We start from the raw sequence: 288,358 nt of genomic DNA on the forward strand, positions 1-288,358 counted from the left end.
TCATTTATATCATTAGCTAGCCCATGTTAAAGCATTTCATTTGATGATTTTAAGGAGCTATTATTGCTATATAAATAAGTGTTAAAAACACATACTAAAAGGGAGATTCTGATGACACATTTGGCCCTGTCCAGTAGGAATGATTAATTTATTAAACAGGAATAAGTTATATGGTCTACACATTGTTTGATTAAAATGATTTCCTTAATTCTCTTTAGATGTGCGAGTTAAACAATGTCATAGTAGCAACATATGGAAAGTGATCATTTTAAACCATGGTTTTAGCTTAAAACACTCTCAGAAGAAAGGGTTCCAAAAGGCTCCTCTATATCATGTCAGGCAAAGTGTTTCAATCTGAGAGCTTTCACAATTTTCATACATACCATAGAGGGTTCCATAAAGAACTGAGAAGGGTACCCAATGAAGACAAGCCAAACAACTCTTTAGGAACCCTTTGTGTATGTGTTTCCTCTGAAAATAGCACAAATGTTCAATCATTTTATAGTGTTTATTATCAAAACTGTATTCTGCCACACTGACATAAGTTTCTCTACAGGGTATGTTTACAACTACAACTACAACTAGGTAGGGTGCCGTATGGAGAAAATTAAACAAGTGTTTTTGTTTTGTTTTTTCATGGATATCAATCAAGTGTTTTCCAATGTATTTAAGTATTCAACAGCGTATTTGCCTGTGCAGTGTTGGTGCAGAAATCCTTCTGCAATACATCAAACATACAAGTTATTTTTGTTTGTGGGAAGTAACTCTGAACAGAGCAAAACTTTTAAAAGGTTTAAAATGACAGTTCACTTTCTGGAGGTTTTATATGATTGTTCTATGTGAACACAATTAATAAGGCTCTCTCCACAGTATCTAGGAAGAATGCTTGCCATTTGTTAGACTGACTTCCTCTAAAAATCCTGAAATGAGATTGGCTCCTGCAAGTTTTCAGCAACACTGAATTATTTGCTGATGCAGAACCAGAGAATTTTGTCACTTGAATGGCCACATCCAATTGGAGCCCCACCTACACAACATCCTGTTTTATCAGAAGTAAAGGAACACATGTTTATTAGCAAAGCACATCCTGGAAGTTAGGGAGACTTATCTCACATTAGAGTACCAACCAGCCGTAAGGCCTGATAATTGCAGTCACATGCAAACCATCCCTGGCCCTGGAGAGTGAAGGGAGAATACCCTCTGGCTCAGAGCAATGCATGGTTGGCACCGCTTCTGGGGCTCAGAGCCTGACGACCCAGTCAGCTCTGCAGAGGCCTCCCCCCCTCAGGGGAGAGTGGGTTCAGCTCCTCACACAACTCTACGACACCACTAACTCTAAGCAAAGTCAAACTAAATATTGTATGTAAAAAACTATATATATATATATATGAATTAACCAAGCACCAGATATAATCATAGTTCTTTATTTTAGAGTTTAAAGGAAACAAACCACTGCTTAAGCAGAAGGGAGACAATCGTCTTAGTTCAGTCTCCTGGATACCATGGGTGGGAGGAGCATTGAAAGAAACATCTTTTAAATCCCTTTCTAAAATGAATCCAACCCCACCCCACAGGACATATATGACTAAGTGAGCACCTCGGAGACTGAATACATGGACCTGCAACCGTTGGGCAAACAAATAGCCACGCGAGGAGGTCCAATAAGATTATCTTGAAATAAAAAAAGACAAAAAAAAAAAAAACAACGTATTGTTCAGTGACATCAACAAGTAAATAAACAAAGCTTACAAAATGAGATGGAGTGGGGCCTGAAAAAAATACTACAAAAAGACTTTTACATTCATTAACAATTGTAGAACCAGTCAATACTTACCAAACAATTATCAGTCAAAATCAGAAGAAATAAAGAAAACAAAAAAACAAGAATAATTTATCAGAAACAAATAATTTAAAGGATCTCAAAAATGACCAAAACAAACAGTGCTTACTTCCCCTACAATTGGACAATTGTGAAACAGGAGGCTAATTTTAAGTCTTGTTGAATTTTGTTTGCTCTAAAAATGGTTATTTGTTACAAAAAACATTTAACCATTAAGGTCTTTTTAATGCAATTTAAGCCTCTCATTTCAGCTTTAAATTTATAAAAAGACAGTCCAATTCTTTTGCGTTTTAGACAGAAATCATGAACGGCCTATAAATATACCATTACACCAGGACTGTAGAGCTGGGAAGTGCATGCTGGCACAGACTTGTCCGTGTAATTGCTGGTGTACATACAATACAAAACAATAGCAAAGACAAAGAAACTAGGCAAGCAAATCCAATTCAACGTGTCTGCGTGATCTAAACTAAAATTTACTTCAACAAATATATCCCAGGAGGAGTGAGTATATCCTTAAAGTGTCTTCATTGAGACTGTGCGATATGTAAATGGGAAGTTTCCCCCAAAACAACAAAAATTGTTGGCTTGTAAACGAGGATAAGGTATTCCAGGTGTGCTGGACAAGGGACAGTTGGATGAAGCCATGCAGACAGAAGATGGACACAAGGCCACTAACCTGTACTTTGGTCACAGTTGTATCTGCAGACATTCATTTTGAAATGAAATATATATGCACTTTTTTTTTTTTAACCCCTTCCTGCATTCTGGGGGAATCTCCCAAAATTGTCTGCATTCCTCCCCCCAAGTGCATGTGTTGTACAGCTATTATTGCACAATCTATGAGTTCAATCCGAGCAGTTTGTTCAGAAGGAGTGGTTCCACCGACGGCGGCCCACACAGCATGGTTGTGTTCTTGTACGTTTTTCAGCGGTCCATGACCTTCTATAGTTGACAGTGGAGTCAGGAGTTTTGACCAATAGGCTGAATGCGCCAGCAGAAATGTGCATGCTGGGAAAAAATGGATACCTTTACCTCGCAGTTAAGAGTGGGGGGAGGGGCGCCAAGTTAATGACCATCGACAATTTTTTGTTTTTGCAAAAAAGCGAGTAAAAACGTCTTCTCGGGAAATGTACGAGGCCTTTCAAACAACCGATTTAAAATGTCTCACCAAAGTGACCTTGCCCTATACAAGTTATATGTGCTTAAAGCTTGTTATTGATTTTTTTTTTGAAAACAACTACATTCAAGGCCAACTCAAGGGGTACTTCAGAAATGTTTCGTTCTCAACCTGGCAACCAAACCAAGGTTTCAGCCACTGCTTTAACCTGTGGTCAACAAGAAAATTGAGACCAAAAGAACAGATATCCCAAATCTGGGGGGAAAAAAATGGTTGGTCCACACAATTCATAAAAATCGCAAAACAGCAACAACTGAATTTGGACATGGAATTCATAAGCCCAAGAAAGTCCTCATTCAAAATGGCATCCTAACAACTTTTAAGGCCTGCTTTGTGAACAGGGAGCATCACAATTAATAAAGGCAAAGCGACAATGATAAAACTGGGATCTTAGTCACAGTGCTGTCGGGACTGCCGCAAACCTCTGGTCCATTTGGTTCTCCACAGTCCAGATCGAGGAAAAAAAAAAAAAAAACCCTTTCAGCTGAGTGAAAGCAGGAGAAAAGCACACTGTAGTGTTGCCACTCAGACACTTCACAGGAGGATGGTCTTCGAAGGCCACGCGGGTAACAACCAGCCATCGCTTCTGCTCAAGTGCCTTTTTCCACACAGGTGATAACATGCAAAAAAAAAAAAATAATAATAATAAAATAAAATAATAAAAATAAAAAAAGGAGACAGGAAAAAAAAAAAAGTGCCCACCAAAACAATGGTATTTTACACGTGACATTGAAAAGAAAAAAAAAAAAGTCAAAGGTCAAGGTCTTTGAGAATACAGCCTGGTGGGGGTTGGGGGAAATGGTAAGACCGGGGCAATGCGCGAGGGCCCTCTAGGCCGTACCGCTGGCTGAGTAGGAGAACTGGGGGAAATGAGGCCTCCTGTCGCTGTCGAATGACTCCATGTTCTCATCTAGGAGGAGAGAGGGAGAGAGTGTGAGAGAGACGCAGCAACGGCTAAGAGAAAACGTTATACCGCAGAGAGCAAAAAAAGAGGAAGAGAAGGAGAGTACGAAAAAGAGTGAGTGAGAAAGAGTTGTCAGTAGAGTACAGAAGCTATTTATTTACAAATCATTTAAGTCCAGCACCTTGATTCTTCATATGCTCCTTGTGTTTTAAAAAGAACACAAGTTTCACAGGGGCTTCAAAACTGTTGCTAATTATAATAAACTGCATGCACGACACAGTGGCTGGAATTAAAACACTACCGTGCTACTGAATTCCTGACCAAAGTAACGTTACACAACACCTCCACAAGGACGTGCAATTCTTCAAAGGAGTCCTATACACCACAAAGCGCCTTGGCCAGTCCTTTGTGCAAGTCGCCATCAGGCTCCACAACCAAGGGTAACCCCCATAATGACTTTGACTACTTACTACTGACTCCTGCATGGACTCTGGTGCACTTGCACACGGACATTCGTTGTACATTTATTTATATTTATTAGGCCATTCACTGTACAATTATTTATATTTATTGGGCCAGCAGCTCAGTATTTTTATTTTATTTTATCTTTATTTTTTATTTACTTGTATTCTTACTTATTTATCTTGGTTTGGTTGACTCTTACTCTTCCCTGTACCTCTCCTGTGTTTCATCTCACTGCTGTTTCTGCTAAGACACCTGAATTTCCCTCCGGGGATCAATAAAGGTTTATCTATCTATCTATCTATCTGAGAAAGCTGCAACTTTTCATACCAAGTCAATCGACAAATATGAACACGGAGCAAATTTACCCCCCATGATCATGCACAATGAGAGAGAGAGAGAGAGAGAGAAAGAGAGCAAGTAGAGACTTATGGGGAGGGAAAATACCTTGTCCTGGGGGGGTGATAGTGATGGTCTGTCCTGTGAACTCTTCATCAAAATACCGAGTATCTGTCTCCGAGGTGACCTGCGGCTTGAAAGGTGGATCAAGCTGAAAGAGAAAGAATGCACAGAATCCCCATCTGGTCAATCATTGAACTTCCACAATGGAACTAGTATATCCCAGAACAGCTGATAAAAAAAAACAGGGAGAACATCCAAAGGCTTATGGCTCAATGTGCCAGCTCAGGGCATAATTACTTCCTCTGAGCCATTGTTCAGGTGGGAAATTCCATTTCTTGGTGTCAACCAACTATTCAATTTTCAGGACTGTTCTCCAGGATCAACAGTAGATACCACTGCTCCAGGACATCGTAAGTAAGCTGGCCTTGGGTTCTACATAGCAGAATTTGCCAAACTGTCTCAAATCTGTATATGCTATACATATACATGCATAAAAATGACATCACGATTTTTACATGCTTCCATTGTGCTTTTAATATTGTTGCATTGTTGCCTGTATGGGCACAGAAGAAAAGAAGCATTCTGCACTACACATTCATGTCCTCAAGAGGGCGCTCCACCGCGTTGTTGCCAGTATGGCTACTGGAGAAAAGAAGCATACTACACTACACATTCATGTCCTCAAGAGGGCGCTCCACTGCATTGTTGCTTGCATGGGTACTGGAGAAAAGAAGCATACTGCACTACACATTCGTGTCCTCAAGAGGGCGCTGGTGTGCTAGCCAGATTTGACTGGCAGTGCTTGCTGCACAGCATTACCTTCCTCTCGTAGACATCCTGCCATTCGATGCCGGTGAAGAACTTGTGCTGCATGATTTCCTTGGCGTCATCTGGACCCCCACCTAACCTGTAGGAGGGAGGCACACGCTACATTTTAATTTCATAATTAAAAATGACTACATTTTAATAAAGAATGGGTCACACAAAATGCATTTGCTTACTGAGTGGGCCCTGGGTTCAAAGTTCGGGAAGGCCTGTCTTACATAAAAACATCACTGAACTACCATGTCACATGACTGCTCCTTTCATACAATGCCTGTCTTTGTAGCGCAAGATACATATTTATCTGTTAGTAAATAAGAAAGGATTCCACCTGATCCTATACATCCACCAATCGGTTAGAACACCCACCAATCGGGGGCAGGGCCACTCACCGCTGCTTGGGGTCCTTCTTGAGCAGGCCGGAAAGCAGGGACTTGCCCTCGGGCCCCAGAGTTCGAGGAAAACGGATGTCTTCCATGAGGATGAGCTCGAACAGTTTCTCGTGGTCCTGGTTGTAGAAGGGAAGGCGGCCGCACATCATCTCGTACATGACCACGCCCAGCCCCCACCAGTCCACCGCCCTCCCGTAGTCATTGTCCTCCAGCACCTGGGAGATAGGGAGGGGGAAGACTGATGCTAGATAGGGTAGTATCTCAAGGGAGGTGGGGGGGATTGAGGGGGTGGTCATCCATCTTTTTAAATCTCAAAACCTGCCCCCAAAAATGACCCGCGTCTGACCCCCAATCTCTAAACTGTTATGCTTGACAGCATTACCCAACACAAACTATATGAAATTCAGTGGCTAACACACTTATACACAGCAGCATGTCTGAAACAGGAAGCTACTCATATAGAGAAATGGACGGTAACAAGTTAGCACTGACTCTTCAAAACACTTGGGCATCTGACGCACAGTGTTACAGATTTTGTATTACTATAGTCGCAGTCCGCATTGTCGTATACCTCTGGCGCCAAATACTCGGGTGTCCCACAGAAGGTCTTCATGGTGGCGCCGTCCTTGATCCCTTCCTTACAGAGGCCAAAGTCTGTGATCTTGATGTGCCCGTCCTTGTCCAGCATTAGGTTTTCCAACTGCCATTTGGGAGAGGGGTGTATACGTCATGTCATTTGAGCTGTCATTCAGAGACCCACCTCGCCCTCTCGCCTGTGATGTGCACCTGTGTGCCTATCCATAGCTTGCACCTATAAGTGAGGTCTGACTGGGGACTTGCTTGCTCACCTTTAGGTCCCTGTAGACCACATTCTTCTCTGAATGGAGGTAATCCAGCGCTGAAACGATTTCTGCCCCGTAGAACCGTGCCCGCTCCTCCGAAAAGATGCGATCCCGGGATAGGTGGAAGAACAGCTGGAAGGGGAGGAGCCAGGGGGGTTTAAGTTCACCTAGGGTTATTCTCTGAGAAACTGTGGCATCATAAAACAGTGAGGTGTGGCATTGGGTGAGCCAAAATGGCTGACCTGTGAGCACCTGTACCCCAGAAATTTCCCAGACTCACCTCTCCTCCATTTGCATACTCCATGACGAAGCACAAACGGTCATGCGTCTGGAAGGAATATTTCAAACCCTAGCAGTGGAGAAAAGCCTTTAATACACTGTTCACCAAGGTGAAAAACTAGATAGCATGGACTCATATCCTCCTTAACAACATGCAACTTTAGCCTACAACTGTGTGGATCCACATTTCTATGGACCTTGTAAATGTATATTTTACTGTTGTCTGGTTCAATGTCCCAATTCTTCAGTTACAGATAAAATCAGACAGTACTGCTGTCTATAATGGACTATGCCGGCAATTCTGCCAGAGTTTGTAATACAATCTCACAAGCAGATCTAAACCATTCTTCAGAAGCTCAGCATCTGAAGCCAATCAAACATGTATTATTCTTAAAGGTGCAGTATGTACGTTTGTTTTAGAACACTTTCGTTCATATTTTGTTAAATGTCCTTCACATCCTGACAGATATCACAAAATTAAAAACCCAAAATAAAAAATCAAGTCTCTCCTGACAGCCCCAGGCTCTGAAATCAGCCACTCCAAATTACACTGGACCTTAACAACCAATCAGGACAGCTCTCTGCAAGGAGGCTTCTCTACCTGCCTGTCAATCTTTTTGTGCTTTCACAGCACTGTCAGGAGGCAGGGCAGGGCTACATAGATAAGAGCAGAGCAGAGATACTGCAGAGATAATGTTATAGCTAGCTAGTAAAAAACAAAACAATAGCAGAGAAAAATCTACCAAATCTGGCAAAATTGCCAGTTCTGCCTTAGCCTACAGTGGGGCATACTGATCAAAAAAAAGCAAGAACAGAAAGAAGGAATTGAACCAAGCAAGACCAAGACAAGAGTGAACATCGGTTTGGCTTTGTCGACAAAAGATGCGGGTGAAATGCGCTGTAGCAAAAATAACATTTAATTAAAAATAAAGTTTGGTTGTGCAGTGTTGCTTTCTTACTTCTTTAGCTTTGTTAACCGCGGCCACCTAATGCTAATTCAGCCGCTACCTAGCCGGAAATACTGTATCAAGCGCAATCATTTTTGCCAATAAGATTATGCTTGCTAGTTAAAATAAAATAAAAACTATAGCCGTGTTCATTAAGTCCATTATGATGACATTATGGTAATGGTAATGGACTGCATTTATATAGCGCTTTTATCCAAAGAGCTTTACAATTGATGCCTCTCATTCACCCATTCACACAGTACTAGACCATCCATGCAAGGTACATCAGCTTTTGGAGATTAGGGGTAGGTGTCTGGCTAGGGAAACTGAAGCCAGGGGGGATCGAACCGGCAACTCTCCAACTGCACACAACGCTTTAGCCTCTAGCCATTGCCCTATGCAGTTTTTTTCAATCTTGAATGACTGATGCACTGCATCCTCTCTACTTTACAACACTCTTGTCCTCTCCAGTACTCAGATGTCAATAATAACAGTGACAATATTCTCAAGCAGTAACAATACTTACAAACTTTACAACAAGTGCAGGACATAGAAGTCCGTTAATAGAAAGCATTTGTGGTACAGCTCTCAGGCAGTAGACAGGTCTCAATGCCATGAAAACCCAAGAAACCATGCGCTACGCAGGTGCGGTTAGACAGGTTACTTGTAGGTATTTGTATTTCCGCACCTTGCTGTTCATGTGTGTCATTTTGTACAATTCACAGTCCACATTCTTGAAACCAAGTCCAACAACTTATTAATCAGGGTTCTTGGTAGTGGTGGGTGAGCGACCAGGCTTTGCGATACTCAAAATATTCACAGCTATCACGGCATTAGTGACCACTCGCTTGAGTCATTCAGAGGTTTTCTGTGAATAGAGAAGTCTTGATTGGTCCACCTCGGAGTGACTCCACCCGTTGCGGGGTTAATGAAGTTTTGCTCTCCCGTCACTAGAGGTTACTTTCTCCGCGTGTAGCCCCCTCCCACACAGCGAGACGACGGCAACGCCCGGTCGGCGGGACTCACCGTCAAGAACGGGTGCTTGGAGTTCTGCAGCACTCGGTTTTCCGTGAGCGTGTGCGCTACTTCGTCCTGAAACAGTTCACAAAGAGGGTCCTGTGTGTCATCCACACTACACGCCAAGGTTTAAAACGAAAAAGAAAGGAATACGCAATGATCCACAGTGAGTTCAGCCAGTCCGCGGGGGGGGGGAGGCGGTACGTACCTTAGCCACAATCACTTCTTTTTTCAGGATTTTCATGGCGTAGTATCGCCCAGTGGCCTTCTCCTTGACCAGGATGACCTTCCCGAAAGTGCCCTTCCCGAGGAGCTTGAGGTATTCAAAGTCATGCATAGTCTGGGGGTGGGAAAGGGTGGGGGTGAAGGGGGCGACAGGAGATCAGGTTGCACTTTTAAACCGCTGTGGATTCACACGACGGACCTTGGGTAAAAGGTCTGGCCACATCCAAACATTTTAGGCGCAGGAGAAATCCGCCGGCTGCTGTAACCAGAGCATTCCTTAGACGTTTCCACAAAAAACTGCGGCGGATCGGTCGAGCGCTCGACCTTCCACCCCCTTAGGCATGAAAGAATGCGAAAAGGGCCACGAATGGGGAGACGGCCAATGCGACTCTCTGTGTTCACAGACACGTGCGCTGGGTTTCCGGAAGGGGGAAATGGAAAGGGGCGGAGGGGAAATGGAATCTGGTGCTAAACTGGCCAGGCCCTTCAGCGAGGAGGCTCAGGGACTGGAATGGGGGATTAGGACTGAGGACAACTGAGGGGGAGAGATGGGGAGGAAGAAGGGAAGGGAATGGAGGAGGGGATTGAAGAAGGGAGAGGAGAGTAGAGAAGGGGCAAAGGGGGGACTCACCACTTTGAGTCGGGGTTTGGTCAGGTACATCTCCATGTCCATGGGGTCAGGGGAGGAGTCCATCATCTCCTCCTCCTGCTTCTGCAGGCTGTCCGCCACGGCCTGGATGGCTTTCGTCCATTCTTCCCTGAAAGAAAGAAAGAAAGAAAAAGAATGATTTGCACCTTTAACTGCTATAGTCTGCAGCCGGGGTTATTTAATTGGTACTTGAGGGCAGGAAAGAATCATCATCCTGAACCAATTTAGCTGCTCTGCTCGTTTTTGAAAACGGCAGCGCTTCCAAGAAATCTGGAGACGGAGCAGACTGCAGTTTTCCAGGAGCAGTCCTGGGTTCAGATGCTACTTACAGGATATGCTCCACAAACTGCCCTGGTGTGGTTATACTTATATTGACAATGGTAAGGCTTCCCTGCTCATTTTAATAGATTACATTATATTATATTACATTAACAGAGCATATTAAATCTGGACACTGGACAGGACATAACACATACTGTGAAAAGTCAAACTTTGGTGCAAAGTTTCTGTGTGTTTGTAAGGGGGGTTTGTGTGTGCCAGGAACTGTGTCTTTGTGAAAAGGTCTGTGGTTTGTGGTCAGTAACTGCGATGGTGACAGTCTGATTGTGTTAGCAACTGTGTGATGGAGAAGGGTATGTGTGTGTTACAATAGTAACAGTGAGGAGTGTGTGTATGTTAGTAACCGTTTAATGGTGAGGAGTCTGTATGGGGGGGTAACGATGTGACTGTGATCAGTCTGTGTTTTGGCAACCGTGTGATGGAGAGGGGTGTGTGTGTGCTGGTAAGCGTGTGATGGTGAGGAGTCCATATGTGTAGGTAACTGTGATGTCGAGGAGTCTGTGTGTTGGCAACCGTGTGATGGAGAGGGGTGTGTGTGTGCTGGTAAGCGTGTGATGGTGAGGAGTCCATATGTGTAGGTAACTGTGATGTCGAGGAGTCTGTGTGTTGGTAGCCATGTGATGTTGAGGGGTTTCCATGTGAATTAGCATAGACGTACTCACCTCTCCTCAGGTGTTTCCACGTGAAAGGTGCGCTCGATGACCGTGGTCCACTGCAGGCAGCGGATGATGAAGGTGTTGGGCTTCGGCCTCTCGGTCTTCATCAGCTGGCATTCTGACCAAAGAGGGCAAACCACGGTCACGGTTATTTCTCCCCGCTGTCGTCACAGCTGCCACGGCGTTGTTCGCGTCTGAACAGAAAAGGCACGCATGTGGAGATACGGCCGGCTTACGTGCAACGGAAAAGTTGTTCAGCGGCGTCTCCAGCTGGTCCACGTCCTGCGGCCGCTCCTTGTAGCCGATGAACGTCCCGTCACTCTTCAGTAAGAAATACCGCGGCCTCCAGGTCTTGATGTACTCTCCTGTGGGAAAGCGTGAAGTGTGATTTTAACTGTACAGCTTTAAACATTACAGAATGTTTGCAACCAGAGGCTGTGGGCTCAGTCCTCAGGTAGGACAGCATCACAACACACTTTCATGATGTTAACCTGATACTTCCTTTATAAACATGTTTTGCCTCAGGAAATTCATAGCTAAATAAATGACAAAAAAGTACAGAATATAACCTACTATGTAAACCAGTGCTTTTTTTGCTAAAACAAGCACCGAATGCCACACCATAGTTCCTTGATAGAATCATGTAATGAAATATTTCAGGGATCTTCAATTACTCATGGAATTCTACCGTATTTGAATGAGTTGCCAGGCAACCACAGGACAACACCCATGGAATGTGTGGGAGACAGACTAGCAAGCTTGAAACCAACCACAGGGGAAAGACTGACATTACTATGAAGAATAACTTTTTTGTAGACCTGGGCAATTTCTGATGACAAGACCAATGGGATATTTGATCTTTTTCACTGACTTTAAAGTATTCGAAAATATTTTCAGCGGGACTCAGGAAACCTTGAAAATACAGTGAGTTTCATAAAGTTTGGAACATTTTTTTTTCTTGATTTTGTGCTCTACTTTGATTTGGTGCTGTAATTTTTGGATTTGTAATCAAATAGTCCATAGGTGGTTAAAGTGTCAATTCTCAGCTTTTAAGGGGTATTTCTATGCATTTTGGTCATACCATGTAGAAATTACAGTACATAGATCCCCATTTCAGGGCACCATAACATTTGGAACAAACTGCTGTGCAGGTTTTTCTAATGAGTCTGGTGTTCAGTTACTTCCGTAGTGCACATAAGAAAGCTTTCAGTATCTAGTCTTGATTCTAGGCTTCTGATTGCCTTTGGAGTCTGTTATTGCCTTTGTCAATATGAGGACCAGAGTTGTGCCAATGAAAGTCAAGGAAGCCATTATGAAGCTGAGAAATAAAAAAATAAAATAAAAAAACAGAGACATAGGCCAAACCATAGGCTTGCCATAATCAACCATTTGGAACATCATTAAGAAGAAAGAAGGCACTGGCGACCTCAGTAATGGCACAGGGCCTAATAGGTCAAGGAAGATCTCTACAGAACCAGTGAATTCTCACCATAATGACACACCTGTCCAACAGGTCAGAAACATTATCTGAAGTACCCCAACTAATGTTGACACCACACCCCAGAATAGTGGTGTGCTTTGGTTGAGACACTGCGTGGATATACACAGTTGGTGCACTTCAGCAGAAAGTAGCTTTCGAAGAAACAGTGCACAACAAGGTCTGTGGATGTCCCTGAGCAACTGCGTAGTTATATTTGGAAAGATATGTTGCTGTTGAGTTTTACTAATCTAATTTTTTGGCGCTTTGAGGACAGCAACATTGTTTTCACAATGTCGACGCTGGACCCAGAATACTGGTGTGCATTGGTTGGTTGAGACATTGCAGTGTGGGCAGCCCCATGACCCCATCGTTCCGCTTTTCTTCATTTCTTCCTTCCACTTTTTATTCTCACCACTTCTACTTTTTATTTTATTCAAAAATTTACCTCTTCCTCTGTCGCCTCCTGCCTGGACCATAACAGAGAAAAAAGGCCCAGCAGGGTGATGGGAACACTGCCCAGCAGTGGGCACACAGTTTTTTCAAAGAGAGGACAAAATCAACAACCAAGGTCCTACTCACCCTGGTTAGTGGCTTTGACTCCCATTTACTTTCACACTGTTACAATATGGCTCTTTACATCTGGGCATTTGGTTGTATAAATAAATGCAGTCATCACCCACCTCAGCCGATGTATGTGGTGAGTGCCATGGCAAAAAAACTGGCTGCTTTGTATCGTACGAGTGGAAAGTTCTAACACCACCCACCACAGATCCCAGACATACACACACACACCCACCCACAGATCCCAGAACGGGATGAAAAGTGCTATATAAAATGTACTTCATTGATCTTTGTCCTCCTCAGGCAATGCAAAGTTCTGTGGTTTTCCAGGCAGGCCCATGTCCTCATGCTCTTACAGGTAGAGCCCAGGAACCTGTACACCCTGCCCTCGGGAGTCAGTGTCACAGTCAGATACTAAAGCTACTGCCAAAAGCTTGCCCTGGGTCATCATGGTAAGCTCAGGTCTTCAGACATGGTGACACTAAAAAGGTCAAATGAGGGTGGAAAAATGACAAAAAAAAGTGTCCTCTCCCATTGAACTTGGCAAGCCACAACAAATACCTGGTATTTTCTGAATGGGGGGGTTTGAAACAAAACTTTAATCAAAACTACACCTGTAAAAAGTCAGCAAGGACTACTTCAACATTCAGTCAGGAAAAACAACAACAGCATTATGTTGTTTCTGTTCAGCTCCGGGGGTCAAATTAGCACTTAACACAGAGTGAAAACGTTCAATAAATGTGTTAGCTGGTTGGTTTCAGGCCTGCTATGAACCGCAGGGCCAAAATGGTCTCTGGCGCTGGGCGTGGTTTTAATTTCAATTTTTTTTAACCCGCGACCGAGAAATCAAGTGTCGTTTCTGATAATGAACAAGCACATTCTACAAAACAGGAAGTGATGCACCAGACAGCCTGGCCAAGCACCAGATAACATCAAAAACAAAACTCTGCACAGCACACGTCTGGAAACTGACACGACTGCGCACGACCAATCACACCAGGGGCAAGTGGCGACAGATCAGATCGCCTGATGACAATCTCATTAAAATGTTTCTTCAAAATAAGAAACTTTATTTTGAAGTGATGTGAAATCTACCACTGAATTTTCAGCTCAGCAAAACAGAAGGTCAGGGAAAGGAGCGCAGGATGAATGGAGGAATAAGTCTGAGAGAGGAAGTGGGGAGGAAATGGAGCAATGCTTGTGAGCGCATGAGGGAAGGATCACAGACATGGAAGAAGATGCAGAAATGACAGGAAGCAGAGAGGACAGAGAGAGAAAGCCCTGGTAGAACAGAAACAGCGATGTTATACCTGTTGCACATGTTCAAAATGTTCTTCAGAACAGAAGTTGGCACAAAATCCTGAAACGGATCGGGTATTGTTGAGGATCAGCGCACCCCTGTATTAGAGATTTTGAGACTACTTCGAGACACTCTGTTGAGTAAAATGAGACATTTTACTCATCATAAATCATGAAGCCGTACAGATGGGCAACTTACCAAAGTAACTGAGCTAGTACTGGAGTGCAACAGAAGTGCCCCGCTCAAAACTAAAACCTGCAACCTCCTGACAATTCAGCTACCCCACAACCGTTCTAACCCAGGCAAACTAAACATGCTGCGGATTCAAAGACGCCACACCGATACAGTACCAGATATGAAGAGGATGTGGCCGCACAGAAGCAGTCTGCTTTCATATTAAGAACCAGTTTCCTTCTCCGCTCGGGGGTAGTGTGTTTCACGTGAACTCCGCCACCCCTACTTTTTTCTCGTCAAAACGTATGTGACCCTGCATTCAGCCCAGCTCTACCTGTACCACACAGCCGTCTCCCTTTAATCTGGGCCGTGTTCAGCTAGCAAAGGTAAAATCCCCGTACGCGTCGCGGATTTCTCGGTCGAAAAGCGAGTCACTCAAAGGAGTGAAGTGGTAAGTCATTCTGAAATGTACTGTGCCCATCCAATAAAGTTTTTACAATGCCCTTACAAAAAAAAAACATTTATATTCACATGTATTTAAGAGATTCCCCATTTCACATTTAATTACCCTACCATGGCGTGTGACTTTGCAGACTGTGCAGACTTCTCTAGCCTTAATAGGAAAAGAAAACCATGATAAATCTTATTTCCTCTTCCTGTTGACTCATCCTTCTGTGGCATTGAAAAAAACAAAACATTTTCAGAGAAAAAGGCTTACAGTGCATTTTTAGGAATATGAATGCAACTACAGAACTGCACACTACTTCAGTCCAGGGAAATCCTCTGTGCAAATAAAGTGGTTCTCAATTAGAAATATAACCTTCATATCTGACACAATTATTTTGCAAACCTCAGCTGTCATATCATCGGGTTAATGTAGGCTAATATAAAAAAATATTTACAGCCCAACCTCTCCTTTTGAATGTCATTTGGTGTCAGCGAGGACAACCCCAGCACCCAAAAAAGGCTAAAATGATAAAATAATGCATACAAAATAGTTCTGAGTTAAAGAAAAAAACAAAAACTTTCTTTGCTTCAATGATTCAATGAACAGCTTAAAGTACACAAAAGTTCTAAAATCTGGCCGACTCTCACTTTTTTAGGCCTTCACTAGTCAGTCAGATGCATGTCTCGGATCCAGCTTGTTTTTTTCGGGTAAGACCGCACCATTTGCTTTCGGATGAGCAAGATCAGAACTGAATCGTCTCTTCGCGCAGAGCTCAGTAAAATTCCGATGACACGGGCAGGGAAATACCAAAACAAAAAAAAAAAACAAATTCAAGTGCCCCTGGTCGATTAAGTGCAATTTCCCGCAGATGATGTCACCGCTATAAAAAAGCCTCGCGATCTTGCGCGTCCAAAATGAAGACCGCGGCCGAGCCGCGCGGCGCTAAATCAAAGCCCGCCGCTCACTGACGGTGTCTGTCCGAATAGCTGACCTCGGATGACCCTGTGGCAGCAAAGCGCTGGCTGTTTTTTTTTTTTTTTTTTGGGGGGTGCGGGGCAGCATACGGTTCCTCTTTCCTTCCCCAAAAAACACTCAGAATTGCCCAAAATTTACCAGGACAGCGAGGAAGCCTGAGCTCAGCCTTCTATCAGCGGCGTGAGTTAATACCCTCAAGCAGGAACCGAAGCGAGAAAAAGGTTGTATGCAATGCTGCTCAAAGCCAACAGGTATTCAAAGAATGCCACCGGGCATTAGAAATGGCAGAATTCCAGACGAGGCCCTGCTTTGTGTTCGAACTGCACCCAGGTGCTGCTGAACGCAATTAAATTAAACCCAGGGAAAGTCTTTGGACATACCAAATGCTTATAAATTAGCCTGATCGGTGTGTATTAAAATGTGTACGCCTTTTGTCCAATGAGGTACTGTCCTGGGAGTTCAACTGCAAACAATGCTAAATAAAACTTAAGTGCACTTAAAGACAGTACCCAGACTGAGGCAGACTACTCAAGTCCATGAAATCTGTCCTGTGTCCAATTCATCGTAATCAATAATATACTCTCGCTAGAGACAAAACAGTGTTCCAAAATTCACCATTGCTGAATTTTATTGGTGCTCTTTTCCCCTCCATGTGTATGTCATCTGGTCATGACTGTAACTGTATCAACAGCCTTTTCTCTGCTGCGAGATACAGTAGCAGCTCAACACAGGTGGCGGTCAGATGGTAGCTTTGGGCTAGCCGTGTTCTGTTGAGGGAACAGCGCTGGGGTCAAAGCGAAGCAGGCGCTGGTTGAAGACAAACAGTCTGGTCCCAGCTGATGCTGAAGCTCCACACTGAAGGCTTGCCCAAGAGGGCCAAAGCCCGGCAAATTTTTCCAGGTCCATTTCAGCAGCACGCAAAAGAACTCTGTGGGCTGGTCAAAAATGGTTCGATTTCGGACGGCGATTAAATGGTTGAAATGCAGGCTGATTTATGCCTTACCCCACGTTACCATCCATGCCCAGTGCCTCACAGTCTCATGGACGACGGTAAGACGTCATAAGACGTCATAAGAGTCACAAATGCAGAACATCACCAGCTCATTAAAAAGTTAAGCGTTATTCTAAACACCAGTATAACAATGTCAAAGTAATAAAGGTTACAAAGTACGGAGCCCAGCGGTCCAGAAGCTGACTTGATACGGTGCTTAGTGACAAATTGACATTCTGTTCTCACCATCAAATATTCTAAACCCCGTTCTCAGATGTAAATATTGGAGCATGACGGTCACCTCGTTTGTGAAGCCATCCCTCCTTCACGATCCCCACTTCGCTCATGGCGGCCCGCAGGGGCAGTCTGCTCGCTGGGGGTCTAAAAAAAAGAGGCGGCGGCGGTCCGGTCCTGCGGCGGTCCTTTCACTCCGACCGGGGGTGGAAGCTGAGGTCACCGGCTGAGAGAGAGAGAGAGAGAGAAAGAGAAAAACAATGGCTAAAAATTAACACAGGCTCCAGTGAAACATTTATCCCGTGCCCGCTCGAACGTTAACACCGCGTCCGTCCGCAACCGAAACTCCGGTGACCCTGGAGCTTGGGACAGTTGAGAGCGCGTCGGATATCGCAGCGGATGGAAGAGAGAGGTTATTAACACGCCTAGGCACGGCAGGAAAACAAACACGGTAATCATCTACGCAGGCACCTGTTTGGAAATACGCTCGCCCTAGTTACAAACTTCTCGCGAAACGAGAAGTCTTACATAAAATCCAAAAACTCTTCGCCGCCCGCCAAAACCGCTTCCTTCCGCCGCGCTCCGCGATGCGTGACGCCCGCGAGACCGCGTTAGCTCGTTAGCGACGGGAACACGCTCGAGGAAAAATCGCTTCGTTTGGGGTTTCGTTCGGAAGACCTCGATCTCTTCGCTCCCCATCCTGTTGTTTACGTTTCCGATAGCCTCCTTTTCCTCATTAGCAACAGCCACGGGGCACACGCAGGAAGGAACACGTCCGCCGACTATCGACAGGTCCCAAATTAGCCACGCATCTGGGAGACCTCTGCGCTTAATGATTTTCTCGTTCAACCGGACATAAAATGTTTTTTTGTGCACGATTTCTTTCAGCCAGTTGCATCAATTACGCAGTGTTAAAAATAAATAAATAAATAAACTACACCAGCAGGCCTGGTGAACATTATCCACACTTGTCAGGGAATAAAACGTCTGACAAGTTCCATGCCATCTGGTATGACAGCATCTTTTTTTTTTTTTTTTTGAAAACTTTATCACACCTATAGGCCCATTTTACAAGCATTGCGTACAAGGTGACAAGATTATATTGTTTGGCCATTTCCCACAGTACAGTGCACAGTCCGGACCTGCAGTTCTGTTCTATACAGTGGACCGCTCAGCAACAGACTGCGGAGATGTCCTGAGATGGCTCGCAGCTGCATGCGAGGTCTTGCTGCTCCGCAATGCATTTCTCAGACGCAGGCTGCAGTGAGAGCACCTCAGTGGGAATGCGCAGAGCAGGTGGGCCTGCCGCATTATGCTGGGAGGAGGAGAACACGGCGTTCCCGCCGCTCAGACTGTCTGCAGACACCCCGCTGCATCAGACAGCTCGCGCTCTGGGATTCACTCCCCGAACCAAACTCGCGTCAAATGCCAGGGATAGCAGCCCTCTGGCATACAACGCGCACTCTACCGCACACACACAGACGCACACGCGCGCACACACACACACACGCGCACATACACGCACGCGCACATACACGCACGCGCGCAGGCACGCGCGCACGCACACACAGGAACAACTGTCTTATATACACAACCATTCTCTCCCAGACACACACACACAGAAACAGACGGGTCCTTTCCTACACAAACAAAAACGCCCTGTCTAATACACTCATTCATTCTCTCTCTCTCTCACACACACACACTCGCACACACGCACACACTCACACACACGCATGCACGCACACACACACACACACAGCCTTGCCCCCTGCCAAAAGCCGCAGCAGGGCTCGAGAGCGAGGCTGGGAGGCGGCCAGCCCTGGCCTGGCGGCGATGGGGATGAACCCAGTGCCCTCACAAGGGGGGGGGGGGGGGGGGGGTCACGTGTCTCGCTGGATCATTCCGCATTCGGGCCCTCGCTTCGGGCATCCACCCTGCTCCGCGCCTGTCAGTCTCGAGTGGAGGGAAAACCACTGCAGTCCGGAAAAGGGCCGAGCGAGGAAGACACTGCCACAAGCGCTCTCTAACGGAGCGCCCGCCACGGTTACCATGGTATGGATCTTCAGCACTTACCTCGATTCAACCCAAGTTTACTCAGTATGCATACGCTTCCCGAAGCCTGGGCATAACTTCTAAATCAAGCAATCATAATACTGCCACAAGACTATAATAGTTCTCAACGGAAATATACAATGAACGGAAATAAAAAGGTACAAATAAAAGTAGAACACCGTCAAAACAAAAATAGTATTTCAGACGTGGAAGTGTTGGGATGTGTAAATGTCACGCAACTGTGACCGAGGTGTTGTGGGCTGGTAGTTACCTTTGTGATACGGTACACCCAGGGTTAAAGATCAAGTTAGCCTGCTAACCCCACAATCTCGCATCATAGCAGACCCCCGGGCATCTTATACATTGAAGTTGTGGTGGGAAAAGGGCAGCTTTTCCTGTACGGTGAATGGATATATAATTGCATCTAGTTTAGGTTTAAATGCGCTATTGGCCGTTTTCCTAGCAGTTCCTCCAAGGTAAAGACAGTAAACCTGGTTTACTGCAAAGAAAAAAATATCCCTGCTCAGTCTGGATTGGATAGGATTGGATAAAAGATTATCCAATCAACGCACACTGACAGTTCACTGCTGCATCTATTCATAGCTTGCCACATCATTAGCAATACAGTCAACAATTTTTGGAGAAGAGGGAAGTAAACAGCATTCATCAGCTCCGGAAAGATGATCCGATGATTTGCCGGAATGCAAATGAAAAGCCTCTCCTCAAAAACTGGTTCTGCGGCTGCTGTGTGGCTCATCCCGTTAAGGCACCGTTCCAGAGCACCTAACTGCTCACCAGCTACCCTTGCTGGTCAATCAGGTGCCGACAGCCTGCAGTGCTTGAAGTGTGAGGCAGCAGCAGCAACTCAACGTAATTCTTTGGAGGACGGCACGTGCTTGACTACGCTCCCTCAGAGTTGACAGCGGAGGCTGCAGCAATAAGCGCAGCTGACGAATATGATTGGGCAAATGGAAAAGAAAAAATATTGAAAACAGGAATTTAAAAAAATTACTATACCCTGAAGAAATAGCACATAATCTGTTCCATTTGCGCTGAAACTGACAGAGGGGATACTGCCGGATTTATACAAGTACAAAGTTGAAGCGTCATCATAAACAAAAACAAGCAAGGAATAGCAGGTCCGTTCTCTGAAATGAAGCAGAACTCAGCTAAGCACCGCTACTAATTACAGCTTTTTAGTGTGTTGTTTGTTTTAATGCTCTGTAGCTTAGCAACTGCCATCCCCTTGGTTTCGAACAGACCACCGTGCAGGAGAAGCCACATTTTTGAGTCTAGCCTGAGGGGTGTGTGTTTGGGGGGGGGGGGGGAGCTTTTTTTTTTTTTAGGAATTACTCAGGGATTTTTGGGTCATTTCGGTTCATCAACTTACCTTTTAAACTCCGTGATTCAACTCAGTCTCTTAAAGGGGCACTCCTGCAATATTGGTGCCAGGTGGGGAAGGAAGGGCTAAATGTAAACACCAGAAATGTGTATTCGATGCACATATTTCTCCTGTAGATGCACATATTTCTCTTGTAGCTTAGACTATGTGGAGTTTGGGGATTATACTTTGTCGGGGTTGCACTAGTGCCGGCCTTGTGAATGGTGAATGTTTCATTATCCCAAATGCTTCAGCTGCCAGCTTCTCTGCCTCCTCCCTCTGGGTTACGATGCAGTTCAGATCCGTTTCGGTTCCTGTCGTCGGGAGGGGCTTCTGATTTGGGTGACCACTTCAAAAGCACAGCACTGCTTGCTCTGTTTTTGCTTCTTTCTTTCTTACCACCACCAACCCCCATATTTGTCAACCCAATTTACAGCAGCTACTGTCCCATCCCATTCCTGCCACTTTCTCCATTGGGTTGGGGATGGTATACGCTCCCTTGGGCATTATGTCTTTGAACATCCACACACAGTTACCACGCAACAGCTGAGCTGTGCTGTGCTGTGCTGTGCTGTGCTGTGCTGTGCTGAGCTGAGCTAAGCTGAGCCGAGCTAAGCTAAGCTAAGCTAACCTGCCGTGGTGACCACGGCACAGTTCCGTGTAGCTGACGCCGGCCAGCAGTGGGTCAACTGGAAGAGCTGTGAGTGCGACATGAGGCAGGGGTTTGTGCTTCCCCCTGAACCCCCCACCCCACTCCTTCCCTGGGCTGTGAAACCACAGCCAATAAATGCTTCACAGTGTGGGACTCCCAACACAGCCCACAATCCAGGCTGTGGGACACATCACTGAACTCCACACAAGTCCCTTTACAGGATACACCACTAGGGAGCCTAAGCACTGGCCTTAATGGTAATAACGAACTACTCTGCATGGCAAATTGTAATTTGGATCACAGCGATCATCAAGTGTGAATGGAAGGACCTTTGTTCAAAGGAAAGCCAGCGAGGGAGGGAAATATATTTTGAAATTTGACGTCAAAAAATCTGATCCTTCCTTCTTTCTGTACATTCAACCCATTCTAAACACCAGATATCTACACATTTCACACAAGATCTCAATTTACGTATTTAGTTGAGTAAAGTTACAGTTACCCTAAAACAGTCATGAGCTAGCAGACCCTTTCCAGCCATGCATTATTTTCAAAGCCTGTCTAGACATTTGGTCAATTTAGGAAGGACACAAAATGCTGACTGATATCCTATGTGCCATCCTGTTTTGTGACTGCAACCAAAACGAAAAGAATAAAGGACAGTGTAACAACAAACCATTCCTCACAACACCTATGTAGCAAAAACAAAGGATTACTGTTACAGATGATGTGTGGGGTTGGGCGAATCAGGGAAGGTGTTCAAGTTAAAACCACATAATGCGAGTACAGGGGTTACTGTGAGGATGTCCATATCCGACTGCCTGATAATGCATCCTTACCTCAACGCACGACCAAGACAATACACTTATACTGGATTTCCTCCAATTCTGCATGTACCTATGGCAACAAGGGCCCTTCACTCCTTATCCTAGTAGTCAGGAAGTAGCTGCTACATGGACACATGTATGTTTCAAACAGTACGAGCAATGCAAAAACGCTGAATGTGCACCTATAGGTGAACATCTTTATTATGGCATCAGTTTGAAATATAGATCCCCTGGCAACGAATGAGTGAACACCCACCACCCCCCCCCCCCCCCACCCCCCAAAAAAAACTTACTCATGGAGTACCCATTCACACAACACCAAAAACATTGGCCCTAGGTTTTTAAAAATGTACACCTCCAATAAGAGCCCATATACTCCCACACACCATCACTATCCTTCCATACATAACATATTGTATAAATATTTCCATAAATTCAGATCTGAAACCCTCTTGATAAAAATGTGGCAAATGACATGCTGTAAAAATTGAACATTTTGATCTACAGCAACTAAATTCAGAGAATTAAGTTATTTTGACAGCTGCAGTATTTCTCTGTTCTGCCAGAAACCAAAATGTGTTATTTGAAATTTAAGACACAAATCACTGAGAAGTTCATTAAGCAGCTGAAAATAATAGCAGTGCACCTGTAGAAACAGAGGCACTACATTGGATGCAATATTCAGTGCCCTCACATGCCCTTCAAAATAAAGTCCAATCCTTGACACAAAGGAAATGATCTGACTAATATGAGCGATTAGCTCACTGTATATTTGGCAATAGCTTTTAATGCCAAATCTGGAAGTTCTAGATCTGAGAACATCAGCTACCCAAGACTGATGCAAGAAACAGTATCGCACAATTTATATATAATGCAGTTCTACTTTGATTAATTAATTAATTAACGTTGCGTGAGCACTATAAATATTTACGTTCTATGCCACCCAAAATAGTTGAAATTGTTGTCTAAATATAGGCCACCCTGTGTATCTTCAACTACTGCAGGTATTAAAAGATAAACCGATGATTTTTAATTATTTTTAATCTCAGCGAATGGCTCTGGCTATTGTCATGTCGAGATCATAATATTTATTTATACATTTTCAGATATGATTAATTAAAGCCGTTTTAAGGTTAAATAACTTAAATAACTTAATAAATATTTTAAACTAAGTTGAATGCAGTCAAAATCGTCCATATTGCAGCTGTATGCCCAAAATTGTCTAGTGATTTCTTGAGAATATAAATTCAGTTTTTTTTTTGTTTGCTTCTTCTTTTTTTCATTTTTAAAAATAGTAGGCACATTTTATCAACATGATGTTACAATTTTGCTATGACATTTGACAAACCCGAACTGTGAGTAGAGCACATTTCAGAGTGAGACGATTTGTCGTATTTTTTCAACAAACTGCCATTATGACACTACTGATGTGATGCCTTCAATACAGTAAAATAACCACAGTGGTTGGTTCATTCGTACATGGGGAGCGAGTAGGCACCATTTTATCACATCAATCTGCTGATATTAGTGATGTTCCGAAGCGAATTCACACGTTACACGATTAGACCAAATGTATTGTGTCTAAAACGCGTTCTGGAACTTGAATTTAGAATTCTTATGTCAATAATTAATAGATATGTCCTTGGGGAAACTAAGAAATTACACGTCAAAAAAGAAAGAATGGAATGAAGAAACATTAGTCTCTATCCAGGATTGGATAACAGGATTGAGAGTTCTTTACCTTAACGCGAGTTCACCAAATTAATTCAGACAAACTTGTTTAGAATTGTTTCAAGCGAAGCTGCAATGCGCACTCCATCCTGGTACAATGTGGTAGGCTGTCTAAATGATCCATTTCCTCTACCAACCCAAGAACAGCACCCTACATCCGAACGCCCAAATCGTCTTAAAGCCTAAAGCATAGGTCGAAACTGCGTTCAGTGTAAGTTTTGAGGTGCAGTAGCGATCCGTTGTACTGCAGCTAAAACACATTGACACGCATTGTAAAAGAAATGTATTTGAACGGCCTGTAAATGTGATTCGAAGAGTAGGCTACTTATTCGAAGAGCACAGAATGATCTCAAGTCAAAGAGGAGTTCGATAAAATTGAGAGATACTTGCAATCCATCTAATCGACGAGATAAATTCAATGCTAATCTGAAGAAAAACATTATGAAATGGGAGAAAACGTATGCGGCCTCAAGGTGCACTCTACAATACAAATAAAATGACCAGGAAAAGTGTTTTAAGATTCAAAGCTTCGCCAAACTAAACAGGTATCCGTAGAGCAAAGTTTATATGCTTAGTCAACTAGGTCAAAGATTAAATAACAAAATACCTCGAAATAAATTACCCTGTGACCTATCCCAATATTCACCTATTTTTGTCGTATTTTTCTCGTTTTTCAGTGGGTCCTGGGCCTAGCCAGGGGAGAGGATAGCTGCATCCCATTGACTATAATAGGACCTACCTTCGGTAGTATCTGCAGTCGGGCTTTGACAAAACAAGGGAAACAAAAGTAAAAATGTTTACCTGGTCCAATGTTTCAGAAGTGACTCCCGGCCATTACTTAGGAAACCTTCGTCGATTTATTAAGCTGATACGTCTTTGAAAATTCCTGGTAAAAATCTTCTAATTTAGCTACTCTTCGTTCTCTTGCCGTTCTTCTACTATATCTCACAAGCCTTCTGTCCGTATTGCTCCTGTGTCACACTCCTTTCTCCGGGGTCCTAAACCCGACGAGTTCCGAGAACTTAAACCTCACTTGCACCAGACCTTCAGTGTGCAACGCAACATAAAGTAACGAACACTGTTGCTGTGATTTCCAGTTGGCTACACCAGACAGTGAGCCCTTTACTGTCAGGGAAAATACCACCTAGCCCATACAAAGCAAACGAGCGTGTGATTCTAGGCTATTTATGTTCCACCCATTCGAACAACAAGATCTGTATATTTGCCCAAAGAGCTATTTTCGATTTAATTTTTTTAACCAATATTTAACACCAACCTTTTTTATCTCCAAATTTGGCATGTTCGTTCAATGGCCCGTTTCACCACTACAATCACCTGCTTGCTTAATGGGTGCCTTAGAGTGTAATAAATACAGATTTTTGAAAAAGAATAAATTATTTAGAATTTTCATTGCAACCTAGAATGGAGAGCAAGAAGTCAGAGGTGTATTCCCCATATACTAGTCAAAAATTGCATACCTTAAAAAGCAGACTTGCAAGATGCGAGACAAAATCATTTTAATGGGCATGAACCTGTGTGTATGCATGCATATCTTTGTGTGGTTGGCATATTTTTGTGTATGTTTACCAATATGTATGTGTTTGCTCAATAGTTATAGTGTATGTGAACATGTGTCTGCTGAACATGTTTGTGTGGGAAGGTACATTGAACAGAAGCACTTTCTCTTTCAGTTTCCCTAAGCAGATGTTCCTTGAAAGGGAGCTGTGCGGCTAGTTTTGGCCTAGATGCTGCTTTTTCACACATAGGAAATCCCCTGATACAAGCATGTCCAGTAAACAACAAGACCGAGTGGTGTAGTAGGAAGTACAAACGGTTTCTCTTCACCCCCCCGCCCAGAGCAGGAGTACAACTGAGAGCCTGTTATTTAAAGGTGAACTTTGTTTTTTTGCAATGTTAGTTTCAATGTCATTTAGGCCAACTGAACACCATTAAAAAATGCACCACTTAAGATTATAATGTACACCTTCCCATACTGTTCACCTCTCATAACAAAGTACTCCAGCTAGGTACTCTAGGTAATACTGTACCTACATTATGTAGTGCCATTTGATTTGGAAAAAAAAATTAGTTTGATAGATTGAAAGTTTCTTAAAGAACTACAGTATGTGACCTTTTCAAAGCCTGTGCACATTGTGAGACATAATTTCCTGTAACTGTCACCCAGGGAGGGAGTAGGTTGGGACTTCGATGAAACAGTTTCACTTTATATTTACCAAACAAATCAATTCTCTCTATCCCCAGCAGAGGTCAGGTTTGGTGTTATTCTCATTGTTAAAGTGAGCGTATTAAGATGAGCTTCCTTCTCTGATTAATCAGAAGCTAATGAGTCCTAAAATGAAGTGACCTGAAGGGATCTCTAATGCTTTCTGTCTGATTTTTCTTTTCCTCTTAGCTCCATTTGCTGCTGGGAAGAAAATAAAAGGGTTTCTGTGTGGCTTGTTATCTTGTTAACACATTAAACCAATGTTGTGTTGCACCTCAATGGTCAGGTATTGAATCCTGACCATACAAGCATTCACTGTGGCCAGAATCCTCACATGGTGGGGGGTAATTGACCTTTAGAAGGCACCTGCGACTGCATGTGCATGGATTGCGCTGGTGTGGCTTGCCTGGTGGACTTTGCAAGGGGGAAAAACAACCAGTGGTGTGATGAGTATGTGCTTGTCTGCCCTCTACTGAATTTACTAAAGAAGCTGCTGCAATGGGGCACACTAGAAATGCAACCGGCCATTCCAAATAGAAAATAGAAAATAGACTTACAAAATCAGTGGAACGATTTAAGGAAACAAGGAAGATAGGAGCAAAAATCAAAAGAGAGTCATGGGCAATAATTATTTCTACAACTGAACTGCATTCATTTCTGTATTCCTGTTGCTACTAATGGACTAATCTATGATAGCTGAAAACAAAAAGAAAGTATTTGCATGAACACAAATCCTTTACACGTCTGTCTAGCTCTGTACTTCACAATTTTATATTTGTAAGCTAACAATTCACATGTGGTTAAAGTGCACATTCTCAGCTTTTTTTAATAAACTTATATAGTTATTATATTTTTATTTTATACACTTTCACGATGTAGACTGTTATAGCTCGCATCAAATTCAAAACATTGGTCCTAGCATACCAGGCAGTCAAGGGATCAGCCCCAGCATACCTTCACAAGATATTCAAACCCTACATGCCAGCCAGATCCCTCCGTTCTGCTACCTCAGGACGCCTAGCACCTCCCCCTCTTCGCACCTGCACTTCCAGAACACGTCTCCTGTCTGTTCTGGCTCCACGATGGTGGAATGACCTCCCTGTGGAGGTCAGAACAGCTGAGACTGTGAACAATTTCAAACGACGACTGAAGACCCACCTCTTCAGGCTGCACCTCTCTCCATCCCTCCCTTCCCCCCTGTAAATGACTAAACTTAGGGTTGTAACTAGGCAGCTGTTTCATAAGTTACTTAGTTGATGCGCCTGTCTTAACGACTACTTGTATTTTTATTTATTTTTATTTTTCCATAGATTGCGTTGTTTCCGTTCTCGTTGTTAGTGTTAATCAGTTTAACCATCAGGGTCCAAGTTGAACTATGCGGTTGTTCCCTGTACTTGGACCGGTACTTCTCTCTAGGGGTTTCGTCATACTTGTTCCTGGTTATGGTTATACACTTTGTTGTACGTCGCTCTGGATAAGAGTGTCTGCCAAATGCCTGTAATGTAATGTAATGTAATGTAGACATGACAACACTTTTTATATATACATTTCAGGGCACCATAATGTTTGGGACATATTAATGTTCTGCAAATGTTGGTAGACATGTTTAGGACTTTGCCCTATAGCCATTGCATGCAATGACTGCTTGACGTCTGTGACCCATAGACATCACCAGGTGCCGAGTATCTTCTATGGTGAAGCCCTGCCAGGCCTTTACTGCAGCCACCTTCAGCTCCTGCTTGTTTAGGGGGTTAGTTGCATTAAGTTTTTTCTTCAGCATATTAAACTCATGTTTATTTGGATTTGAAGAATCCATTTGTCCCAAATATTACAGTGCCCTGAAATTTGGGGACTATGGTATAAAAGTGCTGTAATTTCTACATGGTGAAACCAAAATGTATGAAAGACCCTTCAATTAAAGCTGAAAAAATGCACTTTAACCACATGTGAATTGTTTGATTACAAATGAAAAATTTTGGAATGTAGATCCAAATCAAGAAATATGTCCAAATATTGTAGAGATTACTGTATGTATTAATTGAGCAATGCTCCTGAAAAACTGCAGTCTCCTTAGGTACTTTATAAAGTCATGTACTTAACCTTATTAAAATGCTAGACCCAATATTTACTGATAAAGGAATATGAATTTGGTTAAGATATGCATTGAATCTAGTGTTTGTAGAACATGCTTAAAAATGCGAGCACCAACTGTACTCAATCAGCTAGCAGACTGAGTGATGAAGAGATGTGGCAAAATACGACTGGCGATTCAAAATATAGAAAAAAGAGAAGGGTTTCTTTAGAGAAGTGGTTTGTGCAATTCTCTATTCTGTCTTCCTGAGTGCAGGGTATTGCAGAGGCTAGCCAGTCTGTGACACTTAGAAAAACACAGCTCTGCTATCAGTTTAACACCTCACCATTGGGCTGGCTTTTCCATGGTTTCCTGGAGATAAAGACATATATAGCACCTTTTTGTTTTGTAAACTTCAGTAGAACAGCAATTATTCACCCAGATGTCCCTACAATAAATATATGGGGAAGGGTGAGGGAAAAATGTGTCTTAGGAAATAACATTTTACTGTAGATTAGTATTCCAATGAATAAATATGACCCAATGACGAAACTTTATGCCTTAGAGAACAAAAATGGACCCCTACCATATGCAAATGAGTCAAATAGAGGGAGTTTCCCGGTAAGATAGAAAAGGCAAGGGGATGCTGTATGTCCACACCTGCATAGGAACAGGAAGGAACTTTTTATCTTTATCTTTATATTTTATCTTTTTCCACCCATACCTGACAGTGAATGACCCAGAGGTGTAATTTCAGCACAATGCCCTTCCAAGGCTATAATGAATAAACTGCTCTGGACCGCAAACCTCATTCCTCCTTGATGCAAATTTTCCTCTGTGGCATTTACTTTGGTAATAGTGCGATATGAAATCAAATTTGACGGACTTATCATGATCGTGATTACAATACAAATAAATACAGATCAGCCCACTGTATAACCTTTAGAATTCAAATAGAATTAAATGGTGGTCTTGCTATGATAGCATTTGAGTCAATAGGCCAATATGCTATTCATACTTGTGCAGTACAAATAGTAAAAGTAGGACCAGCAACACTCTGCTCTACCCACCCCTCTTTATTAGAAAATATTTAAGACACAAAAACAGACATTTTGGCTGTCACTGGGGCCTCATCTGGTCTTACAATGGAATGCCAAACTGTGTCAGTACATAATAAAACATCCAGTCTTGTCAGACACACACACCCATATCATTGAATCAGTTAACCTTAAAGGTAAACAACCTCAAGATGTGTGTATAAATAAGATAGTTCACCAAACAATGTATGAAAACATTTTACCATACATATTTGTTGTATTTAAATCAAAACACAAAATACATATAAAAAATTCTGAATACTGCAGGTCCACAATGCAAAATATTTATATATCACAACACAATACAAATAGAATCCAAGTCTCCCAGATTCAACATCAAAAATAATTACCATAGCCTAATTGTGGGTTCTATAATCCACAGTCCATAAAAAGTCAATTTTAGACCACAGAACGACGTCAGAGAGCCCATGAAATCCTTTATTATTATTATTATTTTATTTTTTTTAAATTATTATTTATTTATTTTATTTTTTTAATCGGATTCTCGATCTTGCTTATGTACAGTACAAATAAACGAAAAACACTAGGTTATCTCGTAATTACTATTTTAACAATAAAAGACCATTACGTTATGGATGGTCTATATGGAAATACACTATGTGACCAAAAGCATCTGGAAACCTCTTGGATTGGGGCTGTTTTCATGGTTATGGCTAAGCCCTTTTAGTTCCAGTGAAGGCGAATCTCAATGTTTCAGCATACAATCACATTATAGACGATTCTGTGTTTCCCCAACAGTTTGGTGAAGGCCCTTTCCTGTTTCAGCATGACAATGACCAACATTAATTGGCCGCTGCTAATTTAGCAATTTAGTAGCTTGCGTCTACTGTGGTAGCATACTTGCTATCGCGAGACTGGTCTATTAAAAGCCTGCTTGACAGACGCTGCCAGCCGCCGGGTAGAACGTGACCGCGATTTGTAACATGAGACGACAGGAGAACCAAACATCTGGTTGTCTGTGATAAAAGGTAGAAATACCGTTTAGCCATAAACTACATAAATGAACTGAACTCTCCTTGACTTGCGTGAGCAGGTCTATACGTTATGAAGAGATCCGCTGATCCAGCAACTATTTCTTGCGCCAGTTTGACTGTTGGTTTAAAAAGTTTTCTCGCGGTCCAATCGGTTACCACAATCTTAATTCAGTCTTCCACGCACACAGTCAAAACGGTAATTCACTAGTTTGTTGAATGTGGAGAGTAATGAATTAACTAATTGAACATATAATGCAACAGTTCTGGCTTTTTCAAAATACAGTAAACTGGAGCCATGGTATAACAATGTACACGGTTCAAAGTAGTGTGTTCAATGCGGTCGGCTGCAGGGTTGTATTTCGTGTATTTCGAGAAACTTAAGAGGAAGAGGCTGCTTGTTTGCTGATCAGAGTTACATTCGTCACGAGGGAGCGCAGCTGGACGTACAGTAGCGTTTATATGACGGTGATGTCACGCCGACTGACTTCCTAGATTGCATTTAGAATTTGGCAAACAGATCACTCCAGTTTACACCTTCTCCTTTCACCGTGCTGTTGCTGGTGTCGTGGATCAGCTTGGTTTCTGTGTGCAGGCAAATGTACTGGAACACAAGGAGGAAGAGTAAACAAAACCAGGGGGGAGCTGGTCGTTCAGTTGTCTGTGGTCGCCTTCACACAGTTTATGGTCTCCAAGGGAAGCACGAAAAGTAACAATCAACGAATCGGACTGCTGTGTCTCTCAGGTAGGAAAGGTAAAAACCCGGTGGCTACCTGCTACTCTAGTGTAGACTCGCTATATTTGAACATTGACCTGATGCATGGCACACGTTTTGGGGTTTGCCAACTAAGATCTTGCGGAACCTAGAACAAAACTTGCGTTCTTGTTTTAAAAAAACGAAGTTAGGCGTGCTCCTTGGTATTTTGGGGGAAGCGTATTATTTATACGAATCATTTTTGTAGTCTGCTAACTGAACATCAAACACTGATTGTTGGGAATTTAAAAAACATTTATATTGATTTGATTTAGTGTTCGCGTTAAGTCCATTCGTACATTGCAATCAACGTTTTAAAATGCTTTTTATTAATTTAAGTGAATTTTAAAATGATGATGAAACATCTTCATATTCAGGCAATATTTTAAATATTTTAACTGTATGTTTTATTAAAAAGGTCACGTATACTGTATTTTTGTATTGTTGTTAGTACTATACGTGCGCGTTGCCAAAGCACGCAGAGCTCTCTCAGAAATAAAGTTCCTAGAAAGGTTGAAGTGCTCGTCACTGGGGTGGTGCCCGATTAGTTGATAAAATCGTACCCCTAGCCAGCAATACATGATTAATTTGGTACTTTGGTACTTAATTCATTTGGTACTTATTAATACCCAGATAGAATATGGTTGTATTTTTTGGATGCATTTGTGAAATTTGTTCTTTAAAGAACAAAAATATACCTCCACTGTACCTTTATTTCCGAGAACGCTGCTTGGCTTTTGTTTGTTCATTATGCCAATCCAGTTTTTCCTGTTTCTGGTCAGGTTATGACAGAAGAATGGAGTTCCCGAATCACAGCCGACAGTTGCTCCAGCGTCTGCAACAGCAGCGTTGCCAAGGATTTCTTTGCGACAGCACCGTTGTTGTCGGAGAGGCAAAGTTCCGAGCACACAGGGCAGTGCTCGCCTCCTGCAGCATATACTTCCACCTCTTATATAAGGAGCAGACAGACAGACAGGACGTTGTGTATCTGAACAGTGACATAGTGACAGCCCCTGCGTTCAGCCTGTTGTTGGAGTTCATGTACCAGGGAAAGCTGGAGACCCCAGGGCTGCTGGTGGAGGATGTAATGGCGGCTGCCAGTTATCTTTACATGTACGACATTGTGACGGAGTGCACCGGCAAGCTGGACGCCATGGAGCTGCTTTCACTGCAGAAGAAGGTCAATGAAAGGATTGCGCTGAGCGCCAAGGACAGGGGGAGTCCCGACACTGAGCTGCACCACAAGCGCAGGCCGCAGCATCAGACGAGGACATCCCTGATGGTTGAATCAGAAACCAACCATAAGCAAGTCAGGCCAGCTGCTTTTGACCATAAAGAGTCTGTACAGAGTACGCGGAAGGCAAACGGCCACATCACCGGGTCATTGGCCTTTATGAGCCCGGCTTGTGAACTGGTGCCCAAGTCTCACCCCAGGGTTGGTGGGGAAATGGGAGCTATTGTTAGTGGCCAGACTGGCCACGCAACATCACCATCGCCGTGGACCCGGGTTGCGGGCGATGAGGACAGAGCTTTGGATTTGTCTTGCAGGCCTCCACCGGGCAAAGGTCCCTGGGGCCCCTCCCTTGCCCCTGTCCTGGGACAGCTGGGTAAGGGGCAACCGGACACGGTGCTTAAAAGTGCGCATGGTCAGGGTGTGCAGTCAAAGCTGGTGGATGGTGTGCTGCCGGACAGACAAAGACAGCATCTCAGGACCAGCACCAGGAGCCCCGCCCAAACACCTGAGGTACGACAGCAGGAATGGGAAAGGGAAGAAGGAAGGGAGGACGGGAATGCGGACAGGGGCGAAGCACTGACAAAGGGAGGCGGAGCCCTGATGGAGGGAAGCGAAGAAGAGGAGGAGGAGGAGGAGGAGAACGGCAACATCTCTGCATCCAGCGGGACGGCCCCCCCGCCGGGGAGGCGTCGCTCCTACCTGCATGGGCTTTGCACCTGCCCCCTCTGCAGCCGCCCCTTTCCAAACCCCCGCCTTCTGCAGCTGCACCTGGAGACCCACTTCCAAGAGAGGGGCAGGGCGCCCGCCAAGCTGGCCCCCCTGGTGGGCGGGGTGGTCAAGCCCACCTGCCAGCAGTGCGGCAAGACCTTCTCCTGCCTGTACACCCTCAAGCGGCACGAGCGCACCCATTCGGGCGAGAAGCCCTACACCTGCGCTCGCTGCGGCAAGGGTTTCCAGTACTCCCACAACCTGACTCGGCACGCCGTGGTCCACACCCGCCAGAAGCCTCACGCCTGCAGCTTGTGCGAGCGCCGCTTCACCCAGTCCGGCGACCTTTACCGCCACATCCGCAAGTTCCACCACGGGGTCACCGAGGTGCTTACTGGGTCCATCTAAGACAGCAATCCCCAAGTTGAGCATACTGTGAACTAACCTCCCCTGGTTCCTTGGTTCTCAGCTGGTTGTTGATAATGAAGTGGAAAAAAAAAGCCACCACACCCTGCAGCTATCCATTACCATAACCCCACGGTCCCTTGCTCTAAGTTCTTGTTTTCGTCAAGTCCTGGTGCATGCTCTAGGGCAGGGGTGGCCAACCCAGGTCCTGGAGAGCCACAGGATCTGCTGGCTTTTGTTTTTACTCGGCACTTAATTGATCAATTAAAGCTGTTGATTACATAGTTAACTCACCTCACCTGGTTTATTTTGTGTAAGTGGTTGTTGTATTTAAGGTCAAAACAAAAACCCGCAGACCCTGCGGCTCCCCAGGACCGGAGTTGGCCACCCCTGCTCTAGGGCCCAATATAGTGCAGCAAAAGGGTCTGCTGGTTTCTGCCCTGGCTCAACTCTTAACTTAAGCCTTCAGTGGATATAATATCACTTCAGGTGATGTAAATAAGGTGTTTAATAGTTCTACAAAGAAGTCAGGTCTTTAGATTTACACACTATCAATTCTCTCTCACTTTATATATATATATATATATATATATATATATATATATAGTTATATTTTCAGTGTTCAATGAACTGTTATGGAGTACATATGGTCTGGACTCCAATCAACCATCTATTTGTGCACTATTACAGTCAAGTTAACACTGGACATTTCACTATGAATGTATGTATTATACATGTGTATGTATTTTTGTAGAGTGTGTATGTACATTCAGATATACTGTACGTAAATTACATAAATAAAGGTATGAATCAGGTATTCAGGGTATTTTGAATGTAAGCATTGGATTTCAGTAAAGCTTGGTTTTCTGCTGAGAGTGGAAAACTTAAAATATGCAATTTTGGACTCAAAAGATGGGCTCACGTGGGCATTTGTTATGATCTTAACAATCCATGGTTGATTCATGGAGTTGTTGGCAGCGCACAAACATACAAGCTTACTTAGCATCTTTCCAGGCCTTTGATAGTTTTTGGCTTGTCAGCAATTTAATTAATTCTAATGTCATATTGTTGCACTGTTCTCACTGTATCTAGAAATGATACTAAAATGAAATCACATGTACATTGTAATTTTTTTGTGAAATTTCCAAGTGTGATATAAATTATAATTTCTACTAAATTCTTGATTTATTTTCATGTATAAAAAAAAATAAAAAAAATAGCAAATCTGCGTGCAACTCTGTGTAAATATCTCTGTAATGGCAATGATGCTAGGTGAAAGGCATCCTTTAGTGTGTGTGTGTATGTCGAGTCCATACATCTGCATCATTTCTGTTGCATTGAACTTGGAGTAATTATTTAAGCAGGTGTTGCCTTTTCCCTCATTCTTACGAAATGAGAAATTCCTAAACTTTTTAAAAAGTATAATTTTAGTATATTAAAGTATAATCGTTTGCTTGTCTCTTGAACAAATTCTGTGCCTCAGTCTCAACACTCTTAACAATGATTAGCCAGCGGTTTCAACTAATTCTATTTTCAGTGTGCATACTGAATGTTTATGATTTTTTTTTTCTCTTTGAGTATGTAATGCCCGTCCAAAGCAGCAGTTGTGGGCGAACATATGCTGGTGGCATCCTGCACATTTATGAAATGCTCAGTTGTGCTTTCAATATCAACAACTGTATGTGTATACTCTGGCAATACTGCCTATAAAAAAAGTTGTGTAAGACATAGTTTTGTGGTTCTAACAATTATCCGTCCACCTGTCCATTTTTCATGTCAACTTACTGACCTCAAACAAAGACAAGTTATTTTTTACTGAGAGGAAGGAAGGAAATACCATCTTTTATCCAGCTTTTCCATTTTACTTAAATACTTAACACCCCCATCCCCAAATAACTTTACATAGTCTTAAGGACAGGACATGAGAACTATCAACTAAATGCAAGGTTTTTTTATTGTATCAGTCTTATCTCATTTATACTCTGTGTTTATATCATGTCTCCGTATGTGCCTTGTAGACATAAAAAAGAAAGAATTATATAACATGTAGCTGTGTTTAATGTTGTTCTATAACATTTAGATATATATTTTTTAGTGGAGTGTTCAGACCTTCAGACCTGACCAATCGTTACATATTTAGCAGTTCGGCACTCAGTATGTTATTTCTGTATGTCTTCAATTTTGAAGAGATAAAAAATTATAAAATGTATGTACAGTAAAACTGGAATATTGTCTGATAAATTTGAAATAATCACAATGAGTATTTTTTTCTTGTAGTTGCCCTTGTCAATGGTTCATTGTTTTGCACAAGAAACGTCTGAAATTAAAGATAGCAATACATTGGTCCAACCTTTGTGCTATAACAACTTCCACTTTTCTGGGAAGGCTTTTAATAAAAATCTAATTTAAATAAATGTAATTAAAATTCACTGCAAAATTAATATGCAGTGCATTTCTCACTCGGTTCCTCAAAAAGCAAAAAAAAAACAAGGTGATGGTCAAACATAGGTAAATGCATCAACAGATCCAGGTACAGAAAGAAAAAACCAGTATGTAATATACTGTGATGTGTTGTTACTGAGCAATGTATATGATTGTGCCTCTTAAAGCGGGTGAAAATATGGTTCAGAACAAATTTCAGTCATTGTGGGAAAATAGTTCATACAGTGTGAAACTGATACAGCAGCTTTAATTTTAGTTCCATCTGCTGTCAAAATACAGTATTGCAGTACGTTCATTCAACACAGAATGATGTTTAATGGAAATTGATCATTGGCTTAAATGTTATCTTCCCATGGTGTTTCAGTCCTCCAGACTGCTGTATAAGAAAAAGTTGCTGTCGGTGTTTAGGTGCAATCGCTAAAATGTGAGCAAATGCAGCTAAAATACTTGATAACTAGCGATATCAGAGTTGGTATTAGGCTGTGCACAGAAATATAGGGAGCATTACAAATATTTTTATACTTATCCAGAGGTGAGAATTTAAATTCGTACTGTAAAATATCTCTATAAGAAAGCCTAAATTGCTATGGACTAAATGGTAATAATATTAAAGTTGGTTTGCCAGATTTCTAGCACTAGCATGCATGACCAGAGTATCATTAGAAATGCAGCCCACAATGACAGCGGAGTATTCACATCTATTGACTGGGCAGTGGCTGGATAACGGCTTGAATTCCCCAGCAGTTTCCACACATTTTCAGTCTCATTCACAATGAGCCTGGTCTTCAGTCCTGATTACATCACAGTACCTACTCGATCAGGACTTCTGAAGTGAACTTTCGTCTTAGGATATGCAGGGTACACATATGTGAATGTTGAAATTGTTTGTACTAACAATGAGGAGAGTCCTTGTCACAGTTTGTATTTGGGTGATATTTACATGTTTTCAATAAGGATGTTTATTATACATTTTAAACATTTACAAGTTTACAAGCAGGGCACCAAAAAATAATGGTATGTGTGCATCAATGTATGCATCCATTTCTACCATTGTTCTGACAATACCACAGTCATATTGGATCCCAACTGAAAAATAGGCCAATTAGTCAAAGAATGTACATAAGGGCTATGCTTCTATTAGCTGACTTTCAACATTTGGAGGAGATTTCTAAACGAATGCAACAGACACAGGTACAGTGAGCATTTAGCTCAGAGAGCGCTTACATGATCTCTGACAGACGTAGATTGTACATGCTGAATATGTGTACGTTAATGTGTACAGTTCATAGAAAACAGGCAAGCCCTGTTATAGGTATCTATGGTGGATTTCTTGGGAAAAATCATGGAATATCTTTAACACTTATAACATTAACATTTCCCGCCTGTTGGTCAGTGTTGTGGGGTGTTGGCCAAGTTATTCTAGAAAAACCATAATTTATCCAGAAAATGGGCTTTGGCATTTAAAATGCAGGGCTTGCTGTCATGCTGGACCATCACACATGACAGAAAATCAGAAAAATGACAGAAAAAAGGTATTTATGTTCTTCACTATCCTACCTGGTATGATGTCCTTTTCCAAGGACACAAACTACCTTCAGTGGACAAACATACAATTACACCAACCAAGCCCATCCCATTTATGATGTCATAATCACAGTCTTTCTGGCACACTGATGCCGACTCCGATTAGCCAAGTACTTCTCACTGCAGATATACTGTGAGAAGGCCAACGGAAGAGAAGACCTTTAATGGGGCTGGTTGTTTGTGAGGGTGGGGCAACTGTGACCAATTGCAATTGGCAAAATTATATGACAGCCCCGCCCATTTTGGCATCATGACATCTAATTCTTCCATCACCAGTGCTCTTAGAGTCTTACCCAACTTCTCAAGAAGTGTTCAATCTAATGACTTTAGTAAGAGTTAAGCATGAGAAAAGCAGGTAGAAAAGAAAAAGTACTGGCTGTGCTGAATGCAATAGAGATGTTGCAACGTGCAAAGAATGAATAGAAAGTAATTTGCGACGTATTTACACAGCTTAGTAACATGTGTCTCTGCTTAACCATTGGTCACACAGTCTTTGGGTATGTCTGCAATTGAGAGGGCTATAACTCAGCATGTTGATTGGTTCCAATAGGTTTGAATGTTGGTGAAAACTGCAGAGAAGCCAGGCAATTTCAGAAGCCACAGTGGGTTAGTAAAGACTAGTGGAGGGTCTTAAAGACGGGTGTGTTTCTTCTCTGGTTTGTCTTTGCTTGGCTCCACATAGTTGTTGTGTTGGTTCCTCTCCTCCTCCCAGTAGCCCTTCTTCATTATCCTAGTGACATACAAAAACAGGGCCTGGCAAAGGAGAAGAAAATGATCAAACACTGCTTCAGCATGAATTAAGAAGCTGAGACTGCATGTGGCTGGGGTGATATTTAATGTGTGCACATCACAGGGAGGAGTTATCCCCTTGATTCAGGAAATCATTATTACTAAATTATTACTAAATTAATATCACTTCTGTAAAAAGTGCTGATGTTTTTTGTGATTGAACAATAAAGACCAATACACATCTTGAACAACAACGTTGACAAATAATATATAACTGATTCTTAATTGGTTATCCTATTGGTTATAAATAATACGCAATTAAAGTACGTTTTAGGAGCCTTACCCCAATAAAATGTCTTTGAGACATAAGCCCTGACTTGGTGGTTTGGATGTAACATGGACTGCGTGTTTTAAATTATACCCGAATAAAGTTATCAATGTAGGGTAATTGAAACGGCTAATGACTACTGACATGTCAAAGCTGTTAGAAGTAATATTTCATAGTGCTTGGCTAAATATTTTCTAGAGTAAATGAGCAAGAAATTGACATTTAATCATGATTTAAATGTCCATTTTGTTAATTTGTTATCAAACCAAGCAAATCTGATTCACTAGGCTACATGTGTAACAGTAACCTTGTGCAGATTAACACATATAGTGAAAATTCCAGCAAGTCTATCCCGTGCCACGTGCCAAGTCTATCCCCACATGCCACGCTGTTTCATTGCTTATTAACGTCTGTGAGTAAGCAATACAAGTCAAACCTGTCCTGACTTGAAAGCAGGCAATAAGTAATCAAAATGGTATGTGTTTTCGTTGAATGAGTACAAACATCAAAGGGCAAACTAAAACCACTACCTATCTGTAAATGTATTCACGTGTGTGAAAAAAAAAAGTTTTTTTTGTTTTTGTTAGCCTAACTGTGTTTTGTTAGCCTAACCTGCTGCGTGATTGCTGTGGTTATAGCCTGTGAGCTAGATTTTTACAACAAAAGTGCGATTTGCAGATACTGACGCGCATCGTTACAGGGTCACAGCAATATTTCTAAAATAATCGGGTCATAGGGGCCCCCTAAATGGGCTATGCACTCGCTGTCCTAACACTCAAGCTCTGCCAAAGTTGCCTGGTGTTAGTGCGATTGTAGAAATGAGGCTACTGAATTGAACTATTCAGTGGAGCTTATTCAACCACTGGGACCAGAGTAGTGAAGAAACAAGATCAAGAACAGAGACCCTTTTGGGGATGGAAAGGCAACCACGGGTTGTGGATTGGAGTGGAGTGGCAGTTTTTTTTATAATAGATCATAGGCAAGAGGGTGCAGTTCTCTTGCTGTCCCATGTGGATAGCTCATTAAAATATTGCACATAGCCCGTTTAAAGACAGACAGACTTCTCCTTCGGGGCTGTCTCTCAATCACTGAAAAGAAAATCACTGGTGCAAGTAAATTGTGAAAAAAAAAGAATTTTTTTTTGCCTGAATCACTTGCTGCCTGAAGCAGGAAATTTGTTCACATTCAAGCTCCTGCTTGATGGAAAAAAGATGTGAGATTCTTTACTTGGCTTAAGCTACATTCTCTGTTTGAGTGTCAGATGCATTTGATAAGTGGCAGCTCTAAATTGTAAGATGGCAGGCCTTCCCCACAGCTGTGGTCCTCTTGAACAGGTTCACCTTCCCATATGTGTGTAAATCTATGTACTCCAAATGGCGGTTGCCATGGTACCCAGTCTCAAGTGGTCACTGGGACAGCTGATGTAAAAGTAATCTGTTCGCGAAGATGGATATTGGATGAATGCTAAGCTCTTGTTTGTTGGCACGAGCACTGTTTGCCAGTACAGAGCCTCATATGTGGCTTGCAATGCATCAATTTCACTTGTGTGTAACCACATTATAACTTCAAAAAGTACAATTTGTTTGGATTTTATGTTCTGTATAGTATGTTTTAATTTAATTAAATTGTCATTTTAGGTGTATTTAAATTTTTCCTGTCAATAAAAAACAAAGCACAGTGTTTTCTAATGTGAGGTGGATTTTGAAAGAATGGTGGAACTAATTATTTCACTCCTTATCCACAGGAGGTCAGTGTTTCCTTACCAGTGGGTCAAAATACACTGTGGTCAAAAATGGAAAACAAAATGTATTAGCAATGATGTATGGAAAAAAGATTTGTAAAGACTGGATTAGCCTGAATATGAAATTGATTAGATTGGTATTGTAATGCAAGTGTACACTGTGCTACATATATTACTGATTTTTCAAGACTCAAAATGTTAAAATAGGTTGGTTTCATTTACCATAGTGTACAAGCTATGATTCAGTTTTATCATGCAATAAAATTGAGTTTTGTAGTTTCATGGTCTGGAATTGTGATGCTTACGTAGCCATCCAAAGCATATTAGCAATACAAAAGAAGATTGAATATCGATAAATTCCTACTGATACTAATAAAATAAACTAACAGATGCATAGCAGTTAAAACAAGCTCTTAAATTAGAAACTGTACTTTTATGTCAGCTCTGAAGAGGACTTGAATGCAGGCAATGACATTACAGTCAATGGTAATTTGCATTACTGTAAATGGTAATGACACAGGTCACTGTGAGAAATTCTGTACCTTCCAGGCCTCCTCCAGCTCGTCAGTCCACTTCTCCTTCAGAATTGGCTGGACAGCACGAATAAACTCCACCCCCACATACTATAAAAACAGGCATCATATTTATAGTTTTAACCATAAATTGTTTCAAGCAAATATTCCATTCAGTAGTGACCATTAATTTATAGGCTCTGACTCTAAATTAAGCATCAACAAATGTCTCACTGGTGATCATACTTAGAAAAAGCCTCACAAACCCTTACTTAAAACATTATTCATGAACTTATTCATAAGCTTTTAAAAAATCAAAAAATGGAAAGCTATTGTGGCTATACATTTTCTGTTTTAAATCTGAACAATTGCTCTTCATATTAGCTCCGCTGCTGACCTTTCCATCTTTTAGAGCCTGTTGTGGCATAATGCATTGGTGGCTGCTCGTTCAGCCAATCGGCAAGCTATAAGAGATGTTTGACATACTGAGCAAATATATCAGGTCAAGTGTTCATTCTGCTGTTATGCTGTTTTAAACTGGAAATAGGATGTGCCAGTTTAAAACAAAAATGTTCCAGTTCTATTTGCATTGTTATAGCTACATATGTATCAGTGGATGTTGTCCATTACCAACACAGATAATGAACCAGAAAATCATTACAGATGTCAAGAACGGAAGTTTGAAGAATGGAAGGAACTGAACTTTAAATGATAAGAATATGAAGCTCACTATAGGATGCCACCATTTCATGGTCAGCCTCTTCTCGTCTCAGTCAAAAATGTATCCTCTGCATTATGATGTGAAATGCTTTTTTGATTGGATTTTATAGTACAAAGGATCCAACCCTCACTGATTATTCCCTGACCGTGGGATATGTAATCCTGTAGCCTAGTAAATCAATAGAAGGCCATGCATGGGCACTAACCCCGTAGTACTTTGGTGGGGCATTGTAGCGGTAGTGGCCCCTGCCCAGGTCCAGGGCCAGTTGATCCAGCCTCTCCAGCTGGTCCAACCTGGCCACACTCTTCTCAATGAAAGACATCACCCTGTGGGCATGACATAGTGTTCTGAAAACAACTGGAACCCACATTACACATCCACCCCCCCCCCCCCAAACAGTCAGCATGATTGCTCTTAGAAGCTGGTGAGGAGAAAATTAGAATCAGAGGATGAACAGTCTAACACATGTTAATGCTGCTTGCGGATGTTTTTGGTTATTCTCAAGCACCCAGGGACTCAATCCCCATTGTTGTTGGCTCACGACTGGCTGAAAATATTCAGTCATGATGGTCTTATCGAGTTGTGCTGAGTTTGAGTGGCCCTTGACCTCTATAAAGAGCAGCACGACGATGAGCTGTCGGTTTTCCTGCCCGTCTCAATGGCCTCGCCCTCGTTGGCCACGCCTTTTATTAAGAGGGTTCTCTCTTGTGGCTTAATTAGTTTCACCAGCCCTTTTTGCACTTTTTCTACAGCCCACTCCATGTCTTTCAGAACTCCCACTCTTGGGAGCCAAACAGTATGGTGAGAGCACTTCAGATGTGGGTCGAGTGACGCCTGAGTACAGGTACGAATGTGTGGCAGCTAGATGCTGGAAGCTCCTCAATTTCAGGACAACACGCTAGTCAAAAACAGTTGCATTTGCATTGGATTTAAATCTGTGACAACCAGGCTTGGCCCTGCAGAATGGGTTTTTCTTCAGTTCACACCTTTAATTGCTTAGCTTGCTCAGTTGTAATTAATTGGTGACACATCTTATGGCCATCCAAGTTTCTCCACTGAAACCTAGGGTAAGTGCTTGATGCAGTGGTACTGTGAACATGATATGTCCTCGACAGATTGCGTAGACAGACACACATCTTAATATTTGAAGGGCCAGAGGCCTCAGATATGCGAATTGACACTGTGTTGCACTCAAATACAATATACCATTATAAGATTGGAATACCGTAAGATTCTGAGATTCAGAGGTGAAAACTGACATTTGTGGCGGCATCACGTGATTACCGAAACCCTACCAACCCTGCCTCTCCCACCCCTCAAGGGGCATGACCCACCTCAGTCCATGGGCTCGCAGCTCTTTGCTGGTTCGCAGCCTCTCCAGGTCCTCCACGTCTCTGAACAGGAAGAACACGTCTTTGCATTCTGGATGGGTCTCAAACAATCTGTGGCCAAGACAAAGGGGGACTGTGAGCTCTTTAGACAGCACTAATAAATTCATAAATTTCATCCCTTCTCAATGGTCCTGTTGGTTCCTCTCACGACGACAAACAAAAACATTCGCTCTCCCATGACCTCACTTTGCATTTGAATATTTTTAAGGCTGTGAACCAGTACTTTTTGGAAGGGGGTCAACAAAACATTTATTATGCCTCTCATGGATAGCATCAAAATTGTTTTCATTATATGGCCGGCAGCATGAAAAGTATAAATACTGTGTTTTATTCTGACTACCAAGCTCCGTAATGTTTCTGACAAAGACATATATTTTTTCTTTATTTGGCTCTCTACTCCAAATCAAGCTTACTTATAGATGTGTACAATGATCTGAAAAAACTGAAGAATTCTTGACTGGCCAAGTCATTCGACTTAGAGCTACCCAGCTTCTAACCAACTTTCTTACTTGCACCTGGAGAGACCCAAAATAAATCAAAATGAACATGTGGTTCTTATGCTTGACTATGCCTTTATATATGTGTATATATATATTTATATATATATATATATATATGTGTGTGTGTGCATATATATATGCACACACACTACATTGCCAAAAATATGTGGACACCTGACATCTAACATCTCATCAAAAAATTATGTGGGCATTAATATGGAGTTGGTCCACCCTTTGCTGCTATAATAACCCCCACTCTTCTGGGAAGGCTTTATGCTGAAACATTGCTGCAGAGATTTGCTTCCACTCAGACGGAAGAGCATTAGTGAGGTTGGGCACTGATTGGGCGATTAGGCCTGGCTCGCAGTTGGCTTTCCAATTGATCCCAAAGGTCTTGAGTGGGGTTGAGATCAGGACTCTGTGCAGGTTAGTTATGTTCTTCCACACTGTTCTCAACAAAATGATTTCTATATGGACCTTGCTGTGTGCCTGGGGGAATTGTCATGCTGAAACAGGAAAGGGCCTTCCCCAAACTTTTGGGGAAGCACAAAATCATCTAGAATATCATTGTATGCTGTAGCGTTAATATTTGTCTTCATTAGAACTATACAGCCTAGCCCAAATCATGAAAAAGAGCCCCAGAACAAAGGATTGTCCAGATACTTTTGGTCATATAGAGACGGGTGGCAAATTCAAGGCAAAACCTGAATAAATGAGTGGAGAAACATAATGAATGCAGATGATTCCATACAGGTGTGCTGCATGATACAATTATGCAATTAACATCTTATCATGCTCTGTGGCATGTTTAAAAATGCTGAGCAGGCCCAGTTGGCCTCAATTTTGGGTCAAGATGGCAAGAGGAAAAGATCTAAGTGACTTTGAAAGAGGATTCATTATTGGGGCACGGTGGCAGGAGCTTCAGTCACAAAAACTGCTCAACTAGCTTGTTCTTTCAGTAGGAACAGTGACTCAAATACCATCTGCATTTAGATCGATGGTAAAGACAAGTCGGAAATTGTGGTCGAAAGCGCACACTCGATGACTGTGATGCTCATGTATGAGTGCGATATGTAAGGAAAAACAGAAGAGCAACTCTTCCTCAGGTGACAGAGAATGTCAATGCAGGACATGATCAGACTGTGTCAGCAAGAGCAGTCCGTCGACAACTACATAGAGAGGGATATTATAGTATAGGGATATTATATTATATGCAGTGCATAAACCCCTCATTACAAAGATGAATGCACATTTGAGAGTTCAGTGGTGCAAAAACCACAGGCACTGTGATGTGATGTGATGTGTGTCAACAGAGATGTGAACATTTTTATATGGTCATATGAGTCTTCCTTCTTGACAAGTGGGAGAGTCCATGTGTGGCATACACAAAGAGAAAGGTATGCTTGACCCCTACAGCAAGGGGGTCTGGTGGCATGGGTTGGGTCCACTTGTCCACTTAGAGAGAAGGGTCACTGTAAATCAATACAGAGTTATTCTGAGTGATTGCCGTTATCTCATGATGAAAAATATCTATCCTGGTATATATATATATATATATATATATATATATATATATATATATATAGTATAAGGGGTCAACATTTTTCCCCATATACACAGATGCAGCAGGTAGGCTACATAACCCTGCCACAACTGGACATGTTTCATAGAAATGGCGTGTTGGTTTAAAAAAACAAGCCATCTATGTTATACTGTGTCGGTGATCAGTGACCTTGTAAATAAAAGCCTTGATGCAAGGCTTTACCAGAATAGAATAGAACAGACAACCTTGCAGAATCAGAGACAGAGCTGAACACAGTGTTCACCCCACATACTAACACCCACTTCTTGGCTAACAGCCCCCATGGTGGCTACCACCAATGAGGTGACTGCACTTGTTGTTTCAACAGAACCAACACAAAACATTTTCACCATCCAGAATCAGAGACAGAATATGAAATCAGCTCATTTGCAGTTTGAGCTCATCAGCTCAAACTGCAACTCAACTCACATAGTCCAGTCTTCATGCTGAAATGTCTTTTGCTTGGATAGAAGCCCTTAAGTTGTAATATAATGCTAATATAATGTCATAATCTATAACAAGAACATTGAATATACTATTGCACTCCATGACATCCCTTAACTTTTGAGCCATTGCAAAAGATACTCTCTTTGCCAGGGATAGTGAATTCATAAATAAATAATTCAGAAGTGAAGCATACTGGAATTACTGTACACCTTGGGTCAAGATGGTCAAGGTCAAATAGCGAGCACTAAATCCTTAAATGTAATGTTAATGATACATGATTGTTAATGACATTAGTTTTCCCCCTTATAATCTGGTTCTAAATGACTGCACAGCCTCATGTACATCAACATATTTCAGCTGGAATCCCGTAGTAGAGAGGTGGTGCTGCACTGCCCATTTCTCACAGCAGACTCACTTTGCTACTCCCAATGATCTCCTGGATGTTATCTGGTTGCACCCTAGGGCTCCCCTCAGAAGTGCAGACCATCCTTTTCAGATTGAGCCTTCCTTCCCCTGTGTATCTGATGTCAAAGAGCAATGATGATCTCCTATAGAAGGTGTTCAGACAGCTGTTGTCCTCATTTTGGCAGGAACGAGGACAACAGTGGTGAAGCGTGTCATCGGGGATGAAGAAAGCCATATGTCCAGAAAGCATGGCTGAAAAATGTTTTTAGAACCCATGGCCAGATACAGATAACTAATCCAACTATTCCAGATCGAGTCATTATGTCAAAAGCGAAGCAGCATTTTCAATGTGGATTGGATTATTAGATTTCTTGTGGAAAACCACAAATATAAATGGTCCATGCAGGTTTTATATACAGCTTGTATTTACATCATTACTATTACACTACTTTAATAATTAAAGTGACATGCTAATTGATATTAGATTCTAGTTCCAGAAGTGCCTGTCGGTAGTCCGTGCAGGACACGTTGACTAGTCGGGTGCATATACGCTCAATTCAAAGAACATCAAGGTCAACAAACGTATTGTGGGAAACACATTTATCGCGGGCAACGCGTGGAGCCATCTGGGCTCCAGACCTTCCAGGTTGAGTGTGTACCATCCATGATATACGAGTCACAGCTCCTTGTATGCTTGCTTCCGGCATGTTATGGACCTGAACTACTGCACGAACCGTCCCCCAAAAAATTGCTCTTAAAATCTCATTATCTGCTCCGATGGACTTACATCTTTCGCTGTCCTCTGCGTTCTTTTTCATCAAGATTCTGCTGACCGTACAGTCAGGGTGTTGTTTACCATACTTATGCATTTGTCATTTGTTTTGAAATTATCTATTGAAAAAGCAGACTAGGCGGTCCTGCAGTAAAGTACACTTAACTGTTATCGACTACACAGTATAATTCACAATAATTCATGAACCGGTTTTACCTTGGTCAGTCCTTACCCAAATCTCTCTCTCTCTCTCAAATTCAAATTCAAATAAGCTTTATTGGCGTGACGTACATATACATATCGCCAAAGCACAGGTAGAACAAACAACAAACAATGTACGGAATACAACTATGTGTGTGTGCGTGGTATTTGTGTATGTTAGCTGGTGTAATGTCTCTATCGTAGAGCCCGCGCACACACGTTGTCACAAAGACCTGTTGCGTAGCCGTACAAGCTACTTTTGACATGGTTTTAAACAGAGTAAATTGCCAGAAATACTAAATAACACATCGCATACAGCAGGTGAAAATACAACTAATATTCCTTCACCAAAGGTCCGCTAGTAGCAAATAGCCTATAGAATATTAATTACACATCGAACATAATTACATTTCGGCATGTAGTAGATTATTTTATCTAGGCTGATTTATTTTACAGAGTCAATACAGGTTATGAGCCTTGGCCAAAGAAACAGTGCCCCAGATGGGAATCAAACCCACAGTCTTTGAGTTGCAATCCCAGTTCCCTATATATCAGTTGCCATATGGCACGTGCTCTAATTGGTGAGAACGGAATATGTTGTATTTAAGTTTATTATTATTATTATTATTATTATTATTAAAAACAACAACAGCAACAACAATATTAATAATTATGATAATTGGAAAACAAGTACTCAGATTTCCCTTCGCCAATGTCTCAAGTTTATACACCTTTATCATACATAACATGATCGCAATAGCAAATAACAGGCACCTACCTGACAAACATTATTATTCCAACTTTGGCGATATCTTCTTGGATAACTTTCCAAGACTCTTTGATCATTTCAATTTGTTCCTGGCTTAGTTTTGTCACCGCAACGTCCTCATCTCTTATGTCTCCCTGTGTTTTTGCTACCAAACCCAATCCTGATATTGCGCAGCCCATCTTCCAGCTTGGTACAGGAACGACGAGGAGATTATAAAATATCAATGGGAAAACAGCCACAGAATATATCCGAGACGTAACCGGAGCTTCGCAACCGGATTCATGCATTTACTTCTCTCGTGCGTTGGTTCCGTGGCATTCAAATGGATGCGATGGCTGCACAAATGCAAAGATGATTGTTTATAATATAGTAATTGATATAGTAATAGGGTAAAACATTTGATTTGTTTAGGGAACAAGCCAAGCACTTAGATAGATTGAAGGCTTATGTTTCTCAAAAGCGTAAAAACTAGGGAGAACTCAGATGGAGGCAACCGTGAAGAACAAATTAGATGCTATCATGAAGAAATCCCAGGTGACAACAGAACTGCTCGCAATTTGAGATGATCCGCTGGACTTGGTACTGGCCAATAATCGCTCCAGAAGTACTTCCACAAACACCCACGAAAAATCAGACACGCAACTGTACGCGCGCAAGCGCGCGGACAAGCACACACGCTCATTTACATTCGTTTAGTCTGTAAACGAAGTGGTCATAATTTTTGTTATCGGTATATTGTACGCTTCAAACTGCTAATCTGTCTGAGGAGATTCAAATGTGTACTGCTAAATGAGACAAACAAAACGTGTGAATCATAGTTCATTTGATGCATTTATAATAATAAATGCTCAGTTCAAAAAAACGTTCAATTCAAAGAGCTTTATTGTCATGGAAGTAATGAAACAATATTGCCAAAGACAAGATAGAATAAGGTTTAACATTTGATCGATTACAATAGTGAGATGTAAGTGAGTGAGATTTAACATTTTACAGGTATTTACAGTTACACAGACTCCCTTCCTCTGTGACAAGCCATGACATATGTTGCCACAAAGGGGAAGTTATTCCGTCACCCGTGATCATTTAGAATTTTTCTTTAGGGTTAAGTGAGGAAATTAAGGCATTCATTCAATGGAGGAGAATGTGCATTTCTGTTTCTACCTCCCCTGTAATGCAGTGACTACAAACACGCTCCTCTCTGGGTAGGTTTTTATGTCTTCCTCTTTCTATAACCTACTGGTGGTCACTGAGCACGTGTTTAATCAGGGTTTGTCTCTGCTCCTTATCTCTGACAACGTAGAGAAACTCAGCCAATTCACATTTCTGTCCAGGGTCAAATAGGAATTAAGTCTTCTTTGGGATTTTGTTATAGTTCATTTGACTTAATGATAATTTGTTTGGTTCTGTTGTGTTTGTTTGAAGCAATGCCGAGGGGTGCTTGGTTAGTAAGCTTCACCATCAACTGACTAAGAGCACTCTTCTCAGCTTCAAGCTCATGGGCTTATAGGGCTTTGAAGTGAAGGGAATCTTTTGAGCTTGATTTAATGTGTGCTCAGAAGGTTAATGCCTTTTTAGATATTTATTACTTTTGGTTTCACACATGTTTCTTTCAGAAAATGTTGATGTGACACCGAGAGTTGTCAACACTGGACCCAAGAGCAGAACAGTAGGTGAATCATCACAATCGGTCCCCTCTGATCCTGCCATTTTATAGATATCGAACCTGGAGAGATGCATTAGCTCCTTCCCATTCCCATTAACTCTTTTGTCAGAGTTGTTCCTCATTGATGTGGGTGAGAGGGACAGGGATGCTTGTCCAAATATATGCTAATTTCCTGCCTCATCGATGCAGTAAGTTTCTAAACCAGTCAGGGCATTAAATTCTGCACTGCACTCAGTATTATTTCTCCACAGCCTGAGGGACACTGGGTAACTGTATCATATTTCGACACCATGTTTCTAAAAGGATGCAAATATCAACATTCTTAATCTCTAAAAAATCATGTCTGTGGTCTCAGGACCAAACGTGCTGGAGTATAAATTTGTGTAACCATTATGTAAAAAAATTATATATAGATTAATGTCATATAGGAGCACATTAGGTAATTGCTGGACATCTTGTGTGTATATGTGTGTGAGGATGTGTGCATGTGTGTGTAAATGTGTGTGTGTGCATGTTTATGAGATTGAAAATAGCATGTGTGTCTGTGTTGTTTTGTGATTATGTGTTATTACGTGTTATCTTTCTCTAATATCACCACAGATCATCTGATTATGGTGGGGATTCTTCTGGCTTTGTGTGGCAGTGAGGGGAGATATATCATTGGGGTGAGGGGCTGCAGGGGAGTGGGGGGTTGAATTCATCCAAGTTGTTTGTTGTATTTTGCGGGTGTATACTTCCTCGGACTAGCTGGTATGTACTGTAGGTGGTATTGTTGGGCTTGCGTCCAAGGTCAATGTATTTCAATGTTTTGCCATAGGCTTTGAACCCAGTCTTGTTCAGTTGCAGCCCATCAAAAAAGTTTGCAAGTGGTAATGTTGGTGTAGTGGGCTAGGTGAATGCTAAGTTGCTGCATTTGTTAATGGTGCTAGTAAAATGATTTAGTTAGTTAGCTAGTTCATTTTATTATTAGACCTACAATTTTGTATTTTGGTGCAATTGTATACTACCACCATACCCCCCCCCCCCCCCGTTCTGCTGTTCTGCTGTTCAACAGAGTAAAATGGTTTCAAATCATCACTGACAGTGTATTGATAAGCTCAATTGTGTGGATACAATTCATACGTTGTACAGCTATGTCTTTGCTTCACACAGTGACAAATGAACATTAATAGTTACTTATACAAATACTGTTTCAATAGATATATTTCCCATACATAAACAAATTGAGAACAAGACAGATTTAGGAGCTACGGAATGTGGCTTATTGAACAATTCATCAATGGCTCATTACTGGTTCATTCATGAATAACTGCTTATAATTTGCATGACAATAAGTTAATGAATGAAGTAATTTCTTATAGGAACAATGAGTAGGCCTACAACATGGAATTTATTTGTTAGTACAGCCATACTCATACACTACTATGAATTTAGGTGCAACACCAGATACTTTGCGAAAGGTGTAAAACTCCTTGAACCAACCTTTTTCTACAGTCTGACTATAAGTACAGGCTACCCAGCATCTGTGATTGTACAGCCAATGAAAAGTAAATTGCCAAATAGGATGTGTAGTAACAGAACTTTTTGAAGCCTTACTTACTACTGCACATTATGTGATCTGCCTGTTTGAAGGGTTTCATGTTATGTTATTGAAAACAGTATATAAATAGGCTCAATCGGCATTGAAAGAAGATCGATCTCAACTACCCATGTAACTGTACATGGCACATTAAATGGAAAAAAAAAATGTCGGAATGTATGGCAGCTTTGCGGGTTCTGCTGTTAATTAGACGGACAGATGATAGATCGATTTCCTCTCCGATACCAGCCCCCCGCCATATTGTATTTTTGTCGCGTACCATATTTGTACCTTTCTCTTTCTCCAACTGTGCTGTATGCCATTGCCACCTACATGAACCTGGCATGGCCAGTAATTCTTTCATCAATGTGGAGTTGAATTACCTCGGTGGGCAGTGTTTGTCAGTTTACAAGGTGTGAACAACAAACTTAGAAAGAGTTATTGAGGTAGGATGCATTTGAAACCTGGTTCCCTGAGTGATGGAAGGAAACTATGGGGGAAAACAAGCCCGCACAGGGATGGGTAGGCCTTAGAACAGCACTGAATGGACTGGATGTGCGTCAATCATAAATACGCTCTGCCCTTCCAGGGGAGAAATACCTCAAACTGACCACACATCCAGTATTATCAATTTGCCCTGGCTGGAGGCTTGATAAGTGTTCTTTTCCTTACACAGTGAACAGGGGTTACAAATGAAACAGAGACATTCCCCTCCATTGGTCAGTCTGATGTCAGAGCTAGAGATGCATAAGGAATATCGAACAGTGCTCCATAGAGCCGAAGTCTCCCACATAACCCTGCCAGTTTCACCAAACACACCACTAGGAACCACAGGGGCGTCTAAGAGAAGGGCTTTCTTGCTAAGGTTTTCTTTTTCTTGGCTGCCCCTGCAGCTCCTGTCATTTGTCCCCTGGCCTGCGGCGAGCAGTAGCGGTATTTTGTCAATGTTTAAAGTAAGGGGGTGGCTCACACGTAATTTCCTGAAAAACAGGGAGGGGGTGAGGACTCATCTGAGGACTGGCACTAGAAAAACAGCCATCCAAGAAAGGCACACTTGGCAGTAGAGGGACTGGCAATGGCAATCACAGTTTGGAAACAGACCTGCAGGCAACCTCATGCAATTCACTGCAGACCTTCTTGTCTGTCATCTTGGGACCTTGTTCCCACTGGAAGAATATGACCATGTTGTCCCCCCTGCCAGTGTCCATCAACTCATCTTCTATAGAAGAGACAACTGGTCCTCCCAGAAGAAGGGCAGTTTTTCCAAATTGGTCAGAGCAGGGAATCTCATCAGAAAATCATGTGTAATCACCATGGGAACCCGATCCTAAAACCTTCAAAGCCAGCATATAAATAGACAAGGGCCTTTTATTGGCATTACTGCAATTAGCAGAACAGACAATGACTGTGGTGTACTAATGGAGGGGATGAACGACCCTCTCTCTCTCTAATCTATTGGAGTCCAGGGTTTCACTGAGTGAAGAGCATAATCCCATCTGCCTGCTGTTTTTCTAGACCCCATCGTCTTCACCCATTAGTGAGCAGGAGTACAATATTGTCTTCTCCCACCCTCTATGGCTTGGATGCAGTGCAATGTGCCAAAAAAAGAGGTTAGAGGCATTAAGTTCAACAGTGCGACTGGACAGTGGATGGATGGTTTTCTTGTAGGTTTCCCCCCTTAAGGCTCAGAAGACTGTCTGGTTGACCTTTCTTAAAATGGTAAGATATGTAAGCGCTATCATGAGATCTCATAAATATGTATCAGGTTCTTTTTTAAATAAGCTCTTAAATAGCAACTTCAGCAGGAGATGTCTCATCAACCTCCCTTTTGCTATTTTTTGAATAATGCAAGAGGAAATGGGTTGTGCTTGTCTGTGGCGGTTCATTGTCTGAGGTCGGAACAGACAACAAGCCTTGAAACGTCACACAGATGCGCATGCATCTGGCAAGTGAGGCTCCAACCCACTTTGCTTAAACCCAGCTGCAAATAGGAGATGACTTAAGAGCATGTAATAAAAACCAATAGTCATCCATGGGCAATTCCTATCGAACACTAATCACATACATTTGGTAACCACTGGGTTAACCATACAGCAAGCTCCATAATGTTTGGAACAAAGGCATGTTTGTCTTTAGTATGAAGCTCACTGTATGAGGTTGCATTTGTTTTAGTTCACTAGCATTGAGAGAAATAATTTTTCCACCAAAGCCCAGAGATCAATGACAATTTGCTAATATCACAGCAAAAAGCATTTCAAACAAAAAGCAAATCAAACAGACCCACTCTTAATTGTCTAGCACTAAACATCTGCTGTTTTAATATGGAATGTATGCCTGCTCCATGCGACATTAAATTACATTTCTGTACAGCAAGCTTCTGACAACAAGACAGTATACATGTAGACATTTATATACATAGATTTTTGTATGTCAAATTTACACCAGCTTAATAAATAGGAAGGTGAGAAAGATCCCAGAGTAAGGAAATAACTTCTTTTTTTTTCAGGAAAAATGGAAAAATGGAAACAATGCATTATTTGGTAATGGTGAAATGGAGGGGTACTCAAAAGTGGGCCTGAACAGCCCATTAGACAGTTAGCATAAACTTCTGTTTTAAACTGCAGAACTGGCACAATAACACAATAACAGTGCAGGGGTTAAAGGCAAGTCATTGTGGGTAATTTCTGTACTTTACATGGGAGTCTTTCTGTCTCTGAGACTGCTGTAATCCTTTTTGTGGCCTCGACCTAAGATCTCAAACCATTTGGTACATCTTTTGTAAACACATATTCATTGATTTCTTGTTAATGGGATGTTTGAGGGAGAAACTATGGGTTGACAGGCTTTGGCTGGATTAATGGCCAGGTTTAAAAATGAATTCTGAATTTCATATTCAATTGATAAACAGAAAAAAGAACGCATTTTCTGAACAACTTACCTAACCTACTCTTGAATGTAATAACGTTTTCTACATCCATCATCTACTACGACCGAACATAGTGTCCAAGTGTGAAATACTAACAGAGGGCAAATTCAAGCAAATATTTAACCCTGAGAGACCCATTATGATGTAATCACCACTGGGAATATGAGTGATTTTTGCTGTTCCACCCAGTCACTCAACAGTGTTGGGGAATAGTGGGGTGGGGAAGGGTAAGTTTCTCCTAACCAGACATGGAATTAGTTGAGTACTTTCAAGTGGTCATTCCCTGTTTAACAATAATGTGATACTAATTAAAGTGTAAATGTTGAGATAAAACTACAGGTTGTCTCTGCATGCTAATGTAAGCAGCCCTATTGGCACAGGGCAATGTGATACTTGTGTTATTAACCTCACTGCCACAGTGAGTTATTAACCTCACTAAGCTAAAAGAAAATGCGAAAGGAAAACATTTTCACCCCCCTCCTAAAAAAGAGAAAAAGCCACAGGCTTCAGCTAAAATGGATAGTCACTTTCTTACACTATTAAGAAGATGCATACAAAGCTGGGAAGGGGCATGATGTATATGAACATATATACCTTCGTGGCCTATATATGAGCCAAAATGACACCTTCCCTAAGCTCTAAAATACAACGACAGATTTTACTTCCATTAAAATTCATAGGATACTTGCCAAATACAACCAACTTGTTCACAGAAAGATAAGGGATTAAAAGACTGGCGGCAATCCAATCTGAAGGAATTACATAGTACAAGAACTCTTCTCTGAGTATTTTCAGTGTTTTAGGTGTGACAAAGACAGAGGAATGTAATAGGTGATACGTGTGAAAGTCTTGGCACATCATGAAGTTGCCAAATCATGTTTTATGATTAAGTAGAGACAGTCATTGAAACCTCAGTGAGTCACCTTCACAATGTCTTTTGTTCATTTAAGGTGCAATTTTTCACAGACTTCCCCAAAGGTTTCTTCCTTGGTGGAAGATAATTGCAAGTTTTTAGAGTTTCTTAAATGCCTCACATTAACATAAGAGTACCTAAATGCTCTTTTCAGTTTCGTTTTAAAAGTTTAGGTGTTTGATCTCAAGTTCAGGAACTTTTCCCTTAAATTTTTTACCACACTGTTTTGCCCACCATCAGTCTTTTTTCCAGAGCTGACATTGATTCTCTGGGTGTTGTTTGCCTGTTCACTGAGAGACAGGGCCTGCTCTTGCTCTCTGTCCTTCCCTTGCCTTGTGGCTGTCTCCGCCCTAATCCCACCCTCCTGCCTCTGTCGGTACTCCTCGGACTCCTGGTAGGCCCTGCAGCGATCAATGACGGCCATGATGGATATTTTCTCCCGGGAGGTGGGGGAGCGGATTTGCACGTAATTCCCGTCTGAATCCTCAGCCCCTTCTGGCTCCGCCCCCAGCTGCCGACTGCCTTCCTCTGCCCGCTGTGGCTCTGTCCCATCCTCCAGCGGGGTCGCCTCGGCGACCCTCTCCACAACAATGACCTTGCGATTGTCGGGCAGGAGGGCGTGCCCAGAGACGTAGTAGCCAGGAGTGTCGAGTTCCGAGTTGTGAAGGTCACGAAGGTCGCTCAGTTGCAGACCGCTATGCTGGTGGTCCAGGGAGCCTGCCCTGCACACCCGTGCACGTCCCTCATCATGGTCCCCCGGACGACGGGGCCTGGGGGCCCGTGGCTCAGAGAGGTCCCTGGTGCTTGTGCCTGCATCTTGACAGACATTACAGCCAGAGGAGCAGCTGGAGCGCCTCCTAGAATCGACCGAGGCCATCTTCTCTGGCATGGAACGGCTGCGTCCTGCAGGGACGGGGGCGGAGCCATCCTGCGTGTCTTCAGGCCCCCGCTGTGCATACATGGAGCGTAGCTCGCGCACGTCGGGCCAGTTGAAGCTCTCGGACTGGACAGGGCTGGTTGGACTCCTGCAGGACGACCGGCTGGGCGATGGGACCCTGGGGCTCCCCACCGAGCTTGGGGTGTTGGGGGGGCTGGGAGACCTCACCTTTGCAGGGAGGGCCAGCGCTCGCAGAACCACCTGGTCGTATGCGGCTAAGGGCAGTGTGAGGTTGGGTTTACCTGTAGAAACACACAGGCAGATGTGGAGGAAACAGAATTAGGGTTTGTGAAAACTCCCCAACATTTGGTTGAAAAGTGAAAGTTTTCTAGCCAGTTACGATGTAACCAGTCTATATCTAAAACCTCTGCTATATTGGGGTTAACCTAGACTGTTTATTTCAAAATGTCTCTCTACCTACAGTTCCACCCTTCCAAGTATCTAGATTCTGGGTATTGCTCACTGGATATACAACTGCTAAACAAGTTGAAAATAAAAATACACATAAATATTAAACTATAATAATATTAAAAATATAATGCTATGGAACTCTCAATACTCACTTTTAGGCAGTCCAATTATTGCTACAGTACTTTTATCATATACACCAGGAAAAAGGAATGAATTACTGTGCATTTCATATTAGTGAAAGCAAAAAGTAACTTTGCTTTTACTGTGACAAACATTACATTGCCTACTGAATTAATTAATCTATTCAATATGTTCTGTCCAAATGTATCATGTAGTTATCTGTCCTTTTGTGTTTCCTGGGGTGACTTATCATCCACTATGCTTTTTAAAATAAATAGGCTTGTTTTTTCCCCCCATTGTCAGAGAGGGAATTATTCCAGTGGCTAAAATATACACTATTGCCACCACGCAAGTCCAGAAATTTGAATGAAATTACTTCAAAATCAAGTTTTTTGTAGGTTCATGACACATTAATGTCACAACCTATATTCGTAATCTGTATTCACATTAATATCAGACCTCACAAGAGGACGGGTGACTGTGATCATGGACCAAAGATGGGGGGGAGGGGGGGGCTAATTGTGACTCCGGACAAGGGGGGCTCAACAGGGGCACATATTGGAAACGGCCTTGTGTCTTCACATCTCTCAACGCACCCAAACCCCAGTCAAGACTCACGGTTTGGAAACCACTTTCTCTGATTAGACAGTCACAGCTGGTGGCCGATGTTAAGGTGAAGCATTTGGAGAGTTATGACCTTACCTTTGCTCTCCTTCTCTGACCGTTCCTCCTGCACAGGAGGGAGGTGCACATTGGTGCTGGTGAGGATGTCCGTGTCCTGGCTACGCTGCCGCACCAGGGGCTTGCTGAACTTGATCCTCTGACTGTACTGTCGTGCTAACTGGAACACTTTGTTCTTAGCTTGCTCTGCATCCTGCAGGAGCAGCTCTTCAGCCGTTTCAGAACCCAGGTGTATAACCTTGGGGATGGGGGCCCTTTTGGCTCTGATCTCCTCCCCTGGTCCTGCACCCAGAGCCTGGCGCTTGGGGTCTTTGGCCGGCTCTTCATTATCTATGCTTTGGTTGGACTCCTCGAAGGTCAGCAAAGGCTTTGAGCATTCTACAATCGGTTTCCCACGAGTAACCAAGAACCTCCTTGGTAGATGGGGACTGGTGCCTTTGGTTCTGAAACCCTGTCTGGGATTCCGGGGTCCTCCGTGTGCCTTCTCCATTTCCTGCCACACCCGGATCATCTCAGAGGAAGGGCGGAACTCTTCTTCATCCCCACTGGCTTCTGAACAAGCAGGCTTCACTGGCCTCTGGTCTTTGTCTAGGACTGGGAGGTCTAACTCTGTACAGGAGGTGGGGTCGTCACTAGGGTCAGACAAGAGGTCTGGGGCAGGACCAGAGGCAAAGTCTGGACTATCCCTCTTCTTTGGGCAGGTGGCATCATCTTTGGGGATGCTGTTGAGCCGGCTGACAGAATTCCTGACCAGGCCAGCAGGAATGTAGGTCAGACTCTCACGCCGCTTGATGGTGAAGCTTGCGCCGTGGTGCTCAGCATGCTCGTAATAGCTCTTTATCTTGCCGATGAGCAGCTGGTCCTGCCGGGAGAGGGTGGAGTCCCGCCTCAGGTGGGCTTCACTCCTTTCTGGTTCAAAGGGGCTATCGGGGCCTGAAGAGAGCGAGGCAAGGTCTGGGGCAAACAGGTTGGGTGGGTCATCCAAGCAGGTGACGTTAGGCCTCTGAGGCCTTTCCTGGGCTTCGGCACCCAGACTGAAGGTGCTGCCACGCCTACTTGGCAGCCGGGGAGAAGGGCAGCCCAGGGACCTCACCTCGTCAATCTGGCTACCCCGCCGGGCACTGCTGGTGAAGTGCTTAGCAATGACACTGGCCTGATCCAGCACAGAGGGGGGTAGGATACTGCCAGGCTTGCACCCTGAAGCGTTTGCCTCCCCTTCCTCGTCCTCCTCATCTTCTGTTGCCGATGACTCCTCGCTGCTCAGGGCTTTAGCCTCTGCCGGTTGGGGACCGGGTGACATCTCCATCCTCTTGTCCCCGTCATCAAGTTGGTCCTCCTTTGGCTCACACTCCTCCAGGCCAGAAGGGGCACTGATGATTGGGGCAGCCATGGATACAGCTTCAAATGTTGAGGGAAGGTCTTGCTCAAGCTTCTCTGTGGACCCAGGTGGACAGCTGCTTTGTGGAAGTGGCTCTTCTACAGACCCCTAGGGAGATATGGATGAACTCGTAAGGGAAACACTTCTCTTAATTTATGCTACTGCACACCTATCAGTTTCACAGGTTTCTCAGTGTGGCAGGGCTCAGTCTGGAAAGGGAAATCGGGGCAACTGGAGGCCATGTCTACCACTTAAGTTGCCACACATCATCCCAGGGCTTACAGCTGTTGGCTGAGACTGGTAATCTTAACAATGAGAAAAGGAGAGCGAGAAGGGCCAAAGGAGTATAGAGCTGAAAAGCTTAAAAGCAGGAAGCTTTTTGTTGAGTTTGGTTTATTTTCACTTTGTTATTTCAGTTTGTTATTTTAACTGAGATCCCCTGAGGGGAAAGGAGCAGATTTTCATTTGTTTGTTTGCTTGTTTGAGAACGCCCTCTCTCACACATATCCACAACATTCTGGTCAAACCCGGAGTTATCTAATCTCCCTCTGTCCAGTTGTTCTGTCCTTCCCAGGGGTGTCATGCGGCTCGTGACACACAGGTTATAGCGACAGCTGACGTAATGGTATACTATAAACAAATATAGTTTCTTATCGTTTTGCTTTGTTTGGGAGAATGAAAGTACAATAAGGAGAATACAAAACCGTATGGAGAGAGAACGTCACAGTGATACAAAGGAAACAAAAGTATATTTAAAAATAGCTCCATCTCTTGTATCAGGCTTAGCATGAACTATACTACAAGACGAGCGCCTCTTTTGACACGAATCACAAAGCCAAACATATTTATGCAGCTGTTACATAAGCCATTGCGTCAAACAGACAGGACAGTTCTACAGCACGACTGTGGATTTGGGCCTGCAGGTCCCAGCCAGGTGGGGGAAGCTGTGAGAGGGAGATAAGGGAGGGATACGCAAGAAGCGCATTTCAGGAACAGGATTCCCACAGCGAGGGCTTAGCAAATCCGCAACCGATAAAAATACTTGAATGAGATGACAACACAAAGAAATGACGCACAGGACCGTTTTAAAAATGGATTTTCCCTCATTTCAGCAATGGAGGTAGAGAAGTGAATGGGTCTTATGTTTTTATTTAGGTTTTTTTTCCAGAGCGTAAATGACAAGAATTTGTGAAATCGACCAGACAGAAATTTGTCCCTCCGATGTACCTCTCTCTGCAGATTGCATCTGAACTGAACAGTTGGGACAGGTGGTGGGGGACAGAGGTAAGATGAACATGTTTCAGATTATATTTTTGATTATACTTTATTATTTACTTTTATATTTCCTTCTTTGAAAAAAGTTTTACCTGCTCTGAGAGGGTCCTGCCCTCCTTTGGGTCACATGTCTCCTCTTGACCAGATGATTGGCCACTCTCCCTGTCAACCCCATTCTCTTCCATTATGTCATTCCCTTCTTCATCCTTAAGGAACACAAACATCCATCAGGGATCTTTAAATGCAAACACCTACACTTCAGTCAGTCTTTTTTGTCAAGATGCTAGGAGCCCACATAAACAGAAATATCCTGCAAAAATATCATTTCAGGCCATAATAATAATAATAATAATAATAATAATAATAATAATAAAAATAATTCAATTAATTTTTCTTTACACTGGAGAAATGCACTACAGTAAAGATGAAAATGTCTTTATGAATTATACGCCTTTTCAACTTTAAACAAATAATACTTTGACATTGTAGAATACAAATAACCTTATAAATGGCTTTTAACATGTAAAACCTCTGGTATTCATTTATGATATAAGAACACAGTGAAAATACATGATGCATTTGTCTGAAAATCAAATGTAATATGTGTGAATAAAAATGAAATGTTGATTCAGTCAAACACATTTCTTTCGCTCAAATTGCCAATACAACAGAGAGACATTATCATTGTATATGTTTGTGTGGACCCCTGCTCAGACAATGATGAGCTGCCTTAATTATGGCTGTGCAATTTAAGAATCAAAATCCATCTTGTGGAACGTTTCAATTGTGAATGTCATTACTGCTTCATTACCTCTCAGCCATTCCAGACCAGATCATATGACACAAGCTTCAATTAGTGTACAGTATTACATCAAAGCAGAATACTACTGTCAGACTGGAAAAATGCCACAAACTTGAACAGAAAAATGAAAAAATGCAGGTAATTTACATGTTTCTTACAACTGTTTCTCCATAAATATTGATAGAAACATAATTTCACAACATATTTCATAATTTGCTTGCTTTCTAAAAGTTTTTTATAATATGGAATAAATGCATTGTTTCATTTTACGTGAAAAGGGGTGTGGCAAGTCTCAGTATTGCATCATTTATTATTATTATTATTATTATTATTATTATTATTATTACAACATATGTAAAACACAGCTTGAGGCAATTGAAATGATAACAGATTTTTTAAGGAACAAGCATGTAAGCAAGGTATTAATATGACTGATCAGAGCTCAGGACCAGGCACACAAGGTGAACACACCCTCAAGAGCAAGACAGACAACCATGAACCCAGAAACAACCATGCAACCAGTGAGAACCATGCACCCAGAAACCTCCATGCAACCAGTGACAACTGTGCATTGAGATGGAAGAGGATGAGAGTGTTACATCACCCCACAAATCTCAAATGGGAACAACTGTTTTTCTTTCAAAGTATGGCTAACCTGACTGCCCCTTGTAAATACCAATTCAGAGCTTCACACATATTTGGGAGTAGTGAAAATGTATCCAGGAATTTTTTGCTTGATTTTTTTTTTGCTTTTGCTTGTTATCAAAAAAAAGTCCGTCATTTTTGTCTTGGCTGGTAACGGAAACCAGCCCTTTCTTCTTGTTGAGGGCTTGCACAGTAATCCATTTGGTTTTTTTTCTTTAAATGATTTGAATACTTATAAGTAGTACCTTCAGTGTCCTTTCACCTGGCAATGGATTAGTCACCATCTACATGTTTGCCAGTCATCAGTAGGCATTATTATTGGTAAGCTAATCAGCATTCATGAGAGGAAAAATGCATCTTGTTATTTGTTTAGGAGGAAGACATGAGATGTTCCATGCTCTGGCAAGACTGCTTTTGCTCACCGATGTCAGTTAGCTTCGGGGGGAGTCCGGACATTCAGAACGTTAGTGGCGTTAAATCAGAACTCAAAGCACAAGCGTAAGGGTGGGGGGGGGGGGGGGTGTTGAAGAGGAAATAGGAAACCTGATTGTGGCAGAGAGCCTCACCGTTGGCACCCCAATGGAAAGCAAAGCCCTGGCCCTGTAGTGCCAGCAGGAGATGGCCTCCAGCATAGAGCTGGCAAAGTCGGCTACCTGGTCCCCCTCCATTAGGACATCGTCCTTGTCACTCTCTCCCTCAGCCTCCTGCTCAGCCCCGCCCTCTCCCCTGCCTGGGCCAGCCTCCTCGCTGTCACTAGGCATCGGCTGCTCGTAAGCGTCCTTCCTGAAACCTGGATCCTCCTCATCCTCCTCCACGCTAGGCCTCTCATCCTCAGGCTCGCCTTGGCTGGAGCCAAGGGTGCTGACACTATCGCGGGGCCGCACGAACCACGCGTTGGCCTGCAGGGCCCCGTCGCTGTCTGTGCGCTGTGGTGTGGAGTAACAAAAGCATTTACGGCCTTATCGTGCCACCTGCTTAGAGACTCTATTCAATTCTGGTAACTGAAATTGCTTGAAACAGCACTTAGGCATTGGATATTTAACGAGCCGATTTCATTTTCAGCTTTAGTAGAAATGCAGCGAAAAAGATTTGAACATATGTGCCCATATAAACATTACAAGTCATGAATGGTGGGCAGTAGTTTGAAGTAGCAGTTAGTGACTTAGAACTGTGACCACAGGTGCTGGCGTTCAGTTCTACCAAGGAAGCAAGATAATTCCCCTGAATTCTGTCAGTAATTTTGTCTGTAGCTAGAAAGAGACTCAGCATGTCTTCTGCAATTCCCACAATCCACCAAGATTCATTAATGTTTCATGACACATTAAAAACTGGCTTTTCTAGTTGGGTTCACATTCGGTGGTTGGAACAGGAGCTGCCCAAGATGCTTGCCCTGTGTATGCAGCATATAGTCAATTGAAGGGGGGGGGGGGGTCTGCTGTAAGGATGTGACTGCACATGGGATTTGAACTGGAAACATTCCGTTCCTGTTACTATGGGGCACCTATGTCAGCTTATGAAATATAAGGACAGCAGTAAGGGTGTTTCATTCTTCGGTTTGACGGGTTTAACTGAAGACAGTGATATATGCTGTGTAGATCAACATCCCTTGTTTTTATGTAACTGGAGATGTAACTACACTTGATTTATCTTGGCACTCAGTAATTTGGACATCAGTCCTCATAAGTTTTAATACATTTCAGTACTTCCACTTGATGATATGTGATTTAAAAATTTAGATGTGTAAAATGTAGATGTGATTAAAATGATGCATGCATGTTCCAGCTATGAAATTAATAGATGTTATATGATTGATTGTCCACATTCTTTCATTAAAAATCTTCAAATGAAAGGTTATGGTTATAACGGAGTTTGTTTTCAAAGTGATATTTGTCTGGTGTAGTTGTGTGAAGTTACAATGAAAACAAAAAACCATAAATGTGCTGGAAATTGGAAAATGTTATCAGACAAAAGAAATTAACGCATAAACCTTGCAGTCTTACAAATATATTAACAGAGAACACATAATTTGTAAGAGTTGTCATCTGTAAACCCTTACCTTGAGAATGGCTGCCAGATCCGCACAGGTCACAGGGAGAAAAGTCAGAGAAACGTGTTAAAAATCGTATTAAACGTGACTTTTTTAAACAAATGTTCATCTCCTATTGAACTTTTCTCCAGTCTGGTATACTCAATCACATTTGTAGGACACAAGTAGTTCAGTTAAGCATACATTAACACAGCACTCTGCTGAGCTTTGTAGTTATGGTGCACAGCAGACTCCAGGAGTCCAATAAACCAAAAGGGTCAGTGTTGCGCAATGCGACAAAGAAAACCCTGTGGACTGGAAAGCCTCCCTTTCTGAATGATGTCACTATAATTGTGTTCCACCCCTCCTGATTCCAGGTCACAGTTGGCGTTAAAGAAAACTGGATTTGATTTATGACCTTGGGCTCCATCACTACGCCAAGGACAAGACAAGGCCGCTAAGAAGCTGGAGTTTGTATGCTTGTACGCAGTCATGCATAAGATCAGCAATAGTCACACAAACATAAGACAAAATGCATCGAAACATATATGTAGCAAGGTAATGTGCAACAACCAGCAGCTAACTGAACTTAATGCACTGAAGAATAGGATGATTATTAAAATACAGTAAACCTTGAAAATAATCCTGCTGCCAACAGCAACATTTGTACTTCAATCGAAGGTTCATTTGCAAGACTTTTACAATTTGTCAAGCCTTTCATGTACTGTAGCAATCGGGGAGAATGGAACCCTTGACATTAATTTATTCAATTGAAGGGGGGTTGAAAAGGGTTCATGCAACAAATTAGAAAAAGAAACAGTTCTTCAAAAACATCTGATGCCAGCACTGATAGCTGCTCCCTTACCCCCTTCTCCCCCCACCCACCCCATGCTCTGGTGAAATTAGTGGCCAAAAAATGATGATAATAAATGGATTATATGCAACTGCTTAGCTTCCACTTTCATAGGTAAAACATTATAATTCATGAAACGGGAAAGCCACTGATCTCTGGCCAAAGCATGTTTGACTGCAGCAAAAAACTAAAGCACAAGAGACCCTCAATAATGCAACATGAGGGGGCTTTTATATAATTATTTCGGAAGGCTGGGAAAGGGAACACCTGGCCTTTGATCTCCTCTAGAGGGCTACATCGCTCTCACCGCCCCTTGCTCCTTTGATGTCAGTGTGATGGCTGGAGGACTACAGTGGGCCCGTATCACACAGGGCCAACCCACCCACCACACTGCTGAAGGCTCTGCAGCAACAGACTCACAGCTCCACCTTCAGAGCTCCGTCTGCCCCACCCCCCCGTCGGTGGGAGACGGCGGAGAGGAGACTGGATGAGGGGGTGGGGATAGGGGGCGGGAGACCAGGGGAGAATATTATGCGTGTGTTGCCGTTTGCTTACCTTTGGCGATCTTGGTGATCTGCTTCGTAGGCTCTGGGGGAGAGACAAACAGAAACGAGTGTCACTAACTGTGGCCAAATATGGAATCGTCCACAGGCAAAGAAAGGAAGCAGAGTTCAGAGAAACTGTGGGAAAAAAGATTATACACATATATATGTGTGTGCATGTGTGTAATTGCCTGTTCCTCTTTATATAAACTTTCCCACGTAAAAAGGCCGCAAATGGTCTTGAGGGCTGGATAAACATTCAAGCCAAAAAAAGTAAACAGTGAAATAATGTAATGACTATTACAGCAGTGTTTTATTTTGTTCAAACTGACTGAGTAAATCGTTCCGGTTAATAAAATGGCATTGTACGGTTCAAACTTGACATTGGCTTTCTAAAGATATGTGTGAGAGAGGAATGAAGGTGTAGGGGGTTTAGAATCCACAGCGTTCAAAAGAAAGATCACCTGACTGCCTCCTCCCCTGACGACCAGTGCCAGGAAAGTCGTCTGATTGGTTGGAGAGCGCCTTCTTTACCCTCTCAGGGCTATACCGGTACTTTGGAAGGTCTGTCAGGGATGACAACTACATTAGTTAAAGGGGAGTGAGTTCACATGCTAAAATTTGAAAAAAATAATACCACCAAAATGCTTCATGTGTGTCGCCGTGCGACATTCTTCACCAGAATTTACTATGCAAGAAGCTTTGTCTGTAATAATGGTGCCAGCCGGTGCATCCATCAGTAAACATAATGTGGTTTCTATTGTCAGTCCTGTTCACCGTGGAGCGGACAATCCTGGCTTTTTGTTGCTTCTGTACACTGGCTTGTCCGCATCTTATGTCATTATGATGTTGCCGTAGCAACCGAAATCGAGGCAGACGAAAGGGTAGAGCGATACAGGATGAAAAACAAGGCCCTTCACCGCCGGTACTCACATATGGAGTCCCTTTCCAAGATAGCTTCTTTCGCCTGGAAAATGGAAATACAACAGATATATCGGCGTATATGTCAATGGGTTTGTTTGTCTGTTTCCTCCACTTACAAAAATGAATGTGAATGTACACACATGAAAAAGAACACATCCGGACTTGCTGCATATAACAAATTACACCTATTGTTATGTGACAGTATGGCAAATATATACTCTATGCATATAAAAATGTTAATATGAGATGCATGCTGTTTGATGTTTGCAAGTGTGCACAAATCCACTACAGAATGGCGTAATGCTATGCACCTTCTGTGGGATCAGGGCGTGGTGATTTTCCAAAATAAGTCTCTTGATATGATGGGCCCAGAGCTTCTTTTCTTCAACGGTTTTTGCCTGGGGGAGAAATAAAGTGGGGAAGGGGTAATTGGGGTATTTCACAGCAGAGTCTGTATTAAGCACAGTTTTCTGTGAACGGGTGAACGGGTGAAAAATGTGACACTGGTCAGATGGTCTATTTGACTATTTACCGGTGGCCCAAAAGAAACACTGGGGTGTTTTCCAATGCAAACACCTCCACACCTTGAGCATCTGCAGGCTTAAAACGAGACCTTATGTGTGCAGGTGTGCGGGTCCTTCGGCCGCAGTTGGAAATCAATCAATCAATCAATCACTTTTAATGACCACACGTCCGAGGTCGGTGGAATTTGCTTTCAGTACAGCATGGTGGGAAGCTCAATACAACGCTGTCAGTAACATTAAACATAGGCAGATATCAACATTACACTAAACACAATAACTAGCACACAGACAATATTCACAGGTTGCCACAAGACAAAATTCACAGACAACGGGGCCGATGTTGGGCGGAGGGGAGGAGTCTGGGCGGAGTCACTCACCTGCACCGTGTGGGGCTGTTTCGGGTGCTTGTAGTGGGTGACGCTGAAGCACAGACAGTCCTTGGCGCTCTCGATCAACATCAGGGTGGAGCACTGCAACGAGGTGGGGCGGGGGTTGAGGTGAGGTGCGGTGCAGTGGGGTGGGGGGGGTGGGTCCTCGCCCACACAACAAAACATCTGCTCTAATATGCTCACTGCCTCCCTGACTGGTGTATTTTCACAAAAAAATAGGTTCATATTTAAAGTGTAAAGAATAGAGTGAATAATGGTAACAGCGATATACACACATACGCAATAATAATAATAATAATAATAATAATAATAATAATAATAATGTTTTGACATGTCATTGCGCCAGATTTACTAAGACCTTTAGCATGTGCAAAACCTTTTAGCACACGCATAACCAACAACTTGACCAATGATTGGTCATGGTCTGTGTTTTGCACCAGTCATTGGTTGTGTTATTAGTTTTTTAGTGTGCTAAAAGTTTTTGCACGGGCTAAAGGTCTCAGTAAATCAGGTCCATTGTCTTGTTCGGGATGCCTTACCGAGATATGCGCTTTGTAGACATAATGCTCCCCTCTCTTTTTGGTGATGAGGATCATTTTGTCAAAGAGGAAGAGCGTCCTCTCGCTCTTTGCCCGGTAGACGCGGAAGGTTCCCTCCAGCACCAGCTCCCCGTAGGTGGTTAGGTCCGGTCCCTTCCAGTTAATGAGCAGTGACTGGACCTCCTGCAGGGGCATGCAGCAATACTTGTCATTGCCAGTACGTGGCAGACCAACCACGGTGACCCTGACTGACATCTATTACTCTTAATTTATGATGCAAATGCAGTGCTCTTGCAGAATGATTAAAGACTTTACTGTGGTAACCCATAGCTAATACACAGTGGCTGCACAGTGTTGACAATGTTATGGGAATGTTGTGGGAATGTTAGCACTGGGCGATCGCTCACTGACACTTGAACACCTATAATTACTGCATTTAATTTGCCAATAAATTCCCAATGCAACTTAATTTGAGGTACACTGAATAATTTCCCTAGTGAGAAAAATGACTTCAGTCTCACACTCAAGAACAGGAAAATGTCAATAGAAGAAGTCTCCCCTCATCAGGGAGTTTTGGCAAGAGGGCCTGTCTATTTCATTCTATTACATAAAACTGCTTTTGAACCAGGACTGCCCGAAGCAGCCGATCTCCAGCTGTGCTGTCCAACAGACACCGAAGTCAAGTGCACTGCAAGCTCAGACAAATTTGGCACGGTTCATTAAAACAGACCAAGGCGAAACATTTCGGACCGGCGAAGTCTTTAACTCATTCATTCCACATTCTTACCAAACGTGCATAAACAATTTGTATTACATTACATTACAGGCATTTAGCGGAAGCTCTTATCCAGAGCGACTTACACAGCTTTTACATAGGGTATTCTCTTGATTGTAACACTAACAACCAATCAAGAAGAACTATGCTGAAAATGTTTATCAAATTTGTCGTAAAAATTGTGACAAATGTGACAAATGGGATTAAGTGGGTTGAAGTTATGTTTTTGGGAGCTTACACCATTGGAATATTATGCGCATATGGTTTAGCTTTTGCTTACCTCAGTGTATATGTGTGTGTGTGTGCGTGTATGTGTGTGAGAGAGAAAGAGAGAGGATTACCAACTGAGATTAAAAAAAAGGCTTCAGTCCACCATCCAGTGCTTCCTCATGACACTCCAGAGAAGTGATGTGGGGTACTGGCCTACTGGGGTTATATTTTTTAATGTCATGTTGTTCCTGTAACAAGCAGGCTGGTATAAACGCTTTGAGGCCATCGAAACCAAATCAAACTGTGGGATACAGCTACTCAGCATGAAAAGTCACAGCGTAGCACTTAAGGACATGCGATAGAAGCAGGAGCTTTCTTAATAATCCTTTCACGGGGAGCCAGTAGCTTTAGGCTCAGGACGAGACTCCCAACTGATCCAGTCATGTCAGGTGAAATGTCTCGGCCAATTTGTGGTGAGTGCATTGACAAATTATTGGCAAAATGCCCGAAGGGAGAGTGTGTGTTCGTCTGTGTGTGTGCATGTGTGTGTGTGTGTGCATGTGTGTGCGTGTGCATGCACGTGCGTGTGCACGCTGCCTGTGTGTCTTGAGTGCTGACCTGCAGGCGCACGGCGTGCTCATGTTTTCTCTTCATGTCGTTGATGTACCAGGCCACGCCCGTCATGGTGTAGATGGCCTCCTCCACCACGTCATAGCCTTCTTCCTCTGGGTCAAAGTGCTTGGCGATCTCCTGCAAAGACCAGACAGTTAAAAAGGAGTGCCTCGCTAATGCACTCTTTTGGAGAGGGAGAGATCTAGGCAGCTCCAAAGTTCAGCTAAGTGGAGGAAAGGGTGAAATTTAAGCTGATCTGAAACACAGCTTAACCGGAGAGAGATTTGGGCTGGTCTGAGACAACTCAGCTCTGTTAAGAGGATAGAAATTCAGACTGATCAAAGACAAAAACTGTGAAGGAGAGGGATAGATTCAGGCTAGTCTAAAGATCAGTTCTGTGAAGGACAGGGTGAGAGTCAGCCTGGCCTGAAGCTCAGCTCAGCTCAGTTCAGCTCAGTTCTGTGGGGTGGGGGTACCTGCAGCAGCAGGTGGTATTTGAGGATCCTCTGAACAGGCTTGAGCAGGTAGGAGCCAAGCGGTAACGAGCGCTTGAGCGAGGCCTGCCGGTCCCGGAAGAACTTGGCCAGAGTCTTATTCCTCATGCAGTCTGTCAGAGCAGCCACAGAGCTGAGAGAGAGGGAGGGAGAGAGACATTGAGAGAGAGAGAGAGAGAGAGAGAGATCCCACCCACACCAACAACACATTAATACATGCATGCTGCTAATGAAACAGACTACTCTCAATTAGTACTACTCTGCCTCTCTATCTCTAATATCCACACACACGCACGCACACGCACACACACACACACACACACACACACACACATGCACTTTACATACTACGCACCTACCCTGAACTTGCGACCTTTCTAAGCTCAGGAATGTGTGATGGTGTCAGGCAGGGTGTGGGAATGGGATCAGATGGCTGCTGGGTCTGAGCCTAGATTCTAAGGCAGTAAACACCGAAAGGACTGGCCGTGCTCCCACAGCTCTTTGTCACATGACTTTGTCACATGGACACGACATGGCAGCCACGCTGCAAGAACACTGTCAGTAATTAGCACGAGGAGTGTAGGGGGACCACTACCACTGAAGTACTGCATATTGAGGTTTCTCCACTGCTAGCTACAGCTGCTTTGTCGTGGTTCGGTCCAGTTTGAGAAATTAAAACCGACTGCTTTCATTTCCCAGGAACCACAGTAAAGAACACCATCAGGGTGGCGTTCGCAATGTTGTATTTACATAATACACTGAAGACATCATTAGATTTTCATTCCACAGAGGCATCTGGGTTTTCACCAGCTGCTATGCTTTAACTGCATTGGTAAGTCAGTAAAAACAATGTGAGGTATACTTGTCCCCAGTAGGTGGCGGTAGAGTCATACTGGGGTCAGGCCTTCATGTTGTTTTTAACAGTGACAGTGACTCACCGGTTTCAGTTCCAGCTGGGCTCAATTAATCAGGTTTGGCTGAGTGGTAACAACGTTATATATTGATAGACATCTATTACAAATCATTAGCAGAAGAAAAATGGCCATTGTGCATATTTTAAAGGGTATTGCTCAACATGTTTTTTTGTTATTCTGTGCCACTTTGCAATAAAAAAATGCATTAAAAACAATTGATTACATGAAATCTTCAAATTAAATTCTATTGGGTCTGGAACACTTAAAAAATTAAGCTTAATCAACTCTGACTACAGTTCTGAATTTCATTGTTCCAGATAAGTAAGTAAAGCTTTTTAGCTTCTATCGTTCTGGCGACGGTAGCATCTTGGATTACTATTCTCACAATGAAGTCATAGCGGATAACCCTGGAGTGGTGCCACACCCAGCTCATCTTTCATTGAAATGTTCAATAAAACCTGATACGTTAAGCCCAATTGGGACTTGGAACGAAATCAAGCCAGTTATTAAGTGGATGCCCTGCTGGTGACAAATCATGTCCAAGGCCTTCTTCCAAATCGCATAATTCAGTCCTGTCCAGAACACACATACTTATGGGTTTTCACAGCATCAAATACTGTTCCAAAATCGCCATTTGCAACAGTATGCACACAGTATGCGAAAAATTTCCCCTTTTTATGTTCTCGCATACTTGGGAAGATCAGCGCAAGCATCAAAGCATGCTTTGCCCATACTTGCTTTCCCCAGAAGTTACTGACTATTGGATGCCAAATCTTTGAAATTCCAACGCAGAAGAAAAAAATGGTTAATAAATTTCCTGAGGTGTCAGCTTCACTTACTTGGGGTAGTTGGTGCAGTACTGGGTGTAGATCTCGAAGTACTCGCTCTGAAGGGGAAAAGTAGGAGGTGGGGGTGGAGGTGACACGTTAGTTGTTCCCAGGTGGCCCGAGCTGTCTTTCTTAACGCTGCCACACAAGGGGTGAATTTGGCCACAGGTGGGGCGGAGCGGGGCGGGGCAGGTCAGGTTAGGGGCGGGGCCAGAGCAGAGCCCTTGCAGGTAAGTAAGAGCTACTCACCTTGAGTACGAAGCAGCGTGCAATGGCCACGGGGTCGTTCTCACACAGGTCCAGAGACTGCAGCAACTCACTGTAGGGAACAGAACAGAACAGAACTTATCAACAATTTACCTGGCAAACTCCCCACAAACACGCACACACACACACACACACACACACGCACACACACACAGCAGAGTCTCTTTAACACACCGAGAGTCAGCATGCCTTCACTCAAGTAGGCCATGCACAAACCAGGCCTGAACTTACCCTTCCAACCTCACCACAAACAACATAATTCCCCCTCCTGATTGCACTAAGCGATGAAAGGGGGCAAACAAGTCGGCACAATAAAAACAACAAGATTAATAAGCAATTCTTATGTATTCATAACTACTGCACAGAATACAAGGTGCAAAAAATGAAGCCCTAAATATCTGCACTAGGCCACTGTGCTCTCTTCAGTACCTCAGGCTGGCAAGATGAGGTACAACCGAGTACTATGCCAAAGAGGGGAACCCATTTTGGCTCTTTTTTAAGTGCTGTTCGTCATGCTGTCCACTGGTAGAGAAAACTACGGGGGCGGCCTCACATAATGCCAACGGCGTTTATAAAAACAGGTCGCCTCAGTAGCGCTGTATTCATGGGTACAACAATGCGATTAAAAGAGGCTGCAGCGTTAGCTCGCAGAAAATAACCGTCAACACTGGTGGTTCTAACCCAATGTGTTTCAAATCAGTCCCCGTGCCAAAATGAGCACAGCCACAGCTTGTTACAGCTCAACAGTGGTTAGAGTTCAGAAGTCTCTCTGAGATGTGCTGCTTCTTTCTCCCTTTCAGATCTCAGTGTGCACCACAGATGTGAACCGAGCCTGTGTGTACACGTGCGCTTCGTCCGGTGTAAGCATTGAACTCAGGGAGGCGGGCGGATCGTACCTGTTGAACTCATAGATGTCCTCGATGTTCCCGAAGAGCGCGCAGACCTGCTCGGGTCGGATGGGTAGGTCTCCCGTGTCGATGATGTGGGCCAGGTAGTCCTGGAAAAGGAGGGGATGAAAGCATGACAGGCGGTCCAAACACGTATTACACAGGTCTGTGATACAGTGACATCGTGATTTAGATCTGCTTCCCTGCGCTGTTGTGTTAATTGGCCATTGAATTGCAGGCGGTAGTGGTGGCCATTGAATTGCAGCCTGTAGTGGCTGTTGGATAAAGGTGTCAGATGTTAACTATTTCACTGAAGCGGGGGCACTCAACAACGGTGGGTGCCTACAGATAAAAGTATGTTCAATGACCTTTGGTGTGAGCTTACTGTACGCCACTTTGGATAAAAGCTTCTGCCACGTAATATGTAATGCAATGTGACAAAAGGGCCAAGGACCCCTGGTTTTGATGAACACAACATTGCTAGCCTCCAGTTTGTGCAATTTCAGTCCCTGACCAGTAGAGGGAGCCTGTACACAAATAGAACAGCCTGTTCACCTGTACTTTCATTGAGGATGATAGATTGAGTCATGTAACATTAACATTGCATGAGACATTTATACTGTTCTTAAGACAAATGAATGCTTTTGCGTAATTTTTTTGCAACCATCCAAGCAGGGGTTGCGGGATACGCGGACCAAAAAAAGCACTGGGATGGAATCGGCTCAACTCCCGCAGATGAGCGTCTGGATTTTCGGTGAAATCCTTTACTGTGCTATTCAAGAGCGGATTTCTCCCCCAGGAAGCCTCCTGAACAAACAAAAAAATAACAGTGCTGGCACATCAGACACACTCCCCCTAGTGCCAAGGCAAACAGATCTGAAGAGCTGCAAAGAACGTCTGTTTATACTGAACTGTCTTTTCCATTTACGTGTTCCCTATCCTGTGTGAATTCCCCTCTCCAAGGGACTGTTGCCATACAGAAACCTTGCACCTCAGACAGGTATTCCCCCAACATGAGACAGGTAGCTGTTGCTGTGGACTCCCTAATACACCAGTATCATTCCAAACTTCCTCACTTACAGGAGTGTTTATGATGAAGGAAGAACTGCACTACTGCAATCTTTAAACATGCACACATACACTCGCATGCATGCACATACAAACACTTGTACAATCCTATGGGCCACACACACACACACACACACACACATACACACATATGTGCACACACAAAACATAAGCACACAAACCCACAATATATTAACACATATATGAAACACTTGCAAAACAAGCGCACACAAAGGTATGCGGACAAGATTTGGTGGGGAGGGCAGTCACCGCATAATCTTATCGTACAAACATTTCAAAATACACGATTAAGAAAGTAAAACCGCAGCTGTTCACTTTGGCACTTCTACACACAGCAACTCAAAACAAAACAAGTATCATTTCTTCAAATCCCTACAACAATCTGCTCCAAACTCTCAGGGTGGGTTTCTATAGTGACCGCACACAGACACAGTGTGCTGGACAGCTGGAGAACAGCCTTTTTCATGACAGGGTGTTTGTGAAACCAACAAAATCTTCTTATCTTTTTAACGAACCGAGTCCCTATAAGCCCCCAACCTTCACATCAGCGCAAAGATTCATTAAGCTTCGCCCACGTGACAGCACAATCCCTGCGTGATAAATTGTCTGGAGGGTCTTCTATTTCGGAAACACGTTTGGCCTTTTTTTGGGGAGTGCCGTTATGAAAGGAGCAAACACAGCGGAGTCAGATTCTCTGGAGGAGAGGACGACATCCTCGCTTCCCCAAAAGGAGTGATGTTTCTCAGGGAAACTGAAACTCAGCCTCCGGGCCCTCCATGTCTGCAGAAAACTTTCCGCAACCCCCTCGGAATACCCGCCACTGTGACGTACGCTTGGAGGTAAAAACATGCATGTCGGCACAAGGGATGACCTGATTCACATTAGATTAAATCAGATTAGAAAAAACATCATTGTCCGCACATGTGGAGACGTGTACTTGGCTACATGTGTCATATGGAACACATTACAGACATAAAACATATAGGCCATGTACTCGTAAATACTCATAAAGATTATACAACTAAGATGTGCAAATACACAATCATACAGTGTACTATATTCTCAATATGCTTACGGCATTTGGAAAAAATGACCTCTTATAGAGATTCTTCACAGCTCTTGGCATGCCATAGCATCTAACTGAGGGGAACTGCACAAACAGTGAGGAAAGGGGATGAGACATGTCTTCAACAATCCTTGCTTTCCTATGGATGGGAGCCCTATACAAATTCATGAGCGGTGTCTGGGTTTTCCCCACAACCTCACTAACCCTATTCACCACTCTCATAAATTTACCCTTACTCTTGCTATTGAGGTTACCGAACCAAAGTATTGTAGCAGAGACAATTTCGCTACAACACCTTGGCTAACCTCAAAATCATATATCATGTTTTCTAATGAGGTGTAGCTGCTGCAGGAACTTCTTATATGTAAAATCACAGTTCCCGTCAAAACAGGTGATTTTCCAAAATTACTCAGAAGGTACTTAAAACTACTTATCTTATCAACAGTTTCCCCATTTATTACTGCTCACATCAGATGATATAAAACATGCCTTTTGTCTGTGAAAACCATCTATTTTGTTTTACCTGCATTCATTTCCAAAGCTGACATCAGTTCCGGCAGTGACATAATTAAACTATTGTGTCTATAAAGGTAACAAGAAGACCAAGTAAGAGCCATATCATTTGCATATTTCAACAAATAGAAAACAGTATGGGCCCTGTCAACATAACTAGGCCACAGGAAGTGACATCACAGCCAGGAGAGAGCATGGGGCCAGACAACCAGCTCCTTTGCGGCACTAACGTGGCTTAAAACCTGTCCGGGCTTGCCTGCTGTTTGTTCCATTCACCTATAGACCGAATTGGTAGCACTTAAGCTAACAGAAAAGACTCGGAAATTTGGTATTATTTCATAATTACAGTGGGTTCTCAAGAGTTAAATGAACAAACATTTGAACCAATACAGTATTAAAAGAAATGATAATTTACTATACACACATACAACGAAGATACACATAAATCCAGACACTCAATGCATGTTGTGATTCTATTGCTATGGGAGACAAATGCATACACACACAACAAAAGAAACATACAAAAATAGATGCTCAGCATATGCTCTGAGTCTGTTTCTATGGAGTCACATTTTCTTGCATTTAAAGTGCTCATTAACCCACATGGTAGCATGAATGCATTCTATAGTTATTTTTTTTTTACATGAGCATTAAAAAACACAATTTCCCTTTGATTTAAGTTATATCATTTCTGAACAAAATGTTCTAGCAAAAGGTAAATTCTGCATTAGGACATTAGGAAGCCTTTTTTTCATGCAGAGAGTAGTCACTCTGTGGAATAGCCTGCCAGGTCATGTAGTAGATCTGGCAGAAACTCTGGGTTTTCAAGACTAGGCTTGATATTGTATTAGATAGTATCTAGTCTGTAGGTAATCACAGCACTAGGTGCAATTCAGTTAGGAAAATGGCGAGCATTGTTGGGCTGAATGGCCTGTGCTCATCATTATGTTATGTTGTGTTATGTCAATAAACACTTGAGTTGGAGGTCTGACATAGTGTGTCCATTCTATTCAATTCAACTTACAGGGTACTGAGACAATGAAATGCTTGCTCATGTAAAAACTCCCCATATAAAAACACACCCAAAAAAGAATAAAAGGGAAAGCGCAAGTCGACTGATGTTTTAGCTCATGGGACAAGGGGTGAGGCGCGCAGGCAGGGTTGGCATAGGGTGTAAGATATTAAGGATTTTAAGAATGTTAATGGATATTTCCTTTAGGTTTACTGGAGGCAGACCACTACACATCTGCATCACTAACTGGTAAAAATATTAAATACCATGTTGCTGTAGTTACTCAATTAACAGCACCCAAATGATCAAACCCAAATCGTCCTGTAGGCGGCAGTATATGTACCCTCTGCCCTCAGTATCATGTTCCAGGATATCCATCCATCCATTATCTATACCCGCTTATTTCTGGCCAGGGTCATGGGAGTTGTTGGAGCCTATCCCAGCATGCATTGGGCAAGAGGCAGAAAAACACAGTTAGCCAATCCATCTCAGGGCACACACACCATTCACTCACACACTCATACTGTATCTAGGGGCAATTTAGACTCTCCAATAAACCTAACCTGCATTTCTTTGGACTGTGGGAGGAAACCAGAGTACACAGAGGAAACCCACACGGACACAGGGAGAACATGAAAACTCCACACATTCTTCACTGAATACAAAAGCTGGTTATCATTGTCCTTGTTTTCTTTGGCACTTAAACTAACTGCTCCATACCTGGACTAAAGTCCATACATGAAATTTCACACCAATTCACCCCAAGCATTAATTATGAAACACAAGTCTTATTCTTATAAAATGACACATTCAGAATTAATTCATGTGAAACCTGCTTAGACCTTTTGCAGTTTTTTGAATGAGTGAAACAGTCTAAGAAAATATTAAAAGAGTTAAAAAAGTAATTTTGGCCTTTATGCCTGGACAACCTGGTTGTGACAAACATTGTTTATGCATTGATGAGAGTGTTGCACATGTGGCAATTTCTCTGAAAGAGCCATCAATCATCTAACGCATTGTAGAGTGTTCTGTTCCTGGAAATGGCTTTCTTTTTGATTGCATTTGATGTTGAGGAATCGTGTTTAGACAGCAGTTCAGCATAACGGTCAGGTTATAGGTTCGATTCCCAGGCTGTAGCACTCCTGTAGCACCCTTGAGTGGTGTACTTACTCCTTCAGTAAAAATATCCAGCTTTTTTTCCAGATTTTTTAAATGTAAAAGAATGCAATCTGTGTAAATTACTCTGGACTGAGAAACAGAATTCCAAACCCAAATTGGCTATTGATGATGTAATTCGATCAATGACTCCAAATAATCACATACACAAACATAAATGCATATGCATACAAGTGCAGTCACATGTACATGCATTTTTGCATGCCTACCTACAAAAGTGCATGCACAGGCACACCATACCACATTCACACACTTGCCTAGATGCACATAGACACACGCAGCACATCAATACACGTGCACATGCATGCATGTTTTCAAAAGGAACATACGCATGCACGCAGGCACGCACACCAAGCACACGCACACGCACAGCTTTACGGCGTGAGCCTTTAAAAGCTTCCAAAGACGTCACTTAAGTAGCAGGGCCAGCATTACCTTACGCTTATGCAACACGATTATCTTGGTAAACAGGATATCTGGGATTTACGAGGTTAATTATAGAGCCTATCACACACAAGCAAGGAACACACCCAGTCTGGATGAAGTACCCTGTTAACGGGGTGCGGATTAAGAGATTTACAATGTAGGACTAAACAAAGCAATGAGAAAATCACATGCTCGTTTGTTACGTTCTATTGTAATGTATTGCTCATTAACTCATTTGATTGGATTAAAGATTTAATTAATGCAATTTATTGATTAATAAATAAGCAGAGAAGGTGCATTATTCTACAGCAGAATATATGCAGAGATTAAATTATTTATTTCTCCAAAAATCCATATTAGAATGTGGAGCCAGTGTTTTATTATTCCAATTTAAAAAAAATATGACCTAGCATGGAACTTCTATATGGTAATTCTGAAATGACTCCGTGCCCTACGTCACAAGCACTAGAGTGCTTTAATGAAAGAATTATACAAGTACACTGCAACCTTATATACCAATTGAACATACACACTGACATATATGCATACACACACTTGCATGCACAGACACACATACACACATATATTCACATGTTCACAAAATCTTTTGTGTATTTTGTACATCAGTGGCGCTGAACCAATCTTTTTTAAAAATGGATTACTCCTTGAAGTTGCATGACAGCTCTCAGCTGAAAGTATTTGCATCTCGATAGAAACACGCATGTGTCACAATTTCCTGTCAAACCAAGCTTAGCTGAGCATGAGTCGGTGAAACATGCTGAAGCATATTTGACTGCCTAGACTATATCGTTTTAAGATATCAAAAGCATTCCGGTCCAGAAAATGTATTACGCTCTTACACATTAGCCACTTTTGGTTTTCATAAATGGAATCAGGCATTTAAAATGTGATTAATCCTTTTTTTCAAAATTGACGAGTCCTCCCCATACATGTTATTCATTTCAGCTAAATATTTGCTTTGTGTAGGGGTACCAGATCAATGCTCCCTCTGTTTAGTCTCGCTGTCTATCATTCCTCTGGATGTCACTCTCAATAAGAGCATTTGGTAAGGGCTTGTAATTTACTGAAATTCCCCCAGGTCATTAGCATAAGCTGTTCAGACCAACTTTCTCTCTAATACCTAACATCGTACACACAATGAGAAGGAATTCTGGAAATTCCCCTTAAATTTATACAGTTCACATTTCTGAAGAAGAACTCTTAAGGACAGCTGTACTGTTGATATTGCATCTTTCTTGAGAAGAGCTTGACCGCATGGTGTCCCAATTGGGGTTGTGTATTTTTTGTAATGAGGCTGAACAGGGAAAACAGCTTCGTTGTACTCACTCACAATTTTCAGATCTGAGCAAGTGAAGTTTAGGCCAGGAAGACCAGGAAGTGATTTTCAAAAACAAAGCCCGGTCTTGGCTCCTTGCCTTGGACAAATGCTGTGCATTGTGGGAAATTCCAGAATACATGGAGCCTCACATTTTTTACTATGAAATCTGAAAGGACTTGTTTAGATTCAGCCAATATGTGTTATTATTTGATGCTCACTGGAGAATGGAGAGTTTTGAAACCCCAAGTTGTTTGATTCACCAAAAATTGTCTATACATGTTAAATGATAGCATTAATTCATACCTGTAAAGTGTTAATTCAACTCTGGAATATGGGACCAAATGTAATCCATTAAGAGTTGAATTTACACCATTAGGAGTTGAATTAACATGGGACATTTTACTGTGTATCAGTATTCAGAACTTGGGGTGCTTGGTGGAATGTGTGCCGTCTGGGTGGGGAGGAGTGCATCACTTCATCTTGCAGTGTTATTTCATAAATGCATCCATCTGTCAGTGTGTTGAGAAATTGCTTAAAGCAGATGTTTTATTGTGCGCAACAAATTGTTTCATTTTCCGTAAAATGATCATCACTTCACTAATCTTATGTTTGAACATGATTGCTCAACTAAATAAATAAACGAATAAAGCATACAAAGCATTAACTGGTGCATTTTGAAATATGGTGTTTGTGTTCAGACACACAATTCTGCAGGATGCTCTCCTGTTTGCAAATGGAAAGCTTTATATCATAAGGGTATTGTACCATTTTCCTGTTCATAACACTATTGATCAAGTATACATGTTTATCTTGTGTTGGGTATCCACACCATGAAGGTAAAGTGACACATAAACCTAAGGCACATCATTCCTAGGCTCCAGGTAATGTTGTCACCCCCAAGTGTCTGGAGGTGGAACCGACAAACCTACTAATGGCAGCTGACTCTGGCTTGCCCAACATCCTGCTCCTTCTCAGCCTCTCGACATCCTTCTCCACCGCCTCGAAACCTACACCGTGGTTACTGACACAGCTCTAAAGTGGTTCTCCACTTACCTCACCAGCTAGAGGAGTCATGTCACACTGGGGTAGCACTAGGTCCAACGACACCGCAGTGAAATGGGATGTCCCACAGGAGTCTGTGTTAGGGCCCATCTTGTTTTTGATCTACTTGCTCCCACTTGGCAAAATCATCAGACATCACAAAATCCTCTTCCATGCTGATGATATCCAGATCTACACCAAAACCCCACCAAACCCTACACTGTTTCCAAGCTCAACAACTGAGGACATATGCTCCTAGACGAAGGCTAACTTCCTTCAGGTGAACAGCAACTACACAGAGGCTATGCCGATCCCGACACTGAAACAGCTCTCCAGTGTTGTCAGCCTTCCTCAATGGCCAATCCAGTTCCCTGCTCTCTGTTGTCACCAACCTTAGTGTAAAGTTTGATTCCACACTCTCATTCCTAACCCACATCAAACACATTCTGTGAGACCTCCTTCTTCCAAGAGCACATCCAGTCTGAAGCCCTCTCCAAACCCAATGCAAACAAACTGGTTCACGTCTTCATCTCTAACCGGATTGACAACTGTAGTGCCCTCCTCTCTAGTCTAGTCTCTATAAATACATAAACTGCATTTAACTTCTCTAGAACAGCCCCAACAGAGTCCTTACCAGATAAAAGAAGTCGGCCCCCATACTCGCCTAACTCCACTGGCTTCCAGTCCACTTTAAAAGTCCCACCAACCTCAACGACCTCATCGCCATCCACAGACCCTCACACTCCTTCCACTCCAGCCACTTTTCACTGTTCCATGTTGCCCCTATATACCTCCAGACAATGGGAGATCTGGCTTTTTACTCACTTGCCCCTAACTCGGCCTTAAAACCTTTTATACTGGCAAGCCTTCCTTCAAACATTTGTGTCCTTGCCACACTTTTTAGCTCTTCTAGGTTTTCATATTTTACACTTGATTTTGCCATAAAGCACTTCATGATTTGCCCCAACAAATGAAAGGCATAATATAAACAGAATTTAATGATATTTACTCACCTCCACGATACTTCGCAGATCCCGGACATACATCCGCTCCGTCTCCAGGATCTCCATGACGACGCGGTCCAAGTAGGTGAGCTTGGGGTTGGGTGCCATGGCTGCGAATGGTGAGAGGGGGCGCTGGCGTGTCCTGTCGACCCGGCCCAGGACGTTATCACTGTTCTTCTGCTGTGTCTTAAGCAGAGGGTCAAGCCGCCCCAGTTCGGCCCTGAGTCCAAGCTGCGATTGCTGCTCCTCGTCGCCCCCTGCTGGGCTCAGCTCCAAGTCAACGTCGCGGTCGCCTTCCTGAGCGACCGCCGTGGCGGTCTCGAAGGCAGCGCTGCTGCAGTCTGAGCTGCGTCCGTCCTGGGACAAGCCTGAACCTGAACCTGACGAGACGGTGGACACTAGGCTTGCTGGGCGCTGGCCATCATGGAAAGCAGAGCCGAGCGAGGTGGGGTAGTCCAGTACTGAGGGTGCGGATCTTCGGTCATTGACACTGACGGAGGAAGCCGTGGATAACCGAGGGGATTCTGAGAGCATAAGAAAAGTGGGGGTTAGTTACAAGGATGGATAAGGTCTGGTCCAAAGCATTCTTGTTTGCTGGGAGACCTTCGACTACAATGACAAACTGAGTAGCTGAGCCAGATCTGAGAGCCAGACCACAGGTACTGCGCTCTTCTGCTGATCAACGCAACTTCAGATCATCTATTAAGACATGAGAGTGTCTTATAAAACACACTGGAATGCCCATCTAAAGAAAGCAACATAAGAGCTTATAATATTGCACTGTACTCTGTTGCAATGAATTGTAGTGTAACACTGCTGAGAGAAGCTAATGAGCATCCAATCACGGATCTCTGGGAACGGGATGAAGAAGAACATTGGATCAGTTCACCAGTCATCCCTCCCTCCTTAAAAATTGAACACCACAAAACATAGACCTCAGGAAAATGGACCATATACTAACACTGTAACACTGTGGCAAGATATCACATGGTTTCCCTGTTTAGCTAGCAGTGTAGCAGCGTAGTGGGTAAGAAGGTGGGCTATGATACTGACTTTGCAGATCCGAAAACCAGAAAAGACATTTCTGTTGTACCCCTGAGCGACACAAGTGCACTGCACTGCTTCAGTAAATATCCAGCTGTACGAATGGATCATGCATATTCATGAGCTGCACTTCCTGATTAGTTCCTGAATAAGGGTGTCTGCTGGGCATATGAACAATGCAACATATTACCTACATTCAAAACAGTGCAGAGGAAGCCTCCAGACTCAATGTCATCCTTTCTAACCCAAAACCGTTTTCTGCGTTCTCCCTACATATCTCCCAGACGTTCCAGCTGTTGGACGCTAATCAGTCCAGAACATCTGCTAGTGTGACTCATGTCCCCAGAGAACAAGAATGATATCATCACTATTTCACCAGATCCTCCCTACTAAGTAACTCAATATCAACATCCAGTACAAAAGCATGACAATGGGTATGTTTACAAGAGATGGTAAAACTCAGGAAAAGCATTTGTTTGGATATATCAAGTATCTATCTTGAAAGGGACACTGATTTAGTTTGTGTTCTTATTTTTAATTACTGTTGCTTTTGATATACACATTATTGACATTCAAAATTATTTCCAGATCCATTTAGATATAGGTGTTACACTTCCGCTGTACACTGCAACTGATACAATTCATTTCTTGCAAGGAAACTGCCTTCCTTCCCTGTAGCATTGGAGGGGAACTATACACTTCAGTTCACATGGTAATGAGCCTTTGCTGCATTCATCTCCACAATTTGCAGGCCATACTCCAAGAAAACACACAGCCTCAGCTCTTTACTGAAAGACTAGAGAAGCAATACACCCACTGTTTTTGATTCAGCAGTCTTCAAAAAACACTGCTTCAAATATATTGTCTTCATATATGGTATATTTTAAAAGGGCAAAATATGCATACAATATGCATTCCCATTGTGAGGCATCTTTCAGCAGCTTGACCCTTGGCACAAACCCACATGCGCTTTTGTCACATTGAGTGCTGAGTGCACCCCCCCACCCCCCCCCCTCCCCAACATTGACGCCTCCTACGGAATCAGGTATGGAGGAGGGGTGGAGGTGGGGGGGGGACAGGACATATTCAGAATGATTTTACCATTAAAGGTGGCTTCCCTCAACATGCCCCAAGTAAACCATGTCACATTCTTAGGGAAATACCCACGTCATTTCCTGTCAGAGCTGCATACCAGACAGGAGTTGGGAAAGCAGAACAGGAAATGGTCGGGGTGAGGCCCAGTCTTACTGACGTCTCGAGCAAGAAAATGGCTGTGCGATGCAAATCACATCATTCTCAACACTGCAAGTACATTCTGAAGGAAGAAAGTGGTCCTGGAGGCAAATTGCTGAACTGGTATGAAACTATAGGGTTCAGCTGTTCAAAGACTTATATATAATCATGTTAAGAACCGTCAAATTAATTTTGAAATAGTTTTTATAATCTGTATTATAGGTTGATTTATGCTTAAGTGTCTGTTTCACATTATATAATAATCATTATCATAATCATATAATAATTTTTGGTGTTTCCACTAGACTGAACATGACATGAAGCACAACTATGGGATTTATTTAGGAAGGATACAGACTTCCAGTGAAATTACATAATTAAAAATGAGGATTTAATACAAAATAAGGATTCATTCTGTATTGTCCCATGACTGATTGCCATTGTTCAGGCCACTCCTATGTATAGTTCCCAAACTATAACAATAGATTCCATGTTCTGTTTAGGCCCAGTGTGTCATCTATACTTTATATAACAATGCTACAGTTGTCCAAAGTATATATACATAATGTAAAACTGTACTGTGCAGTCTCCAAAGATTTCAGTTGTCATTAAAAACCTGATTTGAAATCTGTTTGAATATAAGTATCTTAATGAGCTTAAAGCACTTGCCAAGACAAAACAAAAAAAAATTAAATTTCCTTAACAAAAAAGTTAACAAAACTCCTCCACCATCCTTTCTGATGGAAATCAATTATTACACAACTGTATTTGGGTTCACAATTATGACAAGCTAACTATACATAGAAAATATCTATTATAAAATATTCACCAAATAACAAAGATATATGTAAGTATGTAAGGCAAAAGCCACACTATATGGCCAGAAGTATGTGGACACCTGGCAACCAACATCTCATCCAAACTTTTGGGCATGAATATGGAGTTGGTCCACCCTTTTCTGCTATACCAACATCCACTCTTCTGGGAAGGCTTTATACTAGATATTGGAGCATTGCTGCAGGGATCTGCTTCTATTCAGCCAGAAGAGCATTAGTGGTGTCAGGCACAGATTGGGTGTTTAGGCCTGGCTAGCAGTTGGCTTTCCAATTGATCCCAAAGATGTTGGATGATGTTCAGGTCAGCTCTCTCTCTGTGCAGGCCAGTCAAGTTCTTCCTCAATTTTCCTGATAAAACCATTTACATACTTTATGAACCATTCTATGTGCCTGGGGGCATTGTAACGCTAAAACAGGAAAGGTCCTTCCCCAAACTACTGGGGAAGCACAGAATAATCTAGAATGTGATTGTATGCTGTGGCATTAAGATTTGCCTTCACTAGTACTGAGGGGCTTAGCCCAAACTAAGAAAAACAGCCCCAGACCAAGAGGTGTCCATTTACTTTTGATCATATAGTGTACATTCTGATCGCGTATGTGTTTATGTGTGTGTGTTTCAATAAAACATCCAGCTACTAAAAATATTTAATAACATTTTACAATTGCTTGAACAAACTTGTGCTAATTAACACTTATTTCAAATAGCCTATGACAAATATATCAATATAATCCTTATGTTAAATACTACCAATTTACTTCCTAATTAAAGTAACAAAACTACAGGCAGTTTCAGCAAGAACTTCCTGATTAAAGTTCCAGTTAAATGATAACATAATTAATGATCAAACCTGAGGGTAAACACACAAAAAAAAAAAAACCAACAAAAAACAAACACCTGGGAACCATCCAACCCAATGTGATTACGTTGGATGCTTTTCAAAAGCTGTCCTTTCAAATTATATTTCAAATCACTTGATTATGTGATTACATAGTCGGAAATCAGCAATGATCACAAGGAGAGAGGCCATGTTTAATGATTTCAGAAGATCGATTCAGCTTTAGGCCAGGCAAGAAAACACATACCCGTAAACCAGCCCTGCGCTGGTTTGACAACGCATTTGTAAAGAATCGAGCTCGTGACCCCACCTGGTAAAAAACAAAACACAATAACATACAGACATTCATACATCACCCCAAATATTAAACTCCAGAGATCTCAAACACAGGACCCGCACCATTGCTTTATATGGAGATTTTGTGTCTTGCTGCATTGCTTGAAGGGGAGAGTTTAAAATATTTGAACCCTGAAAATAGCTGAAAGACACAGTCATTTAGATAAAGGATACATAGAAAGCGTGTGCCACTTACACCATGTTCAAACCTGAAAGGTGATGTCAAGGCAAGCAGGTTCGATTCAAAGGCTGTTAAGCATTACATTTGTTGTGACAATGGCAGTTTTCCGGACAATTCCACATAGATTTATTTCCAGGGAATGTGTGTGTGTTTGTGTGTGTGTGGGAGGGGGTAGGGGGAAGGGGGCGGTGGTGGAGTTTCACTCTTGAAGCTTCTCCAAGGTCAATTTTTGAGGAAGGAACAGAGCCCAGAAAGCACGGAGTCTCTCCTCCTAAGCCTGCTCGCGCACACAAACGCCGACGTCACGCACCTACTTTTTAAAAGAAAACACTTTTAAAACGCTGGCTTCCCTCAGCCACTCCGTACACAGCTGAACTGGACTTTCACCTCCGGAGTGACTGCTGTTATCAGGCATGGAGCAAACGGCAACGCGCACAAACAAACACACGCACAGACGTGCAGGTGCACCAAGTGATGATTTTAAACTCAAAGACTCCTGGAAGCCTATAACTGCTCCTCACAGGGCAACACATTGCTCCAACTAATTAGGCAACACACACACACACACACCCAAACTCACATGTAGAGTGACCTACTTTTTTCTTAGCGAGCCATCTCTCTCAACAGACCATTGGGTATAGTTAAAATGGACAAGCAATTTCAGACAGACCAGTCTAGGGGCTTTCCTTCACTAGCACTAGCTTTCATCGCAGTATAAATAACAGTTATGATTTCTTTACACGTCAAGACCACGCCATAGGGCCCAGCTGCATGTCTGTGTGATTTCAGCTGTGGGCCACATCTGAGCAGGGCCGAGCCGTAGCCGCACACAAATCAACCCGGCCCATGGTTACATTTAAAAATCAAATTCAAACTGCCGCTTCGAAGGGTCACGCTCAGTTCAGAGCAAAGCTCACAGATGCTAGATGCAGCCCACAGTCTGGTCTTACTGCATCATAGAAATCAAAATATCTTCACTGCAGCTTTCATTACTATTATTTCATTTCTGTGGTTCTCAATGATGACTTTATCAGGCTGATAAGTGACATGAAGCCACGGAGAAGCTTCAGCCAACTAGCAGTGATGCCTGCATCAGAACCATGGGCCATGCCGCTAACGTCTGAAAATGACTGCATACGTGTGAATCCGACTGTGACTCATCTGAGAATGTGCTGACAAGTGCCTGACCGCACACAGAATCTGAGGGCCCTCAAATGGTACCTCTCCCCTCGGGAAATCACGGTCCAACCGCGGTCACACCCAGGTCAGTCCATGTGTTGCCAGTCCCCTGCACCACCTCCAAGTCGCAAAAACCAAGCATCTCGAAAAAGATTAACTGCATGTTCCTTAGAATTCACAACTCCCTTTTCTTAACATTTTGACTACATATTCATGCTACTGCTGCTACTTAGCAAGTGGCCACAGTCCCAACAGACAGTATTTATAGGTCCTCCCAGGAAGGACTGGCCCATGACAGTACCCTACCTCAATGAGAAGTCGAACTTACACATTTTATTAAAAGCCTTCAATTAATAAGAAATAAAAATCATAATGAGAAAGAATAATAATAACAATTGTAATCAACGAGTTCAGAAAGTAATTGGCGAAGAAAATGGTGCCCTGACGCATCTCTGACTCACCAAACCATCGTGAGATTCGACGGTTGAGTCCGATCAGGAAGCGGGGCTCGTCCCAAGAGCTTCTGGCCGTGGCTATCTCCACAGCGTCCAGGGAGACCCCCCAGCCGCGCTCCTTGTTCCTAGCGAGCAGACTCATATTCCCTCACTCCCGACTACATGCAGCGTCCGTGTGTATATGTGCGTCTCTCTCTGTGTGCGAGAAGATGGACGCTGCGGTCTCCAGGCTGACTCATCAGTGTTTCTCCAGACTCTCCTCATAGCCCCTGAGCTAGAAACAGTAACTCCCACTCCCGCAGGTACGGCGGTGACTGAGCTACCTGCGCTCGCGCTCACGCTCACTCGCAGGGACACGCCCCTGTGAGTCCAGGAGGGGGCCGGGCTGCAGAGTGCTGAGAGACCCGGAGAGGAGGGGCCGGAGCGGGTGAGTCAGGGAGCGGGCGGGGGGGCGGGGGGGGAGGTTGGCGGAGGGAAGGGAAGTTTTGCTTCTCCTGCTCGCGAGCACAGGAATGCGTTTAGGGAAGTTGGGAAACATTATCCAGCTCGGGGCTCCGGCTTCACGTCGACTCGCCTGTCGGGGGCACGGGTGACCTCCAGCGGCAGAGCCGCCGGCTCTGAGGACAACGGCAGCCTCTGTCTGAGCCCAGAAGCGTACGGCGGCCTCCCAGCCTGGCTACGCACGTAGCCTGAATGTACGCTACACTCTGAACCTGCAGCGAAGCACCTATCATCACCACACATGAGCATGCATACGCAACAAGGCTTAGACTATACAACACAGCCCAGAAAGTTTCTATTACAACAGTCTTCGGTGCGACAACCAAACAAAAAACCTCAACACCAAGCCTAAATAGTGCAGCTTTCTAAAGGTACAGCACAAGAAAAATGCCATATTTGGAGCTCAGTGATTTCATGCTCAAATTAAGGATAATATACATTTTATTATTCATTGTTGTTCCTAAAAGAGAGGATCTAGACTGTGTACTACACTAATGTGTTTTTATCAATCTAGATTTTTAAACATACAAACAAATTAAGCTCATTTGTTAGCATTACAAGCACATTTTCCCTCTGCAGGATTTTAATCTACAATCCTCTCTTCAAAAAAGTCAAGTCTCCTAACCAACACAACTTTCCCTTCAATAAAGCAATAGAGATTAAAATGGCAAGGCCCTCTCAAAATGTTCATACTGAATTTGATGAGATGAAATAAGAACAAGGCTGCTACTAAGAACCATACGTTTCTTCTACTCATAAGGGGATCAGAACGAGCAGTCTCAGATGGGCAGGAAGATACACCGCCTGCGGGGTAGAGTTTTATTAAACGCTTTCAAAGTGTCATGGAAAAATTCACCTGGCTGGGCCGTGACAGAGAGGCAAATCAGACAGCAGACAAAAACTCCTCGGTACCTGAGGCCCCAGAGGCATCGACTCACTCACTGGCTGAAATCCACTGTCAATCATCCAACGGACGGCCAAACCGCACCAAGCCCTGCAGCACGCAGGTACCGCAGATGGGTGGAGTCAGAGCTGACTGTCAGGGAGGCTAGATCGTTTCAGGCGAACTATGAATCAGTCAGCAGCCTCATTGTTTAATATGACATTAAATGTAATTAACTTTTCCATTATGTCATGAAACCTGCCATTTCGCTTTTCCTAAAGCCCATGCATTATGTATTGTCCTAAGCATATTATTAATCAACACGACAGAACCATATGCCATCACAACATTTAGATATTGGGGCTCTTTGAAGTAACTCGAGAATATAATTCAAATATATGATTCGTAATAAATCAGTGATAAATTTGATTCAACAGTTAAGCATTAACACACAGTGCAATCCTGTTTCCTATGGCTCAGAGTGAATACACACCCGGTCACTGTTACTGCCACGACTCATGCATGGGTGATTCAAGTGGGCACAGTCATCCAGTGCGGGAGGGTATTTTATGTAATGTACATGCTCACAGTGTGCCTAGATAAGCATTCTGTGTCCTGACCCCATGCTGCAAACTTGAGCTTTCATATTATTTTAAAGACTCTGAGAGAGAAAACCCAGAAGAGTGTTTGAAAGAGACCATATCCAGGGACCATAACCTTATTCTGTGGTGTACGACATCAGAAGGCGTCGGCACGTTGCCATGGAGGCCAGCGGCTTAAAGCCCATGATGTCATTCATGACCTATGATTGGGCTTTGAACAGACCCGAGGTGCTGGGCAGGGGAAATGTCAGAGGCTCCGTGCGGGCAGGGAGAGAAGGTCAGCGCCGGCCTTCCCTGGCATTTAGGCTCCAAAGTCTCTGCAGATGCTTTTTCAATGTTACTGAGCCAACAGGCTAGATCAGTGGTCAGTAACAGACATACAGGACAGAGGTCAAAGGATAAAGGGCAAAGGTCATACAGGGTGCTAAGTCCGGCTAAGGATGCTTCTTAGCAACAACAGTGGAGACAGTCAAACATTTTAAACCAGAGTCATAGTAAAATAGTTACCCAGTCACAGCAAAATAAATCTCACTTTTGGTTGTGGTTGTCAAGTTAAATAATAATAGAATGTTCCTTAAATTTAATTAACATAATGGGTGGTAACTGCTGTAAAATACACTATACAAATAAATAAATACGCTATGCAAATAAAATTTGATTGATAAAATTTGATTGGTTGATTGTATTAAAACTGGAAGTAAGAAACTGGACTGGCTCATTTTAGTCCAGTTCATAATCATGCTCATTTACATTACTTCACTGTAACAAACAGCGTGTGCTACATCACAACTTTATATGTAGTAATATAATACATTACTCTTTCAAAAGTATGATATTAATACATCTTGATGTTACAAAAATCTTAAAAGCTAGGATCAGAGTTAAGGAGCCATGAAGAAAATAATACATTTTTTCAGAAAAGTCAGAACTGCGGTGAGGGTACACGTCCAAAATATACAGACTGTTTCTGAAGAGTGAAGACAGAAACAGCGATGGAGGAGGGTTGCTTACACAACATGTTAAGGTACCCAAGACTACCGTAGAGCGTCATCATTCAGCAGTACAAAGAGGCACTTCACTGATGCTGTACGTGGAATAATGGCAGAGATTATCGATTGCTTGCACCTGGTATGCACTTCCTGTCGCTTGTGCCTGATAAGAACTTCCCATTTGATGGTAGAGCTGATGGAAGAGTTTGTCAGAACTCAGAAAATCTGGAGGAGGATTTTATTGTGCTTTTAAGTGCATAATTTTTATTCTTTCAAGCTTTAAAATCATATTATGAGCAAGTTTAGACAGATTTGCTCCTAAGGTAAAAACCTTTGTTACCATTAGGGAACAGTGAGAGAATTTTCCATTTTTCCTCCGTCAAGTGGTTAGCTAATTTGGCCCACCTTCTTACTGGTGGGAGGTTTTTTGTGGTTTTTCGCCCTCTCATGCGCAAACCTAACTGCCATTAGATAGTTCACCTCCTTAATAACTAGCTAACTATAATTCACTAAAACATTAACATCCGTTTTTGGGGGGATTCTAAAAGGGTGAATAACTTCTGAAGTTAGCCATTTGGGATGCTATCCTTGCCTTTCATTTCAAGTCTAATGCCCGGTTCAAATGAAGAAAGCCAAGTCCTGCATGCTCAAAGGCTCATGAACCCATGCATTGTAGACCTTACTGCAATATACGCCGCCTTGCTGCTTCATACTGCATATCTGGTGGATCGCTGTGCTAATTTCTTATAGCAAGCTAATGCTACATTATAGGCTATGCATACATCGTGAATTGCTGAGTTAAGCTGCTGCTAGCCTAGCCCTGCTAACTCCCGTATTTATGCCTTTCAGAATGTTTTTTATGTTCCCATCACCACCCCAGCACCCACCTGCAGGTTCTGCATCGCATTCCTATGGGTAGTGGTCACTACCTGTTACCATTTTGTATGGCTTATAAACAGGGACTGATAAGAGGCAGAGCTTTGATGTCAAAGTTGCATTCAGTTTAAACATCAATAAATACCGTTCAATTCGATCTGTGAGTTGTCTGACTGAAATATAGTTGTATATTGCTCAGTTCCAAGCACTCTCTCTGGTGCTTCGTGATGTTCAGCGATGTTAAATTTCACCACCTGCCTGGAATGGCTGGATTTATCATACACAGAAAATATATGCCTAGAGACTGCTCATAGTCTGGGAGGATACTGCTTCTGACAGAAGCAGCTTATCCACAATGCATGTGATACCATACAGGGACCATTTCACATTCCTTGTAAGGGAAAAACATAAATATTTTTATAACACAGCTTGATTTAGACAGAAACGCAAGGCAAGCTGACCCTACTTAGATTAATTTATCACACACGCTATGTCAAATGGTGTGTGCATGTGTGTGTGTGTGCCTGTGTGTGAGAGTGAGTGATGGGTGGATGACCTATTTGCTGGGTTCTTCCACATTTGGTCATTCAGCTCCAGCATGCTAAAGTATGAAGCAAATATCTTGCTATCTTAAGTTATGGTGGAGTGGAAAACTAAGAGCAGATAAAAGGACTGAACTATGAAACTGGATACTCCTCAATTATAGCAGTAAGAATTTAATTTAGGTAAGAGAGAGAGAGAACATTTACTTATTTTAATAAAATTGCTGCTTTTAATCTGTGTGCCTGTCTGTTTTCTTTGTACTTTAAACCAGATAAAATACACATTCACATAGAGTTTACAGAGTATTTGGTCATTTACAGAACGGCTGTTCAGCACACAAAGAGAACATTCTAGAACCACAGAAATGGGAGGGCATGTTGTTTATGCTGCATCTCTGCGTCCCCTTGCAATACAATGGAGCTCTGTTCTAAAATCACAAGGGTTCTCAACATTTTGCGCTCCACAAAAAACAGCAAAGCTTTCTGATTTGAAGGGTCATAAACGGTAAATAAATCAAAACTGCTTGCTCAAGCGCATACCAAAACCCATCCAAAACATGCCTACAAAACTCATCAGCCACGTGTGCACACACACATGCGCGTGTATCTCACATACACACACGCACACATACGCACACACACACACACACACACACACACACACACTCGTCTTTCAACCCACACAAAGGCGGCAGCTCCAGAATAAACAAACGATTATTAACCCGGACATGCTCTGTGGTCTGTGTGGTATTGAAATTCCTCCATTCCTCTATTGCACTGCACAAAGACCCTCTTACCCTTTAACTAGAAGCCTCTCACAATGGACGAGGACCCCCACCTCAATAAAATGGTTAACATTTAACAACTTTACCCAACACCTGCCTCAGGATGGAATACATCTGCTATTTAAGAAACGAGTACACGGCAGTATGTCTTAATCATGTCATTGTATTATGGATCTACTATTTAAAAAGCAAATTTAAGATGCATTACAATATAAATATTTAATCCCACACACAATTACATAAATATTTAACTGCAATTATCAAAAAATTACAAATGACGTGTAATCCAAAGACTTGTTTATTTAAAAGTGTACTTCAAAATGTGTAATTTATGAAATATGAAAGAAAAAATATTTTTTAAAGGGGAAATACATCTTCCATTCTGCAGTGGAAACCTAGGGCGTTTTAACTCACTCCACTTTGGGAACTCTTTCTTTGAACTACTGTACATAAAATATGGGAATGGAGAAAGGAATACGCAGAGGGAAAATACTGAACGTCACACAAAAGGCATTCTTTGACATATTTCCTTTCGCACGTTAAAGCTGTCGGAGGGCGTACTGCGGGGGACTGCCTCAGATTACCTCCCCGCACCTCGGGGAATCCGAACGTATGCCATTAATCCTAGGGCTGTGGGAAGAATAGCTGGGATTCCAGATGGAGTCATTCCAGACTCCTCACATCCAATTCTCTGAATTCCTGTTCAGTGTCTGCGATGCCCCCAGCAAAGATATCAGCAAAAAGATAACAATGAAAAATCCTATCAGCAAGACCCCCACTCCTCCTCTCCCGTCCCTCACTCCTTAAAATGGCTGCTTATCAGTTACATACCTTGTCAGGTCAGGGAAGGCTTCCTATCCACCACAGGTGTAGCTGCATGGTGTTCCACTGCTAAATAGTTTGTCTTTGTAGTGCTTACAGAATTACTACTCGAGTCATTTGTAAAATATTAAATGTCATTATTAAATATATTCAAAAATATATAATTAGATAAGACTAGCAACAGCTGAGGTGTGCTCTCTCCCCAAATTAAAAGGTTACCATTATTATTTATTTTAATTTGTATGGTTTGTCCCTGGGTTGTCCAAACCACATAATTAGGTTGTTTATCTTGCAAAATAATTATTTATGTATCCATTTGAACGTGGTATTCTCTACTGAGGCATTGCTCTGCAGTTTCTGTCAAAGAAGTAAAAAATGCCAGTTGATGTAGCTATGTACATATTCAACACACGTGACCTTTAACCAGAGGGGGCCCTACTTGAATCTCAATCTGGGCGATGCCAATGTAATCACAAACCGGGTGCTTAACCAGAATTAATTTGGTAAATGCCCAGCCGTACCCAAAATTAAATGAAAGCAGCATTAGAAAGCAAGGTACAGTAAGTTAAATAAAAGGGTTCAGATACAAAATGATCTGATCCTCATTCAATATTATTTCAGTTTGAAGAGACAGGAGATTAAACATTCCAGTAGTTCCCTATGGTGTGTTTAATAGTGCATTGTGTTCCATTGGTCATAGAACTATTATTCCTTCTTTCTAGACATTTCTCATGGGTTGGCAAGAACTGTATAATACCATCTGTATTTCAGAAACCCCCACAAAATGAAGTAGTATGAAATCAAAAGTAACAGTTTCTTGGAGACAGGCAGCAGGAAACTATGTTTTCGACTAAATTAAATTACTGAAACTCACTACAGGCCTCTGGAATCTCAACAAGGCCGAAAGATGATATAAATATATATATATATATATATATATATATATATATATAGGGAGGGAGAGAGAGAGTGTGTGAGAGAGAGGGCCTGTTCTTTTGGATCAGCACTTTGTAGACTGCACAATGACTTTCACAGTGCATGGGTAGGACAGAACACCAGGACATCACTATTTCATTATCACAGAACAATTATTACAATGCGCAATTATTCCAATAACACTGGGAGTTCTGAAAGGAGAAATGATTCAGATTTGAAGCAGTGAACTATATCAAAGTACTCATCTGACAACGCTCCCCAATTACACTGGCCTCATTACAAAACTCAACTGGTTTTAATAAAGGACCTTTAGCTACTGATGAGCGTAACAGAATCACTATAGAAAAAAATACGCCCTACCCAGATCAGGGCAATTTAATTACACAAATGGATCTCAAAGAGTGTGTGCGTGTGCGTCTCTGTACTATAACAGGGCAACTGAGGACACCCCCATTCTTCGCCATATTTCCCACACCAATTAGACAGACCAACATGGGTCTCTCAAATACACATAATCTGTATGCCTCCCTAAAAAGCTCCATGAGCTGAGGCTCCCTGAGGCCATTTCAATAAATCCCTGTCTCCACTTCCATCATTTATTTCCAGAAAAAACAACATGCTGAGAGTCAACACGTATATTAATATTGTTTTATTCACTCTTTGTGGTGCAAGAATGTCTTACAATAATACTGTTCCCTGATTTATAGGCGCGTGTCTGTAAATGTTTCCACAACTAATGATAAGGCTAGCCAGTGCTACTGGCAACTTCGATATATCAATGCATGTAATAGCTTATAGTTTCGAAAACCAAAGACCAAGTTTTCGCTGTCCCAGAAAAGAAAATGGAATTGGCTAAAATCAGTATGAAAAATCAGACTGGGTGAGATATGTAGCGGCAGGTTGTTGGGTTGACTCTCATGCCATATGTGAGTCCCCCATGTGGGCAGGGGTTCGACCCCCAACACTTTCCACTTTCTCAGCTGTGGTCCCTTCATTCTCTGTTACCCTCTCTGCTCTCATCATGTCCGAATAAAGCAATACAATACCATCCTGCTCTTTGAAATAACAGACCCATTTCACAAAAGTCTGTACCATTTCATATGGACTAATTTCTTTTCTAACAAAGCCAGTGGGTAAGACCGAAAATATAATGGAGACCGAGGTTGGTTTTCAACCCAAAATAGTTTAATTACAGCTAATACTAGTTCATGTGAAATGCATTAACTGCCACATTAGATTAAGTTAAATGAAAAGGAATGAGCTTCTTTATGAGCGTTCCTTCAAAATTATATGAAATCATGCTTATTAATGCAAAACTATGTAAAAGGTTATTGTTATCCAATTAAGGTGCGGTATGTTCTTTGTCTTATTCAATTTGTGACTTGATGGCTGTAATTGTTATTTGTGAGGCAAGTGCTACATAATCCCAGTGCTCGTGCCAACGTCAAGCAATTGTGTGCCTAAAACACAAGTGACAAAGTGAGGATTATATTCTATAATCCTCCGTGGCTGCTCGTAATCCCCCGCCTCAAATGAATCAAAGCCAGGCTTGAGTGGCCTCTTATCGTTGGGGTAAATCAAAACATTCGCAGGTATTGTGCTCACAACAAGGACTTCTGCTCGCAAGAGAGGGAAATAATGCCTTATCGTCCACAGGGCACAGGGCATTTCCGATTGCCAACGCACAGGCAGAGAGCGACACAAGACTTGTGCGAGATGCCCCTTTGTCGCATTGCTTTCCGCTCTTAGAACAGCACCCATAGTATCAACAGTTTGGCTTCATGATCTTCATGGTCTGCTTATCTCCCCCCCACGCAAAAAAACGGAAAGGTCAAACAAATGACCAACGAAGCGTAAACTGAGGCAAGGCTTGCCTCCGCGGATAGGCCAAACGAGTAGCCTGTGCATACATTTCGCCCGCGGTCCACCTATGCAGTTCTCCCTCTCTCAGTCTGCGCAGCAAAAGCAGGAGGTTGTGTCAGTGGGCGCACAGCACATGTCCTCTGTACCTCTAAGAGGGGAAATAATGGGATGAGCCGTGTTGAAATAATTCCTCGGGCTCAAGGGAGCAGTCATGTGTGGGAACACGACTTGAGGGACTGGAAGCCTTTTAAGGTTCTGTGTTCTTTGCCCGTGTAAGCCACCAGCCCCAGAACCATGCTCCCAGTCGGGAGATTAACCAAATCCCGCCCGGTTGGTGACATCATCAGACAGGCTCCTCCCATCCCACCGCAAGGCCAGTGGGACATGGGCCAACTGGTGGTAATCAGTGCTGCTATTTCTGTGGCAGGGTGGCCTTGGTTTGCAAAACAAGAAAAAGACCAAAATGGTCGCAGCCATTTGTACTCACCACACACAACCATGTTAGGGTTGCACAGAAAGGAGTTACAGGAAGCTGCAGTTACCCTTGCAATCGACAGTTAAAATGATACTGGTTTGGGAAAAAAAATTTTTTTAATTGACCAGAAGACTGCAGAATACCATTTATAAAAGCAGTTACATGTTAAGTCCCCCAGCCCAGGTAATACAAATATCTGTGGTAAAGCAATGAGAACAATCCATCAGCTACTTCCCCCATTTCAATGGAAGGAAGTGGCTGATATAAAAATACCTAGTCTGGAGAGGATGTCAATCTATCAATGGGTCATTACCCATAATCCATTATTTTATTGCTGACTGCCAAGCAGAGAACAACTGGGTACAATTGTAAGGTCATTACTGCAATAATACCACCAAACCAGCACTTTAAAAAAACATGGTGTTCTGGCCCAGAACTGTTACATATTAAACAGAACTAAACTATCCCTTGGGCGGGTAGTTAGCTTGCGATTTCTGTGATGTAACGGCTAACTTTGTTCTTCCTGCTTAGCGCCACTGACGTTCACAGTGGTCCGCTGGCTGGTGCCTCCACGTCAGGCTAAAGACAGCATGCGGGCAGCAAAGTGTTGATTACAGCATACCACTGCGTGTGGGAGGTGGGCTGCCACAAGACCAGTTCCACACAGACACTGTCATTGTTGTCAAATTTCTCCATCTTTTCCCTTTTTAAAGGGGCTTGGCGAAATAAATGCAACCGCGAAAGCAATTCTCTTCACCGATCAGCAGAAATAGAAACAAAATATCTGTTTACTGTGCAGCCATATGGTGGGTTGGGGAGGGGGGACTGTAACCATCATGGAGCTCACTTTAGCTACAGGAGGCAGAGCCATTGTCTGGCAGATGGAAGGTTGCTGGTTCGATCCCCGGTCTTCTGAATGTGTGGAAGTGTCCTTGAGTGAGACACCTAACCCCCCATTGCTCCCAACGAGCTGGTTTGCACCTTGCATGGCTGCCTTGATCGCCATGAGTATAGGGGTGAATGACAGGCATTCATTGTAAAGCACTCTGTGCAGTTATTGCTGGAAAATGCGCTATATAAATGCAGTCCATTCACCATTTACCACTTGGATATCTTCTGAAGAACTTCAAGGGAGCACAACTTCAGGTGCTTCAGCAGATACAACATCCATCAGCATAAATGGATAATATCATAATGCAAGCTCTGCAATCCCCAGAAAAGGACATTTGCCACACAAACAATTGCCAAGGCAATAAAAAGCAACAATTCCATTGTCTGAACAATGAATATTTCATACAAAGTCCTGGAGGGCACGGTGCAGTTTATACCTTATTGTAGCACGGCAATGTGTGCAGCTGACTCAGATCCCACACTGAACACGTTTTTTTTTTTTCCCCATACTCTTTCCTCACAGGAAAAGTCAAAGACCTTGTCTCCCCCTCTCTATCCTGTACCAGTCCAATTCAAGTTTGCAAACCTTTTATATTAAGGTCAACATGGCTCAGATCCAGTCCTCAAGCTACCATTTCCAGATACCAGAACAATTTTAATGAAATGTCATGATGTTTGGAGGAACAAAAATCATGAAATGACTGTGAGAGACACCCTTTACGTTTGCAGGACGTATATTTGTATAACGAGAAACAATGCTCCATTTAAGTCATTCTCCATTCCATCAGAAATTAGTTTGAACTACTGGGAGGCAAGGCAGCAGGTAATATTTAAAAGGCCTTTACTTACCTTGCAAATGTTTTTTTTTTCTTTTTAAAGGAAAGTATTTTCCAAACAGCCCATTCGATTGCTCAGGGGAAGGTAAGTATTCCCATGCGGTTGTGCTAGCGGAGCTGACGTCTTGTCCTCTCCTCTCCTCTCTCACCTACACCTGTCCCTGGCCATCCAGGCAGCACCCAGGAAACTTCAATCCAATTAGAGCAATGCGAGAGAGAGAGAGAGAGAGAGAGCGGGCAGGGCAGGCCCCGCCCCTAGCCTGCGCTGGCCTGCAGGCAGTAGACAGTGGCTTGAGAGAGAGAGGAGAGAGAGAGAAAGAGAGAAGTAGAGAGAGAGAGAAGAGAGAGAGGAGAGAGAGAGCAGAAGAGAGGAGAAGTGAGAGAGAGGGAGGGGGGCGAGGTCTTTCTTTGGATCAGCGCAGTGCTGACTGTACAATGACTTTCACAGTGCATGGGCAGGACGGAACAGCAGGTCAGTGAACGGGATGGGCTATCTAAATGATTAAGGGGCCAGGGGACCCACAAATTAAATTAAATACAATTCATCCAGAGCAGACACGGTCAGGGTATCTTCCAGACAGCAATACAAGCTCTGCACTGTCCTGGCAACACTGTGCAACTGTCCTGTCCATTCCCCGCTCCAATGGCCAGGTTATCGGGGTCAGATTAAAGAAAACAACTGCAACAGCAACGGACACCACCCCACTTGTCCAACCCATAATAATCTCCTTAGAGTTTCACCTGGAGAGCCCATTTGGCCGAAATGAGTCCGGACGATTTCCATTGCAGATAAAGATTTTTAGACCCCACGACCTCGATCGACGCCCCTTTATGCCCCAATGTTGCAGATGACTGGTCAAAGAATCAACTCCATTGCAAAACACATCAATGTAATCAAGGCTGCAACCAGTGTCCCATAATCTAGCGGTCTGCCAATTTGGCATGTGACCTTTTATCTCTCTGACTCACTGGAAACTGTGCTGTCTCCGTCAAATTGGCACACTGCAAGGACGGGGGACAACCGCACAAAAACTTCATTCACCGAAATCACAGAGGCCCGTCTGAGAAGGGCGGTAGAAGTCTGTGATCCTGAAATAGCCATGGTGTAGACTTAACCTTTAAAGAGACAATTATGCCTGCACCTGCATCTGATTACTGTTATCAAAATTTAATAAATCATAAAGCCAACACTGACTAAGCCCAGAGAGTTTAGGTTCACAAGAGTAACTCAACTATGTTCTTTGTATTTTTAGAGATCACTACGTACTGATACAAGGACTTCTTGTTTTGGCAGGTTTCTGCTGAAAAGGATGCCAACCTGACCCATCAAATTAAAGCTGGATCTCCTCCGACTTTCCCTTACAGTTGTTTGTAGTAGTTTGCAATGCAAACAAGGGACAACCTGCACACCCTATCTGTCTTCCTTTACCTCATTGTATAATCTGCATAATCCACTTATCTGTATTATACCCTACACGTGTGCAAGCAGCAGCCTACAGAGCATGCGGTGATGCACATGGGACCAACGTCATGGAGACAAACTGTCAAAACATAGGCATCTCAGGGGCTCAGGCATGCTAGGTGTGAGACCCTAGGGAGGGGGTAAGTTTTCCTAACACTCCCATCCTATTATGTTGAATGCAGGGAATCTGAAGCCAGTGAACACTTTTCTCCCTCAGCATAACATAGCAATGCACAACACTCTCTACAGCAAGTGCATATATATATGGAGGCCATAAAAGCACATGGCACTGGGGATTTGAGAGGCTTTTAATTTGAAATGTGAGCTATTGAAACAGATAGAGGCCTCCTTAGACTGTGAGGGGTGGGGCTATGTTTTGTCACGCCAATTTATGACAGCAGCTTTAATGGACGCCTTTGGGGGTTGCACGTTCAGCCATTTTAGAGAACGCAAATTTACAACGCACATGAACTCATAAGACCCTGTGAAACAGGGCTCTGGGGCCTAATTTGACGCTGGGTAATGGCTTGTGTTCTTAAGCATGTGTTCTTTCCCTGTGGTTTATGTAGACACAGTTTAGGATTAAATGACTTGTTAAAATATCAAGGTGACAAATAAACTCTCCTAAGAAGAGCCTAGAAGTGAACTGGGGGATATGGAGAATACTCTAGTTTTGTGACATAATTACATTTGCTGTATAATAACTAATTAAATAGAAGTTCAATTTAAAGAGGTTTTGTGAGATAAGGTCAAAAAACAGCATAGGGGTTCCTGAAAGGAACGTCCTGTGGGGGCACTTGATGGTACTGTAGTGGCAGAGTATGGATTACAATAGATCAAATCAAAAAATGGCGGACTTGGCTACCCTGGCTCGGGTACACATTACATTACCCTGTAGCCATTATGGCCATTAATTTACTCCCCAGCCTTGTTACTCAGACTGGTGGCTGTGGTTGACAGGTGTTAACTGTATCAGCTATGTAGACCTCTGGTGTAAGCGGCAGCTGGAGCATCAGCCCTAGAACATGGGCCAAAAGATACAGATTAGCCATTCCAAATGGGTATATACAAATTGATATGCTTTTTTGCATTTTTGGCATTTACCTTATCCAGAACAACTCACAAAGATTACATTCTTTATCATGAAATGCACTTGTACAGCTGAATATTTACAAAAGAAAGTCAAGTAAAGTACCTTGTTCAAGGATACAACAGCAGTGCCCAACCCCACATCCTTGAATTTGTAATGCCAGTTCTCTAACAATTTTAAAGTAGAAAGATCTCTCTGGATTTTCCTACCTCGTGGGCAGTAAAACTTTTCTACATGATTATGGGTGTCCTAATTAAGCTCTTGTCTGCTTCTTTCTTTCCTGACACCACTTAGACCATCCAAACATGGACACAACTCCTTGCGCAAAAGTGCTTAGGGTACGTGTTGATCTCCAGAATTAAAAAGAGTTGTCCGTCACCTGCCGTGACTGTGTGGAATATTACTGAGCCACATGGCCCAAAGACCCCCACCCTGGCACTGCCCTGTGCCCTGCGTATCTGCTCTTCCTCTGTGTACAGCCTGTGATGATGTCATTGCTAAGTGCATCACAGTAAATGATAACTGACCGATCAATTGACTGAAATACATGATTAAGAGCGTCTGTCATTTGTATGCTACACTGAAACACTACAGTGCCTCTTTTCCAAACACATGGAATTTGACAAATGGACTTGGGGTCTTGGCAAGGAAATGAATTTGACTTTCCAAATATATGAAAATATCCTAAAACACTGTTCTCAGGTTGCCTGAATTGTTCTCTGTTTTGCACACTCTAACACAATCAAAGACCCATTCTACACAAACAGAAGTAATTACATGAACAGATTTTCACCTTTTCCATAGTGTGAGTATAAAAAAAAGACTCAATCATCAGAACTGGGATTACCTGTCCATCAGTGTTAAGGGCCGCCCACACGCGAGCATATTTTTTTTACGGAGGATCCTTTGGATCCTGGAAGGAAGCAAACCCTGCTCTCCCCACAGGAAGGACCGCAAAGAGCTGGAAAACCCCAAACCCCGCCATCTTGATTGGCACATCTGCGCACCGTCACTCACTGGCAGCAAAAATCCCCCCAAAGGGCCTAAAATGAGCATTAATCAGTAAGGCTATCCTTTCAACACACCGGGGCTGCCAGAGCTCTTACCCGATTATGGCCGATGACAAATGACTTTCGGTTCACTGTGTTGATTTAAGTGACCTTCATGATTGCTAACTAAGTCTAGCCTAATTGGCCTTGAGCCAAATTGAATCCAATGCTCCTGGGGTTTAAAGCACTAGAGCAGGATAGCGATGCTCTGCATCTTATGGGAACTAATGTTTCAATTGATGGTATGCATTGGATCAGGCCCTTCATCATATTTGGTGCCAGTTTTTTGGAGTGACAGATCTTATTTATCACACAAATTCTTTTAAAAATGAAGTACCATCTTGGCTAGTGAAAACGCTATGGCAACAGTAACAATGAACAAAACCATTTCTATTCTAAGATGCAGACGACTCATGCCCACAAAAACATTTCCTAGCCTCCCGCTCAGCTCTCATGTTATTCTGCATTGTCCTCAGAAATCCAAACAACCCCCCCCCCCAGTCCTTCAGCCTCAAATACACGTGCTATGCCTGTGTCGTGATACCTGCGAGGACAAGGCAAACTGCATCAACTGCAATAATGGGCCTGCAAAGGACGAAGGGCCCCCAAGCTCATTACGCTTTTAATCAGCCTTACAATTATTGTAAGGCAGGAGCTTTGTGTCATCTTCACACGCAGTGAAAATCCAGCAGAAAGTCCTACTTCAGCATCCTCCCTCCTCAAAACTTGGTCTGGAAACATCTTTAAATATCACATGAACTTTACAGAAGGGGCTTTTGACCTTATCAGACCCAGGGTAATATTTTTTTTACTTTTTTTATTTTTTATATGTTTTATATTTTGAAATATTTCCCCAATCTATATATATTCATTGCATATCAAGTCTGGTCAGAGACCCCCTACAGTACCTTCAAGGACCCCCAAGGACCCAAGCCACTGTTGAAAACCCAGGCTTCATGGTGTACAGTAACTAGCTAACAAGCAGGCTATCAATGGCTATGATAAACAGGCTTATGTAGCACTATTTATCATTGCTTTCAATTACTTTGCAACAAGTAATTTGTTATGTTGGAGGCTGTTATGTTAAATTAATATATTAAAATTAAATAAATGTAACATTAGGAATGCTAGAATAGTTCAATAGTGCATAGAAAAAAACAGGCAGTTTATGTAGTTTATGCTTGGGTACCAGTATGAAAATGTATCGAAAGTACCCGTAATAAAAAATACCTAATGATGCCTAGTCCTGAAACCATACCAATTTCGACTGAGGAAAGACCATGTCTGAACCTGGCATTGGTGAGAGGACACAGGTTTATCACAAAGAAAGTACGTGTTTCACCAGAGGTTGCGTACACATCCCATCTCCCTCCATGTTGTGATAAAACATACAGATGAAATGGAAACCAGTGACTGCTCCCTCCTGGAATGCAAGTCCAGGCTCTTCTCGCGCCTCAGTGTGAAAGCACCATGAGTGCAGTGTTACATCATAAACACCGAAAATTCCATGGGTGCAAATGGAAATAAAAAATATAGAGAGGGAAAACAATCTCAGTCAATAAATCGATTAATAAGAAACCAGGGAACTGGACCTCCTGAAACAAGCCATGAGAGATCTTGCCGAACTTCTGAGGTCACAATCCTTTCCCTGAGAGCAAAAAATAAATAAAATTAATTTGTAAGTCATAAAAATATAAATTACCCTCCTCCTTAAAATTGCTTACGAGCAATGGCTGGGTCCCATAATAGCTGGCTCAGCTGTTAGCCTCAGCTGTGCTGCCTGTCTACTATTAATCTGCAGCAGCAGGGCACCTCCAGCCTTGCCCTACCAGTGTGGGCTTAGGTCAACCAGGGAGGAGAAGAAAAGGGGAACACAACAATAAAAAACAAAAACAGAGATGTGAACCTCCTCAGATAGTTATTTCATTTCCTTGGCAGCAGCAAATAACGCGTCAGTCATATGCCCATATCTGTTGTAGAATTTCTGTTCTGCGTTATCTGTTATGACCCATGCTGCACACTATTGTTACCAGAGAGAAAAAAAGAGGAACTGGAAAATGTGAACACTGAGGTGGGCTGGGCTTGGGTATTAACAGACACGTTTCAAGTGTCATCCTTTTCACCTTAGCATTCAATCAAACCCCATTAATGACAATGCCTTTTTTGTCTTCTGAGTAGACTTTGGGTTTACCTGTTTATCACTTCATCTAAACCAAAAGACAAAGACAAGAGTATTCAAAAACAGTTCAAAGGATGACGTATAGTCACACTGTAGAGGGACCATATGAATCAAATTCATTTTATTTTTTATGTGCAAATATATGTAATTATTGTCAGGAGCTTTGAGCAGTGCATGGATAATGATCCCAATTACAAGCCCACAGACACACAGATTGTGGGTTCCCTCATCTTCAGGCAAGCAGCCATGTTCTTTCACAATAGATTAAGAATTGAGACTTGAGCTTAAACTGCTTCCTGAACACAATGCAAAAGCTATGAATTCCAGCGCCTGATTTTACCAAACCATCCATCATTTGGAAAATGTGAACTTAAAGGGTAGTCCTTTGCAGTGCATTGACTTCTGAAATATCTCCCCTTTACGATTCTGGCACAAGAACTGGTGAAAAGCACATCAGTAAGTACATCGATATGACATTAAGAGAGGATTTTTTTCAATGTGACATTAAGTGAGGCTTTTTTTCAATCTGACATTAAGTGAGAAAAAAAAGAAAAAATGTGTTTGTTTTTTTCCAATGTGACATTAAGAGAGAGTTTTTAAAAAAAGGTGTTATATAAGGGTGCGCTGTATTGTATTATGAAAAAATTATGAAACACAAGACAAAAAAGCACATAAAGTCTAACTTCAATGGTGTGGTGTTAGAACGTTTGATGTGACAGCTATTTGTTTTGGGTAGATTTTCCTGTGTGCAGACAGTGTTCTCTCTTTTTGGGGGATATGAATGTTGATCCCCTCTCTGGATGTACCTTACAGCGAATCTGGTACCAGGGGGAGGAGGGTCTCTGTGAGGAGGAGGAGGCTTGTCTTACCTTCACCCATTGGGACGTCATAGGCCTCACTGTGGGACCTCTCTGGCATGGTACTGGGCCCCCCAAAAACTGTGGAGACACAACCCGAGGGAGAGGAGGGGTGAGGACCGGGAGGAGAAGATGGCCGTGCAGTGCCGTCAAGAGCCTCTGAAGACGACTACCGCTCAGCTCCCCGACAGCTGCTGCCACCTAACCGTATACCAGTCCCATCATGTCTTGCACAGGATGTGGCCTGACTGCCACAGGCTTGGCAGGAAGCACCACACGTTGTTCCGACTGACTCATTAAGAGTGGGGAAAGTCCAAGGGCACAGCTCTGTTTTTTTTTTTTTTTTTCTAAAACAAATTTATAAAATTAAGTTTGTCAGTCTTCATTGTTCTGACCAGGAATAAAGAAACAGAATGTAACACTGGTCTAGACACTGCTGGAAGTTTTTCAGGATATGGGCTTCGGATCAAATATACAAAAACTAGAGAGCAACTCTTCCTGTCATTCCTCTCTGTAGAACTGGTGCAGTAACATTCATTTGCAACAGACTTTCATTAAAAACCAACTTATATTCACATAAGTACAATTAATTCTCATAGTGTCGACAAAGGTCTAATCAAATGGTACTTCTTAAATTGTAGACAGCATTGATTCAGTGTGAATCACTGCACAGGACAAGGATATTATATTTGGCTGCCCCACTCAGGTGACCTCAGGATACCACTTCCTGTAAACAAAAATTCCCAAGTGCACCACGGTGCATGAAAACATATCTTCTGTTGCGGTGTGAACACTGTCAGCAGCTGTTAGAGAAACACTGTTCATTCAAAACCAAAACAATGTGTTGATGCTTCTGTATTTCTCCTGACCAGTTTCTAAATTATGATGGGAAGAGATGAAACACTTGGACCATTTACATGCGTTTAACTGTTACTAAAATATGGCTGAATTCCCACGGTTCATCTTGTATTACAGTCTTATTCAGTTTTCTCTGGAACCAACTGACATGAAGCAGGGACCCGTGATGGAAAGTTTGTCTCAGCCCAGGCTTATTATCCTTAAACTATCTCTGGCTGATAATAATTCAACATCATTAAGATTCTTAAGACCAACAAAAGACCAACAAAAGAGAGAGATAATGTGATTAGCATTCCTCTCTGCCCTTTCTCCCTGCTTGGCACCCCCATCTTATCTCAGTCAATGAAAGATTAAGCGGGTGGGAATAGCCACCGTGTGGCGCCCCACCCTCCCTCCACCCGCCTCAACTCCGTTTCCCATGGTTACCCTTCAGGGAGGTGAGCCTCCAGATAATTGCTCCATTGCTGGCTGGCCACCAGCCAGGCAGTTACACAGACGACGCAGGCAATTTATCTGATCTTTTAAAAGTAAATCTCCCATTTGCCCTCACTCAGCTGCCAGCAACAAAGCAGACCTTGAAATCAGATCGAGTGAAACACTGAAAAGATCTCACCCCACCAAACAAAGTTAAAAGTCAACTAAAGAGACCTCCTGAAACCAGCCAATACAAACCAAATGCATTCAAGGGGGGGAGGAGAGGAATCATTGATGTTTGTTTCAGAGAAATCCTTATAGAATCACTTGATTTGTGCACTGAACAAAAGTGTCAGCTGGTTTACACATGCTCTGTTTGGATCGAGCCAAATAAGAAACTGCAGCACAAGTGACTGCCAGCAGAGGTCCTCAGAGTTAGGGACTGTCAGTGACCAATATGAGGAAAACGATAGCTCTACACAGCTCACTCCACTTTTCGGTAGTAAGTGATGAGAATATAAACAGCAATGGCTCCGATTAAACATACATAGACATCCACCTGAAAAGTGTACAAATTGTATTAGTTGTGTAAGTTAATGAAAAGATCAGAGAATCACTGACAAAAAAGGGAAAGGAGCAGCATGCCATGACAATCATCTGTAATCTGAGAGTAGAAACAGCCATATTCTTTATATTGCAGCAGAGTACAAAAAGAGTACTTACTGAATACAGTATTACTTCATTCATTTGAAGAAATAGCTTGCACAGATTTATTTCTCACCCACTGTCATTGGTGTACCTTTATCGCAGACCTATATTCTTTAGGGCCAATGCAACACAGTACTGTTATCATTTAAATCAATAATACACAACAATACACAATTTAATCAGATATTATTAATACAGAAAATACATAATAATGATACGTCCCTTTGGCTGTTTGTTTACAAACTAGCTGGGGGTTTTCACCATTATGGAAGTGAATTTCCTGTTGTCTCATAACAAAGAGCCGCTCAGTGCACAGTGCCAGCTTGTGCCAGTCCCTCTGAGCCGCACCATGTGGTTTCTGGGCCGATGTCCAGGAGGTCTACGCATCTGTGCTCAGTCTCACAGCTGGACTGTGAGGCCCGGACTGTGAAGTACCCGGTTCGCAGCGGCATCAGTGAAGGACACGGCCTACCCGTGGCGAACAGGGCCGTGCGTGACAAACTTCAATCAGCCGAAATAAGGGTTTCCAGGTCTTCCCGAGTAGCATATAACCTGAACAAAGTATTAAACATGACTACTTTCATTTACATAACATTTATGGTGCCCTAAAAAGGTGGGGCTATGTATAAAAAGTGCTGTCATTTCCACATTGTTTTGAATTGTTTGATTACAAATCTAAAATTGTGGAGTACAGAGCCAAATCAAGAAAAAATATGGCTTTGCCCCAAACATGGAGCTCGCTATCATGTAAAGCCCATTGCCTCTTGCGGTTTGAGCTTCTTTGCATTGCTGTACTCCATGATAGTGTTGATATTAGAGTGTTCCAACCCCGTATTGCCAGTTTTCCACATCAGAGGCTCTCAGGGTGCAGCTCTGTTCAGCTTGCTCTCTCAGAATTAAATTAATGCGGATGGCCAAACTGGAGCCACGCCCCCTGCGCTTTTGAACAATCGCATACTTCTCTCCAGCAAGATCAGAGGAGCGCACCTTTAATTCGGGGAGGGGGGGGGGGATTAAGCCCGATATTGTTCAAAGTGCAACCCACACACACACACACACACACATACACACACCCAGCCCACTGCTACAGGAGGCTTGCCCATTGACACGCAGCGCAGAGGAGAGCTCTCCCCTTTCCATGGTAACATTCCTGGGGTCATTCCCAATCTAGCGTGAGGAGGGGGGTGTGACTGGGAAGCCGAGTGCTGACGTTTAACCCCTCATTGCCTGGGCCTAGGGCCTTGTACAGTGGTGAGTCTGACTCCCCAATGGTGATTATGGGTTAACAAGGAAACAAACACACCCTCGTCAGGGGCCCACAGTCATGTGATAGTGCTCACACCAGACATGACAGGCCCCTCTCTGAAAACACATAAATTAAACACACACATACAGACACACACACAGTTATGTATACATGCACATAACACACAACTGCAAGAATGCACACAGACACATGCCCATAAACATATGTGTGCACATCCGCACCTTCCCTAATTGGCACAGAATGTTGCATTTAATTAGAACTTTGATTGGGAATTCCAGAGTTGAAAGTTTTTTTTTAAAGAGACCAGTCCTTGGTGGAGAACAGCCTTGAGATAGGCACCTGTCCTAACCACCCTAGTAGCATATCAACAAAGAGGCTGGTTTGATGCAAACTAGCAACTATCTACTGTGGACTGTTCCACAACTATATGCAAATGAATCCAAGAAAAAAAAAAAAAAAAAAAAAAATGTTATTTAACTTTGCGGTAATGTTAAACATGAAGGACTGTAACCACAGTTTGGAATCCAGTTTTCAGGAAAAAGGTCTACGAGCCTCAAAATGAAGCTCTACCACCAGCCTTAAAACATGTACTTTGTTGGATGCAGCATGCAAAAAAGTGTAAAAAGTCTCCATCGCATTTGTAAGAGCTTAATATAGCACGCTGAGAAATTTCATTTTCTCATGCATGGTGGAAATTTAATCAAATTGTTAAACAAACAACCAAAGACATTGTGATGGATACTGCTAGGCAACACAGAGCCATCTCTGAAAAAGTCAAATCCAGAAGTCAATCCACGCACCATAGAATTCAGGAAATCTGCACATAATCATGGTGTGTGCACACTCACAGAAAGCCAAAATCCCCTGTCCTCCAAGACCCAAAGAATGCTGGGACTAACAAGAATGCCTGCCAGGAAGCATCAGCCCATAAGTTCTTCCCATGAACACTGCTATAAGTCTCTTCATGAAAATATTGCTTTTGTAAGTCATGCTTCAGGGGTGTTGAATATAGTATTTTGCCACTCTCTTTAAAAACACAAGCTGCACATACATGCACACATGAGCACAAATAAACAAGCATGGATGCACACATACATACCTTGACACATACACACCAATAAATCTGTCTGTGAGCGTTCACATATGTGCGTAAGTGAACTAACTGTTGGACGCACATATGTGTGCACTCACTGATACCTGAACCCACATGCATATACGCACATGCTTTTTACACTCTAGCTTTCCCACACCTCACCTCTCCATCCATTGCAGAACTGAGAACTACAACTGCAGCTGAAGGTAATTAGCAAATACACCAGTTCCCAAAGGGAACATTGCACTTGGAAGACCGAGTAGAGGAACAGCACGTATGAGCTCACTCCTGGAAGTTGTCTGATTGGAAAATGTTTTTTTTTTCAATGGATAAAAAAACAACAGCACCACCTTCAATATTTTCTAATCAGATGATCTCAATCTAACTCATTTCCTGTATCAGGAAGAATCACAAGAATTTTCCCAGGATAGTGAAACTATACAAACAACTGAAAATGTTTTGAGCCTCCTTGCAATACAACATGTAATATTATTTTCTTCAAAGTGCTGCTATAATGTGGTATATACAAACCCTTTGGTCTTCCACCATGTGTAGAAACTGGCCGAACTCTCCCATATACAGAAGCATAACCAGAGCAAAATCACTTTTTCACTCATCCACCAAAGGCACTGGGAAAAGAAGCAGACTTGAACAATGAACGCATTAAGAGGGATAAAACGATTTACTGTGTGAGCATATGTTTTTAATATGAAGTGCATTTGGTTCATTGCACAACCTTTCGGCTATTGAGCCATTTCACTGTTCTACATTACCAAATTGCTCAAGCTCACCACCCAGATTTAGTTCTACTGAGGCAGGCAAGAGACTGGTGAAGGTTTCCAACTCATTCCTTCTAAAGCAAGAGAGAACCTCTGGAATGCGCTTTTGGCCTGTTTTCAACGTCCTGCTCTGCTGCCCTGGCTTCAGACCTGATAAACCAGGAATAGCTGCTGGCCGCCACCTCTGGAATTGTCCTCGTTGGAGGGTGTTCCCTTGTAACGTGAAGGAGGGAGTCACTGAAGGTGAGCATCATTAGTCTGTACTGGCTAATAAAAGTCATTCTACCATGGCGAAGCCGGGGGAAGAATGGGAGCACAAATGTATCGTGGGTCAAACCAAGGGGTGGGCCCCTGATTTCCCAGCATGCAACTGCCGCTACTGTTGTAAGTCATGATGCGGAGAGAATCGCAATTGACCTGGTATTCCGCGTGAACACCGTTAACTGATCGCATCGGGGGGGGCTGTAAATACAGCGGGCTCCTTGAAGGGTTTGTTTCTCAGCCATGTTAAACTAATAAAATTAATGCATTTCAATCAAGGGAGTCAATGCTGTTGCGTGCTTATGGCAGTCTTATGTGCCTAAATAAACAGTGCCACTGCAGGTGAACTACCAATCACAGATTCTATTTTCAATTAGGCTATTAACAAACACTGAACACACAGCAGTGACTCCAAAAGTAATACAGTTCTTGTGCTTCCAAACACACTGAGAAAGACGTTTAAAAGTCTGGCAGAGTTTTCAAATCTTGCTGAGCCTCTATGTTCACTTCCAGTTCTGAAGGGGCTTACTGCTACGTAGCAGCATAAATCCCTACAAGGTCGGTCAAGAGGCCTGCATTCCAATTACATCTACGGCTATTTGCTTAGGATTCAATAGCATTCGCTTTGGTACTTGCCTGCTGGTTTAGCAGCTGTCGCGTTCCTGGGCAGTCAAACGCTGAACACAAACAGACACAAAGTTTTGCCACCACAGGACACGACGGATTTTGTGTAAAAATTTTGGAAGGGGGAAGAAAGCACCAGAGGAATGCCCTCTTAGCCCAAGTCTGTTCGCTGTGACCTGCTGACAATAGCTACAGCTGTCACGCTGTTTACATGAGGATCTTGCAGCTTGAGCAACTTTCATGAGGATCTTGCCGCTGGAGCAACTTTGGGGTGGATTAGGGGACCAGTCGACAGTGAATGGATTTACAATGTGGTAGGATAGAAATCACCAAAAAACAAGAGAAATCATATCAAACCAGGCGACTGGGTACCGAGGATAAAGCTGCCTCCCAACACCGACTGAAATAGAATGTTTTTGAAAACCCGGCAGAAATAAGCCCTTGGTATGGAAAGAATGTTAAAAACCCCTGAAAAAATCTACACTTACGAAACCAAGATTCCATAACCCCCCATTCTGACTGCTACAGTGATGCGGTCTCCTCTCTAGGCCTGGCTGTTGGTAACAGATGGCTGGCTGGCGGTACTGAAATCAAAGTACAGTCCAAATGCCATTCTACACTGATACCGCTTCGAGATGACCGCTCGCTCTTCAACACGACAGCAATAAACAAGTCTTTCGATATGTCCAACTGCTTGAGTGCAAAGCCGCTCCCCTCCGTGATCATTACAACAACAGAACAAAAATCGCCATTAGACAACACGAGCTATCATGGAAAGCTTGTAGCTGTGGTCAGTTTGTGAGCTTAGACAGGAAGGCTAGGCCTCTCTCCCCAGGTCCATCCTTACCTGCAGTTGATCACAAAAACATTGAAGACAGAAGAGTCCCCCATTTGCATCAGAGGTGTGTACCATAGGCACACAGGGTGTACCACTAATGTTACTCCACAAGACACAAGACACGTCCACTGTAAGGTAAGAGCTAACAAACCTCCTTTTGTGAACAGAGGAAATGCTGTTCAATGTATGCCAAAATCCCCCTCAAATCATTTGAGGGCTTTGGAGGTAGCTACAGTATTTCTGGTCACTGTTGTTCATAGAATCTGATCCTCTATGACCCTACAACACTTAACATGCATCTCGCCTGTATAGCAAAGCTCCGCCTCCATACTGACTCTGTCCGTCCTCCATTTACGTCAGTTGTCTGAAAGCGCTGTCAGTCACTCCCGTGGACAAAATCCATTCGCCACCACGAATGAGCCAGCTGTTTATGAAACGAATTGCTATCTGCTACGGTGTCTGCTGTGTGGAACTTTGACAAAGTGGAATATCCAAAAGCAGCCCTAAGGCCACTTGCGACATTTACAATCCCACACAGACAGGGACTCCAGATGGCCAGATCTGCACCAATTCTGGCCCGGCAGTGCTGACTACAGGCCGGAATCGCTGCAGATCCAGCCCGGAGTCGCTGGCTATCTGGGAAATTAGCACAGCTTCTCAATACAGCGAAGTTGACAAAGCATCTGAGGAAACACCACTCTTCACAGTTCACTCAAAACAAGATCATAGCTAAGCAGAAACAGGGGAGGATACTTTTAAAATATGGGAAATGTCTCCATAAGTGGCACAGCTGAAAAAATAACAGAGAGGATAACTGAGTTTCCCCTTTAGTGTAACGTAATTGATTATGTGGAGCCACCCCTTTGTATTGTCATAGCGCGAATGGCCTACTTGCAGAATCAGCTGTCCCTTCTGACCATTAACAGCACTGCTGGTCCTCCCAGTTGTCAAGTTGCCAATTAACTCACATTCATTTTCTGGACCTCGTCTGAAATTGATGGTATTAAAGTACAAAATAACTACTGACAATAGTACAACAATGCTGGTTTTTTCTTAATCAAAGGTCACTTTTTGTGAGTTGATAAGCTGTTTTAAGTATAGCTATAAACAGAGAAACTATTATAAACACTAATATAATCATGGCTAAAGGGCATTGTGCCTGCAACCCCTTTAGCTGTGATTATATTCACAATATAGTATGGACTCTTGTCCCTTCTTAAATACAACAGGTCATAACCTCATTTGATTTATCTTTATGACGCAGGCCCACACAACTACTATATTTGGTAGATTACTTGTGGTCGTACAACATGTTAGCTAGATATACTACATGTTCTATATTCTACAGGATTATTAGCCACATAAGAATTTAAAAACAGATTCAGAAATTAAGTGCTTAGTCCCAGGTTGTAGAAACCATAGCTCTCCATAAGGATAATACATCACTTAGTTAATACAGAACTTTTTGCTAGATCTTCTTTTTCTTTTACACGTATACTTTTGGATGTTAGTGCTCTTTTATTCTTATTCAGGCTTTATTTTCTGCATAATCTGTTTACACTTATCTTACTTGCCTACTCTGGAACTGTTTTACTGTTACACCAAGCTGGGTGCTCTTGTGTTTAGGCTAGTGTTGAATAATTTAAAAAAGACAAATAACAAAAAATGTCGGTATTGCCCAATAGTGAATGTTACTGTACTCCGACTGGATCGGGAGGCACAAAACATGGATTGGTACATTTCTGGAATATTTGGTCAGTTTATGTAGGTCTACCATCTTCAAATGTACTTCATCCATCACAATGTTGTCAATAGACCAAATAACAAAGACACAACACGGTATGATGATTCCATGAAAGTCGTCATTGTATGGGTGATCCTGATTTAATGCAAGAGATCTGCACCTGTAACCTGCAAACAATTCACTGAAATTCAGACACAGGCTTACATCTCAGGTGTCTAACAAGACCTGTACAGAAAACCTAGAGATAAAGATTCTAAAGAGAACCACAAATAATATATCTTACAAAATTGGAAATGCAAGTAAGAACCCTATTCTGTCCTAGACCGTCGATGCTTATTTTTTGATCTTAAAGTACGGTTTGCTTATTTGCCATCCGTTTTCACATTGTAAGTGTCGAGAAATATGTTCAGTTTTAACCGTTAGTCCACTCACCAACATTGCATTTGAGAATACCTTGGGGTTAACCCACATTGTTCATATTGGAAAACGATCATTTTCAAACTTCTATTACAATTAGTAATATTTACATGAATAGAAAGTATATTGGTCAAATAACAAAAAATAAATAAACAAACAAAAACAAAAAAACTTCAACAATGTGTTATTTGTCAAACAATCTGAATGTTCAGTAATGTCTAGGTTACACAAACAATGACACAATGAACAAAACCTCTAAAGAGCGCAAATTGTCATATCGGTTTCAATGTAGTCTTTGAGCTCGAAACAGTATTCAATAACAAACAACCACCTTCTTTCAGTTCTTTTGAGTGTAAGACCTCATTTAGACATACGTAAACACGTACAGACCTTGGAATATTAGTTGTAAATCAAGAAAATCGTAGGATCTTGATTTGTCATCCGCTTAAATCATTTTCTTTCTACATTACGTCTCAATCCAGTAGGTCTTTCGCCCTGTACTACACAGTACTACGCACGCCCCAGAAAACATTTGCACTTACTTAATCAAAAGATGTCTTTCTACATTCACGCTATCGGAGTGCACACAGCAGATGCTTCAGGTCAAGCACAATAGCACAAGCGGAGTTACATTGTTTTCTTTCCAGGAAATTCGTCATTGCAAAGTTAATGTGCTAGATAATGTGCCAACTGTTCAATAACTCCGTAAATATTTTGCATGGTCTACAAATGCACATGGATGTAGGAAACATCGAAGTCAAAATTCTACCTGTCATTGGAGCTAAAGGTCTGGAGATGGTTTAGTACCCCCATCCGCATGCAATCCAGTAGTTTTTATGTCCTAACCAAACCGCAAATAACGCGTTTAATAACTTACCAAACTTTTGAGTTCAAACCTTTTCTCGAAAATGGCCAGAGAAACAATGCTATGAAGGTTTCGATTACATTCGAAGTGTTTTCCCCGAAAAAATTTAATCCCCTGAAGACAAACTTCAAACTCCGCGCAAAGTGGATACCGCTAACCTGATGCTCACGGGGCCGAAACAAATTTACAGTACGAGTACAAAGTTTGAGAAGAGCCACAGCTAGAAAGCGGCCCCAACGCGCATGCGCGTAAACGCCGACTTGTTTTACTTTTCGAAGGGAGGTCTGTTCTTGATTCGAATGTAGAATAATGGCGCATTTTTCAAAACATAATGGGTAGCGCACATCTGGAATATAATTTAATAAAGATTTTGAAGAAAATCATTCAGCCTTGGTGTGAGCATGTAAAACGTGTAAAAGCGCAACGTTCCACTACCCAATCCATCGACGGAGTAGACCAATCAACACTTGGTGCGGGTTTTCGTTTCAGAGCGTTTACAAAGAAGTTATTAAATTACACCTTGTGTAAACAGGCCATATCCTATATTTCTAAACATCACCGGGTATGAAAGATTACATTAAATACAGGAAATGTGGACACTTGCTCAAGGAAACCATTTGTGGAGAGAATGAATTGTTAAAATAAAACGCAAGTGGCAATGAGCCAAAACTACATTAGGTAAAGATTAAGGAAACAATTATGAAAAACTAAAACACATGTTTTCAACAAAATTAATCGAACGAGAGATTGGCTTTAACAGAAATCAACATACAAAGGGGTCCCCCATATCCCAGTCTGAAAACTGTGGCTTAAAGAAATGGCAGAGCTTTTCCAGCAGATCTTTCCGTGCTAAGAGGGCCCCCCTTTACCCATTTTTTCTGAAGTCGATAGCCAGCAACCTAGTTGCCTAAACAGGTGCATTCCAGCCTTTAATCACGCATTCCTAAAATATTGCCAAAAATGTCCCTTGGATAAACCATGAGTAAATGCCCATGTTAATACAGTAGGTGACATTGTTTTGCCTTTTGTCTTTGCCCATGTTAATACAGTAGGCGACATTGTTTTGCCTTTAGTCTATCACAAGTTCTCCTCAGGTCAACCAAAATCAATTAAATTCTGTAGGGCTACCTCATGGCGAGGCACACAGAACCTCAGGACAAGGATTATTATTTGGGATGTTGGCATCATAAATTGTGTTGTGCTACAGAAAGCAGGTATTGCTTTTGTTAAATAACGGACTCACTGTCAAAGGACTGAAAATACCATATTCTGCGATCCTGCCGTTATCCCCTTAACAGTCCGTAAAGCACAAGGCCCAGGAACGCATAATACTGTACGATAATAAATCACCATGGGTTTACCAAGTTGAACACTGTGTAAAGGTTTATTATATAATGACTCATTACTAACGCCGTTTTGACCAGTTCAATTCAGTTCGCATCCGCGTTATGTACCACCGTCAAGTGCTTAGCAAATTTAAATTATTGAAGTAATACTGCCACCTGTAGGACAAAAGTAATCATGGCATTAAGTGAGAAAACGGAGAACTGTCATTTCACAATACACACAATTCCGATAGGGTTTGACACAAGAGGAAGACCAAGTTTAAAGCTAACGTTATAAAAAAGGTGTATTAGAATGTAAAAGGTTATTCAAATGATAAATAATAAAGCTCATTTACACAAAATGGGAAATCTTTATTCTATTAAAAATAAAAACCATTGTAAGTTTTGAATGATAAATGTTTTGTGGCAATATATTGTTTAAAATATAAAAACAGTTCATGGAGCAATGTTATTAAAATACAACATTCATAAGCTTGGACAAATGTAATCAGTACATTTAATACAAGTTGCTTCAACATTGGTTTCACTGAGCAATTCACTAAGATATCCACTTTTAATAGTTAGATTTAATAACCTCCACTCAACACTATATACAGAGGTACCACAACTTTGAGGTCTAGTAGTCTGAAACACAATTTTTCTTAAAACGCATTGTTTTTTTCTGCATTCAAGTCTCTTTTTTCCCACTGGGTGTTGCAAAGAAAAAACATTTAAAATTATATTGGTTTACTTTCTCATCCTTTCTCACTGCAATAGACAAAATTATGTACAATTTAACTCACATTAAAAAACCCTCTACAATTGCAATAATTTAAAATGCCATTAAGAACCAAAAGGACCCAAGTGAAAAAGTGGTAGAATACGTTTTACAGTTGAAGGCTTATGCTGACATCATAAATCAGTGAATATGAAACATTTAACTAGGTACGTGAAGCATGTATACTAAGCTTTCACCTAACAGCTGCAGGCTGGCTACACAGAGACCAGGTGGAAGGGCATCAAGATTTCTGCAAATGGAGGAAAACATCAGACAAAAGTCCCTGAAAACTTAACCTGTAAAAAATAAATAAGTCCCACATATTTACAGTATTAACGGTTTCCTGCGCCACGCCTCTCAGCGGTGGCTCTAAAAGAAGTCCCATAAAAACCAAAAAATAGTGGGGGTCTCTCTGAACCCCCCCCCCCGGACGGGGAGCTCGAACCATCCCGGGAGTTGCGTACGAGGGTACGAGGATGAGCGCAGCGCGCGTTTAGGTGACCGGGACGGGGACGGGGCCACCGCAGGTTAGGGGAGGGGACGAAATGGGACCGGGATGGGGCGGGACAGAACAGAGAATGGAACGAGACAGGATGCGATGGGCCGGGGTGGGGCATGGTGAGATTGGGGGCGGGATCGAATGGGGGAATAGGGCGGCTAAGGGGAGGGAGCAGCGGGAAAGGGCACGCGGACAGAGACTCAGATGGGTTTGGTGGTGCTGTTGTAGACCAGGTGCTCGGTCTCCCCGATGGCGGAGACCTGGGCGGGTGCGGGGGCGGGCGGGCGTGACGACTCCTTCTTGCGCTTGACGAAGCAGTACCCCAAGACGGCCAACGCGATCAGGAAGGCGACGGCCAACACCGCAGCGACGGCAGCTTTGCCTGTGGGCATAGAGATACCACGCCCCTTTAACACACCACATCCCTTTAACACCAGTTCACCAAGCTAGCATAAATGCCACTCAAAACCAAACTCTAATAAAAACACTGGGAAGGCTTATTATGAAAATACTGAAAATGCAATGCCAGGAAAAGGCAACACTATAATTGGAGATGAGCAGATGTAATATTGCATTTGATCCACTGAGAAATACTAAATGCAGAAGAGAAATACTGATTGGACAGGTTATATTCGGCAGAATCACAAAAGATCTTCTGGGGAACAAAGCGAAGGTAGTGGGTGCATCGGCTACCTTTATGGCTGTCTTCGGTCGACCGTTCAAAGAAGGATCGCGAGAAGACGTCATTTTCTGCATGGAAACACACACAGGCAGCTGGAGCACTGAAGTAAATTTAGCACCCTATGCAGCAATTTGAGCCATTGCAGATCCCACAAGGAGCAAGCTAGCGCATGGATTGGAAGCCATCAAAAGGCTCACTTCCTGTAACACCTGGAACGGCTCTCGCTGCTTTGGCACTGAAAGTGTTATTCACACCTCTGGAGGTTCGTGCCTTTCCCGTTACCTGTTACGGATTCGCAGGTCTCCATGCAGGTCGCCTCCTCATGGAAGTTGTTATCGTTGCCCCGGCAACCGCCGTAGGTGAAATGTATGCACTTGCCCTGGAGGGGGTCATAGTACCAGCGGGGCATGCTGGCCCGGCAGGGGCCCGTCTCCGGAGGCTCCGTGCAGTGAGCTGTGGGTACAGGGAGGGCGGTTACCCCTGCAAACCGCAACTATAGGATTGGCTACTCTTCCAGCAGGGTCGGAATGACTACCCAATCAGAACACAAAGTGAGTGAAAAAGGGGCGAGGGATGAGAGAGTGAGCTTACCCATCACTTCGTCCACAGGTATGTCCAGCAGACGGCCAAAGGTTATATTCACTGATGAAAAAGAGAAAGCAGGTCAGACAGTTGGGCCTGTCTAAGGAAGACATGCGGCTTGTCCTTTTAGCGATGAATTCAAGCAGATGCTTTTCATTTTTGGAACTGCTCAATGGTACTTATGCAGTAATACAAGTTAAGCTTGTCCAAAAATTCCTGTACAAAGTTACGTTATTGGACAGTGGAGTCTCAGATAGGATAGGTGTAAGTGAATTCTTGTGATTGAGTGAGTAACTATATGAGTAGATGAAAATGTGAGTGAGTGCCTATTTGAGTAGATGAAATATGAAGTGAAGCATTTGAGTAAATAAATATGAGTGGGGCATTTGTAAATGAGTGTAAAGAGTGTGCCCATTTGAGTAAAGGAAGATGTGAGAGAGTGAGAGCCTATTTGAGTAAATGAAGATGTGAATGAGTGAGTGCCCATTTGTGTAAATGAAGATGTGAATGAGTGAGTGCCCATTTGTGTAAATGAAGATGTGAGGGAGTGAGTGAGTGCCCATTTGTGTAAATGAAGATGTGAGTGAGTGAGTGCCTTTCTGAGTAAATGAAGATGTGAGTGAGTGAGTGCCTTTCTGAGTAAATTAAGAAGTGAGTGAGTGTGAGTGAGTGACTGAGTGCAATGTTGTAAATGGGAGATTGTAAATATGGGTGTTTGCTTGAGGTGTGAGCGTGTGAGGAGGAACTTAGTGGCGAAGCGTGTGGCCCTCACAGTATTTGCAGGCATGCTCATCGTAGCCGTTGCTGCACTGGTGCACTTGGTCACACTCCGGTTCTCCATTGACGCAGCACTCGTTCCCGCAGTCAAACTGACCTTCCACACAGGGGGCGCCACACACCTCCCCTGAGAACACAGACACACCTGTAAGACAAGAGAAGCCATGCCCCCCTACTCCAACCACCCACCCACCCATCCATCCATTATCTACAGTATGCCTGCTTATTCCGGGGCAGGGGGAACTGGAGCCTATCCCAGTGTGCATTGGGCGACTGGGATAGGGTCCAGCTCCCCCTGCCCCTTATCAATCAGGTATGAATGTATTTATTCAGTTGCTTATTTTTTGTGACAGCAAGGTCTCTAGGTTTTGCATAAAATATTATAGATAATCCATTTTCCCTGGGACTGCTCATCAAAAGTAGACAATGCTTGGTCAACGTAGGTAAATACAGTAATGAATAAATGATGTTAGATGGACAGTGTTTCATGAATGAATCTAGAGATAATCAATGCTGCAGTAGGCTGAAGCATTTACATTCTGATCACTCTCTTTTTAACATAAGCTGTCAAAAAACACATGGTCTTCCAGAAGCATACATATTAATTTTCATTCAAAATCATATTAGGCAACCACCTTTAAGAAGAGCACCTCTGCTTGCTGGAGCTGTGGAGAGAAACAAAGAGATGTGTTGAGATTCTGAGACTGAGTTTCTGTGACAGCTAAATCTCCTCTGGATTTTCTAAGAGAAAATTAAAACAAGGAAAGCGTATTGCTAGACCGGTCATTTGTAAGCCATTTACGCACAGCAAAAACTCTCAGGTAACACACATAAGCTTGTTTTAAGTTACTGCTTTGCTTGACAAGTTAAATTGTCTTCACCCCCTTGGCAAATCTTGAAATAAGTCAAACTGTCTCACTTCATTAGCAATCTTTTTGTTTTATTTAGCAATAGAAATACATTTTTTAGTCTAAATATAAGACTAAAATACTTCTTAAGATTAACTTTTTATTTTTATTTTTGCAGTGCGTGCTTTGTTATGTCCAACTAAAAACGTCCTCTGGGGCTCTTTCCCAAGCAGTAAATCTACTTATGACCATTCAGAGAAATACATCACATTTAATTAACATCTAAAAACACAAGAAAAGAATGGTAGTCAATGGAGGTCCTTTTGAATTCACACCTTGCAGGCCACTGACACAGATATTTGCACAGATGCAGGGACACGCACGCACGCACGCACACAACCTTACAGACACATGCACGTGCAGAGAGCGATGCGCATGCATGCACGCACGCACGCACACACACACACGCACACAACCTTACAGACACATGCATGCGCAGAGAGCGATGCACATGCATGCACGCACGGACACACACACACACACAACCTTACAGACACATGCACGTGCAGAGAGCGATGCACATGCATGCACGCACGCACCACACACACAAACCTTTAGACACATTGCAGGCCAGAGACGTTGCAAATGCATGCGGCACGCACGCACACAACCTTACAGACACATGCACGTGCAGAGAGCGATGCGCATGCATGCACGCACGCACGCACGCACACACACACGCACACAACCTTACAGACACATGCATGCGCAGAGAGCGATGCACATGCACGCACGCACGCACACACACACACGCACACAACCTTACAGACACATGCATGCGCAGAGAGCGATGCACATGCATGCACGCACGCACGCACACACACGCACACAACCTTACAGACACATGCATGCGCAGAGAGCGATGCACATGCATGCACGCAGACAGTACCTTTAATTCCTTCACAGGCGATATTACACTCCTCTTCAGTCAGGTAGTTGTTCAGATTACTCTTGCAGCCACCAAACGTGAAATTCTTGCATTCCTGGGTCACGCTGTCATAGTACCAGCGGGGAAAGGCCCCTCGACAGGGCCCAACCTTCCGAGGGACCTGACAGTAACCTAGGAGATGCACGGGCACATGTCAGGAGGCTGTGGGTCACACAAGGTACTTTAAACCAGACCGTTAACCTGACTGCCATTTCTTGGGTTTGTTCAAGGAAGATGTTTTTGATGAAATGTCACACTCGGATGTCACAGTTTTTCATCATTCAATTAGTCCAACCTTTCATTCAGTTTTGCTTTTTTCTGATAAAAAAGACCCACTGCATTTGAAAACTGTGGACAAATCGCACAAGTACTAGTACTGAAATGTGCTATTGCAGCGGATTTTTGAAAATGCATCCATTCAGAAGCATGCAGCTAATAAATTCATAGAGAAATTAAAACAGGGTAATTGGCCGGCGAACAAAAAAAAAAAAAAAAAAAAACATATTACACACTGGTCCTGATTCAGGAACCCCCACCCCTGACCTACATCACTGTCAGAAAAATTGCAGCTGTAAAATATCAACACTTATTTGAAAAATATGTCTAATGCAGTAGATGTCATTCATGTCACAGCCTTGAGAATTTGCTCCCAGCATTTTGCAATGTCTTCAGTTATTCGCTGAAACACTTGGTGGCATCAAGTGTTGTCATTACCACCGCGAGCCAAGCCTTTAACGTACGTAGCATACCAGTGTCTGCACCATGTGACACAGTAAAAAATGTGGTGCAGTAAAAAAAGAAAACACACACACACACACACACACACACATGCACGCACACACACACACAAACACAGGAGAGGGCAGTGGCATGATGACAGTCTCAGCCTATCAAGACACTCACAAAATGGGTGAATGCAAATTATGTTGGGCCAGGAGGGGGAGGGCTGGAGCAACCAAACTGGATGGAACAGCAAAACTTTCAGAATAACCACAAGTTCCTGCTCCAAAAATGGCAGATAAACCTTGTGACAATTAACATTAGCAAAAAAGCAAAACTACCTAAATCACACAATCTTGCTGTGGGTGGGGCAGCAACACAATACTTCAGAAAAGGTTAAGGCCTGTTTCTTTCTGTTTTTGTAATATTATACACCAGCACAGATTACAATGAAGCTCAATTTCACCCTTTTTTGCAGTAAATAAAAATGACATTTTCAAAAACCAATTGAACCATCGGTTGAATAAAAAGTTTAGAAGATACACCTTTGAAACATTGCACGTGTCCTGAGGTCATTTGTAATGTAAAAGAAAACTTCAAACCTCACAGAACTAATCCATCTCAGGGATACATTTAGACTGATGTCAACTCCAGGATAAAACTTGTGCATAAAATTCCTATATAAAAATAAAATAATTGCCAAAATAATAAAGTTTTGATAAAAGTAACTAAAGTTAACCTATTGATGTCCACTTTGTTCACATTTTAGTATTTAGCAGATTCTCTTATCCAGAGCGGCTTGCATAAGTGCAAACATAAAGGTTGTGCTGAGGTACACAATTTTTGTTTATGTGCATGCAAGGGGTGTTTAACTAGGACAAAACATTCATCAGTGGATCACCTACCAATATTCTTCCTTAAAAGACCCGAAAATCAGCTGGATTTAAATTCAGAATTCAGAATTCAAATTGCAGAATAATTCCCCACCATACTGCTGTATTCCAGACTAGGGTTCTTCTCAATAACTGCTTTGACCCATGTACTACTGCATTAACTCAGCATATGCAAAAATAGGTTTCCTGAGTAATACACCTGTATAAGGTCATGAAGTAAATGGATCAAGAGGAGAAAAAACTGCTTTCATGGTCTCCATGATGAGCAGGGACACCTATGACAACCAGGCTTCTTGTGTGTGGATTCTGAGGCCCCATTCACCTGATGGATGTTTGCCTCTGTGATGTGTGGGCTATGTCCTGTGAGACATTAAGACAGACCCTTCTCCTACAACATGGCTCACATTGTCTCAATATTGGAAAACTGTGCACAGAAGATTCAGTCACAAAGCGTGTATTATAACATACAGAAGTAGATGCTTAAGAATGTTATAACAAGTTAGTTTTTTCCCCCAATAGTAATTGCAGGTCTCCGGTGGTGTGTAGCATGAATTTCTTGGCCCTGTCCATATGCAGTTTCTGTGGACCTCCTTAAAACTTTTTAGCCCCCCCCCCCCCCCACCACCACTTTGGGGCCCTGGGTAGTCAGTCCATCCACTGTGATCCCGCTGGTGATCTGTTTACTCAAAGGATATGGCTCATAAAAAGAAACAATGCTCTTATGCATTGTTAGGATAAAGAGAACTAAGATAGAGTTGCTTGCTATCTGGTTTCGATGCATTTTTACTTTGTACCCATTCGCTAACGAGAACCACGTGCCACTACATATTAGATGCAGTGAATTTGGTATGCAGAACATTCCTACTTAAGAGGAAAATAGGTAGAGTCAAATCTGTTATTCCGTATGCAGACAATCCGGTTTCAGACAATTATTCAGTTTCAGCATGCATTTGCTCAGCAAATGACCCATTTTTGAGACTACATTTTAAAGCAATATATAAGCAATTTTTAAGCAATCATTCATACCACTTGAAATTCACTGAAGTTATTGTTTATGTGTATGGCAGCTGTGCAACACAAGTGCAGATTGCAACCTCGGAACCAGTCTTCTGTTTTCAAACCCAGACGTTCAGCGAAACGCTGCTGCCAATATACTTTATCAATAAGGATGTAAGCGCCAAAACGATCAAATGAACAACAACAGAAAAGAACAAAGCAAACAACCGTTTTTTTTGTGGTTTTGTTATTCAAGTCAGTGTATTGTGCAAGACTGCGGAGGTTGTGATGAGTCATCCAAGGGAACTAGCCTGACCGGTTCCCTTAATCTAATGGAACAACACACTCAACTCCTGAGAAAAGGGACAGTCACTTCCAGTTTTAACAGTGACTCCATGAGGGAAGTGGAGACAATCCTTCCCTGCCCCAGATTCTGGGACCAATTCAGACCTGTTAACAGTTCCCGTTAATCTTTCCTTCCTGGACTACCCGTGTAGGTTATAATTACAGTGCAGAGTGAGCCAATAGTGTCACGATACAAAAAAAAAAATTCTACAGAAAATCTTAACTGCACAAATGTACAGGGATTTGCCATTGCTTGTGAGAAGTAGCCTGCTAAAATCCAGGAGGCGTTACACCTGGTAGAAGCTGAATAACAATAGCTGTAAATCACACATTACAAAATCAAAACTTTTGGAACAATGTACATTTTAAACTGTGTTTACTGTAAGTTGGTTCTCTAAAGAAATCAGGCAGAAATCACGGGACATTTCCTGTTGGATACAACAAGCATTTCCAAACCAACCATACAAGGTTGCCCAACTTGGCACAAATATATCTAAAAACACCACCTTCTCTGGGCATACCCTTCCCCAAAAATGGGCTTAATTTCAAATTACACAATTGTGAAATGAGGATTTGAATAATTGAGTAATAAATATGATAAGGAAACATGGTAATGATTCAATTACTATGTGGATTTCTATAGACAGCCTGTTCTTAAAACCACATTTTCTTACAAAATTAATAATTTTTTTTTTAAATTCCAGGGACAGTCCTAGGTACATGTTTTTTTTTAAAAACACATTCTGTCCTTCTGGCTTCACATTCACTGATGGTTCAGTGTGATTCCAGTAGTAGGACGGCTGTCCACATCACTGAAACGAGCTTACGTGCCTGGGCACGTCCATCTACCAGCAATTTCCAAACAGGAAAACAATCCTGGGAGCACAAAAGGGCGTGTGCAGCGGGATCTGCAAGTTCTTTCACGACAGTCACCTCACCGCCTCCACAACGCACAGAGCTGGAAGGGACTGTTCACCTCAGTACATAAGTGTCAGACAAATTTCCAACCCCCGTTCAGTTTGGAGCTTCAAATCCCTTCCCATGCAACTCAACCCAACCCCTATGCAAAACACAAAACACAACACACTGCACCAAGAGCTTCCTGTGAAACAGCCATTTCCTGCATACCCCCCTACAGCTGTTAGAACATTTACCTGTGTGCATGTCCAGAGGGTAGGCAAGCCCAATATTTTCTTGCCTGTCAGCCCCCACTTTATGGAAACAAATTCCTGACATGGAATACAGCAAATATTTTCTATTTGGTAAACAGAATAACCTTGCAGTGGTTCACTGACTACACTCTTGAAGGGGCAAACCTTGTTCTAAGTTAGCTGGCAGTAGCTATGTTGCTTAGCTGAAATGGTAGACAAATATCACACACCTGCTAAGTGCTCTAAGGGCTTTGTGTACTGTAAACACAGTGCAGTACACTGCCTAATAGGGCTTTAGAGGGATACTTCAAGAGCAGTCTATAAGTGGACAATGTAAAGATGCTTTACTGACATAAAACCACAGAAATTATTATGGATGCATGATGTTGTTCTGGATACATCACAAACGCAGTAACAACACAATGCTCCGCAAGTCTCTCTTAGAGAAAAAACAGAAAATACAAATATTCACAAGTTGACCTATCTAGTGAAGAGCCAAAATCTTTCCATGGTGTGCCAACCCTCCAGAACAAAACTAATAAACCTAGGATTGACCACCACCGAGTGGAATGCGGCAGTGATATTTTTTAGGCCAGTTCCAGGAGAAGACATCGATCTTCCACCATTCAAAGAGTGACCAAAATGCATATTGGGGTCGAGCTGAGGAGCAAAGCTACAATACTCAAGAAGGCACTCGTACCACTGAAAGGGAAAGTGATTATGGACGAACTGGACTCCACAATCCGCAAACTGATGGGAGCTGGACCTGCGACTTTCTTGTGCTCTACTCCACTACCAGCGCGACGTTCTCCCAAAGCTGAAGACACATTTAAAATGGGGTAAGCTTTGGCTCACTGCACCAGACACTGCCACCTGCCTCTCTAATAGATTTGCATGAATTACACTGACTTCTACTCTGGACCGTGACAATGTTGTTATTATTGGTGGCTCTATCGTGTGGAGCCTGGGTAAGGTGATGGACCACAGACATACTCATGTTCGTTGCTTTCCAGGAGCAAGAGTACAATCGTGAAACTGAAGCCTTCAGTCACCTTAGTGCCCTGAAAGTCTGGCTCTACATGTACCAATCGCTTGGACTTCGACAACAACAGGGACACTCAGGGAAAGGGCCACCCTGTTCTGGAGAGATGTCTTCACCCCAACTGGCATATGCTGGCTAAACGCATATCATATGTTTGCAAATAAAAGACCCCAGCTTGTAAGTGACCCTGGTACTGTGAAATTTGGTCATTTAGCATTTGTTCTCAAGAGCACAGCAATTTCTCCCAACATGTTCATCACCGATTTTCCACTAGTTTCTCCTACCATACTCTACGTTCAACCTGTTATCACAGTTCGAAGAAAAACTGATTTAAGAACATGGAACCTAGTCCCGGAAAAGTACCTACCCCACGAGAAAGGTGCCCCAGAAAGAGAATATCAAAACGGCACGTCTTAATATTAGACTAAATGTTAGATTTGGCTTTTTAAATGATTAAGTGATTTTATTTCAGGACACAAGATATTTTTCACAAAAACCTCACTAGGCGCTGATGGGTCAGCTTCAGCCTTCCAAGCATCTGTTTTTTTCAGGCTGCCAGGCAAAAATAGGTGGGATAGCCACCATTTTTGCAGATTCTTTTAGTTCTAAACATATTCCTTCAGGAAATTTTTTAAATCTTTTCAGTATTGGACTGTCTTACTCAAACAGATTATCAACCAGCAATCCTAGTAATATTTTATTGACCTCCCAAGCAGAGTATCATTTAAAAAAAAATCTAAATTCTCAGAGCTCCTAACCACCAGCATTACACGCTACAACAAACTCATTGGAAGCGGTGATTTTAATGTACATGTTGACAATGGTACAGATTCTAAGGCCCTGGAGTTTATGAAGGTTCTGCACTCTAATGATTCTATTCAGTGTAACCTGTTCGACCCACAATTATGGTCACACCCTAGATATAGTAATATCACAAGGATTAAGCTATACCTTTGAACCTCAATGTTACAATCCCTGACCATTACTGCATTTTCTTTGATGCATTGTTAAGCAGTTAGGAATAATTCTGAGCGCATTGTGAAGAAACTATTTTTTGATTCTTTGTCTGCTGTTTTCTAACCTTGTTTGCAGTCCATCCGTATCCACTGAAAACTGTTCACCTGCTGTCTAAATCACCTAGACAGCAACTTTAATTACAGACTGAAAACAGTTTTAGAACCTAGAGTGGGATACTTTTTTCCAGCATTTATTGCCCACTGAACCCAACCCCATTGGCAGACTGGATCAGTCAGGCACCTCTATCAAAATACATATTTCCACGAAGAAAATACTAATGAAAGATTTAGTGTATTGCAGAGTCCCAGTGCAAAACCAGATCTTCCAGCTACTCAGCCTTTGGCCAACTGCAACTCAATGTCAATAAATGAAACAGAGCTTCGCAAGATTGCCTCGCACGTGATATGTTCGACCTGCTCTCAATCCAGTTCCACCTTTGAAAAAATGTTTTTGATTTTTGTTTGTCTTGTTGTTAGAAATAGTTAACTGCTCTCTAGAAATGGGAATTGTTCCAGATACTCTTATAATTGTTACACCCTTACTTGAGAAAAGTAACCTTGATAGCGACTCCTGGGAATTTTAGATATATATCAAACATACAATTCTTAAGTAATATCTTAATATCATAATCTTAATATTGTAATATCTTGGAAAAATCTATTTTAATAATTTAATGCCTTTCTTACATAAAAGCAAGTATAGTTGTTGCAAGTATACAGTCTGGCTTTTGGTCTGATCATAGAACTAAGACTGTTTTAGTGAAAGTATTTAAGGATCTCAGACTCAGCAATGATACCAGCAATGCTACAATACTCATTCTTGTAGATCTAAATTCAGCATTTGATACCATAGACCATTAGAAATTCATGCAACAACTTGAAAACTGGGTCAACATTTCTGATACAGCTCTTAACTGGTTTCGTACAGACGTCTCAGGGAGAATATATAAGATATAAAGAAATGATATATCTGTGGAATTCCACAAGGATCCATTCTTGGTCCCCTTCATTTCTCATTGTATATGCCGACTCTGGGTAACATTATCTGTGAACTAGCTGTAAACTTCCACAGAAATACAGATGACACACAGTTGTTCATATCTGCTGCACCAGATGATGCCATCGCCCTAAATCCCCTGATTAGCTGTCTAAAATAGCTTGATGTCCAATAATGTTTTAGAATTACATGAAGAATAAATACAGAGCAAAAAAAAACTATCCAGCAAACTTGGCCATTTATCCCAACAGCTTAAAAATGAAGCCAGGAACTTTGGGGTTATTTTAGACAGTGATCACATTTTCAAATCTCATATTTACAAGAACAGTCTTCTTTCACCTCAAGAATAATGCATGTGCAAGACCCTTCCTAACACAACACAATGCAAAAAGAGTTGACGCATGCCTTTAGCTGCATCTTTAGTCGCATTGACTATTGCAATTTACAAAAGTTACAAAAGCAGGCTACTGAAAAATTACAATTAGTTCAAAATGCTGCTGACAGAATTTTAACAAGAACTAGAAAGAACGAGCATATTAATCCTGTCGTTGCTCAACTACACTGGCTCCCCGTGTCATTTTGAAATTATTTAAAGTTTGATTTTAAGGCTGCGGTTTAACACTTTCATGTATCTCAGAAATGTTAACTAGCTACCAGCCTAAACGGAATTAAAAGCCAACTTGCAATGTACCCAAGGTTAAACTGAAGAAGATTGGTTTTATTTGCCCAGACTTTGGAATACCCTGTCAAGATATCTCAAGTCTCAGTTCACAAAACGCGATTTTTCAAGAAAGCACTTGCCTAATCACATTTATTTTCATTTGTGTTGTATTTTTATTATCCTTTCATCTCATGTTTTTCTTATGTCGTCATTATTATTATTATTATTATGATTATTATGATTTACCTCCTTTATCTCATGCTTTTCTTGCATTGTTTATTATATTTCTTTTTAAGGCACTTTGGGCTGCAGCTCATTGTATGAAAATGTGCTACACAAATAAATACAATTATTATGATTTAGTGCTACTAACATTGTTTTCCAATTAATTACAAAGATGAAAAAACTACAGCAGCATTCCAAACTCCATCTCTCTAGGAATCCCACATAAAGAAGCCCCCCAGATTTCACCAGGGTAATCACTATACAAAAAAAGCATAAACAAGTACACTATCTGTTTATAATGGGGATGTGCTTGACATTTCTGGGATATGATCAAAAAGTTGACTTGCATAAAGCATTATATAAGCAATTATATAAAATGTCATACTGCCCTTATGGTAATCTCATAAATATATTTCACTGAATGTCTACTTTTAAAAGCCTATATATCGAACTGTACGCCATTTCACCTTGTACAATGTATCTGTTGCAATCTCAGCAAGAAAATGTATACCCTAGCTGTAGTATAAATCAAGTGCATTAAAGGATGTTACTGTATGCTGAAGAAGACTCACATTGTCACTCTTGGTGTGGTACTCCTCGACCCTAACCGGTGATTGGCCACAAATGATACTTTTGAATACGGTGATTGGATGAATCTCATAGGCTGCAACAACAGTTCTTTGCCTCTGAAAACTATATAAACTCATGTATTGGACTTCATATTTTTTGGCTGGACCTCAACAGTGGGGCCAGCCGTGCAAACGCGAATGTCTGTGACTGACTGAGTGATGAAGTTACAGCATTGGTCGGCCAAGTTATGAAGTTACACCATTGGTTGGCCAGAGAGGTCCAGCCATATACTAGGTTTTGACCTGGTCTTGTTAAAGACAGTACTTATACCTCTTCCTGACCGGTCGTTTTATTAAAACATCAAAAGTTTCGTTGTTTGTTATCTTTATCTTCAAAACCATTGTTTTTGTTAAGAAATTCCTACAACATGAACACAATTACCTGAATAACACTCTAAGCTCTATACAGGCAGAAAGTGAACGAACAACACCGGCCGGAGCTACTGCTGCTCCGAGGGTACTCACTGTCGGACTCCTCTGGGGTGAGGACGCGCACTTTGACCTGCGCCGTGCTTGTCTGGCCAGCCTTGTCGGATACGACCAGCTGGAACACGTATAGCCCAGGCAGGAGATTGGACACCTTCACTTGGTCCTCCAGATCGGTTTTCTAGGAGACAATCGATTACAATCAAGCAGACATTCCTTTGCCCACACCGCCAAACACAAACCACCTAAGAAAAGAACCAGCGGAAGGCTGGGGCTAAGTGAAGGGAAGTTATCTGAACCGGTGAGAGAATACAGGGTTAATAGAGTTATGACAGACGGTGATTTATCCACTGTCAAACCTGAAGTCATATTGCCATACGAACAAATGCATCTGCTAACTGAAGTTCTGGTTTTGGCTGATAACTGGATGTTTCACAATCCTTCACAATCGGTAACCTAATTTAATTTATCAAGATGTCACGGGTAATTTCAAACTACATAAGTCTTGGGAAAAAAACAATAAGGCTGCTAATTCATTTCAACTTTACATCCAATTTTTACTCACAAAATAAGTAATAAGAGAAATAATCATATCATACTTTTAAAAGGCAAATTATGCTCCATGCCTTATATGATCACCATGATAGTATCTATAACTATTTTAACCCTTTGACAGGAACCATAGCTTCTTTCTGTGAAGTCAGGGCAATGCAGGAACTCGCTAAACAACGAAGACTTTTACGAAAAAAAGTAAGTTTATTGCAATCACACTGGGCCAACAGGAAGCTCACTGCACTGAACCACAACACACGGTTTGCACCACAGTAGCTATTCTGAAGGTTACCATTTTGATTCAATGAATTTTGAATGCTCTCAAAGGGCCTGAAATGACTCACATCCTACCTTATCTGGGCTGAGATGCGAGTGCCTATCTCTGTGTTTTGGAATGACATAAGCTTGGTTCAGAAGCATCACATGCTCTTACGTCTTGCAACTTACCCAAATACACACACACACACACACACACACACACCTACTGTTACAACAAGACAAAACTGCGAACCCATGAACAGAAGAGGCTAAATGCAATGGCCCTCGTTGGCTGAACTGGGGCCATTACATTACATTAGGCCCATTTCGGTCATCAGCGTAGACAGATCTGGGATCAGTGACTAGGGACAGTCTCACAACTCCTCACCTGAATGTCGACCGATGGGTCTCCCTTCAACAGGCTCCACTGGTAGCTGGTGATTCCATGGTCATCGTAACTCTCAATCCCGTTCAGTGTCACAGTATGATCTGGTTGTGCCACCAGGTCCGGTCCCCCGTTGGCAACTGGGTGCTTATCCTCGTCACCTGCATATAAGCAATATTACCTTTGTGTTGTCAGGAAGGCAAGGCCCTATCAGAACTGATGAATTTGTCTAGTAAGTGAGGGCTGATGTTGTCTAAAATGTGCTTCAAGTAGGAAAATAAAGGCAAATTGGTTACATAAGGGCCCCATGTTAGATACTAAAGAAGACCATGATCTACATGAACACCTGACATTCAGCTCAAGATTTTATATGGTGAGGGATTAAAATGGCTTATCACTCAAAGAAAAAAAATCCAGTCTACACATTGTAATAAAAATCACAATATAAACTTCCCTTATAACGTGTGTATCATTAGCTCAGGTTTTCAGGTTTTACAATCACCTTTTACTATACCACACTTGCATTACAGTTTGAACATCGTGGACAATACTGGGCAAATTTTCCATAATTTATGCAGGTCATATACAAGTCTTGGGGACGAAGAATTTAAGGTCTGCTGCCGTTTGACGAGGAACGTTGATGGAAGTATGATAATTTGGCGTTTCGGTGCACAATCATAGTAATTTGCAGGTGACCAAATATTGAATGCCAGTTCTTTCCAGTATTGTGGTATCGCGGAAGATGAAAAGCTTACCAGGAAATTTTTCAAGGTGCTCTGCGAACACGGAGTCCAAGATATAGATGTTATAGCCCATTGTCTTGACAAACCTGCAAACATACTCTTCCATGTAGAGACAGCTGAACAGGAAGCAGTTATTGATTGTATCGGCCTCTGGCCCGTTCTCAATCAAAGCTAGATCGCAATTTGGGTCTTTGCAACAAGCGTTTATGCAGTCGGCTGTGCTGTGGACCTCAGGAGACCTGAGAAAACGGGCCCCATCTTTCACCGAATCGCGTGTGTCCACTACAAAGTCTTCTGTTCCCTTCCTGAATTTCTCCGAGCACGGGACCTCGGGAGTGTCTTCTTGAGCGCGCACCGGGCAGTAAATTTGGAGCAGTAGTGAGGCACCCAGGAACAGTCCGATTAACAACGGAGGCATCCTAAGGCAATAAATAAAACCGTCGCTTTCTTTGATCCGACGGGTAACCTAAAAAAGAAAATAAATTTCAATAAGGCAATTTCATGTTTTTATAGTTAGAACAAAAAAATAACGACAGTTTATAATTAGGTTAGCCTACATCTCCTGATAGAGTTGAGAAATGTAAATTCTTCACGTCACTTGTCATTTAAATAGTTTGTAATAGGCCCCCTCCGTGTTACTTTCTTTTAAAAAGGTAGCATAATTTCATCTATTTATTCTGTTTTGTCGCAAAACATGTAGACTAGCCTATCGAAAAAATCCTCACGTTAGCGACCAATTTTTAGAATCTTACGTTTTAATTGGGCTACCAATGTTGTCAATCAATAGGCTATAAAGTCTACGTTTGGTGTTTACTGTTAACGTTTATTTATATGCTATATATTTGGGTGACATTTAGTAACATAAAACACGGCTGTTGCAAACAGAAGTACAAGTCCGTTTCGGTTTGCAACCTTGTCTAACTATTTTTTTTTAAGTGAGAAAAACGCATACGCACCTTGACAAATTAAACGCGACCCTTGTTTTCCGTGCGTTGGGTTCCTCGTGAATTAAAAACCATGAATTGAAGTACAAGATAATCCACCTTACTTTCGGATATTTTTTAGTTCTGAGAGTTGAACCATTTACTTAGCTTTTGTTTCGCTGGGTTGCCTCTTTACCTATAAATTTCAGGAAGTGAAATTGTACGCCGCTCCTTCTAGACAGAGTGACGCAGTCACAGGGAAGGGTGTGGGAGCATTTTCGCGACCTGTGTTTGTCAGGTTACAGGGCGGATGAGTTAAATTTTAAGCCATCTTTACTTTTATTTTTAATGAACAAAGCGTGCTGAGACCTCACCAGGATGTCAAAATCAAAAGAAGCGCTTAATGTATTTAAATACTAAATACATTAAGCGTCAAATATATTGATCTGTGCTTAACACAATAGTCACTGTCCACTTGTTAAAACCCACTGACAGTGGTTTTTTAGACACTCAAACATTATCCTAAAAATGCCCTGAACTGTATTCGCTGGTTAATTGCGACTAGCGATTTGCAGCGATGAACAATTAAACAAAAAAAAAAAACAAACAAAAAAAAAAGATATCATGCATTTCAGCGTGATACCTTCTTTATCTGACTAAATGCCTTTTGTGCATAGTCGGGGAAAACATTGGATTTTGCGGTGTCTGTGGTTGGATAATAGATGACAGGCACTTGATTTTACAGACTGACAAGACTTCTAGACCGGAAGAATCGACAGTTTTTTTAAAAACTTTTATCGTGGAATGTCATTCGTAACTGACATACATAGGCATACTTCAGGCGGATTTTTAGTGATGTTTTCTATTTTTCTATTTTAAAGATTATGGAACATGAAGTACACGGAGTCATTAGTGTTCATTGTGTCTATTATGAAACACCACCTATCGATCGCAAATAAATACGGAGTATAGACGCTGGGGGGCACTCAAACTCTGAATTTCAACAGAGTGAATAACAGTAAGACATAGCATCCTGTTATAGTGCTTTTCCATCAATTCTGAGTTTGAAACATTTGCTGGACATATACAATGTCTGTCATTGTCTTTTTCTTATAGTAGCACGTCATGGTAGAGTGCAGTAACTCACCCAAAAAAATATAAATTAATAACTTATCTTTTTTGTTTACAAAACAATATAAAATAATCTCGTGGTACTGTTACGTTATGATTTTGAATTTCTGAGGTGGTAAACATTTCACTCAGTCTAAATATTGATATTTAACAAACTTTGTTTATGGGTAATGCACAGAACATAGATTTATTTTTCATCATAAATATGTATAGGTACACTGAATGACATTGTGAGCTGGTAAACTTATCAATATTTTTAATATTCACGATACTGTGATTTTGTAAAGACTAAAACACATCTCAAGTGAACATACGTTTTCTTAAACTTAAATTGTTTTACATTTGCACCCCTTATCCATCATAGACCCATGCACAGTGTTGCCAGGTGCGTTTTAGTTTTATTGTACAAAATATCTCTTCATATCCCCAGTCTTCAACTGATTCCCATGCAACTATTCAAGACAGTTTCCTCGTGTACTGTTTTACAATCCCTCATTGACTATTGATCACTCTTACTGACCCTGATTTTGTTTTACAAACCCAGCATTAGAGGGAAACTGCTCCAGTTTGGCAACCCTGAGAACGTGTCCACCTTGTGAGGGTGGGGCGAAACCTGAACCCCTGTCAATGTGCCTCTGGGCCATTGATATATTTAAGCAGAGAGCGTATGTGGGCGGGCACAGGTTCAGGAAAGAGTGTGAATCCACTCGCCAGGAAAGGCGAGCTGCAAAGAGCGCTCAATAATTCAGCATTTGTAACAGACGTTAGCAACAATGGCCTCGCCATACAGGACCAAGGTCGACTGACATATATGAGGCATATCATTATATATAATATAATTGTTTGTCCTAATTCTACCTCCCTTTCTCTGCCTCTCTGCCTATCTACTCTCCTCTCTCTCTTTCTCTCTCTCTTTCCCTCTCTCTCTTTCTCTCTCTCCCTTCCTTTCTCTACACACACACACACACACACACACACACGCAGTGACAGCAGGCAGGCGTGCACACCCGCACAAACATCTTTCATTACCGCCAGAGAACGAGGAATGAACGAGAGGCAGAGGGACAGAACGAGAGAGAGATAGAGAGAGCGAGAGAGGAAAAGCGCACAGAGGAGAGGGAGCAAGACCGAGAGGAGAAGAGAGAGACACGGAGACAGCACACCGCGCTCGCCCGACTCTCCCCAGCCCCATTCCAGGAGGCAGGAAGCAGGCATGGTGGAGGAGGCCGGCGCCCAGCCCAGGGTGATGTTCCAGACACCCGGCAAGGAGGAAGAGGAGGAGCCGCCGTACCGTCGCCTGGGCAAGCTAACCGTCAAGTACAACCGCAAAGACCTGCAGCGGAGGCTGGACATCGAAGAGTGGATCGACGGTCAGCTGCACCTGCTGTATGACTGTGAGGTGAGGTACTGTTGTGGAGGGGGGTGTGCAGTGTCAGTCAGGGGGGTCACTCACAGGTCAAGTCTTGGTTATGTGAGCAGCTTTTGGGCTGCCCAAGAGGTATCTCCCCAATGTGTTGCCATGGCGAGTACTTTCATCTCTGCTGTGAGTCCTTCACTATGCTCCTGTGGCTTATCTTGCCAGCACTCCTGGGGTAGTCATGCCATGACTGATTATCCTTGAATATTATTCCATGCAATACTGTACGCTCTTGATTTATATAAAGAGAAACCTTATCTCCATCATGGTTTTATATGACAATTTGAAGCGATTGTATGCAATGCAATCAGCAACACCTAAACCAGAGGAGCTGAATGATCAGTGTGTCTTCAAAAGATGAATGTAAGTGCCTAGAGATCTGTCATCCTGCTTTATTCAGAGGGAAATGGCAGAGAAACATTCATCACATGCTGTATAATTTGGTCTGTGAAAGAGTTATTTAGTAAATCTGAATTGAACTAATAAGCTCATTAATATCTGTTGGACTTTGTATTGGGGCTTGCTTATCACAAACCTGATCGGTGTATCATTACACTAACTCATTAAAAGATATTTGCCCCTGACTAATAGCCCAGAATAGCTATTAAGCCACAAACATATATAACTGCTAAAGGAATGTAATGCAACATAATTTATGACGCTAATATAAAGCGTCTGAGAAATATTTCACAATGTCCTTCACTGCTGCTATAATGAATACTGTGAGTGGATAAATCCCTTTCAGTCCACGCATTTTAGTTTTGAAGTAAAATCAATTAAGTAATATCAAATCCACTTTTAATGAATGACTTCAAAGGTTGGAATCCCACTGGGATTCAGACATAGGCAAACTGCCCATCATGCACCACATCTCAGAAGAATAAAGGCTAATGTTTGCTTAACCCATTCTGGGTCCCCTCCATATAACAGTGAAGGTTCTCGTGCCAGTGACACTGCATGCTGCATTAAGATTGGTAAGGAGTTCCAGGGCAACACCATGGCAATAGAATTCATACATCTCCTAGAAACCAGAGCAATTTGGCAAAGTATTCCTGGGAGGCAACATTTATCATTGGCTGGAAGCTGGGATTACTGCCCATGCAAACACGGAAATACAGCCCCAAACTCAACTCAATGATAAAGCAGTACGTATGTGTGTGAGTGTGTGTACGCGTGTGTGTGTGTGTGTGTGAATGCATAAAAAACATTACAATTGCAAAATAAAATACACCAGGATGAATTTCATAGAGAATAGTTCAATATTAATTATTTTAATTAATTTTTAACACTATTAATTTAGTGCATGAAATTTCATACGATTATTGCTGATATTTTTTAACTTATGAAATTATACAATGCAGTGACAGTGACAGCAGTTGCTATGGATTACAATAACAATTGAAGGAGAATATATTATTAATATGCTGGAAGTTTTTTGTTGTTGTACTCAATGACTTTTTATGATGGGAATACTTTTGGCAACCAAATGGTAGATATGCTTTTAAAGAGCACTAAGGCCATTTAAAATGTATAAAATATAAAAGTTACAACAGTTTATTATGGAATAACAAGTATTTTTCATGGGAAACATCAAACATAAAAAAAAAGGAATTTGTTGAATAAAGTAGTTTCTCCACCAGGCTCAGGCGAAAATGTGACCTTTTCTGTGGAGGAAGGGAGTGCACATTCAGCAGTCAGTGTTCTGGGAGAAAAGGCCATCGTCAGAGTTAAACTGGGCCCCATTTCACAAACAGCAAAAAGGGTGACAATGGAGACAGTGTGGTGTTCGGAGCTCAGCCTCCTTCTTCAGTGCGGCCCAGCCAGGTCTTTGCAGGCCAACAGGAACTGTTCTGGGAGAAAATTAATCCCAGCCATGTGCTCTGGTCATTTTAACCCCCCCCCATAAAGATTAATTAGTATAACTGCTATATATACTGATACTGCATCATAAATCCTTATACTGACTTTCATTTTCAATTGAAAGTTTATGTGTATTTTTTTCCATGAAAGGTCAGATACATTTCTTTGTTGCCCTTATTGCACAGATATGAATTATATGATAATGTGTTGGTAAATTAGTGCTCACATGCTAAAATTACCATACTGTAGTTTTTCTTTAATTAGGTAGCACTGCTGAGGTCAACTTAGCTGAACTAAAAAGTGCATAATGTGAGATTGTGTGTGTGTAACTGTGTGCGAACTTGAGTTGTTCCCATGGATAAAAGATACCTTCATGCATTCAGTGATGGGAACAGTGCTATCTTTGCCTCTGCGTATAAGAGCGATGACTTGGACTCTGAAAAGTGCTCAAACGTCAGGGTATGCAGAGGGAATGGGATACAGATTGATTCATGCAGTTCAATTAAATAAATTCTAGCAGTTTCATTGATCTCTTCTGAATGGAATCCGCCTATTGATACATTAAATTTAAACAAAGAAATGTGTTTTTATACAACTTCTTTGATGACACAACAAAGCTGGCTTTATAGATATCATAAAAGTGGTAGTGCAGTAAAAAACTTCTCAGAAGGGGAGTTTCAGCAGATGAGGTCACAATCAAACCCTTGTAAGAGTAATTTTCTGATTGACAGTATATGTGTGTTAACATAGAGACAATCACGTGATTAAATATATCCTTTATTATTCTCTTGATTATTGTTATGCCATATATCCCAATGTAAGTGATTCGAAATATACTCTTTATAGCAAATATTTTCAAATCAAGTGTTCAGACCCTAGTCTGTTCTGAGTTCTGGAAAGTGAGAGAACACCCTGTCTGAGAATTGGTCAGTAAACAAAAAGATAAATGATCAAGGCGTAAGTGTGAAAAACAGATTGTCCCATTCTCCACATATTGGGAGGCCTGGTGGATGACACCGCAACCTGGAGTATTTTATTGTACGGTCAATCTTATCGGGAGACAAAATAAAGCTGGGAAGACCAAGGTTGTCAGAGCGGGTGTCCACTGCTAAGGAGGGTAAGGATTAATTAGGGCAGGGGGCAGCTGTTTAGGTGAGATCTTGTGGATATAAGGAACGGCCTATGCATCTGAAACTTCAGAGAGTTTTGTGAGCGCTCTCTCATCTTTCTTCTCCTTGCAAGTTGAATAAAAGTCTTATTGATCTTTGAAGGCGCTGTGACTCTGTGTTATTGGGGAAGAATCTCACCTCTGGGTATGTGGGGATGGAAAACGGTAATTTCCCTGACACCCTGAAGTAATATGACACAGCGCTTTGAGAATATATTTCCTGTAGTTTGTGCATGTTGTAGTTACTCATAAGAATCAAAAGAAAGACACAGGAGAAATTAACACAGGCTCTCATTGTTTTTGGAAACAGTTGGTTATTCATCTTTGTTCGACTCTACGCCCACCACACGCTGCAACTCTTCAACCTCACTTGATTTCATAAAGGTCACCCCTCCCTGTTCTGTGGGAAAATCTGATATTTGCAATGTAAATCTAACACACACCTTCTATTGAATTTTAAAATGAATTAAAAATTTCCCATTTCCCAGAATCAAAACCAGAGGGAAAAATGATGAGTTTTACTTTGTATACTGTGTTCATGCTCAGCCAGTGGCTATTAAAAATGATTAATAAAGGCATGAAAAAGTATGTCCAACCCTGGAACATTTTGACTGGAGCTTAATGGCTTATTCCAAATAAGGCGTAACATTTCTGTTTCTAGTAGTGAAGACCATCCAATCTCAGCAATGAATCCATCGAAAAGTGGAATTGTGATCGTAGCTTCTGTTATTGCCGCAGTGGTGGATGAGAACACGAGTCTTACTTCATTCCTAATGCTTCATTTGCAAAGCAGTTTCGAGATCTAATGTGCTGAGGTAGAAAAATGTTGTTATACCGGCAGCTGTTAAAATTTTTATGGCTTCTTCGCTTCTCACAGCTTTTACAGCCGTTATAATGTTCTGGTCGTTGCAGTTACTGTAGATCTTACACCGCGGTTGATTCTAGATTCCTGGCTAAGATGAAAATGCAGGGGAAAAGCCAGAGGTGTGGTGATGAGGTAGGGAGTGACGGAGTGACCAGAGCACATGACCAAAAGGTCACAGGTTTAAGTCTCAGGCACGGAATCCTCAATCATCCTGGCACTTTAGCTGAATGGCTTCGGTAAAATAACCAAAGTTTGTGATCGGATAATGAGTGACATGAGAGCTAGGCAAATCAGCCTAAGAAAACAGGTATCTGCCAAAGCCAATAAATTATGTAGTGACGTTGGCAAAAGGTGATTATTTTCATGTCGGCTAAGAGTAAAGGTCACACTGAGGGTGTTCTGTTGCCGACTTCCTAGTGCAAGAGGAGGGTCGGCCCCCTGCGTCGCTGTACTAAATTATTAAAGGATGTTTCTCATTTGCATTTGTAAAGGTCAGGGCTTTCTGTGTCCTTCAAGAAGGCAGTACCTATTTCTTAGAACAGGGACACAATAATCACCATCATACATTATGAGTGCCTTTGCTTATTACTCATTAGCAGCTTTTGTGGCAGTCATTAGATCTGGAGTTACCCAGAATGCAGTTGTAGAAAGATGTGTTAGAAGCATATCACAGGAACAACAAGTGCATATGCTCACTACATTACTGAACAGCCCGCCACACAGTAAAGCAGTACCAAGCTGAAAAACAAGTCTAAAGCATAAACATACAACACTAACTGTTTTTACCCAGCATGTCCTTAACATCAACATGCCTTGTAGTATAGCATGTAGTATATAGACTGTGAATGTGAATGAATAGATTGCATCTACAGTATATAGCTGATTTTACCATTTCAAAGCATAGTGAAGGACCTCAATTTAACACCACCAATGTGTAGCACCCATCTGGATGATGTACAGCAGCCAGTTTTGGAATTAAAGCACTGCACACATAAATATATATTTTATTACAATACCTATGGATTTCAACCATGAATGTTGATTTCAGAGACGTTATTCAGGTTTTAAACTGCTCTGTAGCCAAAGCTTCTTTTGGGTAGAAATCTGAATTCATTTGACTTTTGGAATGATACCATTCATTTCCAAAATAGTTTCTCTTGATCATCACACCAGATGTTAAAGCCTTTCGTGTTGCCTCAGTGAAACCAAACAACAAAATTCACATACACAATTAATTGCTATACTGTGGTATACTTTTGAACATTTTATAAATAAACTGGTGTACATGTTTGTGTGCACCTGAACATAAAGAGATTGTCTAGCAAGCAAGAGTATCTTATTTTTAATAAAAGTGATCAATTCAGACCATATTTGCAATTTTAATTTGGAAACATTATTAAATTTGGCTTACCACCTTCGACATAGAAAGCATGTAATTGGTGCTGGAAACCATACTACATGAAGAAACAATACAACATCTGGATGGTACATGCAGTGTATGTCTTGATTGAAGTTTATGTTATAAAGTTTGCTCATCTGTAAGTTTTGGAGGTAATGGTGCAAAGGGCATACTGTCAAATTCATTTGTGGACATTATTGTATTAATCCCTGTGCACTGTATGTCTTCCACAGCATGGAGAGAATATACGGCATGTAATTTGTGGGAACAGCTATAATAATGATTGCTCCACTTATATAAAAAAGATAGTTCTCTGAGCCAAGAGGGGCTAAATCAGAATGGCTCTTGGCTTTGGGTGGCTGTGTACTCAGTTACCATGGTTACGTGATCTGGGGCAGGAGGAAGTCATCCAGACTTGTCTTGAGCTATGTCTTTCAAGAAGGATCTACAGTTTCACTGACAAGAGATGCCTTTGAAAGTTGCTTTATTTAAGCCAGAAGACTAACTGCATTTGTGTTGCAGGTGGAGGTACTTGGTTATGCATAAATTAAACAAAACCAAGCCTGCTTTCATCATCACAGCCGTGCAAGATAACCTGTTTTAACGCCACTCCCCATTTAAATTCACTGTACATGTGTTCCACAGAACATATAAGTATGTCATAAGCTGTCATAATCAATCCCATTAATATGTACAGGAAATGGGTGATGTATTAATAAATTAACATTATAGTAATTATACTATTAATATTAATAAAAATGTTAGCAGACAGTAACTTTTTGACTGCTGAAAGGAAATCTTTATCTGGAACAGGAAAGAAATGCAGAATATCACAAATATTTAACTTTGTGACAGGAGCTCTGCTTTAATTATGTGGAACCAAATCGTGCTCTTTCCTTAAACTGAGTGCTTCTGTGGTGCTTCAGGTGTCATAGGCTGCCCCGGTCCTGACAATCTTGTGAATCAAGCTATAAAATGATGCAGTCTGGAAGACTAGCTCTATTGCCTTGCTCTTCTGACCTGCATATTGATACACATTTGTATTTGTTGTGACTGTCTATTTTACCAGCTAGTTTAACACCCCAGGCTCTAATCTGATGGTCCAACCATGATGGTTATTTGCTTGGATATATTCCCCATTGCCTATTAGCATTTTAAGTAATGATACTGGGCCAGCCAGCAGAGCATGGGTTTCCCTCTATAACTTTGTTCCTTCCAGGATATATTCCCACCAAGGAGTTGTTTTTTTCTTCTTCTCACCACTGTTTGAGTACTTTTATTTCTATTGGGGTGGGGAAGTCTTTAATTTCCTGGTTTTTTGGGGGTTCTGTCTCAGTCTTTCCAAATTTGCCCATTTTCTGTTTTCTGTCAAAAAAATCTTTTTGACAGTGTCTGTAAAAAGTGCTATTCAAATAAATCCAATTGCATATTGGATGAGTTGCTGATATGTTGGGTTTCTTCCAAAATTTGGAGAACCAATTTGTCACATACTGCTAGCCTGGACTTAGTTACAATACACAACATATTGTGGTTAAATCTCTGTTTCTGTTTGGACAAATTGAGATTCAATTGCAAGGTATCCTTAATTGATTTTGATTTCCAAACTGAAATCCCCTGATACACTTACATTGTCTGTTTAGACTATAAGTACATTTAGACATGTAAGTACTTTCAGAAATGAAGCTTATTTGTCTCCATAGGGGAACCTTTTATGTTCTTTATTAAACCCTCTATAACAGGTGAGAAATGTGAAAAAGCTCCAAGATTAAACCAATTTCCCTGACAATGTATCCTTGAACTAGATATGGTTGCTCTTCAGAGACACAGAGTAGCCTTATGGAACCGTTTCATCTGAAAGTTTAGCTCTATGCTTTATTGTATTGCGCAATAAAGATAAAGCATACATACTTCTTTAATATATGGCCCATCTCAAGCAGCTTTTATTCATTCCACTGCCTGTGTCACTTTACCATCTGCAGGAAGAGGACATCCCAGAGCTGGAAATAGATATTGATGAGCTCCTGGAGCTACCAGATGCTGATCAAAGGTCCAAGCTGCAGGTGGGCTCATGCAGACTGAGAATGACCCTTGCATTTTCACAGTGAACACTGGATCATCCTGCTGGATTTCACGCAAATTGCCCCTCATATACTGGTATGAGCCTTGAAAAGGCTCTCCAGGTGGCTCTTTAAAAAAAAAAACACTTAATGTTGAAATGCTAATATTGAGACATATTAATGGAAAACAAAATGATGGATTGGTTTTTAAAAATGTGCTAATGTTGTATGACTTTATTAATTGCATTTATATGTGATAATCATACATGGATAATGAGAAGATAATCATACATGGAAACATAATATCCTAATGCTATAATTAGCTTAACTATGACAGTCAAAATAAATACCACATACCTAAAGAAGCACCTATATAATGTGTTGATTGGCCTAATTTGTAGCAATTTGTAATTAGAGTTGTGATACATGTTGGAGTTTAAAGCAAAAAAGAAAACAAAATACCTCTTCTTGCAAGAATGGTCATACCAATATCACAGAATTCATATATCTCTTTGAAGGAGTGTCTGATTATTGTATGTCTGCCCAGACACATGACATAGCAGTCAGCTGATTACCTCAGACAGTTTTTTTTCCCTTTTTTCTATTGAGCTCTTGTGTAACACTGAATGAGATTAGGGTTGAGATTAGAATGTTCACACCAGTCATTTCATTTGAATTTGTGGTGTACCTCTCTTTGTAGGAACTACTCCAGGAATGTGGCAAACCCAAAGATGTAAGTAAATATGGAGCAAGCAAATGGTTATGTGGGCTATATTCTTGGTGACTGTACAACACCACTCCTTGTAACTAGAGTCAATGGGGTTCACAGATACCTTTGTTAATGAAGTCTTCTTCAATAGGCAGTATGAGATCATTGCAGTGACTAAGAATTTTAGCATTAACAACATTATTTCATGTCATCAAATCCTTATCTTCATGATCATTCTCCATATGGACATTTAATCATATATTCTTTAGTGGTGATGATAGTTAATCACAAATTCTGTAGTGGTTCTGATGTATAACCATGGCTCTTACCATTGCATTTACCTCCAGGATTGCATTTACCTCCACTGATTACTAAAGAAAGAGCAAAGCAGCCATCCACTTGGATGGAATTATAATGAAATATCATTTAGCACCAGAGTTATTACAAGATGATTAAGACCGACTGTAGCCTATACGTGTAATGGTGCAAAACTGGCACTAAGTAGCTTGATATTTACAACATGGCTACATTGTAGTCTGTCGTCATTCTGTTTTAATATCTTTGCTCTGCACCAGTACATAGACATATCACAGTCCGTCTCCTTCACTCAATTTTAACAACTCTGGTACAGTCTGTGAAGCTGTCGGACATGTTTATAATCCCGTCACCCGTCATCTCTTCTACCTGTCAGGACTTCATTAATGGGCTGCTGTACCGGATCAAGGGTCTTCGGAAAATGTCAAGCTCTCTCAGAAAATAAATGGGTTCTGTGGAGCTGGGACCAAGCCATTGCCATGACAACGAGTTAACTGGAGAAGCAGATGCCCACGTGAGCAGAGCAGCATGAGAGTCGATAGCAGAACCAACTGATGATGATGATGATGGAGATGGTTGGGAATGTCTTTACCCATAAAGACCACTATAGGCCTCCGTGAAGACAGTCCATTTGGACTGCCTCTTAGTTGTGATTAATGGACAGTCTTAGAATTGTGAAAGATCAACATACAGGTTACAATATTTGTTGTCTTTTCTCACTAAAAGGAAGTAAAAATATTGATTGTACTGTCTATTAGAATACCTGCATGGAACGCCTGTTTGTAACTAGCAAAGAATTGTACAACATCATTGTTTTTCTATTTATATATTTTTGTCCTCATTAGTATTGTATAATGTGTTAATAAAAGAAACTGTTTCATGTACATCTCTCACTTTCACCGCAAGCTGAATCTGTTCGCTTGTTTGTTAGCCCGTGGCAGGCAGCATGTGCTTCATAGATGTGTGCTTGTAAGTCCTATCTCTGGCCATTTAGGAGGGTGATCACCAACATGTGAACCCAGGTAGCCAGCTGCTTCTTCTTTTCACTCTGAATGCATTTAGTTCATGGGTTTGCAACCCTGGTCCTGGAGGGCTGAAGGGTAAGGTTGGGTTTAATTGTTAGTCGGGGCCTTGTTTCACAAAGCAGAATTACTGAGCCAGCTGGATAACTGCACTAGTAAAACCCGGAACCCTCTCAAATATGGAACATGGACTGAAGTAAAAAAAGCTGTTCCGGATTTTACCCGGTGTAGTAATTGTGCTAAATCAGTAATCCTGCTTGTGAAATACCCCCCAGCACTTGATCGATCAGTTTAACTTAAATCTGTGGTTTACATAGTTAAATCTTCACACATTATTTTTTTTAGTCTAAATTGGTTGCTAATTTTAGGGTTTAAACAAAAGCCAGCAGACCCTGTGGCTCTCCAGGACCACAGTATCACTTCAGTGAACTATGGATGACCCTACGACTGGCACATAAAGATCACAGGCACCTGACCGGACCAAAGGAGTCGAGTGAGAACCTTGCTGAACACATTCCCTCACTGGGAGGCACCGTGAGCCAGTAATGTTTATCCCTGAAAATATGTGTTCAGTATACACTCACCGGCCACTTCATTAGGTGACAGGAGTGGCAACCGGTGTGGTCTTCTGCTGCTGTAGCCCATCTGCTTCAAGGTTCGACGTGGTGTGCGTTCAGAGATGCTCTTCTGCACACCTCGGTTGTAACGAGTGGTTATTTGAGTTACTGTTGCCTTTCTATCAGCTCAAACCAGTCTGGCCATTCTCCTCTGACCTCTGCCATCAACAAGGCATTTTCACCCAGAGAGCTGCCGCTCACTGGATATTTTCTCTTTTTCGAACCATTCTCTGTAAACCCTAGAGATGGTTGCGCGTGAAAATCCAAGTAGATCAGCAGTTTCTGAAATACTCAAACCAGCCCGCCTGGCACCAACAACCATGCCACGTTCAAAGTCACTTAAATAACCTTTCTTCCCCATTCTGATGCATGGTTTGAACTTCAGCAGATTGTCTTGACCATGTCTACATGCCTAAATGCATTGAGTTGCTGCCACATGATTGGCTGATTAGATATTTGCGTTAACGGGTGCAGTTTGCAGCTGAACAGGTGTACCTAAAGAAGTGGCCGGTGAGTGTATATTTCATAATATTTATACATCAATTAATTTCACAATATTAATTGAAATACAATGATCACACACAATGCCTTTTCATTAAATAATTAAAGAAAATAGTTTTTTCTTTAGAAATAGACTTTCTTGGTGGCTTAGCTGAAACTGACAGACATATCTGGTCCAACAGGAACAGGGGATTTTCATTTACTATTGAGTAATGTGTATATGCTGGTAGTTTGCTACAATAATTTTATTTAAGAAGGTGCTTGTCAAAAAAAAAAAAACTCTCCTCGAAAATGCCTGTAATCAAACTACAACTGAGTTCACTACTCCAAATTCTCACCTATCAACTACAAAAGGCTTTTTTATTCATAGAGTTTTCAAATGAATCCTTTAAAGCCTTTTGTGGATTATAAAATATTTGTGGGTATGTGAACTAGGGTGATGTCTAGATGTGTGGGAAAATTTGCCTGTGGGAATGTGGTGTTGTTTGGGTGTGTTGGTGGGGCGATTTTCAGTCTGTATGCTTAGATGCAGTAACGTGTGGGTGTGTGATTATATGTAGCGATGTCAAGATGTGTCATCATGTGGATAAGAATGTGGATGTGTCATGCATTATACATGTTCTTCGAAGTTTCTGTCTTGATTTTCATTTTTGACTCTGAAGATGAAGCAGAACATGATTTATGGTAAAATAGCTTCCTCTAGTGGTCATTATCTGGAGAGGCTGGGAAAAAGTGGCCTCCGACCCTGCCTGTCAGACAACGTATTATTATTTATTATTATTATTATTATTATTATTATTATTATTATTAGTCAGGTGATGGTCAAGTTAAGTAGGGCAGTAATTTCACCCTACCGTAAGTTACTTGCGCATTACATTTTACACAGGTATGACCACACTTCCCTAAATGCTTACCCACAAATCGAATCATTTCTTTTAAATAAACTGACCTATCTTCAACGTCAACACATGAAATTTTAGGCACCATGAAATTGGGTGTATTAAAACGTATAATTATTCGTTGAAAGCGATTGTTAATTTAATTCTCAAATCAAAGCAGAATATTTATATGCACTCCAAACGCATTTCTTTCCTTGGTGAGCAGTTCGAACTTTTCTGCGTTCAAAACAATATTTGTTGCATCTTTGTGTTCGTAGAAACGTTTTTCCAGAGCTAATTAAGCACATTAGCTATCCAATTTAATGTATTATTATTTAATTTTTTTGAGACAAACTACCTTACTATGTTGTGAAATTTTAAGGAAAGACGTTACACTGACAGCTGGATTTGCTTTTCATTATGACCTAAACCATGTACATTATAAAGCATTTTGCCATGTTTATGTTTTCACATAAACACTTTATTTATGGAATACATTCATAAAATTAATGGCATTCACTGCTCTTGTTTGATGATTTTATATTTTATTTCTACTTGGTCAAGCATTTTAAACCCCTCAGACCTTTGATTAACCTGTTGTCGAATTATATTGAATCCTGAGTCCAGTGAGAGTAAGGCTTTAGGAACCTTTGAATGTGTGGGGCTGTTATTGATTCATTATCATGAGTGACTAATTAGCTTGAACTGATCATAGCGTATTGGTGATGCAGACAAACTTTTTTTTATTGATTCATACATCTCCATAATTGTACTGCAGCGACACCCATTATCATGTTCGAGAAGCTTCACAGCTCCATCACTGCAATACTCCATCATTTGGCACAGGCATGGTGTCATGTGTTATTCATGTGTTTGTTGTCTTTCTTTATACCTTGAAGTCTGGTTTGACAAAAAGGCAGAAAATCTGGTTTGTTACAGTAGGACACATGCAATATGCCCTGGTCTGTTTCTACATCAAGGGCCTTTTTTTACCTTAGTCTCACACTGTCAGTGTTGCTATGGCTGAGGAGGGAGGAGCATCTTGGGAGTGTACAGAAACGATCCAGCCAATGAAACAGGCATGGGTGACCTCAATGTTTCATCCAGACCTTGAGCAGCGCCAGGGATCCAGCACCACTACAATTCAAGAACAGCGAGCGTACGGATAATGATGCAGCCATCGCATCCCAATCAAGCTGTTTAGTTGTGACATTGTGAACCTGTTCTCAAAGAGCAACCACCATTAAATTTTGTAAAATAATTTATTCATTTAAAAATCAGAGATGGCAACAATAGGTCTACAGAATTGCTATCTGGGTCAGTTCTGATTTTAATATGTGCTGGTTGGACCAACAGGTAGCTTCCACTAAGTGTGCTAAGTTAGTCCTAGTAAAAGCCTTGGCTAGTTCAGACTGCTATGCATTACAAGTGTTATCTCTATTTGTATTTTATGACCCTCTAAGTTATTTTTTAAGAGGAAAATAATAATATCTTTCCATTAAAACCGCTCCAAAAGTACTGTGGAAATGACCCCTACACATTTGGGACAGGTGATTGAAGCTTAAAAATTAAAAATAGATGCTGAACTGTGTCATTAACTTTCTTTTTACTTAAATAAATTTGTCGTGCTGTGGAGAATATCTTTCACTGGTTCCCAGTCCTTCCCAGTCATGTCCAGCAGGTGGTGCACCTCTGCACGTACTGTGTGCTTCCCATGTGCAGGTATATAAGATGGACACTGCAGAGTTTCCCTCAGGGTGGGAAAGAAAGTAACTATTCTGCCGTTTTGTAGCGGGCTGTTTCACACTTTGTAGATGAAAGGATTCTGCAATGATGCCCGCTACGTCAGCTTCTGGATCAAATTAGCGAGTGGCTCTAAAGGGACATCATGTGTATTTGTCACATCTTTTAAATCGTATTATGTCAAGCATGCAGTTCCTTTTGGGACGTATGAAGCATTCCTCCTTTTATTCACATGCATTCACAGGCAGAGAATTGCACAAAGCCGCTGGATGTGTACGGATACATGAATGCTCAACAGATCGGAGTCACGAAGGCTGCATTCTGCAGTCGTCTGGTCAGAGGAACTGGAGGAACGCAGCAATTACAAAAATGCAGCTGCTATATATCAGGATGGCATTAAGTGCAGAGCAGAACCCTTTGGTAAACTGCAACAGTCTCATAGGTAGGTACTTTTCCCCATACTGGTTATGAGCTACCCATTTTTGGACACCTAAGCGATTGTATTCTGATTGGTTCCCAAAGAATTTTTCAGGCATGTGTGTCTCCTCAAACAAATTCTGCTGCAGAGGACACAGGGATACAAAAACTAGGCAATAGGCCAGTACTGCCCCAGGGAACCTCCCTGATGAACCTGGAACTTAGGGGGAAGAAAAGGGCGGTTGAACCCCAACCGCTCAATCAGGTTTTGGCCTCTGTCAGCTGTAAGCTTTGGCTGATCATTTTCTAACTTTTTTTTACTTTGCATGAGGGCATTCATGTCATCACAATCCAGGTGCTGTGCTTTTCATTCATCATCTTTCTTCATCGCTTTATGTTGTACTTGCTCGCAACAGGTCACAATCAAGCCCTGAACGTACAGAAACCTGCTGCCACTCACAATGGTCAGACCAATCCGATGGCAGTGTGTAATGAGAACCCGCCTGGAGCTTCATGCCCGGAGCCTTTCAAACACAAGTCAATACCAAGCGTGGCTTCACCCAGTTTCTGCACAAAGGAGAATGACCTCATACTTGAACAAGGGACCCAAGTCATGGTGTGATATGAACTCACTCTTTGATCCATAAATACAGTGTACAGACCATTAAGTCTGTTATTCACATTAGTGCGCATGTCTCAAATATACCTCTGTAATAATTTATATAATTAATGTGTATAATGATTAATTTTTATCCACATTCTTTCAGAGGTCCCAACTTTGCATGTTTTATCACAGTGCTGTGGTCACAGCCCCAAGAAAGAAACACTTCCAACCCATTGTAGATTGGCCATCAGAAGTGTCAGTATTTGCTGATGTCACCACAAGATATACTGCTTGCAGCTGTTGTAGTGAAAATATAGATTCTTTCTCCTGTCTTAAATCTGGGAGTGTAGCACCATGGTTAATGAAAGAGACCATAAACCATGCTTTTATGTTCAAATCCCAGGTGGAATCTCAGCAAAGATCTTCATTATTTGATGCCAAAATGACCTCCCAGTAACTTCTAACCAAGTTGCTCAGCATTCACAAATGGCCCCGGGATAATTTTTAATGATTCTTGCAAAAAAACGGAAAAGCCTGTGACACTGTCTTGCTTTCCCCCTTGGTTAAATGTCAGGTTTTCAGTGGGCGGGGTTAATTGGGTACAATTTAGTGTATCACAAAAACGCTACGACTGGTGAAATCCTTTCTACTTGCAAGATGTAAATGATGATCTTGCCACTTTTGAGTGGGGAGGCTAAATTGGAAATGCCTAAATATTCCACTTTCTCTAGAGTAAGAAAAATAATAAGCTCTTTTCTTTTCAAAAAAAAAAAAAAAAAAGGAGACCCACAAGAAATGGCTTTCTGGAGGCCCACAAGCACTGCATTATTGCAATAACCCAAGCAGTTAATATTTGTAGTGTTCATTTACGTGAGGAAGACTTCACCAACTATCTACAAAAACAATGTGGCTTTGCTAAAAAGCTATTGCTCGGGCATGGTGCGGTGCCTTCTATCCCTTCATCCCCCTCCCTGTTGCAACACTTCCTGTTGTCGCAGAACAGACTTGTGAAAGATTGATAAGTAGGCCTACTATTAACTAGCAGTAACTAAATAGCTTTCAAGCTTAGATATGCAGGGATAGGGATTCTTTTTTGGGGAGTAATGTCTAGAATTTGAGACTGCTGTCGAGTCTGACGTTAGTTCACAGTAGCACAGTGTTACAACATTATCTGCAGGTTTACTATATGATAGTAAAGCCTAGCTTATGTTGCTTTATTTCATGTAGTCTAATGTTAGTTACTGCTCTGGACAACCTGCTTTAACCTAACAAAGAGGAATGAGGTGACTCATGGATCTAAATATTTATGACTGTACATGCCCACCCTGTCTGCTGAACAATGATCTATTGTGTTTGCTACAATTTCATGGTTATAATCGGGTTAAAAACTTGAAAGTAATATTAAGGAGACAATCAGTTGTCACTTTTGGAGAATGTAACCACAATTTGAATTAAATTTCCTGGACCGTTAATGATTCCTGGTTTAAAATCAGTCAGAAATTAATACAACGTACTTTGGCTGTCCTACATCAATAGTCATGTGTTCATTTTTTGTACTGACACTAGAAATAGATTAGAAAATTCATGGTTCAATATTGGAAATTGAATATTTTTTCCCATCCTTAGCAGGTGTCCATTGTTCAGTGCATTGTGCGTTCAGTGCATTGTGTGTTTATTCATATGATGTATTTGTGAGCCCTGTGGGGACAGATGATGTGATCAGGAAGTGTTTTCCCGAATGACTAGTCATATGTTTTACTTGTGTTCTGATCTGTTCTGAGTTTGACCAGTCTTGCTACAGAAAATGATGTGCTTGGTATGCATATGTACTTGGACAACCTAGTTTTTAGCCCCTGTGAATTCATGCAGTTAGATATTAACTGAAGTAATTAAACTTTAGCACTTTGATCAAGGTTATAGTGGTTCACATGGGAATCAGACAAGCAGCCTCAATTAAATTAATTAACCCCTGATATGCCAGGATGCAGATCTGATTCTGAAACTTCCTGCAGTTTATCATATTTGATGAGAGTTTCACCTGGGAGCCATTTCAGGCCATGTAAGTTACTGAAGAATTTCATAAAGAATGTAAATGTACATTCCACATGAAAAAATATAAATTCTAAGTTCTTCATTTTTATTTGTGGTAGGGCACCTGTGCCTGCTCGGTCTTTGAAAATGGGGATAGGAACAGTTTTCCTATAGCACTAATTTATCCTTTTTTCAATGCTTTTCACGCCTTTGAGAAATGCTTCAGTACATCGCTTAAGATTTTCTCTTGCCTAAGAAAAACACTGAAGTTGAAACTATCCCTTAAATAACCATCTTATGAGAACTTCATTCTGCTCTCTTAAACATTGGCATCTTCCCATACAAACACAATATTGGTTGATCTCTAGTACAGTCACTTCCAAATTATATAAATGGGGCACCAACCATATTTATTTAAAAAAAGTTAGACTGCTAATAGGTGCCACCCCTTCGCCCTCCCCAGTATGCTCTGGAGAGAACGGAACCCCTGTGAGAGCGCTCCACCACTAGCAGAAGCCAAAACGAGATGCTTTTCTCGAGCCCGGAGGGCACAAGCAATTGTGCTCCGGTGGCACAGATAGCCTGTACCCCTTACAGACCCCCACGCCATTGCTGGGAGCGACCTGGCCTTACTCAAGCTCACAAGCGGCCTCACCACCGACTCTCAGGTACTTTGCCCTGGTGGAGGTTAGGTGCGGTTTCTGTCCTGTTGATCCTTTTCAGGGTTTCCCTAACCCAGCCTGCAGCACCTACCGCCTCCCTTTTAGCATTGGCTGCTGTTCCAACTCAAATAACAACTTCCTATATGCAAGGAACTGAATGACTGACCAGTCATTTTAGTCACATTCCAGAAAATTATGTGAAAAGAAATTATTGGATATTTTGTTCCAGGACAGACTGATCAGTGACAATGATATTCAGTTAACTTTGTTCCCCGTGATTCACTCTAGCAAATGTGGTGTTTATTGGATAAGATCTAACAAACTGACTCACCCATTTGGGGAATATCAGGATGAATCCACCTGACGGAATTAAAGGAGGTGAGACAGAAGCAGAGGCGACACAAGGAACGCGCAGGAGAACACACTAGCAACCAACAACCAAAGAAATGTCAACAACAACAACAATAACAACAACAACATTCTAGAACGTAACAGATTGATTAACAGAAAGAACTGAGCTTGGGGACGCATAGCTGAGATCAGGTCGGAGGCAGCTGCATCCCAGGTAGGGGTGGGCCATACGATGATTTTATATCAGTCCCAGTACAGTTTCAGCCATTATATCGTGGAGACTATTCTTTAGACTTTTCTGAACAGCTATTTTAGGTTTTATTGCTAACCTGCTAGCATTCTAACTAGTGTTTACTGCTTTCAAAATCCTTGATTAGCTGTAGTGATATTTCAACCAACTGATTTCATCGCTAATTGAAGTAGAACTGCAGCAAAACTGTGAATACTTTTTTTATCTTGTCATGTTTTTTATTTTTGGCTTGGCTGTGGTCGCGTGTTCGGCGTGTCCCGGCATGGTGAAATGTCATGATATGCATCGCGTATCACCCAAAATATCTGAAGGAACTGTGATTAGATTTCTTTAGGCACATCACCCAGCCCTCACCCCAGATCCCTGTCATTTCTCCCATGTCTTAACAAGCTTCCCTTTGGTCTGCCACTCTGCCTCCTCCACCTTCTCCCCGGGGAGACTTTCTTGCCTGAACGCCTCGAACCCCCCACAGCAAGCTGGAGCCGGCCCAGCGCAACACAGACTCCACCGACAAGATGACTTCCACAGCTGACACCCTCACGGGTATGGCTTTCTGCTGTATCCCGGCATGCAGCTATCCCCCTGTCGTACACTTTTTTATTTGCTCATAGTGTTCCTCTGGGGCCACCAATCTGCTCTGATCAGTGGACAGAAGGATCTCACTCTGGTGACAGTTAGTAGTCTGTGGGATCCTGATGAGGTACTGGGGGACAGTAATGCAGGGGCAACCCAAGGGACCCTGGCTGATCAAATAAACCTTTCTTCAACAAGGCCTTAAAAATTGCATCATCACAATGGTTTATTGGGTCTCCCTGCTGATGGTGATGGAGATGGTGGACCCCAGCAGTTTGAGTGTCAGGGGACGGCTTCTGGATGAAGTGTATTTGACTTCCTGTCCTGGCATTTACAGGAAACTGGGCCCCCAGCCAACTATCGATGAGTATGACATGCTGTCTCCAGGTAACTTAACGGGAGGCCATTGGGTCATAAATCACCACTGATGGTGTCACTCATGACTGCTATTATTCGCTCACTGGTGTTGTCCAATCCTGCTTTTACTCAGACTCGCTTATCAGTTTGTGGGACCAATTCTGATCGATTAATCATTGAAGTGACAATGCTTTTTTTTATTACATTATCGCTATTATTAATTCTATTTTATGCTTTATTTGATATAGTAAAGCTAACTGCTAATCAGCTGTGTTGTGTCCAGTAAAACTTTCTAAACCATTTAAGACCATGGATAATGTTAAAATAGATTTCACACTAGTTTCCCGTACCTAAACTTATATATATTTTTTAAAATACTTGAAGAATACAGAATTATATTTGTTTCATCTGTACAGCTTGATGACACCTCAACTGGAGACTCCTGAAATGCTCATAAATGCATTTATAGACTAGTCATAGTTAAGGAAAATGTTGATTGTAGAATATGCAAGTAAAGTCTTAGTGGAAGTCTCATAGTGGAAGTTTTAGAGGTAGTTTGGGTTACCAATGACCAATGTTTCACGGTTAGGAGTTTCTGACCAGGTCTTGGTTGCAACGAGATGGCGCCACTCTCCTGGCAATTGACATTACATTTACATTACATTCATTTGGCAGACGCTTTTATCCAAAGCGACGTACAAGAAGTGCATTTTCATGATCGTAGACAACTGCTGAACACGGGTTCAGTAAGATACAATTACTTATTTTGTACAGCTATTTCTAGCCGAGAACAATGAACACTATCCTGGTCTAACATCTGCAAAGCCAAACTAGGCAGAAGATTAAGCTAGAGTATTAGGACAAATACAATTTACCAAGAAGTGCAGGGATGGGGCAACATGTAACAAGTGACAGGAAAAAGGGTTTTTTTTTTATTTTTATTTTTTATTTTTTTATATATACCTGGTGGAGCTGGTGGAGCTGGTGGAGCAGATGCACGCGTGTCACCTGGTGCACGGGAACCTCCGCCCTGACATACTTGACCTGAAACACTGGTAGATTGTCCCACCAGGGGTGCCTCCAGCCCCCTAGGTTCCTGTCTCTTATTACAGTTGACCTGACCCTGCACTGGGGATAGGCCATCAAAGAAATAGGGTCACAATGCCATGTACAGATATCTACCACAAATCCAGAACTGCTCTCTGTTCAAGTGCGTTCAGAATGACTTGTCTCCTGCTTTTAGTTTTTTTTTGTTAATGTTTTTTGAGTTGGAATTGTCTTCAGGCAAATGTTGGTAGAAGGCCTCTCCAGTGTAACTGTTAGTTTTGTGCTCTTTGTTTCTGTAGAACAGTTCACATACCCAGGGGAGGTCTATGTGCAAGGCTAAAAGTTTAGAATTGACACTCCAATTTAGTAAAAAGAAAACAATTTTGAGTAATAAAATAGGACCCTGCAAACAGAGAAGCATTTGATCTTACGTGGTGGTTGCTCTCCCTCCATAGAGAGATGAGTGTGAGGGGGAATCAGTTGTGCTGAATTTTCCGGATTTCTCCTACTGCCTTGGCCTGGAGCTACAGCCAGAGGTGACATCATGCCAGGGCTACTTTCCTGCATCCCAGAGCTACCTCAGACAGGGTGTCCTATCACCCGCCTCTACACCCTACCAGGTATTCCTGTCACAGTGGGCTAATGGCACAACCCAGACTCGAACCTGGATTTTTCGGCTGTGGAGCCGGGCCTGAGCTTACGACCCGTGCATTAACTGGAATCTTCAGCTCCCTGAGCTGACATGAGCAGAGCAGGCAGAGCAAATTTCACAATGAAGTACATTGCGATTTAATGCTATGTTAAAGACATCTGTGATCTCAAATGGACAGGTGGACAATCCTTTGGATTGCTGAGACTGTTCACATAATGCTGAAGTCAGGAAGTATGCAGCTTGTGGAGGAGGATTCAGAGCAGAAACATGGCCACACCCATTCCCACTGGTCAGCTGGAGGCTGCATCAGAGCATCGTGGCTCACCACGTGTCGGGCTTGCTCTTAGCAGAGACACAGACGTGACAGCTTGGCGGGAGTTCTTCCGGAAGGTTCTCAAGGCAACCCAGGCAACATGTTTCAGCAGGACCAGAGGCATTGTCTGTGTTCAACCTATAAATGCCATCAGACAGGAGGCAAATCCTGCATTTCCCTTAATGCACGTTTTAAGCTTAGTGCTGTAGATTGATGTTTGCAGGAGATTTACATTTTTATTTTGTTTAGTATTTAATAAGTTCGTTGTACGTTGAGCTGGTTAGTTTAAATAAATTTGCTTTAAAAAGGATAGCAAAGATAAAGCTGGTTATTTTGCATCACGTTTTGGCTGAAAAACAGTACTATTAACAGCGCATAAGAGGAAGCGCGGGGTACTCAGGGTAAGTGACAGGCAATGTCGTAAAAGATAACAGTTTTTCTGCTTGGCTGTCTGCAGCTTCCCCCAGTTGAGCATACTCCAGATGACAATCTCGTGAGTTTCCCTGGGTTCACGCCCAGCGACTGTAAGCAGACCTCACGGTGGGCGTCAAGCTGTTTATAGGGAGGGAACTGGAACGTTTTTTGGAGGCAAACCAAATATGCTCAATGTCCATGCAGCTGCAAGAAATATTTCTTCATGTTAGATTTCGATTGTTTTGGAGAAAAGTGTAGGCACAGCATGGGCTCGCTTGGCCCTGTACTGTCATTTTTCAGCTGAAGCGGTCGTTTTTTTCCTCCCCGACTTGGTTCGGGGCAAAATTTGGCGTGAAGAAACTTTTAAGCAACTCTTAACTGCGAAGTAGCTTTGTCGTGGACAGGAAGCACAAGGCGCCAAGAAGCGTACGAGTGTACGTGAAACATAAAAGGAAGCAGGGCGACACATTTGAGAGTCAAATCGGGACTGTTCGGCAGAAGGCGCGGGACAAACTGGCTAAGCGGCTCCCCTGACAGCTGTGTGAGGGACCGGGGCGGTTGCCCAGGTGAAGTCAGCGTGGTGGTGTGGTTGCTGAAGACTGACCACAGCCAATCCCCCAGGGCAACACTGGCAGCCCTGCTCAATTAAAAAGACAGATCTGGATCAGTTTCTGGTAAGCGAAAAGCATTCATGTGCAGGGAGCAGAAAAAGGCTTTCTATCAGAGCATGTTTGGAAGGCTCAGACAGAAATTAATTCACAGCTGTTTGGTGGTTTGACTGTTGTTTACAGAGTTGGAGCACTATGTCAGTAGAATGACAAAGTTGGCTAGAATGGACTTTATCCACGCTATGGAGTGAATATAACAGAGAAACATTTGTTTTTGAAGATAATGTACAAATGCTTGAAATTAAATATCTTGGTTTCCAAGTTTTTATTAAGTAAAAAAAATCAACTTAAATGTCAAATTTTTTAAAAAGATTTAAAAGTTTTCAAGGACACTTCGATTCCACTAAGTCTTTCATATAAAAAATGAACTTCAATGCTTCTTATTTTGAACTAAAAGCTTTGAAAAAACCTTTCCTGCTGTGAGAATGAAAAACAAGATATTTGCAATGAGGGTTTACATAGCCATGTAGTGTGTCTGGCCCTTTAAGGCAGCTGATCCCACTCAGCCGTGGGGTGCAAATACTCATATTTTAAATCCTGCCATCATTATGTTACTGGGTCTTTTAGCCCTATCAGTCAGCAGGCAAAAAACTTGTAAGGACTTATTTCTTCTCTTCTATGTGCAGGCGATTTCCTAATAAGGCAACATTAGCCTTTTTACTCTCGACAAGCTCTAATCCAGGGTGACACTTGGCTTCCCTTTATCCAGTGGGGGAATTTACTTAGTCATTCAGATGTCTTCCTCATGGATGCACTGCCAGCATCCCTTCCTCACTGAAACCAACAACCCTCTCTTAATCTGGAGGCATCCTCAAACACAACTCCACACTGCTATTAACTGGCAGGTGTACCACAATGCCTTACTAATATTTGGAATTCAGCTGCGTTCATATTTGGCAATGCCAAGAATTTACTGCATATTTAATGTGCTATTATTTATTGTCACTTACTGTCACATGCACATATGATTTTTAATGCAGATAATATAAACACTTGTAATAAATATACAATACAGTAAAAACAGAAATATTTGAGTATGATATTAGTTGCATGAAATATACATGATATTTTAACTATTGTTACAACATTTTGTGATATGCCTCTTTTTGCATGGGTTTGCAGTTAAAGTAGAGCATAATTAACTTTGAGAATGTGGTGAGTAATTCCCTCCTACCCCCCCCCCCCCCCCCACCTGCAAAAAAAGGCCAAAAGTCAACATTACTGAAGATGTGAGACAGAACATGGTGACAGCCATCTTGCGGTGTGAGAGGGGGAGGAGGTGTTGGAGTGCCCCTCTCACATTTGCTTCCGCTAACAACCGAGGAAAAGGGGGTGAGGGGGTAAAACCGTCATCTGCCATTTCAGCAGGGAACATCATGATGAAGACATAAATCGCTCCAGGCCGGCCTCATAATTGCTCTCCCAGTCATTATCAAGACTAATGGATTTTAACACCTTCCCCAGCGTGTGGAGTGTGCGGGTGCACATTAGCGCACACGTTCTGCTCCTGTCAGTTTGATCCCAGTTTAAACTTCGTTAGGCTCCCAAACCTATATGCAAAAACGTGAGGGAATGCTTTGGTTGGACATACATAGTGTTTATAAATCAGTCTAATAAGGGCCATAGGCTCGGTGTGTGTTCGGTATGCCCAACCCTTTTGGCCGAGCCCATTTTACTTTATTTTAATAAAATTAAATGCTATTTGTTCTAATGTTCCACAATGTTATTTACAACAAACTTAGAGATACACCTGAGCATGCTAAAAATGGCAGCAGTGTTGTGCAGTGAGAGTGTATTTGACCCTTGGGTAATTTACATCAGCTGAATTAGGAAATAGTTATTCCAAAGTGCCACACTGTAATTTCTCTTGAGTGAACTCAGAGCGGGAGGAGAAAATGGCTCTACCACTTTGCTTTCAGTTGCTTCAAATGTTACTAGGTAGGACTGATGGTTTACCTTGAGTCAACCAATCACAGGTGACATCATGAGTTGGGGAGGGGGAAAGGAGGAGGAGGAGGAGGGGCTAATTGTGTCCTGTGTTCTTTCTTTATTTTTATCTTCAGAGGTCAGACTTGGCAGAGCCAGGTATTGCCACACTCTATCACTCTGCAAGGACATCCTGAGGGAGAGGAGGGAGGGAGAGAAAAAAACAGACAGTGGAAGGAAGAGAGACATTACAACTGTGGTGGAGAGAGAGAGAGCAAGGGCGGGTGAAGAACTAAATGAGAGAACAAGGAAGGAAAAAAAACATGGTTATCAATGGGGGTGAAAGAGGAAGGGAGCGCAAATAGATAAAAAAAGGGGATGGAGACAAAGAGTTATGCAATAATATTGAAAGAGAGAAGAAAGGCGAGACAGCCGTTCTGTTTGGTTTTTAGGATCGGCTCTGACCCTCCCCCGGATGGTCGGGCCCTGCAGTTGATTCGGCCCATCCCGGGTAGGTCGGCGCGGGACGTGTAATTAGCCGCGCCGCTAGGATGAATAACCTCCGGCGGGGAGTTTTTCAGCTGCCGTCCTGTCTCTCGGCACCGAGGGAGGAGTTAACTCCTCTTTCAGGCAAGCAGCAGCCTGCAGTGCGAGAGCACACTGTGTGAGCGGGTGTGGGTATGTACCGTAGGTGTTCCGAGCACCTGCGTGTGACTGCGAGTGTGTCTGTAGGCTCAGCCCTCGCTTGCATGCTCCGTGGCTCAGTACAGGGAGACGGTCTGCGTTTCTAATTTGTTCGCAACAGTCGGACTCCCTCTTCTTTTGCTCCAGCGGTCGGGGAGGAGGGCGGAGAATTGGGGGAAAGAAGCCAGATTGCACTGGCTAAGGACACGGAGCAGTGAAGCAGCAGAGGAGAGGTTAGCCTGTGTGACGCAGACGCGAAAGACCACCGGCGGGGCAGGCAAGGGAAGTTTTGAAATGTAACTGGGGCAGCATGCACCAAAAGGACCGGCCTTCCCTGCTTCACCCTCCCCCCGTCCTCTCTGACTGCCAGTCCTGGATGACACAATACCTGTAGCCAGGTGAGAAAGTAACGGCTGCCCCATTCCGTGCTTTGCTTAATCTCTTCTTTCTTTTTTGTAGATTATGTAGATTAGTTGATGATAATGAACGAGCTGTTTCCACATCTGAAATCGTAGGAAGTTCTGACTGTTGTGCCAAATGTTTTTGGATACTGCTTCTGTTGATGATTATTCCCAGCTTTTCAGCATGCTTGTGGAAATGTGGGACTGTAGAGCGCTTGCTTCCCACTGGGAGAAGTGCTGGGGTGAAAGTCCAAGCGAATGTGTGCCATCTGGGAGCAGCCAGTGACATCTCAATCGTCTGTTCCAAATACCCTATTACTCTGAAACATGAAGCAGTAGGCACCCCTGGTGTCCAAACACAAATTTGCAGAATTACATATTTTTTAATCTCAAAACTTGAAAACATTTTTTTGTGTATTTCACCCGCAAGAGAAGCCCATTTGTAATTGTTTACAGTGTGGTGACCAATGTGAGTTTCTCCAGTCCCGAAATGGAATAAAACATAAAAGTATGTCTGACTTCAAAATCCTCATTCCAGTTTTGGGACAGCCTTTTCTAAACTGAAAGCCTCACCAACAAGTTTGAATGAGCATAGCTCTTAGGACTGGTGAGGCTTAGTCACAGCCTGAATAGGAGAATAAATAGACAGAGAGAGAAAGAGAGAGAAGAGCCACATCAATACCCAGACAAGAATAACACAGCGCAATTCTGTCAACAAAATGAAGTCTCTCAAACAATGGCTAGTGTCGATATTTTATAGTGGTTAAATAGGTCAAGGTTGAGCCAGATACCCGCAAGCCTTTTACTGAGCATTTCAAAGATTTGTGACCTTCATTTATGTGAAAGCGGAGATGTTTTTCTTGTTTGAGGGAGGCGAAGGGCATATTGGGTGAGCTGATGCAAAGCGATACGCACAGTCGAATAACAGAATTGCTTTCAAAATTATGAAAATCCTGCCAATTTTCTCGCACGAGGCAAGAGCGACGAAAGGGCAGAGATTTGATATACTGCATTTGCAGCGGATGCTGCCCTGGGCCGAAGGCAAGGCCCGGCCCACTTTGTTAATCGATAAAGCTTTCAGAAGTCCATTCATTCTGTCTTACGAATGCGGCCCGGTGATGCGTCTTTATCTACCCTGAGGGAGACTGTTTAAGGGCCAGTGGAAGGCAGGGGTATCTTTAATTATACAGAGTGAGGATGTTTTCTTTACTGCCTGCAGCATAAAAACAAGCTTAGTTGGACTTTTTGGTGGTGGGGGAGGGGGCTGTAGTATAACCATAATAGAGGAAGTTCTCTATCTCTGTACGTGGTGGTTTTGTATCACAGATAATAGAGAAGAGGTTGACGACAATAAGAGATAACTCGATGTTGTCAATCAATTTCAATCAATCAATCAATCAATAAATAAATCAGCTTTATTTTTCTAGAAGGAGATTTGCAAATTGGATGTCATACAATACTTCGCAATAGACATTTTCCAGAGGTAATCCAAAATGCAAAAGAAAGGCCCAATCGAGCCAATTCGGAAAACACCGTAAAAATGATTTCACAATCCCTTTAAAGGCTGTTTACATGGAACCATGCAAGATACACTCATCCTTCTTTGTTTCTGTTGCCATTAAACTACATGGATGTGAATCTCCTTACTCTGTACGGACCTGATAGTTATGGAAGAGACCCTCCACTCCCTCAGAGTACAACTGCAGACCAGGGTCATCAATACAGGGCTCCTCCTTGCTAAATGACCCACCTTATGAGGCAGGTTGAAAACTGCGCAAAAATATCTCAACAGGATCTTGTCAAAACAGAAACAAAAGGACACCTCAAACCCAAGGCTCGTGCCTGCACTTGTTCTCTGTTTGCATTTAAGGAAAAGAAAGAAAATTAAATTATCTTATATCATCAAAGGCATCCAATACCCACAGTCTGTCATTGAAAACTATCCAAAAAAAGCAGTTATGAACCAGTTCGTTCAGTATGTCATTGTAATATTTTTATGAAAACACTGTTTTAGTAAAAGGGTAGCAAAGGGGTTTTTTTTAATTTTTTTTTTTTTAATTGAACAAAGCCTCCATCCAGACCTTAAGTGCATTTGCTACACTTATGCAGAGTGATCTGTGCAGCTTATTTTATTCATGAATTTTTAAGATGTTCAACCGGAAGAAATTCAGGTAAAACACCTTGCTCAAAAGTACGATGACAGTGCCTCATGTGGTAATCGAACCAGCAACCTCCAAGTCAAAGCCCAGTTACCTACCTGCTATTTCAAAAAAATTGCCAATTACTGTCCATTTTTCAGGAATAATAGTTCATTGAATGCAAGCTGACCCCATTCCCATTACAGAGCAGAAACCAGACCGGCACACTTAATCCTCTGAGCATAGCTTCCATGGTCCCTCAGGTGATACAGATCAACCTGGTTTGATTTATGCATGAGAGAAATACTTGATACACAATGGAAAGGCTTCTTGTAGCTATTTATAAGGCAGTGGGCACATTTATCCTATGGATATTATCAAATAGTGTCAAATTACTCATTTATGACCAAATGTCTTATGATTTTCTATTTCTGGAACTGCAGCCTGTATAGCGTGAATACAAATGTAAAGATGTATGTCTTCGTGATTTGGTTTTCATAAACGATAAGAAATAAAACACTGCCAACGCTTTTGAAATTTTCTCAAATTAAAACTAATTCTGATACTAATTCTTTACATTCTTATGCTACGTATTGCAACGCGTTCAGCTAAGAAATAACCTACACCCAATACTATACCGACCTTGTGCTACGCAATAATTCAGTCATTAAACATTTGCAAGCAGATGTGACATAACACGTAAACTTTATCATTAGAAATAAGCGGGAAAGGGACATTTGACTGGGCTTGCGGCAGAGAGTGAAAAATGAGGATAAATATGTCGATTCCCTCTCCTTCTCTCGTCCTTTCTCTGGTTGACACCTTCGATTTATGCCAGAACTCACTGCATGGATGACGCACGGTGCTCGGAGAAACTGCGCAGTGCACACGCTCGCTGTTAGTAGTTTCGTGCAGCGTCTAAGCGAGGAGCACTGACTGCGGCTCATCTCTGATGATCCAGGGCTGGCAAAGCTCTATCTCCTCTGGGAATGGCATACTGCCCTGGATTTTCCTCCGGTAACAGTCAGCCTGGAGCGGCTCGCTATTTTGGGGAAAGCGTGCATCACCTGTCATTCCTCTTGGAAAGAGCGGTAAAAAATAATTTACTAATTCTCCATACTAGTGATGCGAGAGCTTCTTTTCTGAAATTGAAAAGGTTACAATTGCCATGTAAATATATCAGTATGTATTAGTGGATACTTGTAAACCCAGATATTGATTTGGTGTATAGGCTACTATTGTCTGTCAGCTTCTGCCAGAATAAAATCTTTAGTTGCTCAAATCTTCATTGAGAGCTATTTTGTCGATTGGACTCAGTTAAATAAAGTGGCTAATGCGTTTTTTCCCTAACCAGCATCAGATCGAGTCCATATAGTTCGTGGGTGCTACATATGTATTCAGAATATGAGATTACAGCCAATCCGTTTTGTAGACACTCAACGTTTTTGAGACACTCATTGGCAATTTAATGAATTCCGGATCAGTGCATGTGATTAGGACATTTTTCTTTTTAACAGGTGCTACAATGCTGTCCGGAGCCGAGAGGGGCAACTACATTTAATAATTTAATGGGGCTAGTTTAATTAAACGAACCTCTATAGTCCTAAACATTACTCGCTGTACACGCGAATAGGGATGCGTAATAGGGATTTCTATGCTGCTAAACATTAGTTTATGATAGCCTAATATAATTTTTAACGAAGGAATCTCTATCAATGAAACACCTGTCATCCCTAATTGCGATTCTGGAACAGGGTAAAACGATGGTGACATGGACTACTAAGGGGTATGCTGTTGGATATTGTGACATATTACTCAGATTTTATATGCTGACCTATTTGTCTGTCTATGATGATTAGATTTCAGCTTTACGGTCCAGTATGATATCTCTCGTGCTCTTGCCACACGACCTGCTGACAGCCTGTCTCTGTAGGGTCTCCCCTTTTGTCGTAGAGTAAATATTGATTGGCCTATATGATTGCATGCTGCATGACTCAATATTTGACTCTGCTGTCTCAATGTGTGCCGCTGTTCTAGCACTGTAAAAGTTCCTCTTGTCCCGAGGAAGACTGTAGGAAAGCAACGTTACAGCAGTATGGTTGTCAGCTTGCATCCATGTTTGCTCCATCCGACAACAGGTTTAATGTCTTAGGATTTAAAATAATTGGCACTGGGAATATTTAAAAAATATTAAACTCCTACTAATAGATAAAAGTAGAAAAAACAGGTAACTGAAGAAGTGCCTTCGCCCAGGTGGGTGCTATTTGTTGGTTGTTGAGTTGAATTTCCCACCTTCTCTGTTAGATGTTACAAGATCCATTTGGAAAGATACTATACAAATACAATCATTGTAATATCATGAGAGCAGCCCTTTAAGCAGACCTGTATCTGAAAGGACACTGTGATATATGCAACTCCAGACCCTCCATGTGTTTCGAGATTAGGGCTAAAGAATTAGAGTACTACTGAAGACTGGCCCACTTTCATACCAGTTTTTTTGATAGTGGTCATCTCTCTGTTTGTCAGAGCCATTCCCTTGGTTCCTTGCTAAAACCTGCATGCACAGATGCGAGAACTACGAGTGTTGCAGGTAGCACCTGCCTCGGGAAAAGCGGCCGGTCCTCGGGGGTGCTGGAGAATAGAGGAAGTAATAGTAGTAGCCTAAACCACAATATGTCTAGTTGGCAACCACCTGGACCATCATGAATTCCTCTTAGCGTATTCTGGAGGAAAAAAATGAGACCATCTGTTTTGACAGCCAAAACTTGGAAGGAAGTGGATCATGCAACAGGACAATGACCCTAAGCGCACCAGCAAATCTATCACTGAATGGTTGGTGACGAAAAGAATGGCAGTTTTGGAATGGCTAAGTCATAGTCTGGACCTCAACCCCATTGGGACCTTAAGAGAGCTGTGCATTAATGAATGCCCCCAAACATCAGTTAGCTGGAGCAATTATGGAGGAATGGGCCAGAATTCCTCTAGTGCGATTTAAGAGACTGATAAGCTCACAGACAATGATTACTTCAGGTCATTTATTAATGTTCTAAATATGGTTCTACAACCTACAGAATCATGGGTCTTTGCACTTACTGTTTCACAGAGGGCTTTTGCATGTTGGCTTAAATTAGGATGACTAAGTAATGACAAAGTGTAATGTGTCATTTGTCACACCCTGTCGGGAAAACCAGCATAAACCAGCATAGCTGGTTACCAGTTTGATCAGCATAATCCATGCTGCTTACACTAGCAAATCCAGCATATGTTGTTTTGAACACTGGTATGCTGGTCACCAGCATGTGATGCTGGTGTGCTCATGTACTGCTCAACAGCTTTGGATGCTGGAATGGTGATTGGAGCCAGACCAGAGGAAAATCATACAAGTGTCATATAATATTTCTTAATGTGTGTTAATCTTAATGTGTCTTAATCTTAAGTGTGCTGCTAACTAGTTAAATAAAGACAGCTTCAGATCAGCAATACAATTATTTAATAAACCAAAGCAATAAGCGATATTAAAATAAACAATATTAGCAGAACAAAACAGAAGACAACTCATTAGTTCTTGGCCAGAAAGTGGAATTTAAAAAAAAGCAATCCATGCTTATCTTAGCAGTTTTTTTCAGCAGGAACATGAGGGTAAATTCAGCTACTGCTAAATGGATGGTAAATGGACTGCATTTATATAGCGCTTTTATATAGCGCTTTTATCCAAAGCGCTTTACAATTGCTGCCTCACACTCACCCATTCACACACACCAACGGTGAAAGGCTGCCATGCAAGGTACCAATCAGATGCTAGGACTTGGTGTGTGTTAGTTGAGTGTTAGTTATGTCCTAATAGGTAAAGCCATAGTATTCAAAGAAGGCACATCTTTTCACATCATAGTGTTTTTATGTCTGTGCAGTAGTATCCCCAAAGAGCATATTGTACTTTTTTTTTTTGCCAATTTCCTATACTACTTACAGTAGTGTAAAACTCTGCCAATACTGTATTAGCCAAAGTTTGAAGGCAATTGGCGTACTGTCTGTTAAATTGTTTTGTGATGGAGTCACAGATATGCAGAAATTGATCTCAATGAAACTCCAAACCCATAAACATTTTCGTAGGGCCCTCCTACCCCCCATAAACACACACACACCCCACCAATGCCTCCAGCGACACCACTGGGAAAAACTGTTCAAGCGTTCCTGCCTGCGTGAGTGTTTGTTTTAAAAAAAAAAAAACTGTTTGATACAATGCATGATTTGATCATCTTGGCTGCTGCGATGCATTTTTAAGCTAGCCCGAGATATGTTCGGTTTCCTCTGTGCCAACACCTTAAGGAGCATAGCGCTCACAAGTGTACTGGAATGCAGGTGCTCGATCTGAAGCCATTCTCGCACAGCATCACAGCTGAAACGGTATTCACCCGAGGAGATAACGTAGTCAAAATATGTGGCTCATCAACTTTTTATTTTTATTTTTGCATGTGTAATTCAACACCAAACCCCCACCCCATGCTTTGGTGGTTTTCATATTTTCTTTCATTTTGATAGAAAAAAAAAACAAAAAACACCTCAGTCTTCTCTGGCTGGGTGCTGGGCCAAGTCTGTTTTTTTAAAAAAAATTTTGTTACATATTCGTTGTCTTTCTTGTCCTTTTCCCCCTCTGGGTGTCCAACCCTCATACCTCTCTTGTCGCTGAGAGGCAATCGAACCTCACAGTATCCTTTCATGTTTCCCCAGCACCATGTGATAGCTGTAATGTCAGCAGAGAACAAGTCATGAAACCCTTAACATTATTTGCATGTTAGCTGCATTAGCATTTTAGTTTAACCACGAAAGCATATTAGCTTCTTGCGATGAAACCGTCCTTGATGGGTGGCGTAGATTCCTGGCTTCCCACACTCTGAGAGCTTGGCTTCACTGTCGCCTCTAACATTAACCTGGATGGCTTCTTTATTTTGCATGTGACTAGTGATTTCAATATTCTATAAAACAGGGGCAATTCCGGTTAAAGAGACAGATGTAAAAACGTGCTGCTCAGTATGGGCAATAAATGATGCTTCCTTTTTCAAAGAGATAATACTAAAGTGCAACAAATGTCCACATGTTGCACTTTGAGAGGTGGCTGTTGCTATGTTGTGTTGTTTTATGAAGTATCAACTCTGCACACCTTTATAAAACTGGTAGGAATCAGCATAAATGGCAAGTAGAAAAATTCTTTGGAAGTTATGTTGCACTTATATGTATCCAGTGTATCCACATTTCTTTGGTAGTTTATTTATGTGTTTATTTATGTAATGGCAGAGTTTGACCTCATACATGCAGGAAACACTTTAAACATTACTTTGAAGAGATTAATACAATTCACTAGAATTGCACAAACAGGTTCGTTAAGATTCAGTATATAACAAAAGTAAAACACATGCTTGTCTAAGCCTGTCATCGCAGAGAGGAAAGCGATATGACCAGGAGGTTGTTATCATTAGGTAATTTGATTCATCCGTGAGTGGTAATTCACCCATTTGTGATTCTTTATCTTTCTAAAGAAGGAGAAAATCAAAACAACTGAGGGCTTGTTTGACAGCCTCTATTGTGAATGAATTTCACTGTAATAGACTGTATAGCCTTAATTGTATGTTAATTGAAACCCTCCCCTCCCCTTCCTCTGTGGATAATCATAATGTATCAGAGGTATAAAAGGCTGTAGATCAACCTGAGGTCTGATGTTATGTTAACAGTCTCTTTATATGCTTGAAATCCTCCTCCATTAAAATCCTGGCGCACAATAAAAATGACAGCAGATATTATCCCTTGATGACTTGACGTAAAAACCATGACCCAAGGTTAAGAAAGCGTATGTCTTTGCTCCGTTCTCCTTGCCCCTCCCCTCCTCTCCTCTTCCGCCCCAATCTGAGAAGAGAAAGCGGTGACTGGTGGAGGCTTCGCGGTGTGGCGTGCTTAAGGAATGAGGCAGCCCTGGATGGTTGGGTTTGTCATGCGTCTCAGCGCCTTAAGAACACGCTCGCTCCTCCTCCTTCAGTAAACAGAGAGCCGCGCTCGGGTCAGGACGCACGCCTCGCCGCAGCGCCCGAGCAGTCTCGCGCCCCGCGCCCCTCAGGGAGGGCCGGGGAACCGCCAGACTTCCTCTCTCTGACGGAACGTCCTCTCGCTTCCCTCCAGGTCCTGTCGCTTTCTGGCCGGAGGATGTTTCGCAAGAAGAAGAAGAAGAAGAAGCTGGAGATCTCCGCGCCCAGGGACTTCGAGCACCGGGTCCACACCTCCTTCGATTCCAAGGTGGGGAACTTCGTGGGCCTGCCCCCCCAATGGCACGGCCTCATCGAGACCCCGCGGCGCCCCAAGCCCGTGGTGGACCCCTCCACTATTACCCCCTTGGAGCTTAAGCCAAAGAAGGTAAGCCCACCCACCTTCAACATCATCATCTTGGGGTCCTGTTAAAGGGAACTTAAAGCTGTTCTTCATACAAATATTATTAGTAGTTTACCTTATAACTCGTAACTAAGATATCTTATCAAACTGCATCTGCAGCTGCATGTGTGGATTAGTAAAATATGCAATTACATTACTGGCATTTAGCAAACGCTCTTGTCCAGAATGACTTACACAACTTACTCATTTTTACATAGTGAACCCATTTATGCAGTCGGATATTTAACAAAGCAATTCAGGTTAAGCACTTTGCTCAAGGGTACAGTGGCAGTGCCTTACCTGGGAATCAAACCTGCAACCTTTTGGTTACAAACCCAGTTCCCTAACACCACGCTATCGCCAAAAGTTTAGCATAATCCCATTGCAAATTGGATGATGTGCCAAGCACAAAGCAAGTCAGAAAAATGGTTAGACATTTCGGCCACCCAAGCACTCTCTTTGAGTTTATGTTTACGCTTTCTTGCGTTCGGTTTTTCAAAGTTACATGTCGAGGGCCTGGGGGAAGAAGTCTACCTGTGTGCATTGATTGTAGGTTTTAAATCCCCTGAGGAACGTAAGATTCATTACTCTGCACCTGCAATTATTAACAAAGCTTTCCCGCTGACCTCAAAGCTGCAGGGTGTTTGGCACCATTGAGCTTCTGATCTTGTCCATGTCATGTCATGATGATGGATAGCATAATATTGTGCTCTTCATGGAAGTGCTTTACCATGAATGGAGAATTCACCTCAACTACTACCAGTGTTTAGCACTCATCTGTGCAATAGAGTTTTTCACCAGAAGGCTCACCACATATCAGCTGAGGTGGAGCCACTAAAACTGGATGGGAAGTTAGGTTTCAGACTGAGAGAGCCTGTTTGGGAATTCTTTTTCCAGGTCACCACAGAACCCCTACTATTTGCACTGAGTACTATTGGACCTTTTAGGATCGCTGTGTTCCAGGGCCAAAAGATAAAATCTCACACTGTGCTGTGTGTATTTAACTGTACTGGGCCACTGGTTTTCTGCGAAGTACTGTGGGAGGACTGCCCTCTATTGGCCCACTGACACCCCTTCCAGTAATACCTACATTTTCACAGGAGCTCTCCCATATAAATACTAACCAAGCGCACACTTGCATAGCTTCTGCCATTTGACAGAAGCAGGGTACAAAGGTACGGGTGATATGAAAACCATGTCTGTTCTGTATGTTAATAAAACCTTTTAAAATGAACATACAGAATGTGAACTTGTGATTAACCAACAGCTTGGTGCATATGCAACTATACATTTCCTGGGGGTCGCCATTCTGCTGTCATCCAGTTTCAAATGGATGGGTGTACCTTAATAGGCCTTTCACTCTCTCCAGACTTGACAGAAAGTTTGCCCTAAAGGAAGCATGACCAATCCATAAGTGCTTAACTGAATAAATTGATTAATTTATATAGAGCGGCAATAACAGTTTAGTTACACTGCCCACTGTATATTCTTTTTCAATAGTTACTCTTTAAAACTACAGAAATCTTTCATTTGCATGTTTTGTCCTTGTGGGTTCATTATCTGCCACATAAAGCCATCTAATATCATTGATTATTGCAAAAAGAGCATTGTGAATGTGACTAATGATGAAATTGCATCCATAATAACCCACTTTGTATTTAAAAGCCATTTGATATGCTAATATTTTTGAGTGGCTTAAAACCTGTAGATACTATCTTGTGCTGCCTTATGTGAACACCTGACAAGTCTACAGAACAGGTATTTTGGAATTTAATAATAAGCTTGTTGTCTTGTCTTTGAGCATTGTAATCCTGTAAACATTTCCCATTAACTAATTACGAAGCAGTTATTTTTCTTTTGTAAGTGTTATTATGGACATAGACTTGATGGGCCCAGGCCCAATCTGAGTTCTGCGTACTGTCCTTCTTTACTATACCCAGTCATATTTACATTATCTCTTGACTGTACTCATGTCTGACCCCCTTAATATTGTATTAATGTAATGACTGTTTTATCCAGTTAATGTATGTGAAATTATCAGGTGGTTGAAGTCACATTTCCTTGCAAAAATAGCTGCTCTGTTTTTGACGTGCTGTTCAGAAACAATCATTTCCAGTTTCTATTTACTCAGACAAAAAACAGTCTCGCTGCATCACCAGTGTGGGTGCAGCAGTTTGTTCAAGCTTCTGTGAGCTATACGAGGATTAGATCATCTTTCAGGATACAATTGCAAATGAAGAAAAACAGGAACTGGGAAACAATGCATAGATTACTTGTTTTGTCTATGACAGAGTATGCATTGCGTACATTGTGTTCTAACTTAATTAAAAGTGAAACAAAAGCCGCGTTTTTACCCCGGAACTAGGAACCTTTTGAGGAACTCAGTGCGTTTCCACCGCAGGAACTAGGGTCTAAATTTAGTTCCGGGGGCTTTATTTTACCCCCAAAAAAGTTCCTGCTCGGGGGGTAGTACTTTCCGAAAGTACAGGAACCTTTTGGGTGGAGCTTGCAGCGCTGAACATTTCTGATTGGTCAAGTACTCGCAGCATTTTTTTGTGTTTATTTTCAACCGCCATGTTTAAAAATATTTTATTTTCATAATAACTTCAAATCAAACTTGTATGTTATGCGGCGCAGTAGCCTAGTTTTGGTTATAGCCTGCCAACGTCTTGGAATTATAACGTGTGCTCTTCTGTTCTTTTCTTGCTTTAGTATTCGTTTTATAAAATACTAAGCATTCGTGCTGGGACAGCATATTACGTACCAAAACATTCAAACGGATTAATTCGGTTGCTGAATATTTTCTTCCGGATTTTCTTTGTTAGCCCGTTGTAATTGACTCAAAACGTTTGATACAGTTATGTGAGGTATGCGGTAGTTCTTGCGTAATTCACATTGGTGATACAGTAAAAGCAAACTGGAAATCACCTTCCGCACTTTTTGTCAGGGTAAAATAACAGGTTAATTCTAGTAATCGTCCCTTTAGCTTTTTCAGACTGCCGTTATTTTACTCTGCCATTCTTCAATTCCACAAAAAGACCAGGAAGACTATGGACTAATTTATGGTGCATGGTTCGCATCTGGAGGGCACATTTCACTGCTCGGCTAGCAGTAACTTCGAAGGAAACTAAACGGTGGCTGTACCACTACTAATTTAAATTTTCATGCAAGTCCGAGTTTTCGTTATATTCTTGTCATTTAGCGATTAGCCTATATGGAATTGACGATGAGAAAGTAATCAAACAGCAAATTGTTTACAATGTGTGCATGTTTTCTGCTGTTGTTGCCAGTTATATTGGAAATGTGAATGCATTCTGTCGCTTCGGATGTCAAGACATGAAAGCGAATGTTCGCATAAAAACATAATGAATGTGTTTGAGAGGATATATAAAACAGTTACAATCTGACTATTGGCCTATTGGCCGGTCCAAGTTCAACTACCAACGACAGTTTTGCTTGACAACGGTAAAATATGCCCAAACGGCTGCAGAATAATATTTCAATTCCAGGTGATTAAATCGATAAAAATCAATAAATACAAAAGTAACCATATATAATCATTGTTGGTAACCCGTTGTATATAAGTGGAATAACCCCCTCTGGGCTGTCCCGGTTATTAGAAAATAATGTAGGCTACTTCGGTGGTAGTATGGGGTTACAGAAGAAATCATAGGACAGATGGACCGACGACAACGTCGCTTTTTCATACGTCAGTGGGCTAATTTGCTTAATCTTCGCGGGACTTTAGACCGTGGTGGAAACGCAGACAACCATGGGCTGAAGGAACCTTTTAGTTCCTTGAAAAGTAGTTCCTGGGACTGAATGTAAGGTACTTTTGGTGGAAACGCGGCTAAAGACATCAGGAGTTTGTATTGTTATACCTACGGATATAGGCCTATGAAATGTTCTGAAATATTAAAGCTAGGGAAAGTACTGGTAGGGTAAAAAAAATGTTAATAGGCATGCTGCCATTTAGTACAGCCTGTACTGGCCACCATACAGTATATAGCCAGTGCAGACTGCAAGCACCATGCTGGAGGAACAGGACACCTCTCATCCATAAGGAAGTTAGCCAGCTCATGATTAGTTGATGGAAGAGGAAAAATGTTCCAGATTATCCCATAAAAAAACTTGACAGCCTCATTCTACTCAAACAATTGGGTGACTACTCATGCTCTGTGATGGGGGGGGGGGGGGGGGACGACTGTCATCTTGAAGTACATCCCTCTCTACAGGAAGGAAGTACCAAAATATAGGGTGAAGACAATCGTTGGACTTCATCATTTGGGGACCACCACAACTCATCATTGCTGGAACACTTTTGTATTTTTTTCATCACTAAATGAATTTCATTTGACTGTCCATTTACAACATTTACTAATAAACCTTGTCTAGGCAGTCAACTGTGTAGATATTTGGTCTCTCCAACTTACCCAGGGGTCATCAACGTGTCCGTACACGGACAAACGTGTCCGTGGCAAGACTTGTCTGTGTCTGTGGCAAAAAAAAAATTGATTGGGAAAAAAAGTTCATTTTTTTCCCCATGATAATATACATTGCAATCATTTTCTTGTCAAAATATTGACAGACAAAATATTGACAGTCAATATTGACATGGTTTCTGAGACTAATAAATTAATTAATTAATTAAAACTTGACCACTTCACGTTTTGTATGTCTGTGGTAAAAATTGCATTTTGACCAAAAAGTCCGCCACAAGCCAACACGGTGATGACCCCTGAACTTACCATGTTCCAGAATAAAACATTTTTATACTTTTTGAACCTTAGCTAGTCATTACAAAGTCCTTCTAATTGGATGGCAAATAGTCATGGGGACTGTAATGACCTTAATGATCAAAGTGTGAACAAGTGATCATTTTTAAATGATCATTTTTAAACATCCATGAAGTTTCAGCAATGGATACCAGAGATTCTACGATCTACTTATTCCCAAAGTTGCTCATACAAACAACTGTTAATATAAATGTTGGTTTACCTTTCCTTTTGTACGTCAAAAGACAAGCTTTGAAGTGGCCTGCGATAAGAAAATATAGTACGTATGGAAGCAAGGTGGCGACAACGGTTGACTTTGAGTTATTCTTTAAGGAGTTAAAATTGTTCTTGTGGAGTCTGGAACGCGCACTATATCATGACCTGTCGGGTCACCGGTAAAGGAACCCCGGACTTTATCGCGGTGGGGTCACCCATCGGTTTTGGCAGGTTTTCCTTCGAGTCAGCGTTTTTTGTGAGCTGTTGCTCCTTCATGCCTAGCATTTAATTTGCTGCTTGAAGTGGCTGTCGGGCTCAGTCAGAGAAATGTGCCCTTGGAAAAACGGTCGCGACGTGCTCCTGACGTGTGTGCTCAGTCATGTCTTTGGGGACTTTCTGGGTTAAATAGTCATTAAGGAAATTGTGAAACCTTAGAATGTGGAATTTCAAGGTTTTTTTCTTTTTAAACAACGTGTCACTTGCTTTTACTTTCTTCCAAACTGGAATGCCCACTTGTTACATTTTTAGGCCTGTTCCATTGCTGGAACGTCCTTCAGCAATCCAGGACTTTTCTCTGAGGTTGCTGGCTGTTGCTTCTTTTCACTCTTGCTTCGTAATACACCAGCATAAGCATTGTTGTAAATTGTTTTACATTAACACCCTAGTGTGGCCAAATTAAATTTGCCCTTGCTTGCTTATATATTCAAACTCTGACAAGTGTTTAAACCATTCTGCTGTAGGTTAACTGAAGGTTCTGAATTGAGATATGCCCAGAATAAACTTGACATGAAGTCTTGCCTAAGTGAAGATTAAGGTCAGACTTTGTGACCTCTATACCAAATTCAGGACCGTAAATCTAGTTTTGCTGCAGCTGATGATGTTATGTTATTGAAGGTAACTGTTTGTGCTGTTCTGGGATTGTCTGACTCCAGGTCTTTCTCTTTCAGACTGTTGTCCGTGGGAGCATTGTCGGACACGGGGAATACATCGCTGCAGCGTTGTCGCAGCTGAGCCACCTCTCGGTCACCAGCTCGAACGCACTGCGGAAGACCAGTCCCTCAGAAAGGGAGAAGGCGCCCTCCTTGGGCCAGGTCGAGAAAGCGCAGGGCGATGGGGACCGCAAGTTGGAAGTCGCCGTCGACGACAGCAGAGGCGGGGCCAGAACACACAATGAGGGCAGTGAGAACTGGAGCCATGCCCCCTGGCCCCAGCCCAACTCTACCCACAAGGCAAGCCCCTCCACCTGCTCCAATGGGACCACGCCCCTTGCAGCTGCTGTGGAGCTTCCCTGCCCAGGGACACGCGTCCATAAAGAGGAGGCGGTCCCCGCGGACAAGCCTGAACAGAATCTGGGCGTGGCATCCCAGTCGGTCTCCGTCTCTGGCTTCGGCCCCCCGGAGACATTTTCCCAGCAGCCTGCGGCGGACGTCAGGACCCACACGCCGGAACCTCAATTCAGTAACCCAGCCCTGGCCCGCCTTTATAAGAGCTTCAGCAGACCCAACTCTTACAATCCGCAGGTGACCCTCTCTCCACACTCACCCAGGGAGAAATGCGCAATATTTATTCATTTAGATATCTGGTATCTACAAGAGTAGGCTATTGAGCCCTTCCAAGCGTATCAATATTAATAGGCTGTAGAGTCTTGCATCTGTAATATTTGCAGCAAGAGCATTCATCTAGCTAGCATAACAAGGCTAGTGCAGGGAACTGCAGTCACGCATTCATACAGTAAGTACAGAGCACAGTAAATTGTTTTTCGGAATCTGACAGGGGTTAAAACGGTGGGCAATGCAAAAGCGCATTAATGTGAACACACATCGTGTAGTCGGTGAACACACATCATGCAGTTTCTCGGTTCGGCTGGTTTAAAGACAGCCTCGCTGTGGTGTGAACGCTGAGCAGCCTGTCATTCATGACTTACAGCGCTTTTAAAAAGCTGATAGATCATGCCTTAAACACTGAGTGTATTGCCGAGTAATAAAATATGATATGCGGGTACCCCACTCAGAAGCGCGCATAAATATCGAGATGGTATGCTTTGGCAGTTGCCAAGGAGACATCAATATGGGGGCCATGTCGATGAATACAAATGGCTTCCCATGGGTGATGACCTCTGAGCAGATGCTGGAATAGATATGGGGTTATAGGCGAACTGAGAGATGACTAGGTTTCTAGGTTTAATTTTAAACAAAAAAAAAAGGACTTCATTTGAGCTGGTCATTTTGAATGACATCTTCAGATGAATTGTGGAATCACAACTAATGGTCAGAATCAGAGTATTAAATGGTGGGAGTGCCTTTCATAACATGTATGCATATTAAATACAGGTAATGCATTTCAGAATGTGAATATTAAATAAAGGGAGTGTATTTCAGAATCAGCGTTTTAAATGAAGAGAATGTATTTCAGAATAGGAGTATTAAATAAAGGGAGTGTATTTCAGAATGTAAGTATTAAATGAAGGGAGTGTACTGTATTTCAGCATGTGAGTAGTAAATAAAGGGAGTGTATTTCAGCATGTGAGTAGTAAATAAAGGGAGTGTTTTTCAGAAAGTAAGTATTAAATAAAGGGAGTGTATTCAGAATGTAAGTATTAAATAAAGGTTATGTATTTCAGAATAAGAGTTTTAAATGAAGGGAATGCATTTTATAATTTGGATATTAAACAAAGGAATACATTTCAGAATCAGAGAAATACATGGACGGAGTTGTGATGAGGGCTTCAGTTCTTGTGTCTCCTGTTTGATCACACAGGCCTCCTCCTTCCAGAGGCATCACTCCTTTCACAATGGCATCGGGGCCCCCCTCCAGAGAAGCCTCAGGACGTTCCAAGCTGTGCGGGTCCCGGCCAGCTATACCGCAGGACTGTCCCCGCACATGTACGCGAGGCGCGGGGGTACCAGACCCGCCCTCCCCAGGCAGGACGGTATGGCCCAGCCCCGTCCCGCCCCCGCCGGCTCCCCCTCCCCCGGCGCCCCCCGCGCCACCTGCTCTCCCTCCCTCCAGCGCCCCCAGCGCTCCTCCACGGGCACCGCCCCCGACCCCCCCGAGGTCACCCACGAGCAGTTCAGGGCCGCCCTGGAGCTGGTGGTGGACAAGGGGGACCCCCGCTGCTACCTCGAGAACTTTGTCAAGATCGGCGAGGGCTCGACGGGCGTGGTCTGCATCGCCCGGGAGAAACACGGCGGCCGACTGGTGGCCGTGAAGATGATGGACCTGTGCGGGCAGCAGCGCCGGGAGCTGCTCTTTAACGAGGCAGGGGCTCTTCTTAACCGGCTAACGAGCTACTCTGCCGTTCCTCTTCTCATCATTGGAAAGAAACCATCATTCCCCGGTCGCTTTTGCTGCCAGCGTCCTGTGTCTGTATTGACGCGGCGTTGTATGAGGGACTATCGCACAAGAAGTTGTGGATTATAAAGTGCCCTGGTGGACGAAGAGCTGTGGGTGATCATGGAGTACCTCCAGGGCGGCGCTCTCACCGACGTAGTATCCGAAACCAGGTAAGGGCAGTGGGACAGCTCAAGGGGAAAACAGCACCTCATAACTTTAACTGCTGTAAGTATGGGAAAAGAAGTATTACAGGTGGAACTTGGTAATAAATCCGATGCTAACAAAACACACAAAGAATGTGTGGTTACTTCTGAATGCCATTGTCACAAGGTCATGCATGCCCTGACCTGCCTTGTTGCAGTAACTCTATAAAACCACTAGAGGGAAGTATGTGGATTATCCAAGGATTGAACCTGGCTGCGCAAGTGAGACTGTAGCAATATTCATTTATCTGAGTTGAAATGTTTCATATTGGTATATATACATTATGCTATATATGTTATATGGACATTTTAATATCCAAAATGGTGGTTGATGCATTGCTGTAAGGTACAGGGGCACAGGCATTGCGGCAGAACTGGTAGGCCAAATAATTTTAAACAGTATTGCAGAATAGTTACAAACAAATGACTTCTAATAATGTGTAACATTACCTGGCTTTCATGTAAATATAAGCGTGTTTTGTATTGTTTAAAATTATGGTGCATACTGGTAATGATTTAATTTAATTAGGACTATAACCTTTTCTTTTATAAGCTTTTTTTTAAAGTGCAGAGGTGTTTAATATATTAAACCACCCAGCATTTTATGTTATATTTTATGTTTTTTAAGGTGGAATACCAACTTGTAAATACAAGTGCATGTTTAGTTGTGTGTTACAACCATAATGAGTTGTTTTAAGATGGAATGCCGACTTATGAATGCAAATGTGTTTGATATAATGTTTCCTTAAGTAATTGGTGTTTTCTAGCTGTGGGTTGTTTTAAGGTGGAATTATTTCTTCCTCTTTGGTAGTTGATGGCTCCCAGGCTAGTATGTATGGGTTCAGAGTGATACTGTTTGGGTTGTCATTCACCAGGCTGAACGAGGAGCAGATTGCAACGGTGTGTGAGGCCGTGCTGCAAGCTCTGGCCTTCCTCCACTCCCAAGGCGTCATCCACAGGGACATCAAGAGTGACTCCATACTGCTCTCCCTGAACGGGGAGGTGAGTCTTCCTTCTCCCAACATGCACCTGTGCTCTCAGCATGCGGTGGTGTACTGTATATAAATGTGCGAGCGTGTTTGCGTTATGCATACGTGCGTATGTATTGTGTGTGTGCCAGTGCACATCTGTGCTTGTGTGAATGTAAGTGGGCATATGTTCCTGTTGCATGCACATGTGTGTGTACTGAATGCGGTTCCATGTGAACTAAATGTGTGTGTATGCATTAAGTTCTGTTTATGCGTCTGCAGTGACAGGGATTGAACCTGGGCTTTGCTTTGCTTTAAGATGCAGTATCAGACACAGAAACACATCGACTGCAGTAGTAATCCTGCCTCTCCTCTGCCTCCGTGTAGATCAAACTCTCAGACTTTGGGTTCTGTGCCCAAATCAGCACAGACATCCCCAAGAGGAAGTCCATGGTGGGGACCCCATACTGGATGGCCCCAGAAGTCATCTCCAAAATACCTTATGGCCCTGAGGTAAGATGAAATCTCCCTGTCTGTTTTAGCTAAGCCTGTGCTTATTTAAGCATCAACGTAGCACCTAAATGTAACCTACTTTGAACCTGTCTTTATCATAGGAAGTTTGAAGTGTGGGGGTTATGGTGTTATCTGTAATCTACTCTTCAATGGGGTCAAAGGTCAGGGAATTCCCAAGGTGGATTCCGGACTTTTAAAAACACTTTCCATAAGATTCCTAAGACAACATCAAGCCTTAAGTAAATATAGTTGTATCATAAAAATATAATGTCAGATGCGCTTCACTCCAGCTAATGAAAGAGGTCTAAATAGGTGTTTAATAGCTAGGCCAGTCCAAGATGCATACTGTACAGGAGGAATCTTATCCGTATAGCTTCACAGGGACTAACCTGAAATAAGGAGTGTGTCTTAGCTTTGAGTGTTCCAGTTTCCCCTATTTTTTGTTATTCCCTGTAAAGTTACCTGGGGTACAGAGCCGGCTGCTGGTATAAATGCTATGCGGTCATTTAGGGCCACAATACAAACATAGGCTACACAATTCAGGTGTTAAATGTATTTTGTTTTGTTGTTTTGAAAGACATTGTAATTGTGTAGTGTTAACTGGATGCTAATAGCTTTTTCAATGCTATTGTTATTTTTTATTTTTTGATATTATATACAGTTTGCGATCGGTTCCCCCCCCAGTTCATTTTTTTTTGTTTTGGGCCACCAAAATCCTAGAGACCTCTCTGTCTGAGAAAGAATATACTGTGTACAGTAATATTTGTATAGTATATTTTGCACAGATGTGTAACTTTGGTATAGTCATAAGGTTCATGGTCAATTTTAAATATTCCATTACTTTAATAACACAAATCAGACAAAAAAAAAATTCACGTGTTCTAACTCTGTTATTGATATTTTCTCTGTTCACTATTCCTCATAATATATACGGTATGCTGCTGGATTGTGGCTAGTTCACAAATGAACAGCTAACCATGGAAAAATGAACATCTACCCATGTTAGCTGAGCTATCTAGCTTCAGAACACAGTTCTGGCTTAGAGCTATAGCACAATCCTGTTTTAGTGTGACCTCTGTAGCAGGATTACTTTGATACTGTTTGGTCATGATCACTGTCATTGAAGTAAACATGCTTTTCATAGCACAGTCCAGAGTCAAAATCAATTTTCACACATCTCTTAGCATCTACGGTTTATGTGATGGCACTTTGCCATACCTTAGGCTTTACTGAAATATAGGCATGGTGCTTTCCACCGTGGACTGGCAAGCTTGCAGAGAGGGGAGGCTGATCATAGCTTTATATGACAGACATCCTCCTCAGCCTGTGTCTTTGGAGCAAATTTGTATTGTGATTTGTCTCCTGCTCTGAAACATCTGGGTGCGTTTATAAGCAGGACTCGTCGCTGCAGCCTCCTTCATAAATTTACGGCCCATGTGGGTAGAATGCAGCCACCTGATTGGCCAGGGGGGAATTGTTAGTATGTGATCAGACTGTGAATATTCCTCAGTAGGACATTGCTATGTCCAGTAATGTGTCGCTGTGCCAAGCTGCTAGTCACAGTCAGCACTGAGATGGTGCATTATCAGAGAATGTGCCGCCCTGCAGTTGTCCTTGAACGTGATTTTCACTGGATGGCTTGTAATGGTCGCTCATTACCAGATGATTGATTTTTACGTAGTTACAGCTAGTTACATCATATGAAGCAATTGTATTTATAGTTCTGCTTATGTACACTTCTCTTGAAAATATTAACCTACATAGGAGGACAATGGTTTTAAAATTAAAACCAATCTGTTGCAATTATTATCTCAGTGCCTTTCCTGTAATCAACACTGACTAAACGCAGGCAACATAGATCCTTTCAAAATATGTTTACACAAATGTTTTGGCTACTAATGGATAATGCTTACTGGAACTGTGCAGTCTGCAGGGCTATTGTCAGTATTAATGTAGCATACTTGCCGCAGCTGTTTATAACCTTCAGGTCAAACACGCACTGCAGATGTCTCAGAAAAGATCCAGGGCATTTGTTTTTTGTTTGTGTATAATTCTAAATACTTCACATGTCCCCCTGAGACCCAGCAGATGTATTTTCATTTTTTGTCATCTTTAATGACAAAAACATGTTGCAGTGAAAAGATTGCATTTTTTTCTATATTTATTTTTCAAAAATTGCTTTTGATATATTTATTTCTTTTAATGTTCCTTGTAGTGTAGGTTTCACTATGACAGCATACTATGGGTCTTGAGACTCATGTCCCCTACAAGGGACCTAAAATGAATTGTTTTTAGGAGGTAGTGTTTATTAGTTAGATTTTCAAACGTTTGTGCATGTGGTACAATCTGAAGTATTGTAGTGTGGGTGTAGCTCTTGGTGAGCAGTGTGACGTTGTGTGCACTCTGTCGTTTGGAAGGCGGATGTGTGGTCCCTGGGCATCATGGTGGTGGAGATGGTGGATGGAGAACCTCCGTACTTCGACGAGACGCCGCTGGTGGCCATGAAGAAGCTGAGGGACGAGCCTTCGCCCACTGTCCGGAATGTGCACAAGGTGAGACACACACACACGGGTACACACACACACACACACACACACACACATCACTGTGTTTGCCCCCTTCCTGATTTCCTCCATTATTTCATCATATCTGTGTCACCCTGAATGGTTTCAGATCTTTAGACAAAATGTAGTAGTGGACAAAGGAAACCTGAGTAATGTGGTTCATTGTTTGATGGAGTAACTAAGGGATTAATGACTTTTTCACATGGGTGATATTGGTGTTCGATAACTTTTTTCAGTAAACAAATGAAATAATAGTTTAAAAATGTGTTTTGTGTTTCCCTTTGTCTAATATTACATTTTATGTAAAGATCATTTAGTGTGACACATTTGCAATAATAGGGGAAATCAGGAAGGAGGAAAACACTTTTTCACGGCACTATACATATTTACATACAGGAATGCAGGTACATATATGCACACACTGTGTTGGCACTGTAGGATCTTACATCTTGAACTTTCAGAGTGTTTTGGAAGTTTTTGTTGCAGTTTATAGTGTGCGGAAACAATATAGCATAATCCCACATATCCATCCCTGTTGTACAATGCAAAATAAGGCCAACAGCCAAAGCAATTTGAAATATCGTATTGAGTACTGTACTGGAAAACAGTACACGTTTTCTAAACTTGGGAAGTTGGCTTATTTAAAAGTTGGACATAATTAATAACAAAGGATACAAATATATTTCATAATTTCACAAAAGAAAACATTAGTTGCTTGTACTGAACAATCTTCAAGTAAATCTCCCTCTTAGATCCTGCACATTCCTAAACATTTATAACTGTTGGAGAAACACTTGACAATTGTTCACCATGACCAGCCAAGCATTATTCCTAGTTATGCCTTCACATAGCACCAGATAGAATGTTCTTTTAAACAGCGAATAGTCAGACTGTGACCTCTCTTTGTCCGATGCTCGTTTTCGTGCCCAAGGTCTCCCCGATGCTGATGGACTTCCTGGGACGCATGCTGACCCGGGACCCCCAGGAAAGAGCGAGCGCCTCCGAGCTGCTAGAGCACCCCTTCCTCCTGCAGGCAGGCTCGCCCCGGTGCCTAGTGCCCCTGGTGGAGATGCACCGCAAGCGCATATCCAGATGCTGACCCAGGGCGGCCTCGCCTATGCTCTACCCGCCTCCCACCCCCGAACCTCAACACATGCCCCCTAATTCAGAATTGGAAGGGTGGCAAAAAGCTACTTCGAGATAAATCCGCTGGTGAATGACATGCAGTCGTTCATATTCCTCTTTGGCAGCATAAGGAGAACCTGTCAGAGCAGGTCCTGAAAGTGGGAGGAGCCAGGAATTTTTCTCAATCTCATGGACTTTCATTAAAAAAGTGTCATTTAAAAATGTGCAGTATTGACTTCTGGAATCTTCTGACTTGAGAAAAATTCTAGCTGGTGCCAGAATGAAACAAAACAATAAAATGAATAGGTGTTACTAAAAGACATTTTGAGCAGGATGGCACCCGTTTGCTGGGAGGCCTTTGAAATGGACACTGCTGACTGTGCAATCCGAACAGTTTGGCATTCAGATGTTGTGAATGTCAGCTTTTCTTTATGTCGCGGGATTACATTCGTTTTTTTTATATGCACTGTACACGATTTTAGGATTTGTATGAAGGCTTGTCTGAAGGTTGTAAAGAACATTTTTTAAGACGTGTGAAAATGTGTCTCTGTAGAACCATTAAATCTCGTCCTACAGCAAGAATAACTTGCTGTACCTCTCTAAGTGTCTAGAGCTCCCCTTTATGAGCAATTTTAACACCTTTATCTGATTTTTTCAGCCGGTCTCATCACTGAACCCTCTTATGTCTAGTCAAAACAAGTGCAGGCAAGCACAGCACAGTTCAGGCTTTGCAAATACTAATCAAGCATCTTTGGGTTTTTATATTGCGAGCAACAGACATAAGCATGATAGCAATGCACTAATTAGTAAACCACAATACACGTTAACGTCCAACTACACTTCTGTAATTACAAGGCTTGTTTTGTCATTATGTTACAGTGGCATACAATTTACTGTTCCGCTCTTGTTTATCACACAAAGAAAATAAAATCTTTATATTGTGGATTTGCCAGGGCAGGTTTACTCAACTGCACATAAAGTGCACAAAATGCAGTGGGTTATCACAATGCTTAGGCAATGAATTGGGCTAGAAGTGGAGATCGAAAAATGCTTTGGAAATCACGTCTCACTGCAATGAGCTTCTCAGAGGAGAGAGTCCCCAGGGCGTGTCTTCTGCCCTCAGGACAATGACCAACCAATTGTCATCTGTGCTGCGGATTTGTCTGTGGGCCATTCTGGGTCGGATGCCCCCACCCCCCCACCCCCATTGGATCCTTGAAACAAAAAACTTTACAAATCAATGTTTGACCTACATTTAATTTCTGTTGCTGTGACCACCTGCTTTGCAGTCAGACACAGACGTATAAATTTGCATGCCATTAAGGGGATTCAGAAAAGGAAAATATGATGGTGAAGATGACTCCCGTTCCTTTGTGGTTTAAGGATAGTGGGATTGTATTGCCACTTTCTGAATCAGTGTGAATGTGTTCATGTGCTTCTGGATTGAAATTGCTTGTTTTCTCATTTTGACTTCAATTGATTTGAGGTACCTGCACAGTTTTTCTCTTTTTTTGTGGTGAGCCACTGTGACCCTTTCTCTCATTTAGAATTAAGATTGCTGTGTGACACAGAGGCTGTGAATGCGTATATATGTCCTTAAATTTTTAAATGAGTTTCCTACTCTCTGTTTAAAGATAGCTTACAAATGTTCTTTCATTTTTTGGATCAGCTCTACTAGTCTGCCTTGTGTTGCTTCCCCAAGGTAAGACAGGGCTAGTGATATGGATCTGGACAGAGAGCTGCCCCAGGAGAGTGATTCCTTTGATCTCTTGAAATGTGTCTCCTCAAGGCAAGAATTACACGTTGGACATAAAGCCATTGCCATGGATGCCCTGCATTTTGCCCTGTATGCCCTTTTAAAAATAGCTACCCGTGCAGCCAGTTATGCCTTGCCTTATAACCTATAAGGCTGTGGTGCCCTCTAGAGGAGAAAAAGGATTTCTTCAGCATATTTTAAAGCATTTTTCACTACATGTCAAGGTGAAAGTGGAGTTGTTTGGTAACGTTTTCACAATTTTTCCATCACCTTAATGGCAGCCTTACACTATCTTGGTAATAGGCTTGTCTGCCAGTGCTCTCAAACATTCACATCAACCACCAGATTTCTGTGTATATCTACATTGACCTAACGTGAGAGTGTCCATGAATTAAATCCTTGAGGTAAGTTTTCCAAATTCTGCTGTGAAACGACAGTTTTCAAATGTTCGTATTTAGCTAGCTACATAATTGTATTTAACAACGTTGATAAAGGACTGATTACTTAGATGAGGCTTAGAGTTAGATTCATTTAGCTCTCAGTGATTAATTTAGCAATCAATAAGTCTTAGCTAGCTAAACTGGCTAACTGTCAAGCTAACGGTACTGCCGGGTTACATATAGTTTTGGTTTAAATAAAAAAAAATCTGAGCACTTACCAATTCATGCTATATTTTACAGTAAAAATAAACTGTTTCAGTTTAAATAAACAATCTGAGTGCTTACCAGTACCTGAAATATGTTTGCTTTATGATATAAATAAGCAGTTTTGGTTTAAATCAACAATCTGAGCACTTTCCAGTACCTGACATAGTTTTGTTTTATGGTGTAAATAAACGGTTATGGTGTAGCAGTTTTACAACTCTACGCTCCTTTCTGGTGTCCAGGAACATCTTTTGATTTATGATGTGATAGGATGCTACAAAATTCAATGTCAAGCAGCCAAGAAGGACCGAATAAGCAGATTGACCACACAGCACATTCAGTTATTAAGGATCTATTTAGAAGTGATTGACTTGACAGACAGAGTTTATATTTAACGGGTTATATGACCTTGTTATCTATGTCATGAACAACCAAATTATTGGATTGACCCCTGAAAACATATAATCAACATTCAAAATCCCTATACATTAAAAAGTCAAGCAAATCTATGGTAATGCATTTCAGTTGATGCAATTAAGGTATTTGCATTTATTGTCACATTGCATCTTAAGCTGAAGTTACTGTAAGCCAGCATCTCACATACGTTCCTGAACAATGGTGTTTGCTTTCGGTGGAAGGGGCATGTGGCACATGGTGTCTCTCTGAGAGGGTGCATGCTTTGCAAATCAACTGTTTTAAAAATACCATGTAACCTATGATAATACCTTATCACAGAGCTGAGGCTCTGCTCTGTTTTAGCTGCACGGTGCTATGGAAAGCCTCAGATGTCAGTAAGTGAGACATCGCCGGAAAGTGAAGTACTGTGCCATCACTAGCTTGTGCTATCAGCAATCCGCGGATTGGCAGTGAGTTACGTGCGAGTTGTTATCATCAAGTGTAGCCAAATTAAGCAAACATGCACCAGCTGTATTCCTTCTGTGAGCACACAATAAAGGGCCTATTAGGCCACTGTAGACTGATTCTGGTGCCTCACGCAATTATTTTCAATGGAGCCTGTTTCCTTGAACCCTACCCAGTTAGCACTAAACAAGACAGGATGAAGGAGTTTTATTTATACTCTTACATTTCTGAAGTTTCATGCTTTGAAGAATTTCTTCTTTTTTGACTCAATAATTATTTAAGAAAATATTAAACCATTTGGTTAAAACAATCTACCCTGCAGTACTTTGTACCTTGAAGAGCCTTGATGTAAAGCTGATCTCAAATGGTAGCAGGTCATGGTGATACTGACAATAAACTCTGTATACTGAGAAAAAAGAAATCAAATGTTCATATTAATTAAATCCTTGCTGGGAAATCCCTTCTCTTGATCAGTTAAAAAGAATAAAAAGATGATGAAATGCTAAAACTAAAACTATATACTGTATATTGCCCAATAACACGAAGTACTATTTGCAGGGATGTTTAGGTTTAAATAAGATAAGTATGCAATTACTCAAGGGTCACTGTGTTTCTCCTCTGGGACATATTTAGCAGAATAGCTTGCCCTCCCCCTCAATATGCAAATTATAAACTTTAACGTTTTTTCTTTTTATTTATAAATAGCATTGTTCGAAATGACCAATCAAACCATTAGAAACGTCTGTATAATAAGCATAAAAGTCTCAATGCCTGCGTGACTTATTTCAGCTCAGTTACAGTAAAACCAGTTGCAAGAGCTGCTTAGTGTGTGGAGATATTTAAAGATCAGAGCTGAGCATGGGTGAGCTCCAGCACTGTGACAGGTCTGATAGGCAGGTGTCAGTGCCATTTGGAGGAGGGATGAGCCAGACACCCTCTGTCTCACTCATGGTGTATCCAGCCAAACAATGTGTAACAGCCTGTGCCCTGCGCACCATTCTCCTATCTAGCTGTCATCTAGACATAAGTTGGAATCAGATTTGTAATATGAGGAGTGGTTCCAAATGTAAATATACAGAATTTTGCCTGTGCCCAATAATTCTATTCAAAATAAAACTCAAGGATAGGTCAGTGATTTCCTTTTGCAGAGGTGTGTGGAATGTCTAGTGGGTGAAGGTGGTGGGAGTGGGGGTGAGGAGGCTGGATGGGTCTGAGGAGATAAGGCGAGGTGCATGTTTTCCTAAACTGGATATTAGCAAGTAAAGGTCCCTGTGCTGACCCCTTTTCCTTGATGTAGGACCAAAATAGTTTACTTTTCCTCCTGTGCCACCAGCTACCACCATATTTGGCAGTTGCCCTCCCTATATAAGCATTGCATGATGTCTGGAGTTCTTACAGCAAACCTCTGCATTCAGAAAAGTCCTCTGCTCTCTCCATTTGAAAGCTTTCCTCACACTTTGAAGATGGGTGATGCTGCCATGGCCGAGTTTGGAAAAGCAGCTGCGTTCCTGAGGAAGTCTGACAAGGAGCGCCTGGAGGCCCAGACAAGGCCCTTTGACATAAAGACAGAGTGCTTTGTAGTCGACGATAAAGTGGAATACGTCAAGGGCCAGATCACCAGCAAAGATGGGGGCAAGGTGACTGTGAACACGGAGGATGGGAGAACGGTAACCGTCAAGGAGACAGATGTGCACCCCCAGAACCCACCTAAATTTGACAAAATTGAAGACATGGCCATGTTCACTTTCCTCCATGAGCCTGCTGTGCTGTTTAACCTCAAAGAGCGTTATGCAGCCTGGATGATTTACACCTACTCTGGCCTGTTTTGCGTGACGGTGAATCCCTACAAGTGGTTACCGGTCTATGATGCAGAGGTGGTGGCAGCTTACAGGGGAAAGAAGAGGTCTGAGGCTCCACCTCACATCTTCTCCATTTCTGATAATGCCTATCAGTATATGTTAACTGACCGAGAGAACCAGTCCGTCCTCATCACCGGAGAATCCGGGGCGGGGAAGACTGTGAACACCAAGAGAGTCATTCAGTATTTTGCCAGCATTGCTGCTGCAGGAGGAGGAAAGAGGGATACCAGCAAGGGAACACTGGAGGATCAAATTATCCAGGCAAACCCAGCCCTGGAGGCTTTTGGCAATGCCAAGACTGTGAGAAATGACAACTCCTCACGTTTTGGGAAATTCATTCGCATTCATTTCGGAGTAAGTGGCAAGCTGTCCTCCGCTGACATAGAAACCTACCTACTCGAGAAATCCCGTGTCACCTTTCAGCTCAAATCTGAGAGGAACTATCACATTTTCTACCAGATCACATCCAACAAAAAGCCAGAATTGCTGGACATGATGTTAATCACCAACAACCCGTACGATTATGCTTATGTCTCCCAAGGAGAGGTGACGGTCGCATCCATCGATGACTCAGAGGAACTGATCGCCACAGACAGTGCCTTTGATGTGCTGGGCTTCACGCCCGAGGAGAAGATGGGCGTCTATAAGCTGACGGGTGCCATCATGCATTACGGAAACATGAAATTCAAGCAGAAGCAGCGTGAGGAGCAGGGCGAGCCTGATGGCACTGAGTCTGCTGACAAGTCAGCCTACCTGATGGGGCTGAACTCTGCTGACCTTCTCAAGGGACTCTGCCATCCACGGGTTAAAGTCGGAAATGAGTATGTCACCAAAGGTCAAAATGTGGATCAAGTCTACTATTCCATTGGTGCACTGGCTAAGTCAGTGTACGAGAAAATGTTCAACTGGATGGTTGTGAGGATCAACCAGTCCCTTGAAACCAAGCAGCAGCGTCAGCATTTCATAGGGGTGCTGGACATTGCAGGCTTTGAGATCTTTGACTACAACACGTTTGAACAGTTGTGCATTAACTTCACAAATGAGAAACTGCAACAGTTTTTCAACCATCACATGTTTGTGCTGGAACAAGAGGAGTACAAAAAGGAAGGAATTGACTGGGAGTTCATTGACTTTGGCATGGACTTACAGGCTTGTATCGATCTAATCGAAAAGCCCCTCGGAATCATGTCCATTCTGGAGGAAGAGTGCATGTTTCCAAAGGCTAGTGACCAGACCTTTAAGGCTAAGCTGTATGACAACCACTTAGGTAAGTCAAGTATGTTCCAGAAACCACGTGTAGTGAAGGGTAAGCCAGAGGCACACTTTGCCCTTATGCATTATGCAGGCACTGTTGACTACAACATCGCAGGCTGGCTGGTGAAGAACAAAGACCCACTCAATGAAACTGTGGTGGGGCTTTATCAGAAATCCTCCCTCAAGCTGCTTAGTACCCTGTTCTCCAATTATGCTGGGACTGATGGGGGTGACAAATCTGGTAAAGGAGCCAAAAAGAAAGGGTCTTCTTTCCAAACTGTTTCTGCCCTACACAGGGAAAACCTCAACAAGCTCATGAATAACTTGAAGACCACTCACCCCCACTTTGTGCGCTGTTTGATCCCCAATGAAAGCAAGACACCAGGAGTCATGGACAACTGCCTTGTGATGCACCAGCTTCGCTGCAATGGTGTGCTGGAAGGCATAAGGATCTGTAGAAAGGGCTTTCCAAACAGAGTCCTCTATGGTGATTTCAAGCAGAGGTACAGAATCCTGAATCCATCTGCTATTCCAGAAGGTCAGTTCATTGACAGCAAGAAAAGCGCAGAAAAACTGCTGGGATCTCTGGACATTGATCACACACAATACCGCTTTGGACATACTAAAGTCTTCTTTAAAGCTGGCCTGCTGGGCACACTGGAGGAGATGAGGGATGACCAGCTTGCACGCATCATTACAAGAATCCAGGCTAATGGCCGTGCACTACTTATGAGAGCAGAGTTCCAGAAGCTTGTGGAGCGCAGGGATGCATTAATGGTTATCCAGTGGAACCTTCGATCATTCCTGAGTGTGAAGAACTGGCCCTGGATGAAAATGTACTTCAAGATCAAACCCCTGCTAAAGAGTGCAGAGGCAGAGAAAGAAATGGCAAACATGAAGGATGAGTTCAACCAACTGAAGGAGGCTCTGGAAAAATCAGAGGGCAGACGGAAAGAGCTGGAGGAGAAGATGGTGTCCCTTCTCCAAGAGAAAAATGACCTTCACCTCCAGCTGCAGTCCGAACAGGATACACTGACTGATGCAGAGGAACGCTGTGAACAGCTGATCAAGAGCAAGATCCAGATGGAGGCAAAGGTCAAGGAATTATTGGAGCGAATCGAAGATGAGGAGGAGATGAATGCAGACCTCACTGCCAAGAAACGCAAGCTTGAGGATGAGTGCTCTGAGGTAAAGAAGGACATTGATGACCTGGAGCTCACATTAGCCAAGGTTGAGAAAGAGAAGCATGCCATTGAGAACAAAGTCAAAAACCTTACTGAGGAAATGGCCTCGCAGGATGAAAACATCATGAAGTTGACAAAGGAGAAGAAGGCTTTGCAGGAAGCTCATCAGCAGACACTTGATGACCTTCAAACTGAAGAAGACAAGGCAAATACACTGGCTAAAGCTAAGGCTAAGCTTGAGCAACAGGTGGATGACCTAGAAGGCTCCCTGGAACAAGAGAAAAAAGTCAGGATGGACTTGGAACGTGCTAAGAGAAAGCTTGAGGGGGATGTAAAACTGACCCAAGAGAATGTGATGGATTTAGAGAATGATAAGCAGCAACTTGAAGAAAAACTGAAGAAGAAGGACTTTGAAATCAGTCAGCTTAGTGGGAAGGTGGAAGATGAACAGCTGATCAGTGTTCAGTTGCAGAAGAAACTGAAGGAGAACCAAGCTCGTATTGAGGAGCTGGAGGAAGAACTGGATGCTGAGCGGGCAGCCCGTGCCAAAGTGGAAAAGCAGCGGTCAGATCTGTCTCGTGAGCTGGAGGACCTCAGTGAGCGGCTGGAAGAAGCTGGAGGTGCAACGTCCTCCCAAGTGGAGCTCAATAAAAAGAGAGAAGCAGAATTTCAGAAGCTGCGCAGGGACTTGGAAGAGTCCACTCTACAACACGAGACTGTTGCTGCTACACTGCGGAAGAAACATGCAGACAGTGTGGCGGAGCTGGGAGAACAAATTGACAATCTACAACGTGTCAAGCAGAAACTGGAGAAGGAAAAGAGCGAGTTGAAGCTGGAGCTAGATGACATGGCCTCCAACATGGAGAGCGTTATCAAAGCTAAAGCCAACCTGGAAAAGCTGAGCCGCACTCTGGAGGACCAGATGAACGAGCACAAGACCAAGGCTGAGGAGACTCAGCGGGCCCTCAATGACTTCACCATGCTTAGGGCCAAGCTTCTGACTGAGAATGGAGAGCTCAGCCGCCAGCTTGAAGAAAAGGAGTCCCTAATCTCTCAGCTCACCCGAGGCAAGAGCTCTTATACCCAGCAGCTAGAAGACCTGCGCAGGCAGCTTGAGGAAGAGGTGAAAGCAAAGAATGCTCTTGCCCATGCAGTTCAGTCTGCCCGCCATGACTGTGACCTACTGAGAGAGCAGTTTGAGGAAGAGCAGGAGGCCAAAGCAGAGCTGCAGAGAGCATTGTCTAAGGCTAACGCTGAGGTATCCACATGGAGGGCCAAGTATGAGACTGATGGTATCCAGAGGACAGAGGAGCTGGAAGAAGCTAAGAAAAAACTAGTGCAGAGGCTGCAGGAATCTGAAGAGGCAGTTGAAGCGGTGAATGCCAAGTGTTCATCGCTTGAAAAGACTAAACATCGCCTGCAGAATGAGATTGAGGACCTAATGCTGGATCTTGAGAGATCGAATGCAGCCTCTGCAGCTCTGGACAAGAAACAAAGGGCATTTGACAAAGTCCTTGCAGAGTGGAAGCAGAAGTATGAGGAATCACAGTGTGAGCTGGAGTCATCCCAAAAGGAAGCCCGATCCCTCAGTACCGAGCTCTTCAAACTGAAGAATGCATATGAGGAAGCCATCGATCACCTGGAAACCACAAAGAGAGAAAACAAAAACTTGCAGGAGGAGATCTCAGACCTGACCGACCAGCTTGGTGAGGGAGGGAAGAGTGCCCATGAGCTCGAGAAAATTAGGAAGCAGCTGGAGCAGGAGAAGACAGAACTGCAGTCTGCACTGGAAGAGGCTGAGGGTTCCCTGGAGCATGAGGAGAGCAAGATCCTTCGTGCTCAACTGGAATTTAACCAGGTGAAGGCAGACATTGAACGAAAGCTCTCTGAGAAGGATGAAGAGATGGAACAAGCTAAAAGGAACTACCAGCGTATGATTGAATCCTTGCAGACTTCTCTCGAATCAGAGACTAGAAGCCGCAATGAGGCCCTTAGAGTGAAGAAGAAGATGGAGGGTGACCTTAATGAGATGGAAATCCAGCTGAGCCAAGCCAACAGGCAGGCTGCCGATGCCCAGAAGCAGCTCAAGGCTGTCCAGTCCTACCTGAAGGACACTCAGTTGCAGCTGGATGATGTTTCCCATGCAAGCGACGATCTGAAAGAGAACATCACCCTTGTGGAGCGCAGGAACAACCTGCTGCAAGCGGAACTGGAAGAGCTGAGAGCCATGCTGGAGCAGACAGACCGGGGGCGGAAGCTTGCAGAGCAGGAGCTAACGGATGCCACAGAGAGGATGCAGCTTCTGCACTCCCAGAACACCAGCCTGATCAACCAGAAGAAGAAACATGAGACAGACATCATGCAGCTGCAGAATGAGGTAGAGGAGACTGTGCAGGAGAGTCGCAATGCTGAGGAAAAGGCTAAGAAGGCCATCACTGATGCTGCCATGATGGCAGAGGAGCTGAAGAAAGAGCAGGACACCAGCGCTCACCTGGAGCGCATGAAGAAGAACATGGAGCAGACTATCAAGGACCTGCAGCATCGCCTGGATGAGGCTGAGCAGATTGCCATGAAGGGCGGTAAGAAACAACTGCAGAAGCTGGAGGACCGGATCCGTGAGCTGGAAAATGAGCTGGAAGCAGAACAGAAGCGTGGCATAGAGTCCATCAAGGGGGTGCGCAAGTATGAGCGCCGCATAAAGGAGCTCACCTTCCAGACCGAGGAGGACCGCAAGAACATGGCCCGTCTCCAGGACTTGGTGGACAAGCTGCAGGTTAAGGTGAAGTCCTACAAAAGGGCAGCTGAGGAGGCTGAGGAACAGGCTAACAGCAACCTGGCAAAGTTCCGGAAACTGCAGCACGAGCTGGAGGAAGCAGAGGAGCGGGCCGACATTGCAGAGTCTCAAGTGAACAAGCTCCGTGCGAAGACCAGGGATGGCCCCTGCAAAAAATCACACGATGAGTGATAAAATATCCTTATCTTCTCTCCTCCATGTGTGTTCCCCTCCATTACACCTTCTGAATGCATGCACCACTGAAAATATTCCAGAATATTGTTCAAATATACAATGATATATAAGGCTATGAGTACAAAATAATTTTGCTCTCATACATTTTTTATTACTTGGTTTTTTTTCAGAATAGGTTTTTTAGTTTTACAGCTACCGTCAAAAGGAAAGTGCCATTGCTTTGATATGCTCAGTGCAACACTATACATGCTTGACCCAGTTTCCTGGCACCCTGGTTTTCAGTTTCTTTTTTAACAGTTGCAGCAATGATCAGATAGTGCTCTGCTCAGGACCATTTTTAAGCTGAGTAACTAACTAATGCACCTCAGGGCTCAATCTTACTCAGCTACCAAATTGCTTAAATTCTAATCACTATGAGTGTTCCTGACGGCTGCTTTGGAAATGGAAAAAGGCAGATCATCTGAAAGATTGAATAGAAATGACTGTGACCTCTAGTGAAGGGTAAAGGAGTGCTGGCATGTATAATGTTCAATGTTGCGGTTTATGCAGTGAATTCTGAATGAGCTTTAAAGGTATGCAGAACCTGAAATGTTTCATGTCATCCTTTATGCAAACTGGAAATAGATGGTATACATTTGTTTCTGTAACATTCACAATCTCGTCATATGACACTGCACAACCCCATGCAAAATATATTATGCCTTAAAGATGTATTTATAGTGCCCTATGGTGCACTTATAACGCACTATAAACACTACTGTCACTGCTATGAGCACTCATAACAACTTATAGGTAATTATAATAGCCTTTATAATGTGAAGCATTGCTATGACAAACTATTGGTCCAAAGGGCATAATGTGTTAAACCCCTATGTTATACCCTTTGGTCTTTAAGTTTGTCATAGCAATGATTTATATATCATCATAAAATTATCGTTATGATTAACTATGAGTTGTTATGAATGCTTTTAGCTGTGTTTATAGTGCATTATAAGTGCATCATAAGCCACCCTGCATATAGCTATAAGGAATATGTGTTTGATTCATAGAACGTGTTACCAATATTTCCTACTGCTGTAATGATTAAAAAACACCAATATAATCAACAGTAAAGCATTAGTAGAATCCTAATGCTTAAGCTGTACTTTTAATAATTGCTTTGATAGTACATTACCTCACTGGCCCTTGTTGTGGAAAGATTTCTGATTGAAAAGTATGTATTTTTAAGCATGCAAGTTGTTCTGTTTATCACACATATGATAATAAAAACATTGTATTTCATTAAAATGATTCTTCATCTCTTTAATTTCCTTATTAGCCTGACCAATTATTATGCAAGGTAGAAACTAATTTTCTTTTAATTATAAACTAAAAAGAAAACCCTATGTGGTAAGATTATTTCTGTATCCCATTTTGGGAGACGAATATTTGTCAGATGGTCATTTTATTGAAATTGTTTAACAGTATTTTAAACAAAACTCTTTAAAATAACATACTGTATTAAAGTTATCTCTTGTTTCCCCCTTAAAATGTACAAGAGGTGAAATTAAACTGAAATTAACTGACAGCATATAAGTCAACTGCTGACAAATATATAGGAATATATTTTTAATTTAAAAAACATTAATAAAAATATTGACTCCCCTGGTTAATGGGACCCTTCAGTCTGCCAGCTGCACATGATGGTTACTGAGGAAATCAGATGTCACTAAACTGGTGGATTGAGAATGAATGGAAACACTGGTTGGAAGCAGACAATTTATTGGACACTCATGCAAATAAGCAGACAGAGGACTTTGTAGCAATGGAATCAGCCAAAACATATGATCCAGTGTTCCAAAATTAGGAGAGAAATGTCAAGTTAAGGATTATAGACATTTTTTTCTTTTTTATTTAGTAAAAATATTATTACACATGTATTGCATTTATCTAATTTGTCAGCTACTTTGAGTTGTTGCTTAGTTTTAATATCATAATAGTAATTGTTTTTGTTAAGATGTAATTATTATGCACAGAGAGAAATGCCTATCATACAACACTTTTGGAAAAGGGTACTGAAAAAGGTTGCAATGTAATTTCCAGAATCTGAAAAGGTGGATCTTTACGATCCCGTCACACATGGAATATCAAACAGCTACACTGTAAATACGCTTATTGATGGGCCAAGTAAGCCAGCCTTGTTTGAGAATTTTGTATTCCAATGTGATTTAGGACAGCACTCCTCGTACAAGTCTCTCTTGAGAGCAGCCAAGTATACACACAAATATATTAAGTAGGGAAGGAAACAGAGAAGGGGATTTAGAATAACAGTATTACAAAATTCTATTCTCCAAGAGGGACAAATACATGGATATTAAATTAGGTATAATGTCCATTTAATTCTTTAGTACAGGGTGAACATATTCAGACTCTTTGAAAATGGTCGAGATTTAACAATATGGGAATTAAACGTTCAGTTTAAGCACTGTAATGAGCCATCTCTAAACTATCATACACCACCTGGCTATGTGTTCAGAGAACACATGCACTAGATTACAATCTCTTCAGTTTATAGACAATTTTACTGACACAGAATGCTTTTACAATTGAAACTCGGTTCTCTGAATTGGAAAACCAAAATAGTAAGTGCATTATGAGAAGCTGCATTACGAGCCTCTCTATAAATCTTTAACCATTGTGTTAAAAAAACTACACAACACAAATCACAAATCATCGAGCCGACTACGGAGAATGCTGCTGAGAGCTTGATGATGTAAACATCTGTTGTGTAATTTTTTGACAATATCATAAATCTGAGAATAAACATTTTAAAATATATATATTTTTACAATCAACTGATATGCAAAAGACATTGTTTGGAGAAAGTGGTTGTGTAATTGTTTGGTTATGAGAAGATATGGTTTTTTCTCTATGGGAAAACTTATTGTTTCATTCCATGGGCTAGCGTGACCACTGCATCTGGTTTCAAAACATTTTAATAGCCTAGGTCTTCTGTAGATGGTGACAGTGCGATACATACATATCGAGTGCTTGTGTATTTCAGAATTCAGTGTTCTTTACAATGACGTAAAACGACAATTATTAGCACGTCTATTCGTGCTGACGTTCATTTTCCTCTCATGGTTATGGAACGCGCTACAAATACAATTCCAGCTTCATTTCAGTCACTTGTGTAGCAGGACTATAAAAATACATCATTAAAAATGCAAAGAGCGTCTGGTGAGATATCTGGACTTGTGTTAATTCTTTGGCTGTGACTGAGCGTGCGAATGCCTCCTGCTTGTTCGGGCTCACATCCAAAGGGCCCACACAGTCACTCATTTAACACAGTCCTGCTGTACTCTGTGATGTCAACGCTGCTACTTCAGCAACCAATGGAGGGAAGTCATGATGAGCTAACAGGACACATTGGCAAAAAGGCAACAAGGCCAATGGGAAATGAAGTACAGCAGGTTCAAAAACCCATGACAGTCTGGCATAAAAAAAGATGTGGAGGTTGCATACTGGTATGTCCTTTGTCAGTCTGTCTTGATAATGCCCCTCATCTAGAGGTGAGCAAATTCAGTTTTGCAAGCGACAAATACATTCACTTGTTTTAACTGTCACTCAGTAAAAAGAACAAACTACCAGAGAACTGAGTTATACCATTTTAACTGACACAAATGTTGTCCATGCTTATGAACTTATGCCCATGTACGACAAATTCGTGCAATACTGATGAAGACACTTTGCTGCACATACCCTCTTAAAATTTGGTGAAAAATAATGTCAATAAATGTATTACTCGAATAGTTGTAGTCATGACGTGGTAATTGTATGTCCTTACACGTATTCATATAAACAGGCTATTCAATCAGAACATTGTATGGCTTACGCCTTAAAATGATTCTTTCTTAATCACTATTTACTTCTAAAAAATCCTAATCACAAACGGGATCAAAAAATAATTTGTACATCCTCTGCAGATTCACAGGGTATTTATACAGCCCTTAAAATAATTAAATTACTGAGATGTGGGGATAGAAATCAGCTGTTAATGTAGGTGTCAGTCAACTGCTTGATGAAAGGCTTGTTCACTGAACTCAATATGCTGAACTTTAGAAGTATGACGTTCTGAATTAAACTGTGTGAGATTCTACTTTTTTAAGATACTTGCTTCAATCACATACATTTTTTTTTTGTATTCAGTCTCAATTTAAACTGAACTGGAAAACCACTAATCTTCAAACAGGCTTTTGACGAGGTTGCCATTAAGTTGTAGTAGCAGAATAACACTGATCTGAAATGGCCTCACACAAAAAGATGTAAGATATTCCATTTACTAATGTTCACTGAAAAGCCATTAATAGGATTAGTAGAACTCTAGTCCAGGCAGTAGTTGCTTGAAATAAATCATACAATGCTATGTGTGTGTACAAAAAGAGACAAAAGTGTGAAGGCTTCCAAATTCTTGCTTATGTAATAAGCCCAGTCCTGTTTATCTTATTTAAGGCAACATGCCCAAGTGAATGCAGTGAGAGGGCAAACAAGCACTAGCATGCTAATTAGCAGAGGAGGAAATAAATGCAGCCTGGGGGTGATTTGGGAGACCGTTCGTGAGGGAAATGATTGAGCTCCTCCTCACAATCCTCCTCCAGCCAAGCATGAACCACGAATTGTCCACCTGAGCCCATCTCGAGCGGCCGTCACTGTGGCGGCGGGCTCCCGAATGAGACGAGTCTTACTCGCCGTCATCCTATGTCACCTCACAGATGTCGTTGCGCAAAAAACCCTGCGTGTGTCACCAAAAGCAGCCTCTGTGACAAACGGTGTCAGCCGTCAGCTAATGCGTCACTGCATGTTTGCAAGGTCAAATGTGTTCGAAACTGCTACTTTCTACACAATGCATAGAGGCTTCCACGTTAGTACCTGCAAATGCTCATCTATAGGGACTCACAAAAGTGGTGAACATCAGTGTTGCCATCTGGAAAACAAACATGCAGTACTAGAGGAAGCACAGTAAGGATATTCATGACCAGCAGCTGTACAACGTAGTGGATCAAACCCGCAATTAGCACTGTCAGCAAAGCAATATCATTACTCTACTATTGCTATATCTAAATTAAAAAAATCAGCAACTGTTAAAGGTGGATAGGTGCAGATGGTCAGGTTTTGAGATATGTTTAACCTGTTTTTGCTTAAAAAGAAGCAAATAAATAAATTATGAATTAATAAAATAAATTAAGCTAATTTATATTGCTTCTCTGTACAGACTGGTGGAAATAGGCGTTATACATTCTGCGCCGTCTAAAACTTTGGTTTGCGTAGATATAATTAGCACCCTAATCAGCAATCTTATGCCATTACAAGAGCGTAGCTACACCTGTGTCGCAGAATGCAATAACTGACTTAAGTTTTGGTATCTCTGTGAAATAACGGCTAATCATTTTTCTTTTAGCTTTGACATGACATGCTAACCACAACACAACACAAATGAAACTTTCATTTTCAATAAACCCGACATAATCGGTCGTAAAACTGCTCTTACGTGGTAGGTCGTATGTGTGGTTATTGTAGAATAATGCGAAAGGCAACAGTAATCCAAAAATTCATCATCACCACGGTTAATTTCTATCTAAGAAGATAGTCATACTCGGTAATCTTTCCCCTACATTGATCCATTATCGACGAATAGGGTGAACGCTGTCCAAGGTTCTGAATTTTTACATTTGAACCAGTAGTGTGATGTGCATTAGTACTACCTGTACGCATTCAGCGCCACGTTTAAAACACAGTCCTTCATAGGCCAGAATCATGTGCGCATGGTATCAGTAAATTAACAATATGTAATATGTATATGTATAATATATGCCAATTAAGAGAAAAAAAATCAAAAAATTATTTTTATTCGAGCTGTCATCCACAGCATTTTGTAGCACACCAATTCTGTAGTTGAGAATAATTCAATAGCAGTGTGCGAAATATACTTTAAATCAATAAAAGCGCTAAGAGCGTTGCCTCTAGGCATTCAACCCGATATGAGTTATAGTCCAAAATTACTTTCAAGCGAATGTGCGAGAGTATATGTTGAGGATGCACACGTCACGATGAGAAGGACAAATTAATTAGAAGGAAATGTTTTTATCTACGACGCACATACATTTAATGACGTTTCAGGCTTTTTAAGCACGTAAACTGCGGTGGATTATACTGTCAGATTAATTATTGCAGATCTCTCAGTGGGTGTTGCCCTTTAAGAACCATTGCCCGCCTCCCTTACAGTATTTGATGCTGAACCATCTACTTCATTTGTTGGATAAGAAAGAGGCGTTTTATGTACCTCATGATCGCATATAATAACGGATATATCATACCAAAGCCTGTACTGCGGAATCCCCCTATTGTTTTGATTGTTCTCAGAGGACGGAGAGTGCATGGATACTGGAAAACATCGCAAGAGCCTTGCTATTGTCATGTGGGAACAAAGCGCAGAAATGTATTTCAAAAACAAGCCGCGGTTCATTTCGGAGGCTATATAAATGAAAACAAAAGCCGTTTGGTTTCAAAATAGACAGTAGCTCAAAAGTGTGTTTCACACAAATCCGGGCTTCTCTTGGATATTGGATAATCAAAAACCATTCAAGACGGACGGGGTAGTGGAACACAGGGGACACCGCAGGGGGAACATGAGGGAGCGGGACTTCATGCCTAACATGGAGAGAGGCAAGCCTGCCACATATACCGGGGACAAAAAGGCTAAGATGGCCGCGAAGACGAACAAAAAGTGGGTGAGACTGGCCACTGTGTTCGCATATGTATTATCTGTGTCACTGGCTGCTATCATATTGGCGATTTACTACAGTCTGATTTGGAAGCCAACATCAGCATCCTCTTCTGTTGTACGACCAGGGCTACCCGAGGGGGTCAGTGTCGCATCTAACCTCTCCACCAAAACAACCCCCAGCACTCTTGCCAATTCCACAGACACAAAGTCTACTCAGACAGGCCCTTTGTTGCTCAATGTAACCAGTAAAACGGGGCTGATAAGTGACCCGCAAGCCGAAACCAAGGCCCAAGTATTTAATTGGGGAGACATACCAAAAAACCCTGGCGTTCTTTCAGGTGACACTTTAACCCAAAGTGCGCAGGTTCGACCCACAGGACACTACACAACCGTGAAGACCACAAGAGTTTCGGTCACCAACCCGGGCGGAAGGCAAGCACCCAAGACTATTACTATCGCTGAAGAGGCTGCAGTAAATAAACCTTCGACGCGTGGAGCCTCAGAGTATGACCAAAACGGAGAGGCCTCGGGACTGGTCACGACCATTGGAATGCCACAGGAGACCCACGAAAGATCGGCAACTCATTTCTTGACGGAGTCCCAGGCTACTGAAGCCTCTCAGAGGCTCGAGGAGCTTTCATCGGAAGCCCCATCTGACGCATTCACGAGTTCGCTCGGCGACACAAATACTGAACAAACGCAGACGACCTGGCAGAGACAGAAGAAAGTCCGGCAGAATCATGACCGGATAATTGGATAAAACCAAAGGGTCTTCTTTATTAAAGATCCGAACTTCTTACAACGAATACGGAGGAAACAGTGAGGCACAAACATTTTAGGAAGGCACGCAGTCTTTTGATAATGCATAAACTATGACATGAATGGTGTATTGCTGATACTGTACTTACATATTAAATACATAATAGCTGCTTTAAAAACAACTTTTATACTGATACGCCATTACACATTGTGTCAACATGCCTTAAACCTTTTTTCGTCTCTATTTTGAATAGTCCAAACCACGGTCTGTCTGTTTCGGTCAACAAAGAACTTATTGGAAACCTTTACACACGCACACACACACATATATAGGCCTATATACAGAGAGAAACGACTTGGGATTGCAGCAAGTGTAAATATTACGTTATTCCAATAGGGATAGCCAGTCGACGGAAACTGAGCCATGTGAAATTGAACAGGCATTTTAATTTGTGATTCGCTTGAATATAGCTATCTTCGTTGTAAGAATCAGGAATCGACTGGCAGCAGAACCCGTATTGTGTCACGCTCAGGTATGTGCATATAACCATGTAAATGTAGGATATACTGTATTTGGTATTGTATATAAGAAAGCTCCTGTTAGCCAAATTAGATACTTTTTATGAAAGACGATGTTCAATAGATATATCATGGAATAAACAAACCTTTAAAAACGTGGTCGTTTAGGATTTGTAAGATATGGGCATTGGAATGGAATCTAGACTGTTTTAAAATTAAACGTTTTTTTTTTAATGTGCACACTGAAAATTAGCAATAATTTATAAACGACATACAGTTTCCAGTAAGAGGAAAAGAGTAGGCTATAGCAATGAATATAAAAACTGATGGATGTCCAATTGAAATAAGTGATCGGTCTTGGTTTAAAAGAAAAGGCAAGCAAAATTCATGTTATGATGTTTTGACGTGGTCACTTAGCTATGAAAGTTTCCCAAGTCTATCTTTCCCTATCTTTCGCTAACTCAGCTACAAGAGACCCTTTAAATCGTACGCTGACGTTGCTCAAAGCAATTTATTTTAATATTTCGAGACTGAGTGGTCTGCCTGCGGCTTGATAAAAGGACGGCAAGTGTCACTTGCATTAAACGCTTGCAGGTAATACAAAAAAGATTATGACTGGTTGATTATTCAATTTCAATTTTGAGGTCAGGTATAACAGCTGGAAACAACAAATTATGGAACCTATATAAACAAAACAATGGCGACATTCATAGAATTAATTAATCATACCTAGAATTAAATTTTTTTGTATACAATAGTAGCCTATTATTGGAAAAATTGATCAATTACACAGTAGACTACCTTTAGAATGTGAAGACTCCTATGTAAGACACTCTTCTAACCATACTACTTTAATCATACATGCACATATATACCATAACCTTTATTTGCATATTATACATTGCAAATGAATATACTTAGGCATGTGGCCTACAAAAGACACATCCATCATTTGCGTGCTTATTTTTTTGTTTACTTCTATCAAGAATAGCGTCCAGCAGACACAAATTTGAAAGCTGTACACGTGCTATTGGTAGTTGCCATGCACACATTGTGAACAGAAGACCTGTCGAATCTTGACACTGTAATCACCAATCAACTTGATTCGATTGCCAACAATTGCCAGTAACTCAAAAATGCCTCACGCCTTGCCAGGCCAAGCCAGTGGTTCTGTAACCAATTTCAAGAAGGCTTCCCAATTTTTGGTTTCATGCAACCTTACTTAATGCATGGTCTGTTCAATGGCTCTTAGCACTTTCTATTGCTGAATACAGTGCGCTTAACTCTTTAAAGTGTAAGACCACAAATATGTGATTAGAATGCTAATTGAACATTCTAGAACACTCACTGAAAATTAAAAAAGAAACATTATTTTAAAAAACTCTTTGAAAGGTCAAGGATCATGATCGACCAACATCAGAACATCACTCCATCACTCTCAAACAGGATGTGTTAATGTCCAACACTTTGGACATTAAGTTTCTGCTTCTGTGTTACTTTCAACACGTTTTGTGTCAAAGTTACTACTTTTGTGTTGCACTTTATGTGTTACAAAGACTGTGTTGAGACTAACGCAAAATTTGTTGTCCTTTACTAGATATGCAGGTGTGTTAAAAATGACACGTTGTGTGGGAGTGATGGTGCTTCATAATGAAGTTGAAAAGCTTCCTCTAGTCCATACAGTTATATAAATACAATTGAATGGTGTTGTGGTGTGTGGTGTAAATTGTTTTTCCTCAAAGAATACCAAAAACACCCTTGCTGTCAGAGTGCACCTTATGGATGCTTTAGTTTTTTTTTTTAAGGGACACCCTCTTATTCGTCCTTAACTAAAACTGATTTAACCACCATCTGTGACCTCGACCTCACAGATGGAAGTGAAATCAACATCCAATCAGAATGTCTTGATTCAGTTCAAAGGCCCCGGACACCTTTGAAAAGCACTGGTGAATTAAGCTTTGTATGTCCTCTCTGTGAGGGGAGGAGAATGACATAAAAGGGAGCACTTTAGAAAACTAAATAGCTACTGGGGAGACCACCAAAAACAAAGAGAATCTAATCCCAGTGGATTTCATGTGCTGGTTATTAGAATATGATATTACTGAAGCAGTGAATCAAGCGTGGTGGAAAAAATAAATAAAAGAAGGTGAAACAGACAAGCTTACAACTGGCTTTCGAGCTCAGATATATCCCTTCCTGTTGTTAATTTTTTTGGTCAGGGAAGTGTCATGGACAAATGCATTATTTTAAAAACTCACGGGCCCGTGCAGGACAGAGCCTATGCAGTGTAATGCGCATGCCTCCGAACTGTGGTCAAGGCCAGATCCTAATAAGGGAAAGTGGTTTGTGTACACGATTTGATAAGAATTTAGTGTCGCGGTCGCAGATGACATAGTTTTGGCTCCCGACATCCACGTGCGCATTTCCTGTTTACAAAACTGTGCAACTGCATGAGCCGTGAAGCCTACTGTGGGATCTTGGTAGATGTCGGCCATTTGATTTAATAAGGGGCTGTAAAAATGTAAGATGGCACTGGGAACACATCCAGGCCCTGCTGTTCAGCAGCCGAAAGCCCTCCCCCCACTTAAGGGGAAAAGCTGCTTGGGAATGTCAGACATTGTTAATGTTCCCACTGCGCATAAACGGAGAGCTGTCCTGGCCTGTTCATCTTCAGCATCTACAGCATAGCCCCCATCCCCCCATCCCCTTGCTCAGAGCAGTATTCCTTCTCAAAAGGAGAGTTCTGCTGCTGTTGCTGTTTTCTGAACACAGCAGGGTTGAATGCGTCCAGGTAAGGTTCATGGGCTAAATTCACCAAACTTGGGCTGGCAGACCCTAGATGTAGCTTTTTTTTGAGGGGGTGGGGGGTAGAGTTAAGCTGCAGTTCCAAAAAAATAATATGACATCACTGATGTGATGATCAATTTAGTGAAATGGCCAACCAAGCCTGCCACAACCCTCAACAGCTGCAGCAAACTAGTTAGCCAGTGGTGTTATTATGTATTAACGTCATGCTATGCCTTTCAATGACTGGATAACATCAATGTAAGTTATAAACGTTCTACTAGCTTACAAAAATGAAACACACACACCCACAAAAAAAAAAAAAAAACATCAAGAACTCTCGGCAAGGTGTAAGCTAACCAGCTAGTCACATGTATTGTATTAAAACGTTCAGTTTGTTCAGCTTCTTTGTTCACTTCCTCCAATTTGGTGAAGTTTGCCTATCAGATGGGAAACCTCTGAGGACCAGCTCAGATCAAGCAATAAGACTTCAGGCAGTAAATGCAAGCACCCATGCAAGCACAGGAAAAAGCTAAAGAGAGATACATGCAGGCACACACATAGACAGATGATGCACACACCTCCCTTTGCCTTCTGAACAGGAAGCCAGTCACAGACATGGTGTTGCCAGTGTACTGAGATCTGAGGCTCAGCAGTAAAGCTCAGATCAATGAATCACCCCTAATGGTGCTCTGCCTGAGACTGTGCTGTTCGATGACATTCTGTCTGGCATCACTCTTACTGTGACAGTGTTCTCCCTGTGACATCACGCTCCCTGTAACATTACCATTATATCCCGTGATAGCTTAGACCCTGCGCTACTATGCGTAGCATCAGCGGGCTAACAGCAGGAATATGTGTGAACAGAGCCACTGTGAGCTGTCAACTCGCTGAACCAGCTGGTGGGATGTGCTGCACAACTCCCTGCTTGAAGTCAGGAGGAAATAGAAATGTGACAATCACCGCAAATGAGTTCCTGCATTAACCGGCAGCACAGGCACAGGCACTTTAACTGTGATCCTGCCTGGAAAGATGTGATCTTGGCAGTTAAATGTATGATTCAGTAGATCTACCATTGTTGTCTTTACAAGTCAGTCTGTGAAATACATTACAGCCTTAAGGTAAGTCAAATCTGTCACAAAAAAAAAAAATGGTCAGACTGTGCTCCATTCCTAAGGGCTCCAGGTGAGAGAATCATAATTCTTGTTAAAATTCACTGAAGATTGATTATGACAAAATGCTTAGAATGTGCCCCCCACCCGCAGGCCTCTAACATTCATTCCTGTGTGGGTGGAAAAAATCATGAAACCCCTGGTTTTAATTTTCTCAGTGTCCGAACCCTGTATTATTGGATTTCCTTTAGAGGAGGGGAGTGAATGTGATGAGGAAGATCATGCTTTTTAACTCTTAAAAGACTGGGTAAATTGGAAGGTTAAGGGAGATGCAAATTTGGCCTTAGAACATGGTTGTCAAATATGACCTAGGCCACAAGCTGCTTTGATGATCCAATTACCCCAATAGTGTGCTCAATTTGGCAATTCCTTTTCATTCACAAATAGAAAAACAGATGAACACTGTGTTCGCACAATTATCTAATTGCAGCAATGAACCAAAAAACTGTGAAAATGACAAGAAATGCTGTTGAAATGCTATGGGACAAAAAATAGCATGCACACACTGGCCTCCAGTAATTGCCATGCGATGACACTGTTCTTAATATGGAAGACTGGAGATTGGAGGACCCCGGGAGGGTGGGATGTGTGACTCCTCCCATACACAACCACGCAAATAACTGCACCGTGCAAGATTGCCTTAGTACTGTTGTGGCACTGCCACAATGTCACAACATTGCAGAGATGTGCAGAGATGTTGTGAGAGCAGCACATCACTTGGGAACGCATTAATAAGAACAGCAAGGGGGACAGAATACTCACAGGAGTTGTGGAGACTCCTGACTCCTCCCTCCCAGCACTGGTGAGGTTTATTAATTGATGCATCAAGCTTCAGGCATCTCTGATTACTGGTGCAATATAGAACAGCTGATATAGAACTTTTACTATTGCATTTTTAAAAACGAACCCCCTCCATTACAGCACTTGAATGCAACATTGTTCATTTATGGGGATGTTTTGAACAGTGCGTCATTGTTCAAAAACTGAGCTGAGCTGCAAATGAGCTCTGTGTCTAAGCTTTCGTTCACGATGCATTCAAGTAAGCGCTTGTGTAAGTTCCTGTGTCTGCTGAATGTGTAAATGCAAGATGACACAGCATATATATCCATTTAAATGGCTGTTTAATGCCGCTGCTAAGGGACACTTGGAGGGAACTGGTGTCTCCAGCACAGGGGCCCCATTCTGTGCCTTCATTAGTAAAGATGGTCCCCTGAGAGGAGGAGCCCTGCTTAATTAATATGGGCCATGCCTCTTTCTTCCATTTCCTGTTCTGCATCATACATCGAGGATGATCGATGGGCAAGCAAAAACCTAGTTCATTTGATGTGCTCCATCTTCAAACTCTACATAATAGCAAAAAATATTTGGGTACTAAATGCCCTGGTAAGTGTAATAAAATAAATGGCCTGCACTTCCATACATATTTATATATAGATATTAACCATGGTTATTACAGTACTGTTGTTGGTGACATAACTCACAGATCAGTGGAAACCTATTATGAGATACACACCTGAGAAATAAGAATTTGGTTAAAAACTGTTTGAATGAAATGTGTGAATTACACGCTTAATTTTCTGAGCAGAAATGTGCTATATTACATGGCTTACAGATTCAGATCTTCCTTGATTCATTTGCAGATCTTGATTTTCACCTGAGCAGTTTAGCTGAATTATCTTTGTCAAGGCTTCATAGACAGTCAGTGTCCAGATTTACAAATGTTTTGCACCACATACTGACACCATTGCATATTTTACGAGAGACGGGGGGAGGGAAAGCTGAATCGGAGGGGTCAGCGTGTCCCCTTCAGTATAATCAATCACAATACTGAGGCCCAGGACGGGACAGCCAACAACAGGAAGAAGGTCCTATGATGTCACCTCATAGGACTGTGCATACATAAAGTACAATTCAATTCTCTGTTTGCTAAGGCGGCCAAAGTCCGCAGTCGGTGCACAAAGTAGTCACATCACCACAATAAATTGACATCATGAGTAAAGTAATTGTTGCAATTAATATGAATCCAGCCCTGCTTACCTTTAGCATGTGAAGGCTACACAGTGGATTGACTGTTGTGCCTTTAAGCAAAGGACTGCAAACTTGCAATGCTTTAGTAAACAACCAGGTATATTAATTAATAATATGTGAAAATTATATTACAATGTCAATTTTAAATGTCTTGTTTGTTTATTCACTGCAAAGCTAAAGATATGAGATATGACAACCGAATACTATAATAATTCTTTCAAGTACAATCGCATGTTGTCTAAGAAATTATGATAGATGTGTGGTAATTACTTTTCAACGGGCTTAATTGGCTGCATCTCTTGTTCTGCCCATTCGGTCTGAAGCAATGTGATAAGCGAAGTCCTTGTCCATTTTTACAGTAGAAAAACAAATCCTGCATTCAGGAATTTTGTATTGCACTTTCCTGTATGCAGGTTGTTTTTATTCATGCACTTTATGGCATTGCACTTACAGTGAGCCAACACACCTGATGCTTTCCCTCTGTGCCACCAACACAGTGCGAAACACCTACACTTGGCATATTTACATACTTCCACAAAGACAGAATAATAGTAGTAAAACTGTTCTCACTCCTGTCTGCAAACATTGGCTTCGTTTCAAACAAAAAATAAATAATACTTACACTACAATCCCAGCCAGCAGCACTGTGGTATATTAAATAAGTGACTTTTTATCGTGTTAATACTCTGAGCACCTTGTTATCCAGTAGTTGCTTATTCACAACATATTGCGAATAGCAACCTCAACTTTCCAGAGAATATTTTAAAAGACAGCCATTTTCAGTTCAAACTTAAGCACAATCTGTTTATTTAATATATATTTGTTGAATGCCATGGAAAACCATTCTAGGGAAGGAGAAGGTAACCTGGCCTCATATTAGCATGTGCTACCAATTACATTTAATACCAGGGTGGAGAGGATTGTGAATGAAGAGCATCTGAGTGATTTGAGTTTTGGGGCTTCCAATGGGATCTATGAAAAAATATCTCTCTAATGTAGTTCTACACTTGCAAATCTTTGCCTATGAGAGAAGTGCAACCCAGTTTGACAGTTATAATTGAAATGGGTTCAGTCTCACAGAATGCTTAGCACCTACCATCTACCGTCTCAGAGTAGGCAGCCTAGTGATTGAAGAGATCTGTCTGGTTTAAGCCTTCTCAGTTTCTTCCTGGGACTCTGAACTGCAATGAGGTGGACCAGACCTGTCGGTAGATCAGTTGTAAGTGTGGAGGGCACAGTAAAGTAGCTACCTCCAACGGCGTGGGTCTGATTTTAGCCTCTGTGAGGAGGACAAACAATTTGAAGTCATCAAATTAACAGGGGAAAGGGAAAATGAGGTAAGCACTTTGCCTGTTTTTTCGAGGCTGGAAGAAAAGTGATGAATTCAATCCTGTTACAGGTTCTAGTAAGCCATTTAAGCTGTGAGTGGATGAATGAATAGACCTCCTGTTGTTAATCTGTTGATTATCAGGATGTGCAGGGGAGAAAAATTAAGTGACAAACAGGTCACTGAATGAGCATCAACAAGCTGAAATCGCAAGGGGTGCTGCAGCTAACAGAAAATTTACAGTTATCTAGCACTAATTTTAAAAGCCTACTGATGGGTTTGGGAATTCAGAGGCTACACACATCTTGTTTATTTTGTTCTGCTTCAGAGTGAATGTCTGCAGCGAGTAAGTGAACATGGTAAATAAGACATGTAATGTTTCAGTTGGGAGAAAGCGGGGTGGACTTCAATTGAGTCAGACTCTCAGAATAATCTTCAGAAATGATCCGCAAAACCCCTGGAAAAGCGAGGCTCTTCCTACCATTGCATTTCTGTATGGTATTGGGCTCCAGGGATCCCAAACACACAGGCTTGATGGCTGCTCACGGGCCTGTCTTGCCTAAATACCCCTGTCATATTCTCTTTTGGTGGCTAGTGCAGGCAGGCTTTCTGAAAGCAGGTGCTAGACTATGATTCACCCTTTCCCACCCAATGGGTTTTTACTGGTCCTTTATTAGACCAGAGGATGTGGAGGCTTTAAATAGACAGAAGCTGAATGCATTCTGTAGATCCTGTTTGCAACCTTCTCTGTGCTGTTAAATGATCTCTGCCCTTGGGTTTAGCTCCCTCGGTCATATTCGGTTGTTAGCACTAGCGAGACCAAGCACAGCTATTCGGCAATATCTGCAGCAAACCATTTTGTGCTGCAGCAATTTGAAAAAGTGATAGATTACTGACATCCGGGTGCTAGCCCAACCCAAGGCTATTCAATTAAGCCCAAAGGCAAACAAGGATTTAACACCAATTCAATTTTTCTGATGGAGGATCTGATAAAACAAAGCACTCACTTTAGCAACAAACTCAAACATGAGGATTTTCTAGTAATTAAAAAAAACAGCGACAGTTTCATGCTATGCCCTAGTTTGTGTCTTTTTCCGCTTTATGTTACTAAAACAGTAAATATTATTCGTACAAAAGAAAGGAAGAAAGAAAAAAGAAACACATCTAAATACAGAAAGAAAACTTTTAGGTTCTGCTTCTCATCTGCGGTCTCAGGTTTAACATACCCTGTGACTTAAACCAGTAATTGAAGTACACAAAGTCATAGTTCACGTAAGGTCAACTTCCGTTTTTCTCACAGTTAAATTGCATCAGCAGCTTTTGAACTTTGCATAGACATTTCCGAACAGAGCTTGCTTTAGAATCTAAAACAACAGCAATTATCTGTAACAGCACAAATGTGGTCTGTACAGAAAGTTCGCTCGGCTCTCTTAAACTCTTCCTGAAGTTCCTTGCTCTGAGATTAAGTTCCCGAAAGGAAGCTCTCTCTCATCTCCTGTGCATTATCAAACCTTCCCAAATAAGGCAAGGCATTCTAACACACACTAAAAATAGACAAATGAATCTGTGTATATCAGACATTTTTCATCTTAGGACAGCTGCTGCTGAGAAATACACTGGTTTATTTATGGGACCATAATAGAAATCTTTGTTTGAAATCTAAATAGACTTGTTTTGCATTTGAAATGTTCATTCAATAAGAGGAACGCAGAGTGGCAAGAGTCCAGTCAGTTTTGCCTGCAAAACACTTGTACCATGCAATAAGCACAGACTCCTTTATGTAACTGTTCATTAGAAGGGTATGAGAGAATATAAGAGCATTTCACTGTTATGATAAGATTACAGGGGCAGATTTTCAAAAAATATCAACGAAGGCTCTAATGCACTCTTCCTGGAAAGTGAAGGTTTTCCCCTGTATAGAATAATCCAGTGCCAAATTACATTGCCTCGGTGATCAAGGGTGAGAAAATCTGTGAAACAATGAAAGAGGGATGTATGTACGTCAGAGGGTTTAACTTGATTAAATATCAAAAGAGGATGCATGATAAATTAAACTCTCTCACACCAGTGCCTCCTTTCCTATTTCCACCGTGACTGCAGTTTTGAAACTCTGTTTAATTCTGCACTGTCTCCACTTTCTACACTTCCATCACAAGATTCTGTGCTTTGGAATAGTGTAGCCCTTGGTCAATTAGTTCACTGATTAAAGCTCCCTAATAACAAAAGTTATAACTTTGTCTATTGTCTTGCGTTCCAGCTGTGTGATAACTGCGGTGAATACTTCAAGCATTTGATATATAACAAGTAACATGCACTCACATGCACAAGCTGTGCAGGTGGTCATTCTCTACTTTGACAGTTGCTATTTACGAACTGCATCTAACCAGCCCTACATTTTCTAAATTGCTTATTCCTGGTCAGGGCCTTGTTGGGAGTGCGGAGTGTTAGCTGGAGCCTATTTCAGCATGCAGTGAGTGAAAGACAGGAAAGCACTCTAGACAGGTCACCAATCCATTGGAGGGCCCACACACCATTCACTCACACATTCATACCTACAATTTAGGGTGTCCAATCAAGCATGCAGCTTGATTGAATGGAGCTCGTGGATAACTCCAGTACTTCTGCTGTGATGCGTGTAACTACAAAGAAATGGCAATGCTTTAGGCCGAAGCGCGCTAGTGACTGAATAACCTGGTGCTAGCAGAAGACCTGAAGGCAAAAGCCTGTTGGAAGACTGTTCACACTAATCTGACTGTTCGTATTATTAGTAACGAAGTATAGTGACAGAGTTTTGCGCTGAAGCTTTCCCTGATCCTGCGAACAGATTCAAGGCATTGTCCTTGAGAGATTGGATCATAGTCTATAAAAATTAACTATTCTGGATTTACGATTTCAATAACTGGAGGTTGGTTTCAAACTAGGCCTATATATATATATATATATATATATATATATATAATCACTTGTGAAATTAGCCTTTTCACTTGTGATTGGCTTTTTTTGTGAATGAAAATAAGCTATGCACAACAGTAGAACTAGAAAGTAGCACAAGCACAGAAGAGCAGCCCGTATGTTTTTGCTGTTTGCTGTACTTTTCTTAATAAACCGAAAACAAATATGCAAATATGCAACAAATTAAAGAGATAATAAGAGTACTACTCATCAGGCCTCAGGGGGAGGGAAAAAAAGGCCCGTACTTTCCACGTTTTATACTCTCCTCCAGTGCACGGTTTTTCAGACTTACCACATGTTCCTGTTCTGCTTTTCGTCCTTCACTCTTCCAGAGCTAATTTGAGACATCATGACCGACTCATAATGGAACTAACTTTTCATTTGAGAATGCATATTGTGCTGTAACCTTGGCAATCTAACCCTTGAATGTAATTCTGGGCTGTCAGTGACCTCAGTGAGTCAGAATCTTTATTTTATTACATTACATTTATTTAGTAGACGCTTTTATCCAAAGCAACGTACAAAAGTGCATATCATGGTCATGGGGAAACTACAGAACACAGGTTCAATAAGGTACAATACTCATTTCGTACAGCTATTTATAGCTAAGAACACAGTTCAGTTCACACAGTGAACATTATTCTGACCTAACGTATGCCAAGCCAACCTAGGGAGAAGAACAAGATACACTATTAGGACAAATACAAATGACAAAAAGTGCTGGAATGGGGGTACACGTAACATGAGCGTCATGAAAGGGGGGATTTAAAGTGAAATGATTCACAGAGAGGTGGCAGTTAGTCCATGGTATTGTCTGAAGAGATGAGTCTTTAGACCACGGTGGAAGATGGGTATTGAAGGAAAGGTTCGAAGAGGGACAGGGAGCTCATTCCACCACTGGGGAGCTAGGGTAGAGAAGCTCCATGATCCCTTTACTCAAGTGGGAGGTTTAAGATGAGTTGGGCAGCAGCATTTTGAATCATCTGTCGTGGCTGTATGGCACAAGCTGGCAGGCTTGCAAGGAGAGAGTTGCCGTAATCAAGGCGGTTTTATGTGTTTCACGTGTAAAAGGTGCCCATTGCCATGCTGTGTCCCTCTCCTCATCCCCTGGTCTTAGGTACCACGGTCACTTCAACATGCTGCGCAAACACTCATCACCTGTCTGCATCCTCCGTGCTGACTGGCCAGGCTTACATTGCTAGCCCTTTGTTATGTCCCAAAAACCAACCAAAGTTTCAATAACCAGGGACAACAATGGACAGTAACATAACAAATGCCACAAACAAAACAAGGAGTCAAAATCTACGTGCAACAACAAAAATATGAAATTTATTACAACCAGTAAGACAAAAAACAAAACACATTACCATGTATATTGGTTCAGGCAGAAAACAGACAAGAACTAGGCTGGTCCTCATCTAAAAGAAAGCACCGTTCTAAACCTCACCTCACCGGGGCAAAGCAAAAGGAATGAGTCGTCCGGCAAACTCTGGCCTGACCATCTGTGTTAAAACAAGAAAACTGCCTGACCACCATGACCTCAATTTATTGGCAGAAAGAGTGGCCCAGATGACACGGAACCTCCCTGGAATACTGCAAGCATCTATTGCGGAGTCGTGCAGATGACAGATCCCAGGCGACACAGCACAGGTGAGCCAGAGGGGCTTGGTGACTCATAACCCGGCTCAAACAGGCCCATGGAGACATAGACAATTATGTCGCTCTGCTGATCCTTTATCCTCATCTGGGCAAATGAAGCTCATTACGCTCAAGCCACAGTCCCCCAGTAGCATCCCACGTGAGTTCAAAGAGTACACTTGTTAATTGGTGACAGTGTCTCCCAGTTTGCATTCAGATCTAAATGTCCATATTAGCTTCACATGTGGGGACTTGCAGGGAATATGCAGCTCACCTTGGACTGCGCTGCAAAGTCCCCACAGGTCAGGGCATTACACCCTGTGCTCAGGACCTCTGCAGGGCCTCCACAAAGACTTGGTGTGAGGAAGAGGAGAGGGAAATAAGCTGACAAAAATAGCACAGTAGACAGTTGTGTGTTTGTTCTCCAAGGTTAGATCAGTCAAATGAGGACCAGCTTAATGTGTTGCTGCTTGTTCGGCTTGGGGGGGGGGGGAGTTTTTGAGGATGTGCCCTTGCCCAGTACAGCTCTCCACCTTTTCCATTAAAGCTGTGCAACACTGGGCAGTGGGGGGGGGGAGGGGGGAGGAGGGGGGCCTGAATGCTCTGTGCCCCCATTCCTTCAAGGCCTCTTTCCAGTCCCAGCTCAATTACCGCTCAATTTCCTGCTCTGGGAGGAGCTGTGTGTCAGGGGCCGTTGGGAACGTGTCACGCTGTTACGCAAGGATGAGAGAGCGAGCCAGACCCTGTCCGTGTCACTTATCTGCGCCTGCTCCTGCAACTGCTCAAAAGACGAAGCGTCGGAAAGAGTAATACATTTAGCCTTCGATTGAGATTTGCTCCCCCTCCCAAACAGAAAACCAAGGAAAGCTAGTAACGAGAGCTCCTCAAGGGGGCGGCAGGCATTTTAAACTCCGGTAGGCCGTGCAAAGCCTGCGTCAGACATGCTGATATATATACGTTTGGCACGATCTCAAGGCTCGATTCTGCGGAGCACTTAATCAGTGTCAGGCTCCCGCGGTGATGGGGGCCATTGATCAGACCCACGATGCACCTCTCACCGATAATGTGGCACTGCGCTTGAAACGCTGTGGCACACTAATGCGAAGCAAAGGGTGATGATGCTGAAACGTGGATGACCTACAGCCACCATTTTATGTAATTTGCACACCAGGCCCCGCCCCCCGCGAAAAAAAAAAGAAAAAAAAAAGGTCAAGCAGGTACAGTGAGTGCTTCATCGCTGATTGCATTCACCGCAACACCTGGGGAATTACATAAATGAAACAAATAGAACGATTAAGGAGTCCGCGCCGGCTACGATCGCAGCGAAGACGTCTTCATCACCTCGGCTGCCGTGACAGCCGTGAAACGACTCTGGACACGCAGGATTCAATTTACTCATCTCAGAAAAGTCAAATCAAGGGAACGGGGGAGGGGGATTTCACAGCTATACGCAATGTGCTTGATGTAGGAGAGCCGTTTCCATTGTTTGGATTTTCTGTGCCGCACCTTCAAGTGGACGGGGGGCTTCAATGCGGAGACAGACATTTTTGCATGAATACTCATTTCCTAAGCCTGTTGAAATAGTACAAAAGGGAAAGCAATTGTACAAAAAACTGTGTGAGGGTTTGTGGCATATGTGTTTGAAGCATGTGTACTTCTACATAATTTCACATTTTCATCTGTAGGGAAAAAATAAACAATTTGCAGCCTTGAAAATACATGGCAATTAGTATTTTGTGAAGTGCTCAAATTTGTCAAGCTTTAAACGCATTTAACGTAACATGAAATTTGCTCATCCCAATGATTTATTACCATGTCCGTTACATTGTGTGACAACGAACAAAGAAACACAAGTCAGACAGCTCATAGAAATCGATGAACAGAACACGCACAAATGGTAAATGGACTGCATTTATATAGCGCTTTTATCCAAAGCGCTTTACAATTGATGCCTCTCATTCGCCAGAGCAGTTAGGGGTTAGGTGCCTTGCTCAAGGACACTTCGACACGCCCAGGGCGGGGTTTGAACCGGCAACCCTCCGACTGCCGGACAATCGGTCTTACCTCCTGAGCTATGTCGCAAATTACAGTCTTTGGGAAACAGACCGCCTGCAGATAAATGCTTAGTGCCAGAGTGACTTGTCTCCACTCTGCTCTCTCAGGGAAGTAGGATGGAAGGTCTGTCACTCTGTACCCAAACATGGTATTACAGAATGGCTCTTTTTTATAGAGGTGATTCAGCCACAATGCAGCTCAATACTGCCCCCAAGTGGTAAAATCTGGTCTTCCTCCAATTTCTGAAGAATTTCTTAAGATGCATCACCATTCAAACAACAGACACAGACCATTTCCACTGATAAGGTTCCTGTTCCTGTGTGTGCAGATGAGGAGTATGAATCCCTGTAAGTCAGCAGGTGTTACTTGTACACCTGAGCTTGGACAATGAGTATCAAACATCATTGAGAGGCGCTGAAGTTGACAGCGCCTTCAATGAGCGCAGCTCAGAAATATGCTGTGGGGAAGGATGGACAAAAAACTGACATTTTGAGAGGAATAAGACGATAAAGGCACAGTTCTTTAAAAAAAAAAAAAAAAGTTATTTCTGTTTTAGTGTATGTTTTTGAATGGCCCAGAAATTTTTCACGTGCAACAAAGAGCATATCTGACAACCAGTGGAAGCAAGAAAATACATTTTAAGTAACTCCAAATCAGCTTGCCTAGGAACATTGGGCCTCATTCACAAAACATGTGTACGATCACATTAGATTGCAAACTGCGTGTAAGAACACTAAGAACACTTCCGCATTCATCATTTATTCCTTATATGTATTTGTTCATGGCTGTTTCCTTATGCTAATAATATGATTCATGAACAGGATTGTGCATAACATTTACACAGCCAGCATTAATCATCTCACACACCTGGGACATGCACGAAAACAAAATGCCTGCACGTGTCATGATTCTTAGTTTTCTCATAGGAACATTTTTAAGACCAAAAGTAAGAATAATTTACGAAACGTTTTGTGAATGAGGCCCATTATGTTTTAGGAGGCTGTACTCATGAGCAGAGTCACTTTATAGCCTTTATTCACAAGCATACATAAATGTTGTTACTTCTTTCCTTGAGAGCAGCAGTCTCAGGTTGATGTACTATAAGAAATAGATCCAAACAAAAAACGATATTAAATGGAGGAATACCATCTCCAATTCCACTGGTGTCCTTTTGCACTCTACTTCATTTTAGATTAGAATTAATAGAAAAAGGGATCCTCAGAGCTACTTGGGCTATGCCCGTCGAGCAAAAGGCTTCTGCAAACAGCGACTGCTGTCGGGTTGAAATAAAAACCCTTCCCAGAATTGCAGTCATTGTGACGTTTTACTTTTTCCCCAACCTAGTTTGTATGTACTGGAATGAAGCAACAAACCATGTGGTACATTAAATTAACAAGCAATTCACGCACATAAACACCCATTTAGGTAAGGAATGTGAGAACCAGGCTACGCGTCCACTATATGTATTCACTCCCAGTTAGCATGACTGGCTCCATTCATGCCATGAATATCACTGCCTTTGATTACTTGCCTTCAATCTTATTTGACCGAAGACGCACAAGCAGGTTTCCTATAGCTATTGTTTAAGTAAACAAATGGACAATTGTTAACAGCTTGAGAAATAAAGAAGCTTTCATTTTTCATACTAGAATATTTATTCCATATGATAAAAAGAAAACAAAACTCCACTATTCAAAAACTGTCGACCTTATAGGTGGAAAAATTATTTTATACACCTACATCACTAAAAAAAAAATATTAAGAAGAGCATGGATCCAATAACTGCAACTACAATAACAAAAAAGCATAATCACATCACCAGTTATAACATTGGTAAAAACAATCACAAAATGTAGGAGGAATGGGAGAGAACAAAAAAAACACAATGAAAGATTTAACAGAAAAACTTAGCATTCACTAGTTTGGTTCCAGTTGCAGTCAATCTTTATATTCTTTGACATATGGGGCCAACATTGCATGGTCTTAATGTAAACAAACACGCTGTCCCTAGAACACATCTGCGGCAGAGCGCTCGACCTGGCACTTTGCAGAGGGGCTGAAACAACAAAACAAGCAAAGAGGCATTGTAGGGCTGTAAGTGGTCTGCTACACATTTTGCTCTCTATTGCCTCTAGTGGCGAAACATTGCTCTTCGTGAGTGATGTCACCATTTCTTGGCTCTTTGGTTCGAGCTGAATCGAAGGCCGAACTCGCTCAAAATCGGTATTGCAGACAGTACAAGACTGAACAAAGCTGAGCAAAGGACAACAATGTGCATATCTTGACGCATACTATTTCAATGGGTAGCTGAAAGACATTCTGTTGAAAACAGAATTATTTTGGCTGTGCTTCGTTTTGGTGCATTGCTAGCCAAATTCACATAAATAGTAGTGTTCTTCGTTAGGTCGGGGGGTGCAGCGTTGACTTTAACCGATTTCCAGATAGGAGAATGTACACATCTCTAACCGGGCTAAATTTACAGCTTATCATTTGCCAGGTGTAATCAGATCAGAGCACACGGACATCGTCCTCGCTAAAATGAAGAATCAAGCGTGATCCCATTGTGATGTGGAATCAAATGAAAACCATTTCTTCTGCCAGAAAAAGAGAACTTGGATTGTGTGTGGGAATAAATTCAAAGGGAAAACTAACCCCATTAACATTTTGGCCAGGACAACAGCCATCTGGATAGCAGATTTGTAGACACCATATTTCAGACTGTATCTTGCCTCCCTCAATCCAATTCCCTTAGGCATTTTAGCACTTAATACAGGGTCTGTTGTCAGTATATTCAATTATGCTGAAAGTACACTTTATTCTAGAACTGCTTGTTTGCACTGTTACTGTCAACTGCCCTCTGTAGTTGTCGCTCTTATAAACCCACTGGAACTGACTCGTCTGCCAAACACATGTACGCTAACAGAAAAACAACGTCTCACGCAAAAGATTCTGTGTGCTACAGAATAGTGCCTGACACTACGGCATCTGTTCTTTTCTGTGTTCCACAAGCCACGATGTACATTTTCTGATGCTAGGAAAAGGTGAAGATCCATATCCATCCAGGTAACTGTGTGACTGGGAAAGAAAAAGTGTATTAATAGACCAAATCCTGTCACGTTCTGACAATGAAACATCTCTAAAACAAAAATATGAGGACTCATGAACACAACAGTAATTGCCATCACGAGTAACTGCTAGTCTTTTAGCAGTAGACAACCCCAGTTGGCTTCTTGCCTCCTGTGTAACAGTACAAGACTTGCCCTGCGCCATCAGGAATGTATACAAATAACTGCGGTTACATTATAATGTGTACAGAATGTTCAGGCCGCTAGTGTCCCAAAAGAAAGTAACACATTTTACTTGATTATACATACAATTCATAATTGTACTTTGTACAAGCAATTTTTGGTGTTTACTGTGAATACAACCATTTACACATTTTAATGGCTTCCGGAAAATGTGAAACTAACACGTGTGGGTGCACAAACACTAAGGAATGATTTAGTCAGGAATTGGAGCAAGTCTCCGTGTCTAATGTGGATCATAGGCTTACAGGTGCTTGTCTGTGGGATTGGTGGGATTGGTCACAGTGCTGGGGGGAGGCTGTGACATCACAGCAGGTAGGCGGTGCTGCCGGGTGGAGGGAGGGCGGGCGGGCAGGTGGGGAGGTCACGTGGCGCAGGTGGTCACGCCGGAAGGAGGCGTCCCCGGGGCGGAGGCGGCGGGCGAGCAGTAGCGGGACGCGTCTCGCCCGCGCGGACGCAGCTGCCTGTCCCGCAGGAGCCGCCGGCTGTAGCGGGGTTCCGGCGGGCCGCCGCGCTGGTACAGCCCCTTCCTGTGAGAGCCGGCGCCGGGCCTGTGCCGGAAGGCCCGGGCGGCCCGCCTCGCCGCCGCCGCCCCCTGCTCCGGGCAGCGGGCGGCGTGTTCGACCGCCGCCTCCTCGCTCTCCTGCGGCAGGCCGCAGTGCGGGCAGCGGACGCTGCTGGCTCCGCCGCGGTCCGGCAGGCCCTCCTCCTCCTCCTCCTCCTCCTCCACCTCCTCCCGCGAGCCCCACGGCCAGCCCCGCCCGTCGGCCTCCGCCGGCGACCCCGCGGCGGCAGCGACGGCGGCGTCCCCCGTCTCCCCGCAGCGCTCAGCGTGCTCCTGCAGCTGGCGGCCCCGGACGAAGACCCGGCCGCAGCGGCCGCAGGCGCAGATGTGGGGCAGGTGGCTGGAGATGTAGTGGGCCGAGCGGTCCTCCTCCTCCAGGGGCGCGCCGCAGAGCTCGCAGGGCTCGCACTCCGAGCCCGGCTCCTCCCTCTTAACCGGCGCCGGGCCCTCGAAAGGGCCGCCGTCCTCCGCGCCCGGCTCCTCGTCCCCTCGGCCGAACGGGCACCGGTGCTTCTCGTCCATGTACCGCGGGCTCGACGGGCCGCCGTCCTCCCCGACCTCTCCCACCCGGACCGCCGTGACGCCGTCCATGGTGGAGATCTCCTCCAGCTCCACCTTAACGGCGACTCCGCCGTTCCTGGCGGGCCCGCTGTCGGTGCCCGTCCCCACCGACCTTATGGGCGTCTCCGCGAGGGGGTCGGGGCCGCGCTCGCGCCAGTCGTCCCCCTCCGGGCCCTCGAAGGCCGAGCCCTCCGCCCAGGCGGGGGCGCCGTGGGCCCGGGCTCGGGCCTCCGGGCTCTGGAAGGCCTTGCGGTTGGTGCAGGTGAGGCCGTGCTCCACCAGCAGCTTCTCGCAGCTGAAGACGAAGCCGCAGTCGTCGCAGGTGAAGGTGCGCCCGAAGCGGGGCCGCTCCCTGGCGGGCGCCCGGCGCCCAGGGGGCCTCTTCCGCAGGTCGCAGGGTCGATCCGTCGCCCCGTCCGCCGGTGCGGGCACAGGCACGGGCACGGGCGCAGGCGCGGGCCTCGGCGCGAGGGGTGTGGCCATGGCCTCCTCCGCGGGCGGCCTGGCGACGCCCTGCGAGACGGGCGCGGGGCCCAGCAGGACGGGCGTGGGGGCCAACGTGCGTTGGACCAGGCGCTCGCCCTCCGCGCTGCCCCGCCTCGGCTGCTCGTACAGGCGCACACCGAACATCATCTTGGCTTCCGCCGGGCCCAAGGACGGGGAAGAGCTGGAGGAAGACGAGCAGGAGGTGGAAGAGGAGGAGGAGGGGGGCGGAGGGAGGTTAGCATTAGCGCTCTGGCTCCCCTTAAGGTCCTCCGGGGAGTCGGGGATGTAGTACATCTGCAGGTAAGCCATGGCCACCTTCAGCTCCTCGAAGTCGCCAGGCTCAGTCAGGGTCCGACCCAGGTACATCAGCTGCAGGATCAGGTCGAAGCACTCGGCGCTGACCGGCATGTTGCTGAGGTCCAGGCGTGCCCGCTGGTCCTTGATGAACATCATCCGGAAGTAGGAGCTGCAGGCTGCCAGGACGGCCTTGTGGGCCCGAAAGTCCACGTCCCCCACTGCAACGGAGCAGTCGCAGAGGAAGCCCCACTCCCTCTGGTTATTGAGCTGCTGCAGGACGTGCTCGCTGTGATTTGGTCGCGTCATTACCTGCCGTCTGCCTGGCATATCCGCCTCCCTGTGAGTCGGGAAAACAAATGGGGGGCTCTTCACAACAATGTGACTCACAATAACCTGCTGTCTAGGATGTAGCGCAACAGCTAATCCTCAAAGAACACGCTTTTTTATGTTAGTTCAAGAGTGTTACACATCATATTTCGTAAAAGCTACTAGACAGACAAGTAGTAGGCTAACTTTAGAAAAGGTCTAAATTTATGACAGACAGTGGCCACACTTAATTCTGTCACTGAGGTTTTTTTTTAACTCGTAGTTTCTGTCAGGATTCCCTTTTTTGCTTCATGTTTGCGACATTACTGTGCAGCGGTAGTTACTCGGAACCGCTCAATTGCACAAAAAAGTCGCGCTAAAGCAGATACTCTGCTCCTCTACTTCCGCCTTCCATCTTGTGGTGCTTAGAGAAACACAGCGGTTACAAAACCAAAAACCGTAGATAGCTAGCAACCTAGTTTAGCAAGGTAATTCTGCCTGCTGTACGTCTGTCTGATGCCGTGCCTGGCAATAATGAAACACTGACACTGTCAAAGATCACGATGATTTAGTAAAAACTCCAAATCGATCAAGCTTCAAGTTAAGCTACCATATCGACCTCAGCTTGCTACCCGGCTGTTTAATCAGATTGCCAGCTAACAGAATATACAAGCTAAAAAAAAAAAAACCGTACATCGAACTTCCGTGACAATGAAATGGCACATGGCACCTTATAACACTTTTTCGTGCACACCACGTGCTTCTAAATGGCATTTACTATCTTTACCTATCAGAACAGTCACGCATTTTCCTGCCTAAGGCTGGCTAATTTCATCCTTTGTTGATACTCATTGTTGACGTCTTCACAAGCTATGTGGTTAAATGTCCCTCCCACGCCTTTCCATTGGCCTGTACTACGATGGAGTCATGCGGGCATTGTGGCTGTCAATCACACCAAAAGTCATCAAACTGTGCTTGTTAACGTGTACTTGAACCTTTTCAGTCAACCCCGTTAAAATCTACAGCATACCTAACAGCAATAGCTAGTACCTTATAAAAGTAGGCTAAGTAACAGCAAACCCGAGACGGAGCTAACCTACAACACTGTGAGGTCTCGCATTCAAACGGCCACCCAGCGATAATAAAAGCAATCGAGCCATGGCTGCGCACATACAGAAATAGTCGTAGCCTACTCAAAGAAACGCGTGGCTGATACTCACCACTAATACGGAGCGCCGAGTCCTTCAGAAGAATATCTGAGATTATGCTTGTGACCTGAGATTTTGGTCTTTATTTTTTAGCGTAAAGCATGAGAATTGTCGCGACGGCAGACCACTCCTGCAGCGCGTTTCGAAGCACTTCCGCACAGACACTCATCTACCGCACTGAGTCTGTGTCAGTCTGTTCCAGGTCCAACCCTTCCTACGAAAATTCAGCCCTCCGAAGCTGGTTTAAACTGCTCGAAGAGAAGGGCACTGAACATCTGTCACAATTATTGGCCTGCAGGACACCAACATAGCGCGTAATTTTCAATAGCCTATATGTACATGATTCAAGTTTAATGGTAAATAATGACAATTATAGCCTCGTATCGTTTGTCAACACCAAATGTTGTACGCTAGCAATGTATTGGTTAAGTGCTTTATTTTGCCAGTCCACTTGCTGTGAGAATTAACCTATTTGGTTCTATGTGGAAGTTTAAAATAACAAAAAAGCAGCTAAAATTCACGAAGTTAAACACGGGAGAAATTGCTGCTTGCTGTGGCGTATGTATAACAATAGCCTACTTTTATGATTTAGTAACTCCTTGCAAAGCATTTGACCAAATTCCTTGAACATATTTGTACTTTCCGAAAAACACATGAAAACAGCTAATTGAAGCTTCAAATATAGCTAGTTTGAAGTGCAGTTGTTCGTGTTGCGTGACATCACTTTTCTCACACAGGTAAATGTTTTACCTTTGTCTGTATAGCGCAACAAATGTGGTCGTTTGATATACAACACATTGAGATTGGAGTCGCGCAGGAAAGTAATACATATTGTTAGTAGCCTAACTCCAAGAAAAGCATTTGACCAAATTCCCAGAACATGTAGTAGTTTCCCACTTAATTTCACAACACATTAAAACAACGCAATAAAGCTTCCAACACAACATGTTGGAAGTACAGTTGCTGGTGTTGCGGAACATCACTTTATGCAGACAGGTAAATGTTCCACCTTTGTGTGCACAGCGAAACAAATGTGGTCACGTGATAGACAACAAACTGAGCTTAGAGTCGCGCAGGAAGGAGCGCGAGACCGAACGGGAACTACCCTGCAGCAACAAATACTAATCTGAACCTATTTACGTACATAAGCGGTAAGAGGGCTTTTGCATAATCGATGCGAATGAACACCTTTTGCTATTTTCTGCACTGTTCGTAATCGTGTTCAGTTACGACCGGGGTTGCATGACACGCTGTTTTTAATTCCCGCAAGAAACAGTTTATTCAGTTCAGACGCGTAAAAATGGATGTGATGCAGTCTTGAAATTAGCTTGGCCGGCTAGCTATCGCGAGTTGGCAAAAATTAAATTTGAGCACCTATCGTAACCATGCAGATCATATTGATAGGTGATGCATTTCTTGAACCGGAATGCATACATGCATGCAAGGGGAAATGGCGCTAATTTTGTCAAGTAGCAGGCCTATGTACATTGACGACGTAAACTGCATTTGATGCTTCAACTGTGATTATTGTCTGGTATGACACGTTATGCGGGGTGCTCTTTAGGCTAGTAGGCTATATCATAAATACGACCGCCACTCTCCTGAATTGATATTTTAGCAGACCGGAAGAAGATTGATGCACCTTGCAAGCTACCTAAAGAATGAACCGCTAATTACCCCGCAAAAAAAAGTTTAATAAAGAAATTGAGACAACTTAATGGGATGAAGAAAACATCCACTTTGTCATATTTACCCGACATTTCTAATACTTCTAATTGTTTAACCTTTTAATACAAATGCAAATTGAGCCAGCTAAACAATGTGGCCAGGACTGATGAAAAGGCAGGAGAATGCAGTAGCATGCGGTTGCTCATTCCAGATGAAAACAGCTGGCTCTGTTGACTGCAATACAAAAATTTCGCATTTTGACCAGCAGGGGGCGATCCGATTGACCCAGGTTTAACGCGTCAGAGGAGCGAAAAGCCACGGATCATCGAGGTTGGGAGTGGCGACTAAGGGCGCCATGGAAGTGTCCAGCCACAGCTTGTTCCTTCTGCAACAGCTGAACATCCAGAGGGAGTTCGGCTTCTTGTGCGACTGCACCGTCGCCATCGGCAACGTCTATTTCAAAGCTCACCGTGCTGTCTTGGCTGCCTTTTCCAACTACTTCAAAATGATTTTCATCCACCAGTCCAGGTCAGATATTGTGCAGAATATTAATCGAAGGCAATAATGAATAAATATGGCTATAGCAATGTATGTATAATATTAAAATGATTCCATAGGACAGTTCTATTATTTGTTATCATAACCCCCTTTTTATGTCATACGGAGACTTTTGGGCTACAAAAAGATTGTATGGAAAGTGGTTTTAAAAGTTGAAAACTGATGCCTATTACAATCTTATAGATGTCAGGCAAAGACACACTTGTTTTAGTTCAGCAAACTTCTTACAGCCTGATTAGAAAATGAAAAGCTGAGAGCTAAATTTTAAAGGTAAGCAGAGTTGCCGTTATTTTTTGGCATCATCAATAAGTGATTTCCTTTGTTTTTATAGTGATCAGGTCTAGTCTTGAAACCTTGCTTGCTCACCAGAGATAGAATAAAACAAATAATGTCTTTTGGTGAGCTGTAGATTCGAGAGGGTACTGTAAAAAGTTTAGGCAATTTGAGATTGAGGCATTGAATCCACGTCCCTGTGATGTCCCCTGTCCCATCTCCTGCTTCTCCTCTCGTCCCCCACAGCGAATGCATCAAGATCCAGCCCACTGACATCCAGCCGGACGTGTTCAGCTACCTGCTGCACATCATGTACACAGGCACCGGGCCCAAGCAGCAGGTGGAGCCCAGCCGGCTGCAGGAGGGCATCAAGTTCCTGCACGCCTACCAGCTGCGCCGTAACCCCAGCGACGGGGGCCAGGACGCTGCTGCCCAAGACGCCCTCAAAATGTCGAACCTTTACGGCATCCAGATCTCGTCCCAGTCGGCCGCCAAGGAGGGCCCGGGACCGAAGGGGGCCCCGGGGCGGGGCCCCGGCGGGGGGCGGAGCACGGGCCGGTCCGAGCGCTCCCGGGCCCAGCCGGCCCCGTCCGCGGGCCCCGGGGGGGCGTCGTCCGACGGGTGCGGCGGGGCGGAGCTCCGCAGGGTGTCCTCGGTGGCCTGCGGGGAGGACCCCGTCGCCGCGGTGACGGTGAAGCAGGAGCAGGTGGAGATGGAGGTGTCGGCGGAGGAGGAGGAGGAGGCGGGGTCGGGGTCAGGGGGTGCGGGAGCGACCCGCTCCCCGGGCCTGAAGAGCCCCAGCCCGAGCTCGCGGGACAGCAGCGAGGCCCGGCAGGGGCCGCGCGGGCACTTCTTCGCCCGCGCCACCGGCTGCCCCCCCCTCGGCGCCCCCGGGGGCGTCGCCGGGGACGGCGGCAGCCCCGGGGAGGCGTCCAAGGGCGCGGGCGAGGAGCTGGAGGAGCTGGAGGGCTCGGGGGAGCGCCTCCTGGGCGGGAGGAGCCCCGGCTCGCGGGAGTCGGAGTCGGGGTCCGGCGGCGGCAGCCTGGAGGAGGCGCTGCGGCAGAGCCGGGCCCTGGCCGAGGAGCTGGCGGCCGAGCTGAGGGGAGGCGGCGGCGCTGGCGGCGGCGGCAGCCCCCGCTCACGCAAGCGCAGGATCGTCTGCGCGGTCTGCGGCCTCCGGTTCGCCCATAAGAGCCAGCTGCAGGAGCACATGTACAGCCACACGGGCCGAGGCTCCCGCTACCACCGCTACAGCCGGCTCTGCAGCCAGCTCATACAGGCCTCCCAGCACTTCTGCGAGAGCCAGGCCGAGCTGGCCGCGGAGGAGTCCCCCAGGGACGTCCCGGACAATGGCAGCTCCTGCTACTCCCTGGACTCCGAGGTCTCCCAGGAAAGCATTGACACTTTCGTTGTGGAGTAGGGGGAAACAAAACGGAAAGAGAGAAAATAAAAATTAAACGGCTTCCCCTCCTGGGATCGTCCTCGGTGGTTGCCGTCCATGTTTCTCTTTCGTTGTCTGTAGCCTTTACATCTTGTCATGTGACACTATTCACACCCGTCCCTGCCCTGGTCTGCTATTGTCAAAGCTCTTGGCAACGTCAGCATTTTTCTTTTCTTTTTTTCTCATCACCTGAGGGTCTGAGATACAACAGCAGTGGGCTACAGTACAACTGTAATCTCATCTGACTGAAGAGCAGCTAATATTTATTGAAAATACATATTTATGTTTGGGTACACTGTGTGTTTACGTTATAGGCAAGAAAATCTGTCTCTGGCCTTTGAAAAGGGAATTATTGTAACAAACAAGTAAAATGAGACCGGTAAGGTATGTGAGTGGACAGCTCACTTCAAAGATTTGTGAAGAAAACACACTAACATGAAAGTCATGGACATGTCCCAACACACTTAGTCATTTATTTGATATTTATATGCAGGCATCGCAGTTTTACAACAGTACTTTACAGTTTGCCTTAGTAACCTCCTTTTTGGGCACCCACAAATAAATAAATAGCCGTTTTTAAATCTTTAAAATGTTCGCCCTTAAGAGAAAGTATATTCTCAAATTTCAAACTGGTAAAGGGGTTTACTGACAAATACACATACTGTGGACCTTATCTATCACATCCATTGCTCTATTTTTGATTGCTGTTTAGCATACTTCCCTGGTGACTCATGAATGGGTTTCATGGTACTTCTAAATGATATACCATTCTCCGAAGGGAGCTCTGTTCAGCTATATATGTGTGCCGTGGTTACTGGATGAATTGTAGTTGCTGCATTTAAAATAGTCACACTGGAATGGTTGTACTGTAAAGTACATACAAGTGAATTGAGAACCTCATATTTAGATTTTAGCAACCACATTTTTGTTCCCACGTAGCACTTATTTGAGCCTGCATTGACGTGAACTGATCCAGAAAATGCAGTTTGTCAATTTAGACAATTGGGATTGGGCAAGGAAAAAGACTTGCCTACAATTTGCTTCATTGTCTTTGTGAGTGTGTGTTAATGGTGTGGTCATTTTTGCTGTGGTAGTTTCAGTTCACTGTTCTGCAATACCTATTGCAATTTGTCAGTAACATCTGTTAGAATACATTAGGATGTCCAAGTATTTATTAATAAGAAACACTAATGTATGTTAATGTTTTGAACATTACAAAAAAAACTTTTGCAAATAAAATTTCATTTTTTAGAAATTGGCGTAATATTTTTTTTTCTGTGACTTTATCACACATGGACAGACAAATTACGATTGTGGTAAAAAGCTCATATTTCAACTTTGTGATTCAATTAATTTTTTGTGTCTTGTTTTTGTTCTGCAAATTCAATGTTCGGGTATATTTGACTGTTTAAAGAGCTTTTTATCATTGTGACTTCAAAGGCAGATAGTTTGAAAAAAGTAGATATTTTCAAATGCAAATCAAAACTAGAAACGCATCACATTGCTTCCCTTGGAGCCCCTGTGGGCATAGGAAGATATATATAGACTTTATTTACTTTATAAGTTCAATACATTTCTTGTGGAAATAAATTGTGAAAATGTGTGATTACAAGCTTCACGCTTCCTCATTGCACTGCAGTAAGGCTGTGTCACCTCTAGAGGGAGTGCTAGGACCAAATAATAAATAGACATGTTCTGACACGTCGATGCAGGGTGGGTCCTTATGTGCAACGTATCGCAATGGCTTTACACCATACATTAGTTGTGGCTTTGTGGTGCATACACGAAAGAGTGTTAGGTGTGCAGAATGACCGAAAAGAGAAATATTAATATTGTCTTACTGGTCAGCTTAACCTGGCAGCATCTTTGGGCACTTAGGATACTGAATTCAACATGGAAATTATTCCAGATAGTTGTGCCTGGCAGTTGCTGATAGTATTCTTAACTTATATAGCTATGTATGTTTCCCTTGTGCCATCTCCTAGTACAACTAAGTTTTTGTTGGTGATAACAGATTAAAACCTGATCTTTTTATACACACAATGCTTACTCTTTGTGTCATATAGGTATTGGACTCTGCTCGATTTACTGCCTTACAAATTGCTATGGAAACAAGATTTACAATCTGTGGTGTCATACTTTGAGTCAGAGAAGATAAAAAAAACTAATTTTGGCACACAAATATGTGGATGGATAAAATTACAAAAATGAACCCTTCTGAAGCCTTCTTTTTACTGCAGATTGATCTGTAGTGGAGTCGTGTCAGTCATGTCGTGGTCATAAAAAAACTGAAGGTACACTGACTTGCTAGTACGCTCACACAAATTAACAGCAACAGGCTACAGTGGGATAGGGTCCAGCAATATTCAATCAGGGTATGTATACTGTATAATATTTTATATTACATTTATATCCATGAATTAGATGGTAGGCCACATGACTTACTGCAATGTATACTACATTATAGCATGCACAATGCTAGTCATGGCAACGATTAGTCATCTGCAACGCATGTTTCATGCTGTAAGTTAAGACGGATTGTGGCAGAAGGCTGTAACCAGTTTATGGTTCCTTTGGATTCCTTATCCAAGTCAAAAGCACCAGCCGTAGGCCTGATGGACATGCGTATTTTACTGACTCATTTAAAAATGATAAAAACGGTCTACGTGGAAAGGCTGCCTGCTGTTGGATGATGTTTACGCTTATGAAGCGATAGCCTGCCACTAACTGAAAACATCTGTTTGTTGGAAGGACATAAATCTGGATATTGGGTTGTCAGCCTTGCTGAGGATGATGCTGCCAACTCAGTTTTATAATCTTACAAATAAGACACATTCACTGAGCATTGTAGAAGATACTACTATTTATAGAGGTACTATTTATATGGCTAACATGGACATGTGCAAGCAGGAGCACTAGGCAACAACAGGAAGACAGAACATTGCGAATGGTCAGAATGGAAACATGTTAGCTGAAAATAAAATGCAACATGAACAGTTATATCATGGCACTACATTTACCAGGGCACTTGGAGGAAAAAGCCCTCACCTAACATGAACGCCAACTTTTTTTCAGCTTAACAGGGCATTTTAAATGACAGATATGTCTGTCTGCATGCAAAAGGTCATAATCAACAGGAGTGTCACACTTAGCTGGTTAATTAGGAGATGTGTGGATATTACTGGACAGTGAAATTATATTTCCTGGCTTGAAATGCTATTAAGCCTGAGATTAATTAGGCAATTTTAGATCTGGGCAAAATAACCACAGCTACAGAAGTCCACATAGCATACCAAATTGAACACAACGTTTGAGAGGAGGAACCACAGGCAAAAAGGGTGATTTTAGCTGGACAGATCAATTTCGAGAGATTATGATATTTAGCTTCTACAACTTTTGTTTCATAAAATATATGAAACAATGATCAGAGACAACTTTAAATTGTTAATTGAAATATTTCATACCAGCCATATACCAAGCATAACATGAGCTTCCGGTAGCATCTTTCATAAACGTGTGTCACTAAGGCTGTAGGATTGACCCTGTTGACTCGCATATCATTCCAGATTGTGACAATGATTTCTCAAATATAGTTATTAACTAGAATCTTATTGGTTTCTGTTGTTAAAAGGCTTTTTCTAATGTTAGTACTCTCCTCAGCTTGCCGATATGAATTGCATACAGTGTGTTATGTATCTGTAAATATTCCGTTTATTATATGTTTTACATTCAATGTATCATCAGCCATTTTTTTCCAGCTTACTTTACAGATTGATTCAATCCACTAAGAAAATGAAGTGTTTAAACGAATATGCAATTTCATCTTTTAATTATTCATGAGCCAATTTGCATATGTTCCTAAAAAATAAATAAAAATCATAATACAGAAAATGTTTGCATTTGTGTCCACATTCAAAATATAAAATCTCATTTTGATGGGATGAAACAACATTTTTTTCACTATTCACCTGTGGTATCTCCCCTTAAGGTGTTCCTTTAAAAAAACAAAAAAAAAATTCTTTAACTATTTTATATTATGTGCATTTAAGTGCTTACAACTGTATTTAAAAATGTTTTAGTGTTTGTGTGAGAGTGCTTGTGTACGTGTATGATCACAAGTTGTGTCTGTTTGTCTGAATGTGAGTGCATGTGATATAATGTCTAAAGTGTTTCTCCTCTCTCGGTCTGTAATTGGTAGTAATTTATTTACAACACTGCAATTTATTTGCCAAACTTTCCTTCACTATACTTAGTCAGCATCAGTGCAATTTCCTAATCAAATTCAGGCAGACTAGGTGATCAACAATGCATTATTAGAGGCCTTGGCCCTGGAAGAGTGCTCTGAAACCACCAGGCAAGGCATACAACTGTCTCAAGTGTTGTTTTTTCTTAGAAGATTAATCAACACAAAGGTGTTATTTGGCATTTACCAAACGCAGGTCTTCCAGAGGATCTTTGTCATTCTCAGCATTTCTCTATTTTAAGTTCTGTCTCAAAAGCCTTGATGAAATAAAAAGACTGGGGAGAAAATATGTTGCTTGTCTCTTTCGCTCAATCTGTCAGCAGTGTTCATGAACAGTAATACACCAAATGCATTTTTTTTACAGCATGGACATAAATGCATATGACACATGTGATAAATATAAAAAGGTAAAACAGAGCCACTGGTCTACAATAGGTATAACACAGAATCCATTTTGATAAGAATTCTCAAGGGTAAACTTGATAAAAGACTTGTCTTGCTTTCTATTTAATATGGAGGAGCGTACATGTGCCCAGCTGGTTGGCCATTTGGCCATAAACCCACAAAACCTGTTCAGCAGTAATTATGGGTGTTAGTGATGAAATCACATAAGAAGAAAACTACAGAAAATGCAAGGTAACCTTCCATATTTTGACGGTTTCAACACTGACTACAATTCACATTATTGACAGCTGAAATACCTTACATTTACATAGCTAATGGACTTCAGATCCTTTTCCAATTGCTAAGAGTGAGAAAAATGGTTACACACAGGTTACACATTTCAGATACAATTGTGACTAATTGAATAAAACACATTTAAATGGTCACTTTTTATCAGTGTAAAATAGAATTGCCACTGGCTAGCCATCACAGAATATGTTTTTTTTTTTTACTCTGGCCTCCAACACAACAAGCCGCTAGATGGATTGAATAAAATATAAATGATTAGGTTTAATTTAATCTGTCCATTATATTTAAAACTGTCTTACCAACATGACAACATATATTTAATGCTCAGATTCCCCTCCCATGACCTTTGAGTAAGCAAGAACACAATAATGGATAGTTCCTTAATTGTACCGTCGTGGTACTCATTTCTGTCTGACATTTTTGGATATTTTATTAAAAGTCACAATGCACTGGTTTGTTGGCACTGCTGGAAAGCTTTTCTTGTTGAAAACGAAGGGATAGATGTGCTCTGTGTGCAGTGTGTATGCGTGGGGGAGGGGAGGTGTATGGTGTTTGGTCACAAGACATTTCTGCTGGCCTCCTGTTTGTTCCTCCCCAATAAGTACTGTTCATTAAGGTGTAGGGAACAGAGTCAATGAGGGGCTCAGAGACACGCTTGTGCCCCCTGGTGGACGCTGGCAGCCGTAGCGTCCAGTTCCGCAGCAAGTTGGTCCAGGGCTGCCTTCACTGCTGCCTGGACCAAGGAGGAGGCGGTCTGCACCAGAAGCGCCTCGCAATTCCGTGGGCCAGATTCACAATAAGGGAGGTCGTTTAGAAAGGACCTGCCCCCAAGGTGAAGGTCCTCCAAAGGGGATCCCATTGGTCCATTGGTAACCACAATGTCTGTGTCCATGGGCACAGTGACCCTGCTGAGGTGTCCCATGCAGTCAATCCCATTGTGTACCCTGACATTCAAGGCAAGGAGATCCTGCACGCTGCTCTCCAGGCCAAGTCCACTCAAGGAATGCCCCTCTCCCATTGCATCCTGTGTGTGTGCATTCTCTGGAATTCTGCCATTCTCAGCACATGTGACATCCACTGGAGATCCGGCATCTGATTCCTTTAACCTATCCTTGTGGGGGTTTGCTCTGAGATCAGGGGACCAATCCGAGTCTTTCTCTGCAGCAGAGGTCTCCTCCATCAGCGGTGGGAGGCCACCAGCACTTTTTGAGGGAAGGTCAGATTTCAGTCTCCGCTCAGGTCTGCTGTCCAGCTCATCCTTACAGCCACGCCGAGGTTTAATTTCTTCTGCTATCATTCTCAACCCCACGGGGCTCCCACCGCCATCGGCCCTATTGCTGCTTCCCACGGGACTTCTCTCTTCCGTCCTTCCTTGGCCGAGAGCACTCACCTCCACGCTCACCGTCAGGTGACCCCCTGACTTTGTAGCAGCTTCTGAACAGTCACCCTCTGGGACACTGAGTTCTCCTTGTCCGTGGAGAGGCAGTCCCACGGCCTCTCTGTCCAGAGGAGCTGTTGTGCCCCTGTGCTCTGCTGAGGTAGGGGAATTCTTGCTTCCACGTTTAAAGAAAAGTCCCATTTTTTTCCTGAAGGAAGCTTTTGGGTGAAGCCGGGCTTTAGATCCACTTTGCACTGCGGGTTCCGAATGCACTCCTTTAGGCTTCTTGCGTTTGTTAAATGCAATCAGTCTTTTCAAGGTGGATCCAGTTCTGTCCGAGAATCCACCTTTTCCTTCTGTGACAGCATCGCCTTGATAATGTAAAATGGTGGCCTTGCGGTCTTCGCTTGGGCCAGTGGGGTCATCCACAAGGAGCTCGCCAGCAAGACTGGTCTTCACATCACAGGAGGGTCCATCTGCACCTCGTTCCCCACCAGATCTCCTCCTGCGTCTTCTTATGCAGACCATAGAGGGGGCCCAGAACCACCTCCGGGACCTTTTCTTTGCCCGCTCTTTCACTGTATTTCTATCATCCCGACCCTCTCCCTCTGCGTCACTATTCTTTGAAGTGGAACACACCTCCAAAGCTACGGCTGGGGCCTGCTCACTCTTCATCTCCGGCTGCTTGGCGGTGAGATTCTGGAAACTCTCCATGGCGATGCTCGGGGAGCCATCATCTGCCGTGTTGCCGTGCTGGCTTTTGGGAGAATCCATTCCGGGCTCCTTGCTGTCACTCCTGTCATCGGGTCCCTCAGTCTGAGCCTCTGTCTCGTTGTCACCTTGAGTTTTAGCCCTGAATTTGCCCAAAAGCAGCCTTGGAGGTCCCGTCAGCTTCCTCTTCAAACCAACCTTTTCTTGGCTCTGTTCAACTTGGACCTCCTGAAATGACATTGCTGACTTTCACCAGGTTTAAAGGTCTTCCCTTCTTAACAAAAACTCAAAGTACACATCAGTGTGCTTATAATTCAGAACAACTTCTTCTGGGTGGGATTTTACATTTCCGACTGCGTTTACCCTAGTTCCTTTATAACGATGTCAGGAAGAAGCATCAAAATACCTGAAGTAAATCAAAACATAACATAAATCATAATTCAACATAATCCAATTCAACAATGGTTGGTGATCAGTGTCATAAGTGTCATACAAAAAGCTTGAACACAGTAACTGTGACAACAAAATAGAAGCTATTGCAAGAATGATATGTATATGTATACATATTTTTAAAGGCTATATATATATATATATATATATATATAATCTGTTTAAATGGTAAAACCCTATAAAAGATTTAACTTTACCCTCCAGCAGAACATTACTGAAAGAGCATCCAACAAATGTATCATGAATCACTACAGTTAATGCACAGATATGCCTGCTCAAAGAACTCACTGTTTTGAAAAGTAAAACCTAATCACGTAATGCCAGTTCCATAAAATTCGGGGATATATTACCAATCATGTTGGGATACATGCAGTTAAGCGATGTCTTGTTTCATTTTGCCTTTGTGTACCGTTGACGATAAGAGATGAACTGTATGATGATGACATACCCTTCTCCAGTTTTTTTCATACCAGAAAACTCTAAAAGCATATGTGCTAAAAATGTGAATATATTTTTAAAAAATGGAACCAGTGCACTGTATGTTAATAAACATTTTTTTTTTTTTTTTTTTTTTACAAATCCGTAAAACACATTTCTTAAAATTAGAGATGAATGCTAGACATGCACTCATATTGTCCGCTTCCACCGCACGTCACACTGAAGCTTTAAACCAACACTGTATACTGCATAGTTATGCTATGTGTTATCGATTCTTATCTTGCATCGTAAAATAAAATAAACCATTTGCGTAAGAACCCTTCAAAATCTAATAAATATTTCATCATGAGCTAATAATCGTCCCTGGCGACATTTAGGCTTTTAATTATTCGTTTATTCTTGGTAATATATATTTTTTAATTTAATAGTTTATAAGAAGTTAAGCAAAATCAAAGATTATGACAATTAAACTCTGCTCACGATTCCAACAAAACATACAACATATAAAACAGGATGAGCTAACTTACTGTCCTGTAATCTTCTCAAATTACTGCAAGACGGTGTTTTTTTATTTCTTTTTATTTTTTTATTTTTCCGAAGTTCAAAATGCGCCGGAAGGTGAAAGCCCACTGGACCGAGAAGCAAAGTCTTCTGCAACCACGCGCTTGTCTGCAAGCCTGAAAACACGCTGGTGGCTGTCGTCAGCAAGCAGGTAGGTGTCGGCCACAGTTACCATAGAAACCTAAGGACTGACAGTTTGTTTCCAGAAATGCTTAATACCGTCATTGAGAACGACACTACAGGGAGACCAGCAGGTAATTGCCTAAAATGGCTTAAGGTAGCGATGTGATAGCAGTATGAGTAATTAAAACCGGCATCCTGTCCCCAACCATGAAAAGTGGGGAAATTTGCAAAAATACTATCCAAGCGCGCAAGAACCAGTGCTTAAAAAAAAACACAGTATTGCCTTTCGTTTCTGTTTTTTGTTAGAAAAAAACCTGTTTCCAGTGCAGATTTATAAAATCTCACCACACCACCCATTGTGTGTTTGTGTTTATGTGTGCATGGGCATAAGGGGTGTGCAGATGTGTAAGTAGGTGTATGTGGGGGTGTGCATGGGTGGCTTTGCAATTGCTGGCTGAAAGGTCAACTTGGAGGTTTAAGAAAAGTAACTTCAAAATTTGAGAAAATCTTTTTGTTCTTTGTTAATCAAAATTAAAAATAGCAATTCATACATGAAAATATTCCTCTTGTGGGTCATTGTTAAGCAATGTTTTTCCCGTGACGTTGTTTTATTTAGCACAGGTTTTTTTCTGCCTGATTTCTATTCTTGCTTCTCTGTGGGAATGTTTTGTGTATACATCCATTGTATCGCATAAGTTGATGTGGCTGACTAAAAATATCATCAACATCATTATCATCATCAACAAAAACAACAACATCAACACGCCTCTGCACCAGAATTTGTTTCAGACTAGTTCATATTTTGAGACTATCATAAATGTTATTTTCCATTTGAGGGTGCAGTACTTTGCCGATGGAGCTATAAATTGTCTCAGAAACCTGAAAATTCCAATGAAGTACATGAATATATGGAGTCCAGTTCTATAAACTACAGTACATGGCCAAAAGTATGTGGACACCTGACATCCAACATTTCATCCAAAATGAAATTAATGGGCATTAATATGGAGTTGGTCAACCCTTTGCTGCTATAACAACCTCCACTTTTCTGGGAAGGTTTTATACTAGATGTTGGAGCATTGCTGCTGGAATTTACTTCTATTCAGCCAGAAGAGCATTGGTGAAGTTGGGCACTGATTGGGCGATTAGGCCTGGCTCGCAGTTGGCTTTCCAATTGATCCCAAAGACGTTAGATGGGGTTGAGGTCAGGGCTCTATGCAGACTAATCAAGTTCTTCCACACTGTTCCTGACAAAACCATTTCTATATGGATGTTGCTGTGTGCCCGAGGGCATTGTCATGCTGAAACAGGAAAGGACCATTCTGAAACTCTTGGGGAAGCACAGCATCATCTAGAATGTGATTGTACGCTGTAGCATTACAATTTGTCTTCACTGGAACTAATTGGCTTAGCCAAAACCATATATATGTCCATATATATGTCCTTATACTTTTGGTCATACAGTGTACCTTAATTACCATTTTCTTTCCATGACCCTGGGAATTGATCTTATCCATGTCTCTGCCAATGGTGGATCTAAATAAATTGAATTGTGTTATAAGGTGGGATGACTCTTCTGATTGTCGATTGCCACACAACAATTGACTATATGGTTTGACTGGAAAAACATGTTTTCCACCACAGAAATATATTTCTGCAACTGTGCCGAGCTGTGTTTTCACTGCAACACCAAAGAACACTTATCTCACTTTTACAATGCCTTGCAGAGTTGATGTAATCATATGTTTGTGATGGGATATTTCAGTGTGTATCCTGAATTCTGGTGGAAGAAACTGAAATTAATTCTAGATGTCTGAGGTTTTTCTGCCCCAGAAATATATCTCAAAACCCACTATTCCTCATTAGACTTTCACACAAGTTGTTAATATCTAGCAATTCACTTCTCCAGTCAACTACTGACTCTCATGAACTCTCCCTTACTTAATCCCTTCTGAAAGGAAAGATGTCTGGAAAACCTGAGTGGGACAGCATTATAGGAGTCAGATTAAGTGTTCTTGACTGATGTGTTGCATTTCAATCAAGTGTAAATTCCATTCAAAAACATGTTGTAAAACTCCTAAGCACTCAATAAAATGAAGAATAGCTATGTTACTGGGGCTTGGTGTCTTTGCTGCAGTGCACTGTAGCTATTTGATTGGAAATTGATATGATGAAGTCTTTTTGGGAAGGTACAGAATATCTACCATCAGCATGGAATTATATGCGGTTCCCACTATAGACTTTATCTATTTAAGCAATACACCTCAGCTATGGTCTAGACCCCTCACTCCGCTCCAATCCCCCATCCCCTTAGGTTAGTGAAGATGAAGACTGATTTTTAGTCCACCTTGAAAAAAGTTGTCCTCAGCTGAACTAAGACATTAATGGCTATTCATACTTATCATGATGGCATCTTCCTAATGATGGAAATTCATCTTAGTAATGAAACACATGACCCTGCAGAAGTAAAACTAATGATCCTTTGGTTTATTTTTCTGAGTAAAATTGGAGCTGCAGTCCATGACATTTTCTCAGAGGGTTTGCTGTATCCAGTTTGGCCGCTGATGGGCACATCACTGCTGCTTTGTTTAGGTTGTGTATATCACATACCTCTAAAAACATGCTCTGGCTCTGTCTGCATTTACAGTATCTGCAAGAAACTTTTGCTGAAGCTTAAGGTTGGTTATTAATCCCTTTATTCGCTCAATTCTCATTGTACTCTCCATTAATACTGTAATCTGATAAAAATTAAAATCTAGGGATGTGTTTTTTGAAACTTCCAAGTATTTATAAATCTACTCTTAGTGAAACCAAACACTCAGTGTGCACTGATGTGCTCCCTGGGGTGTTTGGAATTGCAGAGATTTCTGTGAAGATTAAAATAATTATTCTTGAGTTCCAATTATACTAACAAAGAAAGTGCACGGAAAAGGAAGCACTGTTCCTCTTCATGAGATCAGCCCTGGATGACCATTTACGGTACCTGGTTACAACAGTGTATGAAGGACTTGGGTTATGATTTTGAAAGCAAGTTTCATATCATACTCATTGTCTGATGGGCAACACGTAGGATGAATCAGTCATAACAGTAGGTTTGAAATTGTCCTGTATGCTAATCCTCCCTCTATGAGAGGTGTCTGCATAACTCTCAAAGCCTATGTTTGTGAAATTCAAAAGTGGCTAAATGCAGTACATGCTGAAACCTGCTTGCCATTTCTAGCTTGTTTGTGGACCGACTGAATTAAAATAAGTGTGTTAGACTGAGCCATGAATTACTGACCTTAGTTTGAAGTCCATTAACTGTGTATCCTGTAAGTAATGCGTTTTTGTGAAATAAATGTTTTGCTGGATATGCACCACACAACATATCTAAATTGAAAGAGCATTTTGTCACCTCCGTTGAATATCAATGAAGAGACAGTGGAGAAATATCTTTACTCATATCTTTCTGTTTACACAAACAGCATTCCAGCAGCAAATTCATTTTCACACAGGACTTAATTCCTGTTAAATAATATGAAATTTAGATGGGATTCCCCATAAATCTCCAGGTTTGTAAAATGTATTTTTATTTGAGTTATTTGCCTCCTCAGCTTCAAAAACAATTTGTGGTTCAAGCATTTGTTAGAGTGTGCACTTTTATATTTACCTTATGGTCATGCCTTTTGGAATTTGAATATATCCACAAGTTTTCCATGGAAAAAAGAAGTTCCACAGTGAGGAGAGTTTGAAGCAGGGCCATGCAGAGACCTTTCGGTGGCACATGACATGCCAGCACATGCAAACCAAGGTAGTGGGGCAGGAATTTATAGATGCATTAAATGGAACATAGGGTTATATTTGATCAAGCATATAATCTGAAAATATGAGGTGCCAAATGTAAAGTAATACACATCACATTTTTTTTTCTTCTTCTTATATTTATCCTAAATACAGAATTTTATTTTTGATTGAGGCTAAATTGAATCTTTTCTTCCCCCTCAAATTTAGCAGACAGGCTAAATAAACCTTTTAGTTAGTATTTTAAGATTTTACTGACAAATCTGAAAATACACAAGCTACATATGTAACATAAATGTTAAATCATTTTTTTTTCTAATGCTGTGAGAAGATATTCCTTTTCTATGTGTTGTGCTTTCTTGGTATAGAGACCAGAACTACAACATGACAATGTGCTGCCTTTATTCGTATTAATTCTAGACCTGTGATTTTTCAGCTTTAATTATTACCAAAATCGGCAAACTCCAAACACATGACTTCCATTTCAAAAAGAAACAGATACCAAAACGCATTAGCAAGATGCAAAATATATCTCAATTATATAATTTGTTACATTTGCACCCATGCTGTTAAGGACCTGGGCATGATGCTAATATACTGGAGAAATACCAGCAGTTTGGTGCACACAAAGACAGCACTGGTAATTATTGCATTGGTTGTTACTTAAGCCTTATACCCCAACAATGGCTTTTTTTATTGATTCAGACAATGACTGAGAAAACAAATAATTGAAAAGGCTAAGTGAACTATGTCAGCAGCACAATGCAATTCCCTTCCCAGTCACCAGAGTCTTCCCCCCCCCAGCCAAGTAATGCGTTTGGAACCATTTTTGTAGGAATCTTGCTTTCCTGAATTTGTCAGGTCACAAACATGTCTTCAAGACATTTTACTTTGGTATAAAGTATGGAACTATTTACAATGTAGCTGGAAAGTTTCAGTTTAGTGGGTTTGTTTGCAAAATTGCGCTACAGTTTTGTTATTTACCATAACTACGCATGACCCTACTGTAACATTATAGAAAAGTTGCAATAACTTGATGACATTTTAGTATTTTAAAAACTGTGCTTCAGTAAGAATAAACCAGACATGAACTGTAAGCAGAAAATCAGGATTAAGTGATACATTTAAAGGATCGCATAAGCACACGCTACGCTGAAACTGTGTGGCGTCTAATTACACTGTCTGAATATGGAGACAGGCAGAAGCACGTGGGATCAGATCTTTGACCCTGCTGAATGTGAAACATCACAGTAATGCCTATATGTCAGCAAGGAAGCACAGAGCTTGTAACGATACTATTCATTTTAATTATGAGGTCTATTCTTAGTCAGGAGCAGGAAGGAGTACTTTTGTGTATTGTGGTAATGACTGTCAGTCCTTATTCCCAGAAGGACCATATCTTCTCTCATAAAATTATTCAATCATTAAATCAGCACTGACCTTCATCCTAGCAGCTTAAATAACAACAAACTAAGCTGGAGAGTGTGACATTACAGAGTAGTAAAATCGCAGGAAGACTAGAAAGGACCATTAAACAACTATATGAAAAGAGTATACATATTCAAGAAAGTATAATGGTCCTTCTCCTGAATCATCTGTTTGAGATCTTTCCATTGGGACGGAGGCTTAGGTCCCTAACCTTTAAAACAAGGCGAATACTCAACAGTTTTGTGCTAACATCTGTTTGCGTCATCAATGACGCAACACACCGTCATTTTAATGCCTAATTAAATTTTCTTATTTAGCATAGGCTGAAATTTATTTTTGTGTTCAGTGTTTTAGTTCAATGTAATTTATGTATGATATTTTTTTTACTAGAATGTCCTTGACAGAATTCTTAATTTCTCATTTGTAGTAATAGTAATATAGTATAGGTATATCAAAATGCAATTTATGCAATTATATTTCTTACTGTAATTTATGTAAATTGTTTATTTAATTTTTTGTATGCCAGCTACTTGAAGTTGAAGTTCACCCAAGGAAAAATAAAGTTATCCTATTCTATTTTATACAAGATAAACAGTATTACATTGACACTTCAAGAAAGGAAGTTTGCTGCCCAGTCCTGACCTGAAATTGCTATATTCTGCCTAAGAGACACAGTCAGAAACGATCACAAGCAAGCAGCATGTTTTTCTCCCTGTGGGGTAGTCAGTTTTTTTATCCACATCTTCAGGAATAGATGCATTTTGGCAGCAGAGTCTATGGTAGAAAAACGATAGCAGGGCATGCATATAGTGTGGATATCACATGGAGTCCCAGTCTGTCTCCGGTTCCCAGCAGTGAGGATGCAGGGAGTTGGCTAGAGACAGTGTATAGCACAGCAGGAAGGTATCAATGAAAGAAGAACAGCACTGTCGTTGAGGAGGAAGTCTCTCTGGTTCTAATGCAGACAACTCTGTGCTGTAGCAGAGAGAGAGAGAGAGAAAGAGAGATAGAGATAGATAGATAGATAGATAGATAGAGAGAGAGAGAAAGAGAGTGAGAGAGAGAGAGAGAGAGAGAGAATGCAAGTGGTCCTTACAATACACTAAATAAATGGAGTATCTAGCTGTGCCTAGCTGTCTTCTCGTAGGCTAAAATTGCAGCAAGCAGAATTTATTTCAAAGTCTCATCAAGTATGCAGTTTTTCCCATATAGCTGTATGGTGCTTTTTCATGCATTCATGCAGTAATTATAGTTATAGTTATGTTGCTCCTGTTGCTCTAGAACTATTAATAATTGTTTTACAGTACACACACACACACACAAAAATGTTGGCCTGTGGCGATGAGTGAACCTGGCAAGGACAAAAAGTGTATGTTTGAATTTGTTATCAACTATGCTAAAATTGAAAACCCGTTAGCTGATGTCCTTACCAGATCTGAATCATAGGAGACAGTCTTCATGACTGGTCCCTGAATCCAGGTCCACGTCATGGAAACAGGGCCATTCAGGTGCCCTTGGCAATACAAGCTCCTGGGATAGGCATACAAAAGCATGGAACAGTAACTTATGTGTCTTATTGAGTATAGTTTAGCACACTGGAATCTGCTTTAGTTGTAGTACCCTTCAGGTTCTTCGTCTCAATATATGCTATCGTATGTGCTTATGTAAGATCAGCCCATTGGAAATGGCCTTGGGTAAAGCTCATGGTAGGAATTGTTTGATTAAAAGTGTATAGAAAATCTATGAAAGTAATTTAAATCCAATGAATAAAATATAGAAAGACATAAATAATAGCTACAATACAAAACACCACAAGGAAATGACAAGGATTGATATATATGGCTTTTTCAATAATGATTGAGTATTTCTATATTTTACTCTTATGTTAACATGCGTTACTTTTCCTCTGTGGAATAAATTTCAGCCTTCAGAAACAAAACAAGCAATACGTCACTCAGCCAGAAATACTGTCAAGCATACCTGTTAAGAGGCACCCTTTGGAACAGACAGATGGAACAAACGGTAAAAATATAAACTCGGAGACAGCTGACATCAATTATTCTGCATATTCATATTCAGTGCTGCCTCACGACCCGTTGCAGCTAGTTAAAAATAGTCCTGTGGTCCATGGTTAATTTAGTTTCTCACGGCTTAATCAACACCTCCTGATGCCTCACGGATGTTCCTGACAAGTTAGCTCTTCCTCTGTGCTCGGAGTGCGTGGGGGTGGCGACCTTCAAGTCCTCCATGTGATTCTAAAGACCCTGGATCTATGTTTTCCATGGCGCTCTTTTCACTCCTGATGTATTACCTCCTCAGAACAGGTTATGCTGCTCAGATTCTTATCTATTCATGAGCTGTTTGTGAGTTATTTTGCAATTTCTTCCTTTATTAAAGACTTATTGTATCTGCCATATGATAAAGAAATATTGAATTAAATCCTTAATAGAAAGCATAGGACTATGTGGATCTGTAACTGTATGATATTTGAGACCTCTAGTAAGTTCCACAATATGAGTTTGTGAAATAAGAATGGGAATGGAGCTATTCTTCACTATCCATCCCTCTCATTTTATATTGGGGCTAAATCAATGCTGCAATGATTGGACAAGCTTGTATAGAAATCACTTGGAGAAACATGCAGTGCTTTATCCTCAGTTAACACAGGACAAAAATCTGGCACAACTCACCCCATTTACCAGCACATAGAGATACCCAGCTCCCACGTTGACTCCAATGTCCTGGATGGGCAGAACGAAGCTAGCTGGCACCCCCTTCTTCTCAGGGTCATGTGACAGTGAGAGGGGAGTCTTGGCCATGCAGATGGGCAGACTACCGTAGCCCTAAACAAGAAACCATTGTGTTACCCACAAAGGTGCAAAGGTCGCCACACTTCAGATTCTTAGAAAGAGCTCCAATTTGAAATGTGAGATGGGAAAATGTATGATGGTTGCGGTTGTTCCAGAGTATTGTTCAACAGATGGGAGAGCAAAACATCATGGGCCCATCAGAATGCTTGGAACTATTTCACCCCATCAAGGGCTCACTGGTCTGAACCAAACATAGTGTTTGGCTGTGAAGAGCAAAATTGCTGATTTGAGTCAGTTATTGACCACCTGGCTCCTCTCTCCACTACGCTGCTTGCGCAGAATCAGCATCAAAACCCTCAACATGGCATCAAACCATTAAATTCCTATGGAGGCAGCAACGCTAAGCCTGGCATAGTGCACAGCTCAAAATTAATTCCTGATCCTCAATCCAATCGTTTGAACTTTGAACTTGTTTGAAGCTGACCTTTAGACATCCAATCACATCACAGCTTTGTATGAATCAGGCAGATGTAAACAAGGAAGGACATTTTGGGATAAACCCAGGAATTTCACAAAGTAATTCACAATTTCGCCTCATACCACAGACAACCTACTACTATCACCGCCTGTTACAGCTTTCCGAAACCAACTGCTTTCCTGGATGGATGATGTAAAGTTTCAACAGCTGTCAGCACTTCTCATGTGTAGTCGCTGCCTTACTTGGTGTCTAGTGCTTGTCATGAGAAAGCGGATTTATGGGGCCACAAAGCTCATTATACAGAATGAGATCGTCGGGTCCAGTCACCATCCAAACAAGGTACATTTACCATCCCAGCGAGAATTCAAATTCTCCTGAATGCAAACCTGCCTACCATCAACATTACCTTCAAAGGCAGTGTGATACGTACGCATGACGAACAAAATTTGCCCACATTCATAACTGCCCAGCCCCGCCCATCCCCCCTTCCAGTGCATGCCTTCACTCTCGAAACCTCACCCGGTTAGTGAACAGTTCCACTTTGCGCTTGGCCTCTGGAAGAAGCGCCACATCTTTGGCGCCGTACATCTCCATGGCAACGACTCTGATCTTGTCCACTATTGGCAGCTGTGGGAGACGTGTCACACCCGGGTGAGTGGCTAGGTTCACACCAAGCAGGGGGTTTGTGGAGCCACCATGCTAAAATCTTTCATGGAGGCTTAAATACAAGGGTATGTGGTCAGGGAAACAATTTTTTTTAAACTAAGGGCCTCCCAGTGAATACAATCATAATTACATGACACAAAAACATTTCTTTTGAATACAGATGTGAACAAATTTTCATTCCCCAAATCCTGAATTGCCTGGACTTTGCATATATTATCAGTGCACTGAAAGATAATGCTATAACTGAACTTGCCATCAAGCAATGTACTTTCACCTTCTTCGGAAGTGTGCGAGACGACAGGAAGCGACGGTACGATGTGCACTGTGTCTGCAGGAACTCCTGCCTTTAGGCTATGTATAAAATATTTAAAGTGACGGGATTCATCAACAGTTTGATTTAATCAAGGGAAATGCACTTCAAATTTAAATTATGCTCATTGAGGATATATCTGAGAGAAGTCTAGTACCTTTGTGTATGTGCAGTAAAACAGTTGTGTGGTTGAATCGTGTACGCCTTAAACGACCCCTACCTCGGCATCATAGAGGAACCTGAGGGAGGTGGGCTCCTCCGCTGCCCTTATCACGGCCTCGCCAAGCTCCACTGCCCCGGCGCCTCCTGCAGCCCGGGGGGAGCAGGGCACGGCGTCGAATGCCCCCGCCGATTTGGCTGCGTGGCAAACGAGGTCCAGCTCTGCTTCTGTGTCCGTCCTGCGGTCGCACGCAGAACGTCAGGCCCCTCCCACCAAAGCCACACCCCACCTATTACACATCCCACCCCCCCCCAACATACCACCCTTCAGTCCATGTCCACCACACCTCGCTCATAAGCCCACCCATAAAACTTTGGTTCCGAACAAATGCGCAACTGGCGAGGTATTACAGCCATTTGATGTAGCGGAGGTGGTGAGGTTGGGCTTGTGACTATAATGCTTCAGGTTTGTTTTCCTAAGGGAAGCATTTTCATTTGCATATTTATCAATGCATATGAATCAAATAGCTTGCTTGCGTAAACGGATGAATATAAAGTGTGAGCCCTGTATTAGTGTACCTGCTGCACATATTTTACCTGCTGACGTGTTTTGTAGGTAACGATGACGTATGTGAAATGATGAAGTGTCTGGCAGCTCGGTCTTAAACCTACTGTAATGTTCCATAAATACTACAGGTGCAACACAAATCATCTCTTAACAAGCCTTTGGACGGCCGGTGCTGGTAGCGCTGTTACAACAGAAGGAATGAGTGGGGATGTCTTGTAGGGGTCACTCACTCAAAGGTGTTGACCGCCACGACCACAGGAATCCCGAAGGCCTGGCAGTTCTGCACCTGCCTCTTAAGGTGACTGCAGCCTTTCTCCAGCAGAGGCAAATTCTACAGGGCAACAAATGAGTCCTCACCACAGGATCCTACACTCTCAAGTTATTTGCCCTCTCTTCATACATGGTAAATGGTAAATGGACTGCATTTATATAGCGCTTTTATCCAAAGCGCTTTACAATTGATGCCTCTCATTCACCAGAGCAGTTAGAGGTTAGGGTCTTGCTCAAGGACACTTCGACATGACCAGGGCGGGGTTTGAACCGGCAACCCTCCGACTGCCAGACAATCGGTCTTACCTCCTGAGCTATATCGCCCATACAGATCTGTCTGTAGTTCTTCACACATTTTTATCTGCAAACCAGGCTTATTATCAACACACCTGTCTGTTCTGTGCTCAGCTTCTATCCACAGACCTGTCTGTTCTGTGCCCTCTCCCAATCTACAGACCCGTCTATTCTGTACCCTTCCCCTATCAACAGACTTGTCTGTTCTGTACCCTTCCCTTACCTACAGACATGTCTCTTCTCTTCCCAAATACCTGTCTGACTGCCTTCCCTTTATCACTACAGACCTGTCGGCACTGGGCTTCCTCCTGTTATCTACGTGTGATGGACGTGTGGAAGATGGAAGAGTGATGGACACACTGGGCAACAAGCTGTTTTCATCTGTCAGTTCACTTTGAAGTACAAAAGGAAGATGAATGAAGTGGAGATGAAGAAGAAGTGATCTGTCGTGCAGTGACTTTGTTGTGAGGAGGGGAATGACCAGTCTGTAGATTACCTCCTCTTTGTACTCCTTTGGGTGGGGCTGCCCAGCAAGAACCTGTACCACAGCAGCAAAGGTAGCTGGTTAGATAAGAGTATGTTAAAGATGCATGTGTAGATTTTTATACTCTCTCTAGTGAGAAAAATATCTGCAAGAGGTTGAACGCAGTCTGGAGCAATCATTCCAGCAGGGGGACCAGGGCTCAAAAGGGGGGCTTGGGATGGTGCCAGGGGGGCCTTGCGATGATAGGAAATTATTGAAAGCCTCAATCACAAAATATCAAGACATAAGTACTTATTCTGCTTAATTAAACAACACAAAGCAAGCAATTAATTGTATTTAAAATATATTAACCTTTTAAACGTTCTGTTGATGTCCCACTCTCATGTTTGCTATTTGCCATTAAATTTGTATGGCATATTTTTAAAAAGGTTGGGAACGACTGCTCTGGGCATCATACAGACTGACTTGCACAGATAAGACACATAGTCGCATGATTCATGACATCGCACCTGTGGGCTTAGACTACACGCCTCCGCTGTGAAGTTACGCACCTTTGTGTGAGGTGCAAGGCATTTATAATCTGGAAAATATTCCAGTTCTTCTGCAAAAGGTGACATTTTAAAAAGAAAATGTGGAAATCCTCCAACGGGAGTGTTCTCGTCCCCTAGCCTCTTGGACCCCCGGTTGCTCGCTCACCGTGGGACCACCTCCGTGCAGCTTCAGCCCACAGACTGTGGCAACCAGGACTGCGACCTGCGGCTGCAGTCCGGAGGTGCGGCACTTGATATCGAAAAACTTCTCCGCGCCGATGTCGGCACCGTACCCGGCCTCCGTGACTGAGGGAGGAGAGGTGGGTCACATGTCGACTCAGAAATAACCGCAAGCAAGATAATAGATAAAAGATAATAACACGCGTTTGATCTTCAAATAGTGTATTTCTTAATCAATCAGGTACAAATGTCACTACGATCATCTGAATCTCATATTCAGAATTAAGTGTTTCAGTTTGTATTTAATATTCTTTATGCAGTGCCTTTATATTTCTGCAGCAAAAGCCAAGGTGCCTGAAAAAATGGCTAAAGATCAATTTCAAGATTTTATATGCAAATATTGTAAATTAGACATAACCCGGTCTATTTCTGTTCTGTAAAAACATGTCTTTGAGAGACGATGGGGAATAAAGCACACAAGAGACGGTCGGCCATCAACGAAGAACTCACCCACAAATCCTTCTGGGCCCACCAGCTTCAAGGCGATTTTGTCGGCGAGAACGGACGGGTTGCCATGGGCGATATCGGCAAACGGGTTTGTGTGAACAAATACGGGGGTCCCCTGGGGAGAGGCGTCGCTTTAGTCATTGAGCGGGATGACAGCAGACTCTGCAGCTGCGATAAGCATCATAACTGCAGCCAGTGGACCGCAGTAACGCGCATCACCGCTCACGGTCCGCAAACAGATTAATGATGCGTCAGTCCTCAAGTATCAGTCTGCGCTCAGTTTAGAGATAGGCAATCTAACCACAGTCTGCATTGCATTTCACTTTCACTTAAGAGATCTCACTTCGAGTGAACTGAAGAGATTAAATAGGTTTTGCATTATTATATTCATACAGCATTTAATAAACATATCACTGAATTATGCCTGAATGAACCCCATCTCGAGTCTCATTTTACACTGAGGACCAATTTTCAGTCATCTGTGATATTTTATCCGTTTTAAACACACCCGTTTTCCAAGTAAACAACTAAGACTTTTAGCGACAGGCTAGTTTCTAAAAGTACAATTCAGGGTAGTCATTCAGTCATGTACACATAGAACAGCAATGCAAGTCAAGAGACTTATCTGCAAGCTTCAACTGTGCTCAGTACAGAAATACACCAATAGGACGTGTGTCTATGGGTATCATTCTTTTTAGCCATTTATGGCAGTTTGTGCTTCATCATTAAACGTTTTACATTTGTGTGGCCCTGTATTTTGAATTAAAATCTAAACTAATTATCTAATGGATTCATGATCTTTCAAATGTACTTATATGTAAGATTTATATAGGAAAAAAAATAATATACACATTTCTGCTTGATATGTTACATGTGAAAATAAAATGTCTAATATACAGGTAGTGGACAAAAACATGGAGAGATCAAATGTGTTACAAAATTGAAGGGTTTTGGTGGTTCCATAAAGAGTGGGGCTTTCCTGTATATCCTTAGAATTCAACCATTATTTAACTGTACCGAGCACCTGTAGCTTGCTTTAACTGTACTGAGCACCTACACATGTCGTGCTGTCACGAAGTGCAGTTGCTATGTTTTTATAAATGTATAAATGTGATATAAATAAATGTGGAAAATGAGCACTCCCCCAGTGATATCTGCCCACACGGCAAGATGTAATTAGCACTGATTCATGGGTGATCTTTGCGACTCTGCTGGAGTGATCATGCTCCACCCTCAGTGCCTCGCTTCCATTGTCTCCTTTCCCATAATCCCCTTTCTGAAATAACAGACGCCACTACTTTAGCGTTTGGTGTTTCGTTTCATGGGGAAGAATATGGAGCCCATCTCCCATGGAGCCCGGTCTAAGACTGCCTGTTGGTTTCCGCCCACCTCCAAAGTCTGGATCAAATTCGGCTTGATGGCGTCTCGCAGCAACGCAGCCAGTGCTCTGCTCACTCCCTGCCGGAGAAGAAAACCACGGCTAAATCTCAGGAGGACCTGGACTCCATCTCGAGTGGGCGAGACACGTGCCGTTCTCAGCCTTTCAACCAACCGGTTTCCACAGATTTCAGCAAGTCCTAACACGAACTACGAGCAGTAATTATGAGCAGTAAACGTAACAACATAATCTTTTCCAGAACGTCATCTGAGTGGAACTCAATGTATGATACATGAGTCACATGCAGATAAACATACAGTACTCTTGCTCATACACTTAAACACACACACTACACATTCAAACACACAGGCACACACGTGGACAGCTCAGGTACACTGACCAGGTCCTCCGTCGTGATGGGCTCCCCACTTCGGTTGGTAGCCACCACCATTTTCTCCAGACGCTGTTGCATGTCATCCATGCCATTGGAAAGGGCCAGAATGGCCATAATTTCACTGGCCACCGCAATATTGAACTGGGGGAAAAAACAGACATTGCTTCTGCAAAAGTTTCAAAGTCTGCATGCAAGGAAATGTTTTTCAGTACTGTAAGTGGAAACTGCAGTATACAACTATCTGATTGTCACAGATTTAATCCTTACACATTCTGAATGGGGCTGCCAATTTGTTATTCCTGAACTCACAATTGCATTTGTGATAGTATTTTCGTTGTATGACGAGATATGCTGTGCATCATTTTACATTGCTAGAAGATGGCTATTTATATTTCACTCTTGCCTCAAACTTGTTTTTGCTCTCTGTAATACATAACTACTGAAATGCCAAATAAATACATGAATGCAGTTTGTAGGGTGACGTTGTGGCCATCATCTGAAAATACTCTTACATCCAGTATTTTTTTCCTTCACCACTCACCATCCTGGCCAATCTTGTTTCCATCAGAGACTGGCTCTGGTTATTGGTATCCAATCCTGAAATAAAAATAGACTGTAAACTCAAAAGTTCTGAAGGAAGTTTCACTTGGCCTCTTTACCCAAGTATTTCTGCAAAAAAAGGTGCAAATTTCAATCTCTTGAGGGAGCCATGTGTCAGTCAGGATTACATTAACACATGGTAACACACCTGTGTGGCAGAGTGAAATCACATGGCTTGTCCAAATAATAGCTTCGCTGGTATAGAGGCAGAAGCTACTGATCTAACCACAGTCTAACTCTGTGCTGGTGTTACTTGGTGAAACCACAACGCAATATGAGAACTTCAAAACACTAATGCAAATGCACCAGCAAAACAGTAATGGTGCAAAACACAAGTATAATAGATGTGCATCATTAGATATACAAGCCACACACCAGACATGATAAAACCACATTTCCTTGCATGGGTTACTTAGAACAGGAATGATATACCTCTTTCCCAAACGCTGGCATCAGGATCAATGTTCAGCCGGACCAATCGGGTGATCTCTTGTTCTGTCAGTGTCGCTGGGTCAGTCTTGTCAATCCCCAATCTCTAAAAGAGGGAGAGAGAAGTGGAACCCAACCAGAAGGCAAAAGAAAATAACAACAGCATACGGAATGATGAAAATGATGTGGCTGACAACACACTGGCCATCTGTCATCCCATGTTTCTTACATTCTCATCTCAGTCACGTGTGCTGAAGGGTTTGTAGACATGCAAATGATTTGCGTGTTCTTTCTGGACCTGTGGGGGTAGTAAACTACAGAGAAAACCTGCAATAATTATGACTTCAAACATATATAATGAGAGATTGCAAGAGAAACAGGGAGAGGGAGACAGAGAAAGACAGACAGTCGGACAGGCAGACAGACAGACAAGCAGACAGATGCTTTATTAATTTTCAGAGGGAAATTGGACAATCAATATTTGGACTGCCTCAAAGAAGAAGAAAAATGGCCGTTGAGAGCAGAACCAGAACACATAGTTTGGCGGGTGGTCATCCACAATATCATGCCTGCAGTCACAAACTACTGAGTATTTCACAGCCAATAACAATCAGGGGTGTCATCAGCCCTTTGTAAGGCTTGTTTATCTGACAGCCTCTTGTATCTCAGAGCACAGGAACGGCCTCGGTTGTGTACTACGGTGTCGTGTGCTCACGTACAGTACACTAAGATAGCAACTCCAAGGTGTAGGCAAGTACAAATATTCCAGCAGAAACCGGCCAAAAACTAGCAACTCCTTCTGCTGTGTGCAGAAGGAGTGGCAGGTGGAGAACGTAATGCACGCGTGGGGAGAGGTACCCTCCAAGCACAACTCTTGCAAGTGGCAGCTTCGGGGGATGTGATGGTGGGACGTTCTCCAAAAGGACATCAGTTCAAGTGTTGGGCCACTTGCTATCAGAAGATGAAATAATCTGCATACATTACGGTTAGGACCCTTATCTAACGACTTACAAACTTACATAGATTACATGTACATACAGTGATAACTGAGCATCGTTAACTGCTGGGACACAGCAGTGTCCTTACCCGATGAACTGCGACTTCGTAACATCTACACTGTCTACCTCGTCCTATTGCGTGTTTCTTTGTGTTAAATTAGTCCTTTACATTAACAGTATCTCAGGCACTGTGAAACATTGGATACATGTAGCCTGCCTTCACCAGACTTTCTAACCCATCCTATTAGACAACAGGAACCTAGCATGGAATACAAACAAGTCACACCCCTCTGGAATACACCTGAGTTATGATAATGATCACATGTACTAGCTGAACTGTGTAAATAAAATTTGACTGTGTGTATTAGATATAATGATTGTTGTTGTATTGGGCGCAAATCTAATTATTTCACCTCCTTTGGTTTGAATATGTGTTGGAATATTAAGGTTGTTTAATTGGATAAAAAAAACATAGTACTTGTCTAATGGGTTTCAGCATTGATAAATTAATAGAACTCTTAGACCACCTGAGAAAATAATGTTTAAAGTTTTAAAGTTACTGGCAGTAGGTTTTTATCTGCGCTGAAAACACTATGAATAAATACAAATAAACATCAGTGCAATAAAATGCAACAAGAATTTATTCTGTTTTCCAAAAACTATCGATATCTTGTGAGATGGCTAGATGAACACGTGTTGATTCCCAAACCTTGCCTCGAGGCCCCCCCCACCCTTCCATGAAATTGTTAAATTCTGCCACCAGCACATGTGATTCCACTCAATGAAGTATTTATTAGCTGAACCAAGTGTGCTGACAGTGAAATTTAACAAATACAGGGAATAGCTGGGGTGCCACAAGGACAACTTTGGAAACAGTTAAGCTAACACAGTTTAACAGCCATAAAATGAACTGCATAAACAAGGCAATTCGAAGCAACCAATAGCCCGCCTAACCAGATTTTCAAGATGTGGTGTTCCAGCTGTCAAATAAATTTGAATGAACTGGCTGAGACAAAGACAGAAAATGCAATGGAAGACCCAAAAAGCTGTTTGCATCTGATGAACAGTACTTGTAAAATGCCATTTTCTTGAAAGACAGAAATAAATCCAGCGAAGGGCTTGCTCAGCGTGTGGTGATTTGTCAAGCCCCCTCATAAACAATTATCCAATTTGCACCACCTCGATGATCTAAGATGAACTAATTGCTTTAATTAAGCACAGATGATGATTGACAGCGATGCTTACAAGGGACACTCATGTTAAATTCAGTTTGATTACTAACTCCTGTGAACATGCTGCAGTATTTTTAAATGTTGTACAGGAGCATGATAGGCTTTGTTAGAAGCAGTGGGAAATGCCCAAATTGAAAATTAGAGTAGTTATATAACATTGAACTAATTACCTAATCATGGCCTTCAATCTTTAAGTAGAATCAAGTGTCACAGTGCCCAGCTACAATAAAAAGCTACTGCCACACTAACCAATTTCAGTTAAGAATGGATACTCCTGCTTTATGTGGATGCATTTTTCTTTTTACTGATACCCAGTCCGGGGCCTGGAGAGCCACACAGTCAGGTGGTTTCTGTTTTATCCTTAAGATTAAGCATCAATTCAGATCCAAGAAACCAGGTGAGCTGACTTAACTGTGTAAAAAAAACTGCTTTAATTGATCAATTGCTTCGCTACTCATGTTCTGAGAGACAACAAAAGCCAGCAGAGCCTGCGGCTCTCCATGACAAGGAGTGAGGACCACTGGTTCAAACTCATGCATTTCATAGCATTTAAACTTCCCGCTCACGTTCACCTTCCTAACTCTATCATACTAGTTCATTAATTAATGAACATTCATTAGTTAATTGTTTTTTTAATAAATGTCTCAATTATAAACCCAATTGTACAATTAGTCATCGGACTGAGCTTCTGGTGTGCCTATGGGGATCCCTAGAGGATAACTATTAAAAAACAAGTGTTAATCCCTGTAGTTGACATGGTGGACATAAACTGGTGGCCGTAGTCATATGGTACCAAAGCACAGTTTCAACCATGAGAATGAGTCGTTCAAAAAATAGGGGCATATTGCAGCTGGGAAACCATTCTGGGTGGAAAGAAGACAAGCAGAAGAGATTGCAATACTTGATAGAGGATGTGCATAAAGCATGGGATGAGGCCCATCATTCATCATGTTGTTTACCTTTAGGAAAACAACGGATTAGCAAAATCTTTCAGCACGGTAATGACTCCAAACACTCCGCAAACACAATTATAATCTACTTGGAGTGGAAGTCTGCAGACGCCACACTGACAGTATTAGATTGTCCTCCTGAGGGACCTGACCTCAACAAAATTGAAGCTGTGGATCACTTGGACAGGGAAAAGGAGAAGTGTTCAAAAGGATAAGTGTTCAAAAGAAGTGTTATGGCAAATCCTCAAAGAAACTTTGAAGCTTTAATGATTTTATCACAGGACTACACAACAGTCTACCAAAGTGAATTGCTTCAGTTTTGCATTCTAAGGGAGGAAACACAAAACACTGACTTGTTTAAAAAATACAATATGGTTCTGTTAAGTGCTATAATATTGTTTCTTTTTTTTCTTTGTGTTTAGTTTATATAGTCCCCCCACCCCCAAACAAAGAGTTACTGCTCAGATAAATGGCATTAGAATTTTTCAGAGTGGTCTAAGGTTTAAAAGTGCTATCTTTTTAAATACATTAAATAAATATGCATTTATATATTGAATACAGTTATTAAAATGAATCAGATGTGGCATTTGGTGTGTCAGAGAACCGGATTTTTCTCTGCCACGCCTATCAGTAGAGAGAACAGACGCACCTGAGTTGTGTTAACTAATCAGCCCAGGTGCTTAAAGGTATGTTACTCTACACCAGGGGTGGCCAACCCAGGTCCTGGAGAGCCACAGGGTCTGCTGGTTTTAGTTTTTACTCTGCACTTAATTGATCAATTATAGCAGTTGATTACACAGTTAACTCACCTCACATGGTTTCTTCAGTCTAAGTGGTTGCTGTATTTAAGGTGAAAACAAAAACCAGCAGGCCCTGCGGCTCCCCAGGACCAGGGTTGGCCACCCCTGCTCTACGCAGTATGGGGCTGAGACAAGGAGCCCATGTTGAGAGATCGAGTTTGTGTAAGAATTTTTGTTTCTGCGTAAAGAAAGAAAATACTGCTGAAAAAGCGGAGGAGCTGGAGGAGTTTGTGTTAGTTTATTGTTCTTGCCGGGAAGCTGTGAGAGAGAGAAGGGTGAAGATGTTTATTTTTTTTTGTGTTGGTATGGGTGCACTCTCTCTCCATATGGCAAATTACAGTGCACACCTGGAACTGCCATATCTCCCTCCCAGGGGTGTCACACAGTGAGAGTCTAAAATGGTGCCAAAACCCTGGAATGTGTGGTCTCTGTGCAAGCCGAATTAGCCTTTGGCTGAATTCTGGTGGTCGACGAGTGTGGCAGTTCGACAAAGCAGACTGGTCTTAGCCTTCTGGTGGAGAGAACACATGCACCTGGTTTGTGTTAATTAATCAGCCCAGGTTCTTAACAGTGTGTTCCTCTCCACCGGTAAATGTGGCTGTGACAAACTGCTTCTCCACTGGATCAAATGCCACAATAAATGTATCACATTGTAGAAAGCTTGGGATTTTTGTTGCAAGTGGGTTTGTTCAGGGTGGTGATAATTTACCTTCAGTGTCCTGAGCTGGGTGGGGGAGAACTTCCTCTGATCCTTGTCCTGTGGAACCAGTTGGTCATACAGAGCCTGTGTGTGTGTGAGAGGTCAGAGGGCTCAAGGCATGCTCACAGTGCAACAAATAAGGGTGAAAATTGATTTAAATGAGCCTTGTCATCTTCAGTAATCCACAGTCCTATAACGCATACCCTGTCTGTCAGCACAGACTCGTGAAACAGGCGGGCATCCACGGCGTTGGCCACCAGGCGGCCGGCAGCAAGGACGGCCTGGATGTCCCCACTGAGGTGGAGGTTGACCTGGATCCCAAAACCAGAAAAGATTTTAATCTGTTTGGGTCAAGGACACCAAACTGGTGCGCTGGTGCATACACTAATTTTTTCTTTCAAGCAATTACCCTGAATTAATTGCCATATTAATTCATTCATAAATTAATTCATGAATAATTGCTTAATTAGCTCCATTTGCACTAATGCATTTCCCAGTCTTTACAAATTAAAAACTGGATGGCTTGTGCAGTTTGCAGCTGTAAAGGGCAGTTTTATCAGACTGCAGACTGCATAAAGTTTAAGATTTGTTTAAGTGCTCTGGAGGAGAAGTTGTAGCAAAACCTGACATGCGTCAAGCTCTCTGTGACCTGAAATTTGTTTATCTTGCTTTGACAATGCTCCCCATTCAATTTGTGAATACTAAAGAACAGCCTCTTCTCACCTCTTCCATTGGAATAGCTTGGGAATATCCACCTCCAATAACACCTCCTATGGAATGATTGGAAATACACCAGGTTTCAGGTTTCCTGTTTCTGTCTAGTTCAAAGCTGTTCTTCAGTGACCATGGCTAGACAAATTTTTTCAGTTTCTCATACACTTACCCATGTGAATGCTGGCTGACCTCATCATTTTATGGATCAGTTTGTCAATTACAGGTTCTTGAGCCCCTTAAGGACCATACTTACTTAATGACCCACACATATCCCATTCAGTGCAGTGTAAGATTTTATCGGTGTGACTGTCAATGGAAATATATATCATATATAATGTATGTAATATGTCCGATATTCTTTTTAAACTTGTTGCCCATGCACACAATTACCTCGAATCCCAAAGTCTGGGCCCGGGCTGGGCTGGCGCATGCAGGCGAGGGCATTAACATTGTGATCTGCCCCCAATGCCTGTGCCAGTCCTAGTGCAGTTGTCCTCTTCCCCTCCCCCAGGAGCGTGGGTGTGATCCTGGTGATACAGAGATATCTAGAGTCAGAATTCTACTTAAGCTGTCTCCTGATTCCTGAATCCGGAGAATAGTTCATCAGATGAAACATTGCCTACTTATCGCTAATGAGAGCTTGACTTTTCAGAGTGTGTCTTAACTCAGCTTTAGAGTCTAAGCCATATCAGACCCTCTACACAACTCTGAATGGGCATAAAGTGCCTTCCAAAATGAATGGCATCCCTGATCAAGATGAGCAAGAAAGGCTAACAAAATATTTTAAAAAACACAGGTAATCAGCAATATTGTGTGCTAAAAATGGAAAATCGTGAATACAATTTAAAAAAGTAATTTTATTGCCCAAAAAAGTAAAAATACCTTTTCACCCTCCCTTAGCAAGGATGAGATTAGTGAGCTTGTTACGGAGGATCCTTGAGGACCATTCCTCCATAGAGAGAAACGTTTGGTCTGTGCTTGTGGACGGCCCTCTTCAAGGGAAACCACAAATTTTGATCAAGTTGAAGTCTTGAGATGTGAGACGGCTATTGCAAAACAGTAATTTTGTGGACAGTTAATTCCTTGGTTGATTTTGAGCTATACTAGCGCCTGTCTTTTTGTGTTTTGTGGCTGAGTTTGAGCTTCCTGGGGGTGGATACAAAGTTTTTTTTCCAAAATGTCTTGCAAGAGTTTATGATTTTATTGACCTCAAAAATAGCTCTAGGGCCAGTAGATGAAAATCCCACAAAATCAAATATCCACCACTATATCTCAACATCAGCATGTACTGTATATATATATATATATATATATATATATATGTATATATACACCCATACACACACACACACAATGCTTTTTTTGCTCATCGTTATCAAGCTTAGTAATCATTTCAGAGGGCATTGTGTATATATATATATATATATACAGTGGGCTCCAGAATTATTGGCACCCTTAATAAAAATGAAGAAAAAAGGCTGCATATAATAAATGACACAGATAATATTCTATATGTTATGTTCAAACATATTGGAAAACTATATACTTTTATTTCAATACATTTACTGTCATGCTTCAATGTTTTTTTATTAAGTAATTAAATTTTTTCTGAAAACCATAGGTGCCATAATTATTGGCACCCCTAACAATTATTGTAAGTAAAATCAAACAAAATGAAATTGGCAATACAATTTTACTTAATTTAGTTCATCTCAGTCTAAAGGAACTATATTGTGTCATTCCATCACTTCCAGTTTCAATAGAGAATAAAAATGAGGTAACAAGCATACAAAATCTCTTAGACTGTCAATAACTGTCAATTCAGAAGAGAACGATGGTAATTTACCATCACAATTCTGGTAATGGGTACAGAAAAGACATACACGGTTAAACATACCATCTAGCACTGTAAGGGCAATAATAAAAAGGTGTAAAACATATGGAATGGTTGCAAATTTGCCAGGAAGAGGAAGCAAGTGTATGGTGTCCCCACGGACGGTGAGTAAGATGGTGAGGGAGGCCATTAATAACCCAAGGATCACTGTTTAAGAATCGCAGAGATTGGTTTATTTCTTGCGGTCAACAAGTTAAAAAACTACCAACTAACTCTTTGGAAGGGTAGCACGAAGACAGCCCTTACTGAGCACAATAAACAAAACCAAGAATCTGGAGCTTGTCAAACTGCATTGGAATTATAACTGGAAGAGAGTGGTATTGTCAGATGAGACCAAAATTGAACGTTTTGGCCATACGCACCATCGACATGTTTGGCGGAAAAAAAGGAGTGCATACAGCAGGAGCACCTCATACCTACGGTCAAATATGGAGGTGGGTCATTGATATTTTGGAGATGTTTTGCTGGCAGTGGTCCCGGGGCACTATTTTAGATCAATGGCACAATGAATTCAACAAAGTACCAGGAAATACTGGCAGCAAATTTGGTCTCTGCTAAGAAGCTAGGACTTGGTCATAGGTAGATTGTCCATCAGGACAATGACTCCAAGCATACATCAAAATCTAAACAGAAATGCTTCAGTGAAATCAACATCCATGTTTTCCAATGGCCATCTCAGTCTCCAGACTTAATTCCATCAAAGCACAACCAAAGATCAATGTTCTGAAAGTAACATGGACAATGGTCAAAATCCAAATGTTTCCTCAAAATATCAAATTATGAAAAGCTCATGGGCTGGTCATATTGCCAGGGGTGTTTTCACAAAGTATTAAACAGGGGTGCATAATTGTGAACCTTTTTGGGGAAATTTTTTAAAATTAAAAAATGTAGATTGGTTGATCCAATATCATTAATCAAGCACACTAGTTTACACATGTTGGAAAATACAGCTTATGTCAATAACTGTATTCATTTTCAGTTTAGCAAATTTTTTTAGCATTTTTTGTGCATATTTATCAAGGGTGCCAATAATTCTGGAGCCCACTGTATATGCCTTGGACATTTTTCCCTCCCCTTCCACAGAGTGTAAGATGTCATATGTGTCAATGTACATTATGAAACCCTCCTGGACAGCTTCCTATCCACTGGTGTAACAGATAATTTAACCTTCTTACTTTTTTACTCCTCATTTCACTCCCTTTCCTCAGTGTGTAAGGAAATGTCATATGTATGGATGTACATTATTATCACCATGTTCTTCAAAGTGGCGTTTGTTACTTATCTATTTATATAGCTTTCAGTATTCCAACATCACTGGCATTTGTTGCCAGTGAACTCTTAAAAATGGGGAATACTAAAGTTGCACATGCATTTAAATATATTGTTAATGAATTGCGTAGAAGATTTTTAGTCTTTCTTTATAATTAGCTACAGTCTCCTGTTCCCCCAAGTAATTGTGGCAGTAGGCCTATTTTCATGATAGTAAACTTGTCTTCCTGGTGTCTTTTCATTGATTAATACAGGCATTTCCCTGCAGTGCATACAGAATTGCAGACTAATAACTATGTCTGACTGTTGAATAGCTGAAGAAATTTGAAAGTGGGTTATTTGTTATGGTTTGATTGCAACCGTATTTGTGCAATAATCTCAAAGTTAGAGGACAGTGCACTGGATAGCAACGTTGTCTCATGGCTAAAGCCTGTCTGTGTGGAGTTTGCATGCTTTCCCTGTGCCCCACGTGAGTTTCCTCTTGGTACTCTGGATTCCTTCCATAGTGCAAATACATGCAGGCTTGGCTAACTGTTGATCAAAATTGTCTGTAGGTACGGGTGCATGGGTGAATGATGTGTGTGGCCTCCGATGGATTGGCAATGTGTCCAGGGTGTATTCCTGGCTGTCAGCCAATGAATACCGGGGTAGGCTCTAGCCACGTGACCCCAACCAGAAATAAGCAGGTTAGACAATTAAATTAAAAATCACAAGGCTACTTACATTACTGTAATTTAAAGCATTATATTTTATAACATATGATTGTAAATCTACAACACAATTTACAATATATTACAGTAAACTGTGCAGTAGAATACTGTAAAAATATTTTCACTGTTATTTCAAATACATTTGCATGACATTTAACATCTCAGTTGAATCTCATTCGGCTGTAAAAAAATACAGTAATTAACTTTTTAATTACTGTAATTACAGTAGTGCTGACAGTAATTTACTCTTAAAGTTTTACAGTTATTTCATGTAAATTTACAGTATTTCAATGGCAACTTTCCTTCCAATAAATTATTGTAAAATTTGCACACGTCTGTTTATGCTCAACGTAATCATGAGGGGTAGGGGGTCTTACCCTGTAACTATTACATATTTCCCATCTGGATTTTTTTGAAGACGCTTGACGACATCCAAGCACACCTTGGCCTTAGACTCTCCATATAGATCCACCTCTGTAGACAAGAGACCGATTTCCTTGGCCAGTTGGGTAATAGGCTTGGGTGAGCAGGAGTGTGAGATCACAGTGTCACTAAGGGACGGACAGAAAGATGCCAACATGACATAACAGTCAGCGCTTCGATGTCAAAAAATGTCACTGAGACGCACGCCATTTCTTGCAAATTTTCATCACAGTTTAACAGCATTCTGTTAAACTGTTTTATTTATTAGGAAACCTAATAAATATGTTGCTTCCCTTGACTTTTGGAACAATTTCTTCCGTAGTCTTTTTAATTGTCTGCTAATTTGGCACAGTACATCATTTTCATATGCCCATCCAATTACTCCAATGTCCTCCATCAATTCAGGAGAGGGCAATCAAACATATGCTTCCTCCATAAGAACATATTGCAAACTGCAGATTGTCCTAGACTCTTTCGTTGTTACTGACTGAGCTGCACAGTCATTTACAGCCTTGCCATGCACTGCTTGTGAAGCTAGGCTATAAACTATAACCATACCGTTTTACATTGTGAAATAATTTTGAAATATAACTTTAAAATAAAGGCATATTTCTCAGATTTGCTATCTTGAATGAATATCAAGTGCAAGGATATTGATATTCATAATTAAATCTAATACTTTCAATCTCAAGTATAGAAAAACAAAAACTAAAGAAGAAACCATATTACCATTTGATCATCTAATTGTTTAAAATAAGATACAATTCCTAGAGAAGTGAAAACATATGTCTTCTTACAGTAAAACAGGCCATTAACATAGAACAAATGTGCTATAGGTGCTAGAGTTTACTGTCTCAGTTTGGCAATCAAGACAACACACAAAGAAGAAAGTTTCAGTACAAATGAGCCCAAAACTGAAAATAAGAAGTGTGAGACCACAATGTCAAAGGCTCGCTGTTACAGTATGTACCTCGGTACTGGTGTCTCCTTCTTTATATTGGTGTAGGTAATGTTCCACTTTCCTGGCTTGTAGCTCTGGAGGAAACGTTTGGCACTCTCCACTGTATTCTAAAAATAAGATGAGTCCAAAAACAATAATATATAAATATAATAACAACAGGCAAAACAAAGCACGCCCATCTAAAAATTGCACAGAAAACGAAAGCATTTCTATTTTAAACATGATGTGCTAAACCAGTTTAAACCTAAAATACAACATAACTCATCTGAGCATTCTGGCCCATGGCTTATGGAAAGAAGCAGCAAGCCTGGGCAGGAAAAATAAAATGAATTTTTCAATTTTACAGTCATCTTTTTTTGCTGGGGAGCCAACATTCCATGGTTTGGAATTCAAATGAAGTCAAAAACCTATTGCTTAGTATTCAAACTGTGAGACAGTCTACCCATTTTGAAAAATGAACCAAGTAATATTTTGCAAGTGTACTGTTCTCAATTTCATCACTACTCATCACTCTATAAAATGCAAAACTTTAGGCAAGAGCTAAATGGAATGATAAACAAACTTAACTTGGATACAGATATAATTAAATATTTTTTGAAAGTTTAAAGTGGTCCACATGAAATTCGAAGCTAACTAGCTTAAAATGGTACGCCTGCAAGAGCTCCACAAATAAAGAGGAACACAGGAATATTCACCTTTCAGTAAAATCCAAAGCACAGCCCTGTCACCATTAGTCAGTTAATGGCAGATTTGCATTTTAAATTTCCTGGCAGAAGATAGGGTACCTCCATGAGCATAGCAACAGTCATGGGCCCAACACCCCCAGGTACAGGTGTGATGAATCCTGCCCGCTCCTTGGCAGAGAGGTAGTGTACGTCCCCCACCACTCGCTTCCCACTGGGTTTGCTGCTGTCTGTGAGGGCGGGGCCAAAGAGGCGGGGTTTAACTAACAGACAAATCACCTGCTTTTTACTGCCACACGAAGGCTGCAGCAGTGCTTCCCTAGGTAACTATCTGCCATTCATTCTTACCTCCGCTGCATATTAATGTCCATCAGTCATCACATTGGTACAGTATGCCCCCTGATTTTAATCCTCCCCCCCAAAAAACAAAAGCACCAGCTCCTCCAAGGGGAGGAGGGCTCTCGTAGTGCACACCTGGAATGTGATTGATGCCGCAGTCGATGACCACCGCCCCCTTCTTCACCCACTCTCCCTTCACCATCTCTGCCTTTCCTGCCCCCACCACCAATATGTCTGCCCGGCCCACCTGGAAACAATGCAGAGTTACATTACATTACATTCATTTAGCAGACGCTTTTATCCAAAGCGACGTACAAAAGTGCATTATCATGATCGTAGACAACTGCTGAACACGGGTTCAGTAAGGTACAATTACTTATTTTGTAAAGCTATTTCTAGCCGAGAACAAAGAACACTATCCTGGTCTAACATCTGCAAAGCCAAACTAGGCAGAAGAATAAGCTAGAGTATTAGGACAAATACAATTTACCAAGAAGTGCAGGGATGGGGCAACATGTAACAAGTGACAGGAAAAAGGGTTTTTTTTTTTTTTTTTTTTTTTTTTTTTTTTAATATATATATATATATATATACACAGCGTGGTGGTGGTTATTCTAGGTATAGTCTGAAGAGATGAGTCTTCAGGCCACGGCGGAAGATGGATAGTGAGGGGGAGGTTCGGAGAGGGACGGGGAGTTCGTTCCACCACTGGGGAGCTAGGGTGGAGAAGCTCTGTGATCCCTTTGGGCGGGTGGGAGGGGTTGCAAGACGCCCTGCTGCCGCAGAGCGGAGTGGTCGAGCAGGCACATAGAATTGAGTCATGTCCTGCAAGTAGATAGGGGCTGTCCTGTTGGCGGCAGTGTAGGCAAGGGTCAGGGCTTTGAATCGGATCCTGGCAGCGACCGGTAGCCAGTGAAGTGATCGCAGCAGGGGAGTGACGTGGGAGAATTTGGGGAGGTTGTAGATGAGTCGGGCAGCGGCATTCTGAATCATCTGTAGTGGCTGTATGGCACAAGCTGGCAGGTTTGCAAGGAGAGAGTTGCAATAATCAAGGCGAGAGGTCACCGTAGCCTGGACGAGCAGCTGGGTGGAGTGCGTCGTCAGGTATGGTCGAATCCTCCTGATGTTGTATAGGAGGAATCTGCAGGACCGTGATGTTGCCTTGATGTGCTCCTTGAGGTCCAGCTGGTCATCCAGGACCACCCCCAGGCTCTTTGCAGAGTGAGAGGCAGTCACTGTGGTGCCATCAACCGTGATTGAGAGTTCACGAAGCAAGGAGGTCTTGTACGGGAAGAAGAGCAGCTCAGTTTTGTTGAGGTTGAGCTTCAGATGGTGGCTGGCCATCCAAGTGGAGATGTCAGCCAGGCAGGAAGAGATCTTATCATTGATCTGTGTGATTGGCTTTAATGAATGATCAGAGCTGTGATTGGCTTTAATGAATGCCTGTTTGGGAGCCAGGCATGATTGGCACATATCTGGTTAATTCTTTACAAACCAAAGCTCTGACTTCATCAAACTGCTATGGCAGGAAATTAAAGTAGTTGTTACATTTATTTCAATGCCTGCAACATGGCACAGAGTCAGTGCTTGCTGCATTTAATAAACACTTATTAGAAAAACTGCTAGCACTTGGTGAAAAGTTAGTTAGACCTAGGAGTTACAATTGAGTAAGGTGTAAGGTTTACAATGCATTCTTGTAACTGAGTAATTTCAAGACATGTTTTCCAATATTTCATGAAAGCTTCTATTGGTTAACTGGAGGATCATCAGCTGGTGATTGTTTTCAGCGAGCAGCCGGAGGGGCGGGGTCTTACCTCGGTGGGGAGATCCGCCGTCTTCGAGTGGCAGGTGGTCACCGTCGCGTGGCTCCACAGCAGCAGATCGTGCATTGGCGCCCCCACAATTTTGCTTCGGCCAATAACCACAGCTCTCTTCCCGGCCACTGACGTGCCTGTGTACAGAGAGACACACCACAGAAACCCATTGCAGTGCAGTTTCAAATTGCTCTGTCAGCATTTTTATGTATGAACTCAATGTTCTTACTCACAAGGTTACTTCGTGTCACCGTGAAGGGTGACATTGGTATATTTGTACATAATGATATACATTTTTACTAGCTGTGGAGAGACCCGGGGATGCAGGAGTTCTATTGGCTAAAGCACCTGTCTGTCTGATGAGCTCCATGCAGCCATTGGGCGTGCAGGGAATGAAGCAGTCTCCGAGGTCCCCACGAGCGAGCTTCCCTGCATTTATACTGGTCAAACTGGGGAAATACACAGACACAGTTTCACATGGATGCTCACACAGACACATATTCACAGACAAAATTGGAGGGGGGGCATGCCTTCATTACTCTCTCCCTCAGTCTAGTTCAGACCATTCCCTCATCCCAAACATAATTGCAATCTGGGAGGTTTGCCATTGGAATCACCGAAAATCCGTAATTCAGATCGACAGTACTACGAGTGCCAAATGACCACATGTCTAAGCAAGTAAACAAAAAATCTGATACACGAAACTACTGTCAGGAATACACCACATGTTTAAATCTTAATGTGTACATTTTCCAAATATGGTGCTTCCAGTTTTTTTTTTACACTGGCTCAAAATGCAGATGATCTAATTAATATTGTACAAAGTTTGTTTTCACTATCATTATGAGGTACTTTAGAGCTGATGCAACGCTCTCAGCGATGACATTGGTGGGCGTCTGAATCAAAATATTTATCATTCAATGAACATGGCTTGACTGAGGGAAACCTCAGCTCTAAACGTAGGCTCTGGAAATGGGTGGACCCAAGCTATCAAATCAAATGAAATCAATTTTATTTGCATGTTTACGTTTGCAATTTTCACAGATGCTTCACAGAGTAGCGGGAAAACTTGGCCTGAGCCTCCAAATAGTAAGCACTTGAGGGAGGGGGGTGGGGTGGGGGTGGTTATTTCTGTGAATGTGAGATAGAGTAAAAGTTAGGAAAATCCCCCCACCCCCTCCTCCTCTGTGTTTGTCTGTATGTTATTAATTGGTAATGATTGATAAACCAACAATGATTGTATCTTAGGGGTAGAGTGCCATCTACATGACTGTCAACCAGGAAACCGGGATTGTTTATTTTCTTTGGGTTTTTATGTTGGCAACCTGTCACGGGCATATAAACTCCCTGGAATCTGAGTGTATGCAATCAATGCCACACTAGTTTGGAATGGTTAATGAATAAAACATTGTGATGGGTTTGTAAAGAAGAATGCTGTTTAAATCAGTCTGTTGGTCAGCGAACGACTTGGGTTCTTACCCATCCACATCCTTCCCTGGTGCCACGGCGTTAGTGACCTTCTCGGTGTCTATTGGGTGGATGGAGTCCAGGGGCAGCTGGACAATGAGTCCGTGGACGGCGGGGTCCTCGTTTACTGCCTTGATGCTCCGTAGAACCTGTGGCAAACGAGACAGGGGGAACATTTTAGTTTCTGTGTTCTTGAAGACCCCGCAAGTTAGCGAGTAGTGTATACAGGCTGCCCGCTACCAGCCTGCCATCTGCAAAACGTTTGGCCCACAACGGTTTTGCAAATCAGCGCTAAGGTGGGCAGGCAGTCGCAATGAGGGCCTGGTAAATGAACGCAAAGTAGCATGATCCTGCTGCTATTGGTCCATTTGAAAAGTGCTTGGGGCTGTGGGAGGGAATGGGAAAAGCTTTCATGTGCCCAGTCACTGGAAGGGGCCAAGCAACCCATCTAGTCTGTGATTTCATCCACCCCCAAGATCACAATAACCCAATTCAACCCCCACCTCCAGCCCCTCCACCCCTCTGGTCCGCGATTGCAATTTGCAGTTCCACCCTCTTCCTCTCCAGTTCATGATGGCATTCTGTAACTACCCAAAAACTGCCTTTGGGAACCACTGCTCTAACATACCATGCAGGACTATTCTCTGTTCTTTGAATGCACAGTCACTATGTATCACCCACCTCAGCTTCTGTTGCGGTCTTTGGCAGCCTAATGTGGTTGGCGTTGATCCCAATCTTTAAAAAAAAAAAAATTAAAAAACAGCAGTGAAATGTTTCAAAACCAGTTTAGCCAGTATCCATAACTATTCCAAACTGTAATGAAAGTACACCTGCAGACTCAATGACAAAGAAAGGCTATCAAACAGCATTGGCGTGGGAAGAGCACAGCTGCTGACATACAGGAAGAGGGTACAGTACATTGCAGGATGGCATGAGACGCTGTTACATAAAGCATTTTATTTACTGAGCTATCTGTTAGCATTTACGTATATGCTATTGTGGGATACTGTACCAATATGCCCCTGTCCAATCAGAGAAAAATCTTAGATTAGGCCATGTTTAACAGAAGATAAAGATAGATCCTCAATAACCATAATAGGAGGATCGATGCTAGATGTCTCTAATTGAGTGGCATTCCTGCTGATAAAGACAAAGCAAGGCTTTATTGGGATCTTGTGGCACATCAATACCTGAGCTGCAGCTTTCAACTTCATGCTGATGTAGAGGTTGGAGTCTTCTCTGTCTCCCACCTGGAAAACATGAGGAGAAACATCGCCTTCTGGTGCTCAACAAGGCCTTCTGATAATTCTGTAGCACAACCAGCAATGCAAGATCGGAGCCCACTAACCCATTCATTCAACCTGCTGAACTACTGGCTCAAATCCCTGACACATTACCTACTGATCTCTCTACAGCAGGGGTGTCCAATATTACATGGTTTTTGTTTTAGCCTAGCACTAAGACAGCTTATTCTATTTGATTGAAGATCTTGATCCATTATTTATTTGAATCAGGTGTCGTAATAGTGGGCTAAAATGTAAACCTGCACCCACACCAGCCCTTTTCAGATAAGACTGGACACCCCTGCTCTACAGTATACCAAATGCTACATGAGCACTCAGACCTCTGAATGGCCCTGTGACTGTGTGTAGTCGGTGGATCTCTAGCATTAGCACGACTGAACGACTGAGTCAATATCACAGATTTGGTGAACATTTCAAGTGCGCTGTTAATATTTCACTGTTGATAATTTAACACTTGCTGACTTTTACTGCTTCATTGTACTACCAGTCTTGTAAATGACCCGGTGGCTGGTTTGTGATACACACAATGAGAGCCACAGTCCTACACAGATCCTAAGATCTGAACACAGTTGTGTATGTTTGTGTGCATTTCTGCACTTGCAGGCATCGTCTAAAAATTTTTGCTCTCAGCTCAACAGCAATATCCAGCCTGTTTCCCACCACCAATCACAGTAGAGGTAGAAAGTGGAATTCACCTATCAGAGTTAAAAATATTCCACCAAAGTCCATTTTAATCAGTACTTTGCACCGCGTGGGAAGGCATGCGACAGACACACCTGCAGCACCACCAGGCCCGGGCGGAACCTGGGAAACTGCGCCCCCATCTTCTCCACGTCCCTCTTGAGCCTCTCCCGCACCTGTCTGGGGACACAAGCGCACGCCGGTCAGCCGTAGGGCCAAAAACGCTGGTGGGAACTGGGGGGGTTAAGCCAGGAGGTCAGCGCTCTGAAGGCGGGAATCCTCGTGCGGTTAGTCCTTACTGGGAAGTCTTGTTTCCTGAGATGACGGTGCCGATGGCCCTTCCTGCCGTCCAGCACCTGGGTGCATGCCTGAGGGTCAGGGTGACCGCGGAATACATGGCTGAATGCCTGGCACTGGTTCCTTTGGTGAGAGAGAGAGATAGAGACAGAGACAGAAACAGAGGGTGCAGTGGAGGGAACTGAAAGAGCTCCCCTTCACTCAGAAGTGCAATGGCTGTTCTGCAGGACCGAGAAAGCACAGCTCAGCAGGCAGCAGTGACCTCGATGAGGAATCCCGAAACAGCTGGCGGGAGGATCTGGGTGCGAGTATGACTGTCCATTGGGGGCGTATCCAGAGTGCAGTCGAACCTCCTGCCAGCCAAGCCTGGCTGCCCCTCCCACCATCGCTGATTTACAACCTTGTTAGCACAGCTGTGCAGGATTCCGTCTGCACCTTATCGTGCCAGACTCTTTTCTGCCTTATCCTGCTTGCTCCGGCGCAAATCTGAATCGGCTCGACTGGAAAATGCACCGTCAAGGCCAGCCAGTGAAGCGCTGGGCCAAATTTACTCGGAGGAGGGGTTAACCAGCACCCAGGGGAGAGGTTCCGCCTCGACCAATCGGACGGCGGGGTGACCGAGGGCTAGAGGGAGGAAACGTGTAACCCGAGTCTGTTTTTCTTCTCTCAGAACAGCACGAGGGTGCACTCTGGCACTGAGAGGGTGGGAGGGTTCCCGCTCGGGGAAGAGAATAGTTTCACTTTACATGGAGTCGTGTCAGTCTCGAGCTGAAAAGCTTTGCGCTCCTCCCCCCACCACCGCCCCACCCCCAAACTTCCTTCGCATTGAAATGAACTTCCCACGTGTTGCTTGGCAGCGCTCCAGAGGTTAAGAAACGGAGCTCTCTATTGGCCCATTTCCATACAGATCCTTCAGCGGATCAGACTGCCTAACCTTTGAAAGGCAGTTTGTTACACCAGAAATGACACCCCTGGCTGAATCAGTGATTTTTTCGGAACAACTTCTTGACTACGCAGTGAAATGTAAAATGCTAATTCAACTCAACTGAGTCAACTAAACAAAATTTATATATGCCCAGAAATGAAGCAAATCAACTCTGAGCTGATTTCATCTTTAGCAGTATTCACACACTGCACAACTCATTGTTCTGTGTATTTTCCTAAGAATGCCTTAAATTATGTATTACTCAGAATGTAAATACGAACTGCATACGAAATCTAAGAAAAGCAGGGGAAGCGATCCTAAATTGTACTCTCCTTTCCAGCTTTTCTTCTTCTAAAACAACAAATGTAATGTGGTGTAAAAACATGGTTAAGATGATTTTAACTGGAACCAGGAAATTTCCCAAATACTCGGGAGCAAAACCCGTTTATTTCAGTTAATTCATACTCGAACTCTCACAAGCAAAGCCCCTTATTTTGAGAGTAAGAGCTCAGTACAAATAGTCAAAACCCCGGGGAACCGATGAGAATCTGGGAATAAGTCGAGAAAGAATGAAAAGGAACTGAAGGAGAAGGATGCTGGACAGATGTGTGGACGGGCTGACGCTGACGGTGGGTGCGGTGAACAGCATGAATCGCTTAAGCGGATTGAGCGATTATTGAAACCGCACAGAACACTGCACAGCACGGCACCCTCAAACTAAATTTTTAAAAGGGAATTGATTGGCTCTGAGAAGGCTGAGCACTCGCGTTCACCAGAATGGTCTTAACAATTCGTTCAGTAACGAGCTCGTTTCAAAAATGGCCTAAGTAATAGAAATTGTCAGTGTCAGCACGTCTGTGAACGTTTGTCTTAAGCAATAAGTGAGTGTACTCATATTTAATCCTCTCAATGTTTCTGAAAGCCAAGAGAACCACAGCAAAAGCCTTTGAGGACTTTACAACTGAAGCCTCTAATTTGGCAGATGCACCTATTAGTCATGGCATAAATGTGGGCGTGTTGGAGGTCAAAGCCTGCTCTGGTAGATGGCAGGTTGTGTAACTACCAAGCGGCAATTAGATGAAATGGATTAGTCCTGATATTATATTTTACTCAAAAATGATCCAATACTCCCTACTAGGGATTATTCATTGGACATTGCTCTAAACATAACATATGGGGCACGAATCTGTCCAATCTGGATGAAATATTTTTGAATCCACATAATTTAAAATGATTATTTAATAGTTAAAAAAAACACTGAATGTAGCCTGTTGCTTTCTGTATTTATCAGTGTCCATGACAACAATCTCTTAGTTACATTGCTATAGTTACTTTACGCTGTCAGGTCTTTAATTTTCTTCTTTGTTTCTCTTTTACGTTCACGCTGGTTTCACTGGGCCTCATTCACGATGCATGCATATGATCAGATTTGATTGTAAACTGTGCTTAAGAACATTTTCTTGAACATGTTGACATTCATCATTACTACAGGGCCAAACACCAAGGATGCATAGAACCCCTATTGTTTTTTTCCAGGGTTCTTCTTCTTCTTCGTCTTTTTCTTCTGCCACTCACTAAACTTTCACCTGTTTCCCATGCTCAAAAACAAATTTGGCAGGCATGACGGTATGGCTGCAAATTTATTATGCAGGACACCCATGCACCTGGCACTTGCCACATTTTTCTTCTGTGTGTACTTCCTCATCCTGAACAAATTTGCCCATAAAACCCATAAAGTCAGCCATATTAGATTTTCTGCCATTTTTAATTTTAAAAAAGAGGTTTCATACTCCTACAATGTTTGTCCAATTCTCCCCAAATGCAGCATCGATGATTTACAGCATTTCCCTGTACTACATTGCAAAGATAATTTTCAAAAGGTTAGCTGCAGGACAAAAATTTTAATTTAACCAAGGCTGACCATGTCCAAATTCTGCACATGGCCCCAAATTTAGATTGATTGCAGCAATACTTCAGGAGATAGAAACCCATATTGTGGATGGGCATGCACAGGCATGCTGTGTTATAGCACAATATGGCCTATAGGGGGTGCTTTTTGCAAAATACTCATTTGCATTTCCCTGCAACCTCAAACTGTATGAAATCTGACAGGAACCCTCAGACAGCTTCTCCGCAACAGTCCTGAGATGCATGCCTCCCTCAGTGCACGATCCTTAAAGACAATTCAATATGATTATGCATAAGATGTGAAAAAGATATTTGACACCTTTGTTAAATCCAGCCTCTATTAAAATGTTTAATGTATAATTTAAAGAGGGACTAGGGTTGCCAGATGTACAGATTTTTACCATAATTTACAGTTTTAAAATTATGTGTACAGGTCAGGTTTAGGGTCTTGACCAAACAGTGTAATGTCTGGTCAGAATAATTGATGTAAGACATTTTGTGGTAGTTTCCAATGAATATGTTTGTCAATGAATCCCAGGTCTGATAGAATGGCTCCCCAGTCCGGCATTGGTTCCAAGGGATCCTCCCCCCCCTCCCTAACCCGGTCTGACCTTGTTCCTCATTACTCCTCCTGCTGTACATGTCATCCTGTTTTGACTAATTCTATATCTGGCAACCCTAAAAGAGACCCATGTAGGTCATGTGTAACATATGTCGTGCCACTACCACCCTAGGTGGTGCTAGTGCACCACTTCAAAATTATAATTTTCAAATAATTATTAAAGATTACATTACATTACATTACATTTATTTGGCAGACGCTTTTATCCAAAGCGACGTACAAAAAGTGCATTTCATGGTCATAGACAACTAGTAAACACAGGTTCAGTAAGATACAATACCTATTTTGTACAGCTATTTCTAGCCAAGAACACATTTTAGTTCACACAGTGAACACTATTCAGATCTAACCTCTGCAAAGCCAACTAGGCAGAAGAATAAGCTACAGTATTAGGACAAATACAAATTACCAAAAAGTGCTGGGATGGGGCAACATGTAACAAGTGTCATGAAAAAAGTGTGGGGGGGTGGGGGGGGATTTAGAGTGAAATATACAGTGTGGTGGTGGTTAGTCTAGGTATAGTCTGAAGAGATGAGTCTTCAGGCCACGGCGGAAGATGGGTAGTGAGGGGGAGGTTCGGAGAGGTTCGTTCCACCACTGGGGAGCTAGGGTGGAGAAGCTCTGGTCGGGTGGGAGGGGTTACAAGGCGCCCTGCTGCCGCAGAACGGCACATAGTATCGAAACATGTCCTGCAAGTAGATGGGGGCTGTCCTGTTGGCTGCAATGTAGGTAAGGGTCAGGGCTTTGAACCGGATCCTGGCAGCGACCGGTAGCCAGTGGAGTGATCACAGCAGGGGAGTGACGTGGGAGAATTTGGGATGTTCTTACAGATGTTCTGTAAAGATGTTCTTACATCAAACTGACAAGTACTATGATGATTAGGATGTACTGTAGTAACCATGTGACTTGAGTTATGAGTTGAAACTCATCTCCATGAGTTGAAAATTAGATTAATATCCTCAAGAAATCATTGCACTCTACACTCTATAACATACACTCCTATGGAGGCTCTATCAATTAATCATACTTCCCAGAAGAGTAGAGGTTATAGCAGCTATGGGTGGGACTCCATTTTAATGACAAATAATTGAGTTGGATGTCAGGTGTCCACATACTTTCGGCCATGCAGTGTATCTTGCAGAGGAGCTGATTAAACGGATGAGGGGAGCAATTTCCCAAAATAATTATTCTTACACGATAGCCTCACGATGAGTCACTGTTTTTATGTGAAGGGGCCAGGCAATATAATTGTAATGAAACGTGTTAACAAACAGAAAAGTTAATTAGAACAACACTATTTAATCAGCTCAGGCTGAAGATTATTACAGTGTCTTGAATGCAAGAGGACGGCATGCTGCACCTTCCCACACAAATCACTGCCGCCCACACATTCGAAAAAGCAAAGGTGAAGCGAACTGTAAAAATGCTCTTTACTGCACTCCTCTGTGACTTTTGAGCATTGTACATTCTTTTCTTTCTGGCTCACTTGTTTACATTTTCAGTTTTCCCTTAACTGGCTGGAATGGAGTAAGTTCAGTGGATGCAAGGTTACTGTTCCCTCAGTCAACTTTCAGCCACCATATAAACACACACACACAAACAGAGAGAGAAAGAGAGAGAGAGAGAGAGAGAGATACCCTCCTGCCAGCAAAGACTGCTCTGTTCTAGACTGACAAGGTCAATCATTTATGTTTCTGTTAATGCTCAAGGCCCCATTGAAGGTCGGTGAAACAGTCATACTGTATCTTGTTCAGATAGGCAGTCCAACAAATAAGGAAATAAAGATTCCCATGTACAAAAGTATGGATTCCCAAATGAAACACACACACACACACACACACGCACATGCGCACACACACACACACAAACGCACAAAGGCACATACAAGCACTTCTATACACACAACTGACACAGATAGACACACACTCTTATTTTCTTTGCTATTAATATTGCTTCAACAGTAACAGCTTCCTGAGAATTTCACAAGATATCATCTTGTACTTGTTTCTGTTAATTTGGGTTTCAAACATGTGAAAGCCAAGACATTTTGAACTCTCTTAGCAATGAACTAAGGGAGTTCAAATGGGGATATTTAAATTACATTATAATCATCAAACACCCACATCTTTATGATGGTCATTGGTTTTTAAATTAATTTTACCTCCAGTAAATAATCAGAATTTGCTTTTCAATTTACTTTGACAGCTTATATCAATGATGTGTGAGTGTCATAAAAAGAGATTATAAAGTACCCATCAAAAATATGGTAACATCCATCCATCATCTATACCTGCTTATCCTAGTCAGAGCCGCTGGGGGTGCTGGAGCCTCAGTGTGCATTGGACAAGAGGCAGGAATACACCCTGGACAGGTCGCCAATCGACTGCAGGGCACACATGCCATTGGTTTACTAATCACTCACACACTCATACCTATGGGCAATTTGCAGTCTCCTATTAGCCTACCTGCATGTCTTTGGACTGTGGGAGGAAATTGGAGTACCTGGAGGAAATCCACATGGGGCACAGGGAGAACAGGCAAACTCCACACAGAAAGGCCCAGGCCAGGATCTGAACCTTTTTTGATGTGAGGCGACAGTGCTACCCACTGCACCACCGTGCTGCCCAAGTATGGAAACAGTAGAGTGAAATTAGTTATTTTTGCTATATACTTCAGTCATTTGGATTTGAGATCAAAACAAAAACATGTGACAAAAGTGCAGATAATCATGTTTTGTTTCCTGTCATTTGCATGCATATATATTTTACCATTTTACAGAAACAGCAGTTTTTTTTCTCTGCATTTTCAGTTGTACAAAATTTATTTAACAGATGAACTTGCAGTACTAGTACTCCAAAGCTATAAAGTCTAGCATTTGGTTGCATAGCTCTTAGATGCAACAACTGCATCAAGTCTATGAGCCACTAACATTACCAAACATTTGGTATTTTCGGCAATGCCTTTACAGGCCCATTTCTGTCAGTCTGTTTGAATTTTGATTCTAAAGTGGAACTAGTGCCATCTAGTGGCAATTACCCATATTTCAATAAATAACGCAATAACAAATTGAACATTAATTGAATCGTGTAATATGACAAACATTTACAAAATCATTTCAATTTCCAATTTGCTGTCTCCCACTGTTATTGCATGTGTGAAAAGCTTTGGATCTCAGTATCACCTTTATTGACCAATTTTGACCCCAATTGAGTTTGTAACTGTGAGTGGATGTTCTGTTGGGGACAAAACATGCCTAGTTAATGAGAGATCATAGGCAAATAGGCAGACTTGTTCAAGCTAACAGAGTCCCACTGATTTTCATTCCTCATCTCATTTCTTCCACTCCCACACTACCACTCATCTCCTACTTGGAAGTATGTGGAGGAAAAGAGGGCAGGAGACGAATGGAGGAAAGGAGAGAACGAGGAGACAAGAAGAAAATTGGGACTGCTTATCTGCTTCTCTGTCCTGAAAGCTTATGTCAACTACTGATGAAATAGCCCTATTATAATCATTATATTTTGCTGAGCCCAAAAATTGTCCCATAGCCAATCACAGAATCTTACACGTGGTCAGCCCATTTAAAGCTGCAAAATAGTTTGTGAGTTCACGTATAAGTAATTGAATGTAGGCTACAGTAGCCTGTACAAACATGGACATGACATTGCGATTTGTGTCAAGACACTAATGAATATGTAATCTGCCACATTATATCAAAGTAAATATCTCATAATATACAAACATAACAATTAACTGTAATTCCAGAATCCCGATGTGCCCAATGTCTGAACACACAGAGCTCTAATTCACCTCATATACAACAACTATACTGTGACAGTCAACATTATATTGCCAGTTTTTGGTTTTTCAGATTGACTAATTCAGAGACATTTTCATTGATTAATGCAACAGATGGACTACATGACCAAAGGTATGTAGAGACCCAAACATCATACCCATATGTGCATGTTGAACATCTCATTCCTAAGCCAAAGGTCCCCCCTTTGCTGCTAGAACATCCTCTACTCTTCTGGGAAGACTTTCCACTAGATTTTGTAACATGCCTGCAGGGATTTGCTTCCATTCAGTCGCAAGTGCATAAGTTAGGTATCAATTCATCCCAAAGGTGTTTGATGGGGTTGAGGTCAAGGCTTTGTACAGGCCAGTCAATTTCTTCCACAGCAAACCATTGCTTTATGGACCTTGGTTTGTGGATGGGGGCATTATCATGCTGAAACAGGAAAGGGCCTTTCCCAAACCGTTGCCACGAAGTTGGAAGCACACAATTCTATAGAATGGCATTGTATGCTGGAGCATTAAGGTTTCCCTTCACTGGAACTGAAGGGCCTATCCCAAACCACAAAAAACAGCCCCAGGCCATTATTTCTCCTCCACCAAACTTTACAGTTGGCACCATGCATTCGGGCAGGTAGTGTTCTCCTGGCATTCTCCAAACCCAGATTCATCAATCAGACTGCCAGATTGTGAAGAATGATTGATCTCTCCAGAAAACGCATTTCCACTGCTCCAGAGTCCAACGGCCGTATGCTTTGAACAACTCCAGCCGACGCTTGGCGTTGCGCATGCTGATCTTGGGCTTGTGTGCAGCTGCTCGGCAAAATATTGTGCATAATTGGGGGAATTAAAGTTCTCTGCCATCTTCGCCTTCTAAAGTTTGGATTGTGTCAGATTCTGTGGGATGGTCCAGTCAGTCACTGTAGGCGTGAACACATGATGTCACCCAGAAATGTGAAAATACTCTCGCAGTAGGATACACCGATGTGTCCTTCACCAGGAGGAGGTGAGCAGCTTGGGGCAGCAGTGAGTTTGAAGCCGCTACACTGGTCTTCTCCAATATTGGGACACTGGAGATAGAGGAATGACACAAAGATCGGTTTCTGTGGCACGCAGGAGACAAGTTAGTAGTCGGGGAAAGGATGATTCATTTTTTCAGCACTGAGACGTGCCCAGAAAGGTCATAAATGCTGTTTATAACAGTGGTGTGCAGAAGGGCATCTCTGAACGCACAACATGTTGAACCTTGATGCAGATGGGCTACAGTAGCAGGAGACAATGCTGGGTTTCACTCCTGTCAGCTAAGAACAGGGAAATCACACGATCACTAGAACTGTATGATTGATTTTATTAAAACATCAACTGGTCTGACGAATGCTGGGGACAGAATATTGTGTAAACAGTTTGGAACAATGAATCCGTCCTGCCTTTAGTCAACAGCACAGGTTGATGGTGGTGGTGAAATGGTGGGGGGGTGTTTTCTTTGCACACATTAGGCCCCTTAATACTGGTTGAGCATCATTTGGATGCAACAGAATACCTGATATCTATTTCTGTTGACCATGTGCATCCCTTTATAGCCACAGTCTACCCTTTTTCAAATGGATACCTCCAGCAGGATAATGCACCACAAAGCATGCATCATTTCAAACTAGTTCCATGAACATCACAGCGACTTCAGTTTACTCTGACCTGCACAGTCCACAGATCTAAATCTAATAGAGCACCTTTAGGATGAGGTGGAACAGGAGGTTTGCATGTTTGGCTGAAAAATCTGTGGGAGCTGTGTAATGCTATTGAGTCAGCATAGACCCAAATCCCTAAGGAATGTTTCCAGCAATGTGTTGAATCGATGACACTAAGAATGCAGGTGGTTCTGGAGGCAAAAGTGGATCCTATCCGGTCCTAAACAGGTGTACCAGATAAAGTGGCCCCTGAGTCTAAGTATCGCTATAACTTCAGTTCCAAGTCCATTTTGAAATGGATCACTAGATGGCAGTATGTAATCATCACAGGCAACCACTGAGGAGACTAATAAAACAGAAATATATTGTCATAAATATACTTCAGTTAATTGACAAAACAGGGCTTTGGGGGACAGTGATATTCCAATTGAATATGAAAAAGAATTAGCCACAAGTATTATGTGAATATCTAATCCATGGATGAGCCCTGGAATTTTAATCCACACTTGCTAAGATTTGAGGGAATTAAAGAATAGTGCACAGGTCACCAATTCATTGCAGGGCACACACACTATTCACTCACACACTCATACCTACAGGCAATTCAGATTGTCCAGCTAGCCTAACCTGAATGTCTATGGACTGTGGTAGGAAGCCAGACTACCTAGAGGAAACCCACATGGACACAGGGGGAACATGCAGACTCAACACAGAAAGGCCTCAGATGGGATTCTAATCTGGGACCTTCTTGCTGTGTGGAGACAGTGCCATCCACTGAACAATCTTGCCACTTATCACATTCAAGGCGCTTTGATATTCATTTAGTTTTCATTTACATGTTTGATTGGCCTAGACAATTTCTCTGTATAATGCAGGATATTTTAGATACTTCAACAACAAGCTAAGCTTTTATAGTTTATCTAGGGGCATTCAAGAGTTTAGGTGTGTTAAAGTAAGATAATACAGTTCAGGAAACTCCAAAGGAGTTTGTACAGTGAATTTATGCTCAAAGTGGTTGTACATACTGTATGGGCAGATTAATTTTAATTGTGTATAGTTTACAGAATTATGAACCTAAAACAAGTGTTTATATTGTGCTGGTGCTTCTTTCCTTAAGCAGAATGCACACACCATAGAAAATAGCTACAAATTAATATTATCATAACTTCTCAACAAATAATTGGATAATATCTACATGTACAACCAACCAACTTAAAACTACTGCATAAAATTACTGCACAGGCTGTATGGAGTTACTTTGAGTGTTTTATCTAGCCTGTTTGGATCCTGAACACCAAAATCCCTCTTACCATTTGTAAGGTCACCAGAAATTCTGTAAATGTCAATAAATATCCTTCATCATATACAAAAACTGTGTGGGACATTTGAAAACATACACAAAAACTGAAATTGTATATATATATATATATATATATATATATATATATATATGTGTGTGTGTATATAAACCCTTAGAGAGGATAGAGAGTAATCTTGATAATTAGCTGTTAATGTTGCACTTGATGATGTCACATTGCAATTATGTCATTCATGCACAGTAGGAGGAGGTGAATGAAGCGCATAGATTTCCTTGAACCTGCCACTTTTCTTAAACTGATTATTCACTGTCAAAAAAAGAACTTCTAGGCTGTTCAGATACATGAACTTTATAAAATTGTTGGACTGGCTAATACAGCATGTCAGAGCAATTAGCCTGACAGCTCAGCACACACTCTAAAAATGTATGCTTAACTTATACAGATAAAATTAACATTTTTTACTAAAATGTAACTTTTCAAACAAATCCGAACTTGAGCAAAGTGCACCAAAATGAGATTGTGGAAAATGCTTCATGCCATTTTTCTTGTTTATGCCAAAGACTTGTGTGGGCATGCATTTTAAGGATTTGAGGCCAGCAATAACTTAGTAGGCTCTAACAATATCTGACACATGTACAGTAAAGTGGCAATACTCTGTAACAAATACCATTGCAAGCATCTCACCCTCAGTATTTGAGTCTGCACAGTGATCAATTTTAATTTACACGCAAAATCCATATACATTTTATTGTGTGTCTTTGGGCCTTCCCTGTTTTAGATGTTTAAAATACATTGTTCATAGCTAATAAAAAGTGAGGCATTGTAGCTAAACATAATAAGTATGGCATTACAATAGTCACAGATTCCTCAAGTAAGTAGTCTACTTACTAGTTCTCACAGAATACTGTACAAAGGTACAAAAATACTAAATTATTTTACTCTTAGTTTTGTAATTTAGTATTTTTTATTGTCTCCTAAATGAGAGAACGGATTGGGGACAGTATTGTTCTGGAAAATGTGAATTTTCCTTTCTTTTGCACAGTTGAACTTGGTAGTTTACAGTAAGAGTGCCTGATTTCACAAAAACAGACGTCATCTAAATATAACTGTGGAGAATCTGAAGCGGGTAGAATATGTCCACCGGCAAGTTTAGCTGGTTCAGTGAAACAGGAATGCAAAACCTGCCTTTGTGACATTTATAGACTGCGCTGTCCTCAGACAGGACTTCAACATCACGGCAACCTTTTCTCAGCCATTCCTGTGACTTTTTACACACAATCACACAATCACACAATCTATCAGGCCCCAACTGAACTGACATCAGTGACCAAGGATGGGATGGTGTCGTGCTGGCAAGTCAATTACAATTGAATCCCAAGTGCTGTCATTATCCTTAAAATGTCCCTTAACTTATAGTTCTTAATTTAAGGAAAAATGCTCATGAAAAATGAAGCTGGGCAAACATGGAATTCAAGGGAGGGTAGCAAGGCGGGAACCCTTGGTAACCAAGAGAAACACCAATGCTCGTCTCACATTAGATTTTTTTTTTAAAAAGCACTTGGATGATCCTTTTGGGTCTTTTGGGATGATGTCAAGTGCTGTTATTATCTTTTAGAATGCTACTTAACTTATAGTTCTTAGTTTGAGGAAAAATGCCCATGGAAAATGAGACTGGGCAAAAATGGAATTCATTGGAGAGTAGCAAGGCGGAAATCGCAGCTACTCAAAAGAAGCACCAATGCTCGTATCACATTTGTAAAAAAAAAAAAAAAAACATTTAAAAAAGCACTTGGATGATCCTTTTGGGTCTTTTGGGATGATGTTCTATGGACAGATAAGTCAGAAGTTGTCATAAGTTAAAAAATACAATATGATGTTCTTTCACAGTAAGAACATCATACCAACAGTCAAATACGGTGGTGGTAGTGTGATGGTATGAGGATGCTTTGCTGCCTTGGGACCTGGAGGACTTTCCAGAATTGAAGGGGCCTTGAATTCTGCTCTGTACTGGAAAATTCTTTAGGAGAATTTCCAGTCATCTGCCCGTGAGCTGAAGCTGAAGCGTCATTGGGTTATGCAGCATGACAAGCACATCAGATATTATCACACCAATAGACCACAATGCATAAACAGACAAGCTTTCTATCCTTCGTTATAAAAAGCAACATTTCTCCCCTGTGATTGATGGACTATAATTTCTGTTAAAAATATTGTGAGATGATTGGAGAGGTGAAGCATACTCCATGGCATAGAGCTTTAAATGAATGATAAATGAAAAAAGTGTGGCAAGCAAACATGCACTAACTGCAAAATTATGCCAATTTTTCAGTACGCAGGGGACCAGTGGACTCAGTGGAGCATAACAACAACAAATTATCATGATCATCATCAACATATGACAACAATGGGAACGGATCCTGAAACCTCGCCGTTTGTTACAGCTTGTAGAAAACTGAGCTGACACTGCTTCCAATCCTGGAGGAGCTGAGTTGAAGAGAGGAGCCACTATTGAGTGATCCCTAAACAATACCATGACCATGGTCACAGCATTTCTCTGTGTGTCAGTGAAATGGATGTGCATTGGTTCAGACCCTGACCTTCTCAACATAGACAGAACCCAGATGTAGTCCAGGTGTAATGTGATTCTTGATGTGCGTGTCATTTAAAAAAAAAAAAAAAAAAAATTGGGTCCCAAAATGGGGCTGTACGTATCCAATCACCACCCTAATTTGGAGTGTCCGGTTACCTGCAATCGCAGCTGTGTGCAAACGCCAGTGATGATTCCATGGAGTGTAGACATCCACGGTTCTTCAAAATATGTGGTGTCACCAGATGCTTCTTTTCACACTGCTGACCACAGCCAGGCTGGCAGACCTGTCATGTGGCTTTGACACGAAGTTCATGGGCACCCAATCGACAAAATGCAGACCCCTGAACCTTTCTATACCCTGGGTGACGCAATCGCCAGTTGTGCTTTGTCTTAGGGAGCTACCGGCCACAGTCGGCACTGGCAGGGTCTGGATACCATTCAAGACCGTGGGGCTCATCCATGCACCACAGCGTGGTGCCTTGACCACCCAGCAAAATACTATTCACGCAGTCAGGAACTCCCACATGCTTATCTAATTGAAGGAGAAACAACTGCCATATGACATTAAAATCAGCCTGTGAGTCTTTTTAAACACTGTGTCATTCAGGGCTAAGAGTTTGGTAGTCCTGGACAAAAACTTAGTACAGTGGTCAAGAGCGTCTGTATTACCCGTTTGTCCACAAATTGTCTTACCAAATGGCTTAATGGAAAGAAAAAGTGAACCAAATTGTGATGTAGTACAATAAAGGTCCTTTTCAACTACAGACCTTACTTTCACTATTGTTTTTGATATTAGCTAAGATGCTGGTAAACAATCCCATTTCATTTTAATTATACTTGTTCTGGTGTTTTCTTTACGTTTAGTGCTATCATGTGTTTTTTTCTTCTTTAATAATGTTTAAGCAAATAACATGTAATCAATCATGATTAACCACAGCAAATCCTGTGATTCATTCCTCTTTTTATCATGTGACATCACAAACACATACATTTATCATATAACACATTTATCTAACTAAGACTTGAATGTGATTTTTTCAGTAAAGTCAAAAAGTGCTTAGAAGTGAAACCTACAGGGAGTGTTTAGCTGGCACACATACACAAAGTACAACTCAATGCAATTAAGAGAGATACAGATAAAATATCCAACTATACTCATTACCTTATTTTCACAAACAATCACCAGAGTTGTCTTTAAATCCCCCCTTTCATGACACTCACATTACATGTACCCCCATTCCAGAAGTTTTTGTAATTTGCACTTGTCCAAATATTGTAGCTTGTGCTTCTCCCTAGTTTGACTTGGCATAAGTTAGGTCAGAATAGTGTTCACTGCGTGAACTGAACTGTGTTCTTGGCTATAAGTAGCTGTATGAAATTATTATTGTACCTTATTGAACCTGTCTTTTGTAGTTGTCCTATGACCATGATATGCACTTTTTGTATGTCGCTTCGGAAAAAAGCGTCTGCTAAATAAATGTAATGTAATGAAATGTAATGTCTTGGTTTACACGACTCAATCAACATAGTGAATGGATGTTGCAAAAGCTATGAAATATGGCTGGTGCATTTTTGGAGTCAGAACTTCTAAGGGCCTTTGTTGCATGCTGTTGTGTAGTTTTTAGACAGGGTGGCTCTCGTCCTGCAGCTCTGTCTGGTTTCACCGCACCAGCAAGTCCATCCGGAGGGGGAGCCTTGTGTTCTCTCAGATTCCTGCTGCGGCCCTTCCTCTTCGCTTCCTCCCAGTGTCGCGACGCGGCGCAGATTCCGATCTCCGAACCATTTCTGCTCAATGACCTCACTCACCCGGGCCACAACCATAATCTACGCCTTCTCATGCAATGCCCCACTGTCCGGTCACATGAAGTATGTGTGTGTATGTGGGGGGGGGTCGAGTCATGTGCAGCTGCTGTAAAGCTAGAAAAAGAGCCAAAATGGTGGCTGTTTCCTCAGAGGTGGCTCATCAAACCAGTTTCATTGTTGAGTTCTCCTGGCTGTCAGGCTCTTTGGTGAACCTGAAAGCACTCGCGTCACAGGGGATGCCAGGGATGCCTTTCACAATGTGGCTCTTTCTCTGATGGTGGAATGCTGATAATGGTGCCAAGGCATGATAAACCGTGGACTGACGTCACCCTATTCAGGGTGCATTCATACACAACGTAAATGCAGCGTATTTCAGCAAATGAGGATGGGTATCACAATTTTAGTAAGGCCTTTTGCTTTGGTTTTGCCTGGGACTAAAAACCAATCAAAATATTTGTGGATTACCCTTTTCAATTCAAACCACATATTTTAAGTCGTGTTGAAGTCCAGATTTTGCATGTGTTAATCTAATTTTATACCCCAGTGAAACAATAAATACATAAAAACCAATAATGTAATAAGTAGTAGTAGTAGTAGTGTACTTTATTGATCCCCGGGGGGAATTTGCACTGTTGCAGCACCAAAGACAACAAAGTAACACAATCAGATACAAATTTACAGTAGATACAAATATATACAGAAATCAAAATATACCAGAGGACACCTTCAGAGGTGGAGTCCATGCCTCGATGGGTCAGAGGTGTTTTGGGGGCATGAGGGTCCCACAATATTAATAGACAATACACAATATTAGGTAGGTGGTTTTAGTGTTGTAGCTCATCGGTGTATATTGCATAGTATTTTGTGATTTGACGTTTTACTATATTATGGTCTTATACAGTATATACACTATGCACAGTATACTGCTGTTTTGTAATGATGACTGCCTCTGAGCAGGATTCGGCCTGGGGCAGTTTGACATCTTGGTTGGTGAATTTCTGGATTTACTCTAGTATACCTCTGACTGACACTTGAGAAGTCAGTTACTCTGTCCCAAACAGAGTTATCTTTTGGGGTTCCATTGGTGGTACCTGTACCCTTAAAAATATATAACCTAAATAACTACATAACCTGTACACATTATAGATCACAGCTCAAGCGTACTTATTTCAAAAGGGTGTTTTCCACGGTTGTTTATGCAGTAAATTGTTTCATATAATAGTTGTATTACTGTAAAAGGAAGGGAAGGGAGTAACTCAGTGGAATGAGGATGTAACACTGTTAATGCTCTTCCTAGAGACAGACTCACGCTCTCACATCAAAGATGGCAGTTTCACTTAACGCGTCCTCCTAAACAGGATTTCATTGTAAGATCAGGTTTGTTGGTTGTTTTATCCCAGGCTGTATGTTGGTGGTAGTAATGCTATCATAGTTTGAGTCCCCCCACCCTACCCTAAACCAGCATTCCTTGGCCCAAACACCACAAACTAGCGATAGAAACAGATGGCAAATTCACCCTAATTATGTCATATTTTGATTCCCACTGAATCAAAGTCACATCGGTGGTTAATGTCATCTAATGAGAATGAAAAGCACTGACTGTTGAGATGTGATCATTTAATCAGTACTCTGACTGGGAGCAAGTTAATTTCTCAAAGTATATTGCCACTTCACTTCCTGTGCTCTGAGGTTAACGCTGTTAATAGCTAAATTATTTTTCTTCATTGTTGGGGCTATCAGAGAAAACTGCCACACTTAATAGCAGTCTTACAGCATTTGAACTGAAAGCATTGCTAATTTGATACTCATTTGTTTGGATTCATGCAAGTTCCTTGCAGAGTGGCTATAATGCCTCTTTATATCATTTTATGCCTATTATTTCGCAAAATTTTCTATTTAAATTACTGTAAATTATCATCACTGCCACTTCAGGTGTTGGTGCTTGATTACGGTAACCCCTCCAGCTCACCATTTGTTTATGAATAAGGTCTGAAAGATCACGTATGTTTTCAAAACTATGATTCATCGTGATTATTTTTGCTAAAAAATATTGCAATTATTTGTGAATGCCAACAGGAACTGTAGGAACTTGCTAATCAGAGTTGAATTGAAGGTGTTGGCTGGACCAATGACTTGATTTAATTGTTTCCTGGTGTTTGATACAGTAGACATGTCAAACATCTCTGCAGTCAATGCAACCACATGACGTGATTGCCTTTGTTCAGCCTGAAATACTTGTTCCATTAAGAGTTCTCCTTCAAGTGAACACTGACATACTTCCACCCCAGCCTGCTTCCTCTGGCCCTGTACAGGAGAAGGACTGACAGTAGTATTTATACTGATACATGCAACATACATACCCTCAATGTATGTATCAAATGTATGTTAATATACACTTATATATTTAATTAATCTCACCCTAGACCAATCATTTATCGTTAATTTGACAGTATATGTCTTGAGTAAGCATAATAAAAACAATGGTTGTGTTTATTCCACATTTGTTTTATCAGGGTGGTGTATGTTGAGTGGTGTAATCATTCAATTATGCTTTATTGAATTATTTATATTATATATGATATTATTTATTTCATTATTTCCTACTGGCTGATACTGTCGTTAGATAAAATCATCGTGACAGCCTCATAACGTGTGTTGTGTTACTTCCGCAGATGTGAGCAAAATATGGTCGAGAATAATATTTTTGCTTTTAAAACACGCTTATTTTATATGCATGCATTCATTTTACTCATAAGAAAACTGCATGTTTCATTACAGAGAAGAAATGACAAGAAACTACATGTTAGCAAATGCATTTGAAATATGCACATTTGAAATTAAAGACAGGCATTCAAAGGAGACATATATTCAAAACAAAAACAACAAACATAAATAATGCATGTCTTATCAAACTTTAGAATTATATATAATTAGAAGAAATTAGACAAATATATAATATACACAAACATTGTGGAAGGTCTGCAGCATTTATGAAATGTGTTATATATGTGATTTCAAAAATATTGCAAGCGCAATGCTACAAAATGCTTTCCATTCATTCAATTCAAGACCTTGTGGCCCATCCATGGACTTCAACAGTGTCCTAACAGGAAGAGATACCCAACAGGTCCCATGTTGGTCAACCTAACTTGAACAAATCAAGAAGAATATCTAAATTTGAATTACCTGAGGTAATTCTACCTATATTCATAGCCTCCCTCCATTTCTAGGCACCATAATGTTTGTACACCATAAAAGGTTCTGTGATTTCTACATGATAAAACCAAAGTATATAAAAATACCCTTTAATAAACTATGAGAATCTTCGCTTTAAACACATGTGAATTGTTTGATTACAAATCTAAAATTGTGAAGTACAGAAAAAAAAAGGTTTTGTTCCTACTGCCCTCTGTGGCGACTGAAATCATAATGCTGAACAAATACAAATATAATGCATTTCATCTCTTTAATGCCAAGCACTATGTTTTATATTTATAAAGTGTACCATCAGTCTTTTTGAATAAAGAAGCTAAAATAGTGATGGCATGGGCAGTTTCTCAATGAAGGAGAATTTAATGAAAATTGCAGGTACACAGTAAAATGTTCAGTGTTAAATCAACTCTTACAGAGTACATGTGGTCCCTATTGGACTCATATGTACTCTGTTAAAGTTGAAATAACTCTGGACATTTTACTATGCACATGTGTACAGAATTATACAAGTTTTCACTGGTTGAGAGACCCAGCTATTTATGTTGGTGTCTAGGGTCACAAAACAAAGCAAAACGTTTAACCAACGCCATCTGGATTGCTGTTAAAAATGCAAATGCGATAAAACTGAAGAATTGCACCTTTGCATGAAATACATCAAAAGCGCAACAGTCCAAGCTAGTGTGGAGTCCAGAATATTCGCGAGAGATAAATTATTATTATATGTTTTATTGGGTATAGAAGTCAACATAGAGTACCCTCCCAGTTTTTAAGGTGCAGTATATACTGTAGATGATTAAAGGCATATATTTATCGAAGTGAGATTCAAAGAAACTAAATAATAGCATTTGTTTGTCCTGCGGAGGCTCGGTTTAAAAAATATATATATCTGCTTCCTGTGTGTCTCCGTGTTGTTGGTGTGTAGAGCCTGAGGGTGCAGCTCTCTCGGGTGTACAGGAGTGCCCTCTCGCCTCAAACCAGTCCGACAGGTGAACAGCGAATCGCTGACGTTCACCACCGCGCGTTAGCCGCTCTCTCCCTTCTGAAAGTCGTCCTCGGTGCTATGGGAACCCCGCCATACAGGTCAGACCGGCAACGACTTCATTCCTATCCGAATCATAGGACCTGTTTGGACTGCCTACCTGCGAGTGGTGCATAAAAGGAGGCGATCAGGTACGGTATGAACGACACAGCTGACATGGAGCCCGCTCCCTTCACAGGGTAAACATTTAACATATTTACTAGGCGTATGGGGCTGTATACCGACTTGCGAGCTATCAAACCTTACATTACGGGGATGCGAAGTTATGGTCGACACGTGCGGGACAGAAGCGATGTGAAGTTCAGGAATCACAAGCTTTCTCGCTTCTGAGAACCGAGCATTCCTTAACATTTCTCTTGTTTTTCTTCACAAGCAGAAGCTGACTTAAAGCATGGTTCCACGCCTGGATTTAAGAAGATCGTTCTGGACAGTTTGATCTCTCGGGTCGAGTGGTTCTTAACAGTTCAACAGTTCATTACCAAATTGTGAAATGTTTAGGACCACTTGATCAGAGGGATGCTAGCTTCCAAGAGAAGGTGAGAGACGGTGATCGAAAAACGAACAAATTCGAAGAGTGGAAGGCAGGAAGTAAAGGAATAGAGTATGGTGAATTACAATTTCTGTCAAGCTCCTGTTAAAATCGTAATTTTGTGTTTGGCAAAAGGTATTTTATTTGCTTATTGTTCACCCAGCTAAAAGCATGGACTTCTGGAAAACAGACAGTCGGTTTCATTTCAGTTTAAATGATCTACCTAGAAACCTTCAGCTGAAGACTCAGATAATTCCACAAGTTGGAGTTTGTTTTTCATTTGCTTGTAAAGAAAGTTTCGGCTACCACATGTCCCACGAAGAAAACTATTTTATTCAACAGTAAACGGGTTTACTAACTTGGTTTCGTTTCTTGAAACTCCGTTCTTACTGTAAATAAATCACCTGTTTAGGCTGCACGTTTTTGTACTGTCTCAAAGTATTTATTAAAATAAGGAAATTGATTTGTAAATCCTGATCTCTCTCTCTCTCTCTCTCTCTCTCTCTCTCTCTCTCTCTCTCTCTCTCTCTCTCTCTCTCTCTCTCTCTCTCTCTCTCTCTCTCTCTCTCTCTCTCTCTCTCTGTCTCTCTCCCTCTCTCTGCATTTGGGAAGAAGTTCCGTTTAGTGCCCTCTTCAGTTCTATAGGATTTTATATCTGCCAAGGCACACAAAGCCAGCGCGGAAGAACGCGCATATGCGCATGGGATTTTCTTAAACATGATTTTTGTTTCCTACGGAAACATTTGTGGATCCTCAAACTATAGGCCATCTGTTTCCCCCGTATGCTTACTTGGACTGTACATCAACAATAATTCATAGTCTTGCCTTCCTACCCATACAAAAATTAATTTGTATGCCAACACCCTAAGTAAGAGAAGGTTTTAATTTTAAGAAACTTTTTCAGAATTTGAATGGTCAAATGATACAATTTCAGCCAGGCAGTGTCAGTAGAGTTGGGCAGAGGATTGACCAAGTTCGCTCTCCGTGGTGCTGATACGTTGTTATGTCATTGTCCTTTTGAGCAAGGGTTTACAGGGGATCCAGGGTCAAGCCTGTGAGTTTCTCCTATAGAACAAACTCCATTGACCCCCTCTTCCCTGGTTAGTGATTAATTCCATCCATTGGTTCATCAGTCTTGTCTCTTATCTCTGTACCATGGTTGCATTTAGCCATATCTTCCATATGGCAATATCGCATGGGCTGGCACATTCCCCTCCTGTCTTCACAGAATCTTCATCTTGCCGAAAAAAATTGTACGACTAATGACTCTCTCTAACTGTTCACGAACCATCATCCCCACTTATTACTAAGGTGAATGTACAACCAATTTTAATTGAGACATTCATGTAACATGCCTTTTCATGTATAAATATTCATATTGTCCTTCCCAAACCATGTGACAGTCTACTCCACCTAAATTCTCAAGCTCACACATATAACACGAGACATGCCAGTAGTTTACATCTCCCTCTCTTTCACTCCTCTCATTGCCAGTTTTCAGCTCAGCACAGAGGAGCACATTTATGTAAAGAGTATACAGCAAATTTACAAACAGCTACGTCTCTTTTGAACTTCAAACACAAGTTAAGGGGGACCCTTATGCATTAGTTTATCTGAAGATGTTGTGTATTCTATTTCTCTCCCTTTTCTTCTCTGTCTTGCTCTCTCTCTTTAAACTTGTCTGTCTTCTCTCTGCTCCTCTCCTACTTGCTTTAGCCTACCCACCCATGACTGCATGCTCACACACTCACCTGAGTAAACGCCCATGCATACATGTCTGCATGTACACACACACACACCCACATATACTTTTGAAATGACTACTATAAGTTTTTTTTTTTTTTTTACTATACTATGATTTTTATTATTGTGTGTTAAGTATCATAAATTAGGAGAGGACTCTTGTAAGCCCACTAGGGTTTGTTTCCTCTTCCGCACACTTGTCTTGTAGTTTAGGTCTGATGTTGGTATCCTTTTATGTCCTTTATTGTGTTTTGAGTAAATCAAATCAAATCAAGTGCTCCCCACACAACAGGGACAACTTCAGTAGCAGATTTGACTTTTTCAGTCCTTTATCAAGGGAGATGTAGTTCTACTAAAATCGAAAATGTGAAATTGTAACTATTCTTTTTTATGCTGTGATGCCATGTTCCAGTTTTTAAGGTTCCTTGGAAGCAAAGTAGTCAGTATAAAAATGTGCAGAATACATACAAAGGGAATTTTAAAAGATGTTTTACATATGAATTATAAAATAAATGAAATGGCTTGTGCCTCAGATTATCAAACGCTCTTCCCCTATAAATGACATTCATTGCAGGAGTGAGTCTTCTTCTCACTCATCTTCTTCAGTGAAGGCTCCAAGTCTATGCCTCCCTAAAGGTTTTCTCTCAATCAAAATGCACTCTATGTTCTATTAAAAGAACAATCAATCAACAGCCAGCTCAGAGTTGGTTGGGCGTTCTCTACGTTTTCTGTAAAGATCTAAATTATTCAAAGCCTGTCCAAAATAATGACATCATTTTGATGGTTACTGGCCATGTGCGTGTCAAGAACGGAGACTAAGTCAATGCGATGTGAATGTTATTTATTCCAACGCTATCTAAATCTCCCTCTCAAAGCCTCACAATAATAAAACATTTCAGCTACTCAATTAACCCACCTGTTTGTTCTGGTCAAATCTGACTCATTTACAAATTTCATATATCAGAAATGTAGTTTTGTTCATCTAATTAGCATAAGGCTGTAGTTTTCCACACAAGGCATCTGAACATATAAATTATCACCACTATTATTAAATATTAGGTGTTTCATGAATTAATTAATAGGAAATTAATGGGTGAAACTGGAATATTAAGTTCATATAGGAGTTTGAAAACACTCACTTACACACAAATTCATATGCATACAGGCATGCATGCAAACACACTTGCACACACAGATACACACAGACAGACAGACACAAAATGGGACTGTTTATGTTGTCCTATGATCTGTTTTGAGGTTGAATTTGTGATGTTAACAAAATAAATGTGACCCAACTTGGACTTCAGATACACGTCTCACACTCGACTATTTCACTGGAGAGGCAAGGAATGTCACAAAATCACAAACACTGTTAAAGTATGATCTCCATCTGTAAGAGAATACCAAACGAACGTGCGTA

General features: G+C 42.1%; 10 protein-coding genes and 1 pseudogene across 19 annotated transcripts; 5 read left to right on the forward strand and 6 right to left on the reverse strand.

The window, feature by feature from the left end:
• Positions 1-1,408: 1,408 nt before the first annotated feature.
• Positions 1,409-24,799, reverse strand: LOC135257110 (RAC-alpha serine/threonine-protein kinase-like). The gene is made up of 14 exons (XM_064339544.1): positions 24,564-24,799; positions 17,187-17,345; positions 11,193-11,321; positions 10,963-11,074; positions 9,944-10,070; positions 9,296-9,427; positions 9,097-9,162; positions 7,125-7,193; positions 6,851-6,976; positions 6,574-6,702; positions 6,003-6,217; positions 5,608-5,695; positions 4,834-4,936; positions 1,409-3,930 (listed from the first exon to the last, which is right to left on the reverse strand). Exons 2-14 carry the CDS (start codon positions 17,230-17,232, stop codon positions 3,851-3,853), a joined length of 1,422 nt encoding a protein of 473 aa, XP_064195614.1. The 5' UTR covers positions 17,233-17,345; positions 24,564-24,799; the 3' UTR covers positions 1,409-3,850.
• Positions 24,800-30,014: 5,215 nt separating this feature from the next.
• Positions 30,015-34,475, forward strand: LOC135257112 (zinc finger and BTB domain-containing protein 42-like). 3 transcript variants are annotated; one of them, XM_064339545.1, is made up of 3 exons: positions 30,015-30,143; positions 30,742-30,900; positions 31,683-34,475. In XM_064339545.1, exons 2-3 carry the CDS (start codon positions 30,831-30,833, stop codon positions 33,248-33,250), a joined length of 1,638 nt encoding a protein of 545 aa, XP_064195615.1. In that variant the 5' UTR covers positions 30,015-30,143; positions 30,742-30,830; the 3' UTR covers positions 33,251-34,475. The 3 variants fall into 3 exon arrangements, with proteins under 3 accessions (XP_064195615.1, XP_064195617.1, XP_064195616.1); XM_064339547.1 differs by having other exon boundaries at positions 30,742-30,891; XM_064339546.1 differs by lacking the exon at positions 30,015-30,143 and adding an exon at positions 30,158-30,345.
• A 2,132-nt stretch (positions 34,476-36,607) lies between these two features.
• LOC135257113 (neuroglobin-like) lies at positions 36,608-48,008 on the reverse strand. The gene is made up of 5 exons (XM_064339548.1): positions 47,381-48,008; positions 42,639-42,746; positions 41,510-41,630; positions 40,614-40,694; positions 36,608-38,026 (listed from the first exon to the last, which is right to left on the reverse strand). The coding sequence occupies exons 1-5, from the start codon at positions 47,656-47,658 to the stop codon at positions 37,904-37,906; spliced, it is 711 nt and encodes a 236-aa protein (XP_064195618.1). The 5' UTR covers positions 47,659-48,008; the 3' UTR covers positions 36,608-37,903.
• Positions 48,009-52,899: 4,891 nt separating this feature from the next.
• LOC135257114 (pleckstrin homology domain-containing family G member 3-like) lies at positions 52,900-113,949 on the reverse strand. 4 transcript variants are annotated; one of them, XM_064339553.1, is made up of 19 exons: positions 113,769-113,949; positions 103,901-103,969; positions 80,160-80,674; positions 71,494-71,594; positions 70,580-70,649; positions 70,343-70,389; positions 68,572-68,722; positions 68,102-68,233; positions 66,499-66,681; positions 65,948-66,040; positions 65,358-65,444; positions 65,056-65,089; positions 64,587-64,688; positions 64,136-64,168; positions 62,758-62,768; positions 61,268-61,627; positions 59,347-59,460; positions 56,623-58,087; positions 52,900-55,631 (listed from the first exon to the last, which is right to left on the reverse strand). In XM_064339553.1, exons 2-19 carry the CDS (start codon positions 103,947-103,949, stop codon positions 54,622-54,624), a joined length of 4,557 nt encoding a protein of 1,518 aa, XP_064195623.1. In that variant the 5' UTR covers positions 103,950-103,969; positions 113,769-113,949; the 3' UTR covers positions 52,900-54,621. The 4 variants fall into 4 exon arrangements, with proteins under 4 accessions (XP_064195623.1, XP_064195622.1, XP_064195620.1 ...); XM_064339552.1 differs by lacking the exons at positions 103,901-103,969; positions 113,769-113,949 and adding exons at positions 84,347-84,409; positions 86,257-86,585 and having other exon boundaries at positions 61,355-61,627; XM_064339550.1 differs by lacking the exons at positions 103,901-103,969; positions 113,769-113,949 and adding exons at positions 84,347-84,409; positions 86,257-86,585.
• A 1,483-nt stretch (positions 113,950-115,432) lies between these two features.
• On the reverse strand, positions 115,433-132,471 carry LOC135257115 (kunitz-type protease inhibitor 1-like). The gene is made up of 11 exons (XM_064339554.1): positions 132,231-132,471; positions 131,287-131,740; positions 130,535-130,692; positions 129,376-129,517; positions 120,197-120,367; positions 119,035-119,064; positions 118,395-118,526; positions 117,632-117,682; positions 117,323-117,493; positions 117,052-117,108; positions 115,433-116,740 (listed from the first exon to the last, which is right to left on the reverse strand). The coding sequence occupies exons 2-11, from the start codon at positions 131,690-131,692 to the stop codon at positions 116,559-116,561; spliced, it is 1,500 nt and encodes a 499-aa protein (XP_064195624.1). The 5' UTR covers positions 131,693-131,740; positions 132,231-132,471; the 3' UTR covers positions 115,433-116,558.
• Positions 132,472-134,024: 1,553 nt separating this feature from the next.
• Positions 134,025-144,002, forward strand: LOC135257116 (protein phosphatase 1 regulatory subunit 14B-like). The gene is made up of 4 exons (XM_064339555.1): positions 134,025-134,727; positions 142,017-142,097; positions 142,795-142,827; positions 143,495-144,002. Exons 1-4 carry the CDS (start codon positions 134,542-134,544, stop codon positions 143,561-143,563), a joined length of 369 nt encoding a protein of 122 aa, XP_064195625.1. The 5' UTR covers positions 134,025-134,541; the 3' UTR covers positions 143,564-144,002.
• Positions 144,003-162,227: 18,225 nt separating this feature from the next.
• On the forward strand, positions 162,228-182,421 carry LOC135257117 (serine/threonine-protein kinase PAK 6-like; annotated as a pseudogene).
• A 3,727-nt stretch (positions 182,422-186,148) lies between these two features.
• Positions 186,149-193,291, forward strand: myh6 (myosin, heavy chain 6, cardiac muscle, alpha). The gene has a single exon (XM_064339556.1). It carries the CDS (start codon positions 186,203-186,205, stop codon positions 191,999-192,001), a length of 5,799 nt encoding a protein of 1,932 aa, XP_064195626.1. The 5' UTR covers positions 186,149-186,202; the 3' UTR covers positions 192,002-193,291.
• A 22,341-nt stretch (positions 193,292-215,632) lies between these two features.
• On the reverse strand, positions 215,633-220,910 carry LOC135257126 (zinc finger and BTB domain-containing protein 1-like). 4 transcript variants are annotated; one of them, XR_010330591.1, is made up of 3 exons: positions 220,216-220,351; positions 217,555-219,552; positions 215,633-217,076 (listed from the first exon to the last, which is right to left on the reverse strand). XR_010330591.1 is itself a non-coding variant. In XM_064339576.1 (2 exons), exon 2 carries the CDS (start codon positions 219,540-219,542, stop codon positions 217,671-217,673), a length of 1,872 nt encoding a protein of 623 aa, XP_064195646.1. In that variant the 5' UTR covers positions 219,543-219,552; positions 220,742-220,910; the 3' UTR covers positions 215,633-217,670. The 4 variants fall into 4 exon arrangements, 3 of the variants coding, with proteins under 3 accessions (XP_064195646.1, XP_064195645.1, XP_064195643.1); XM_064339576.1 differs by lacking the exon at positions 220,216-220,351 and adding an exon at positions 220,742-220,910 and having other exon boundaries at positions 215,633-219,552; XM_064339575.1 differs by having other exon boundaries at positions 215,633-219,552; positions 220,309-220,547.
• A 299-nt stretch (positions 220,911-221,209) lies between these two features.
• LOC135257127 (zinc finger and BTB domain-containing protein 25-like) lies at positions 221,210-224,877 on the forward strand. The gene is made up of 3 exons (XM_064339577.1): positions 221,210-221,880; positions 222,666-222,925; positions 223,475-224,877. The coding sequence occupies exons 2-3, from the start codon at positions 222,753-222,755 to the stop codon at positions 224,646-224,648; spliced, it is 1,347 nt and encodes a 448-aa protein (XP_064195647.1). The 5' UTR covers positions 221,210-221,880; positions 222,666-222,752; the 3' UTR covers positions 224,649-224,877.
• Positions 224,878-225,118: 241 nt separating this feature from the next.
• On the reverse strand, positions 225,119-266,491 carry LOC135257122 (C-1-tetrahydrofolate synthase, cytoplasmic-like). Of its 2 annotated transcripts, none has more exons than XM_064339567.1 (29): positions 265,770-266,491; positions 265,566-265,650; positions 264,676-264,735; positions 264,167-264,220; positions 263,498-263,634; positions 262,367-262,467; positions 262,019-262,155; positions 260,340-260,451; positions 259,968-260,095; positions 259,192-259,289; positions 258,176-258,349; positions 254,316-254,452; positions 253,935-253,981; positions 253,415-253,522; positions 253,221-253,295; positions 248,535-248,637; positions 248,044-248,099; positions 247,509-247,643; positions 247,120-247,188; positions 245,734-245,845; positions 245,210-245,349; positions 244,526-244,567; positions 243,696-243,796; positions 242,959-243,136; positions 242,282-242,389; positions 241,165-241,317; positions 239,905-240,004; positions 233,110-239,449; positions 225,119-231,922 (listed from the first exon to the last, which is right to left on the reverse strand). In XM_064339567.1, exons 1-27 carry the CDS (start codon positions 265,865-265,867, stop codon positions 239,915-239,917), a joined length of 2,838 nt encoding a protein of 945 aa, XP_064195637.1. In that variant the 5' UTR covers positions 265,868-266,491; the 3' UTR covers positions 225,119-231,922; positions 233,110-239,449; positions 239,905-239,914. The 2 variants fall into 2 exon arrangements, with proteins under 2 accessions (XP_064195637.1, XP_064195636.1); XM_064339566.1 differs by having other exon boundaries at positions 225,119-232,100.
• Positions 266,492-288,358: the final 21,867 nt, after the last annotated feature.

The sequence above is a fragment of the Anguilla rostrata genome, chromosome 6 (genome assembly GCF_018555375.3).
Source record: "Anguilla rostrata isolate EN2019 chromosome 6, ASM1855537v3, whole genome shotgun sequence".
Lineage (NCBI taxonomy): Eukaryota > Metazoa > Chordata > Actinopteri > Anguilliformes > Anguillidae > Anguilla > Anguilla rostrata.

Coding starts and splice junctions, on each gene's coding strand:
- LOC135257115 (XM_064339554.1), bottom strand. CDS start 131,692: ATGCCTCCGTTGTTAATCGGACTGTTCCTGGGTGCCTCACTACTGCTC. Junction 130,693..131,286: donor GCACCTTGAAAAATTTCCTG/GTAAGCTTTTCA, acceptor GCTTATATGCAG/GTGACGAGGATAAGCACCCA. Junction 118,527..119,034: donor CAGAGGTGCTCTTCTTAAAG/GTGGTTGCCTAA, acceptor CTGTGTTCTCAG/GGGAGGTGTGTGGCGCCCCC.
- LOC135257112 (XM_064339545.1), top strand. CDS start 30,831: ATGGTCTCCAAGGGAAGCACGAAAAGTAACAATCAACGAATCGGACTG. Junction 30,901..31,682: donor GTGTCTCTCAGGTAGGAAAG/GTAAAAACCCGG, acceptor GTTTCTGGTCAG/GTTATGACAGAAGAATGGAG.
- LOC135257126 (XM_064339573.1), bottom strand. CDS start 220,295: ATGCCATTTAGAAGCACGTGGTGTGCACGAAAAAGTGTTATAAGGTGC. Junction 219,553..220,215: donor CATTGTCACGGAAGTTCGAT/GTACGGTTTTTT, acceptor CCCGACTCACAG/GGAGGCGGATATGCCAGGCA.
- LOC135257127 (XM_064339577.1), top strand. CDS start 222,753: ATGGAAGTGTCCAGCCACAGCTTGTTCCTTCTGCAACAGCTGAACATC. Junction 222,926..223,474: donor ATTTTCATCCACCAGTCCAG/GTCAGATATTGT, acceptor CGTCCCCCACAG/CGAATGCATCAAGATCCAGC.
- LOC135257113 (XM_064339548.1), bottom strand. CDS start 47,658: ATGCATGAATCCGGTTGCGAAGCTCCGGTTACGTCTCGGATATATTCT. Junction 41,631..42,638: donor CTGCGAGCCCATGGACTGAG/GTGGGTCATGCC, acceptor TCATGCCCACAG/GGTGATGTCTTTCATTGAGA. Junction 38,027..40,613: donor AGCTGGAGGAGGCCTGGAAG/GTACAGAATTTC, acceptor CTCCTTTGCCAG/GCCCTGTTTTTGTATGTCAC.
- LOC135257122 (XM_064339567.1), bottom strand. CDS start 265,867: ATGTATTCCGCGGTCACCCTGACCCTCAGGCATGCACCCAGGTGCTGG. Junction 253,523..253,934: donor AAGCTATTCCAATGGAAGAG/GTGAGAAGAGGC, acceptor TTTGGGATCCAG/GTCAACCTCCACCTCAGTGG. Junction 243,797..244,525: donor CAAAGGAGTACAAAGAGGAG/GTAATCTACAGA, acceptor GTTGCCCTGTAG/AATTTGCCTCTGCTGGAGAA.
- LOC135257114 (XM_064339550.1), bottom strand. CDS start 86,392: ATGAGTCTGCTCGCTAGGAACAAGGAGCGCGGCTGGGGGGTCTCCCTG. Junction 71,595..80,159: donor ATCTGCGAAGTATCGTGGAG/GTGAGTAAATAT, acceptor CTCCTTTTCCAG/GACTACCTGGCCCACATCAT. Junction 66,041..66,498: donor TCTACAAAGCGCATATCTCG/GTAAGGCATCCC, acceptor ACCTCGTTGCAG/TGCTCCACCCTGATGTTGAT.
- LOC135257116 (XM_064339555.1), top strand. CDS start 134,542: ATGGTGGAGGAGGCCGGCGCCCAGCCCAGGGTGATGTTCCAGACACCC. Junction 134,728..142,016: donor ACCTGCTGTATGACTGTGAG/GTGAGGTACTGT, acceptor TACCATCTGCAG/GAAGAGGACATCCCAGAGCT. Junction 142,098..142,794: donor ATCAAAGGTCCAAGCTGCAG/GTGGGCTCATGC, acceptor CTCTCTTTGTAG/GAACTACTCCAGGAATGTGG.
- LOC135257110 (XM_064339544.1), bottom strand. CDS start 17,232: ATGAGCGAAGTGGGGATCGTGAAGGAGGGATGGCTTCACAAACGAG. Junction 6,218..6,573: donor CCGAGTATTTGGCGCCAGAG/GTATACGACAAT, acceptor CCTATCTCCCAG/GTGCTGGAGGACAATGACTA. Junction 4,937..5,607: donor AGGATGTCTACGAGAGGAAG/GTAATGCTGTGC, acceptor TTTCTCTTTCAG/CTTGATCCACCTTTCAAGCC.
- myh6 (XM_064339556.1), top strand. CDS start 186,203: ATGGGTGATGCTGCCATGGCCGAGTTTGGAAAAGCAGCTGCGTTCCTG.